This window comes from Erpetoichthys calabaricus, chromosome 3 (assembly GCF_900747795.2).
Source record: "Erpetoichthys calabaricus chromosome 3, fErpCal1.3, whole genome shotgun sequence".
NCBI classification, from domain to species: Eukaryota; Metazoa; Chordata; class Cladistia; order Polypteriformes; family Polypteridae; genus Erpetoichthys; species Erpetoichthys calabaricus.
The window spans coordinates 204,097,122-204,385,479 of NC_041396.2; the positions used below are offsets into that span (position 1 = coordinate 204,097,122).

The 288,358-nt window shown below is 39.7% G+C and overlaps 2 protein-coding genes across 4 annotated transcripts; one reads left to right on the plus strand and one right to left on the minus strand.

Annotated features, from left to right (window-relative positions):
- The first annotated feature begins 70,571 nt into the window (after positions 1–70,571).
- akap12b (A kinase (PRKA) anchor protein 12b) lies at positions 70,572–223,912 on the plus strand. Of its 2 annotated transcripts, XM_028797692.2 has the most exons (4): positions 70,572–70,891; positions 153,861–154,191; positions 207,373–213,277; positions 222,099–223,912. In XM_028797692.2, the coding sequence occupies exons 1-3, from the start codon at positions 70,766–70,768 to the stop codon at positions 213,264–213,266; spliced, it is 6,351 nt and encodes a 2,116-aa protein (XP_028653525.1). In that variant the 5' UTR covers positions 70,572–70,765; the 3' UTR covers positions 213,267–213,277; positions 222,099–223,912. The 2 variants fall into 2 exon arrangements, with proteins under 2 accessions (XP_028653525.1, XP_028653527.1); XM_028797694.2 differs by lacking the exons at positions 70,572–70,891; positions 153,861–154,191 and adding an exon at positions 187,169–187,458.
- A 17,660-nt stretch (positions 223,913–241,572) lies between these two features.
- On the minus strand, positions 241,573–269,468 carry zbtb2b (zinc finger and BTB domain containing 2b). 2 transcript variants are annotated; one of them, XM_051924546.1, is made up of 3 exons: positions 268,979–269,468; positions 257,367–257,550; positions 241,573–245,557 (listed from the first exon to the last, which is right to left on the minus strand). In XM_051924546.1, exons 2-3 carry the CDS (start codon positions 257,540–257,542, stop codon positions 244,228–244,230), a joined length of 1,506 nt encoding a protein of 501 aa, XP_051780506.1. In that variant the 5' UTR covers positions 257,543–257,550; positions 268,979–269,468; the 3' UTR covers positions 241,573–244,227. The 2 variants fall into 2 exon arrangements, with proteins under 2 accessions (XP_051780506.1, XP_028653528.1); XM_028797695.2 differs by having other exon boundaries at positions 257,370–257,550; positions 268,979–269,463.
- Between the last annotated feature and the right edge of the window lie 18,890 nt (positions 269,469–288,358).

Consider the following 288,358-nt stretch of genomic DNA (forward strand, 5'->3'; position numbering starts at 1 on the left):
ACACACATATATATAAATAATCCAACTTTTGTCTGTCTGTATGTCTATCTGCTTTTCACGAGAGAACTACTTAACGGATTTAGATCAGGATTTTTTTCTATAATTTGCTTGAACATTCCGGTTGATTTTGTGACTTTTCTCATAGCGCTAAGTATCATAGTTAGCTGGAGGTACTGATTTATCCGAGAGAGGGGCTGCAGGCCAAGGGGAGGGGGACAGGGCCCTCCTTACTCACGTGCCAGCCTCTGTTCAAGTCTGTCTACTTCTCACGACGTGTTGGAGTGTACCTTGCCTCCACTTAGCTAGCGATATCTGTCTGTTCAACAGACATTATCATCTACAGACTGTTAAGGAGTAACGTTTGATGTTTTTGAGAGAGAGGTCAAAGCTTCGTATATTTTAGAAGGTAGCTGCTGATTGCCAGAGATATTAGTCATGTGCTTTTCTCCCCAAGTGGGTGAGGACGCTCTCTCATCAGAACTGAACACAATCAGATATAGTGCCAATGTTTGAGGTTGCAGCATACCTATCTTCAGCTTGGACAGAATTATGTTTTTTTATATTTTTTTTATTGATCTTTAAAGTTTGTCCTGTTTCACTACTGTGTGGGCAGAGCGGCAGGGGACAGCTAGTAAAGAATAAATAAAACAGACAAAAATGACATTTAAACATCAGCCGGGGGAGAAAGCCCTGGCTGACATACAACAGACTATTCCTGCTTTCTTCTCACAACCCCAAAATGAGATTGGTTACATGTAGTAGTGTGTCTGTTATATTTTAGCCAGAGCTGTTGACCTGGTTCAAGCTGATTTATGATCTGTTTATTATTTTTGTTATTTTTTTAAATATACATTTGTGCATTGTGTTATTGATTCTGTTTTTATTTATTTGATATTGCACTGCTCATTAATTATTGTGTTATTTTGTATTATGATAACACTGTATGTATCAGTGTTCTTTGTTATTTTCATCTGCCCTGTCTCCTGTGTGTTGCTGAGACTACCTACCTGAAGTCCTCACTTCATCTTCAGCATTGTGATCATTTAGGTAAGTGTTTCTTAAATTATGAGTCGGGTCATTGGCATGGTAGTGATGGGCTGTCACTTGATTGTTTAGTAAAATTGGTTGAGCTCATCCAAGTGCAAATTCTGTGATGAGTCGTACATTCATTCATTCATTTTACACTGCTTGTCTAAAACCAGGTTGTGGGGGCCACAGTCTTAGCAGTGAGGTCCATGCATCCCTTTCCCCAGCCACACTTGTCAACTCTATGGGATCCCAATTTGTTCATAGGCTGTCTGGGAGGTATAATCCTCCCAGTGTTCCCTGGGTCTTTCCCAAGATCTTTTCCCAGCTGGTTGTGCCTGTAAAACTTCCATATGGAGGCTTCCATAATAGATGCCCGAACCACCTCAACTGGTTCCTCTTGATGCAAAGGGTCAGCAGCTCTAGTCCCAGCCTCTCCCGGATGCCTGCGCTTCTCATCCTGTCTCTAAGGGAGAGCCCAGCTACCCTGTGGAGAAATCTAATTTCAGCCGCTTATACCCACAATATCATTCTTACGGTCATTACCCAAAGCTCATGACCATAGGTGAGTTTAGCCATAGTGTCATATAGTACTCCACCACAGATAACAGAACTAGAGCTAACATTCATAGCCATTCGTAGACATTCACCATTACGGATCAGTGTAGAGATTATACAGTGAATAGAGTCATACTCCGCCCTCTGTTTAGCACACTTTTTATTGCAGTAGTATTCAATCTGAGACGACATTGCAGTGGTATTCAATCTGACATACAACGATGTTGATGCATCACAGAGAGCTTTATTTTTTATAATATGAAAATACAATAAATACTCCTTGAAACCTCAATCTGTTAAAACAGACTGGGAAAGGGGGAGAAATGAGGGAATGACAGACAAGCTTGAGAGGTGAAAGGACAGCCACGTTAGCTTTAAAATGTCGAAAAAAAAAAGGATTGGTGAGGCACAAGGATGTGACGATTTTTGCAGTGCTGAGGAGGGTGAGCCTTCATAGTGAGAGCACATACAGTGCCAAATGCAGTTTCAGTGGTCACGTATAGATGATCGGTGCTTCATTGTGTGTTTGCCATTATGGCCTACATTAAATCCAAATCTGTAATAGACATACAAAGAGGATTTTGTTTTAAGTTTAATGTGCCTCAGTAAGGATGAATTCCTTCTCTTAACACAATTTAAAGGGGTTCAATATAGTTCAATCTGCTGATAGCATGAAGGATGCATTTGTTGTACTGTGAACTGTAAGATAAGCAGAAAATATTAAAATGTGATGCAGGCTATGGCAAGTTTCAAGATTTATCGAATCACCCATATAAAATACAAATACTTGCATTCACTTTTAGGAATGATTTAGCTACATGACTCAGCTTTTTTGTAAGTCAATTTATTTAATTGTTAAATGAATGCCTGGGATATACTGAACAATTTGCAAACTCATTTAGAAGAATGTATTGTTAATGGTGAAGCTCATTGAACAACATTATACAAAATAACAAATTTCATTAAAAAAAGTTAAACAAAAGGTGTTGATTATTTATTTCTTGTACACTTTATTGCTTATCTGGTGCCATTACGTAACCCTTCATACTACCCTTTCAAATATATCCTTGCACCACTCTCCTTATAAAATGCATCTTTTTATCTCAACTTACATTAAACATTTACGGTGACCGTGATATACATCAGAAATCTGCTCCTTGTTTTAAATGATAATAGATGGAAACAAAAACTTTTACTGTTTTGTTGTTTGTCTATTGTTAATTGTCTATGTATGGCTAAGATGTCACTATGGTAAAAAAAATCCTGTACTTGGGCCCCAGTATGGTACCGATATTCTTATTTAGCTCCTCAGATTAAAAAGTTTAGATAGATAGATAGATAGATAGACTAAAAAGAGGAAAAATATACATACAGTATAACAAGAATAGTCATAATGTTAAGTATGTTAACAAGGTATATGCATATAACAAGAATTATCTATAAATTACAAAGTATAGGTATTTACTAAGTGTAAAGTGATTTGAATTGAATAAAGTCTTCATTCTCTCTTCGTTTCTTTCATGCTCTCTTCAATTTTTCAGTTTCAACCCCAGCCTTGAATAAGGTACTGTCTGTGGATTTTGTCTAGATTTGTTTACATTAGGTTTTGCCATTAAAATCTATTCTTGCTCTGCTTTTGCCCTGGTTTTCCTGTCCTGCCTATTACTCTTTTTTATTGTAAAATCTTTGATTAGAGTGTACTTTGTTTTTTTTTGGGTTTTTTTTGTTTTGTTTTTTTAAGGTTTCACAGTTTCCTCTTATTCATTTTGTGACCTTCTGGTGATTCTGAACTTTCAACAGCCTCTGCCCCATTTCTGGGCCTGTGCATGCCGAAGCCTGCCTTTTGAGTAGGAGTTAGACTACCTAGAGTGATATCTAATCTGGGGTCCCAGACTTGAATTAAGGGCAGGTTTGGCTTTTTTTTGGTGTGTGGTTTGAGGTGTGCTCCCCTTTTTTGTGCTTCATTTGGCAGAATAACACAACAGAACCCAATATGGCCAGGAGAGGCTGTGGCACCTAAACAGCTCTTAGTTGGATTAAGTGGGTTTGAGAATGTTATGTAATATTAAAGAATCTGTTCTTATACTACCGTCAGGCCCGGTGTTAGGTATTATGGGGCCCTAGGCGAAAGGGGCGCCAGGGGCCCCCTGAGGGGGGGCGGAGCCCCCCTGGAAGCTCTGTGAAATGCGTGAAAATTAGACCAAGGAGTCGATCCGGGGCCCCCCGGACGCCGGGGCCCTAGGCGGTCGCCTACTTCGCCTATGCCTAAGGCCGGGCCTGATTGGGACAAATAATGCTGTAGTATATTTAAGTATATATGACAATTGCTCACTCAGACAATTTGTTTTGGGGGCCCCCAAGAAGGCGGGGGCCCTAAGCTATAGCTTGTGTAGCTTATACATAAATCCTGCACTGACTACCATGTATATTTTGCGTTTAAGTTCTCCCGCGGATAAGTCAGGGCTTGATTTTACCATATAATTTCCAGTATTTTATAATGTCAGCCATATAAGTTGAATGCGGAAAACTCATGCTATTGCTCCAAGAGATTATGAAATGCTAACGCCCTTCTAAGAGAGTAACCACGTTACACAGTGCCTTTTTCTTCAATGTATTGTGCCTACGTGACCACACAGTAATACCTGAACTATTCCAAAGCAACATATGCATCGATTTGTGTTTTTTGTATCTCACACCCTCATACACCTTTATCGTAAGAGCATCCTTTATCTACGATGGAGTGTTCAATCAGAAGAAAATAGGAAGCTGGTTGTAAACTAAAAGTCATTGAAGTGGTGAAAGAAATTGGTAACTGTGCTGCTGCAACAAAATTCAATGTGTCTGAGAAACTGATGCGAGATTGGAAGGAGGCAAGAAGATGTAAAAATAGAAAAACAATATGTGTTGTAGTTTTGAACTGGCATATAAGTCAGGGTCTGATTTTATAATCTATTTTTTTGGGTTTCAAGTCCCGACTTTAAAGCGAGTATATACGGTACTTATTTGCCTTGATTATTTCCCTTGCAGGACTGTAGCAGTATTTAAGAAACTGATTCATTTTGGCTTTGTTAGGTTTTTGTAACCAAGAAAGTGTGATTAGCTTGCATTTTGTTCTACATTCCTCACTTGTAGTGATCAATTTTGTAACACTTGTTCCCAAACAGTCCACCAGACTGATGTTTACTTGATTACATTGAGCTGTTTTGTAAGTCGCTTTGAATAAAGGCATCTGCTAAGTGAATAAATGTTAATGTAAATGAAAGGTTGGACTGGACCCTGGATGGCATGTCAGCTAGACAAAAGATTCATTCATGCAACCCTATATCACCTTATTAAGGTGTTTTGGATGTCAGAGCCGTCTTAAGATGTTAAGAAGGGCACAGGGCAGTGGTTCAGTGACGTGGGGCTCAGGGTGGAGGGAGATGTTGTGGAATGACTGTGGTGGGATTCCAGTGTGGGGTGGTGATAGCAGGGAGTGGGTGTGAGGTGATGAAATGACCGCATAACTTGCCTGTGCTGTAGTTGCTGATCCTATTGGCACCTTCAGCTGTCTCACTGGCATCATTATTGTTGAGATGTCCACCTTTTCATCTTCATGAATCAAAAGACCCTTTAAGTGCCATATTTGCATCCTTCCTCTCCTGCTTCCTTTCTCTTTTCTCACACCCACTGTAATTATTTGCCCCTGTCTCTGCTTGTGCTCACATGCGCTGACGTTTTTCCTAAGCTAGTTTAGTTATGCCACATCCTGCGTTATCTTTTAGCTTGCAACTGATGACAGAGTTAGCAAGGGATGGACGTTCCGCCAGTTTTAAATAATGTGTGTGGTTTCCCACTAATATTAGATTTCATCATGACTAAAAAACAGAGTTATATGTGTCCCTTCATTAATATATTTAAAATATTAAAACATGAATGTGTTTATATTTTTTACTGGGCAACTGTCTCCTTCACCTTCCCCTTCAGATGGCATCAAGGCGCAAAGAATGTCCAGAGTTGGGATTTGAACAAAGGAGATGTAAAACAGTAAAGCTAACCAATGTTCCACCTTCTTTTATATAACTCCTCCTCTCATTTTCTAAATCTATTTATTCTAGTACAGGGTTGTAGGGGTCAGTACCCATCCTGACAGCATTGCACATGTGGTCAGAAGCCACCCTGGATAAAGTTTCAGTGCACTGCAGCACCCATTCACTAACAAAAATGAGTGTAATAATAAATGATACACTATATTAAATTTCATGCAAAATTATTAATTTCATCAATAACTGGTCAATCTGTGTGTCCATTGCACATTCAGTAAATTACCTAAGAAGGTTTACTTAACCCAGTAGGACACTCCTTGACCCATGAAGCTGGGCTCACACATTCTTCTGAAGCAATTCTCCTATCATAACCATGTTATCAGTTAATTAAGAATCAGCAGTATACAGCATCCATGGTGACCATATTTCTTTTTTATCTCCTTTCGCTGTAAGACAAAAGCTCTGTTGAGTTCTGTCTAAGCTGTTATGGCCTGAACAACAAGCACACAGAAATCAAAGGGGACAGCCATTCACTATCCAGTTCGTCCAAGTCTCATATTAAACAATTAGTCCTCCTGTCCCTTTGGAGGAAGTCAGTTTAATTATAACATAAAGTTGTTTTTGGAAGAAGACCATTCTTAGTTTATGAGAGGATTTCTTCCTGTTTTGTCCCTCTGGATTCATAAAGACTGCAAAGCTCCCTTTGTGTCCTGACCCCTTAGTTTTTTAGCTGTATTGTTGAGTTTATTGCTCAGTAGCTCATCTCAGCTCTTCATAGGAAGGTCATTTAATTTTAGAAAATCTTTGACTCAGTTACACAAGAAAAAAATGACTTTAAAACTCAACATACAGGAACAAGAAAATGATCGTGCAATTGTTATGCCAGCAGAAGAGCTAGTGTTCAACATCTCTTTCATCTGTTTTGCCAGAAGATGAAAAATGTAAGTGACATGCAACTGCTCATCCTGGCCTTTATCCATTATTATTATTTTTGAATCATTATTGTTTTTGTCATCATTTTTGTTTTCCTGTTGTTTCTATGACGTCGCGGACACTCAAATCACTGTGTTTACTGTTATGCCCCTCTATGGATATTGTTTCTTTATTGAGGATATGTGTGGTCACTGCTCCTGAAGGATCTTGAAGATCTCCAAAACTTTCCCCTGCATCACTTTTAACTGTTGTACCTTATTTCATAAAGAGTGACCCATAGCATCTTAATTTCTTTACTTCAAGGGTTTCAAACTCCATTTTATTGATGGCCAAAAATAACACTTTGTATACTCGTCACATTTTCTTTACAAACAAGACACACACAAGTTCTGTACTCCTCTGCTGACGTGTGACGGCGCGGTCCGTAGACCTCACTTTACCACATCATCACAGTCATATATTCTACCTCACTTTTCTTCCCTTGGCAAAAAGTTAGGAAAGCCACCAGAAGTCATTGGTCCAAAAATTGAGCATTGACTGAGAAAATGACATCAGTTCATAAAGTCAAGTGAGACCAATGGTCCGAACACAGGCAAGAATTCGCAACTAAAGCAAAGTATACCTCAGTCAGCGGGGTCACGTGGCCACATTAAAAAATGGGTGTAAGCACGCTGGTGATGGATCACATTGACCAGTTTTGGAGTTGATCAGAAATGGATAGCAATCACATTTAACACAAGTACATTTTCTATTCCCCCATACAACAATCAAGTCATCAGGAAGGAAAATCACACAGGCTGGCGCAGACCTTGAATTTGACTCTCATGCTTTACATGAACGATTTTCCTCAAATCCATTCACACCAGTTTGCCTATGCTGACAATATTTACCTTGGTGTGCAAGGTATGTAGTGTTACACAAAATGGTGTCAGGAATATTTAAAACGAGAGGAGATCATTCATTCTATTGCATTAATTTTATTTGCAAAATTATCCGAGTATTGCAACTAAATGCCATTACCTTTGAAGACATGGGGCATTAGTTTGTTACTGATTGCCCTGTTCGTTTGCATGAAGAAACCACAGCTGGAATTAAAATTCTGCATAATTTCCACAGGTGTTCCCAATTACTTGATTTATTGTTTGACTGTAATAAACAAGCTGGTTCAGCTTTAGCAAATTCCGGTTTTCGGGGCAGATGGAGCAGACTAAACAGGCTGAATTTCTTTTAGAATGAGTGTATCAAGTTAAGCTAATGTCTTCATTCATGAAGGGGGTCTGTTACGCAGAATTTGAGGCCAAAACACAAAACAAAATTTTAAAGTTCTTTTACTTTTACATAACCACATTTGTACCCACAAAATGGAGACACCCATTGAAAATATAAAATACATTAAAATATAAAAAACAAAACCAACATTAATACTGTTGTGACATTAAGAAGGTTACAGAAAAGTTTTAAATAAGAAGAGAGATGACAGTCAGAAAAATAAAAATTGTAACCAGAGGTCAATGAAGTCAAAATTAAAAACCTAAAGTTGTAGTCCAAAAATATGTTATAACATATTTTATATAATAACATTAATTTTTTGTTATTTTTTCACAAACTCAGATACAAAATGGCCATTTTGTAAATGGCCAAAAGACTACACCCTGGCAACTGGGATCTGTGTCATTATGATGAGATTCATAAATGGCATCATGGAAAAAACACTAATAAATCATTAAGTTCCTCAAATTACATTAAACTTTGAATTTAGCTTGAAAAAAATCAGAATCCATGAGTATGAGAATTCCAGAAAAGACACATAAATGGCCAGGATCATTTCGGGATAAGACAAAGAAATTAAGGGAAAAAAAACGGATCATAACAAATATGGCTGAAAAAAGGGTCAAATAGATGACCAACAACATCCTAAAAATTCACAGATTGTTACAACATAACAAATTATTTTTTTCCACATTCTGAATTACTTTTTATGAGTTTTGAATCATGTAGATTCAGAATTTATTATTATTTCAGACTCCTCAGTTATTCTGAACTATATTAAAATTGTATTCACGTTATGATCTGTTTATAGTGCAGTGCCATTTTGTTTTCAGGGTTCACCGCCATGTTGTGGTTCTGTCATCAGAATCGCAGGCCTGGGGTGTGTTTCCCCAGAGGTTTCTGCCTGTGACATCGCACATGAGATTCTCATAATCTAGTTGTGGTGCTAGTTATGGTGGCTCATTCCTTGCTCCTAATGTACCAAAATTGCTCTTCCATGTTTTTCACGTTTAAGATGAACTCAATATCTGTGTGGATAGTCAGAAGTGCTTAATCAATATATCTCAGAGTAATGTTGTGCTGAAACATGAAATATCAGGCTCATCTAACAAAAAAAGCAAGAATGATCAAAATTAATCAAAAATCTAACCATCAATTCTTGGACAGCAAGTGTGCAATGGCTGTGAATGTCAGCTCTTGCTCCCTGTTATTTGTGGTAGTGAGGTGTCACTATGGCTAAACTCACAATGGACATTAACTGAATGCTAGCATAAATTATCCATGATGCACTGTGATGAACACCTTTTCACAGGCTACAAGTCATAAGCCACTTTGCCTCACAGTCACAAAACAATCCATCCACTGAATTTGCTTACTACTTTTGTCTCTAGGCCAAATCAAATCAAGAAAATCCAGGCTCAAGGTAAGAATCAGCACTTGATGGGGCTCAGTTTAATTCATAGAAAACACAGAAAATGACCAATTCCATGAAGTGTTGAGCTCCTTTGAGTCAGCATGTAGTTGAGGTGCATTCACAGTAACTACAGAGTTTTTTAGAGTGAATCTAGAACTGCAGTTTTTGAACTTTGAGGTGTTATAGTTGTTCTGAACATGGCACTTTGTATGGGATATAAAAAACACAACTTAGGTTTCACCAGACCTTCTCATCTACTTCTAATTTCTCTTATTTTCACGTTTTTTTGTTGATAGTTGGCAACTGCCCCATTTAAAGAAATTATGATTCCACATTGGAAGACAATAAGAACTGACCACTTTCTACTAAATTCACCCCATTGCCGACAACCTCATTCTTTTAAAAGGCAGGGTTTCAAAACTGCTGGTTCACATAAATCATTTAATTCCCGAGTCATGTTTTTTTTTAACCTATTTGGTAACATTTTGAACAAAATATTAAGTCATGTTGTGTATAGACACTCAGAACTCCAAAGGTGGAACACAACCCCCACCCCGCCACCCTCTGATCTAAAGTTTGTAGACCTGGACACTTGAAAATTCCAGCAGGCACATTACTCTCTGATATGATGTTAGTAACTCAGAACAGTAAAATCTCCACTCTATTAAGAAATCGGACTTAAAAAGAGAGTACCAGCACTTTGTTTTCCACCTCAGGCACTGGGGGCACAAATACAGAGTCTGGAAACCATGGGCACACCAGCTGCCCCAACCCTGACAGAGACAGGCACAGACATGAGTTTGCCCCATAATACACATTTTTATTCAAACGCTCAGTTCAGTACTAAACCCTTTCCTTCTTCTTTCTCTCTTTTTGTCTCCAATCCTCTCCTGGCAAGCTTCATCCACCTCCTCCCGACTCTGGCTCCCTGAGTAGTGGCAGCTGGCTCCTTTTTACAGGACACCCGGAAGGACTCCAGGTGACCAACAAGCTTCTTCCGGGAGCACTTCCAGGTGTGGCAAAGGTCAAGGCACCCCCTAGTGGTGGCCACGGGCCCCAGCAGTGTTGAGTGTCCATGCTCCAAACTTGTGACCCTGCTGCAAGCCAGGGGGGCTGCCCTCTAGTGTTCTGGGGGAGATAATGTCTTGAGTAAACGCTCTTTCCCCAGTCCTTCCACTATATCGAGGCGTCTCGGCCAGGATAAGGGCCCTGGTGGTCCACCACAACAGTAAATAATTTTATTATGATTTCCACCTTCCTGATCCACAAGTCAAAAAGGTTGAAAATCGCTAAGTTAAAAAGTCAGAAGGTTACTGTGCCGCTGGTTCACATATCTCTAGTCACACCTCCTACATGATGTTGTGATCATTTTTTCCGAAGCTAACACATTTATCTGTTTTTAGTATGGTTTTGAACCATGTCGATTTTAATTTTATTTTCTACTTCTATTTTAGTTTGACACTTGTTATTTAATTTTATCATTATGAACACAACAGCATTTTGCTTTTCTGTGGGTGCCACTATTTAGGATGTTCACAGCTCTGAGGGGGTGACTTGTTGCCAGTGCAGGATGTCATTGGTACAATTACAGTTACGGTAGTGCCATGTTGTCCAGGTTTGCGGATACATTCTAAAACTCTTTCACAAATGCTTCTCACACAGATCTCCTTGTTACGGACTTTTCACTGGGGAATTTTGATTTTCGAATTTGGCTTTAATACACGTTATTGATTTATTTTGGAATGTATGGTTTATGTTTCATCTCCTGCTCCATTCTGCTCACGGGCAGTCTTCCCCAAATTTGATTCTATGGCAGTACATATGCCAGTGGACTGCTAACTGCAATTACCTTATAGTCAATTTGTCTAAATAAGCTGCTGACTTTTCATAGCTCGGCCATTTAGTTGTTTTAGTTTTGTACTCCTTCCTTCCTGTGTTTTGATTTGTGGTATTTTTGATTGCGTTTCCTGTACTTTGGAGTTCATCATCCTCGGAAGAGTTTGTATGGCCACAAACTACTGCATTCCTTTCACATTGATACTTGTATGTTTATAATGTGAAATAAACTGACATGATAAAACATCAATTTGTAAAAACACTGAGCTCACTCACACTCCACACGCTGTCAGAACAATCAAGTATCCCAGCAAACCTCCCTCTCCGATCTGAGTCCACTCATTCCAGTACAGGGTCATGAGCAGCTGGAGCCTGTCACAGCAGCATCAGGAGCAGCAGTAGCACCAATGTGATATGGATGCACACTCTCAGTGGGACACTTTAGATTTGTATCCTACCATGCATGTCTTTGGAATGGACAGAATTAAATAGCCATATTTTCATTCAGTTTATGAACTTTTTTCATGATGTGGTTTGGAGATTGGACTGTAATAACTAACCTTGGAAAAGGGAAAGTCAGTACATCACAGAGCTCATTATTTATCCATGCATATCTTTGAGTGGTGGAAAACAAGCAGTAAATACACAATTTACTGTATATAAACTCTAAAAAAATTTTCCCTGATTATTTTAACAAATTATTCATTATTTTGCTAACATTTTACATAATTAATTTAGGAAGCCATGAAAACAAGTACCCTCCATTTTAATCATAATGGTGAGGTTCTGTGCTGAAAGTTAAAGCTGAAGCAGGCGGCTACAAAAGATATATTTTGCACAAGAGAGTCAATAAGTCGTCCCATGTCAACAGCATTAAAAATGCAGTGCCGGATTAGGGACATGTGAGACATGCTTGGGTAAGCAATTCCTCAGCCTGCCGCTATGGGCATCGATTTTGAACTAGGTGAAGTGATGCTTAAAAAAAAAAAAAAAAAAACATGCTGTGGTAATGTTATAAAGATTCTCTGTCCTGACTCATGTTAAAAGCAAAAGTAACACATTCAGCATTGCTACTGATGCCTCATAGCTGCCATTAGCATAACCTTAGCTTATAATAGGGTGGAGCTGCCATGATGACGGCGGCCTCTTTTCATGAATAATAGAGAGCAAGCTGGGGAGATAATGGAGGGCTGAGGTTGCTGGGCTCAATGGTGAGCACATATTAGCTCACTGCTTTTGAAATAAAGGTGCAACTTTCAATAGTCATTATCAAAGGTAGTTCACTCCAGCTGCAGAAACAGAGCGAAGCCAAGTTATATCTTGCCAATGGTCATTTGTGCAATGAAGTGATAACCCAAACTGCTGCTCCATGATGTTGCTGATCTTTTCCTCCAACCCTAAACTGAGCCTCATGGGACTTCTGTAAACGCACTTCGCCTGAGTAAGAGCTTTGTGGGCAAAGTGCCAAGAAGATGGAGTTGGACATCACTAGAGTACAATGCAGAAGGTAAAAGTGAACGCCTGTGGGATTCTCGAAATAGCAGGGTCTGGCATTCATTAAGTATTAAGTGACAAGGGAAAGCGGCTAAACATACTGTACTTTATGATTTGTGATTTTTAAGAGTAAAAAAATAGTGAAATTTCAGGCATTTCTTTTATCTGCTTACAATATAATTTTGATTTGTTGTTTCTTATTGTGGGTGGCACAGTGGTAGCGCTGCTGCCTCGCAGTTAGGAGACCTGGGTTTGCTTCCTGGGTTGTCCTGCATGGAGTTTGCATGTTCTCCCTGTGTCTGCGTTGGCAGGTTAGGTGCATTGGCGATCTTAAAATGTCCCTAGTGTGTGTGTGTGTGTGTATGTGTCCTGCGATGGGCTGGGGCCATGCCCGGGATTTGTTCCTGCCTTGCGCCCTGTGCTGGCTGGAATTGGCTCCAGTAGACCCCCGTTACCCTGTAGTTAGGATATATAGCAGGTTGGGTAATGACTGACTGACTGACTGTTTCTTGTTGCTTGTAAGTTGACTTACCAAAAACAAAAGGTGCTGATTTGCATGAAAAAATGAAATTCACATGTCTTGGTCAGGACGGGCCTTCAGGTTTTTGTAACAGGTTCAGTGAGAAGTTAAGCACAATGATGCCTTTTATTGGCTAATTAGAAAGATTACAATATACAAGCTTCCTAGGCAATTCAGGCCCCCTTCTTCAGGCACGATGTAATCATGTAACTGGTTTAAAAATTAATGTAATTCATATTTTTATAGTCCTCCTGACTGAGTGTCTGGGCATATTTACAGCAATAATTGGAAGAAAGGTATTAAACATTGCAAAATAAACTGCTCAGAAAATTAAAGGAACACTTTGAAAGCACATCAGATCTCAATGGGGAAAAAAATCCTGCTGGATATCTCTACTGATATGGATTGTGTAATGTCTTAGGAACAAAAGGATGCCACATTGTTTGATGGAAATGAAAATTATCAACCTACAGAGGGCTGAATTCGAAGACAACCCGAAAATCAAAGTAAAAAAATGATATGGCAGACTAGTCCATTTTGCCGAAATTTCATTGCTGCAACTCAAAATCGTATTCAGTAGTGTGCATGGTCCCCATGTGCTTGTATGCATGCCTGACAACATACTAATGAGACAACAGATGGTGTCCTGGAGGAACTCCTCCCAGATCTGGACCAGGGCATCACTGAGCTCCCGGACAGTCTGAGGTGCAACCTGATGGTGTCAAATGGCCCAAAACATAATGTCCCAGAGGTGTTCTATTGGATTTAGGTCAGGCGAGCGTGAGGGCCAGTCAATGGTATCAATTCCTTCATCCTCCAGGAACTGCCTGCATAATTTCATCCCGATACCTAATGGCAGTCAAGGTGCCGTTGTCTAGCCTGTAGAGGTCTGTACGTCCCTCCATGGATATGCCTCCCCAGACCATCACTGACCCACCACCAAACCAGTCATGCTGAACGATGTTGTAGGCAACATAACGTTCTCCACGGCTTCTCCAGACCCTTTCATGTCTGTCACATGTGCTCAGGGTGAACCTGCTCTCATTTGTGAAAAGCACAGGGCACCCGCCAGTGGTGGACCTGCCAATTCTAGAATTCTATGGCAAATGCCAATTGAGCTCCACAGTGCCGGGGGGTGAGCACAGGGCCCACTAGAGGACACCTGTGTGTGTGTATACTTCAATTATGTCATCTCCTTATCTCCGTTTCTCTAAACTGAAAATGATCAATTCCCCTTTCTCCTTAGCTCATACCTTGCAGTTTCTGAATCAGCCCAGTCACACTTCTCTGGTCTATGAGGTCTCTCCTAATAGAACCCAAAGTTCTTCAATAGGGAGCCTATGAGCCAACATAGCAGACTATGTGTAGTAGAGTGAACTCGTCTCCTGTACCCTTTGCTTTCTTTTGCAAGTTGAAATATGAACGATCTTGAAGAGCAACACGTTTCCGTGAAATTCTGTGTGAAATTGTCAAAAACATTTACCAAGACTTTTCTGATGTTGCAGCAAGCTTATGAAGAGGACTGTTTAAGTCGTATACAATGCTGCTGATGTTTCAAATCGGACAGACGGCCCTAAAACTGGACGGTGATCACGTTGAAAAAGTGTGTGCATTGATTTCATGAAAATCATCACCCGTCTGTAAAGCTGATGAAGTATTAGGCCTCAGTTAAAGTTTGTGTCACACAATTTTGACTAAAAAAATTGCAGATGTGTTGTGTTGCAGTAAATTTTGTGCTGCGAAGCTTGATAGATGAGCAAAAATTGAACAGTGTCACAGTCAGTGAGAAGTTATTAGATCGTTCAAATGCTCCTGAAAACTTCCTGACACGTCATAACAGGTGATGAAACGTGAGTGGACGGTCTCAGCAGACTTTTTTTTAGCTCAGATGGGCAAAATCCACCCTGAAAGGTTGCTGAATTGAAATGAAAGAAAATTTGTCATGGGACCTACACGATATTCCACTAAAAAACGTTCCAGGACACATTCCATAAAGGTTTTTAAATAGAAAAGGGCTAAGTGTTAAGCATATTCATATATATATATATATATATATATATATATATATAATATATATATATTAAGTTTGGTTCCTTTTTGGACAGACCTTGTATAGCGCTGCTGTATCTTTATAGAGATCACATCTGCATGCAGTGTGTTATAAAGCTTAAGCACAACTTCACTGGACTTGAAGTACACACATCATGATATGTAACGTAACATCCAGTCTGCCTCCCTAATCAGTTCTGTACACTGTCTGAAAGTGCAGGGATGTGAGCCCACTATACAGTAACTCCCCAGTCAATCTCATGAAAGGTTCTTTTAACCAACAAACCCCTCCTTAGTAATAATAACTTGAATTTATAATTCTCTTGTATAAAATCTTACATTTTTTTGCATTAAATGTCATCTTCTACTTATTTACCAACTCTGAATTCTGTCTAGGTCCAGCTACAATGATTCTGCTGATTCTAGGGTATCCACCAATCTCCTTGATTAATATCAACACCAATGTATTACATACTAAACTATTTATTGAACATCCTCTTTGTGAATGCTGAAAATCACTGCCTGTGCAAACCACTGATTCATACTTGCCCAATGTTTACAACATAGTAATTTATAAAGCCATGACCACCAGTGTCCTCCAATCATGTAGTGTGAAATTTGAATGTGAAATGATGTAGGCCATGTGCTTTAAAGAAACCGACTAGCATATTCATAATACAATAAAATTTATATACAATTTTTATATACAGTGCATCCGGAAAGTATTCACAGCGCATCACTTTTTCCACATTTTGTTATGTTACAGCCTTATTCCAAAATGGATTAAATTCATTTTTTTCCTCAGAATTCTACACACAACACGCCATAATGACAACATGAAAAAAGTTTACTTGTGCTTTCTCAATTTTATTTTTAATAAATTTGCAAAAATCTCATGTACATAAGTATTCACAACCTTTGCCATGAAGCTCAAAATTGAGCTCAGGTGCATCCTGTTTCCCCTGATCATCCTTGAGATGTTTCTGCAGCTTAATTGGAGTCCACCTGTGGTAAATTCAGTTGATTGGACATGATTTGGAAAGGCACACACCTGTCTATATAAGGTCCCACAGTTGACAGTTCATGTCAGAGCACAAACCAAGCATGAAGTGAAAGGAATTGTCTGTAGACCTCCGAGACAGGATTGTCTCGAGGAACAAATCTGGGGAAGGTTACAGAAAAATTTCTGATGCTTTGAAGGTCCCAATGAGCACAGTGGCCTCCATCATCCATAAGTGGAAGAAGTTCGAAACCACCAGGACTCTTCCTAGAGCTGGCCAGCCATCTAAACTGAGCGATTAGGGGAGAAGGGCCTTAGTCAGGGAGGTGACCAAGAACCCGATGGTCACTCTGTCAGAGCTCCAGAGGTCCTCTGTGGAGAGAGGAGAACCTTCCAGAAGGACAACCATCTCTGCAGCAATCCACCAATCAGGCCTGTATGGTAGAGTGGCCAGATGGAAGGCACTCCATAGTAAAAGGCACATGGCAGCCCACCTGGAGTTTGCCAAAAGGCACCTGAAGGACTCTCAGACCATGAGAAAGAAAATTCTCTGGTCTGATGAGACAAAGATTGAACTCTTTGGTGTGAATGCCAGGCGTCACGTTAGGAGGAAACCAGGCACCACTCATCACCAGGCCAATACCATCCCTACAGTGAAGCATGGTGGTGGCAGCATCATGCTGTGGGGATGTTTTTCAGTGGCAGGGACTGGGAGACTAGTCAGGATAAAGGGAAAAATGACTGTAGCAATGTACAGAGACATCCTGGATGAAAACCTGCTCCAGAGCGTTCTTGACCTCAGACTGGGACGACGGTTCATCTTTCAGCAGGACAACGACCCTAAGCACACAGCCAAGATATCAAAGGAGTGGCTTCAGGACAACTCTGTGAATGTCCTTGAGTGGCCCAGCCAGAGCCCAGACTTGAATCCGATTGAACATCTCTGGAGAGATCTTAAAATGGCTGTGCACCGACGCTTCCCATCCAACCTGATGGAGCTTGAGAGGTGCTGCAAAGAGGAATGGGCGAAACTGGCCAAGGATAGGTGTGCCAAGCTTGTGGCATCATATTCAAAAAGACTTGAGGCTGTAATTGCTGCCAAAGGTGCATCAACAAAGTATTGAGCAAAGGCTGTGAATACTTATGTACATGTGATTTCTCAGTTTTTTTATTTTTAATAAATTTGAAAAAACCTCAAGTAAACTTTTTTCACGTTGTCATTATGGGGTGTTGTGTGTAGAATTCTGAGGAAAAAAATGAATTTAATCCATTTTGGAATAAGGCTGTAACATAACAAAATGTGGAAAAAGTGATGCGCTGTGAATACTTTCCGGATGCACTGTAGCTCAAAATCACGCAGGAAGTGCCACAATGGGCTTTAACAGGCCCTGCCTCTTGACAGCACCCCAGCCTTGACTCTCTAAGAAGACAAGGAAAAACTCCCTTGTAGGGAAAGAAAATGGAAGAAACCCTGGGAAAGGCAGTTCAAAGAGAGACCCCTTTCCAGGTAGGTTGGGCATGTCTCAAAAAGAAGACAATCAATACAATGCAATACAATACACAGAACAGAACACAAGTAATAGAAGGAAGGGTGAAAGTCATTTGTAGGAATGTGACAAAAAACACAGAGATGAAAGGGTGAAATTAGTGCCAATTTACCCCCACAAAATCAATTCAATATTTCAGTGCAAAACAATTAACAATAAGGTAGTAAGCAGATAAATAGGTGAATGATGGTGTTTGAAGTTACATAGCAGCATAAGGTTACAAACCATAGACAGATGTTTGACTATGCACGTGATCACCACAGAAAGGCTGGATCTTCATTGGCCTCTTCTTTTGGAAGAAAAATCCATCAGCCTTAAGTATACAACTAGGCAGTGTCACGCACGAGAGCTTGGGGAGCAGCTTAAAGACCGCAAAAAGTCCTGCCGGGGGACAACGGTAGCATGCTAACCTCTCTCTCTTTGTTTCTTCAGAAAGACCGAGACATTGCCGCCGTAAAGACCGCCCGGACGACTCAAAGAGATGCACACTTCCGGGTTCCTTTCTTCCCTCTGCTTCCCCATTGATGATGTCAGACTCCCATACACCACCACGATTATCCCAGCATTCCACATTCTAATTTCCAGTCCTTCCCTATAAACTGTCTGTCTTCCTACCCCTCAATGTCTTTTGAAATTTGTGAATGATTGACCTATTTTTGTTGCAGTATACGGGGCTAAAATCCCCAAACCTTTATGAGTGTCTCTTTTCGTTATTACAGCAGTCTATTTAATATTTCCACAGTAAACCATCCTGCAATGAAACACATGTAAAGCACTATTTACATGTGCTTTAATTATCCAATTATTCACAGAAACCTGATTTCCAAAATGCCATGTTAAACCCTTAGAAAAATCAGGGTATGGGCCTCTGAGAAACCTGATTAACAGAGGTAGATTTCTCCATAAATAATCTGACATTTTGGCCATTTAAACTATGATTTTAGGGTAACATAGCATTCATCACAAGAATGTCAGAAACCTGTTCAAGCATATCAGGGAACCAAGTAAAGGCCAAGTGAGCAACAAAGACAAGGATATATTAGGAGGAGGGTTGATGTAATACACAAAATGTACTTGGAGATGAATAAGAGATCAGCAGATATCTTGTAAACAACAATACTGGAGAGTTGTCCCGTACACAGTGATTTCAAGGATAATAACTAAACCTAATGGATATAAGAAGAACAAGAGTGTAATAAAATAGACTTTAATTTCAAGTTATTTGGATGTAAGCCAATGAACCAATCAGAGTAGATGTATGACTTCATCAGCACTATTATGTAAATTCAGTTGTTTATAAAATGGACCTCAGTCCTAACAGACTACAGTGATGAATGCTCCCTCTTCGGCATTTTGCTGAGGAGTGAATAAAGGACACAATGGACAAGTTTCCTCCTACCTGATTACTGACTCAAAGAGGTTTTTTCAAACTTGTCCTAGTAGAAGATAAGTTTCTTTCTTTAATTAATATGTTGATTTCTTCCACAGTACTTCATTTCTACCACAAAACCCATAACCTGGTTACTGTTAAGGATTTAGTAGTCTGTGCATTACAGACTACTACATTTACGTACAAAGGCAAATGTTCAGGCAATTGTATTATTCCTTTTCTTGATGGAAAATTTTTGATTAAAAATTTCAGAAATCTCAAAATTTATGTTGATGAGCTGAATGTTGTGGAATACTGGGGGTGTGCAGCTCCCCAAACTCGAACACAGACAGGCACAGAGACACAAGTTTAAGGCAACATGCGTTTATTTCTCATTTCCCCACTCCAGAGCACAGTACAAAAGCACCAGCAGTAATGCTCAGTCTCTTCTTTCTCTTTCTTCTTCTTCTTACTCTCTCTCTCATTCTCTGCCACCTCCACTTCTCTCCTCTCTCAGCAAGCTTTATCCTCCACCTCCTGACTTTGGCTCCTTGAAATGGAATGTGGCAGCTCCTTTTATTCAGTTCCTGGGGGTGCTCCAGGTGCCTCATTAGTATTACCTGGAATCACTCCCAGGTAAGGCTCTCCAGCTCCCTTTGGTGGCCCCAATGGAACCCAACAGGGTTGCATCAAACTCCAGCTCCCAGTGTGCCCTGTGTCATGGATGGCTGCCCTCTAGCATCCCAGGGGAGGTATTGCCTCAGTGATCCACTCTCCTCCAGTGCTTCCATTCCATTGGTGTCCCAGCCAGGTAATGGCTGAGGCCACCCATCACAATGTACAGTGCTAAGATCAGCAACACAATCTCAAGAGCAGTAGGGTGCATTCAGTAGTCTTATTAATTTTTAAAGTAATGATTAACCTAATGCAATACTTATCTGGGTTTAAGGCAAGAAGCACACGTATGGGTCCTTTGCAGAATCAATTGCCATTTTAAGGAGAAAAGAGTTTGCTGCGTGCAATTCTGTAAAATAAATCTATAAATAAAGTGTAACTTTGACGAATAATATTTATAAAACCTCTGTTTTAGCTACTGTACGTTAATCATCTCCTGGTATTATTGTACTCACAATAACCCTTGGGCATCTTTACATGTCCTTAACACCAAGAAACGTACCAAATTCATAACCAGTGAGTCTAAACTAATCTTACGTCAAACTAACTCAAAAATCCAAATTCTTTTATTTAGAATAGTTGTGAAGCTGTTTACGTAACCAGGAAAAGCATCACAAACCAAAAACCAAAGTTATCCATTCTCCAGTGATCCAGAAATGCATGTGTCAACCTTTATGTGGTCGTTCTAGTGATGTTGCAGTGCACTCGTGGGCCATCTTGGGTAGAATTGCCAAAGCAACAGTCCTTGCAAAACATTTTAATAAGATGGTGAGCATCAAAAACAAAACAAAATGGTGCCACAGAATAATACACAAATATGCAATCCTCTGATATTCTAGAAGAAACTGTCAGAATTGAATTCCTTGGGTTTAGGAACCCCCACATTAGACATATAGATATGAAAAAACAAGTGGGAAGAAGGTATAAGAAATTAAAGAAAATTGCCAATCATAATACAGTTCAGACATTATATAGGCAGTCTGTGGATGGGTGAAAAAATACAAACTGACAAACGAAAGCCAACAATTGACTTTTTTCCTTCAAACTTCATTTTCCTAAAGGGACCAATTGAAAGAAAGTACCAAATGTCTCGTCCCTTAAATTTTCTAGTTTCAATAACAGATGTCAGTCCTCCTCAGGTCTTGGTTTCAGGGTTTACTAGCACCCGTGGTGTTATTGAATAAAGACGATAAACTTAAATGTTTAACGCTGGATGGTCTGTACCTTCTGTAGTCCGGCTGAATCTTATTTTACTGTCCCTGACCTACTCTTCAATGTTTTTATGTAACGCTCAGTCTGTGCGGTCACAGTCAACAGTACTGAAGGATTGTGTTAAATAAAAATCCAATGCAAGTGGCTCAGGTGGTTTTCTTCACTAACATTTTTAATGTGCAGAGTTAATTTATTATTCTTATGTTAAATTATTAACTCACTAAAGCATTTTAATACAGCCATCAATCTTTTCATTTCCACTAAGGGGTTTTGAGGGGAACAATATTATAAGGTCAATCCATCAGCCCATCCATCTAGTTTTCCATTACACTGTCACGAGAAACCAGAGACATTTCCTTCATCAAAAGCCTGGAACCCCCCTGTGATGGGACCCCAGCCCACTACTGGACTGGTAAACTGAGAGCATTAGGTGGCTTTTGACTTTCTAAAGCTGATGGTTGTTTATCTCCTATTTTACAAATGACACATACATTTCCTGGAGATCATGAACTTAGAATGTGTAGCAGAAAACTTAAATGTGACAAAAATAAAAAATGACATTTTTATTTGGATATATTTATTACAAGAAAAAGTTTCATTCTGCCTAGTCACCATCAGAGGGAAAAATCTCTGGTTGAATGTCTGCAGTCGAAGCTTCTGAAAGGCATAATGTCTCTCCATGGTTAGGTGGGGGTCTCGTTCATGGGGATGCTTGTTGCTCTTTTTACATCAATAATTCTTCTCTGGTTAATTCTTAATGAGAATGTTATAAATTCATAATGTACACAAACAGGCCAGCATTGCTGTCTGTCAAACGTGCCTTTGTTCTCCATGTTACCCCTTTTAGCGGCTATTTTATTATAACAAATACAATAAAAGGAGTAGCGCAGTGAGAAAGATTTACTATGGCCATGTCCTGTGCTTTTTTGAGCAACAACACTTAAAACTAAAAGGACGCACAAGCCTTTTTTGCTGAACTCTGTATAAAAACTTTAAATGAAAGTTTCATTTTTTCTATAAAATTCATGAAAACAAAATGTTTATTTAGTATTTCTGAAAAATATTTTTAACAAATAAAATACCTTAATAATAATAATAATTTTATTTATATAGCACCTTTAGAATGCTCAAGGCACTTATTTAAACAGCAGGGTATATGTAACTTCTTCTTCTTCTTCTTCTTCTCTTGGCTGTTCCTGTTAGGGTTGCCACAGTGGATCATCTTTTTCCATATCTTTCTGTCCTCTACATCTTGCTCTGTGATACCCAGCACCTGCATGTCCTCTTGGATACAAATAATAACACTAAACAGATAAATAAAGGATATACAAAGCATTAAATAGAATAAAAGAAAAAATAAACCAGAGTAAAATACTAAATTCAGTACTAAAAGAAAAGCCTGAACAAATAACATCTCATTTGTGATATAACACACACACACACACACATTATCCTAAGCATCTGGACAGAGAGGAAGACTAAAAGAGAAGGCAGAATGTCAGGTTAAGTTAAAAGCCTTCTTGAACAGATGAGTTTTAAGTTGTTTTTTAAAAGAATGAATCGAGTCAGCTGATCTGATTAATTTAGGGAGGTCTTTCCAAAAGTCTGAGCGCTATACAGCTGAAGGCCATGTCACCCATAGAGTTAGTGTGAGGCACAACAAGATTGCCAGAATCAGAGGACCTTTGTGGATGAAAAGGAGCATAGTGATGGAGAAGGTCACTGATGTAGTCTGGTGCAAGGCCATTTAAAGCTTTGTAGGTTATTAATAGAATTTGATATTCAATCCTCTAAGATACAGGGAGCCAGAGAAGGTGAAGCAGGATGGGTGTGATGTGCTCGCTGCTGCTGGTTCGTGTAGGACTCTTGCAGCAGAGTTTTGAATCAGATGGAGCTGTGATATAAGATTAGAAAGGGCACCTGCTGCCAGTACTGAGTTATAGTAATCGATACTGGACGTGATAAAAGCCTGGACTAGTTCCTCAGAATCAGAAAAAGAGAGAGGGAAGACTATTGCTGTGAATGATTGTTAGTGGCCACTGAGTTTTTTTTTTCCTAGACTATCTTGGACTTTAAAAACTGTGTGCTTGGTTGAAGTTTCCCCTTTCGGCTGAGCTCATAAAAAAAATTATACTTCACACTCAGTAGGTAAATTAATAAGAAAAATATGAATTTATGTTAATGTGCTGTTGACGTGGTAATTTTTGTAGTGACAGGGAGACGAATGAAAAAAAAAAGATCTGTCTATGTTATCCTAAGTTGGTTTGTCATGTGGTGGGTGAGGCAATGCGCTGTATCAGCATGTGCTCCTAACCTCTCTCTCTATTTCTCTACATTATGATGTTTTCCATGTTGATCTAAAGTAAGGATAATTAGTGAAATGAAGAGTTGAGGCTCTAGCTGGGAGACCATATTAGATTTTAAGTTTTAATGTGTAAATATCCCAGGAAAAAATCTACCAACTATGTAGTAGCTCTGTAAACATCACACCAGTTACAAGAGCTTGTTCCATCCAATGACACCGGGTTTTATCCCCCCTGGCTGGAAAGGTACTATAATACACAAAGTGCCATGGATTATTGTGAGCATAACACAACCAGGAGAAGACTAAGAAACAAGAAATTATGATTAAAAACACAAGCATGTGTTAAATGCATACCAAATGTCAAATTGGGCGATAGACATCCAAAAAGACCCAAAAAACCAGGCCAAGCCTAGAGATAGACCTCACCCAAGCAGCCTCACCCCCAAATTTTACAGGTAGGCTTTGGTCTGCAGAAATCCTAAATGGGTGCGCATGCTTTAAACGTTTGAAAAATACATACATATTCAGAACACTCAAAATTGTTCTTTAAGTTTGAGGGGGAGCATGAGGGGGGATGTTTGTGAATTTCCCCTTGGGGGTTAATAAAGTATCTATCTATCTATCTATCTATCTATCTATCTATCTATCTATCTATCTATCTATCTATCTATCTATCTATCTAAATCTTGCCCTTGATATATACAGTATGAAGACTCTTTAAATCTTAGGCAGAATGGAAGTGATACCATTATTCTCCAGGTACCTTCTTTTTATTCTAGGAAAATGGAGACTTGAGTGAATAGCTCTTCCACCCTTACTAATACCCCAGTGAACCCCAAAAATGGTCTCCATTAGAGACCCACCACACTTCAAGATGTGACACTATCTATCCACATGCCTCTCTACTGTATAGTGTATTTTATATTGATCTAATATATACCCTCTTTCACATCTATCTATCTATCTATAGATATAGATTTATTACTTTATTGTTCATTACTTTTTAACACTCCGTCACAGCATAAATCATCACTTCATGTCTGTTCCGTCACCAGACTGCCAGATAAATTTTTTAGAGCAAAACCGAGAGATACAGATAAAAAATAAAACAAAACAGAGTATAGTGGAAAGAGAAATTAAACCAAAGCTGAATATGAGAGACAATAATCATAATCAATGGAACAAGAGGGTCATAGCCGATAGTACACACAAGAAAAGAGCACAATGATAAACTTTTAGTTCTTTAGAGCTTTGGTGTTTATGGATTGGATAAGGACTTGGACTCATAGCCATCATTTTATCCCAGCACGTCAATTACGCATGGATCACGATCTCAGAGGTCATACCCCTAGCAACACTGGAAGCAGATCAAATGACAGAATTAAATAGTGGCGGTATTTGAGGACCCAAAATCATACCAAATCATGACAACTTCACTCTCTATCTCTTTTTCTAGTGAGGGTGTCAGCAACATCTCAGCAAGATGGACTGAATTGGCCAACTTACCCTAACTCAGGGGTCGGCAACCCGCGGCTCTGGAGCCACATGCGGCTCTTCAGCCTCCTTGTAGTGGCTCCCTTTGGCCTTGACAAAAAAATAAAAACCATGAAAATGAATGATGGCAATTTCTTAATTTAACTTGTATTTATATATATATATATATATATATATATATATATATATATATATATATATATATATATATATGTTTATTTACTACTACTACTACTGTTATACATTTTAACATCTAATTTAGAGAGTTTAATTCTGCGTGGACAGAAGCATTTGCCTTCACCGCCAACGACGCTGGCTTACCGGTGTGCTTAATATGTGGCGATAAATTATCGAACAACAAAAAATGTAACGTTGAAAGACATTTTCAAAACAAGCCCTCAGCATTCACTGAAAATAAGCGAAAAGATAAGCGAAAGAGAGCAATTTCGGAACTGCAACGGAAAGCTGAACAGAGCAAACAAACTTTCAAAAAGTGGATCACTTCTACACAGTCAACTACAGCCGCTAGTTTTGTGGCAGCTCAAGAGATCGTAAGGAGAGGTAAGCCGTTCACAGACGGAGAATACATGAAAGAATCGTTCATAAAAATATCAGAGCATCTATTCTCCGACTTTAAAAACAAACGGGAAATTGTTCAGAAAATGCAAGCTGCATTTAGAGAAAGATTCAGTGAGTTCAGAAAGAAAAAAAAAACACTCTCTCCTTCCCTGTCACACCCCTGGACATCGACCCATCCCTGCTGAACACATCCGCATTCACAGGAGTAAGTAAGCCCGATCTAGAAATTGAACTGGACGACATAGCAGATAAAGATTAATGGGTGTCCAAGTTCAAATGCCTGACAGCGGATCTTGAAGAAGTCACCCGTCAGAAGGCTACTCTCGCTAAAGAGCACAAATGGAGTGATATTTAAAACCTCCCCAAACCCGACAAATTTGTTTTCGACACATGGAGTGCCATTCCCGAAACGTATATGAACATGAAAAAATATGCATTTGAAGTCCTGTCCATCTTTGGCTCAACATACTTATGTGAGCAAGTTTTCTCAAGCATGAACTTCATAAAGTCCAAATATCGCTCCTGCCTCACACATGAGAGCCTGCAGTCCTGTGTGAAGGTCAAAGTCACATTGTACAGCCCCGACATAGAGATGATCAGCAGCGAACTTCAGAAACAGAAGTCACTTTAAACAGGTGAGAACAATAGCATTTAAAAAGCTATTATTTTTCAGAAAAACAAAACACATTCATTTCGGACCCGGAGCTGATGCAGGTTTTTTTGTATGTTCAGGTGCTTCAGTTGATTCAGCACACTGAAATGGAATTTAATGTTTACTTTTTTAAAGCTGCTAAGCTACAGCTAAATGTTTTATTTATATTAAAGTGGACTAGTTTTTATTTTAATTTTACACAGGTATAGGAAGGACCCAAATAGGCCTGCATAGTTCAGTTAAATTTATTTCAAAGTAGGCCTACACATGCACACTGCACTTCTGTTTGTTGTATTCCGTGGTTGTAACATGTAAAATCTAAAAAAAGATTAAAACTTTTAAAAGTTTATCAGCTGTGTTATGTTTTGCGGCTCCAGACTATTTTTCTTTGGAGGAAGAGGGGGCAAAATGGCTCTTTTCATAGTGAAGGTTGCAGACCCCTGCCCTAACTTAACAAATAATACAGAGAGATTCACTCAAAAACAACTTTCACTAGGACAAAGCAATCTGAACGAAACAATGTGCAATGTACTCCCCCAGTATATGGAGCTTTGAACAAGCCGGGATGCCCCTGCGTTGGAGCGATGAGGTAGGCACTGGACAGCCGTCACAACGTTTAACATCTGTTTGCAACTTCTGGGTGCATACCGCCCGTACCCCTTCACTCAGTCACTCGACTTCTCATCAGGATGGTGGAGTACAGTATTGAGCAGCACGTCTTCATGGTGCAAACATATTGGGTCACCAATTCATTTAAGCAATGTCAGAATCAACTGGATGATTGTGAGGTAACGGAAGGTTACTTTCAGCAAGATGGAGCAATGTGTTACACAATGGCAAGTTCTTCTTCGGCAATAGGTAATTTCAAAGGGGCTTTGGCCACCATGGTCGCATCGCTGGATTTGACACCACCAAATTTCTTCCTTTGGGGTATGCTCAAAAGAAAAGTCAATTGGAACAAACCTCGCACTGTGGAAGATTTGAAGGAAAACATCCAACGTGAAATTGCTAATATTCCCCACCCCGAGACGCTTGCCGCTACGTTCAGGAACATGGAGCGTAGTGTCGAAAGGTGTCTGGCAGAAAACGGAAACCACTTCCAGCATTGCATGTAATTCAATCAATCACACATATGTCACAGTATATAGTGTATTTTTTTTGTTCAGATTGCTTCATCCTAACAGGAGTTACAAAAGAATATTTGGGGCCTCTTTTGAGTGAATCTCATGGTATTTCCCTCGTGGAAAATTATGAAGGACAACTGTTGCTGCTGCTGTTTAGTTCAACTCTGAGCGCAGTGTTCATCCTACAACTGAATTCACTGCCCTTATTCTGTAGTCAAGCAGCGTTTGTTTCTATCTGTATTGTATCAATTTTGTAACATTTGTGTAGAAGAATCTTCCCGGTGCAGTGGAACCTCGGTTTGTGAGCATAATTCATTCCAGAAACGTGCTCGCAGTCCAAAGCACTCGTATATCAAAGTGAATTTCCTCATAAGAAATACAGTAATGGAAACTCAGATGATTTGTTCCACAACCCAAAACTATTCATATAAACATGATTAATACAAAATATAAAGTAAAAATACATAAAACAAATTAACCTGCACTTTACCTTTGAAAAGAATCATGGCTGGTCTGAGTGAGTTTGTAAACTCTTGTGGGATTCCACCCAACGGAACGACATGTGGAAGAGCGTCCCAAAGCAATCGCAGTCTCACAGCGCTGTAGCAGTTCGCTGTAAAAGCGATTCCATAAAGATCGTGGCCATGCTATAAGCGCCTGCCGTCGATGGGTGATACAAGGTACAAGGAACATTATAAATGCGCAGGGCCCTGCCTGACTGCTGTGTCTGTGTATAGGAGAGCGGCAGATCCCGCTACAATAAATAACTGCGCTGTTGCTGTTTCAAGCTGAATAAAGCTGGTGTCGCTAAAGTACTGAGACTCAGCTTTGTGTTTTGGGGTGCAAGACGGGGATTCGCACGTCACAGCACACACACACAGTCACAATGCTGCAGTAAACAGTATATGCTCGTACGGATGTTGACTATATGAGTGAGGCACGCCGACTCAGACGGAGAATAGGAGACGATTGACCACAATCCCGCAGCGAGAGAGAGAGAAGAACCATCACCTCAGTTGTGATTACATGACGCTCAGCAGACAAAGCGTATACGTACTACTCGTACTGCAAGACCTCCTCGTTTATCAAGTCAAAATTTATTAAGAATTTTAGCTTGTCTTGCAAAACACTCGTAAACCAAGTTACTCGCAAACCGAGGTTCCACTGTATTACTTCCTTTTTTTCCCCAAGCTCTTTCATGAAGCCATCCTGCCAGAACTCAGTGATCCTTCATTTTTTGGCACATTTATCTGCTTATTGCTAACAGGATGTTTCAGAAGCTCCTTCTAGATACCGCGATGTTTTGACAGCAGCTGTCATATTCTATGAAGACTGTTTGAGTTTTCCATTGTCCATTCCACAGAAGCAGCATGAGCGCCTAACTTAACTTGTTTAAGACAGTGTCACGTGCATGCTCATGAGACAGCTCGAAGGCTTGGGTGATAGCAATTCTCTGCTGACAAGGGTGATGGCACTGTGTAATAACGGACTCTGTTTTCCTCGCTCTTCAGAAAGAAAGATTGACAGTTTAACTCTTCCGAGGTTTGTCCACGTGGTCCCACCTCTTTCAGCCTCATAACCAGAAGAGCCACCATATTGGGCAGACATCCTGAGACGATCAGAGGAAGTCTCAATTAATGCTTTACACATTTTTATTTAAATGTAAGTCTTTTCAATTATGCAGGATTTGGCAACAAAGCACCCCAAAACATTGACATAGTTTTGTCTTCTTATTACAAGAGCATGTGCTTTCCACCGCTTGTAATTAATAATGCAATTGCATGTTTATGTGTAGGGTGGCACGGTGGTGCAGTGATAGTGCTGCTGCCTTGCAGTTAGGAGACCTGGGCTCGCTTCCCGGGTCCTCCCTGCGTGGAGTTTGCATGTTCTCCCCGTGTCTGCGTGGGTTTCCTCCCACAGTTCAAAGACATGCAGGTTAGGTGGATTGGCGATTCTAAATTGGCCCTAGTGTGTGCTTGGTGTGTGGGTGTGTTTGTGTGTGTCCTGCGGTGGGTTGGCACCCTGCCCGGGATTGGTTCCTGCCTTGTGCCCTGTGTTGGCTGGGATTGGCTCCAGCAGACCCCCGTGACCCTATGTTCGGATTCAGCGGGTTGGAAAATGGATGGATGGATGTTTATGTGTTTTACTGACCACGCAGAAGTGATGTTTCTGACTTTCACACCTGATAAAGTATATGATTAGGTCAGTATGAGCTACTAGCCCACTAGCAGTTTTAAGGAAGACCACGTATGAGCTAAGGAGTGCTTACGATGAGCAGGGTGATCCACAAGGGGTGATTTGGGGAAGTCAGACAAACATTGAGAGCATTCAGAAGCTCGATTTCAACTGATTGATTGATTGAATGTTGGTGAATTCACTCTTGACCCTCTGTTATTTAAAGTCTATTCAAGGGTAAAGATTTCCCAAATGTAAGAATTAATCTCACAATGGTATGCATTCATACTATGAAATGCATTTAAGAACAAGAAGATGTGAACTTAAATTTCAAAAGTGAAAAGTTTTATTTGTGCTATATTTATTTAATCAACTACTTCATACATAAAATTCTACTAAATGTCTGTTTTACTGAGGTGAACAATACCTTATGTGCAATAACAATTTTCATTTCTCGCCCATTTTTTGAACCTGCCTTTCTACATCAAGTGTTGTTTAGAGCACAACTCTCTCCTAGCAGCCTTAGATAAAAAACTGAACCCAGCCCTGGACGGGATGCTCTCTGTGACACACACAGTCGTAGCTGACCTAACCTCCATGTGTTGGAGAAGTTGGGTGAAACTGGAGGACTTGAAACAAATCCATGCATTCATGCAGTAAGTAACATGCAGGCTCCATACAGATAGCAACCTGGCAGGCATTTGAACCCCAGTCCTGGGGGCCTTAAGACAACAGTGTGCCAGCCACACCTTAAGGGGGTCATGTTTAAGAAAACCTTCATTAGAAATTAATCCAAAAAAGGTCAACACATATTTAACAAAACATTACAAAACTGGCTCTGCATGTCAAGTCACCTCCTTCTTTTTGGGTTACTGTTCCATTTCTAATTTCTTCTTCTTATTATTTATTTATTTTTTTAGCTTTCATTGATTTTCGCCCTGTAGCTATTTTATTGTTGGCAGAAAATCTGAAAATGAGCCAGATTATTATTTCAATATTTCGTAAGTTATTTGTAATAGCCTCTCCAGCTGACACATCTGGACACACTTACTGAAAGTGAGATTTAAATGACTAATCTAAACATTAACCAAAAACTGACAGATATTTGCAAAAAAAAATTATGAAGTACAGCAGACCCCCACGGCCCGTGTACAGCACCCAACTGGGAGTGCTTATGGTAGACCCTCATAATAAATCTTCATTTTGTATAGTGCCCTGCCAAATGAACATGGTTCCAATCTAACAGAGATGCGTATTCATAGAGTGAGAGCCTGTCCAGTGGCACGCTTTATGGTTTCAGCCCAAGATTTTTTGTGGTATCACTTCCAGCACCTTAAGCACAGTTTAAGTCTTTAATTTTAAAATCATTCTCTTGGAATATTTTAATTTTAAAAATGTCAAAGCAGCAACATTACTATTACCATGACTATGCTGTAGGCCTACGTGTGAGGAAAAGATTATGGCAGAGCAAGAATTGATCAAGTGGTTTCAACAGATTTATAGATTTTTGGGATCTCTGAGCCCAACTTGACCCATTGCATGTGTGTGTGTGTGTGTCTTTCTGTCCAAAAAAATACTGGAAAATTTGTGGGAAAGAAGCCAACAGTATGATGCCCCTGATTCAGATGTGAACCTGTGGATGTATAACTCAAAAACAAATAACTCAATCTAAATAAAACTTGGATTTATTTGTGTATGAGCAGTGGTATTTCTGCATTAAGGATGAGTGAAGCAGAGCTCCAGCAGATATTATGCAAAATAAGTAATAAGATTCCGTAAGTAATAAAGATTATTATTTAAATGTTTATAACAACAATTACCTTTATCTTCATAAGAAATTAATTTCCAAGTTTCCATTATATGCTCAATAAAATGTCTCATATTGAGAAGTATTGCTTTTTATGTAGTATGGGAAATTGTCTTCATATCGGCAGTCATACGCCTGTTTCCAGTTAAGGGTTTGGACCAATGGGCCCTGCAGTGTGTGTGTGTGTGTGTGTGTGGGCAACCTGGTCTGTTCAGTTTAGTGCTAGGATTTGAAGGCTAGAGACCCTTATTCTTTGCATTAAAATCATAACGGTCCTTATTTTTTTAAACTACTTTTGTTTTGAGCTTTCCACGGTCAAGGCCATATAGCACAAGCCAGCAAAGATGTGTGAAAAATCCAGAACTATTTGCTTACATAAAGATAGCCTCAATAACTAAAAACAAACAAAAAAAAATGCAAAACAGTAGAGTAATATCAGGAATGCATCAAGCCCAACACATTACACTGAAGTGAATAGGGGTCAATGGGTGAAACTTTGCCCCCTGCTGAAGAGGACCACCTGATGGCACTAAATTTGAAAAAAAAAAATACTGGAAAATTTGTGGGAAAGAAGCCAACGGTATGATGCCCCTGATTCAGAGAATCACGTAGTCCTGGTTTGGAAAGACCAGGGATCTTGTTTATACAACTTTGTGGGAATTAAAGCATGAAAAAATAGGAAAATGCATATGCCAAAAAAAAATCTGATGTATAAAACCTGGCGTATGTATATTTGTATATAATTTACCTTTATAAATCACAATCATCTTGGAAATGAGTGTACATGAACTTGCCTTGAACTCTGCCTGGTTGCCACCCTGATACAATCGCATATGAACTATGCAAATCAACCTCATACATATGCAATCACAATACTGCAGACCCTGATTGGCTGGTAGAGCAGCCTCACACCTGATGCTTTGAGACACCAGCACCTACATCCTGCCTGCATGTGAGGTGTCCTATGGTGTGCTCCACATGGCATTATAGCCTGGGGTCAGGAAAATGTGTAAGGCGCCAGTGTCTAAGTGGGTAACTGCTATGACCCAGCACATGTAGTGACATGATAGCTGTCACAATGAATAAAGTATAGGCTACTATTTTTCAACCATTGGGTCATGACCCACTTTTGGGTTGCAGGCTGCCACCATTACGTCAAGAGTTACTATTGTCATGGCGGGCCACTGTTCCGACAATCATGCTCAATTCTTCCCCTTTTCTGACTGTAGGTCCCCTTGGTGAGTCACGACACCAGAAAGGTTAAGAAACCCTGGTATAGGTCACGTAAAAAACAACAGATTAAGCCAGTTACCTTACCAACAAGCCAGCCATCACATACTGCAGCACCATGAGCAAGTCGTCTTATCTCAAAATAAATGAATAATGGATTGATGCAGGCCACCAAGGCATGACATTTGTCATTCTCATGTTGACATCACAGATGACTTGTGTGTTAATGGAATATATCTGCTTACGGTAAACAAAAGCAATATCATTCTCGCTAGGTGCCCTTACTGCAATACGGCTGTTGTCAATAGCCCCATTTGCATTAGAAAAACCGGACAATGCAGCAAATTTCCTTTTTATGTTGGCATGTATAACCAACCAGTGCATGTGGGCATGACAGTGCTAAAGCTTGGCTGAGATATTCCTGAATTGTTGGCCAGTTGCCTTTGGTGTGCCTGTTGCCAGAAAGCCGAACTGTTTTAGGAACTGGTAGAGCCCGTTTTTAGGCAGTCTGTCTTTCTAATGCTGGAGCCAACTCAGCACGTAGTTCCAACAGAATGACTAACTAGGCCAGTCATCATTATGGACAAAAAAATCTGACTGATCCCTAAAAGCTCATTCCCTTTGCATATGACCATTTGCATAGTCTTCAAGCAGTGCCAAACAAGCCACAGTATGTCAAACCATTAGACTAGTAATAGGATACAGGGAATGAAGTTTAGACCTTGGCGTATGCAGGGAAGGAAACACATCTGTGTTTTTACAGGATTCTGGTTTCTAATCCTGAGAAGTGAAAACAGGTAAAAACTGACGAAAAAAAAAACCAAGAAAGTTGTATATACAGCATTGGCCATGGTAAAAGGAAAACAAAATAGAGTCTATTAATTATGTTTGAGGTTTGTCATGTAAATTCAAATTATCATAACTGCCCATTAAATGAGTGAGTCGTCATTTAACTAGTTTTGCTGCATTTGATCAAGAGTGTCGTCGTTTATCACTTTCTCCACTTCTCTCGGATGCGTCAGGGTTGCCATAAATACAGTATATGAAAATTTTTCCATCAAGTTTTCTTTTATAAGTCCCGCCTTTTACATAGAAAGTTACAAAGGCAGATTTCAAGCCCATTTTAGCGCGTATTCAGGCTTTATAAATCTAAACCCCAGGAATGTAGAAAATCATTTTTAATTGCTGGCCTTATTGTGCATTTGTTCTGATTCTGGCCTCACCCTAACTACCTGTCTGACATTGTTAAAGACAATTTTGTTCTACTCACTTAACAATAACAAATGAAACTCTTTCTTTTAGCAAAGATCTAAGAAGTACTGTATATAACATAACACATCATATTATCAATACATAGTCAATAGAGACAGGAACCCTCTCTGAAGCACTGGGCACGAAGCAGTCGATTGTAGAGCACACTTATACATACGCCCACACTCACACAATCTAAAACATATATGTGAGGGGGTGTGGGAGTACTTGGAGAAAAGGAAACAGACACAGAAGAGCATGCAAACTCCACACTAGGAACGGTGTCATCAGAAGGCCTGTGTAGGCCTATGCCCAACAGTATTTCTCATTTGCTGACCATGGTTTTTATTTTAGCTTTTTACAATTTTTTTCATTCTTTATTTATTAAACAAAAATGAACATATACTGTATATTTTTTATATATATATATATATATATATATATATATATATATATATATATTCATAGCATTCGTAGTCTGAATCACGATCTGATTGTATGGGTGGTTACCTACCAAGTAACGCATGTGGTTGGTCTGCAAGTTGGCAAACATCCACCATGCCCTCTCAGTTGCGAGAAGCAGATCATAGAATGTTACATAGTTTACTGTCAAATAATGCAAAGAGTACACAACACGTGTTTCACCCTTATTTGGGCTCATCAGGCGTACACACTCCAGAGGCGAAGCCCCTTTAGGCTGCGCCATGGCGTGTGGTTCATTTTTTGACAGGCTGGAGATCGTACAACCACATGAATTACCTGGTAGGTAACCACCCATACAATCAGATCGTACAGATCAGACTACAAATGCTATGAATGTAATTATTCCGATCTCCAGGCTGTCAAATAAATGAACCTAACGCCGTGACGCAGCGTAAAGGGGCTTTGCCGCTGATGTCCGAGGTTCGATCGCGAGGGGTGTAGTGGAGTGTGTATGCCTGATGAGCCCAAATAAGGGCGAAACACGTGTTGTGTACTCTTTGCATTATTTGACAGTAAACTATGTAACATATATATATATATATATATATATATATATATATATATATATATATATATATATATATATATATAAATATTACAGTGGAACCTCGGTTCATGATCATAATTCATTCCCAAACTCTGGTCGTAACCCGATTTGGTCGTGAACCAAAGTAGTTTCCCCCATAGGATTGTATGTAAATACAATTAATCTGTTCCAGACTGTATGAACTGTATGTAAATATATATTTTTTAAAGATTTTTAAGCACAAATATAGTTAATTATACCATAGAATGTACAGCATAATAGTAAACTAAATGTAAAAACATTGAATAACACTGAGAAAACCTTGAACAACAGAGAAAACTAACACTGCAAGAGTTCGTGCTATAGCGCTACGAACCGCTCGCTAAAAACACTTTTTTTAATGAATTTTAAGCACAGGGAAAAAAATGAACATTTGAAAAATCCGTAATTTAATAAACCACCAAGAAAAGTAACATTGCAACAATGCACGCTACAAACCGATCGCTGTAAACAGAAGTGAAGTGGAGGTTAAAATCCAATTGAAAAAAGTCTTCATTAAATACAAAGAGGTTAAAATAATGCTGGAATCAGTCTCTTTAAAAACAAGCCCTTATGCGGCCAACCCCCTCTCTCTCGTTGGCTTGTTGGCTCGCTTGCTCTCTCTCTTTCTCTGTGTGTGTGCCTCTCTCTCTCGAGTGCTCACGTGTGTGTGTCTCTCATGCATGCGTGTGTGTGTGTCTCTCGCGCACATGTGCTTGTGTGTCTCTCTCTCGTGTGTCTGTGTGTGTCTCTCTCACTCACTGCACAGGGAATGCACAGGGAGAGACTGAACATGTGTGGAAATCATTGGCACGTACAAACCGAAAGGGAAACTGGCTTGTTCATATACCGAGTGTGTGGTCGTTAACTGATGCAAAATTTTGGCGAACTGTTTGGTCATAAACCGATTTGTACGTATTCCGAGACATTCGTGAACCGAGGTTCCACTGTATAGTCACGCACGAGCAGCTTAAGGGCCTGATGCACACCGCAACAAGTCATGCCAGTGGACAACGCCAGGGTACTAACTTCTCTTTCTTTATTTTCTCAGAAAAAATGAAGCACCGCCGCCGTGACTTTACCCGGACACCTAAGGAAACGAGCCACTTCTGGGTCCCTTTCTACCCTCTGGTCACTTTTTGATGAAGTCATTTTCCTACCCACCACCGCGATTTTTCCCCAGCATCTCATCGATTCACTTCTGGTCCCACCCTATAAATTGTCCGTCTGCCAACCCTCATGTGTCTGTTGTAATTGGAAAAAGAAAACTGACCTTTTTTAGTTTACAGTATATGGGACTAAAAACTCCAAACCTTTATGATTGTTTGTGGTTTCTTACAATATATATATGCAATTTATTATACATCAACTATGATTAAAATATCAAATTAATTATAACCATACACAACAAAACTGCCTTTGTTATTTAATCACTGACGTATTTAATTTCTGAAAAGTATTTGAAAGTATTGTAAAAGAGACAAATAAAGGTAAAGAGTTGGGGAACACCACCCTGGGTGAACCCTGCATATTCAATACCAGTGCATTAAACAAGTGCAGGAAGGTCTTTGCAGACAATAGTTCTAGATCAAACTACTTTAGGTTGGTATGTAGGTCTTTGACAGGAAAGGGACGGTCCAAGTGGGTGGACAACAGAAGTGATGTCAGCACTGGGGTGGCAGTTAGGCTTCCGTTCTGTAGAGGGAGGAAGAGAGAAGGCATTAAACCACAATGCCAATCCCTGGTTACCACCTGAGCACTTAAGCTGTCCCCCATGCGCACGCGCGTAACAGAGTATATATGGATTGTAATTTTAGTGCTTAGATAGATAGATAGATACTTTATTAATCCCAAGGGGAAATTCACATACTCCAGCAGCAGCATACTGATACAAAAAAACAATATTAAATTAAAGAGTAATAAAAATGTAGATAAAAACAGACAATAACCTTGAATAATGTTAACGTTTACCCCCCCGGGTGGAATTGAAGAGTCGCATAGTGTGGGGGAGGAATGATCTCCTCAGTCTGTCAGTGGAGCAGGACAGTGACAGCAGTCTGTCACTGAAGCTGCTCCTCTGTCTGGAGATGATACTGTTTAGTGGATGCAGTGGATTCTCCATAATTGACAGGAGCCTGCTCAGCGCCTGTCGCTCTGCCACGGATGTCAAACTGTCCAGCTCCATGCCTACAATAGAGCCTGCCTTCCTCACCAGTTTGTCCAGGTGTGAGGCATCCTTCTTCTTTATGCTGCCTCCCCAGCACACCACCACATAGAAGAGGGCATTCTTATGTCTTATGTCTATGTAACAAGTTTTAGAAAATAACACTCATTTTACTAAACACAACCACTCCAAACATCTGATGTCAACAGGAGGCTATCAACAAGTAACTTACTGTTATGTAAGTATGAGCTAATGGTAGGAAACAAGCACAGAGGAAAATAAGCAGGAGCAATGTCTGGTCAAACAAACCTTGAAGGTCTTATTAGCCAAAGGAAACGAACAGAACTGCAGTACATTTCAATCTGATATCAACACTGAAATTTTTCATTGATGCTCTAATGGCGAGTTAAAACCTTGCCGCTAGCTGTGCTAATTTTAGCGAAGGGTTTGCACTAATGCTACTTTTATGCCACTTCACTGCCAAATGCCGATGGATCAGCCAAAGTCATGAATTTGTCTGATATTCACAAAGCACCAACTTCAGGTTGTTTTCTGTATGTCAATGCCTCCCATCTTGTATTTATAATTGAGTAGCTGTCCCCTGCGGTTCCGCCTGCGTAGTAGTGAAACTTTAAAAATCAAACAGGTCCGCTCCAAAACGTGGCCAGAGGCAAGCAAACTATGACACTTAGCGTAATGAGAGAAGTCGCAAAATCAACCGGAATGTTCAAGCAAATTATAGAAATAACCCAATCTAAATCCGTTAATTAGTTCTCTCATGAAAGTGGGCAGACATACAGACAAACAGACAGACAGATGTTGGATTTTATATATAGAGAGATGTTCCTTTTGCCCACGTGTAGTATTTTGCACTTTTCTACATTAAACTGTATTTTACAAGTGTTTGCTCAGTTCTGAACTTGTACAAGTCTTTCCAAATCATTTTTGCTGTCTCCTCAATGTTTGTCATTTCTTCAATTTAAAAAAAAATTTATAGTACTAGGGTGGTTTACTGTGTTAGCCATTATGGATGTGGTAAGAAGTTAAGCTACATGATACCTTTTATTGGATAACTAGAAAGATTACAGTATGCCAGCTTTCGAGGCAACTCAGGCCCCTTCTTCAGGCAAGATGTCATACCACTTCTTCTTCTTTTATCAGCTGCTCCTGTTAGGGGTTGCCACAGCAGATCATCTTCTTCCATATCTTTCTGTCCTCTGCATCTTGTTCTGTTACACCCATCACCTGCATGTCCGCTCTCACCACATCCATAAACCTTCTCTTAAGCCTTCCTCTTTTTCTCTTCCCTGGCAGCTCTATCATTAGTATCCTTCTCCCAATATACACAGCATCTCTCCTCTGCACATGTCCAAACCAACGTAATCTCGCCTCTCTGACTTTGTCTCCCAACCGTCCAACTTGAGCTGACCCTCTAATATACTCATTTCTAATCCTATCCATCCTCGTCACACCCAGTGCAAATCTTAGCATTTTTAACTCTGCTACCTCCAGCTCTGTCTCCTGCTTTCTGGTCAGTGCCACCGTCTCCAACCCATATAACATAGCTGGTCTCATTACCGTCCTGTAGACCTTCCCTTTCACTCTTGCTAATACCCGTCTGTCACAAATCACTCCTGACACTCTTCTCCACCCATTCCACCTTGCCTGCACTCTCTTTTTCACCTCTCTTCCACAATCCCCATTACACTGTACTGTTGATCCCAAGTATTTAAACTCATCCACCTTCACCAAATCTACTTCTTGCATCCTCACCATTCCACTGACCTCCCTCTCATTTACACACATGTATTCTGTCTTGTTCCTACTGACCTTCATTCCTCTCCTCCCTAGAGCATATCTCTACCTCTCCAGGGTCTCCTCAACCTGCTCCCTACTCTCGCTACAGATCACAATGTCTCAGCAAACAACATAGTCCACGGGGACTCCTGTCTGATCTTGTCTGTCAACTTGTCCATCACCATTGCAAATAAAAAAGGGCTCAGAGCCGATCCCTGATGTAATCCCACCTCCACTAGGGTACTAAAATAAATAATAAAACTAGGGTAGTTGTTAACAGAGGATTAATTGGCATGAAAGATGAGCAGACACTGTCATGTAAGGAAGAGGTCAACATTAGTTTAGACAAAGTAAAAGAACAATGAAAGCAAACAAAAATGGGGTCAGGCACTGGCACAAACAGAGCAAAAACATTTTGGCTGAAGGGCAACGTAAAAGTAATCATCAACAGGCACTGGCGGAGGTGAAAAAGCAAAAAGATTAAGTCAAGCAGAATCATAAAGCATGAGGAAGTAGACACTGACTTAGTTACAGAGTACAACCTGCTAGTTAAGAGCGACCTAAAATAAGAGCCTTGTAAGGACTGAATGTGTCTCTAGTCATGGCCAGATAACTGAAATATCATGAACAGGTAAACACCAGGCCTAGCAATAGAGTAACAGCAGGGGCAGTGGCATGGGAAAGGGTAAACTCGGCCTGGATAAACAAGATGCCTGATGCTGATGGATGCACTTCATCCTAAACAGTCTACTTTCTCATCTTCAGCTGCTAGCATCCATTAGCCATCCATTAGCCATCCATTAGCCAATTCCCAACATATGGAGTATTTTGTGGGCTCTGGCTGAATTAATGCTCTTGTATTTAACGCATTGGACACATTTAGGATGTATGATTTGATAGGATTGGCCTGTTCAGAATTATAGTCAAAAGCTACAGAGCATTGGAGTCTTGATGTTTCAGCCCCACTACCAGGCCTTAAACCATGCACGGTCTCAGTGGTTTCCAGTTGTTCCATAATGTACATTTCATTGATATACACAGGTACTTGCCTTCTGCCATCTTTCAGGATGTTTCATAGAGCACTTTACAATAAAGTGTTCTGTCCATTAGTGCTGCAAACTGACCTCCATGTTGACTCTGAGCTTCCAACACCTCATGTTTTAGAGTAAGAAAGATCTTAACAAATTCTTCTGCCTTCGGAGATTTTTCCCTGTTTTTCATAATTTATATTCTATGTCCTCATAAGCAAAAAAAATGAGAATATAAAGTGTTTCTGGTCCTTTCTGAACTGTTTTTCTAGACATCAGCCTACTATCTAATAAAATATTAACTTCTAAGCTTTTGACCTTTATCTTCACTTTCATATTCTGTGTTTTATCAGGCACTTCTATGTTTGGCAGTCTTCTCTGTTGAGCACTCAACTTACTCATTCCCTTTATGAGTTTTGTTTCCTCGTTCAGCACTCAGTATTTTGTCACCTGAAAAAACACTTCTCACATTTCTTTCATGGTGCATTTTGAGTTTAATGGCTGTCCGTTTCCTTCCACACTCTTTCTGTCTTGCCTTCAAGATTTGCTTTACATTATCTGGACGAGTCATACTATATTTCCAAATGGCTAACATTTTCACAGTATGTGGAAAAATCATCAGACATGTCTAAAAGTCCCACCCCAGCAGTACAGTGGAAACCCTAGACTTAATTATATTCTCGGGACTTGGGTTTCATCTGCCCCGCACTCCACTCATTTGTAACTTTACAACGTGAGAAATTCCTTTCTCTTGTGGTTCATCATGCAGCATAGCCTCCGTGGTATCACACATCTCCCCTAAATCTACTAACTGCTCATCCATAGCAGGAAAACTGCTGGCTAACCACTTTCTTAATCAAAAAGGCAGGCGTCTTATGCAATGATTCATTACAACACTTCGCTCTATTAGCTTTCCAGCTGAAGCCACAGTCGATCATAGGCGATTTTCTACAGTGTTCCATGACTTCAGTGAATTCTTCCACAAGAACACAGGGCACAGACGGAAGATGGTTAAGAGTAAATTTCGGAAAAATGTTACTAAATATTTTCATCAAGCATGTGGAATAAATAAGTAGTATAGTAGATAACAGTTGTTTAACTACAGGACCGTTAAACTTTAAGTGACTAGCGACTGACAAACAATGTTGGGCTGAATGTCCTGTTCTTTCCGATATTCTTTGTTATATTCTTGCAATAGTCCTCTATTATGACACTTACGGTAAGTAGCAATAGCTTTGATCATGTGACTCTGTAAAATGTAGTGAGAAAAACATCTTGGTTCACAGCTCAGTCAAAATTAGTTCTAGTAGATTACAATTTTGAATTTACGTATAAAAACTATTTCTTGTTCCAACAGAACTGTTTATTCTCCTGTCACCATATTCATTTGTCAAGTGAATATGAGTGGAGGTGTGTGAGTGTGCCCTGGCCTGAATTGGCGCCCCATCCACAGTTTGGTTTTGATGGTAAACGTTTCAGTGTCTGCTCTGAAATTCTGCTCTGTAAACTGAAATCGGATGGATGGATAGAATGGCCAACATTGTATGCATGCAAGAACGATAGGAACGTACTCTGCAAAACACGCTTTCAGTGCACACTTTTAAATAGGAATCAAATGCTTGTGAGAGTAAATTGGGTTCTGTAGATCTTAAGATTCTTTACATTTATTTATTTTTCCACTGACACTCTTCATTTCAACTTCAGAATGAAATCAGAGGGATAAGCAATAAAGGATCTTTAGCAGTTCCCACCCGAGCACCCAATCGCTGTCTGACGACTACTACAATACTTTCTCACAATCTCTGTGTTCAGGTTGGTATCTTTTTATTTTTTATATGTTCTTCTGAGTTTTTGTTGTTCTTTGCGAGTAATTATACATTTCTGACGTTGTGTTGTTTCTCTAATGTAGTTTGCATTCTTCTTCAATGCCATCTTGAATTTCATGCTTGCTGCTATTCTGTGAGTTTCATTGTTGGCAAGCACTCCCAATTGCATGGCCTCAGAGGTTGTGGCTGTTTGGAGTTTAAATTCCTGTTTGATATATTTTTTTGTCAATTTTTGACTTTTTGCCTATGTTAATATTGCTATTTTTGTTATTTATTTGCAATATTCTGTGCTTTTTATTAATTTTGTAACCATGTGGGGCCACCTATCCATCTCTGTCTGCTCTCAACTCTATAAAGGATAAGATAACAAGCAGTCCCCTGTGGTGCATTATATGCGCTGGCATTGGTGAGTTTGTCTGATTTTAGATTATTGATTTTATTTATTATGGATTTACTAGATTTTGACCTCTTGCTCTGTTTTTCAGTCTCTCTTTGAATGTGTGTTTTTTGGGACTTGTTTGCTACTGGATTGCCTATTTCAGGCAGCTCCTTCTAGGCCTTTTCATGCACCTCAGAGCTCTGATTTTTCCAGAACATTTTTAGAAAATAAATACTTGTATACATAAAGATTCTTTGTTTGCCCCTTTTTGCTCCAAGCCAGAGGCTGATGGATCCTTTCACTTGTATTACAGTTTTTTGGGACTTTGTACTTAGCAATTCTCAAGTTCATGACAGTCATGGGCCTGATGTGAAAAGTCACCTGTAGTGACCCTCACCCTAACCCTCATCTGAGTGTCTGCATATTTTTTTAAGAAAGAAAGATAATCTTCCTGCAAGCATTAGTTTTGCTGTTCAGATTTTCTGATTATCGACTTTTGCTTTGGTGTTTTCGATTAATTTTGTCACAGTTTGGCTTAGTTGAAAGATAGGACTGCTTTTCTGTTTTTAATTCTCTTCTTTTCTTCTGCTTCTCTGCCAATCATCCCTTTAACCCTGGTAGCCTTCTCTGTGACACCCAGTATTGAAAACTGAGTGATTTACAACACCATATCATACTTTTAAATTTTATTTTCTGGTAACCCCAAAAATTTGATTTTCAGGCTTTTGGGCAATTAAATAGCGGGCCCCCTGAGACCTCCTGATTTTGCACTTTGGTCAGGATAGAAGTCAGTAGAATAATCTGTAGAAGAGTAAGACTTCAAGTCAACATGACAGGCCTTCTACAAGAGATGTCTACTCCTGTACTTTTGGCTTTCAATGTTTCTGTAAGATAATTAATATTACAGTAATGTAAATAGATAGATAGATAGATAGATAGATAGATAGATAGATAGATAGATAGATAGATAGATAGATAGATAGATACTTTATTAATCCCAAGGGGAAATTCACAAATGCACTCATTAAAGATAATTTTTTGAAATGTCAATTTTACTGATAATCTGAAATCACAGTTATGGTGAGGCTAAAACCAAATTTGATTTAATTTGCATTAAATAGCCATACATACATCTTAACCATAGTGCTGTGGTTTTAGCTTGTGTAGCTGTGCTGTTGGCTCCTCTTTTATGTTTCTCCTTGTTAAACGTTTTGTTTTTTGTTGTTGGTCTTTCTGGTTATTTGTTGTTGATTTTTAATTAGGCTAACTGAGTACTTGATTTTTACTCTATTTATAGTTTTGGATTTTTTTTTGCTTGAAATTTTTACCTTGTGTTGAGGATTTTAAGTTTTGCATTTATTTATTTATTTTAAATTTTATTGATTTTATTGTAATCATTCCATACAAAAAGATCAATTTTTACAAAAAATAGGACAGAAAACAAATCAACCCCACCCCTGAGAAAGAGAGCATGGCCAATGGAGTAAAACTTAAAGCTAGTAAAAATAAATAAATTGATGAGTTTAAAAAGCAGATAATGATAAATGGAGAAGAAAAAGAAATGGGAAGAGAATCTGCTTCCTCAGTGCTTTAAGAGCTTATTCTAAAATATTATTGATTAGATCCTGCCAGGTTTTGAAAAAGTTCTGCACAGATCCTCAAACTGAGAATTTGATTTTTCCAATTTCAAATACAGTACACCCTCAAAATTCGCGGCGGTTACGTTCCTAGAGCACCTGTGAATTGTGAAAAACCGCGACTTTTGGATGTGGTTAAAAAATGCCTTTTAAATGCCTATTTTTATAGTTTAAACCCTAAATACAGTATGCCCCCAAAGCCCTTTAATTTCATTGCAAACTCAGCTTAATACATTAATACATTACCTAAAAACAAAATGTAAAGGTAAACCCGTCTACTGTACCGTACTGTACTGTACTGTATGTCTCCCGCGGTGCTAGAATGTAAAATACCAATGTTACCGCTCTACGTACTGTAATTCATGCAAGCGCGTTTTCTTAGGTATGCGCTGTCATTTTCTTTGTTATAAGTAAATACATAATAATTTCATTTAATTAAAATACAGTAAAATGTACAGGTACTCACCAATGATGAATGATATTGATGATGATGATGAAGTAGCTGTGCAGTATGATGCAGAGGATTTAAAACTCTTCAGTCGTATCTTTGGATGGGTCTTCTTCTGGTGGGGTTTCGTGCTGGCTTTTCTTTATAGGTCTGAGGAATATTGTGATGGGAAGTTGCTACATTGTCTCCTGTAGCGAACTGCTGGTACTTTCTCATGGATGATGTTACTGTCCAAGGGAATGTTCCTTCTGCAGTCGGTGATCCACAATGCCAAGGCAGATTCCATCCTGACAATATTTTTATTCTTTACAGTCATTACCTTTTTGGCACTATCACAGAAACTTACAGATACGGTACTCCGGATCGCTGCTTCATTCTTCTTTATGTAGCGTGCGGTGCTTTCATTGATGCCATAGTGGCGCGCTACTGCAGCATAACTTTTTACTTCCCGGAGCAAATCCAGTAGTTCAACCTTCTCCTGGAGTGTTTTAAACTTCTTCTGGTGCTTAGGCTCAGTGCCAGAAGCCTTAGAACAGGCATGTCAAACACGCGGCCCCCATGCCGTATGCGGCCCGCATGACAGATCCTAGTTAGCACTGTACTTGTACAAAATGATTACTATTGTTTATGATTGAATCATTCTGCATCTTCGGTCTTACTTATTGACTTTTCTTACTTCTGCCTTCTGACAAAAGCGCGTTTTCCCATGGCATTACGGTACCGGAAACATCATCTGCTAGTATAGCCACGAGCCTTGACCAAAGTTAATAAGCCGCAGCGTCACAACTGAAGTGCTAGGCTGCAGCAGGGGCGGCCTTAGGCATGTGCAAACTGTGCACCTGCACAGTGCCGCCAAATCCCAGGGGCCGCCACGCCAATACATATTGAATATAAAACAGAAAGAGAAAATAACGACACAGCTGACGGCAATGTGGCCAAAAAACATTCTGTTTCTTGTTAATTAGTACGCTGTATTTACAAATGTCACTAAAGTTGGAGCAGCAGGTTATATGTAGTATTATAATGTTTTGCCGTAATGAGAATATCATGGGCCGCCACTTGGTTTTCAAGTTATGGACATGAGTATATAGAAGCGTGTCATGAGCACGAGGCGGCTATGCAGTGTCCGCAACGGATGTGGCCATCTGCCATGCATAACATACCGTATTGACATTGCCAGGCGAAGGGGCCACCGATTCTTTCTCTGCCCAGGGCTGCCACGAGCCACCCCTGCTAAGGCTACACTACTGACTGGGCTGCTGAGACTGGCCACTGGGCAGAACTGACCATCACGAGTAGTAATAGCCCGCATATTTTCACGTTTTTTTGCTCTAGTTTCATGTAATTTTGTGATAGTATTGTAACGAACAGTTAGTGCAGACTACAGCTGAAGATCTGAAGTGGACGCGAGAAGTTGGTGAGTTGTTTATTAACATATTTTTGTGATTTTGAGTTTGTAAAATTATTGTAGGTCAGGTGGCTTTTTGCATATCGGCTTATTTTACAATATAAACTTTGAAGTAAACTTAGTAAAGTAAAATTTGATTTTTGGAGGATTGGTTTTCCAACTTGAATTACTGAGCAATGAATTCAGTGAGCATTTTCGTGATTTCAGTTCACACAAACAGGGCATTGCGCTGTTCTCTTACAACGTTAAGAATGCGCCTGAGAATATCCAAATGGAATTGACTGAAGTGCAGTCAGATTCTATTCTGAAGGCAAAATACAACGAAGTTGGTGTGCCAGGCTTGTATGCTTACCTGCCACCCTCGTATGTGCAGATCCGTAAGTTGGCATCGAGAGTACTGTCAATGTTCGGAAGCACTTACCTTTGTGAGCAATTGTTTTTGTTAATGAAAGCTACCAAAACCCCACATCGCTCAAGACTTCCCCTCCTTTAACTGCCACCTTATCGTGGTGGAGGGGTTTGCGTGTCCCAATGATCCTAGGAGCTCTGTTGTCCGGGGCTTTATGCCCCTGGTAGGGTCACCCAAGGCAAACTGGTCCTAGGTGAAGGATGAGACAAAGAGCGGTTCAAACCTCCTATGATGAAAGAAAACTTTGGACGGCGTTTTACCTTGCCCGGACGCGGGTCACCGGGGCTCCCCTCTGGAGCCAGGCCTGGAGGTGAGGCTCGATGGCGAGCGCCTGGTGGCCGGGCCTGCACTCATGGGGCTCGGCCGGGCACAGCCCGAAGAGGCAACGTGGGTCCCCGTTCCCATGGGCTCACCACCTATGGGAGGGGCCAAGGAGGTCGGGTGCAGTGTGAGGTGGGTGGTGGCCGAAGGCGGGGACCTTGGCGGTCCAATCCTCGGCTACAGAAGCTGGCTCTTGGGACGTGGAATGTCACCTCTCTGAAGGGGAAGGAGCCTGAGCTAGTGTGCGAGGTTGAGAGGTTCCGGCTAGATATAGTCGGACTCACCTCGACACACAGCTTGGACTCTGGAACCAATCTCCTTGAGAGGGGCTGGACTCTCTACCACTCTGGAGTTGCCCTCGGTGAGAGGCGCCGAGCGGGTGTGGGTATACTTATTGCCCCCCGACTTGGAGCCTGTTCATTGGGGTTTACCCCGGTAGACGAGAGGGTAGCCTCCCTCCGCCTTCGGGTAGGGGGACGGGTCCTAACTGTTGTTTGTACGTATGCACCGAACAGCAGTTCGGAGTACCCACCCTTTTTGGAGTCCCTGGAGGGGGTGCTAGAGGGCATACCTTCTGGGGATTCCCTCATTCTGCTGGGAGATTTCAATGCTCATGTGGGCAAAGACAGTGAGACCTGGAAGGATGTGATTGGGAGGAATGGCCCCCCCGATCTGAACCCGAGCGGTGTTTTGTTATTGGACTTCTGTGCTCGTCACGGATTGTCCATAACGAACACCATGTTCAAGCATAGGGGTGTTCATATGTGCACTTGGCACCAGGACACCCTAGGCCTCAGTTCGATGATCGACTTTGTGGTCGTGTCGTCGGACTTGCGGCCACATGTCTTGGACACTCGGGTGAAGAGAGGGGCGGAGCTGTCAACTGATCACCACCTGGTGGTGAGTTGGCTTCGATGGTGGGGGAGGATGCTGGTCAGGCCTGGTATGCCCAAACGTGTTGTGAGGGTCTGCTGGGAACGTCTGGCAGAGCCCCCTGTCAGAAGTACCTTCAACTCCCACCTCCAGCAGAACTTCGACCACATCCCAAGGGAGGTGGGGGACATTGAGTCTGAATGGGCCATGTTCTGTGCCTCTATTGTTGAGGCAGCTGACTGGAGCTGTGGCCGTAAGGTGGTCGGTGCCTGTCGTGGCGGCAATCCCTGAACCCGTTGGTGGACACCAGCGGTGAGGGATGCCGTCAAGCTGAAGAAGGAGTCCTACAGGAACCTTTTGTCCTGTGGGACTCTGGAGGCAGCTGATAGGTACCGGCAGGCCAAGCGGAATGTGGCTTTGGTGGTTGCTGAAGCAAAAACTCGGGTGTGGGAGGAGTTTGGGGAGGCCATGGAGAACGACTTTCGGACGGCTTCGAGGAGATTCTGGTCCACCGTCCGGCGTCTCAGGAAGGGGAAGCAGTGCAGTGTCAACACTGTATATGGTGGGGATGGTGCGCTGCTGACCTCGACTCGGGACGTTGTGGGTCGGTGGGGGGAATGCTTCGAAGACCTCCTCAATCCCACTAACATGCCTTCCAATGTGGAAGCAGAGCCTGGGGACTCAGAGGTAGGCTCCCCCATCTCTGGGACTGAGGTAACCGAGGTGGTCAAAAACTCCTTGGTGGCAGGGCCCCAGGGTGGATGAGATGCGCCCGGAGTTCCTCAAGGCTCTGGATGTTGTAGGACTGTCTTGGTTGACACGCCTCTGCAACATCACATGGACATCAGGGACAGTGCCTCTGGATTGGCAGACCGGGGTGGTGGTCCAATTCTTTAAGAAAGGGTACCGGAGGGTGTGTTCCAACTACAGAGGGATCACACTCCTCAGCCTCCCTGGAAAAGTCTATTCGGGGGTTCTGGAGAGAGGGGTCCGTCGGATAGTCGAGCCTCAGATTCAGGAGGAACAGTGTGGTTTTCGTCCTGGTCACGGAACAGTGGACCAGCTCTATACCCTTAGCAGGGTCCTGGAGGGTGCATGGGAGTTTGCCCAACCAGTCTACATGTGTTTTGTGGACTTGGAAAAGGCATTTGACCGTGTCCCTCGGGGAATCCTGTGGGGGGTACTCCGAGAGTATGGGGTACCGGCCCCCCTGATAAGGGCTGTTCGGTCCCTGTATGATCGGTGCCAGAGCTTGGTCCGCATTGCCGGCAGTAAGTCGAACCCGTTTCCAGTGAGAGTTGGACTCCGCCAGGGCTGCCCTTTGTCACCGATTCTGTTCATAACTTTTATGGACAGAATTTCTAGGCGCAGCCAGAGCGTTGAGGGGGTCTGGTTTGGTGGACTCAGGATTGGGTCACTGCTTTTTGCAGATGATGTTGTCTTGTTTGCTTCATCAGGCCGTGATCTTCAGCTCTCTCTGGATCGGTTCGCAGCCGAGTGTGAAGCGGCTGGGATGGGAATCAGCACCTCCAAATCCGAGACCATGGTCCTCAGCCGGAAAAGGGTGGAGTGCCCTCTCAGGGTTGGTAGCGAGATCCTGCCCCAAGTGGAGGAGTTCAAGTATCTCGGGGTCTTGTTCACGAGTGAGGGAAGAATGGAGCGTAAGATCGACAGGCGGATCGGTGTGGCATCTGCAGTAATGCGGGCGCTGCATCGGTCTGTCGTGGTGAAAAAGGAGCTGAGCCGCAAGGCAAAGCTCTCAATTTACCAGTCGATCTATGTTCCTACCCTCACCTATGGTCATGAGCTATGAGTAGTGACCGAAAGAACGAGATCGCGAATACAAGCGGCTGAAATGAGTTTCCTCCGCAGGGTGTCTGGGCTTTCCCTTAAAGATAGGGTGAGAAGCTCAGTCATCCGGGAGGGGCTCAGAGTAGAGCCGCTGCTCCTCCGCATCGAGAGGAGTCAGATGAGGTGGCTTGGGCATCTGATCAGGATGCCTCCTGGACGCCTCCCTGGTGAGGTGTTCCGGGCACGTCCAATCGGGAGGAGGCCTCGGGGAAGACCCAGGACACGCTGGAGGGACTATGTCTCTTGGCTAGCCTGGGAACACCTTGGGATTTTCCCAGAAGAGCTAGAAGAAGTGGCCGGGGAGAGGGAAGTCTGGGCATCTCTGCTCAAGCTGCTGCCCCCGCGACCCGACCTCGGATAAGCGGAAGAGGATGGATGGATGGCTCAAGACTTACCGTCAAGCACCTTTCATCCCTCATAAAAGTTGCAGCTGCACAAGATTTCATGCCTGATATTGACGAACTGGTTACTAACAAGAGATGCCAAGTGTCGGGACAAAAGAAATAAATCTCACACTGTAAGGCTCCTATATAAGCATTGAATATAATATAATGAATATCAATCATCAAGACACTATATAAAAGCGGTCGGGATTGTCCTTCCATCCAGTGAGTGCAAAACGTAGCGGTATTCCACTTATCACAGACTTACTACTTGCGGCTTGCGGTACGAAGCGACGCGATGTGAGCAGAGTTCTGGTGCTCCCATCGTTCCCTTGCTTTTGTGTGCGATGTGCTGGAAAAATAGACAAAATTATGTCTCTGGAAATAATTAATGTTGATGGAGTACAAATGCTTCACCGCGTAGTAAATATCAGGGGAGATGGTGCTTGCTTATTCTCACCTATAGCTTATTTAGTGCATGAAACTCCGTCTTTAGCGGTACCGATTCGGGCTGACATTGTACGACATGTTTTAAGTAATTGGTCAAGGTTTCAGCCATTTACAATAATGCCGTCAGGAATCTCTTATACAAATGAGCTTCAGTATCTCACTGAAATGTCAAAGTCTCAAACTTATGGTACCATTTCTGAGCTAATGGCAGTGGGAGAGTTGTTCCCCTATGAGTTTCAAGTATTTTATTATGGAGTCCTACACTCCAAGTTTGGACAGGCACTCAAGGGGATAAAAAAACTTAGGTTTTCGGGAGATGTTATGAATGGGCACTTTGATGTTCTCATTCCCTACACTTACATGCCTGATGTACACATGGAGCGCACACAAATTGAGGATAAAAGTCGGTCGCCTTAAAAGGCGGGTGAGCCTAGTAATATAGTAAGGACCTAGCTAAGAGGTTAAGACTCTAATTCTACACTGTTGTATGGAGACTGCATGGAAATAAATTGCTTTTCTTTAAACTTTAAGTGTTACATTTTTTTAAAGTTTTCAGTATTAGAAAGAAAGCTACAGTAACTTTGTATAATAGTATTTGTTACAGTACGGCCCGCTGACGCACGTATGGCAGTCGAAGTGGCCAACCAATGGTAGTGAGTTTGACATGCCTGCTTTAAGCAATAAGGAGGAAACGAGGAGGAGAGAGGAGATAGAAGGAGACCATTTTTCACCACCACCACGAACCAACTTACATGCTGTTTTCCACATCGCGCTTTTGCACTAGTTTGTTTTCATTTTGCCGGACTGTCTTCCATCCCTCATCACCAGAGACCCCAGGGTCGGATTACATCATCCACCTGAGGAATCACGGTGAGGTTGCTCCATTTGCCGGGAAATTCAAACAAATCACTTATCTCTCGTACAGTCATCCGTATTCAGGACAGTTTTTATACCCAGACTGTAATTCACAATCATCAGCATTTCCGTATCCATTTATTTGTATTCGTGTTGTATGTTGTTATGTTACTGGGACACGGGAGGGTTTTGTTATTATATATATATTTGGTGTTGGCACTTTATTAGTTTGGTGGTGGACATCCATAGTTATATATATGTATTGCTCGTATGGAATTTGTATTTTTATTTCATTTTAATTTTACATATTTGCTTTTGTGTGCCTATGTTTAATCCGTCGATTGGGGGAAAAAATTGTATGTGTTAGAGGTACGGCTTGATATTTAGATTCAACCTCAGTAATTTATCCAGGCCACAGGTCTTAGAGGTGTAGCTGCTGGCTGGGTAAGAGATCGGCCGTTACAACAATGCCATGATGTAAGACACCTCTGTGGGTCGTACTCAAGACGTGCCACTACACTTTGAATCATAACAGAAAATGCTTAAACTTTTGATTGCAAAAAATAAAATCTGCACCTCATTACTCTACAATATATAAAGCAAACATTATGGTTCTATAAAGTTTCTACCATTATAAACACTTTATAATATGAATACATCACCCATATTTAGTTCTTAACAGTGTAAATGCCATGGAGGACAGACAGGCAGCCCAGCCTGGATGACGACTGAGTTCTTGCCAGCCAGGATGCCATAATGGAAGGACTGCTGGACTGCAAACACAGCCCAGCCGGACCACCCTATAATCCTCATCCCGGCTAGTGTCGGACTGTAATGAATGGAACTGGGTGGACATGGACTCCAGGAGCAGATCATACTCACACATGGAAGGTGGCAGTGATCCCAATCAGGACACCCACAGGGTTTCATAGAAATTGGAGGACGGACATTCATTCCTGTCAGGGTACTTGTGTGCTGCCACAGGGGGCTGCAGGGGGAGGACAATGTTCCACGTGACCCAGAAGTGCTCCTGATATGCAATATGGTGACACAGGAAGCAGTCTTGCTTGAAAAGGAATCTGCTGCCTCACGTCAGGCAGTCAATGTCTAAAGTCAGAGCTGGGAATCAGCGGGTGACACTCTTGCAGGAAGGAAGGAGGGAAGAAATCAGGCTCATCTGTAATTGTGATCTTGATATTTTGCTGGGTTATTATTGGAAAGTTGTGGTAGACAAATATCTTTTATTTGAATTAGGAATTGTGGTATGTATTACTTCAGTCTGTGATTTGGGGCTCATGGGTGCTGCCTGAGGGTTACACAGTTATTAGGCCTAAATGTGAATAAATCAATACAGAATTGAAAGTGACATGGGACAACTGTAGATACTTCACAGGCATAACAATATGGCTCTTTTAAAAAAAAAAAAAGTTCAATTTTTGAACTTTTTTTTTCCATTGTGTCCTTGAAGTTCATTCAGAAAAAAATATCGAGCATAATAATGAAAACACTTCAATAATTTTGTCAGTGGCAGAATTTGAAGCAAGAACATGGTATGAATTAACACACATGTATCTATCTATCTATCTATCTATCTATCTATCTATCTATCTATCTATCTATCTATCTATCTATCTATTGATATATTTTTTTGACGCTAGATATTAAAAAATAAACACTTTTAACTACCTCAAATAGTTTATAAAACAAAGTTTTCTATTTTTCTGCATGGCCACCCATATGTTCAGGTAACATCCACAACATGTTTTCTCCCTCTGTGAATTATACTTTAATAAAGACACTTTTTCTCAATCTGAGATACAATGATACTGAATATTTTGTCTCCAGCATGACAGATTACTGCAGTGAGCTAATCTGTGGCTGTTCAAATGAGGCTATTTTTATATTACATTTCACTTTTGTGATAATAACCTAAACAAATAATCAAATTCATAATTGTCCACTTAAATCATGTAGTGCTAAGAGGGTTAGCGGATCTCCACTACAGCGTAAACTCATTGCCAGGCCTGGCCTGTCTATTTAAAGCAGGCTGAACTAGATGATTACTATTATCCAAACTATTAAGAACTTAATGGTAGAGCACATCGTCTCACCAAGTGCTCTCGAATCATGTTGAAGGGCTGAAGAATGTGTCAGTCCCAGCTTGGGCTGCCCACCCCTGATTCTATGGCACTGTCACCTAATTTAATAAGTGGGCTGAGAGACTGTTGATCTACAGTGAATCGCAGTATGTGAAAATGGGAATACTGAAAGAGCAGAGTGTTAAATGAGCAGCCACTCCAAAAACACAAGACTCATTCTTAAAATAACAGCTGCATCTTGTCCAAAGCAGGGACTGTCCATCAGCTAACTTTATAAAGTGAGGACATTTTGAATTCTGCCAGTACAATGACATAGGACAGGCTTAATTTAGCACTTTGGGATTGCTAAAATATAAAGTGCAATATAAATAAAATTTATTATTATTATTATTAATGGACTGACTGCAAATTATACAGAACATAAACTGGAGCCGAAAATAGAAACAGAAAACGTAGTTAAGACCAACATGCCTACTTCTGGAAGATAAGTGGAATTAATGGACTAATACAATTATTTAATTATTATTATTTAATTCAATAATCCTTTTTAGTCATTTAAGAACTACCAGTATGGTTTGCATATACATTTTTTCTGCCATAGCTTTCCAGTTTGACTGCTGACACTGGAGAGAGACAATGCAATACCAAGAGTTTTACATTGGTGCAGGATGTGTGTATCAAACTGTCATTAAAGCTTTGGAAATGTTGCAGTACTGAAGCTGGCCATGGTGTGTCATATAGCCTACTGACGAGTTTTAAAAGTTGAAATGCCGTAGCACTACAATATTTGCTCTGTATCTATGACTAGTTTCATGCGTGTATGCATAGAGGACAACTTAAAGGCTCTAGTTATGGCAGCTCCCCAATACTCCAGAGGTTGGAGCTTTTCTTGTTCTCCTTCTGCAGACCAGAAGACTGGTGGCTGTACCACTGCTGATGTCACTTCTGGTGTCCATCCACCTGAACCCACCTCTTCCTGCCAGATGGACTTAAAACGGGAAGATCCACCATCTTGAGTCAGTTCTGTTATGAACTCATGTCTATGAAGATGTTTCCCCAATTGTTGACTGTTTTCTTTTGCTTAAAACCATTATATGGGGTTACCAGGGTGGTACCTCACATCTTTATAATGGTCTTGTTTTTCCTCTTACACTAGATATTAGCTATTAGCTGTTATGCCACAAATTTAAGGGTGGTGGCACAGTTGTGTTTTGCCTCAAGTGGTAGAATTGCATGTACTGGTCCTGCTCATGGTCATTTATAAACCAGAACCTCTCTCCATTTAAAGGAAGTCGGCTGTCTTATGTTTCACAGAATACAGAAGACAGAAAACAGTCAAGTTTAGAAGCGTCACAGAGAATGGAATGCTCTGCTTGACAATATAATTATGCCCCAAGTGACTTTACTCTTAAGTCCAAACTGAAGACTTGCTTTATTTTAGGCATTAGATTTCTTTTCAGTATCAAATATTATGTTATTGAACATGCTGTTTTCTTTATGACCACCAAGATGAAGTACTTTGTTCTTTTATCTCTTCTCCTTGCAACACTGGTACCAAACCAAGAGAACATACATACAGGTGCTCAAAGAAGCAACCAGACCCTGCACAGATATTTTCATACTGCTGTAAAGGACAGCCGGGTCCCATGCCCAGCAGGGACGCCCCTGCTGCATCTGTTCCGGGGGAGCCACCGTGGGCAGCTCAATACCTCCCCGGGACACTTAGTGGCAGCCTCCCTGGCAGATGATGATTCCCCAACCTGGCGCATGGCTCCATGGGACATGGAGTCCTCCACAGCTTGGTTGGGGGCCTGGATGGCCACCAGGGGGAGCTGCATGGATTTTGCAGCCCGGCTGGTCAATTCCTCAGCCCCACCCGGAAATGCAATTAGGCCCAGGTGATTAAGCACCTGGAATACTATAAAAAAGGCCAGCCACCACCACTCAGGAGAGCCAGAGTCGGGAGGAGGAGGACTAAGCCTGAGGAGGAGTGGTGGTAAAGAAAGAGAAGAGTATTGTTGTAAGGATTGTGAGTGTTTTGGGACTGTGTTGGGCCTGTGGGACACGGGGAAGGCGTGCCCCACCGCTGAAGAAAAATAAAAGTGTGCTTTGTTTAAGTACGTGCCACTGCGTCAGTCTGTGCCGGGTCAGGTGCTATATAGCGTCTATATTACACTGCATATCTCTATAACCTGAAGGCACTTTTGGCAACCATATGATCATTAGATTTTTTTTCCACATAGTTCAAGGATTTTTAACTTCCTGAATTATCTTGTTAAATTATTTTATTACATTTTTCTTATATGTACATGGAGTTACTGCAAAGTTTCCAAGGAATTCCCTAATATAAGGAGTCTATGAATCCATTCCATTATCATGAAATTCATTAAATTCAGGGTTCATCTTTACACAGTTGGTTTAGAGGTGGGAAGCACATGTAGATAGGGTGCCAGTCCACCAAGGAGCACACTCACACATACCCATACTCACTTACTGTATATTTGGACCACCTCAGAGCTTTTAATTACCTAACACATATATACACATCCTTGGGTCTGAGAGGAAAAGCCAAGTACGTGAACAAAAGGTTTTAAAGGCTCGAAGAGATGTTTAAACATTAGACAGACAATGACTGGGCTGGAACTTAATCTCGGGACTGTGTAAGCTGTGGAGCAGCAGCCCCAACCACCGTGCCAAATTGATATGAATTGAATTAAACATTCAAAAGAAATGAGTTATTCAAAGTTAGGGGAAACTGTATGGAGGATATTGGACAAGCACCAAGTAAACTCAGCTCCGCCAGTAAAATTACACAACTTCCTGATGGCTGGTACAGAAGACTAAATCTGTCCTTTCACGTACACATTCTTGAACCTATTCATAATTTTTATGATAACTATTGGCTTGTTTTTTTATTTGAGATTAATTTGATTGATTCTGTCTGTGCCAAGTTGGCAGTTTCTCTCACCTCAGCACAGATTTTTCTCCATGTACTCCAGTTTCCTTTAACAACTCTAATTTGGCCCCATATGATTGTGCGTGTAAGTGTGCCCTGCAAGAGACTGACTTACTGATCTGTGGAGCAGATGCAAATCTACCAGACTATGTTGTGGTCATTAGCATTCAAACTATATTTTCCTGTATCTAAAAAGGAAAATAAGAGAAAAGCAGACCAGGAAACAAATAATTGTTAAAACTGTTAATAAACATTTTTACTAATTATGACAGTACAGTACAAAAATTTAGTATTAGTAAAAGTAAATTGCAGAATAAGCTAATAAAAGTAATAATGGTAGTAGCAATACATAATATTGCATAATATAATATGAATGGTAATAGAGTAATAATAAAGTAATAGAGGGGGAAAAAGAAAGAAAAAGCAAAGAAGCCAAGATAGACGAGGTTATCAGAAATTAAACAAACTTAAACAGGCTCAGGTTACGAATTTACGAGACACAAGAGACATATATGCGGTTTCCAATGCACATTCATTTTAATACTCACAAACAGCTTTCTTCTCATGTGATTGATATTCTCAATAAACCCACTCTCAACCCATCTGCAACTGAGAAATACTGTCCACTCTCTCTTCCACCATTCCTGGCCAAGACTCTAGAAGGCGGTCCTCTTTTCTCTCTGACAAGAATCTACTAGATCCTCTTTCATCTGGTTTCCCATAAGGATCACTCTACCGACACTGCACTGATCTAAGTTGCAAATGCTCTTACATCTGCTTGTGGTGATGCTGTTCTCTCCCCTGTCCTTATCCTTCTTAACATTTAATCACCTTTCAATACTGTTAATCACTCCTTCCTTATCCCTTCCCTTGATAAATTCAGAATTCATGGTTCTGCTTTGGACTGGTTCAGGTCCGAACGTTCTGACTGTTGCCTTGGTGTCTCCTGGTCTAACCTCCTTGTGCTCTCCACTGAAACTCTCCATAGGTGTGCTTCAAGGATCAGTGTTGGGGCCAATTCTCTTTTCTCTTTATATTCACTACTTAGGTAATGTTATTTCTTCTCATTGCTTCTGCGATCATCTCTATGCTGATGATGTACAGATGTTCCTCTCATTTCCCTATTACAACCCACAGGTTTCATCCCAGACCTCCAGTTGTCTCTCTCTCTATACCATCTCTTCATGAATGAGTGATCATCACCTTAAATCTTTACCTTTCAAATTCAGATATCCTGTACTTGGCTTCCGATTCTTCTTCTTCCTCAGATTTGTCTCAAAGTGTTGCTCTGAAGGATGTCTGGACTCCTCATTTTCATTCATTAAATATATTTCTCCAATGACCCAATCATGTTGTTTTTTTTATTTCTTTATAATATTCAGTGAATGTGACCCCTCCTCATTAATCACGCTACTCAACTCCTTGTTCAAGTACTGTTTCTCTCTGGACTATTGAAACTTTCTCCTGGTGGGGCTTCCTTCATCTGCTATCTGACCTCTCCAGCTTCTCCAGAATGTAGTACAGAAAATTATTATAAGCACATGGGAAAGTAAACATTGTTTTATACTAAACATTAAACATGTGAGTGTTAGGATTAAAAAGATTCATTTCTACATATTTTTATTATTTTGTATGAGCTAGAAAACACCACTATTTCATAAGCCAAAGGTCAGACGTGCTAGAAAGCCGAAGGATGGGCCCCCTTGCTCAGGATTCTTACTAGGACTAGGTGTTAATATCCCTAATTATTCAGCACAACAGTTGAAAACAGAAGTAATCTTGAATGTAGTGGAATTTGCCACAGAATTGCGTGGTGAAACCAATGCGACACATCTTCAGTTGTGTGCCCCGACTTCATTGGGTGTTTCGGCCGCTTATCACAAGACACCCTCCGCCGGAGTTGGCCCACCCCTGGTTGATCAGGCCCGGGTGTATGTAGCATGGTGACACCACTCGATCAATTGGCAGCCCATGTTAAGTCCCTACGTTTCAGCCACAGCCAGTGACTGCTCCGTTCCGCTACATTGGCAAGCTCTTTAATTGCCTTCCGTTGAGCCTGCCCTCTGATCCCTACTTCCTTCAATAGCCTCGTGGTGGAACTGGCTACAAACCCTCTGCATCCCACCTCCACTGGCCACACTTTGACGTTGCAGCCCCGCCCCTCTGCTTCAGCTGCTAAACTGGCATATCGCAGCCTCTTCCGTTCGAATGCCTCATCGATAGCATCCTCCCATGGGACTGTCATCTCAACGATGAAGACACGCCGACAGGACTTGGACCAGAGCACAAGATCTGGACGCAGGTTAGTTGTCGCAATTTCGGGTGGGAAGGTGAGCCTCTGATTGAGGTCCACTCGCAACTCCCAATCCCGGGCTGGGTTCAATGGACCATTATCTTGGAGTAAAGGCTTGGTCCGCTGTTTCTCCCCTTCCCGCACGAAGGTTGTTCTCTGTCGGATGATACTTTGTGCTTGTAGAGGCATGGCGTTAATGTTTATTCTTTTGTTCTCAATTTCAGCTGCCAAGCATCTCAGCACTTGGTTGTGGCTCCAGGTGTATCTTCCTTGAGTTAAGCTGGTCTTGCAACCCACCAGTATGTGTTTGAGGGTTGCTGGGATAGCGCACAGGGGACATGCTGGATCCTTTCCATGCCAAAGATGTAGGTTGGTTGGGGAGGGCAAGACGTCGTATGTGGCTCTGATGATAAAACTTAGCCTATTAGCCTCCATGCTCCACATCTCGCTCCAAGTAATTTTCCTCCTCTCCACACCATCCCACTTCATCCAGCGGCCTTGTTGGGCTTGGGAGACCGCCTTGGCACACCTGGCTGCTTCCTCCTGGCGGCGGACCTCCTCCACCACCATTTGCCGCCGCTCCATTGGAGTAGCCTTTTGCCATGTGGGTGTTACTGCTTCGAATCCAAAGCCCCCTCTACCATGTTGGTAGAGAAGAAATGCAAACTCTTTGGCTGTAAATAATGGTAGCAAGCAAAATTAGTCCTTATCAAACAGATAAGATAGTTGAGGGGGTGTCAAACCCTACTCTGTCTAAGAATTATTGGTGGAATTAATTAGAGGCTGGATTAGAGCAGTGGAATGTTAGGAGTCAAATGAGGAAGTATAATGGCTTAAATCAGGGGTCTCCAATCACAGTCCTGGAGGGCTGCAGTGGCTGCAGGTTTTTGCTCCAACCCAATTGCTTAATAAGAAGCACTAATTGCTCAAGTAACACTTCTGCTTCACTTTAGTTGTCTCACTCATTAAGATTTTGAATGCTTATTGCTTATTTTCATCTTAAACAGCTGTATTCATTCAGTTTTTAATGGATCCTAATTAGCAATAACATGCGAATGACAAAAGAGACCAGCATTTCTCCATTTGGCTTGTTACCATTTACGCCAGTGTGTATTTATCTTGCATTATTTGGTTTAATTAAATACTTGGAAGGAAAGTAAAGAGAAAAAAGTGAATGATTGAGAATTGCTCGTCCATTTTAGCCTTCAAATCATTTGGATGATATCCTTAGAAAGGGGAAGAAAGTCTAGGATATGAGAATGACCTGACATAGCAGAGTTAAAGCACTAGCAAGCCATGAAATTAAATTATTGGCAGAATTGCTTTCTAATTCAGCAACCGGGTTAGAACAAAAACCTGCAGCCACTGCGGCCCTTCAGAACTGTGATTGGAGACCCCTGGCTTAAATGATAAGAATTATAATAAAAGGTGCTTATGGCTGGATGCTTGTTGTTGCATCTGAGTTGAGTCTGTATGTGCGCCATACAATAAAGCCCAATTCTGCTGCCTGTCCCAAAACTTCGACTGCTTTCTTTAAGACTGAAGGTGTCCCTGCCGTGGCTGCCTGCTTCAACAGTAGCTGCTCGACTGTTGTTCCCTGTGTCACTCCTACTTCTCCTCTGCTTTGGTGTCTTCACTGGTGTTCCTTTGCTGCAAGGGTCCGATTTAAAACTTTTGTCTTATCCTATAGTTTTCTGATTTTTTTTTAATCTTTTGTATGTTTTTTAATCTTTTGTTTTACTTGGAATTTTGTTAGTCACTATGTTGTTTTTGCTACTTTCTGTTAAATTCCTTTGTTAGTTTAAATTGGCTTTTTGTTTTCTTGTTAAGAATTTCATTAATTTATTTGTGTTTTTGATGAAGGAGAGGATAGACTTCTAATTACAAACCCCAGGTGCTCAAATCTGCCTCATAGCAACATTTGGCAATTATTAAAGAGAACTGCAGTTTCCACTTCATTGCAGTGGCATTTACCTTGGGTATGTGATCCTCTGCTCCTTTTCACTATTTTTTCTTTGTTTAGATTTTGATTTTTGACCCTTTCATTTCATCCACTAGGTTTTGGATTTTAGCTTTTGCATTTCGTATCTTTTACATTTATTAATAATGCATTGTGTTATTATCTTTCTGTTTTTAAGTTTAGCATTTCTTTTTGGTTTCTAGGTGTGAATTTCTTTTGTGTTAATAGATAGATAGATGTTTATTGTAATTGTCACTTTTACAAAGGAACAACGAAATCGAAGGTGCAGTCGACTCAGTGTGAGGCATAAGAATTAAAAGGACAAGATGAGAGAAAATAATAACAAATCGAATAGTAATAAAAGTCCTTTACAAAATATACAAATTGCACTGGTTGACTTAAGGTCTATATTGCACATTGGGAGAATGATATGGAGCAGTTTTATTCTGAGTTCAGGGCCATGATTGCTTTCGGATAAAAGCTGTTTTTAAGGTGGTTTGTCCTGATTTTCATAGCTCTGTATCTCTTGCCCGATGGCAAAAGCTGGAAAAGGCAATGACCGGGATGTGATGAGTCCTGTGAAATGTCTATTGCTTTTTTGCGGCATCGGGAGGTGTAGATTTGTTCCAGAGTCGGGAGGGTACAACCAATTGTTCTTTCCGCTGTCCTGATGACCCTGTGGAGTGCTTTGCTTTCTTAGGAAGTGCAGCTGCTGTACCACACACACAGTCCGTACGTGAGCACACTCTCGATGGAACAGTGATAAAAGGCAAGGAGCAGATTTTTTGGGAGATGGTTCTTTCTGAGAATTCTCAGAAAATACAGTCTCTGCTGTGCCTTCTTCAGCAGCTCCTTGGTGTTGGCGCTCCAGGTCAGGTCATCCTCCAGCTCAATACCCAGAAACCTGAACACCGGGACCCTCTCCACACAGGGCCCTCCAGTGATGACTGGCTGGTTGTCAGTTTTGTTTTTTCTAAAGTCAATAACAAGCTCCTTCGTTTTTGTGGTGTTGAGGAGCAGGTTATTGACTGTGCACCACTCTGACAGCCGCTGCACCTAGTCCCTGTATGCCAGCTCACCCTCCTTGCCCGAGATGAGTCCAACCACCGTCGTGTCATCCGCGAACTTTATGACCTTCAAAATTATTAAAGTTTAATCAGTGAGACCAGGTATTATAAATAAAGTTTTACTTAAACTTTCCTACGCTTTCCTTGTGATATAAAAATGATCTTACTGTCATTTCTGGGGTTTTTATACTCAGGGAATTTAATACTGTAGTTCTTTTCTTGACTGGAGACCATGTTAAAAAGGTTGGAATTTTATTTAATAGCTTTTTGGATGCCATTTTGTTTTTGACAATACTGACTTCCATTATGTGCATTTTTTCATTATAATGCAGGTAATGGTTGCTATAGGTGTGGCCTCTAGGATCACAGCATTGAGGGGTCATTGGTTAAGGGTTAAAAGGATGTCTCGACTGCCATTTTCTGCCTGATATTCGGATAACATACTACTGTTTTGATTCTGTTTACTTTTGAACTCTGATCTCTCTCTAATGAAATTACTTTAATCCTTGACTTGGAGTATTGGTGTAATTGGGTTTTGATCTCTCTGCTTTTTAACTTCTGATCTTGACTTTTAATTTGTTTATCAACTTCATTCTCTTTCTCTTGTTCCTCACTCTACTTTTTTGACTGTTTGGTTCAGTCACTTTGAGCAATCAGATCCCAACAGTTTTTAAGCCATCTTCTATGTCCTCAGGGAAATTGTATGTATGAGTTTAACTTTGAGGCACAACCCTTAGCTTAGCTGGATATATTAACCCATAGCAGTCACTCAATTTGCACAATCATAGAAAAGTACCTGCCCTCTTCACAGTGACCAATACCATGTTGAAAAATACACTGTAGGTCCTATGTTTCTTGAAAAGAATCTCATTTTGTTCTGAAATTTGCTAAATTTGACAATGAAAGCCCTTGCAAAACATTTACATTATGCATTGTTTTCTTCTAATTTGCAGGTTTTCCTTAAACGAATACTTCACCCAAAAATAATATATTTTTAAAAATATTTACTCCATGTACATTGTAGTGGTGGCTGAGAAAAAATATGGAGAGAAAGAAGTTTATGACATAATAGAAGGCAACAGTGCTGGAAATGGGAGGAAAAAAAAATCTCATGTCACATAATCCACAGGTCTGTTACCCAAATGTGTGCTCAATACATGCAAAAAAAGCTTTTTGTTTGTTTGATTTTTTTTTTTTGGATAAGATATTATTAAATAGTTACTTCCTGAATTATCAGCTCACACATAAAACAGGAAACCTAAAGCGTCTTGGGAATGGCTGTTTGAATTGAAGATAGGACTCTTGACCAACAGATGAGGAGGAGAGCTTCTGTATCAATGTCTAATATGCCTAAATGTATCCCACTCTAGAACACCTCTGCCTCCTGAAAACACTGGTCTGTCCCCTAAAATGGGTAAACTGGCTTTTAACTTTCAAAATGCTTTTAATGTCCCAATATATGCCAAGATGTCTCTCAAGGGAAAGGAACCACAAAAAACCCTGGCTTGAAGAGGCCGTTCAAAGCAAAGAGTCTTTATAAACAAGGATTTAAATTTATTAAATGAAGGCACAAGTTCGGCAGAAATTTAAAAAATAAATAAAATAACAAAAGCGCTCATTAGACCCTTGCTGTAATATAACAATAAGCCACCGGAATTGGCACCAATGTTGAATGTAAATTAACATTTAATTAAATTCTTGGATAACAAGAATTCTTTAAAAAATGTAAATCCTTTACGGCAAATGAGGCCCCTTCTTCAGGCAGGTTGTAATCGAAAGCTTGCACATTGTAATTGGGTCAGTTAGCTAATAAAAGGAGTCATTTTGCTTGCCTTCTCATTGCATCCATAACTGCTAACACGGTACAACACCCTACTACTACCTGTATAAATGTAAATCCCTTGATCATTTTCAGAGGTTGTGTATTGTGAAGACAGCATCACCCATCTTCTATTTATAATTAATTCTAATTAATTCTTTTCTATGCATGTAGCACTTTGTATTTCTTAACATTAAGCAGAATTTTCCCAGATATTTGCCCAATGTTTAATTGTATTTGTTGCCACCTTAGTGTATCGTACTGTATGAGACAACTATTATTTTGAAATGCATTGTGGACACAATAATCAATTTGAAATGTTCGGTCTGTGTCTTTGTGTGTTTGGACATCAGTTATCTTGGTAGTTGTGTGTGTGATATGATAAAGTTGGATGCACTTGTATCTTCCATGTCAGTTGTGTTATATTTACTATAATAGTATAATTTTCTTTTGAAACTTATAGTACTCAGGACATGACCCTCAGTATTTGCTATCCATTCAATTTTCATGTCACCTGTGAATTTCTCAAGTATGTTAACTATATCAGAATTTGTGTCACTAATAATAATTAGAAAGAACTAGGGGGCTTTGTGCCCCAAATAAGCACTAAGCTACGCTGCGAAGAGGGGGGCTGAACGCACCCCAAGGAGACGCGGTCGCTCCTCCAAAACCCCTCTTTAAAGGTGATACAGTGGGAATCAAATAACAGTTGTTTTTTAACCACCTCTTTACTCGATCAGCTGCTGGCTTACTGTTGCTCCTGTGCCGCGTGATCTGCATTTCGTGTGGCGCTTCAAACTTTTTAAAGTCGCTGTCTTGTCTCTCTTCTCCCCCAGATATCCTCAAACACTATTCGATGTCTTTTCGCTGTTTCATTATTTCACAGAGTAATATTTTCCGTTTGTTTGCGCTAATGCAATCTTTATTCTACGGCTATGTGCCGTTGTGAAGAGGGGGGGCTGAACGCTCCCCAAGGAGACGCGGTCACTCCTCCGAAACCCCTCTTAAACGGTGATACAATGGGAAACAAATAACATTTGTTTTTTTTACCTCCTCTTTGTTCGATCAGCTGCTGGATTGCCGCTGCTCCCTTGCCGCATGATCTGCACGGGACTTGCTTCCAAAGGTTGTAAGTATGACGTGACTTCCCTGTCTTGCGTGGCGTGAATGTGTCTCTGTCTCTCTGATCTCTCTTCAAAAGATCACATCTTGTTGGAAGTTTTTTTTTTTATAATAGAGAGAACACATTGATGACCTCACCTCATGTGGAGCATTCCCCTCTTAGCGATCAATTTGAGATCCAGCTTAGTAAGCTACATTTAATGTAAATGTTTCAAAATGATCTGTGTGGACCACTTTTAAAGTCTTTTTTGAAAACTCATCAAAATATGTTGTATTTTTTGGTATTTGTCTAATTCTGTCTTCAATAAGGTTACACACAGATTGGTTTATCAGGATTTTCTGTTCAAGAATGCTTGTTGGCTTTTATTAGGTATATGATCTTCATACATCCATCCATCCATTATCCAACCTGCTGTATCCTAACTATATATGGTCTGCTGGAGCCAATCCCAGCCAGCACAGAGTGCAAGGCAGGAAACAAACCCCGGGCAGGGCGCCAGCCTAACCGCAGGGCACACACACACACACATACGCTAGGGACAATTTAGAATCACCAATGCACCTAACCTGCATGTCTTTGGACTGTGGGAGGAAACTCGAGCACCCGGAGGAAACCCACGCAGACACGGGGAGAACATGCAAACTCCACGCAGGGAAGACCCGGGAAGCAAACCCGGGTCTCCTAACTGCGAGGCAGCAGCGCTACCCACTGCACCGCTCCAATCTTCATACAGATATTCTAAATTATTTAGAAATATAGTTTCTACGAGCGATGTTCAAAACATTTCCATCCATCCATTTTCCAACCTGCTGAATTCGAACACAGGGTCACGGGGTCTGTTGGAGCCAATCCCAGTCAAAACTTTCCTCACTTTTATATTTTTGTTGGGAACAGTGAAGGTGGGAGGAATAGTAATTGGGCATTAAAAAGCTGGACTGACGCTGGGAAAATTGCATTGCAAATGAAGGTGACTATGTAGAAAACTGATGCAATTTGTTTTTGAAATCCTTAATAAACAGTTACAAAAAGTGCAGAAACGTTTCGAAAATCCCTTGTATAAATTCATACGGGATGAGAGCAGGTGTTATAAATCTGAAATTAATGGAATCATTTGTGTTGACTTCTTTGACAATGGTAACTTTACAGTCCTCATGTACTTCTCCCATCTGATATAATCGTCACAATAGGCTTAATCCCATCCTGTCTGGGGTTTTATTAGTTTTCAATGAATTACAAGGTCATGATTTGGTTTTCCAAACTAGGCCAAGATGGTGTGGGGCTTCCAAAAGACGCACAATGCAGGCCAGGACCATTACTAGTCTGCCCAGAATATACTCACCTCAAGATAGCGAGTCTCCAACTACTACCTGTGGGCTTTGGCTTTAAAATACAAAGAAAGTCTCAAAGAAAATCAAAAATGTCTCAGGAGAGAGAAATCATAAGGCATTAGCTTGTAGAGACAGGTCCCACAAAAGATTCTTTTCAAATTTGAAAAGTGGAAGAATATAACAAAAATGCTGAAAATAGAAAGAAAATCTGAAGGCAAATCCACAAAACAAGCAAGAAAATCCAGAAAACAAAAATAAAGCAAAGAAAAGCAAAACTCACATAACTCCAAACCACACTCAATGAAACACTACTGGATCTTTCTTTCTGGCCAACTAATAAAGTAAACTTATAACTCTTAATTAACCAAAGCAACAATAAAATAGAGAATAAATACAGTACAAGCCAGGGAAAAACATCCAGACTGTAACATAAAACTCAGGGCCTGACGCTCATCTCACTCTGCTCTGCTAGTCTGTAAACTCTAAACTTGTTCTTACTTTTTTTACTTCTGCCTTACTTCTTCTGTTCATCTCTTTTATAAATACTTTCATGAAGTATTACTTAGTTCCTTTGATAATGGTGACTTCTTTTTAATGATTTTAAAATTGTACTTCATTTTTCTTTTTGCACTGATGCAGTATTGGATAAACTCACTCTTTAAAAGATTCACTATTTAACTGAAAGAGTTTTACTGGATCAGCTGTATTGGAGCCTTCGAAAATTTGGGAGACCTGGATTAGCCTTCTTTGCCCAACACTAAAGAAGTTAAATTCCTTTACCTCTAACAGCATGGCCACACCTTTTCTCCCAGGATGCAATTGATTTCTAGTGCTACGAAGTCTTTTTTGTAGTGTGCGCAGCAGAACTATACACAAATAGTGGACTTACTGGCATTAGCTTACTTGTAAAAATTAATATAAATAACTTCCTATGCACAGTCGCTTGCGTTTTCCTCCCACATTACAGAAGATATGCAGGTTAGGTTAATTTGTGACTCTATATTGTCCCTTTTTTGAGTGGGAGTGTAGGTTTGTGAGTGACCCAATGATATACAGGTGTCCTGTCCAGGTCTGTTTCCAGCCTTGCACCCGGTGCTGTTGGGTTAGGCTCTCACCCCCTGAATTTGATAAAACGGAGAATGTTATGTCATTTATTGCAAGATAAGATTTCCTGACTTGTGTCCAGTACTTTCAGTGCTGCTCAAGATCTCTAAAATGGATTAAACAGGTCTTATGTACTTTTTAAAATATGATCCATTATTTTATTGACGTTTCTGAACATTACCTGCACCCTAAATTCTTTTCATAGCTGCATTATTTCAGAAGCTTTTTCTGTTGTATACTGTACCCGTTTAGTCAGGTACAGAGAAACTACAGTCGTCTTGTTTCATTTTGTACTCTGTTTTCTTCATATTCACCCATCCACATGGTTATTTTTATTTGTAGTGTGTAATAGACAAGAACAACATACCATAATGAGTTTGGATACCACTCAGGTAAACCACTTTAATTAAAAAAAACAAAACAAAAACGTTACAAAGATGGTGTCTGTCATGAAACAAAAAGACAGGAGCTCAGTCTCCGGCAGATGTGCATTCGAACTGAACACGCACTAAGAGTGGCTGTATTCTTTATACAGAGGGGTCCTGGATGGGACAGGGCTTGCCGGGCTCAACATAAAGTGAGGTCAGGCGTCTTCCAGTTGATGTCCCTCAGAACTGCGAATGAAAAGGAATAATATGTTAGCAACAGCAGGGTTGTATTGCTTACATTGTTAGGTCCCTGAAGATGGCCCCTTGGCACGTATGCCTGACAGCTGTAATAAAGGCAATGTTTTTGTGGACCTTCCCCAATGTTTTCTGGATTCAGAAGATTGTCATTTGAGCCTCCCTCCTATCCCAATGTCTACAATTGCCAGAAAAACACCATTCCATTGTCCCCATTACAGCTCTACATTATCCAATGATAAGGTAAATTATTCATTATCCTTTTCTAGAACGTATGGAGTAAACAGCAGATGAACTCACAGAATGTAAGTATATGTAGCAGGGATTACAAATCATGAGTCACTGGAAAGAAGGGGCAACCTCAAAGTCCAGAAGTGACAAGGCAGGAGGTCATCAGGTGACTGGTATCTAACAAGGTGACTCTGTATGGTTAATTGTCCAATTTGTGAATAATTCAAAAATTAAGGTTTTCATTAACGTTCTTCTCATTTTAAAGGCTTAATTAGTGGAATTTGATTAGTGTTGTGGACTTTGCCGTTTTGGCCAGTTTTTTGGGGGGATTAGAATTTTGCCTGTTTCAGACTTTGTTTTCTCTCCTCTTCCAGTCCATCTTTTTTTCAGATTCATTCTGCAAAATTTTCGGTTCTGGCAGTACACTGAGAAACCAATGTGTGCTCTGCTGGAAAGGAGGAGTCGCTCGTGTAGCATAAAATTGGTGGGCCCCTATGTAACACCGAATTTCAAACCAGCCTGACTCTCCTGTGAAGTCAGAAACAATTCAAAGAAATATATTTTTAGAAACAAAATTAAAATGAGACCCATTGTGTGTGGCCAGTTTGTGGCAGTTTTGAGAGAAGTTAACAGTGTAGTGGCTAGTCCATAGCCCTGAAGATGTGCAGGACTGGATACCTGATTGACAGAAATCTTATCACACAAGTGCATGGAGCACCAGATTCCACAAGTGGGAAGGTTTGTGCTGCATTCTACAAGCCTAGGAAGATTCAGGACTTTCAGGGGAGAGAATAAATGGCAGCCCCATGCAAAGGATAGTTGGGGAAAATCGCAAAGAGAGAGCAGGCTGCATTGGGAAGGGTGACTGGACGTTTTGGCCGTGCTACCTAACAATGCCAGAGTAGCTGTGTCAAGTACGTGTGTTACTTTAGGAGGCATTTCCTGTGACCAATAACAATGGGAGAGTGGGCTAAAGAGCATTAAGCTTCAGAAGGTAGAGAGGGAAGATTTGTCATTATTAAACATACACACTGTTGGGCTTAACTGCTTTTCGAGATGTGCCTCAGTCTTTCCATCTTGGTGTTCATTATAAGAAATAGGAAAAAAAAAACACGAGTCTCAAATTTGTCTATCTATTTAGATAGATACTTTATTAATCCCAAGGGGAAATTCACATACTCCAGCTGCAGCATACTGATAAAGACAATATTAAATTAAAGAGTGATAACAACGCAGGTATACAGACAGACAAGATCTTTGTATAATGTTAATGTTTACCCCCCCGGGTGGAATTGAAGAGTCGCATAGTGAGGGGGAGAAACGATCTCCTCAGTCTGTCAGTGGAGCAGGACAGATATTTATATGTTTACATTTTTGCATATCGTTACTGATACTTATTGGCCAAGCAACCTGCTGGCCCCATTTATTAATAAGCTTGTTGGCGGTTGCAATGGGAAAAGGTTGTCAAAGAGGGCAAACAGAAGGCCTTTCTGTCAAACTTACTTTGAGGAGAGATTTCCGTGATATGACCTGCTTCAGAAGCATTTTGCCTCTTGTACTGATGAATATTTTCATAAAATAAATGGTTTTCTTTGGTATAGCTTAACAATTGGTTGCTGCAGCAATTGATTGGTAGCCCTTTGCTATTTTCTGTGGCTTGCTTTCAGGAGGTCTGAAGAGGGGGCCCTTTGGACCTGGATGCCCTCATCTTGTGGGGGTCTCGGCTACAGCAGTGGGAATGCACCAAAATTTTAAATGGAGGATGAGGAGACTGAATCTTAAAGGACAACCGTAGGAAAAACAGGCAGGGGTTAAAAGCAGGGAGTTCTACATTAAACAAATAACACTGCCAAAATGCAAACCAAAAATTTTAATTAGTAAACTTTGTCCTAATTCATCAAACACTTTTGCAGAAACACTATACAACATTCCATGAAATTGTGGATTCTTCTCTAAACTATCTTAGATGAAGTAGTCGAGCAGCTCTGTCCTTTAAACTGTCGTGTCAATAATGTCACACCACATGGCTTCCGAGACCAAGTCACCAGCAACAGACTCTTGCATCATGGCAGTGAAATAAAATGGTGATGACTATTATAATAATAATTAAATTACAAAATAACATCATGGGACACTAAAAAAACAAACATTTCAAGGCTAAATAAATCATGCCAAAAATAATTCCATGTTTTCAATGAAGGAAAAATTTTTAGAGATTAGAAAAGTGCAACAATACGAGCAGGGGTATAGACAGGAATTACTTTAATGGGAAAGAGAAAACACATGAATCATAATTCTGTCTTTTATCAATCTGTTGCAACGGTCATAAAATATTTCAGATTTGAATCTCCCAAGCTACGCTTTTTATTGTAGGTGCCAAGAGATCCCAGATATACCAGAATACATGCCTCGCAGGATATAGGATTCCCCTTTATCACTTCCACTTCCCTACAGGTTTTGTTTTCTACCTAAAGTTGCTCAGTATTCTGCTGTCCTTTTGTGCAAGAACATTATTTAATTCCTCCATTGTCAACCCAGTTTATTCCAGTTCAGAACCACTGTGGGGAAAGGAACAGAACATCAGACTCTTAAGCCAGAAAACAAGTGGTGGTTCAAAGCCAGGAGAATTACAAGCAGCTGGTGTTCTTCCGGTGGGCTGGAACCTGTCCTAGCAGTTTCGTTTGTATGGCAAGACCCATACCTGGACAGTGTATCAATCCAGAGATAACACAACTAATAATAGCAGGGGCATGGTGGTGGAGTGGTTAGTGCTGCCACCTCATTCTGTGAATGAGCTGGGATATACCCCATTTATTTCATCAGTCCATCCATCCATCCATCCATTATCCAACCCGCTATATCCAAACTACAGAGTCATGGGGATCTGCTGGAGCCAATCCCACTTATATTTCAACTTTATTTATTCAAGAACTAAATGTGAAAACATCAAAAATGTTTAAAAAATTTCTATAGTACCACTGTCCATTAAAAATAACTAAACACAAATGTTATTGTATTGTAGTAGCATATTGTAAAGGCATGAAATGTGCACAATACAGTAACTATACTTATTTTTAAAGTTTTTCCCTAAATAGGATTTATTTTGTCACAAATATATAATGGCAATTTTATTATTAAACAGTTAAATTGTAAACTCCCCATAGTTGTAGACTTGAGACTCTATCCTAGTACGTTTCGGGCGACATTGTCTGCCACACGAAATGCTCCGTTATGTGGTCATTTCAGTCAGTATATAGCGCCTTTCACAGTGGGCGTTGTGACCGTACCCAAAAAGCAATTAACAATTACAGTCCAAGCAGATATGCAGATGTTCTGAGGATTTTTTTCATAGTGTTGGCCAAGATTTCGATTGTGTTTAAATGTGAGTAAGAGTAGCTACGTGGGGGGCGGCTGATGTGATCGCTTGTTGTATGCGTAGCCAGAGGTCACCAAAATAACCTTCCTTGGACAATTTGACATCCATCATCTGATACTGCAAGGCGTGTCCGAGTCGCCTCCATGTGATGGTGAGGGGGCGGCGGTTTTCTAAAAGAGTTGCAAAGGAGTTGGGCTGCATCACTTGAGACTCCAGCGACCCGCGAGGGGTTTCGCACACAGACACTGTTGCCGGATTACGCTCGGTTTCGGTCGGCTTTTGTTGCGTCTCTCACCTCTAAGCGCCGCTGCTCAAATTGTCGAACGAGAAAACGCAAATAAGGACAGGTTCGGAGTTTTTCCGTCATGGGTGCCTCTACCTCTGCAGAGCGGACGGAGAAGAGTGAGGAGCAGGATGCTGCGACTGGTGAAGGGCAAAGCGAAGCGGGCGCTGGCATCCCGGAGGCGGGGGAGGGAGATGCAGATGCCAAGGTAAGGCAGGGAGAATTTGCGGGACTGCAAATCGGTGGTTAGTCCGTAAAATCGTCCACTCCCACCCCGTGCTTCTTACTGTCAGGGCGTTCAAAGTATGCATTACCAGCATTGTCCGAAGTACTGGTGTGATTTTACTGTGCCTGTCATCTCGCGCAGGAGTTGCGCAGATACAACTCGGCAGTACCACCCTGCGTTTTTTTCCTCCAGTTCTTCTGCATCATCCTCGTCCTGCAGTGCTAAATCGAGTCCAACTCTGCAGTTGCAGGTCCGCAGTAATAAAAATGCTGAACAAGTAGTCGTCACCGCATCGCTTGGCTTGCAGACTGCGAATTACTCACAAGAGGCGCCTGCAACTTTGTGTGGGGCACCAAGATTGTGCTCTTAATAACATTAACAATTCTACAGGGTCAATCAGACAAACCGACGGATAGATAAATAGATAGAACACGGTAGTAGCTGACCTAGCCATTCTCGGCGTGTCCCTTCTGAGCGTTTCATTTCGCAGGGCTCTGTTGTATTCAAGTTATGCGGAGGGAGCATCTGTCACGCGCATTAAGGTCAATTTAGGACTTGGAGGGGCAGTTTACGTTTTCTGACAGTCGTCATCCAGTCTGCATGGGAACGATGAAACTAACCTGAAAAGACATACAACTTACAAGGAAGCAGTTGCGGCTTGATATCTGTTGGCCACCAAATTAGGGGATTGCCAACACCTTGAAAGTGCATGCAAAAGGCTGAATAATGTCTTCAGTTAGTGCTAGGCAGTGTATACGAGCAGGTGGAAACGGATTTCTGTAAATGTGTTGCTGTGATCATGGCGTCTGAAAAGGCTCTTTTGTTCCTTTCTTTATCCAACTTTTGATGCATCGCTGCTATTAAATGATTTTAATCTACAGTATACCAGAATTCATTATGTGCGTAAATTCTGTTCACGTGTACTACTGCTGATAATGATGGATGGATGGACGTCTGCCACGAGTTTACCTTGAAGTACTTCTGGTCATTTGCATCAAACCGTTACAGATATTTATTTAAAAGTTTTCTAATTTTATTCAGTGGATTTGTAGAACACCTATTGGAACTCGCTATTAACAAAAATCTGTCAGTATCACTCCTAAATAGAGTACGTCCCGCAGTACGTTTCACGTCTTTGCTGTTTGTACCATTACATTGTTAAATCTGATATTGTATTGTAATCTTTCTAGCCCAATAAAACGCCTTGTGATTGTACACGTTCTTATTAATAAGTCAATATGCATAAAATAAATATTTCCTGGCTGATTATTTAATTGTTGGAACAAAATATATAAATACCTTAACAAATGGGTTGCTCTTTCGAAGTTTTAGTAGTGATTCCGTGCGATTTCCAGGCTCCTCCATTAGGATTCTACTGCGCAGACAGGTGCTTCTGGGTGGCGCGATTATTAAGGGCCGGGGTGTGCCAGTCGGGCTGTATTACTAAATTGAATTATTAGCTCTGGAGTCGTCTTAAACGTGTATTTTTACTTATTGTTGATTGGACCTTTTTAATTTTCATGTGCAGTGGGAAAAAATCGAGTTTTTGTTTAGAAAGAGGAGGCATACCCATCGGTGCAATCCTTTGTACATAATTCTAGAAAACGGGAAGAAAACGACAGCATGAAGTCTCCAAATAAGAAATTCCAGGCGATTAGGGCCATTTAAATATCTTTTTTATCTCTTGATCATAATGAAAAGATCGACATATCCATCTGTTTCACGTTAGGCAGTACTGGAAAGAGTAGAGCTGGTCCTTTAGATAGTTCAATGTAGTTTTATTTATCTATTTATTTGAATCGGTCTAAACATTTAGAAGTAATGTAATAAACCAGCATCCATTGCTTTACTGAACTCCTTTGAATTACTTTTAGGGCGGGTTGTGGATAATCCTGACTAAAATGGATTCAAATCTAACACCTTTACTAGAAGGAGCGCTTCTTCTTCACTTTGTACGTTCTTAATATATTATAGATTACATTTAAATTGAGAATTTTGGTGAGTAATTGAATTATATGAACATAAAGGTCTCCCTCTAAAATAAACATTAAATCACGTCTCTGTAGGTTTATTTGAAATCATCCCCCAGAGTCCAATCAATGCCAAAACAAAGTATTAAACAATGCGACGTTCTGCAAAACAGCCCTAGTGACATCAGTGCATTGCTCGCATTGAAATAAACCAAGGCTATTAATCCATCCATCCATCCATTTTCCAACCCGCTGAATCCGAACACAGGGTCACGGGGGACCAAGGCTATTAATTCTTCTTTTAAATCATTCCAAACATTATTTACATTTGTTGTTTAATTTTGTCCATTATTGGCTTCATCTCTCTTTGAGGATGTTTGCATGTTCAAATGTTTACTTCCATTATTTCAAATTTAACTTCCCAAATAGGCAGCTTTCCAATTCAGGGTGGAAGTAAGGGGCGGGACTAATGAATGTACCCGGATCAACCCTCCACCTGGCGGGCAAAGTGACGTCATTGCCACAGGCAGGACGTTGTCCACTTTGACAGTTCTAAAAACGGCACAGTCCGCCAATCAAGCTAGCATGCAGGTCTTTAGGACTGTTGGGGCAAAAACTGGTAGATGGCAAGGGTCAAGTATGCAAACTCAACACAGAAACCAACTGGACACCAGACCAATGTTACCCAGTTATCTTATTGGCAACGGTCAGTGTTAAGTATTACTGGATACTCTGAACATGAATTTGTGCAGAAACTCCCTCTCTGTTCACTATAAACAATACTTTGCTAAAACGTTTTTCATCTCTGCTTTGCTTAATATAAGTTTTTGGCGGCAACAAAACATGTTGATTGTTCACTGTAGCTGAGTCACTCAAAGAATTAATTCTCTCTTCAGAAATTTCTTATTTGTTTTTATTTTGTCTTGATTTATGAGCTATATAGGCACGTGTCAGATTCCAACTTATTTTTTTAGGTGAAATTAAAGATTGCCAGTGCAGAAGTAGTTGCACCATTAATTCTGGAATGGAACCTACAGTATTTGGTACTTGTGAACTGGCCTAGTATTATATTGTGTAATTATGCAAGAAATGGGATTTTACATTTATGTTTACATTTATTTGCTTAGGCGAAGCTTTTATCCAAAGCAATTTACAAAAAAGTTAAACATAATTGAGTAAACATCTGTCTGGGGGACTGTTTGGGAACATTGTGTTACAGGACAAGGTTACAAAACTGATAACCACAAGAGATCCAAACAAAATACAAGCTAGTTACAGTTTCTAGGTTAAAAAACCAAACAGCTAACAGACAGAAATTCGCCAAACAAGAAAGCCTTCACATGGTTCTTAAACTCATTTTGCAAAAATATTATTTCCACTTTAATCAGGGATGTGATATGCTTAAGTAAAAAAATATTATAATCATCCATCCAACCATCCATTATCCAACCCACTATATCCTAACTACAGGGTCATGGGGGTCTGCTGGAGCCAAATATTATAATTAGTGAATCAGAAACATAAAACTGCATTTTTTAAAAAGTTTTTAAGCAAAATGTTTAAAGTTATGTTATTTCATAATATAAAAAGTCAGAATCAAGCAATTTGGTATATGTCCAGGAAAAACAGAAACAAGGAAAGAATGTGAGAACTTTACAAAAGCATCAACTAGGTTGGGCTTCAAAACTAGGACAATGGGTCTTTGAAGTCATCTGTGATTTTTTTGGAAAACAAGTGATGGCAGATATACAGGAATTTAATAATCATGTGCTTCTTTGTCTGAAACGTAGTTATGCTCATTCAGTATGGTTAGTAAAACCCTTTACCTGTTCAATAATTCTGTGATGGCCAATGCGATTTTTCTACACTGTGGTGTGCTAGACTGGTAAAATCACATTAAGTGAGGCCCACCAAATTATCAAGCTAACTAAAAAAAACAGGCTCAGTTATGGGACAAATTCTCAACCATCTGGAGGTAGTAGAGAGGATGAAAACAAAACCGAATGCCATTATGAACAATGCCACACATCTTCTTCCTGACACACTCACACAGAGTACTTTCAGACAACAGATTACTCAGCAGAAGTGTCTCCATTTCATACCAATGGCAAAATGCCTGCATAGTGGCTTACTGTGACTTTGATTGCTCTTTTTATCTTTAGTCAGGTCATATGTTTTCTTTCTTTTTAGTAATTTTTTTGTGTGTTTGTTTGGTATATTTATGTATTTTTTATTTATTTACCCTGTGGAACAAATCTATCTATCCTATCTATCTATCTATCTATCTATCTATCTATCTATCTATCTATCTATCTATCTATCTATCTATCTATCTATCTATCTATCTATCTATCTATCTATCTATCTATCTATCCATCCATCCATCCCGTGGTAGGCAAACATTTCAGTAACACTACTGGGTTCTTGGCCCTTCACACTAAACGCATATTCAATTTAGTGTAGCATTGAGCTTTTAGAATATTTAAATATTGTTTGGAGAGTTCAGTAGCACATTTCTTCACTTGTGATTCTCTGTACTTGTTCAGCTTTTTGAGCCTTCCTGCTCCTGCCATCTTCAGTGGCATCCTCAAAGCAATTTCATTCCTCAATCCATCCATTCACTTTCTGAATTCACCATTTTACATTACAGGGAAAAAAACTAGAAGTGCTGCCAGTCATGTATTAGGGGTCAACTGATTGAAAATTGCCAATCGTTATAACATACATGGGATGCAAGGGAAATCTTCAAAGACACAGGAAACTACAGGGCTGGGAATCAAGCCCTGGCCCCTGGATTATTGAGGCAGAATTGCTAAGTACTGTATCACCATTCATCCATTATGCAACCCGCTATATCCTAACTACAGGGTCACGGGGGTCTGCTGGAGCCAATCCCAGCCAACACAGGGCACAAGGCAGGAAACAAACCCCGGGCAGGGTGCCAACCCACCGCAGGGCACACACACACCAGGCACACACTAGAGACAATTTAGAATCGCCAATGCACCTAACCTGCATGTCTTTGGACTGTGGGAGGAAACCAGAGCACCTGGAGGAAACCCACGCAGACACGGGGAGAACAAGCGAACCCGGGTCTCCTAACTGTGAGGCAGCAGTGCTACCCACTGCGCCACCGTGCCGCCCTACTGTATCACCATTCTGCGCATTTGCAGTGCGCTTGGTGCATAAAATGCTCATTACCAGACATGGAGGCAACTTGTGAAATGGTGAGAGTATCGGAAACATTGAACTTCTAAAGATCATAAGGTGGTTTCCATCAAGCAGCTGAAGACTCAGGGTGAGCTACCATCTAATTTTCAATGAGCTGCACTGTGCATTTGGTCACTGTGAGATGGCACACGAATTGACTTAAACTTTATGTCCTCTGATAGTAACATGGTCCTCTGTTTATAGCTGTGATCGAGTAGTCTGTTGTGTAATAGATGCCTCCTGAACTAAAGAAACATTTTCTTTAATTGTATAAATATATAATATTTTTGTGTATTTGGATCACAAATGGCTCAGAACCAATCAGTGATTCTGAAGTCCGAACTGAACCACTGTTTTCGTGGTTTAAGATTCAGTACGCTGGCCACTGCTCATGGTTTAAAGTTCAGTACACTGGCCACTGTGTTACACTGCCCATTTTTATTTATTTTTGTAAAATCCAGACTCCCCACCTCTCCCAATGTATCAAAAGGCTATCTTCACTTTTACCGTTTACATACTGCTTTCATGCATCATTGGCGGCAGAGCCTTTAACACTTAATCTTATTTTCACCCATCATTTTGCAGAGTATTTGGAGTAAATTGTCTCATTTCTCCTTCCTCTTGGCATCACGTTGCTGTGTTGGTGTTCCTGATAAGAAAATTCAGCCAATGGAGAAAGTACAATTAAGCTAACTCAAGATTGGATTAAGTTCTCATGTGTTTTAGTTTAATTCAAGTAGGCCAGGCATCTGAAGGGCATCCTCTGTTCTGCTTTATATCTTATTGCATTTGAGGCCTTGGTATGCACTCATGACAGCTGACCTCCAGTCTACCGCGCTGGGAGAAAAATACAGCAAGTTGACTCAGGCTTGTTACTTAGTAGCTTAAAATTGTTCAGTTGTAAAATATTTGTCTCTACGTATCCTGCACTATGCTGGCACCCTTTTAGAACACAGTATACATTACTATAAGGCTTGTCTACAGAGCCCCCAAATGGTTTAGTAAATGACTGGGCTGTCAGATAATACACTTTTATATGCTTTCATCCACTATTTTTAATGAATTATTGCTCCATTCATCAATCTGTTCAGTAGGTGCTCTCCCAAAAAGTTACTTTTATGCTAAATAGTTCCTACTTTTTGCTGCCCTATCCTGTAATTGGATTAGTCCGAAATCAGAAAATTATATTCAGATACAGGAGCAGAAGTCCACCCCAGTAACATAAGGTAGATGGCAGGAACCGATCTTGGACAGAAGGCTTGTTCATCGCATTACCTTCTCTCTATCAGGTCAATTTAAACTGTACAATTAAACCCAGCCTGTACATCTGTGAGACGTGGGTCACTTAATCTGCCTGTTCTCCAGCTGTAAAACACATATTGTTAGTAACATCAGCCAAATGTAAAGCAATAAAAATTTGGGAGGAATCCGAAGCGTCACAAAGTCCAATGTGTAAGCTCCACAGAGACATTAAATGGACTGGCTGTTTACACTTAAATGTTAATGGAAGGGAAGAGTCCACAAGCACTTTTCCATCTGAACGTTTGCCCATCTCCTTGCCTTTAATCTATAACAGTAATGCTTAGTCATTGTTACTTTTTTTTTTTTTTTATTATTTTCCTGACAATAACACTTAACGAAGTCTGGTTTCACCGGCAACAAGAAATTGAAAAGTATATCAAATGATTGGCTTAATAATTTCAATTGAATATTTCAAGAGAATTGCATAAAAAAGTACAGTCACATTGGCACAAGTATGTAGAATGACTGGGAAATTATGTAGATAAATTATCTTCATTCAATCATTTTGAGTAGTTTCCTATTTTGAGGATGTTTATGACTGGATTTGTACAGTTGCTGTTTTCTTTTCCCAGGCTCTCTGTTTGGTTATGTGATGTCAGGAATATGTTTTTTACGCATATCAAATCGTTTTTTGTTTTTTTTTAAATACTGTATATATGATGTATGTATGTATGTATATTATACACAGTGTGTGTGTGTGTGTGAACTCTTTACCTCATCATATAAAGGAGTCATCTACAATTGAACTGTTGAAAACAAGATTAAAAACTCATTTCTATTGACTTGCATTCTGTGACCTTCAGTAATACTGATGGTTTCCTCTTTGTGATTATATAACATTAATTCTATTTATTATGTATCTTATTTTATGTTCATATATTTTATTTCCTGCGGTGGGTTGGCACCCTACCCAGGATTGGTTCCCTGCCTTGTGCCCTGTGTTGGCTGGGATTGGCTCCAGCAGACCCCCGTGACCCTGTGTTCGGATTCAGCGGGTTGGAAAATGGATGGATGGATATTTTATTTCTATTAATGTTTTTATCTTAATTGTTTTGTTTTTCTTTTTTTCTATTATTGTAAAGCACTTTGGCCACAGCATTACTATGTTGTTTTAAATGTGCTATATAAATAAATTGACATTGACATTGTGTATTTGCCATAAGCACACATGATAAAATAAGTAGAGCACCAGCCAGTCCAATAAGACATTTCTTGAGCATTAAAGACCAGCTTGATCTGCTTATCAAAATGTTTATTGCACGCTAAAACTGTTAGTTGTCCAGTCTGAGTCTGTACTGGTGTCCCAACCTGCTGTGAAGAAATTAAAAGTGCATTCACACTGCCGTCCACTGTAATTATAGAAGCTCTGCACTTTGAACCTTTCAGAGTCTAGCTGTGGTTTTTGATACCATGATGTGAGGTGAGGGATCTTGAGTTGAATAGTTTGGTGCCAAGTAAGGATTGGTTTAACTATTGGGTGGCTGGCTCTTTAAATGAGTTTTGATGAGCGGTACAAAGGCATCCTTCTTTGATGACCTTATGAAAACCTTCCCTTAACCAGCAGTTGTTACTGAAAATAAGTTCTGTATTGGGTTGAAATGCCACTCAGACTGAGTCAAAGGTTAACAGTTCAGTTTAGAAACGGACTCAAACGGCACAGAGGTATTGTAGCCAGAGGTTCAAAGTGGACTGAGACGTGCCACTTGAAGAGTGTGTTTACAGAGTTGGGTGAATAAGTATACAAGCCGCTTCAGCATTCAGACAGGAGAAAGGTCTTGTGTGGCAGCAGGATTTTCTTTTCCCTTATTGTACTTAAAAATGTGTTTACTCCTTTTGTCACCTTGCCTGTTGGTTTTTGGTTTAATAACATTCTGTTTCTAATATATCAGTTCAGTCTTATTTATACTTATATAGTGCTATTGTCAGGAAATAGACCCAGAGTGCATACCAGATTTACACTTAACACACAGCAGTAGGAAATAAAGAAAGTGTTACACTATTTGCATACATATGTCTAATTAAATATTAAGTAACAGACTCATACAAAGATATGAAAGCTTTGTATTATTAACTCTCGACAGAGGAATTTTAGGAAACTTTAGTCTGTGAAATTTAAATATCAGGTAGATTTAAAGAAATTATGCTTATGTCCAATTACTGTTGTTCCTAGCTGAAAGAAAACTCTGAGAGGTCCTCCGTCCACTGCAATCTTTATTCAGACCCTTGAACTTTGAATTTTTTTTATTATATTAGAAAAGGTGTTTATATCAAATTCCATATCATATCATAAAACATGGAAGAGTTAGACTATTTTTGTGGCCTCTTTATCAAGGATTCATCCATACTCTGCTGAACTGCTTCCTCCAGTGACCCACCAACATCTGTCATGCAATCTTAAACTCATACTGCACACGGGTAATGCAGAACCAATCAGTAAAACCAACCTGCATGTCTTTGACAATGTGGGAGGAAGAAAACATACAGACACAGGGAGAACATGCAAACTCCACAACTCAAGATTTTGCAGCTGTGGTGCAACAGAATTATCAAAATGAGATACTGCAGGCATGGGGCAGATCACCTCTGTGTTGGTGAGTTGTAACTAGACTGAATTTTGTTTTTTGCTCTTAATGTTTTCCGAATTGACTGTCAAGTTGTCACATTGGTAAGTGCTGTCACCACACTGAGCATCCAGCATCTTGGGATTGAATTGCATACTTGCTTGTCCTCCCTGTGTCTGCATGGGATTTCTACAGGTATTTCTGTTTATCTCCCATATCCTCAAAGACGTACTGGTGACTCTACATTGACCGGAGTGTGAATGTGTGTGTGAATGAGCCCTGCAGTGGACTGGTGCCCTGACCAAAGATGGCGTAACTTTGTGCCCAGTCATACTGACAAAACTCTGGTTGGCCAAAAACCTAAGTTGGATTAAATTTTTTTTTCAGAATGTTACATTGGTTCTTCTTTAGCTAGTAATAAAAGTGTCTGTAAAAATTTAAATATACTAAATAGTGGGTGTACAGTATGTATATACAGAATTATGCATAGATATGATGTATAGTATTTTTTGTGTGTTTCCTAGGTTAAAATCACATATAGAATAATGCTGGATTTGGTTATCACAGAAGGGGCGGCACAGTGGCGCAGTGGTAGCGCTGCTGCCTCGCAGTTAGGAGACCCGGGTTCGCTTTCTGGGTCCTCCCTATGTGGAGTTTCCTCCAGGTACTCCAGTTTCCTCCTACAGTCCAAAGACATGCAGGTTAGGTGCATTGGCGATTCTAAATTGTCCCTAGTGTGTCCTTGGCGTGTGGGTGTGTGTGCCCTGCGATGGGCTGGCGTCCTGCCCAGGGTTTGTTTCCGGCCTTGCGCCCTGTGTTGGCTGGGATTTACTCCAGCAGACCCCTGTGACCCTGTAGTTGGTATATAGCAGGTTGGATAATGGATGGATGGGTTATAACAGAAGCTGTGCTCAAGGCTGATTTTAAATAAACATTTAGCTTTTTTCCATTCTAAAATTGATTTTCTTTATTTAGCAAAACTTTCCTTAATGGCTGCTTATTTAGAGACGCATCCACCTTGAGCTGAAGTGGTTTAATATTACCACATTTAGATGTTAGTTTAAGAGTATATCAGTTTGATGAAACCACTACCTCACTGCTTCACATATCCATTTTCAAATCAGATTCATCTAATTTCAGAGTCATGGCAGCAGGTAGCATTGGGTACAATGCTGGAACTTGTCTGGTTGTAGTGCCAGCCCATTACAGTGCATCACAGTCATTTATCTTGGGCCAGTTTAGAGTCAAACGACCACATTACTTAGTGTAAACTCTATGCAGACATGGCGAGAACATACAAACTCTACGCGATTACCAGGACAGTTTCAAACCTCATTTGATATTAGAAATAGGTGTGTCAGGATTAGCGTCAAGAAGAGTATTGCTTTTAATGAACACCACTGGTCCAAGTCACTTTATATACAATAATGGGAACATTGTGTAAACTCAAATCTGCTTAATCCAAGTCAAGGTTGTGTTTTAGAGCCTCTCTTAGCAGCCCAAAGTGTAAGGCAGGAACTTACCCTGGGACATGGCACCAGTCCATCACAGCACCCACTTGTGTACACACACACACACACAGTAGGCATTAGAATATATGTATATAGTCTTTGGGGTTTATTAGGAATACCGACTGATATGTGAGGAGAACATGCAGACTCCTCAGAGACAGCAAGTAGAGCAGCATTCCAAGCAAGGATATATTATTAACATAATTCAACCCTTTATAAATTCCGTTGTCTGCTGTCACTCTTTTCAAAGTAATCAGAGTGGTCATTGATTTTTTTCTTAACTGAGGCATAGCTTTTGGGTATCATTTTTATTTTTGTATTTTATTTTATTTTTTTTTCTAATTGTTTATTTCTAGTGTATAAATACTATTTCCTTGGTGAAGGTTAATTTGAAATTTACTATTGGACAGAACATCCAGTATTTTACAGAGAATATGTAGAACGTTATTTGTCCCCAGGGTGAAATGTTGCTTTTTACAGAAGTTCTTTAAATAAATAAACAGATAGATAAATTAAATATACACACACACACACACTATATGGTCTGAACACACATCAGAATGACTAACAAGGAAGAAATTTTAAAAAGAAAGAAACCTCTGAATTGGCAATCACTAAGCTAAATGCAGTGTTGCAGTATTTTCAGATTTTCAGCGTAACCTCAGTAGTTATCTCTATCTATATAAAATCCAACGTCTGTCTGTTTGTATGTCTGTATGTCTGTCTGCTTTTGACGAGAGAACTGCTTAACGGATTTAGATCAGGTTTTTTTTTATAATTTGCTTGAACTTTCCTGTTGATTTTGTGACTTCTTTCATCGCGCTAAGAATCATAATTTATATATATTCACACTAATCTGCAACATAGGCTGCGGGCTGAGGGGAGTAGGAAGTGTTACAGCGGGAATAGGGAGTCCGGCAGGGCCCCCCTCACTGTCCAAAGTCATGGAGATGGCTATTCTGTTATATATTTATTAATGTAATATATTTTTATTATACATTTTTTGTCATTCTTCATTATCTTAGGTGATCATGTGAGAACAAATACATTACTGTGGAGTTTCACAGGTATTAATGAACCTGGACTTCCACAGCTATGCAAATGAAACACAATTATATGAGGGACATTCAAAAAGTTACTGCACTTTTATTTATTAAGAATTTCAAACACAAATTACTTCACTTTACTACATAGTCACCTTTATTTGCGATGCAATTTTCCCAGCCTCATACCTACTTTTTACTGCCCAATTACTACTCCTCCTGCCTTCACCATTTCAAACGAAATACAGGTAAAATTCCGTTACAACAACTGCCACGGACCTAAAAAATATTTTGTTGTAATGAGATTCTGTATTTGTTACTATAGTGCTTTCTTTAACTTGCATCCAGGCGTTTGCAATCATTTCAGTAGCTTCTTTCGCGTTAATTTTAATCTCCTCCTGTCTACAAGTTATGCTGATGAGAATTTTTCTCAGCATTCCCTTGCGATAATACACTTTCAGGGTGCAAATGATGCCCAAATCCAATGGCTGAAGCGCTGCCGTGCAATTGGGTGGGAGGAATTCAATGCAAACATGATCTAAATGTAGAAGCATGTTGTGGGCAGCACAGTTATCAATCAGAAGCTGAATCATCCTTTTCTTCTTCTTCATATTGTGAGGTTTCTGAACTCTTTTGGGATCCCCCCCACCCAACGGGAACGTTACGCTGAAGTGCGCCCTGAAGCATGATTGCTGCGTCTGTGGAAGATTGTTTGTCCGTTGCTGGGGCAGGGCAGCTGCAGGCTCACAACGGTGCAGTGAAGCGCCACTGAAGCGAATCTTAAAAGATCATGGTCGCACTATATGTCCCTGTCTTACACCCCAAAACACAAGGCTGAGTCTCAGTACTTTAGCAAAACCAGCTTTATTCAGCTTGAAACGGGAACAGCAGGGTTATTTATTGTAGCGTGATCTGCCACTCTCTTATAAACAGACACAGCAGTCAGGCAGGGTTGTGTCCAAGTAATCCTGTTACCTGCATTAACAATGTTCCCTGCATCACCCATCGAGATCTTTTCTGTTTACTTTGGCGGAGAGACGCAGCAGAGCTGTGAGCCTGCTGTTGCCCCGGCAACAGATAAACAGTCTTCCACAGACGCGGTGATCGCACTTCAGGACGCTCTTCGCCGTGTTGTCCCGTTGATGGAGGTCCCAAGAGAGTTTAGAAATTTCACATTTTCTTGAATGAGTGCCGCATTAATAGGAATGTTTCCAGAACGAGCATCACTGAACCACAAAAAAAACGGCTTTTTCGACGTCTTCAAATGCAGCAATTCACATATGTTTGCAACCCAAGATTTTTCTATTTTTTTGCTCTGTCTTTGAAGAAAGTTGACAATGTCGATGATGAAATTCCGAATTCACTGGCAATGTCTTTTTTCTTTTTGCCGCAATTGAGAGCTGCAAAAATGTAAAGTTTTTTTTTTTTATAATATGAACTGTTATCGTTTTTTCGTGTCTGCCGTTTCAATAGGAGGGTGAGAATGAGTTAAATTCTAATGGATGTTTTTCAAATGTTGACAAGCAATAAGCAAAAGGTATCACTGAAAACCACCGAAAACAAAAACAGCAAAAAAAAAAAAAAAAACGGTACGAGGAAAGTGTTAGTGTTTCTGTTTGGGGGATTGTTGTGCACAACTGAGCTGCGACCACAGAACTAACTGCTCTGTGGATGATTCATTCAGGCATTTCAAGGTCTTTTGGGCACTTCGTTGTAATGAAAGTATGTGTTGAATGTACTTCATAGTAACAAGATTTCTATAGACTTATGTCATATGAGGAAACTGTCGGGACCATAAAAATACTTCGTTGTAATGAAAATTTCGTTGTAAAGATATTCGTTGTAACGGAATTTTGCCTGTATAAGAGTATGGAAACTTTTTGAATGTCCCTCGTATATAGGTAGCTCCTGATGAACATAAAGCTTTCAATGCATTAACTAACTGCTTTACTAACATTGTGCATTGGGTGTTAAATAATTTTGCGAAATTAACTGAAATCAAGCTTCTGGTCAAAAATCAAGGATTCTAATTTGTTTTTCTTCTTATAGTTACAATGTCATAAACACTGCTTTTTAAAATGTCAGAAATAGTGCAAAGTAAAACCTTTTTTTGTCATTACATGGTGCTGAGTAAATGACCCATACATTTGTGTTTAGTAAACTTGTTTACTGCTGTGCTCTTTAACTTGACCTTGAACATTATTGCCGAGCTATGTAGTTACTAGGAATTTTTTTGGTGCCATATCCATACACGTTACAAGGTAAATACAATTAGCAGCACAATATACGATGAATGACACCATCTCAACATTATAAGAAGTAGTATTGAATAATAATATATTGCACAAATATATAAAACAATTTGATAATGTAGAATTGCGCTCCACCCTGTAATATATCAAGTAATTCTTTATAAGATAAACATAATTTATGTTGAATGAAGGAGTTTGAAAATCAGGAAAAGACAGAGGTGAATCAGAGACCTTGTTTAACTGTGTGCAGGCCTCCCAAAAAAAGAATAACTAATAAATTACAACTTGTGTAAAATGCTGCAATTATGGTCTTAATTCATGTCAAATAGAGAGCGCATATAACACTCTGCTGACCAAACTTAATTAGTTACTAGTAAGGTACAGGATTCACTTTAACGTACTTATTCTAATCTATAAAGCTTTAAATGGAACAAAGTCCCATGTGTTTGTTAGAGAGGAAGACTATAAAATGATACTAGAATTAAGTGCAAGTTATGAATCAACTGTGAACAGGGTGTCAATAGATTATGGGCCCATAACCAGAACTGATAAACACAGAATGATGGGGAGTAAAACCATTACAAACTTACAGACAGACGCTGGAAAGACATGCAAACAGTGATGATGTGATCCAGAGGATGAAGAGCAGGGCTGCAGCGTCACTCCACTGTACCCGGTCAAGTCACCCCACCTGCTTGGGTTCAAACTGCACAAGTCGACAGCTTCATTAAATGTGTGCTGCTCGTGTGAAGTGATTTTGGGGAATGTTAACCTTGAATGGAACTACATAAAGTAAATATCATTTGTCATTTTTATTAGTGCTGTTTATTGAGCTTTCTGGATTTTGATCTTTCACATTATTTCTAATATGATATAAACTCGGTTTCTTCTTTGCAGCTTGGTGGAGGACAATTCTGTCGTGGCTTTAGAACAGAAGCCTCTTGTTTGAGTTGTTTGTTTCAAATGAGCCATGACGTAAACATTTAATGCTTTGATTAAAGTAGATGTTAACATTTGCCCAGAGATACGTCCACCGTTTTTTGTTTTTTTTTTTCTTGTCACATTCAACATTCCCACACAAAAGCTTCTTCAAAGTAAATCCTCCTCTTGCTGCCTCATGTTATCTACTGCTGTGTTTTATGAGACAGCCTCACCAGGATACAAAAGAATTCAAGAAATGTTCAAGTGTTCGCAGAAGTAGGTCACATTATGGTGGGCTCGTTTGGCTTCTTAATGGAAGAATGGTTGCTTTTTTTTTTTTCTGGCTAGACAGACAGACTTTAATGAAGTGCGTTTGCTGTTGCACTCAAGCCCCAAATTGTTACAGGGCCTGAGCCGTATAAGCATTTCAGTTTGGGATCATTAGACCATTAAAATTTAACTAAATAAGCACCAATTAATCTCTCTTTTAACAAGCAACATCCATTATGAAATACCGCATTCAGATCTTCCCAAAGACCCTCAGTGATAATCAGAGATTAGTTCATGATAATCGGAGGTAACTGTGGTCCGGTTTGACAAATGAACATGAAACGTGATGGAATGATGTGGGGGTTTTTTTTCCACTTGACTTCATATATAGTGCTGCTGCCAAACATCTCCAGACACTTAGGTTTTAATCCTGGCCTGGTCGCAGTCTGTGTGGAGTTTGCACAATTCCCATAGTTCCCCATGAACTCTGACTTCTCAGATCTCTAAGGCTTGCTGTTCAAATCTGCTTTACTCGATCAATACTCGCTCATTAACTTTTTGAATGAGATGTTATTACAGTGTATGGCATGGTAGCACTACCGCCTCATGGATCAAGCATCCTGACTTGCAAATGTTGTCCGGGTGGAGTCTCCACATCACCCATGTCTACATAGGTATTCCTACAATGTCCAAAAATTGTTGCAAGTCAGGTTGATTTCCAATTAGATTGATTCAGATAGTGTGTGTGTGTATGTGAGTCAGTCTTGTGATGGACTGATTCTCTGTCCAGGGCTGCTGGGACAGATCTGTCCCCATAACAGCGAATTGAATTAAGAGGAGTTGACAATATTATGTTGTCACATTACAGGGAAGCAAGGTGAAGGATTCAATCCATGAAGCACCGGGCCTAACGCAGGATTGGTGCAAATCTATTGCAGAATGTATTTGTTGATGCTCACTCATTTCAGTCAGGTACAGGGCATTATGAACGCTAAGATAACATTCAAACTATACACACACACTGAAAGAGGTGCAAACTGAACCCAGGTCCCTGGAGCTTTGTGATAGCAGTGCTGCCCCTTTCTGCTCTTGTTAAGTTTACTCAGAGTGCTGTGAAACTGTGGTGCAATGCTTAGTGCTGCTGAGTCATAGATTCTGCATCCAGGTTTGAATCCTGTGTCCAGATGAAGTCTGTGATGAGTATCCACATTCTACCCATGTCTGCATGGACTTCCTCTCAGATTCAGCTGACCCACAGTTAATTGGTAGTTCCAAATCAGTCATATATGTGTGAGTGTCAGTGTTCACCTTGTCAGGGTGTGTTTTCTTTGGTATTGGAGTTTAGGCTCTGGCCTAACTGGGCCTTGACTTTGATATAGTGGGCTTGAGAATATCATGCACTGGGTGTCCTTTATTGTTGAAGCATCTAAGTCTCCCAATGACATGTAAGTAGTGTAAATTGTCTTTAATAGGAAAGAGAATGTCATGACTTGGACTGGTGTCCCATCTGATTTTTTTTTCTTCTGGATGTTCCTGGATATGATGCATCTCCAAAATTCTGAAATGGAAAAAACAGGTATAAAAATGGTATGGTTGATGGATAATCTTTTTCCGAATGAATCTGAGGCATCAAAACCGCCACTTCACCACCTCTGCAATGCCATGCTAAAGGAAGTGACTTAGAGGGGTTTTTGTGTTCAAGGCAGTAACATACTCACAGATAGACTTATTAATTTTATTGCTTATTGCTTGTCGTTACTCTGACTATTTTTAATAAGTTGCTGTTTCTTTTCATGTGTCCTTTTTAAAGGCAGGCCCAGCAGGGCCAACCACTTATCATCAAGGGAGCCTCTGCTGTGTAAAGTTGGCACATCTTCTTCTACATTCATTTACTGTGCCTTGAGCAGCAGCTGGTTGTTGAACAAGGAGACTTGGATCCAGAGCTTCTTTATAGGCGATTCTATTTACATTCTCATTAAGGCAAATTTGGGGGCACCCCACCAACCAATGCTAGGGTCAAGTCAAGTCAAGTGGGGGAGCATGCACTGGTACAGTGCGTTGCCACACCCACCACGTGATGAAACAACTCAGGGTCCCAACTGGCAACCTCCCAGGCAGACATGCGGTCCTATCCCACCCTCCAGAAATGACCTTCTATCTGGCGCAGCCAGGTGTTACATGGGCGACCCCTTGGCCTGGTCCATCCATTTGGATACCTAACAATGAGGATCCTACGAGCTGGATCACCCTAATGTAATCGTGCCACATGGCCATAGTGCCGTAACTGATGTTCCCTCACAATGCTGGTAATGTGCCTCATTTGGGACTCCATGAGCAACTACTCATTCGACACAAAGTCAAACCAGCAGTACCCAAGGATTCTCCGAAGAGACACAGTACCAAAGGAGTCCAGTCTTCATCTCAGGTCACTGGATAGCGTCCATGTCTCGTAACCATATAGCAAGACAGGAAGCGCCAGGACTCTAAAGACTTGGACCTTTGTTCTTTTGGAGAGATATTGGGAGCCCCACACACCCCTTTCCAGTGACCTCATGACCCCCCCCATGCTCTCCCAATCCGTCTACTAGGGTTGTCTTTCTGAATTCTTTTTTTTTTTTTTTTTTAATGAAAGTCAGGGTTGCGGACTTTTCAGTGTAAAGCAGTTCTTTATGAAGAGCCTGTTGTACATAAATCATTCTTAACTGTGCTTCACCATGTACTGAAATGCATATATCCATAGTGAAACACATTCATTACATACTAAAACATATAGTATATTGAAATGCATAATCTATATACTGAGGAATATACACTATGTAGTAACACACACACATTATATACTGAAATGCATACACTATATAGTAAAACATATACAGTGATCCCTCGCTATATCCTGCTTCGCCTTTCGCGGCTTCACTCCATCGCGGATTTTATATGTAAGCATATTTAAATATATATCGCGGATTTTTTGCTGGTTCGCGGATTTCTGCGGACAATGGGTCTTTTAATTTCTGGTACATGCTTCCTCAGTTGGTTTGCCCAGTTGATTTCATACAAGGGACGCTATTGGCAGATGGCTGAGAAGCTAGATTGCTTACTTTTCTCTGTCTCTCTTGCGCTGACTTTATCTGATCCTGACGTATGGGGATTGAGCAGGGGGGCTGTTCGCACACCTAGACGATACGGACGCTCGTCTAAAAATGCTGAAAGATTATCTTCACGTTGCTATCTTTTGTGCAGCTGCTTCCTGAAATGGGTGCTTCGCATACTTAAAAGCTCGAAGGGCACGTATTGATTTTTGACTGAAAAACAAACTCTGTCTCTGTCTCTCTCTCTCTCTCCCTGCTCCTGACGGAGGGGGTGTGAGCTGCCGCCTTCAACAGCTTTGTGCCGCGGTGCTTCGCATACTTAAAAGCCAAACAGCCCTATTGATTTGTTTGCTAGAGATTGTTTTCTCTATCTATGTGACATTCTGTGCTCCTGACACGCACTCCTTTGAAGAGGAAGATATGTTTGCATTCTTTTAATTGTGAGACAGAACTGTCATCTCTGTCTTGTCATGGAGCACAGTTTAAACTTTTGAAAAAGAGACAAATGTTTGTTTGCAGTGTTTGAATAACGTTCCTGTCTCTCTACAACCTCCTGTGTTTCTGCGCAAATCTGTGACCCAAGCATGACAATATAAAAATAACCATATAAACATATGGTTTCTACTTTGCGGATTTTCTTATTTCGCGGGTGGCTCTGGAACGCAACCCCCGCGATGGAGGAGGGATTACTGTACATTTATCCTGGAACCCTTAAACACATAGACCATGTTGTGGTTAATGGTTTGGGCTTCAAATCATGTGGCTGTGGATTCTGATCCCATGGACTCTGTTTGATCATGAGCAAGTCACTGCACCTGCCTGGAAAAAGAAAAGAAATGTATCCCTCAAATGTTACAAAGAAATAATATATAGTGTGCAATATGTGTTTCAGTGCACATTGTAAGCATTTATGTATACAGTGTGTGTGTTTCGAGTGTGTAAATACTGTTAAGAATGAATTAAATCCTAAAGTGCACCTCACAGTTTTTTGTAAAGCATCTATAGAAATAATTACAAAGACAGTACAAAATGTCCAAAGAGAAACACACAATCAAAGTCCCAAAACTGTGGACAGTTGACATGTCCACGGTTCCTAGTGATGGGACAGGGGTTTGGTGAGGGGTGCCTTGTGGGTTCGTTTCACGTATTCATTATTTTCTGTTTCGAAAAGTTGACCTGTTTTTCAACTTTCTTAAATAAAATAAATAATTGATCGCAACAAAAAAGCCCAGAGCATCCTACTGAGAGTCAGTACCAGCATGTGAACCAGAGAGAATTGAGCACCAGCTGGTATTCAGGTAATCATCTTGATATTCAAGAGCGTTTAGCTCGAGCTGGTCAGGCAAATTTGAAACACTGAGGAAAAGTGAAACATGTCTGCCATATGCTGCGTAATCCCACAAGGTGTGGCAAGTTCAATGAATCAGGTATAAAAATAATGTAACCTCATATGTCTTGTGTGGTGATTGCTGATTGGTGACTTAAACTAGAACTCTGTTTGTGGGCTTGACTTGTGATGGACTGGTTATTGTTTTCCACCTGATGCTGCAAATGCCGGCAGCCCTACACTGGATTAAGAGCACTCAATGGCTGGCCTATATTAATGTATCATTATAGTATGCAAGTGTAATGTCTATGGACTGGTATCAAAGACAGGCTCCACAAACAGCTAATCCATTGGAACTAAAGGGACCTGTTTTCCCAAATGGTTGATAATGCTAACAGCTTTGTCTCGGAGGGCTGAGAAGATACTCCTACAAACTCGATATCCATGGTGCCCATTGCTGCTACTAATGTAACCTGTCTAAGGGCCTTGCTCAGGTCTTCCAATGTAGCGCCACCTCCCTCATGGAGGAACCTCGAACAGCTTATCAAACCTTCCTTTTGCCATACTTTGTCTTAAGAGCACAGCCTTGTTCTTTCATTTCTACAAGTGACAAGTGTGTTTTCTTCTGTGTAGTGGCTGAACTAGTGATGCTTTTATTTTATATTAGCACCTTTAAGAAGGCCACTGTAGTTAAGCATTACCTTGTTATTTTTGAGAAGTAACGTTTTATGTACAGAAAGCACAGTCTAAATAGATTTTAAACTTGAACTGGATGGGGCTCCATATATAAAACTCTGTAAGAGAGTAATGCCTTAATAACATGGAAAAAGGCAGCAAAAATGGTAAGGATTAATTACCATCATGTTTATACTGGCACTAGATACATAAGAACACTTGTAGGTTTTACAGTTCTTGGAAATGATCTGAAATGAACTGGAATTCACAAAGAGTGGTGAGATAGAGCCATAAAGGAAATTAAAATTAAATTTGTCCCTGGGGTTAGATATCATCCTAAACTAAATTAGGCAAGTCATAAAGAAAACACACACTTTGGACACTCCATTTGCCTGGAAGCCAGGTCATATTGTCCTAGAGAGAGAGAGAGGCCACAGGTTCAAATAACACTGGCAGATCTCCATTGGTAAGATAAGCACATCTGTGTAAACCACTTTGGGATGGGGTTCACTGGAAAGGGACTGTTAAACAAAAAGAAAAATTCTATTGCACTGCTATACTGAATCCCTGTGACCCTGAACCGGATTAAACTGGATCAAAAATAAACTACTGGTATGTTGAATTAGTGAACGAAATGTTACTCTCTAGGGAACCTAGGGTCAGTTACTTGAGTGGGACTGAAAAATTACACATACAAATTCACCAACTCGCTTAATGCAGGTCAGGGTAGTGCGGGCTGGAGCCTGTCCCAGCAGTACTGGGTGCAAGGATGGGGCAGCAGTCCATCACAGGGCTCACTCTTGCACACACCTATACTCGCATTGATCGAGTTTAAAATCACCCATCAGCCTGAGAAGCACATCTTTGGAGAGGAAAACCTACACCGACATGGGGAGAAAAACTTTGATTTGATTTGATTTGAACCCCGGACACTAAATCTATGAGGTATCAGCTGTAAACACTATGCTGCTCCCTGTATGGGTAACTACAGACTAGAAAAGGCATGAAAAAATAAATTGTGGTGCCTTTAGTATTTTTTTTTTCTTCTGACCTTCTTCAAGTGTGTCATCTGTTGTTTGTCAAAGGTAGATTTCTGTGTGCACAAGTAATCAAATGAAGGACTATTTGATTGTGATTTGCATGATTTAGATAAGACAAAAGCAGCACAAGAAGACATGTGAGTGAGTGGCCATTAATCCTTCTAACATTGCCAGCATCTGAAAGTCATACAAGCATTTGCACGCCATGCATTCAAATAACTCATTTTGTAGCCTTACTGCTTAGTCAGATAATCACCAGGCATGTTATTGACCATCTATTTATTTGTTTCCCCCTCTTGATGACCTAAAGGAGCAATATCACTGTCACGTCTCAGCATATTCCATATTAATGATATCCCATCTAACTTCATTTTCTTCCTCCTTGTTCATTTTTCACCTTCAGCTATTCTCTTTAGCTTCATCTTGACTTTATATGACCATTTAGTCATGATGTAATCTCTGATGTGCCTTGCAGTCCATTGTTTGCGCTGTACTAACAAAATGAATATACTTTCAATAGTAAACACCAGCCCAAAGTGCTTCAAAGCTCTAATAAAATTGCTTCCATGTTTCTTTAACTGGAGTACATGCAGATTAGGTGACTGGCTTGGGGTCTTGTAACAAATCAGTTGTAGATTGTGGCCTGAACAAAGGTTCACAGGTTTAAATCTATTGTGTTCTACTTGGCTGCCTGTAATGGACTGGTGTCCCATAAAGCTTTGCACCCAATGTTTCTTAGAGGGGTTGCATCTCTCTAGTGGTTTCTGAAAATGTGTGGGTGTCTGGAAAATGTCTGGAACCCCTGCAGATTTTGTTTTTTTTCTCCAACCGTCTGGAGTTTTATTTTTTGTTTTTTCTGTCCTCCATGGCATTCAGACCTTACTTAATTTTCTATGTTAGTTAGTATCACTTAATTGTATTTCTTATATTTTGTCTTTTTTCTCTTTCTTTATCATTTGTATGAAAATGTGCTATATAAATAAATGTTGTTGTTGTTTTCCATTCACAGAGTAGTACATTGTACTCTAGTCTTCAAACTTATTGTCATTAGAGCTTGTCTTTAGCTCACATTAACTCAAACAACACTAGAAAGACATTAGAAATGTTTTTAGCTCAAATCCATAATATTTATACAGTCTGCACTCCTTATAAAGGACTTAACCCTCAGATGGTTTAAAACTCCACCACCTTCGACTCTGAATGATGACGATTCAGTAACAGTGAGTCATTTGCCTTTCCTTTGCTGCCACTCCTATGATAGTGTTGCACATTTATACAGTTTAATTTAAAGTTTCCACAACCTCTAGCTTACTCTTTCATTTCTGTCTTGCATGCTATTGTTTCTAGTAGAGACAGCTTGGGGCATGGCGGCGCAGTTATTAGCACTACAGCCCCACATATTAATCATCCTGGAATTTTTTGAACATTGTCCCCATGTCTGAATGGTTCTTTCTTCTACATCTCCAAAGACATGCAGGTTAAGTTAATTGGTGTCTCTAAAGTGCCCTCTTTGTGCGTTTGAGTCTTATTGGGTCATCGATTGTATTGGCACCCAGTGAGGGGCTGCTTACTGCCTTCCCCCCCATTGCTGAAGGCTTAGGCTTTTTCCAGCATTACCTTGAATTGTATTCATCAATTCTCAGAAGGGAGACTTCTGGCAGCGTACATTGCAGACAGAATTGCACTGTAGAGACTTAAAGATATCAGTTCTAGAGTCAAAGCCTGACCAATGCCCGACCTCATCCCAGTCAAGAACATGTAGCAGAACATGAAAATGTATTTGACAAGCAGTCCCCATCCATACTGAGGAAGCATGAGCAATTTAACAAAGTGTGCAGATAAATGAAGTTGGTACAGAATTATCTTAAAAGGCGTGTCACTGTATTTTTTGTGAGAGGTGCTTTTGCAACACAGCAGGCATGAAATCAAATTATCAGTAAGCATGAAACCTGCCACAGAGTCTCCTAGGTTTTTTACAGCAACAAAAAAAAAAGATAGAGGCTGAATATTTATGTCTCCAAGGGCTTGCTTCGCTCACCATCTCCTACAAGATCGGACATGAGTGCCTTGCTGTACAATTAACAGCTGTTGAGCACAAATAAACAACCATAATGTTGTTATGAAATATTCTGAAACAGGAAGGCCAAAGTCGCCAAACATCCTTGCCCAACACCATAGTTTAAATTATTAAATTAATTTATTTCAATTAAAATGCATTATAAAAATGATATTAAAAAACAGACTTAAAAGCAATTAAAATTATCTAAAGCAGAAACATGAAAAGAATAATTATAAAGAGCCTTGAAGAAGAAAAATAAAGAACAGTGATTAATAAATAAAACTTCATACAGAATAACCTTCTAGCCAAAATTCCATAAATTGAAGAAGCACAAAAGCCTAAATTTCAAATAATAAACCTAGAACCAAAGAATCAGAAACTAAAATGATTTAAAAGGACAACATAAATTAATGAAGAGTAAACAGTAAAAGGGAGCTAAAGAATACCGTAGCTTACGCACCTAATTCTACAGCATACAGGAGTCTAATATAAGACCACTGCTGGTTTCATTAACACAGCACCTGAGAATCCTAATTGTCAAAGACGAAACAAGGGAAGAGGGGATAAAGAAAAAACAATACAATCCAAAAGCGAGGCGGCAAAGAAGCACATCAAAAAAGACTGGACAAAGCTGATACCCTAACTGGATAAAATAAAATGAAAACCCCCAGTTGAAAATAAAGAAAATAAAATAAAAGAATAAAACAAAATCATGCTGACAATGTAAAAGGCAAAGTGCAAAACCAAAGAGCAAAAATAAGGGCTAAGAATAGCATATGCCTGGCTAGGGGAATTGGGAAGGCTAACAGTTTTTTGTGCATCTTTGAGATGCCAAGTTGGGGAGACCTGCCACCATGATGTCACAGACTAACATACTGTTGGTGTTTTCTGTTGCTATGTGCCTTGCGCCCTGTGTTGGCTGGGATTGGCTCCAGCAGACCCCCGTGACCCTGTGTTCGGATTCAGCGGGTTGGGAAATGGATGGATGTGCATGTTAATTAAACTTCCACTGTTTTGTATCCTGTTTTTTTTTTCTTGTGGTAAAAAATTCAACTTTGGACATTTCTGCAAAAACTGAATTAAAATTTGAAGCATTTATCTATTTCTCTCTTATCCTAGTGATGCCGTTTTGTTTTTGAATGGTGGCCACCATTTTGTGAATTTGTTGCTGTTAGTGACTGTTGCATGTGCATGCGCTGTTAGTTATACCCCAGCAGTTTTGTTATTTTTGTTGTTTTTTGACCAAAGCTAAACCTGCTCTTTTTGTTTTTCATCGCCTAGTCTTTTCACTCTAAATTCCATTTGTGGACAGTGTGGAAAGCATACCCCTGGACACAGACAGACAGACACCAGAATGTCCAAAACACAGTTCTTTATTTCCTTTTCGCACCACAATGCCTTCCTTCACCAACTCTTTCTTCTTCTTCTTTCTCTTTCTCACCGCCTCTCCCCTCCTCACAAGCTTTGTCTCCTTCCTCCCAACTCTGGCTCAGCTTCTGGAGGGAGGCGGTCCCTTATATACTGACCCAGATGAGCTCCAGGTGCTCCCCTTGATGACACTTCCTGGTGTGGCGGAAGTGTCAAGAGAGTCCCCGGAAGCACTCCGGGTGCCCCTGGGAATTCTTCCGGCAGCACTTCCTGGTGTGGCGGAAGTGCTGCCATCCAGGACTTCACGAGTGTCTGGGCGCCCCCTGGTGGTGACCACGTTCTCCGGTAGGGATGAGTGTCCCAGCTCCGGTCCAGTGGCCCATAAGCAGACCCGGGCGGCTGCCCCCTCGTGGCCCAGGGGAGGTATTGTCCATTACGGGGACCATCCAGGCGTCCCAGCTGGGTATGGTCCCCATCCATCTGGGACAACAGTTTACCTTATTTAACTTGTTTCTCAACATGCAAACTGTGCAAAATCTAACAATATCCACAACAACATCGGGGCCTTCTGAAAAATCCATAAGATGACATTAATGTCAAGTCGCCTAAAACAGGAGAACAGAAAAAGCTAATTACATATACGTATACTCACGGATAAGTTCTTATACTGATTTTAAAGTACAGTGATCCCTCGCTATATCGCGCTTCGCCTTTTAAGGCTTCACTCCATCGCGGATTTTATATGTAAGCATATTTAAATATATATCGCGGATTTTTCGCTGCTTCGCGGGTTTCTGCGGACAATGGGTCTTTTAATTTCTGGTACATGCTTCCTCAGTTGGTTTGCCCAGTTGATTTCATACAAGGGACGCTATTGGCAGATGGCTGAGAAGCTACCCAACTTACTTTCTCTCTCTCTCTCTTGCGCTGACGTAGGGGGGTGTGAGCAGGGGGGCTGTTCGCACACCTAGACGATACGGACGTTCGTCTAAAAATGCTGAAAGATTATCTTCACGTTGCTATCTTTTGTGCAGCTGCAGCTGCTTCCTGAAACGACATGCTGAACGGTGCTTCGCATACTTAAAAGCACGAAGGGCACGTATTGATTTTTTTATCTGTCTCTCTCTATCTCTCTCTCTCCCTCCCTGCTCCTGACGAAGGGGGTGTGAGCTGCTGCCTTCAACAGCTTTGTACCGGCGGTGCTTCGCATACTTAAAAGCCAAACAGCCCTATTGATTTGTTTGCTTTCCTCTGTCTTTCTGACAGACTCTGCTCCTGACGCGCACTCCTTTGAAGAGGAAGATATGTTTGCATTCTTTTAATTGTGAGACAGAACTGTCATCTCTGTCTTGTCATGGAGCACAGTTTAAACTTTTGAAAAAGAGACAAATGTTTGTTTGCAGTGTTTGAATAACGTTCCTGTCTCTCTACAACCTCCTGTGTTTCTGCGCAAATCTGTGACCCAAGCATGACAATATAAAAATAACCATATAAACATATGGTTTCTACTTCGCGGATTTTCTTATTTCTGTATAATTTGTAGTATTTTATAATGTCGGTCATATAAGTTGAATGTGGAAAACTCACGCTATTGGTCCAAGAGATTATGATATGCTAATGCCCACCTGAGAGAGTAACCACGTAGCACACTGCCATTTTTTTCTATGTGGGTACGGCAATGCGCTGTATCAGCGTGAGCTCCTAACCTTGGCGTCTGATTTTATGTTTGATTTTTTTGGGTTTCAAGACCCGACTTATACGTGAGTATATATGGTAATTGTTCAGCAGAATATTGAACTCGTGAGGCCTTCTTCTAAATGTTGACCAAGAGGCTCAATAAAATGGAATTAGTCATTTTCAGCTTTTGGTTTTGAATTAATTTAGCAGAAAGAGCTAAGAGAGTGCATCCGAAATGTGGGCAGACTTCATATGAGACTCTATAGTCTTTATGGATGACATTTGGGGAGAGTTACACAGAGTAAATGATACAAATTCTATTTGTACTCTTATAAGTACTGTTGCTCCAACGTCCAGATGAATCATGGGAAGACCAGACTCCCATGCCTATTATTGAAAATGAATAAGACCGTGCAAACTTATGCTGTCTTTCTCCAACACTGCACAGCTCTTGCCAATAACGTTGGCCTGCCACTGCTTTAAGGTATGTTGGCTCTGCTGGAGACCAATCCTTGACTTTTCCACAGCAGCTTTATTCATTTAGGCTTTGGCGGAAATGAAAGCAATTTGCTTTGAAGCGACTTTTCAAAATTCCCCACTCACCCATAAACGCAGCTCCTTTGGTATTCCTAAAAACCCATCTGCATAGGCAACATTTCTGCTGGACCTTGAAGCGGAGCTGCATGTGAAGCGGAAGACAACACAGGAATTTTATAAGTGGCAGGCTGCCTACATGAAACAGAAGCAAAATCCTGTGGAAAGGAAGTAACAGAATTGCTTGGGGAGCTTCCGAGATTGCATTTGACATAAAGGTGCTGTTTTATATTGCCATTTGGCTACCTGCTAATGAGTTCATTAGAAGTAGCATACAGATGTGTAGTCACGTCTGGACAGAGTTTTGCACATAATCTTCTGTGGTGACATTCTGTGTCAAATAATAACTTGGTTCCTTTCATTACCACCTGACTACACTAAGTTCTGGCACAACTTTGGAAGATAAATGTTGATAATTTCAGATTTTTGCTTACACAAAGGCTGAGAAGCTTACAGGTCTGTCTCCTAGTGGCTCCAGCTGGTACTGAAGCACAAAATATCCTAACTTTTATTTGGCTCCAAGCCTAAGCAGTGTCTCTTTTGACCAATTCACAATAATTATTTTGAAGAGAGTCCAATAGTCGTCAAGAAAGTGTCAATTTGTTTGGGAGAGCACATTTATTTGTTGTCCATCTCTTTGCCTACCCCACTTTTATTTCAAGTGAGCCCCACATTGCCAAGAATAGCAATGAAGAGAATTAGCCCCTGTACATTTGCATAACCTAGAGAAAGTAAAAGAACCGAAGCCAGAATGGGATTAAAACTAGCAAGGGCTTGTTTTGTTTGGGGCTGAAAAGAAAACAATAAATAAAAGGATCTGCGGTGCTTCTCCCTGAGCAATAAAATCAAGGACTGTTCATTTAAAGCAAAGCATGATTAGCGTAGTTATAGACTAAGTAGAAACTATTGTGAGTGCCTGTAAATGAGGCCAGAAAGGGACTGGCGTTGACATTGCACCAATAAAGCTTTACCAGCAGAACGGCCCTGAACAAGAACCACAGCTTTGTTGTTTGTCAGAGGAATTCCTGGCTTCGAGCCTTGTTGAAAGAGCTGGACTGAGATGTTCTCATAAATTCTTATAAGGATAATGAGTGCAGTGCCTTCATAAGGTAGAATAAATTATGGGAACGTGTTTGTCCTGTTGCTACACCTATATTTTGTACTGTTTAATCTTGAAGAAAAGAAGATTGATTGAGAAGCTGTTCCACCTATTAATTTTCAAACTAACACACTGTGCTGATGGGACTACAGTACTGGCATACTTCACCTCCTAGATCTTCTAGTTTTTATCTTGCTTAATTCTATATTTCAAATGGAATACTGGATTTTTTAAATTGTTGTTGGGTACAATGTATATCCATCCATCCATTATCCAACCCGCTGAATCCGAACACAGGGTCACGGGGGTCTGCTGGAGCCAATCCCAGCCAACACAGGGCACAAGACAGGAACCAATCCCAGGATTAACTGAAAAAAAATTACATGATTTTGTTTCCCTTTTATTAGATAGTAAAAGGTTTAAAGAGTATGGTGATGGTATATATTGTTTAAGTTTAAATTCAAGGGTTTTCTGTCTAATAATCACTGTCTTTTTCAATGCACATTTTCTTTCTGTCTCTGCCTTTTGTATGTGTTTAGGTTTTCTTAACAATCAGTTTATTCCATCCAGTTACATAACGCAAAGAATTTATCCGTAATTAATAATTTTGTGGTTTGAAATAGTAATTAACTTAGAAAGCCTTGAATACATCTTTTTCACTTTGACTTTAAGGAGTCTTTTCTGTTGTAAAAAAAAAATCCATTGTGTCTCAATGTTGAATAATGACAAAATGAGAAAATATCCAAGGAGGTGAATGCTTTCTTAAGCACTGTGTATGTGTATATACTGTATATCTATCTATTATATAGAAAAATTTTGGGTCGAGACGTGATCATCTCGGAGAGACACTTTGAAGTCCCGCGAGACAAGGAAGTGAGACAAAAGGACAGCTGCTGTACAGGCTTTTAAATGATCGATGCGCAGAATGACATACAGATCACACAGCTCAGTAATAGCAAGCAACAAGCCAGCAGCTGATCCGTCTTAAATAATTTAATTTGAATTTTTTTTAAATCATTTTTTGCATTTATATAGCGCTTTTCTCACTACTCAAAGCGCTTAGCAATTCCAGGTTAAGGGCCTTGCTCAAGGGCCCAACAGAGCAGAGTCCCTTTTGGCATTTTACGGGATTCGAACCGGCAACCTTCCGATTGCCAGTGTAGATCCCTAGCCTCAGAGACACCACTCTGCCTATATCTTTAGCATGCGTTCAGCCACCCCCCCTTCACAACGCAAGGAGCAGAGACACAAAGTGGCTAGCATGAAGTGTGCCCCCGGGGGTGGGGTTTGTGAGATGGGCAAGCAAAGCAAGTAGGGGGCACAGCCCCCTAGTGTGTGTGTGTGTGTGTGTGTGTGTGTGTGTATATATATATATATATATATATATATATATATATATATATATATATATATATATATATATATATATATATATATATATATAAAATATAGCCTCGGACTTTGTGCCACAGTGGCTGGTTCACTTACTGGCTAACCAACCACATACATTACCTGGTAGGTAACCACCCAAATATCAGATTGTGATCAGACCTAAGCATGTAATACTCCGGTCAGACCTATGCATATACATATATATCCATACTAGGGGGTTCGCCCCTGCTCACTTTGTTCGCCAATCCCCCGGCCTGCGCTACGCACCATCCACTTCGTGTTGTATTATATATATATATATATATATATATATATATATATGTGTTCCTCAAAACATGTCCAATGCCGGTAGTTACCCTGGGTAAAAACACAGGAGACTGGAATAACTATCAAGGAATTTCCCTCTTAAGCATTATTGGTAAGGTGTTTGCCCGGCTATATGTCTCAATAGAGTAAATTGCCTTTATTGGTGAACATTTGTCATTAGAAAAGTCTTTTTCATACTCCTGCTGAAGATTGTATACCTAACTAAATTTCTCAATTTCATTACAGTATATCATTATATGAATACATGCAGGGCAGTGTCCTATATGACAGCTCATCCTTCAATATCTTACAGCAGGGTAAAACAGGACTGTGTGCTCACTTTTACACTCTTCAGAACTTTCTTCTCCTTGCTGCGTTTGCAAGCCTTCAGTCCATCTGAGGATGGTGTCTGTATTTGCTCTTGAAGTAGGGGAAGTTTTTTTATCTTTTTCAACTCCTATCAAAGATGATATTTCAATAGGTTTTGACCAGAAAAATGCTGTTTTCCCATAATGCTACAATGGTTGTATAATTGGAGAAAGGTATTCATAGATGCAGCAGCTCTCCTTGTGTCTTTAGTGAGTTTGGTCTCACTATCAGCCTGAAGACAACCAACACAATCTCAATAGTGTTCCCACCATGCTTATTTGGAGGCATACCCTTGAAGTCATTCAGGAATTCACCTAACACAAACCATCAATATTACCAGTAGCCTATATTTAGAGGCCAAATTTTACAAAAGTTTAACAAATGTATTAGCTAAGCAATGAAACAGATATGTCTGGAAAAACAAGATGTTTACTATCAACATGACATGAAAGTGTGCAGGGCCTGAAAGTTTATGGCACCAAGACCTGACCCTGTATACCTGATGGGAACATCAGCGTAACTCCTTCCGTCCTTGCTATTTAAGGAGACACTTGAGAATCACAATTACATATAGTGTACCTAGTCAAGTTCACATTTCCACCATGTATCCAGTCCTGAGTCAATAACTTCCACACTGGCTTGTCCAGTCGTGTCCGGAAAATGGCAGATGGTTAAATATTAAAATACTGGCTGTGTAGGGACCTGGCCCCTGGTACCAGATGTGATCGCAGATGTCCTTGGTGTTACCAAGGTCTCTGCAAATGCAACATGAAGGCTGGGAATGTCGAGCCTGGAACATAGGTAACCAATGCAATGGTTTGGAGCAAGTGCAAGCATGCTGTCAAACCAGGAATTGGGAAAGGTGAGCAGAGGAGGGATGGGAGGAGATATGAAAATGCAGAAGGGTGATACAAACTCATTCTCTTGTATTTCCAGAGCTACTCTTCACCTGTGCAAACTACAACAAGGCTTGTCACTCCAGACATGGACTGTATAGTCAGAGTAGGTAATACCGTTTTAAAAAATCGATTAACCACTAATTTTGTTATTAATTCGAATTGCCCTGCTGGCAGCTACAGTGCTCAGAATCAATTCGCCTCTTGGCACATGTGCAGCTGGCCATCAAAATGCTGATATACATTTTAATCATTGGGCTTTTTTATTAAAATGTCTTGCAATGGAGAATAAGTAGCTAACATTCACAGGAGATTTAAAATGTATACAGAGCTAATTCTGTTAACAGTGGCATAGAGTAGTTGGGCTTCATGAACTGTAAACTTTGAGAAAGGCCAAACTTATCATAATTTTGGAAATATTATATTATATTATATTATATTATATTATATTATATTATATTATATTATATTATATTATATTATATTACACTAGCCATTTCCCCGTGGCTCAGCCGACGTAGTGAAACAGGACAAACTTTAAAAATCAATAAACAAAAAGGTCTCACTAGCTAAGCAGAAGCAAGTTACACTCCAAAACACAGAGGTAGACCAACTCCCCACTCCTGACAACACGCTTCCTCCTCCCCTCAGCCCGCAGCCTCTGTCTCGGATTGGCTCGAATATATTGCTCCTGCAAATGAACAATGATTTTTAGCGTGATGAGAGAAGTCGCAAAATCATCCGGAATATTCAAGCAAATTACAGAAAAAACCTGATTTAAAACCTTTAAGTAGTTCTGTCGTTTGCTAGCTAAGCAGATGTAAGATGCACTCCGAGGCTGATGTGTCAGTGTGGAGGACCCTGCCCCCCTCGCCTCGGCCTACTGTTTGTCTCTCGGATTTGCGCAAATAAATCGGTACCACAAGCAAACTGCTTAGCACGATGAGAGAGGTCACAAAATCAACCGGAATATTGAAGCAAATTATAGAAAAAAACCCGATCTGCTGTAAATCCATTAAGTATTTCTCTTGTGAAAAGTGGACAGACAGACATTTGATTTTATATAGAGAGAGATTATATTATATTACATTAATCTTTATATATAATCTTCACTTGGATCTTGATCTTTGTCTGCGAATTCACTGCCTTGTGTGGTGTTCCTGCTGTGTTCAGTAGATGGCAGTAGTGATGGAGGAGGAGAGGAAGTGAGAGGGAGGATCGTTGGATGAGGTTGGAGTGTGGTGATTAAAGAGGATTGAACTAAAGGAGACTACGTGCTGTTTGTACTGGCTGAATACACAACACAGTGGTTGTTACTTTTGTTTACAAACACTGTCGATAGCACTCTTTGTGTTTAGATCTAGCATCGACACCGTGCTTTGTGTTTAGATCTGGCGTCGACACCTGCTTCGTTGTCGAGACTGTGGTTTTTTGTGTTTCTATCGACCGTCGTTGGCAGCACTTCGTCCAAATCGAATGTTCACCCACTTCTTGGAGTCGTCAGTCAGAGTATATAAGTCGGGCACACTTCTGTGATATTCCATCAGTCGGCGTTTGGAGTTCAAGAAAGAAGCATTGTTTCTTCCTTACTCTTTGGATTGCCACAAAGCAACCTGCGAGATTGGAGAAAGGTTGAGAAGAGATCGTGAGAGGAAACGACAGTGTCATGAAAACGAGATGGACTGTGAACGGAGAGAAGCAGAAAAGCTCCTCCACCACCACATGATTACTATTCGGACAGTGATTCCGAGTAGGCTGTTCCTATCAAATCAATGTCCAAGGGTTTTGTTTTCTAATTTTGCTTCCATTATAAAAAATCATAATGCTGTGCGATGAAGGGCCCAGTTCACGACTGGCAGCCGCGTTTAAACAGGGAGCCCTTCACAGACAACTTTAACACGCGCAACGTAGTTGGGCGCACATGGCTAGTTATATTATATTATATCAGTAACGGCACACTGCATGATAACATGCAGTGAATACACTTGACTTGAGCATTCCTAGTTTTCATCCTCTTCCTCTGTATGTTTAGCATTCATTTGCTCAGAGGTTGGTGCGCTTTCTGCTTCCTGAGCAGCTCTTCTTTACTCCACCCTAGCGGCCCACTTCTTCTCTTCTTTTATCTGCATCTTTTCTTGTTAAAACTGAACTGAGTCAGTGTTTGTGTTGCAATTACTTAGTACATTTTCTTTAATTTTTCACTTAAGGTGGCACTTAAGTCTTCAATCTGCCTTAAGAATGGTTTAAGATAAGAAAAGGTAGGGGAAGTGACGGCGAAGGTGGTAGGGAATGAGAACAGCGCCCATACAAATGCACCGCACAGCTGCCGTGCTGTCCGCTGCCAAGAGTTTATTCTACAGTAAAATAAAATGAAAATAAAAAGAGGAATGACCTTAGAGGTCAATCATCACCCCGAAAGCAGACAGTAGATGTCACATAGTATATGTGTACCAAATTTCAGGTCAATAGTTCAAACGGTTTGCGAGCTACAGGTGATTTCAAATCCTGGACAGACAAATGAACAGCCATGGTAGCGTATTATATTATATTATATTATATTAATTTCCTGACCTATTTACTTAGTTTTCTTTTATGATTCTTAGTTAGTTTTTTTTTCATTGTGACAGTGTTGTCACTGTCACCATTTTGAGGCTATGAATTATCACGAATACTGCTAGTTCACATGTGATTTTTTTCAGTCTGCACCCAGCTAACAGCTTAGTGAACTGAGCACACTAAAAAAATTGTGAGTCTCAGGTTATTCAAAATAGACCTGGATAGGCTTTGTTTAATGGAAACATTAGTGAGATGTGGCTTCGTTATCTCTAAATAAAAGCTACCTTCATACTAGTGGGCAAGCATGGTGGTAATAGTCTCAAAGTTTGGGAATATTTTGCTGTAACAAGACCTGGATGAACTGAAATTATTAAAAGACACATGTCATGGTCTAACCCGGTTAATCCAGACCAGGTTCACAGGGTGGGTTTGGGTTGTTGGAGCCTTTCCAAGCTAACATAGGGTACAATCCAGGAACAAAAACCAGAACATGGCACCAGTCCATCGCAGGGCAAACACCCACCTACAGGCTAACTTAGTGTTAGCAATTTACCTAAACCTGCATGTCTTTGGATAGCGGGATGAAACCCATGCAGACATTGTGGAGAACATGCAAACTCCACACAGGGAGGACCTAAGGTGTGAACCCTGGTGTCCCTACTACTAGGCAACAGCTCTACCACTGTGCCAGTGTGCTGCCCTTAAAAGAAACAAGAAAACTTCAATATATTGGGACAATGAAGAGTCATCAGGCTATGGACCAAATCTGATTAAAATGATCCAAAAGCAAGCAAACCAAGTCTGCATCAGAATGGTTGAAACAAAGAAAAAACCAAATAAATGTAGAGTTTTAGTTTAGTGTAGGTAAAGTCCAAATCCTAAATCCTTTTCAGATGTTGTGACAAGACCTGAAAGAACAACTAATGCTCTGAAATTCACAAATATCCCTGAGCTACAAATAGTACATCAAAATTCAGTGCTCAACTCGATTGATCAGTAAATAGGAGTAGCTGGTTGCAATTACTGCTGCTGAAGGTGGAATAACCAATTGTTGGGCCTAAAGGGACAGCTGTTTTTTTCACATGCAACATTACCCATTATATAACTTTCTTTAATAAACTGTTAAGGATATTCCAGAGTTAAACAAGTTAACCAGTTCTTCCTTTACTACCTGGGAAAAGATAATACAGCAAACTTTAAAGGGTAGCACCCAGTTGGCACTGGTCTCCTGAGCTTGAATCCCTGACCCGGGCCTTATCTGTCTCAAATTTGCACATTGTCAATATATCTATGAGGATTTTTTTTTTCCATTTACTGTAGTTTTCCTTCTATACCTCAAAGATATGCATGTTAGTTTCGAAATCCAACTTGTTAATTCAGGAAAATGGTTCCATATATCTATTAAGGCCATTGTTTATAGACCAAAGTGCAAAATATGCAATCTAAGTCATAAACATTATGCTTTTCTTTCTCTTACTATTTGTAAAAATGTTTTCATTCTGCGGTTCTGTTGTTAGTTTTGGACATAGGATTAGCCATGTGTTTGCAGTTCTTAGAAATAAACATGAAAAGAAACCTTTCTGTTGAGAGTTTAAGGGAAATGAATCTTGCTGGTATGAGGAGCTTTGAGTTCAACTTTGGTGTAGCTATTCTGGTTCAGACTTCTCTCCTCATATTCTGATCCTTGCCTGTTCCCTGACAGATTTCTACCTGCTCCTATTGACATTGCATCTCCTGATCATTTCCAAAAATTGAAAGCCATAACACTAAATCCAAAATGGGTCTTCATTAAGTTTTGACATTTTTCAAAAAAATCATCAGAAGATACCAAGGCTAGCCTGGTGGACTGAAGGAATTTTGGAAATGTGCTCTGAAGTTAGTGTTGAAAATGGCCTCATTTGAAAGATAAATTGCTTCCGTAATCTTATTTTTCTCCTTTTCATCTCCATACTACTGGAATTTGTGAAAGTCCGGTCAGCAGTCATCTGAATGTGTTTCCTGTTAATTGGTTCCATTAGTCGTACCTTTGCTTTTGTTGCCTCCAGTGGTCATGTAATTGAGCACGGTTTGCAGGGTCACAGCTGGCGACTATTTCCTCAGTGCCCATTGCTGTGAATGCTTCTGTGTGCTGCCTAGAACTTGCAGGTGTTGCTGTGTTTGGTAGTAGCCAGGAGTTTGAATAAATGGGAATTTTGTAACACGGTAAGTGGCCATCACTTTTGCAACTGAAGAAAGAAAGAATGTTTTGTTGCTTGTGACTCTTTACCAGATTATTGGCTTAGTGATTCATTATGGCTTCTGCTTATGCCTTAACTTTAGTGTTTATCAATTCTGCTCATGGTGTTGTTATGCTATTTTGTTCAAAAGATCCAGAAATCATAGGGATGTCTCTAACTGCACATCAAGGCAGGACATTACACTCCTGAGGCCACTCTTGGTTTATTTTCAAACTGGCAAGCTTTCCAAGGTTGCTAGCTGGGATTTCTGTAATATTACCCCATCATGACTTGAACAGCAAACTCTATGTACCCATTGTTTTAATTATGGAAGTGGTGCTGGCACATTTTGAATAGTAACATGCTTCATTTTTGTATTTTTATCTATAATGGAAAACATATTATGGCTTATGACTGTATAACAACTAATTCTACAACTGTACCATCAGAGGACTACTGTCTCTTCATAAGTCACAAATGTTCCAGCTCAGCACAACCATTACACTGTAGTGCTTATCAATCAGAGTAATGATAGTAAACTCTCCACACCTCTTGATGGAATGCAGCAGACATGCAGCTTTACAGACAGAGAGACAAAGCTCTTATGTTATAGATTGAGTCTTCCATGACAGTTATCTTGAAGCGCATTAAGTGGTCTGTGCAACACTTCACAGAAAGACACACCTATCAGGAGTGCAAGAGGTTGTCACAAAAGGAGTCGTGTTGATGATCGTGTTGTTGGTTGCATTCATTCCGGCAGTGTGAGAAAAAAGATGAGTGCTTCCTAAATAGGAAACTGAAGAATTCAAACTACACATCTGTTGTTACTGTTTGTTCATTTTTAAAGTAGAGCTCCTTCAGTGGGAGAAGGTTGTGCTGAAAGGGTCATGAGGGGCTGAAGCATACTGACAGGAAGGGGTGTGTGGCGGGCCGAGTGTAACCCTAAATACTAGTCCGTTTCATTATTTTGTACATGGCATGGCACTTACTGTAAGAGTGATATTATAAATCAAAGGAATGAAGCGGTGTGATATCTTACCATGGAATGCACTAAATGCAGATTGAAGACAAGTGTGGTATGTGCTGTATTGGGAAGATGACCTTCTGTTTGGCCTACATTGATAATATTAACTTAGACCGTTTCCTGTTACATCCAGGCAGTAACTCCCATTTAAAAAAGTCACATAAGAACTGAAACTGTAACATTGTCTAATTGAATGGCTGAGTTCTGTTCTGAATTGGCCACCAACTGAACAATTCCTCCTCCTCACTTAGCGATTGTGTGTGCGTATTCCAGGGGGAGACTTGCTACATTAGTGTAGCTGGGTTTTTTTTCCTGGGACTGGCTGCTGTCCACACTGTCAACTGATGGAAATGCTGGCAAGTATGTTACTGGCAGGAAATGTTAATCTTGATGGAATTCACTTACCACTAATATTCAAACCATCAGGGAATTTTATCCCATTATAACCCCCCTCCCCTTCTTAATGTTGACTGGCTGGAATAAGTTACTGCTGGATATGAAATGCATCCCTGCACACTTTGTCTTTCTTTTGGTCTAATAAAGGGGCTGAGGCGCTTTCAGGTGAATCGATCCATAAATACAATGAGAATCTCAGCTGAAGACAAGCAATTTTGACTTCCTGGGGATATCCCTAAGTCTTGATAAAGGTGAAGATGATACACTCTGTTCCTGGACTAAACCAAACTTGCTTATTTTATGTAGCAACATTTTTAATAATAAATATCATGTTAGTGATCATATATATATATATGAATGGAAGAGAAGGTCTGTGATACGGTTTGCATATTTGCAGCTGGAGATCCACGAAGGGAGAAAAAAATGAATCACGTATCATAAAGTAGTTTTTATTCCTGAGCTTTCAACCCCTATCAGGGGTCTTCATCAGAGGATAATGCTTAGACTTACAAGAATCAAAGGCAATATATAGCAACACATTAAGTGGGGGGGGGGGGGGGGGGGAGGTGACTAAGTCCGTATGATCAAGGGGGGGGGGGGGGGGTTGTATAGTTTATTTATTATGTACATGTTCTTCTTAAGTTAGCATATGCTGGATTTATGTCCAAGTGTCAGTTGATGGTGTTTTCATCTGATAGCCAAGACTTGGCCAACTCTCTGGCACTTTTAGTACTGGCCTTAAATTTTACTTTCACATACTAAATCGACAGGACACACATTCAACTGGGACAATGTAAAAGTAAAATTTAAGGCCAGTACTAAAAGTGCCAGAGAGTTGGCCGAGTCTTGGCTATCAGATGAAAACACCATCAACAGACACTTGGACATAAATCCAGCATATGCTAACTTAAGAAGAACATGTACATAATAAATAAACTATACAACCCCCCCCCCCTCTTGATCATACGGACTTAGTCACCTCCCCCCCCCCCACTTAATGTGTTGCTATATATTGCCTTTGATTCTTGTAAGTCTAAGCATTATCCTCTGATGAAGACCCCTGATAGGGGTTGAAAGCTCAGGAATAAAAACTACTTTATGATACGTGATTCATTTTTTTCTCCCTTCGTGGATCTCCAGCTGCAAATATATAATAACTGTATATATATAGTGTCACAGACGGCTGGGGTCCTTGTCTGGCCAGGACGCCTCTTCACTGTATGGACCGGTGGAGCAAGCCTGGCCAGAACAGTACCTCCCCCGGAATGCTAGATGGCAGCCCCCCTGGGTGGCAGTGGTGCCTCAGATTCCCGCAGGGCTCCATTGGAAATGGAGTTCCTTACAACCCTGTTTGGATCCAGGGGTGCTGCCAGGGGGTGCTGCAGTTGTTTCTGAACCCGTGTGGGCAGACCTTCCGCCACACCCAGAAGTGCAGCTGGAAATAAGTCATCATGGAGTACTTCTGGATGGGCTAGAAAATGAGCCAGCAGACACCACTCTGGGAACCAGAGTCAGGAGGAAAGGGACTAAGCTTGCCGGAGAGGAGTGGAGAAGCAAAGGATAAGAGAAGGACTGTGATTGGGATTCGTGCTTTGGACTGTGTTGTGGGCTTGTGGGGATGGGGAAGATGTTCCACACGAGCGAAGAAAAATAAAAGCCTCTTTGTTTTTATAAGTTTGCCTCCCCTTACTGTCTGTCTGTGCCGGGTCAAGCACAGGGATAGCACCATCTATTGTCACTATATATATATATATATATATATATATATATATATATATATAATATATATATATATGTCTGTCCACTTTTCATGAGAGAACTACTTAACAAATTTAGATCCGTTGATTTTGCGACTTCTTTCATCGTGCTAAGTATCATAGTTCACTGACAGTACCGATTTATTTGTGCAAATCCGAGAGACACTCAGTGGGCCGAGGTGAGGGGGGCAGGGACCTCCACACTCACGTGCCTGCCTCTGTTCGAGTTGGTCTACCTCTCATGACATGTTAGAGCGTACCTTGCCTCTGGTTAGCTAGCGATACCTGTTTCTTCAACATACAATTTCATCAACACATTGTTAAGGAGTAATGTTTGATGTTTTTGAAAGGGAGATCAGGGCTACGTACGTGTGTTTTAAAAGGTAGCTGCAGATTGCCAGAGATGTCACACAGCCACATGTTTTTCTCCCCACGTGGGGGATGCTCTCCCGTCAGAGCTGAACACAATCAGATACAGTGCCAAAGTTTGACGTTGGAGTGCACCTACTGTACCTTCCACTTGGCCAGATTTTTTTATTGATTTTTAAAGTTTGTCCTGTTTCACTACTACATGGTCAGAGCCTAGGGGACACCTAGTTTTATGATTTTTTAAAATGTGTTTCACACTGGAGCACAGCTGGGCTAAACACTGACATGTTCAGCATTTTGCAGTTTACAGTCCATAGCTTTTAGTCACTAGATGACAGTTCTTGAAGTTCTTTTCTCTTGGTTGTTTGATCTCCGTCTCTGAAATTGCTTTTTAGGCCTTCTCAATGTATTTCTCTAAAGACTCCAGCTCTCTTCAGGTCTTTCCTGCTTGCTAAGTGTGAATGTCTTGTTATCTCACCATATTTTTTCTAAAGCCTAGCTTTACTCACAGAACTCATGTCTTTGTCTTTTAATGTTTTTGAATCATAAATTTGCGGGTTTTTTGCTTTAAAATCTGAGTATAAATCAAAAGCACAGTACATATGGCTCACCATTTATATACTAAAAACAATTGTTCTGTTGACTGACAAATTTGGCTCCATTTTATAATTCCTACCTAAGGTATAACATTCTTCAGTAATGTCAGCATTTATGGCTAGAGTTCTAGACAGATAGATTAATTCACAGAACTTTATTTGTCCCCAGGGGTAAATCTGCTTTTTTGAGAATCTCTTTAAATAAATAAACAAATAAATAAATAGATAGATACAGTAGATAAATGCATTTATATACACACTTACACACACACACACACACACACACAATGGTCTGAACACACACCAGAATGAATTAAAAGACACATGACTCGGCCTTCATAGTCCCAGTGAGGCAGTATGTAGACATATTGCTGTTGGTATAAAGGAGCCCCAGTAGCATCTCTTGACACACTTCTGCTGAATAATTTGTTGGCTGAGAATACTCAGTGTTAGTGTGTCAGAAAGAGAATGTGCAAAAGAAACATACCTTTTATCCATTTTCATACCAGTTTAATCCATTTCGGACTGTGTGTGCTATGGGTGTTGGACAGAAGGTAGGAGCTATACCAGTCTAATGAAAGGCACAGTCACTTATACACAACGCATACACATCCTTGAGATGTCTTGTTGGGGGGCACATGGGGGATGCAGACACTGGAAAAACATGCAGACTCCACACGGAAAGTAACCTCAGATTCTTGGAGACAGCAGCACTAACCACTGTGCCACTGTGGACACAATGTCACTTTGACAATGCAAGGACTCAATGGCTCACCACTCTTGCAAGACCTATTTCAAGACAACTTGGAACATGTGGCCATATACTGTACTTTTTCCACATCTACTGATAAACTCCCATGTTCTCTGAAATACTGTATCTCTAAAAGCCGCGTTGGGTGGTCTGCTGTGCCTCCTTCATGTTTCCTGGTATTGTTACAGGGTGTGCTCATTTCAGTACATGTGCATTTTTTTATTGTGTCATCTGCCTTAGAGTAGCATAGAACGCTCCAACTTTTTGCAGATTTTGATGTTTGACACCTTCCCAGCCAAAACAGGGCACAATACTCGAGATTTCATCATGTGTGCATCCATCCTGAAAGTTAAATGATCTGAATAATGTTATTTTGAGCAGGATCATGAAAGGGCACATCATACTTGAGTCATCTATTGATCTTATTTTATGTTTTACGTAGTGCCTTTCACAAGAATCACTAATTACAGTTAATTTACATAGGAAACAATGCAACATGAATGTGCACAATTATGGCAACTTAATAAGGTATGCTATGACACTTGATTTGATTTCCCACTCTAGTCACCAGGTCAACTACAGTTGAAATCCTGCAGATAAAATACAGCATGAGTTGTACCCTAACACAGGATAAGTGTATATTAACCCACACCTCCTCTCACATTGATTACTACAGGCCAGTTGAGGTCTGTCTGTCCACCACCTTGATGTTCTTTATGTCCTCACAGGTGGCGCAGTGGTAGTGCTTCTGCTTTGCAGTAAGGAGACTGTGGAAGATTGTGGGTTCGCTTCCTGGTTCCTCCCTGTGTGGATAGCGCTTTGATTACTGAGAAAAGTGCTATATAAATGTAATGAATTATTATTATTATTTATGTCATGAAGCACCCATATAAAATTCTACCACTTCTTTCCTCTAATGTCTGGGATCACTGGGCTGTTACCTTTATTACTTCTCTTTGGATTAGAGGAACAAGTCACTAGGTTTCTACTTTCATGTTGCCTCCCCAAGGCCAAATGTAGCTTTCTTTAAATGGGCACCCGCCCCCCCCCCCCCCCCCCCCCCCCCTTGACTTTAATCTTCTCCATCACATTATGACGTCATCTTCCCGGGGTATATTCCTCTTTGGCATCACATCATAAGCTGTGACTACCTTCCCACCCCCTCTTTCAGCAGCCATGGGCTGTCACCAATGGATCTGACAGAGATATCACAGCAGAGGATTATAAAGCAAAATAAAATCATACAAAATGTATCAGGGTCTGGGCAAACTGTCCACTCACGAGGGCTTTAAAGCATTTTAACTGGGCTTTTCTTTATTAAAAGCCATGGTATTACAAGTTCCTTATGCATTGGCAATAAAGCTTTCTGGAATATTTTATGAATGTATTATTGGAGGCAAAGACTGTAATGACCTCAGACATCTATGACCGTGGGGAAGTGTATCTGTGAGTCTCATGAGGATCAACCATAAATTCTGTTTCAAATGCTAGGGTCTTGATGCACCATTATAAATGTTAAAGGAGGCTTGTCTCCTTCCATTTAACTCACTTTATTCTTAATAAGCCCATCTCTACTTGCAATGATTACAAATACAGAATGAAATGAAGTGCTTGACATGCTGTGTGAATGAGAACATTTCATTATTCACTTCATTCATTCATTGTTCTAATGTGCTTTTTTTCCAGTACAAGGTAGTGAACACTCAACATTATCCTGGCACAAGTCAGTTCAGCTCAGTTCAAGTCATTTTTCTTTTTAAGCACACTTTCAATTGCAAATACAAAATGGTTGAAGTAACATTTAAAAAAAAATTAACAAAATGCAATACACAATAGAAACTGTACATACAATTATATATTGAGGAGCTAGAAATGTTTAGCATCAGTATGCATCTACGAAGGGAGAAGAGGATAGATGAGGTTTGGCGTCCTGTCCAGGGTTATCTCCCACTTTGCTTCTGGGAAATGTTGCAGGCTCCTGTGACCTTGAATTGGAATTTGGAAAGTGTGTGTTTAAAATACCTGCAGTGGACATAAGGGTGTACCACCCATAGGGTTCTTCCACAAAACATAATGCTAAAGAGGCCTAGCATAAAAGAAGTGCTTTTATTGAACAACAATAAACACAAGAGGAAATGAGAAAAGGGAGATAGAACGTAGTGATTTAACATGCGCAAAACCTCTGGCCACTTTGTGGCTGTCTGTACAGTGGCTGAAACATTTTTTGACCACTGGGGTGGCTCATCTATTTGCCCATGTTACCCATAGTTCCATGCTCTCCCTTCTACCGCTCATTTCTCTCTATTTCTCTCTATTTCTCTCTATTTCTCTCTCTCTCTCTCTCTCTCTCTCTCTAAACACTGGTCAATTCTTCTGTCTACAAAACAAATGTTTGCGTCACCTCATCTCCTTACTCCAGACTCATTCAGATCCTTTAAATGGCATCTGGGGGTCATTTCCAGTCACTCCCCATATTTATTTTCTTAATAGGGGCTGCCCACCTTGTGCTACTTGGATACTAGTCTGGAGTTCATTGTAATGCCCTTGATGTCTCTTGTCTGTTCCCTATAAAGGCCCAGCTTTTTCAGCCATGCCCCTGCATTTTCAGCACAACATGTTCCCGGCCTGTGACTATGTGCTTTATAACAGTATGGAGATTTTGCTACCTTTTAGCTTTCCGCCACTGCACCCTTTCCCTTCTTTTACATAAGGGTCATATATTCCTGTTAACTGCTAGGTCGTCTAACTCATAATATCTTGGAGATTTATGACATGCGTCTGCCCAGAGTGCCACCTTCTCTTTGTATATGTGCTCCTGCCTACACACAGTGTTTATCGTGACTGTAGTGGCACTTCATTTTTGTGATATCTCTGGCCCTGGCAAACCCCGTCACAGTCTTGTGCTGCTTTTTTCTATCTGCTATTTCATTGTTCACTGGTCAGCCAATTACAATATGTACATAAACCCACACACATTAATATATGTATGGGTGTCTTCTGTTTTTTCTTGTAATCATTTTTTTTTTTTGTTTGAGGCACAACCTTTTCTTTATGGTGTAATTTTGTATGGATGTCACTACCTGTCGTGTTATTGATCATTCAAGTAGAACTACACACAGATATCTCCAATTGTCTCTCATTGCACAACAATAGTCACCAATGTTTTCTGTTGACCAGACCCATCCATCCATCCATTTTCCAACCCGCTGAATCCGAACACAGGGTCACGGGGGTCTGCCGGAGCCAATCCCAGCCAACACAGGGCACAAGGCAGGAACCAATCCTGGGCAGGGTGCCAACCCACCGCAGGACACACACAAGCACACCCACACACCAAGCACACACACTAGGGCCAATTTAGAATCGCCAATCCAGCTAACCTGCATGTCTTTGGAATGTGGGAGGAAACCGGAGCGCCCGGAGGAAACCCACGCAGACACGGGGAGAACATGCAAACTCCACGCAGGGAGGACCCGGGAAGCGAACCCAGGTCCCCAGATCACCCCAGATTACCCACTGCGCCACCCCGCAAGACACAAACCATCTCCAAGGCAAAGCCTTGGAATTGACGCCGTGGATCCCGATTCTTCCTCTGACTCACTGTAGTACACCAGTACATGCCAAATGCTTCTCACTGTAGAAAGCATGACATACAATGAAGGAGTTCATCCTCATATGAACTATTTGGTGTTTCTGCCTTTATTGTAGTACGAAGCAATATTCTTATACTAGGGTCGAGAGACATCCTAATAACTTACGCTGGTGTCCATGGAGAATTCAGGTCAAACAGTCAGCTTATAGTTTTGTCCTCCATTACTTTTAGTGTTCTGAGAGGAAAGTTCTTAGGCTGGATAGGCACCAGTACTGTATATAACTGTGTAAAGAGCTAAGATATGATCATTAACTGGACTATTGGTCAGGGTGCAAAAGAGTATTTTTTTTTTGTGTATTTTATTGGCTTCCAAGTATTGTAAGTACCCATTTAATACACACACATTATACAGTAGAATTATATATGAAGTGCTCCATCCTGTAATGGACGACGGGCATGGGCTGTCATCCCGACTGGGACAGTGTATGGTTCATTACCCATCCAGGAGGCTAATGTAATTAAGGAACAGAGGGAGGCACTGTATTCGGAACAGTGGCTTCCCTGATACCCTAGGTGACAACACACCCAGACCAGGATTCTAGCACAGACACCCGCAAGTCATAATAAGAATTGTAGTCCCGTGGGGCAACTCGGTTTGGTTTGGTGGTAGCCCCATAGGGAGCTATTGGGATTAGTAATTCCTATTTTGTAAGACTTCCGTTTGACCTCAAAGTAGTTCCATCGGGCTATGCCTGTGCACCAGAAGTACTCTCGGGTATAACAGCAAAATGTATTTCTATAGCATGTTTTCATACAAATTATGTAGCTTTACAAGATGAAGAAAAGAAAAAGAAAAAAAAATACAAAAATAAAACTAAGCAATACTAATTAACAAAGAATAAAGTAAGGTCCGATGGCCAGGGAAGACAGAAAAAAAAACAAAAAATAAACTCCAGAGGGCTGGAAAAAAAACAAAATCTGCAGGGGTTCTGAGGCCACGAGACCACCCGGTCCCCACTAGGCATTCTACCTAACATCAATGATCTACAAGATAAAAGGAGCCGCTCTGCTGCATCCAGGCAAATCAGAGCCCTGGCAGGAGTGGAAGAAAAAGAAGATAGATAGAAGAGAAAGAGTCATCATTTTATGTGTACAATATTGTTAAATGAACCTTTTGTAAGGTAATTGTTAATAATAAACCTTACATTTTTACTGAGGACTTGTGTCTGTGTAGTTGTGTTTATGGTTTGGGGCTTTCTGGTGCCCCCTGTGATTCACAAGTATTAATCAACACCCACTCCTCCAAAGACTTTAGAAATTGTCAGCCATTGTCCATCTTTATTTTCCCTCCATTCATCCATTTTCTGAACATCACTTTCGCAGTTCTGGATTGTGAAGAGGTGAAGCTGTTTCTTGCTAGCAGTGGGCTCAATGCAAAAACTAGCCTTAGATGGAATATTGACCCATCACAAAATGACTGTTTTCAATTAAATTAAAATGCAGGTATTTGGTGTGTGGGATGAAGCTACGTTGGCAGAGCCATCTCTCATTCATGTTGGGTAATTCAGAAATGTGCAAGCAATGTAGTTGGCCAGATAATTTCATGAATGAAAAATATCTTTGTTACCTTGTCTTAAAGTTGTTAGTTTTAGGGGCAGTGTCAGAATAAAGGAGAACGTGGACTGTAACACTGGACATAAGCCTTTAATGATAAACAGTTTGGGGCAACAGTTTGGCCAAGCACATTTAGAGAAGTGTCTTCACAGAGTTGATTCTGTAAACAATAAAACTAACCAAATCTGCTTCCATGTGGTTAGTTGTAGATGTCTCAGAGGAAAAGCGATGATAAGACAGGTGCCCAAAAGCAAGTGTGACCACACAGGGAAGGCCAGCAGTTAGTCCGCCCTTTAACTGAATAAAATGTCTCTGGAAGGAAATTACATGAATCAACAAAAAAATACACCCATGCCTGTAGATATCTTGGGGGAGCCCATGAAGAACAGTATTAGGATTCTACACTATATATAGTGGAGGTCCTGCTGCTAGATAACTATAGAAGAATATCTCACACAAAAAAATAAATAAATAGACAAATAAATAAAAGTTCTATGAAATGTGACAATAAATGAATAATAATAACATGAAATGTCAGTAAGAATAATTAAATGTGTCATGAAATATATTTGTGTTGCATATATCATTATAGGAGACCTAGGTTTGCTTCCCGGGTCCTCCCTGCGTGGAGTTTGCATGTTCTCCCCGTGTCTGTATGGGTTTCCTTCGGGTACTCTGGTTTCCTCCCACCGTCCAAAGACATGCAGGTTAGGTGCATTGGCGATTCTAAATTGTTCTTATTGTGTGCTTGGTGTGAGTGTGTGTGCGTCCTGCCCGGGGTTTGTTTCCTGCCTTGCGCCCTGTGTTGGCTGGGATTGGCTCCAGCAGACCCCCGTGACCCTGTAGTTAGGATATAGCGGGTTGGATGATGGATGGATGGATATCATTATACAGTATATTCATTTTTACCCAGTGACACTTTATACAACATGAAATAAGCCCTGAAATGAAAACTGTCACTTTTGATCATCGAAGCTGAGAGGGTTGACACTAATGAGTACTGTTTTTTGATTGGTGAATCATCTGCAAAGTTGACACATGCACTTTGCTTCATTTGGGAAAGCTGTGGCTGTGCACTTTGGATACAAGTGCCAAAAATGTTACCCAGAATTCCTGTGCAAAGTGGGTGCTTTAATTCAACGGACTCTGAATTTATCATTAGAACTTTGCATCTGAAGTATCTGCTGTAAATGCGGCACTGGTGGCTGAAGTTTCAGACAATTCACCAATTAAAACACGGTACCAACTAGAACCCACCCTCTCAACTTTGATGAGCAGAAAAGCCAAGCAAAATGACACCTTTTATTGGCTAACTAAAAAGATTACAATATGCAAGCTTTCAAGGCAACTCAGGCCCCTTCTTCAGGCAAGATGTAATCATTACATCATTACATTACATCATTCATGTAATGAAGAAGGGGCCTGAGTTGCCTCGAAAGCTTGCATATTGTAATCTTTTCAGTTAGCTAATAAAAGGTGTCATTTTGCTTGGCTTTTCTCTACATTCATAATGGCTAACACGGTACAACACCCTAGTGCTAACTTTGATGAGTAAATTTGGCAGTTTTCATTTCATTGTGTGCTTCATGTTGCATGTATGTCCATGAAATAAATAATGAAATAACTAAAGAAATAAAGAAATACAAAATTTTTCATTGCACATTTAATTATTTATACTCATATTTCATATTGTTATTATTTAATTATTGTTACATTTCAGTCTTTTTCTTTTCCCATAACTATTCCCATTTTTTAATCGGGTCTCTACTTTTTTTTTTTGAGCAGACTTCTCCAGTAGAGGTTTTGGTGTGATTTTTTTCCAGCCGAATTTTCCTGACACCAACCCTTCTCATTTTTCCAGACTTGGGACATGCTGCATAATGAAGACTGGGTTTGTTACGCTTAACAGCTATTTTATTTATTTATTCATTTTTGTCCAAAATATTCCTTTTGTAGATTGCAACTGCAATTGCATCAGTCCTTTTATAGTCTCCCCAGCCTGAGGAATAAAGGATGCTTCCTAACAGGCAGCCAGCAGGGGGTGTAAGTGAACACTCATTTTGGGCAATAGCTGACTGGTAAAGAAATGGGGAGAATACAGCAGGTGAATGGTCGAGTGGTGGGAAGGCCGACGACCTAAGAGATTTTCATTCCAGCATGTAGCCTTATGTTACATTGAATTCCCAAGAAATAGGATTACAAAGATCTGTTTCTAGAATTTCTATGGTATCTGGATTTGTTGATGTTGCAACTTTACAGCCCCGGGGACTTAGAGTTTGTATGTTCTCCTTATGTTCTTCTTTTTTCTCCCTCAAGTACTTTGGTTTCTTCCCCACATCTTGTCCAGGGCTGTGTGATCCAGCAGCTTCGCCTGACCTGCCACATGTATAAGCCTAGTCCAGAGGACGGTGGCTGAAAAGATGGACAGAGTAACTTGGTTGGTTAAATTGAGTTAAGTTCAGATTTGCTGCATAGCATTAAAATTAGGTGGATTTCGAAAATTGTTGGACTGACAAAATCCTCACAGGAAGTGGAGCAAACACAATTAAACGCCTGATATTTGAGATGAACACGTATTGATCTGAGGCTGGCCACACATATGTCATTTGTTTACTCACAATCATGCAGCTTTTCCTCTTCAGGGTGTGTCAAGCCAGTTCACAGTTCAGAGGAAGAGGAGGGAGAGGTTGCATAAAGGTGGGAGGTGTTTTCCTGTTGTTCTCATGAAGGCTTACTGACTCCAGTGAGTTAACCTCCTTCATCATAGAGGTGAGCTAGATGGCAGTGGACTGGAGGCAGAGCAGCAGGGGAGCCCTACAGAACGGCAGACTGCTCCTCTGTAGAGATAAGGATCTTCAAGTGGCTGCAGGGTAAATCCCCTGGTAGCTTTGATGGCTCCCTAGACACAGATGTGCCTTGGAAGTTATTTGCACTTTATGGTAATGGTGAGGCATCATGTAGTAGGCCTAATGACTCCATTCTGTCATTAAAAGTTTCCTTTCATCAATTTAAAAGCCAATTCACAATAACGGACTAAATAACTCTGTGGAGCACTCTGTTACCATATCTTACTATCTTGTGTTTCACTTTTCCTCCTGGATTTCTTTGTTATTAACCAATCACTCCTACTGCCCCAGAATTAACCAGTCACTCCTAAAACCCTCAAAATAGTGAGATGTAGTAAAAGTCTAAATGGATTTGTTCCAATATGATAATGTTATATAATTTAAATCATCCATCCATCCATTATCCAACCCGCTATATCCTAACTACAGGGTCACAGGGGTCTGCTGGAGCCAATCCCAGCCAACACAGGGCGTAAGGCAGGAAACAAACCCCGGGCAGGGCGCCAGCCCACCGCAGGGCACACACACGGGACAATTTAGAATCGCCAATGCACATAACCTGCATATCTTTGGACTGTGAGAGGAAACCCATGCAGACACGGGGAGAACATGCAAACTCCACGCCGGGAGGACCCAGGTAGCAAACCCGGGTCTCCTAACTGTGAGGCAGCAGCGCTACCCACTGCGCCACCCCAATTTAAATCAAGCTAATGAAAAATAATTCCACTTCCCGTTTACCCCGGGGGACAGCTGAGCTTAGGATAATAAATTGAACATGCTGCAACAATCTGTTGAACATTTCTTGCCCAACTATTTTGTGATCCCCAGTCTGTATTTTTCTGATGCACTGCCGGTTCAATAACAATAAAAGTTTTTTTTCTGTTTTGCCATTGTGCTCTTAAAGCCCATATATAAAGCTAATGTTTATTTTATAGAATAGAATATCATCCCAATATCCTTTTTAAAATTCATAGAAACACACATTTTTAGATTTAGAAATCAAGCAAGTTAAGGCCATTTCATATCAAGTGACATTTCAGCGATGTTCAGTCATCTTCATGATCCTAGAGAGGGGGTATAGGCAGGCAATGGCACATTCACTGGACGACTAGTCACATAACGTGACAAACCCAGCCACTCACTCCAACTAGTCCATGTCTTGTAATAACAAAATCAAAAAATTTAGTTAGTGTGGGCATGAGAGCTGGCAACCAATGAATTCTCATCCAGAAATATATTACATATAATACATTAACAAGGAATAAGGAATGTGCATGTTTGGGACCTCAGAAACAGAAGAGAACCTCATCTGTCTCATGTCTCATGTTTTATGTACCACGGCAAAAAAGAAAAAATGGTCAAGGTTGCGTATGGGTTTGTCGTAACTGTTAACTCTTCGTGTGGTATCAGCTCCATAAACAGTGTACTCTTGGCGGTCAAAAAAGGGCTAAGCATAACTGTGCTGGAAAATCGTCATGTAATTGTTAAATTTGACATGCCCAGCGATTTTCAGATGTGCGAATTGACCTTGTCCGGCAACAACTGCAGTCGTGGAAGTCACGTAATGTGAGATCAGCTTTAAGCAGCTAGCTGAGGATTAATAAATGAGTCCAGCATGAGATTTGAACCCATGACCCAGAGCGCCTGACATTCTTGCTTGTTTAGAGATATCGAGTGTTTGAGCACATTGCTAGTCTTTATTTTAAGTTGCACTACTTCATAGTAAACCCCATGCCAGTGCAATTTTCAGGTATGTTTTTTTTACTGTGGGACGCCATCCATCACTATAGCTGCCTTTTTATGTGTTGTATATAGTGCCTTTCTTTCAGATGAGGTCACTTTATGAAAGAGATTAAATACAGTCTGGATTTGTGAAAGAAATAAAACTTTGTGAATTGCTTAAGAAAAATAGAAACTTTATACAGTAAACATTTTACTACATATGTTATTTATTGGTTTTATCTCTTTATTGTCCACTACTTCAAGCTTAATTGGCAAAATATTTTACCTGATCTTTGTTGTGAGTGCTGGGAAAAAGGAGGAGCTCATGTCAATTCATGGATTGGGGCGCATTCTCGTTGGAATCGGTGTCAGTTTCAGTCATTTCCTTCCTCATCTGTCTGATGTATTGTCCAGTTTACTTTAGCAAATTCTTCCACTTGTCTCCATTAAATTGTTATATATTGTTATATTTTGTAATAACTGATAAATTGACTGATGCAACAAAATAAAAAATAACATTAAATGAGTGATAGCACTTAAATAAAAAACAATAATAACAACAAGAAAATCATATAACATTCACATTCAGCAGTACATAGGGTCTTGGGTGATTTGAAAGTTGAATCATTTTTTAATTTTTGTTTAGATACTTTATTAATCCCAAATTCACATTTATTAACTTAATCAAAGACAGAGATACCACAATTGTGTTTATTAAATATTTCTTTAACAAAGTCAGTCAGTCCAACCCGCTATATCCAAAGTACAGAGTCACGGGGGTCTGCTGGAGCCAATCCCAGCCAACACGGCGCAAGACAGGAAACAAATCCTGGGCAGGGCACACACACACACACACACACACACACACACACACACACACACACACAAGGGACAATTTAGGATTGCCAATGCACCTAACCTGCATGTCTTTGGACTGTGGGAGGAAACCAGAGCGCCCGGAGGAAACCCACACAGACACGGGGAGAACATGCAAACTCCATGCAGCGAACCCAGGTCTCCTTACTGTGAGGCAGCAGCACTGCCACTGCACCACCGTGCCGCCCCTCTAACAAAATATCATATTAAAAATACCAGAGTACACAAAATCCATGTTTAATAGTATATCATAGTTAAAAACGAAACCCTGTGATAGCTTAACTAACTTTCATATAGATGTCAGATTCCAGCTTAAGTTATAAAGATCATTGAACTAGTTGGGAACAACTTGAGCCCTGGGGACGAATAAAGATCGATCTATCTATCTATCTATCTATCTATCTATCTATCTATCTATCTATCTATCTATCTATCTATCTATCTATCTATCTATCTATCTATCTATCTATCTATCTATCTATCTATCTATCTATCTATCTATCTGTGTTGGTGTTGCAGAGGCTCATGCAACTTGCTGACATTGTCAGATGCCACCTGCACTCTCGACATTACTGGCATTTCAGTAACTTGAATTATAGATCTAATTTGCCATCAGGAGTGACTATCAAATGAATAAAAGAGGAACATATACAAAATAAACAAATTGGAATACCTGCTCTGAAGGTAAATGAATAACATTTGTCTTTTCATTAAAGATATGATTTCAAAACTTTACCAATACTTTTAAAGAGGAGTTTATTCAAATGACATAAATTTGTACAGGTCTATCTGATAATTAAAATTAAACTTTCCTGACAAATTTCTTTCATTAACTGTGCCAGATAATAATAATGATGCATTTTATTTATGTAGTGAGTGCCTGTCTGTGCTCACAAATATTTAAAAAGGACACAATAGAACAGAAGCACAGAAAAATCTCACTAACACAAGACAGAAGATCGTTTGGAAAGCATTAAACACAACTAAAAGGTATAAACATGTGAAGCATACATTTTGGATTAGTACAAGAAACAATAAGTAAGAATAATAAAATCCAACTTAAACAAATAATATAGTTTGTGATACATGGATGCATAACAATGGATTTGGATAAAGAAGGTGAAGTGAGCCAGCATGGTTGGACAGGATGGTAGTAATGCAAAAGGTCACTGATGTGTTCGGTTAGCAATAAGATTTTATATCCAAGTAGCTGTATAAGCCCATGTTGTAAAAAGCCCAGGGTCCTAGAAACTATTAAAATCGTCAGAAAAAAACCTGAAATGTAGAGGTGTCAGGTAATTGAAAGGAACTACTCTGGGCGTCTCTCTCCTAGGAGGATTCATTTTGCCGACGTGCTTGCATCGCTTCTGTATTAGCAGCTAAGCAGGTTTCTGTTTCCTCTGAGGTGGAGCCCTTACCCTAATAATAATAATAATTCTTTGTATTTATATAGCGCTTTTCTCACTACTCAAAGCTCTCAGTAATTGCAGGTTAAGGGCCTTGCTTAAGGGCCTAACAGAGCAGAGTCCCTTTTTGGCATTTATGGGATTCGAACCGGCAACCTTCCGATTGCCAGTGCAGATCCCTAGCCTCAGAGCCACCACTCCGCCTATTCCACCTCTCACTTCCAGGCCGGACAGACAGACAGACACACACACACTTCCACACTTAGACGTTTTTTTGTATCCAATGCCAGAAAACCCAAGGAGTCAATGGAGACTGAAAAGGTGTTATGTCCTCTCTGTTGCAGGTCTGAATGAGGACTAATTCAGTACAGATTTGGACCAGCTAGTGCTGAGATCATAAATTAAGAAGGACACCTACCAACAGTAGTTTAGAGAAGCCAATACAGGATGTGATAAAATCATGAAACGCTTTTCTGTATAGAAAAGAAGAGAAACAAGTGGTTTATTCCTTGTTCTTTGGCTGACACTTTATCCAAGGTGACATACAATATTTAAGACATACAGTTGGATATTTTTTTTTTTTCAGTTTTGAGCAAAGGCAGGTGAAGTGACTCGGTCCTGGTCTCACAGTGTCAGTAGCAGGATTTGAACTCACAGCCTCAGGGTTTGAAGTCCAATGCCTTAACCAGTACTATTTTATTTATGTCAGTTGAATAAGAGTCAAAAATGATGGATAGCAATATTCCTATGAGAGTTACTTTCACCAAGTGTAAATGGAAAACAATTCATTAGTAAAGTAATTGCAAATATGTAAAGCAAGAATTATTGATAGAGTTTCGGGTGATGCTGTAATGCACCAAATCAAATGAAGATTAATTAGCAATGCTTATAGTGAAAGGCATGGCATAAATTAAACAACAGAATCATTAATGTCAAAAGGCATAATATAAATGTAAAAGTTGATTGATTAATAATGCTTACTAACAAAGGGAACCTTTATAAGTGAAAGTTTATTTGATTGATAATCTTTGTAATAAGATGCACTAGATGCACTGTCACAAAAAGTAATTTAGTTGTGTTACACAATGACAATAAAGTGCCTGAACTTGAACTTGAACTAGACTAACTGATGAAACTGATTATGAAAAGCAGTATATATAGTATATAATAAAATGGGATTTAATGGTAATTCTTGGAGTTGAGTGTACAAAATAAACTGTGATCGATAATGTCCACTTTGAAATTACAGTAGATGAAAGCTGTTACTTTAAAATTAGTTTCACTGAAGCGGACGTATAATATATACTGTACGTCTGGAGACAACTATAAATGAATTTTTCTTAAAACTGGGCGGGAACAATTAGACGACTCACTGAGTGTCACATTTGTAAACCAATCCAACACCTCATGAAGGTGGTGCTCCAAGTAGGGGCAGCGATTTTAACCTGGTCCAAGAGAGAGCATTTGTTTAGATGAACTGTCTACAGTCGAAAAGTCTCCTAAATAAACTTTTAGACTTATAAATGTGCAGAGAGCACGTTGCACATTTAAAGATAAACATAAACTGTTTTAAAATTAAACATATCCTGATCCAAGGGGGGGCGGCACGGTGGCGCAGTGGGTAGCACTGCTGCCTCGCAGTTGGGTGATCTGGGGACCTGGGTTCACTTCCCGGTCCTCCCTGCGTGTAGTTTGCATGTTCTCCCCGTGTCTGCGTGGGTTTCCTCTGGGCGCTCCGGTTTCCTCCCACAGTCCAAAGACATGCTGGTTAGGTGGATTGGGCGATTCTAAATTGGCCCTAGTGTGTGCTTGGTGTGTTTGTGTGTGTCCTGCGGTGGGTTGGCACCCTGCCCAGGATTGTTTCCTGCCTTGTGCCCTGTGTTGGCTGGGATTGGCTCCAGCAGACCCCCGTGACCCTGTGTTCAGATTCAGCGGGTTGGAAACTGGATGGATGGATGATCCAAGGGAAAACCCTTTCTGTGGCATGAGATCATACATCAATGGAAGAACTATAAACGTGATCGATATGCTGTCGCAGGTGCTGTGTGTGCTTTCTGTTGTTCAGCGTTACGACAATAGCGTAGAAGTCGATGTAAGCTTAAAAGAGTTGGCAGCCTCCTTCTTGAAAATATGAGCTGCAAAATATGCGTTTGAAGTAAGTGTTGTGTTGCAAGCTGTCAAAAGAACAGGAGATGCATATTTCAGTACTCAAAACACCCAAATCAACAAATCTGCCTAAAGGCACCAGTAGAGGCACAGATGATGCTGCACAACATCCACCTTCTGACCGCATGTCTAAACAAATCTATTATAATCAAAACAATCTTGGGTTGAGACGTGATTTTCTCAGAGACACTTTAACGTCCCATGAGACAAAAGGACAGCTGCTGTACAGGCTTTTAAATGATCGATGCGCAGCGTGACATGCAGATCATGCAGCACGTCACAAGCACCAACAACAAGCTAGGTGATCGAGCATAGAGGAGGTGAAAAAAATGTATTTGTTACTCATTGTATCACCGTTTAAGAGGGGGTTTCCGAGGAGCGACTGCATCTCCTTAGTGTGTGTTCAGCCCCCCTCTTTACAACACAAGAGGCAGAGATGTGAAGTGGCTGGCACATAGCGCACCCCGGTGGGGAGGGGGAATAACTCATTCACTACAGCTTTACTACTGGCAAATATCAAGAAATAAAAAATGAATGAAAATGAATGAAATGTAAGTAACAATCTCTTTAAACTGTATATCCGGTTAACCAAACCGGGCGAGTGAAGCGAGCAGGGGGCAGAGCCCCCTAGTAACTAAAGAAATTTAACATTACTGTCTAATTGGAAATGCAAACCGCGTTTAGCCGCAGCATTTTAACACGATGTATATCCATAGATCACAACGCTCATCTAAACTTTGTTTCCTATTGTTATATTGTGATGCAATAGTTAAACTGACAGAAAGATATCATAGCAGACAGAGAATCACATCTGTTCCTGCGAGACAACTTTAAAATAAGCTCTCATTTAGAACACGAGTGCAGATAAAAATTGTTTTAGGGTAAATACAATACAATACAATACAGTTTATTTTTGTATAGCCCAAAATCACACAGGAAGTGCCGCAATGGGCTTTAACAGGCCCTGCCTCTTGACAGCCCCCCAGCCTTGACTCTCTATGAAGACAAGGAAAAACTCCCAAAAAACCCTTGTAGGGAAAAATGGAAGAAACCTTGGGAAAGGCAGTTCAAAGAGAGACCCCTTTCCGGGTAGGTTGGGCGTGCAGTGGGTGTCAAAAGAAGGGGGTCAATACAATACAATACAGTACAGTACACAGAACAGAACAATTTCTCAATATAGTAAGAAATAAAAAATATAAATTTTAGAAGTACATAAATACCACACAGACATTACAAAATATTTCTTTATAGTTTGTATTTGGCTGAATGGCCTGTTTTTATTGCATGTTTCCTGTTCTTAAAGATTCCATTTAGAATATATCTTACCTAAGAAAGAACTACAGTGAAAGGCACTATGTAAATCAGAATCTATAATGTCTGATACTTCCTACATTTGGTAGTGCTGTATAAAGTGAAGACTGATTGATCATAATCTTTTTGAAAGCAACTATGTTTAGTTGGTGAAGTGATAATTTCTACAATGAAAGGTACTTTACAAACTAAAGGTAGATTGATAAGGTGCGATAGAAAGTGAACAGTTTAACTGATAATGTGTATTCAGTACTCTGGGATAGGCTCTAGCCCCATAACCCTGAATTAGAATATAGTATATTTTTAATATTATATTATTTGGCTGATATTATATATAATGAAAGTCATATTGCTTGATAAGGTTCGCATTAAGTTAAATTGAACAATCATGTTTATTATGAATGGCACACTATAGCCAAATGTAACTATCATACTCAGCAAGAAAGTTAGCATAACTTGCTATTCTAAAACCCACTTGGATCCAAGTAAAGAATATGACCTGTAAAATTAGGTTTGAATGTTTGGTAAGTCCTATAGGAAAATAACATCGTATCCAGGTAAGGGGTGCTATACAGACTTAAGTTCGACTGACACATAAACATTAGAATGAAAAACATTTCTGAGGAGGTAATGTGAATTTGCCTGAATTGTGACAAACAGACAGTAAAGTGCCCGAGTGTTCATTGGCGGTGCTTGAATGACACCTCTGTTGTCTACGTGACACAAGTTCATAGCAGGCTGATGGGCCTCACTTTCCTTGACATTTTTTTTTTAAACTGACGTCATGTTTAAGCTTTCAGGCAGGTCTGATAAATAAAGATGGGTCACATCTTTATCTGCTGATGCCTTTTTGCCGACTTTGGCCATCAAGGAGCTTTGGGGCTCAAAAAAAAAACAACTTATCACTCCCATGCAAAAGATAAAGTGTGTCTGATAAGGCTGTGTGAGACATGTGAATGAGACGGGCCTTGTAGTGGGACAGCAGTCAGAGATAAGCTCTGGAATGTGTTGTGCAAATTCACTGGGGCTGGCTGCTCAAAAACTTAAACACAGACCTTCAATGGTGAGCCTGCAGCTGGTGGAGAGTTGTTTATACATTCCAGGCATTGCATTAAATCAAAAAAGGAAAAAAAAAGGTGGTGCCGTCTCTGTTGAGCAATTACTTTCTGTGGTGTATCACTTACAAATACCCTAAAAGATCAATGGGATACATGCATCCGACCCTCGTTCATTGAAGATATGCAGTGGCATAGTTATCATTTATCACATGTTTTGGGATTAGAGGAGAAAGACGCACAGGCATGAGGAATGAAAAGAAAAGATGAAGAGCGGCATAGGGCTAAAATTGGGAGTCAGCTGACACTGTGAGATAAGGTACACCCTGAAAATAACCCGGCAGTGGGCATCTGAAGAGGGCCAGGGTACAAACAGAATGGAGGTGAATGGATACTGTAGCTGCCTTCCTGTACTCCACAATCCATCATGGAACTTTATCTGTCAGTCTGCTGGGCAAAGCTTTCTAATGAAAGGCACCTCACGGCTGGTTCCCACTGTATGGTGCTATATTAAGCAGCAGGCCATTAAAACAAAAGAATGCCAATCTGGGACACACGTGTTGCAACTGGCATCACTGGATATTTTAGGCTACCATGCAGATTTTTGAGTGGAGTTTTCCCATCACTGCAAATAGTGTATCAACAGTCTGCAGCACCAGAATGCCAAACTACAATGTATGAGTCTATGGCCTAAAACCTCAGTTTATTGAGTTTTCTTTTTTGTTTGCTCAATGTTCTGTAGAAATTGACAGTGAAGTGCATGGAACCACTTAGCCAGTGGTTAAATGACACTCATTAAATTGCAGACATTTAAAAGACACAGGCAGTCATTAGGACACAGTAGTGACACTGCACTATTACTTAAATCTTACCTAAAAGGCTGCAGTTACGTCGTGTTTTATCTAGGAAACAAAAGCCCATATATGAGGGAAAAAATAGTAAGTCATTGTCTTTAAAACTAAAGTTGCGCATAAATAAATAAAATCAAGTTTGGAAATGGTCTGTTATGTTAAGTGCTTTTAGTTTGAAAGTCTATTTTATTACCACCTATGATCTTCCAATCAACACAAGCCTTTTTGGTATTTTTAATGGTGTGCTTTCCTGTCCACTACTCAAGACATGCAGTTGTAACGTGCCTGGATTACACATTTGACTTCACTGGTAAGTTTCAGTAAAGAGTGTATAAAGTTAAGGAATCTGAATATTCCTTTGTATTCGTCATCATGAGCATCTGTCAAAGTGAAGGAAACCATTGTTGATGTGAGCAGAGACAGCCTTATTGGTAAAAAACGTGATGTTAATTCATGCTTAACAGAATCTATGAACATGGAAGCGGTCAGCCATGTCTGACCTGTCAGTTATGTACCCGGAAGCTCTAATAATCTCAGTACTCTGAAAGACCGTGGCCCCGTACAGCTCACACTATCAAAGGATAGAAGCGGTCAAAGCTGCACTAATGGCAAACCATCACAACAAAAATACATAAATCTTCAGTTACCAAATGTCCAATAATTTCTGGTAAATGTCTATTTACAGTACATACTAGCCGTTCCCCGCAGCTCCACTTGCGTAGAAGTGAAATAGCACATTAAGGAGGGCCCTGCCTGGCTAACTACTCCTGACGTTACGCTTCACCCTCCCCTCTGCAGCCTCTGTCTCACACTACCGCGAATATATTGCTTCTGCAAGCGAACTATGATTCTAAGCATGATGATAGAAGGCGCAAAATCAAGCAGAATATTCAAGCAAATTCTAGAAAAAAATCCCAAAATAAATCTGTTAAGTAGTTCTCTCATTCGCTAGCTAAGCAGAGGTAAGATACGCCCACAAGGCAGGCGCGTGAGTAAGGAGGGCCCCGCCCCCCTCCCCTCAGTCCACTGCATCTCTCTCTGATTTGCGCAAATAAATCGGTACCACAAGTGGACTATGATACTTGCTACGATGAGAGAGGTCGCAAAATCAACCAGAATGTTCAAGCAAATTATAGAAAAAAACCCAATCTAAATCTATTAAGTAGTTCTCTCATGAAAACTGGACAGACAGACAGACAGACATTGGATTTTATATATAGAGAGATTATTTCTGAATTTAATTAAGTGCTGTACACTTAAAAACCAAGCATCTGTGTCATAAACAATATTAATTGAGAAAGATCTAATCCTCTCATTATGCCATGTAACCTCACTAAAGCCACACTGGTGGAAAACTTTCTAGTGCCACCCTTGCCAGGACAGGACTCTAACCTAGCTGTCTGAAGCCATGAGACAATAGTGCACCACTGAGCTATCCGACCTTTGTGACCACATTGTCCAGTTCAGGGATGACTGGCAAGGTCTGGAGGCTATCCTGCCTGTATTAAGCACAAAAATGAGATAATTTCTGACTGAGGTGCTAGTACAGTGCACCCAATAATAAAGCTAATTTTCCATATAGTATTCTCATGTATTTATCCTTATTATTACATCCTCCATATTAGTTTCAGGACCATATCACTCAGTTCTTAGTTGTATGACATCTTTTTGGCAGGGCATCTCTTTGGACTAGATAACCACCTTCTCTGAAGTTCACACTTTGACATATCCGTGTAATAATTTAATGCTATGGAACTTGGTGTTTGAACCTTGTATCATTCCATCCTTTTTTTCACCAAGTTCACTTCACTCCAGCACCCCTTCCTTCACAGCATACCAACAGTGGATGGAAATTTGGTTTCACGCCCCAAGAAATCCCACCCCTGAAATGTACTACAATCATATAAGCAAAACAAAAAATAACTCAATTTGGTTTAAGTGACTACTTGGGCCTCAAATTCACTTTATCAAAGGTTATGAGATCTTGGCACAATCACATGCCTGGCAAACACCATCTCTGGTGGCAGGAGGCAGTCCATCAACTCATGTGAACTCAATTACTGTATTAAGTTTTTATTTTTGGTTTTGCTAAAAATCTCTCAGGTGGCACTTTCTGATTTGGGGCAGGAGTTGAGCGGAGTAGCTCAGTCTTGGCCTTCAGAGTCCATGCTTTCAATTAGTTTTATCATCAGCTCTGCACCCTCAACTGGCCTCATTGCTATTAGAGGCTAAGAGTGAGATGGTATGGATGACTCAGTTGTATGTTACAGTCCATCTGGGACACAAATACTTGCCTTTCAGAGACCGATTCGTTAGCACCTTCCTGTTAGTATTCTAGAAGTCTGTATTTATTTCTTTGCCACAGTGCAGTGAAGTCACGTCTCACAGCTCACTAGATGGGAGGCGATACTGACAGCATGTCTACAATTCTACACCTACCACCTCCAAAATAAAAATGACTCCTCAACTCTGCACATGGGTGAAAGCAGCCAATTGTAGAGATGGCACACCTGGACTGCTGGCATAGTCCAGTATTACACGTAACCTACAAGAGTGGAGTGGCAGACATAGAGAGAACACTGTGTCCTGGCAGTGTAAGGTGGCTTTGCCAATCACGGTGCCTCCCTAGTTAGATATGCTCTCATCCCCTTCATTTTAGTGGTACTCTTCTGGGAGAAATTATGAAATCCTAGAAACTCTAATCCTAGAGTTTTTTTTTTTACAATTCCATTAAAAATTTTAAAACATTTCTTTAAAAGGTTCAACATTTAGGGCAGTCTTCTTTAAAAAAAAAAAAACATTTAGCCCCTAATGTCAGATCACTTTGGTGGCATACATTTGAGTTTTCTTGTTTCAAAATCATAGGCGTATCTAGTATTCTCATGTTCCTAAATAATTTATTTGGTGCCTAACTGAAATACTACAAATGTTAGACTAATCCCAGTTATGAATAGATAAAAGGGTTCTCTGATTAATAAGCTGATTTTATTGAAAACTAGTAGGAGTAGTGATAGTCCAAGCTAGAATCTGGGAAAAACTGTCTTAAGTAGATTGTTCTGGAGAGTTTACTGCAACAGGAACCTGAGTAAAATTTCAAAAGAAAAGTGTATTGTTATTGTCTAATTGACTGACCGGTATGTGACAACTGGAGAGAAGTGTGAGCACTGGGGAAAGACTACAGGAATGGGAGTACCATTCCCAGTGCCATACTTTATCTAAAATATTGGCGATCTTTTGGTGTGAAATACTCGTGCTCGCACCAACTCAGTAGCTCTTCATTGAGATTTGGTGAACATGACTTCTGTCTGGGGGCCACCTCTCATACTGTACACAAATACAAATGTTACTGTAGAGGCTGTGGATGGTTGGGCCTTTTGGCTTTTAATAAATATGGCCTAAGTTTGTTTGACTCTCATTTGCTCCACAGGAACCCATTAATGAGGTTTAGCAAAGGTTTCAGTAAATTCGCCACTTCTCAGGAGCGAGTGTGTTGTTTTAGTAGGTCAGCTGCAAAAGTAGAAACAGATGTAGCAAAATGACCTGAATTTCTTATCACATTCTTGTTAGCTCTGTCTTTTTCTTTCAGATGCTGTGCTTTAACAATAAAAAGAGCTATCATTAGCAGATTAGACGATAAATCTTATGGATGCCCCCTAAAAAAAAGAATATTAAGTCTTTCCTATCTTTGTAAAACATCACATTACCTAAATTTTTCAGCTTCTTTAAATATTTTATTGTGTTTTAAAGTAAATTCTTTAAACCAAACAAGAAAGCTATAAGAATAAACATGATAAGCTGGGATAACTCCAAACATTTCCTGAACACATCCACCTATACATTAATTTTTCACAAATCCGTTCATTTTCTATATCCGCTTTTCCAAGTGATAAGCTACAGCTCATCTTTGTAGCACTGAGACCAAGCTAGGTCAGCAAGCCAATCCATACACACATAACTATGTGCTTAACCTACCGTGCACTTCTTTGGAATTTGGAGAAGACGACAGAAAGCGCAGAAAACACACAAAGGTATGTGTAGAATGTGGAAACTCTGCATAAATGATAAGAAGGTCAGAGTATTGTCAGAAGCCCTAACACTTTTGATCATTGCACCATTGTGCTGCCCAGGTACAATACAAGAACAAATTCTAGCAAAAAAACACTTAGAATTACTAAGACACTGGAGCCAGCAATTGTCCTGGTATCCAGGCACCATCTTAGTTTACCATGGAATCAATTGAATCGTTGAGGGACAGTTGCCACTTGCTCTTGATTATATGGGGGCAACTTTGATTTTGGCAGGAATACAAAATAGCTCCCCAGGTTCCAGCAATGTCTGATCTGCATGTGTTAAATTAAAGTATACTGGAAATACACTTTCCATCTAGTACACATTTTTAAGTGTTACATTAGAGTTGCAAAGGTTTAACACTGGTGATTTTGCCCTACATTTCACACACTTTTGAGGCAGCAGGTTGTGCCAGTATGGACATTCTGCCAAAGAAGCATGCAAAGAACATTTGTCCTATTTCTAAGTCATTTTTGTCAGGAACCAATTCAGTTCAGATTATTCTTCTGTGGTACTATTCATAGAAAAGATAAATCAGTAGACAGATATGAAAGAGACAATATTATAGATAGATTGATAGATAGATAGATAATAATTCTTTGCATTTACTGTATATAGCGCTTTTCTCACTACTCAAAGCGTTCAGCAATTGCAGGTTAAGGGCCTTGCTCAAGGGCCCAACAGAGCAGAGTCCCTTTTGGCATTTACGGGATTTGAACCGGCAACCTTCCGATTGCAGATCCCTAGCCTCAGAAATAGTGGGAAAGGAAACGCCTTGACACAGGAAAAGGTTTGGGGCAGCCATCCGTATACTTGAATAAGGCTACAAAGAATTGAAAGTTGGTAGTACAGTTGTGTACAGATTGAGCCCAAAGCAGAACTGAGTTGAGTTCACAAGCGGAAATTGTCTGGTATTTAAGGCAGGTTAGCGGAGGTGACATCATCATGGTCGGAAACGGAAGCGGCGTTATCAGATCCAGGCAGAATTTCCTGCGTTTGGTCTGCAGGGATAAAAATAAAGAGGTTTACTGCACCCCGCCACCCCCTGGATTGGCGTGGAATTACCTTATTTTGGTTCTTTCAGCTGCCTCCGATTCGCACGTGCATGACAGAAACATTTACTTTTGTTGATCAATAAACAGAAATTCACCTAGTGCAGCAGCAACACAAAATAGAAAGTTGAGGTGCAAAATAATAAAAAAACAAAGAACAGATTACATAACTGCAAGATATTAATGATAATATGAAGAAATATAGTATCGCCCCATTGCCAATATGTCTAAAATAACTGGCTAGGGTGATAAAGGGAATTATGGGAGGAGGTATCATATATTGTGATTGATGTGGGTAAAAAAGAGCACTAGTATGGCTGCTTAGCACATTTTATTAGAATGACCATATGGCTAAAGCGGTTATGGAACAAAATGTCATACAGTGGATGGGCAGCATCACTCACAATGGCTTCTAATCTTGCTGTCATCATCTTTTCTGCCGTAGCCTCCAGTACACACAAGGTCTCTCCTGTAATGTAGTTAGCCTTCCTGATCAGTTCAGTCACTCTTCTAGCACCTCCTCAACTGGTGTTATTTTCCTAACAAACCAAAATGTTAAACACTACAATAGCCATTGTGAACTGGTAGAACATCTCACATAGCTTGAAGGAGCCAAATCTCCTCAGAATTGTGAATTTCCCATTGGGATTAATAAAGTATCTATCTATCTATCTATCTATCTATCTATCTATCTATCTATCTATCTATCTATCTATCTATCTATCTATCTATCTATCTATCTATCTATCTATCTATCTATCTATCTATCTATCTATCTATCTATCTATCTATCTATCTATCAGAAGGAACATAGGCTCAAGCCACTAACACAGACTGGCATATATAACACAGCCTCAACAAACCATGTAACCTTACAACATTTACATATATCCACCTTAAAAAGAAGATAAGCGTCTATGTGTCTGTACTGTATATCTGTGTGTCTTTTCAGTGTAGAAACCAGGAGCGCACCTACTGCCTTGACCCAACACAAACAGGCAGACACACCAGTTCATTTCAACACAGAGGCTTTTATACAGGGAAAGGCTTCCCGACCCATACCAACAGTCACAAGCAGAGTAAAACTCCATCCCCTTCCTTCTCCATACCTCATAGGCAAGCTTCTTCCACCTCTATTTGCTGATTCAGGCTCCCTTCTGTGAGGTAGCTGGCTCCTTTTAAGCTGGTAGAACTCCAGGTGGCTTGTTAGGGAGACCTGGAATTATTCCCATGTGTGGCGGAAGCCCAAAGTAGGTCTCTGCAGCTCCCACAGCTCCCCCGACAGCATCCCTGGAACCCAACAGGGATGAGCCGACCAATACCAAGTTCCATATAGCCCTGTGTGACTCCAAGGGGCTGTTATACATCAGTTTGGGGGAAATAATGCCCTTTGTAAGTCATCTCCCCCTGTCCTTCCGTTATGAAGGTGATCCGGTCAGGTAATGGCACCATCCTCCATCCATCGCACGAGTTACTATGTCTCTGTCATTCCAACAGATGGGGCATCACAAACATTTGTAGTAATAATAATGCATTGCATTTTTCATTCCAGCGGATGACACATTATAAATATGGGTACAAATGTATTTCATTGCTACAAATGTTTATGATGCATCATCTATTGAAATGACAAATGCAATGCATTTTATTCCTAAGTATATTAAAAATACCTTTCAATATATGGTGTACTGCAAATGTTAACGCTGAAGTTTTCAAAAATTTCAACCAGTCAGACTGGTAGCTCAGCTAGTAAATACATATTTGAGGTTAGATTAACAGTAATGCAGAGGTTAAATGTCTAAAATGCAGGCATGATAAAACAGCATACTGTCTGACAAAAGATATGGCCAGTTGTTAATGGATCAGAGTAAATTAAAAACTCCAATTAGCAACATTCCTGAAGAAAATTAGTCTCTTGAGGTCCATAGCCACCTATAACAGAAAAGGTCGCAATACAGAATACCTGTTGTGAACACTGCACTGTCATACACCACCTAAGCCTCAGCTCTAGTAGACTGTGATCACTTGACGTTGGGTATTTGGCTACTGATTTCTTAGGTTACCATTCACTTTGAAATCTCATTCCAAAGGTAGGAACTTGAACTTGGTCTAAATAGCAGAAGGATGCTGATAAAGAAAAATAGACTAGACCAAGACTATACATTCATAGTTGTGTTAGTTTGGCCTAGTGCCTTTGAGCTGTGGGAAAAAAATTGGGGTCTTCAAGGAGAGCTCATATGAATACAAAGAGATTATAATATGCAAACACCACACAGAGTCCAAGTGCCATGATGCTGCAGCATTGCCTGATAATCCACAACACCTTCTTCATAGCCAGAGTGATAAACAAAAAAACAAAGTACATATGTTGCTTGTGACATATTCAGCCATATCCAGTGTCAGATAACAGAGCAAATCTATATGGAATGCACTAGAAACAACTAAGTAATGGGAGAAAGGTGGGATGGCATCTGCGAAGCAGGCAGTAATTCAGTGGAGGTGAGTAAATCAATTAACAATCACAACACCAGAACCACGAGGGTGGTGCTCCTCCACTCCTGACATGGTTGGGCTAAAATGCTGGCAGAGCAGTTTATCAAGTTACCCTGAGTGCCTTTATCACAACGATAAAGGCATCTCCCTCACAAAGACCCTCTTTGGTTTCGGTTTCTATTAATTAGACCGGATTAACTGCCTGATACTGGCATCACATATCTGCATTCAATAACTGCATACTATACACCTGCTGCAGCTACAGTATGCAATGTTGTCCTTAACAAATCTATTTGTATATATCCTATAAATAAATTACGAGGGAGGAGCTTTATGATTTAGAAATAAATATTTGTTTCACTTTCCTTCTTAGTTCTAGTGAAATACAAACACTTCTCCAAATTGTGGCGCCATCCTTTTTGGAAAAGTCATTTTAGAAACCAGCAAAAAACTGAAATTTACCAGAGCTAAAAAGGGACTACCAAACTAATCAAAACGGATAAAAGCCTCAGTGATCCCAGTGCTTTTCTACAAAATAAATAGTTAAAAATTTCCCTGAAACCAATAAAAAAGACTTTTAAGGGGTTTTGGGTAACACTAAATGTAATCATCTCATTGATGCTGTATAAGTTCAAGTTCAAAGTTTATTGTCATGTGCACAGTAAGGAAACATGTTTCCCTGTACAATGAAATTCTTTCTTTGCTGTCCACACCAAATGACAAAACCAACAAATAAAGATAAACATAAATAATAAGTAGCAGATAGATAATAAGTAACAGAGGCAGCATAAAGTATAAAAACAGAATAGAAGTATAAAGTGTAATGTGCAGGTAGGTGTGTGTTGAACAAGTCAAATACAGTTACAGTTGTGTGACGTAGATAGAATGAGGTGAACCACAGTTATAAACTCCAGTCAGTTATTTAGGAGTCTAATGGCCTTGGGAAAGGAAGAGTTCTTTAGCCTGGAAGTCCTGCATTTCATACTTCTATACCTCCTGCCTGAGGGTAGAAGTGTGAACAGTTCGTGTTGGGGGCGGGTGGGGTCCCGGGTGGGGTCCCTGAGGATCGAGGCAGTTCTCCTGCGGACTCTGCAGTTGTAGATGCTCTGCAGAGAGGGTAGTGGGGTCCTGGTGATCTTCTCAGCAGTCTTTACCACTCTCTGCAGGTGTTTGCGGTCCATAGCAGTAGTGTTGCCATACCACACAGTGATGCAGCTGGTCAAGATGCTCGCAACAATGCAGCTGTAAAAGTTGCAGAGGATTTTAGTTGACATACCAAACTTCCTCAGCCTCCTCAGAAAGTACAGCCGCTGTTGAGCCCTCTTAACCAGCTGTGTAGTGTTAAGTGTCCAAGTGAGGTCCTCACTGATGTAGACGCCCAGGTATTTAGTGCTGCTCACCCTCTCCACTTCAAGCCCTCTGATGAACAGTGGCTGGTGATGTCTAATTAGAATAAATTACAGATTAGAGATCTTTATTGTCACATACACTGTGGGAGCACAGTGAAATTGTTGTGCAAGAGTTGCAGTGATGTATAATAAATACAGCAAATAAATAGAAGTAACAGAAGATAAATAAATAAGAGTTGTGGGAAAAAAATGTAATGTACAGTACAATTACACATAAACTAGCAGGTGGGTACAGTACACAGTGCAGGGCAGATAGCTTACTGTGAGTTCAGTGACCTTATGGCCGGAGGAAGAAGGTGTTCCTGAAGCAGGTAGAGTGAGTGGTGAGGTTCTGCTAGCACTTCTCAGAAACATGGTACATGAGCTGCTGCTTCTCTCTTCAGATATCTGTTTGGGTAGATGGTATGAAGCTGGGGAAGGTCAGTCCCAATTATTTTAGAAGTTGTACAGACAGTCCTTTGGAGGAGTTTACAACCCTGGCAAGTGAGGTTACCAAACCACACCGTGTCACATCCGGTTGGGCTTCTTTCAATAGTGCAGTGGTAAAAGTTCACACATTTTTTTTGGTTCCCACCCTAAAGCTGTCCTCAGGAAAAACATTCTTTGCTGAGCCTTTTCGGTATGACCGTGGTAATGTCTGACCATTGTTTCATTTCTGTGACAATAGGTAGAAGGGGATTTTTATGGAAGGATGGCAAGATTGAAAAGTGACCCCAGAATCTGTTTAAATGTTTGCAATTTGTCAAAAGTTGTATTGGTAGCAGCCTTTCTAATATACTGTATATAGAACACCATTTCATAATAAATGTATTTTCATAGTGCTATACAGATTTAGTACATAATATAACATAACATTCTCAAATCTGCTTTAGAATTGTGAGGCTTGGAGACTGTTCTATCATCTGTACAGGGCACCAGTCCATTACACTGGGCCAATTCAGAGCGGCCAGTAAAGCTTAATTGAATGATTTGTGGATAGTAGGGGAAAATGTAGAAAAAACTAATTCAGGCATAGAGATAAATCAACACTGAGAGCGTTAGATTTGAGCCCAGGATAATGGATCCAAGAGGAAACAGCAACACTAACCACATTCAATTCACCCATTTCTAATTTCTGCACAAACAGCCTTGCAATGTCATCATGTCATGTCATTTTCTAACCTTGCTTAATCCAGACCAGGGTCACGGGGGTGACTGGAGACTGTCTCAGCGAGTAAAGGGTACAAGGCAGGAACAGACCCTGGACAGGCCGCCAGTCCATTTCAGTCATAACACACACACACACACACACACACACACACACACACACTAGGGCCAGTTTAGGTTTGCCAGTTCCCCTAACCTACATGTCTTTAAACAATGTCACCCAGTAGGTGAGTCACAGAGTTTGAACCTGCAGCTTTGTACTTGGCAACCTATTGCCTTATTCACAAAGTCATGCTGCATCTTCAGGAGCCTTTCATTCACTTTTTATGGTATAGCGTGAGAGTATTCAGAGGTGTCTCCTGAGCTCATGAGTGTAAATCCCATTGTTTGTGCTGCTTTTGCATGTTCTCTCAGTGTCTGTAGGACTTCCTCCCACCTCTGAAAGTCAAGTTATGCTATTTGGTAAATGTAGAATTCCGTGAGTGCTTGCATATGAGAATTAATGGACTGATGCCTTGTCTAAAACTGCCTGATGCTGGGATTGACTTTAACTCCCCTCGACCCTGAATTGGACGGCTGCATCATTTTAAAATCTAACATCGTTGAGGTTGTTATTTTTAGGCTGGAGCAACATGCTAAAAATATATTTCAATCAGAAGTGAATGCATGCATCGCCCACTCCCTTTTTAGTTTAATACAAACACAGTCACGGTCAGTCTACTGTGATACATTAACAAGCTAATGCAAAGAAGACTAGAAGGCCAGGAGGCATATTAGAATCATGTTGTGCATTCTGTTCCGGTATGAGGAATTCTGGGAATGGAACGGCTTGACTATGTGGCATGCTTGGAATGGCAGTCATGGAAGAGTGGGGGCTTGGAGGAGACTGCACAATGTTTAGAGTGCACCTGTTAATAGGACTGACAATTTCTTTACACACACCTGACTGAATCCACATGGCAGATACATGGCAATAAGTACAGTAAGTTAGACGGTCAGTCGAGGTCCTGGTGTCATACTGGAGGGAAGGGTTATGCCACAATCATGTTTTTTTAATGACTTAAATATTCTCCTTTATTAACCAAAGGAAGAGAATTGAAATATTTGTTTAGGCATTTATTTTTTTAACATAGGTACTTATATATAATTCCTTCTAACTGAAAGCAGGCCGATTTCTTCTCATGTTAAGAAGGTTTTTCATTAAAGATAGATAGATAGATAGATAGATAGATAGATAGATAGATAGATAGATAGATAGATAGATAGATAGATACCCAGTGGCATTTCTTCACACACTTGTCAGACAGAGGATGTGCAGCATTGTTCATATTGGCACACAGTTTTGTTGTCAGTCAACCCACTGGAGATAGTTAGTAATTGAGAGTTACATGAGGTCAGAGTCTATCCTAGCAGCACTGGGCATAAAGCAGAAACCAACTTATCTTTGGCATTTGATAGAGAGAGAGAGAGAGGAGCACTGATACACTAATACAGCGCATTGCTGCACCCTCCACACGACAAACCAACCCAGGATCCAGATTGGGACCCGAGTGTAGCCATGCAATGGGTGAAACCTCAGCACCACACTAGTTCAGATCGAGTGGAAGGAATACTGGAATATCAGGAAAAAAGCCACATTAACAAGGGAATGAAATACTGACTGCATCTTGTAAAGCAGTAGCAGGTTCCAAAGTGCTACATAAGAGACAGACCCTGCATTTTATGATTATTATAATCTTTAAGCCTTCATAATTGCATAAAAATCCAGCATTTAGAAAATGTTCAAATTTCTGAATTTTTTTTTTCTTTCCTAGTAAATACTGGAATGTAGTTCAGTGTTTCGTACAAAGCCGTGTCTGCACTTTAAGTTTAAGTTCAGGTTTTATTTGGTATATAAACTTAAAGCGTTATTATCTCATCAAAATTGCAATGTAGAAAACTAGTGTTTTTTTTCGCATTTGGGAAAGTTGTAAATGGTATCCCTGCCACCAATTTTCCTTTGAGGGGAATCATCACTGCCAGATCTCCCCACTGAAACCTGGAGACAGGGATGAGGAGAATGAAATGTGGAGGATTTGGATACAAAACAAAGCTGTCTAAGAAAAATACGCTCTTGAGAACTACCATTTCAGAAAACTCTCAGGAACTGGGTTATTTATTGCTTTTAACATTTTTCTAAAGGAATGTTTTTTTCATATTATCATTTGAACTACTGTTGTAAATACTATATTATGGGTCTCTGTTTAAATCTCCAGCCTAACATGTACTTTACAATGATGGCAACAGTCTAGTTACAATCTTACCAAGGTAGCTCTGTAACATATGTGCCATTTAAGTTAATGAAATAATTTGAAAAACTTAATATAATCACAAAATGCAATAAAAATGAAGTATAATGATTATTTTTAAACAGCAATCTTTTCTCACAACTATGATGTTTGCTGATGACATTGTGATCTGTAACGATAGTAGGGAGCAGGTTGAGGAGACCCTGGAGAGGTGGTGATATGCTCTAGAGAGGAGAGAAATGAAGGTCAGTAGGAACAAGACAGAATACATGTGTGTAAATGAGAGGGAGGTCAGTGGAATGGTGAGGATGCAAGGAGTAGAGTTGGCGAAGGTGGATGAGTTTAAATACTTGGGATCAACAGTACAGAGTAATAGGGATTGTGGAAGAGAGGTGAAAAAGGCAGGGTGGAATGGGGGGAGAAGAGTGTCAGGAGTAATTTGTGACAGACGGGTATCAGCAAGAGTGAAAGGGAAGGTCTACAGGACGGTAGTGAGACCAAATATGTTATATGGGTTGGAGACGGTGGCACTGACCAGAAAGCAGGAGACAGAGCTGGAGGTAGCAGAGTTAAAGATGCTAAGATTTGCACTGGGTGTGACGAGGATGGATAGGATTAGAAATGAGTACATTAGAGGGTCAGCTCAAGTTGGTCGGTTGGGAGACAAAGTCAGAGAGGTGAGATTGCGTTGGTTTGGACATGTGCAGAGGAGAGATGCTGGGTATATTGGGAGAAGGATGCTAAGGATAGAGCTGCCAGGGAAGAGGAAAAGAGGACGACCTAAGAGATGGTTTATGGATATGGTGAGAGAGGACATGCAGGTGGTGGGTGTAACAGAAGAAGATGCAGAGGACAGAAAGATATTTAAGAAGATGATCCGCTGTGGCAACCCCTAACGGGAGCAGCCGAAAGAAGAAGAAGAAAAAGAATCTTTTCTCACAATTCGTATTTACTGTATCCTTATGTATGCAAATAATGCAATACAATCAATCCAATCAACGCATGACCACAGCAAAGTTTCCAGTGACAGATCGACTATGGAGAATTGTACAAGAGTGAATCTTGTAGATGGTGGCGAACAACAGAGAACAATATTTGTTGAGTTTTATCACAACTCTTAATGTAAGTCCATTTGGGAGATGATTATAGTTGGACTTCTATTAACCATTAGATTTTAGGAACTGCAGTCCTGTTGCTCTTCTGTTTGTTTCATTTTATTTTGCCACATCTGTGTGTTCTATGCTACAGTTTTGAGGATTATTATTATCGCTGTTTTAGTTGTTGTTTGTGTTATTGTTGGATTAGGTCATCAGACTTTAAGACCAAACATCGCTAGTATTTGAAAATAATATAAAACAATATAATCAGAGAGTCATATTGAGTTTGATTATTCATAGTTCTGTATTGTTTGCAAAAAATGACACCTTTCCAAATATTGCTGCACAAGGTGACCCCCTAGGTTGCCTAAATGGTTGTGTAAAACTAGGACATTCAGTGGTTTTCATTGTCTTGGTTATCAGGATGCTTATTCTGCTCCAGGTTCACATAATGATTATTACTGCTGCCTCACAGATCCAATGTCTCACATATAAATCCTGTGCCTAGTTATTCTCTGCGAGGGCTGCTGTCCCTGTGTCTGCAGGTGTTTTCTCCAGGTATTTTTTGTCATCCCAAAGTCGTGTGCGTTAGGTTACTTGGTAATGGTAAATTAGCGCAGTGTAAGCATGTGCATGAGTGTGCCCTTTGGGGGACTATTGCTCTCTCCAGGGCTGTTTCCTGCCTTGCACCCGATGCTGCCCTGTGATCATGAACTGGATTAACATGATTAAAGAGTCTTATTTTATGCTATGCTACAGACTGTGATACTGCCAAACCATAAAAGGTAAGTGTAATCTTGAAATATAGCAGTGGCTTTAGGTTATGTGTAAGTCCCCACAATTTGAAGTCAGATCGTTTTCTTTTTTTTGTTAGATCTCTTAACCATCTAGATGGCCTTTGTGTCCCATGTAACATCGGGACATTGGGTATCTACTTACTCATCCAGCATTTGCACAAACTCCTCTGAAAGGGAAAGTGCTGTTTTTGCAGGCACTGGATAAATGCCATTGTTTGACCAGAAAGATTTGGCTTTCATCACTAGCAACTAAATTGTCCTTCCTGTGTATAAATAAAAAATTAAATAAGGAGGAAATAATGGCTGGACAGTTCATATGAAGCATTTGTAATTACAGGTTTTCTTCTTCTTCTTTCGGCTGCTCCCGTTAGGGGTTGCCACATTGGATCATATTCTTCAATATCTTTCTGTCCTCTACATCTTGTTCTGTTACACCCATCACCTGCATGTCCTCTCTCACCACATCCATAAACCTTCTCTTAGGCCTTCCTCTTTTCCTCTTCCCTGGCAGCTCTATCCTTAGCATCCTTCTCCCAATATACCCAGCATTTCTCCTCTGCACATGTCCAAACCAACGCAATCTCGCCTCTCTGACTTTGTCTCCCAACCGTCCAAATTGAGCTGACTCTCTAATGTACTCATTTCTAATCCTATCCATCATCATCACACCCAATGCAAATCTCAGGTTTTAATGAACTTTTATTTAAAACTAACCTCACTCCAGCTGGCCAAAGCAGCAGGGTCCCAATGTACGAGTCCAAGGATACTGATGTTGTGTGCAGAGCAGATATGTTGCTTATAATGTCAACTGAAAAGGTTCCAGTGTCCCTCTTTGCAAAGGACAGGACTGGTGCCTTGAGTATGGAATCCTGGTGGAGGACTTTGCTGATTTGTGTCAATGGAACAAGCTACTATATGACATAGGTTAGACAAAGCTGGTGGACTCCAGGAGGTTCATGGCCTTCTCGTCTTGATGAAAATTTTGTGGAGATGGCAAGAACCTACAAATACTGAAAGGGGGGCTGGGTAATGGACAAGCAGTGGTGAGGATCTGTGCAAAAAGGGACAAGATGGCATTTCTAGGCACCTTTGGAGCATATAGGCATCTATTTTTGAAGTTCTGTCTGTCTGTTATAGTAGGTGCAGTTTTCAAATCAGTGATCTTCTCAGGCAATGGCATTACTACAAACTCAATAAAATAAGAAGGAAAGCTGGCCCTGTCCTGGGGCACTAGTACAAAGAAGGACACTTATTAAGCCGGCTTTCATGTTCAATAATACTCTTCCTGTAAATTAGATGAGTGTGAGTCCATCTTCAGCACTGGACTGGTCTAAGTATGTGGCCTCATAGAGGGTTATATGTGGTCATTACTGCTAGCAGTCCTCACACTTTATGATGAGTGTTGATGTGTTTTGTCTGTTTTTTGAATGTTATTGCTTATAATTTATATACACTTGCACTACGCCTGTTGCAATATTCTGGGTCACATGATTGCTAAAGTGAGTTTTGTAATTTCCTTCAAAAATAGTGTCTATTATTGATATATTTTTTCACATTATCAATTCTTAATCCTTCCTAGAGTTGTTTCTGCTTGTGTCACCTTCCTCTATGATATTTACACAGTTGGGTAACCTGTGTGGCCTGCTGTGCCTTTCTCACCACGGCTATCCTTCATCCCGATCCCCTTGGTAAGCAGAGTTTGTCAGTTGGTTACTAATAATTGAAAGGAAGGTTTCTGAAAATTTGGTTGCTCAGGTTTATTTCGTTACAGACAGACCTACATAGAGAATGATGGATGGACAAAGTGAGTATATTATGAATTCCATTTTATAAAGTGATAAAAATAGCACTCGTTCAAGGCTCTGGAACATGTCACAGGTCCAATATGCCTCATTTGGCTGAATGCCTACTTGGCAGCCCCCTTAATTCCCACTAAAAACGTCATCTTTTCATCCATCCATTTCCCAACCCAGTTCTGGGTTATAGGGAGCTGGGGTGTATTCTGGCAGCACTACATTCAAGGGAGAAATCAGCCCTGGGTGGAGTGCAAAATCGCCACAGGTCACATTCACACCAGGTTTTTATTCCTTTATCTACTACATTTTGATGTTGGTATCCTTATACTCCGTGCTTAAATGTAATTTTCCCTGATATTTTTATCTTTAGTGACCTGTTTAGTTAGCCTCATTATACAGGACATGTCTAGTAATAAAGAACACATTTGTTTTTTGTTTTTATAGAGCTTTTTACTGTAAACAACATCCAGGGGCACTTTTCAATATACAATAGATCCACATTTTAATTTGTCACCCGCATTTCTTAACGGTTGGACCCCCAGCATGTTAAGTGACTTGTGCAAGGTCACAGAGAGAGTGTCAGTAACAAGATCTGAACCAACAGCCTTGTGCTTTACAGTTCAACATTTTATCCTCTAAGCCATGTGCTTTTTGCATTTCAGTGTGAGGTTCTTAGATGGCACCCAATATGTCCACAGTAAATTTAAGAGTGATAGTCATTTGTGCCTTGAAATAAACTGGTGTTCCTTCAGACTGTCATTATACTCTGAGGCTCCCATCTACCATGGAAAAAGCAGCTTTAGAAAAACGATGATTGGATAGATAGTTGTTGAAAGCCAGCCATTAACAAATACCATTTATTCCTAAAAAAATAAAAGCCTTTTCTTCTTTCATTTAAATAAGCATGTGTGGTTCACCTACATGTGGGTAACGTGGCGGTCAATGCTGCTGCCTCATAACTCCACACTGCTGAGTATGAATCCCAGCCCAGCCACAGTCTGTGTGGAGTTTACAGGTTTTCTCCCTGTGTTTGTGTGGGTAGGACATGTTTGTTAGGCTATTGAGTGACTCTAAACTGATGTAATGTGAGTGAATATGCTTTGTAATGGGTTGCTTCCTGCCATGCGCCTGGTGCTGCTTGGGTAGGCTTCAGGTGTTGAGGCCAAGAAACAGTATTAAGTGGGTTAGATAATGGCCAGAATGAGTGATGTTTTAAAATTCTTGTAGTATGCTTAGGAATCTTGTTTTTCTACCCTCTGATTGATTGGTACCTTGGCACATGGTTGGCTCTGGTCTTACAGCCAGTGCTGCTACTATAGATTGTGGCTTCCCATGACTCTGAGATAATTATGTGGGTGTAGACAATAGATGGCTCTTATTTTCTTTTTTAAAAGTGATGGCCCCTGCAATTCCAAATTATATTGAGCAGATTTAAAAATGGAGTGATGGATGGACATTTAAATGTCCTTTATTATATCCGGACATTTATCTTTCCTGGCCTACAATGGACTGGCACCCGTGATGGTTGTCTTGGATTGTATATTGTGCTGTTTAATTGTGTTTAACTTGTAATGTGTGTGGGGGTAACACCAAGAGAAATGCCTTTCAACTGTGATGCCTGACAGTAAATAAAGATCAAGTTCAAGTTAAGGGCTGTGCTGCTGAGATACCCTTTGGCCCACCTGGACCCCAAACTCAATTAAATGGTTTTGAAAACTGATGGAAAGTAGGACATGTAAATGAGCATGAGTAGAATCCTGTTGTCCTGGAATGGAATGACACCCTAGCTACGACTGATTCGTGCGCTGCACCCAATGCTGCTAGGATAGGCTCAGGCCCTGCAGATCTCACAAAAGGATTAAGTGGATTCAAAAAATGGGTGGGTTACGCTTTCCCATTTATGATTCTCTGTTGCTCACAGTGACTCCAAACACCTCAAGTACAGGATGAACACACCTGAGGAAAGTGGTTTATTTTAGCCATGCAGCTGTCATGGGCTAAATTGAAAGTTTCACAACGAAAGAGAGAGAATTGTTGTGAAACTTGAACAGAGCCTGGCCTTTTTCCACACTCCAGCAGGTGTTTCTGCTCCCCGACCCCAGGTTCTCACAGGGATCCCTTGTTGAGTAGCAAGAAAAGAAAAGAAAGGGGGACTTTAAGGGGATAAGCTTTCAGCCTTCTTCTTTCTGCAGACCTAAACCTTTTGGAATTAGATCAGCCCATTTGCCCAAGTAAAACCATACACTTCACCTATTATCCCTTCTATTCAGCTTCCTGGGACAATGGCCTGACAGGGAGGCTTTGTGAAGCCTCTCTCAAGGACTGACATTAACAAATAAAAGAACACAAAAAAAAAACCACAAGAGGGTCTTTTCCCTTCAGGTAATTACAAAGACCTAGCTTGTTCATCGTCAAGGGCGGTTCTTTGACCATTGCTTGTAAGAAGTGTATCTGTCTGCTGGAGATTAAAAAAATAATCATCACTATTTTAAACGCCCCTCAAAGCCATTTTAAATCTTCTGACATCTCCGCAACAGACTGTGTACCTGCTCTTCTAATAAGGCCAACTTTAACAATACGTAAGTCTAATCTGAGGGTCTTTAAAAACCCTTTGACATGAATTTACAGTTTCAGTGGTGATGTAAGTGTTTGGTTGGTTCCCTGCCATCAGTGTAAGGTGAGTTATATTTGACTGAATGGGCTCACATTCCCAGACCCTTTGAAAAGGTGCTCACAAAATCAGACAGAGAAAGCGTTACTCAATGAAATCAACATGAATCTTTTGATCTTTTTTTGTTCTTCACTTTTTCAGCAGCGCTCCTGAATTTACATTTTGATTTGAGACTTTACTTGCAATTGGGGTTAACTATGGCCTAGTCCAGGGGTGGCGAGCTCCAGGCCTGGAATGCCACAGTGGCTGCAGGTTTTCATTCTTACCATCTTCTTAATTAGTGACCAGTTTTTGCTTCTTTTAATTAACTTGACTCAGGCCCCATAGTTGTTTCTTTTTCTTTAATTAGCAGCCAAACAATAATGAGACACAAACCAAGCCACCACATGACCAGCTCCCCTGTGCCCGTCACACAATATCTGAAATTAAAGAGAGGTGATGGTCTTGGTAAGGTTGATCTCTCAGGTCATCAAAACATTTTAACGGTGCTCTTAGAAAGAACAGAAAAACAACAGTTTTCTAAATGTGTGCTGTGGGAGAATGAGAGCAGCAACAAGCCATGGAATTAAATAACGGGTTTAATTAACAGCAACAACTGGCTTCTCATTAAGAAAGTGACTGAAGTGAAATTGGTTGGAGTTTGAAGGCCCAGTTTAGCTGGTCATCTGTCGGCTCGTTTCACATCTCATTTCTGCTTGGCTGTCATTTAATGAAGAAAGAAATCAATTCAGAGGGCTGAACTCTTCATTACAGGGTTATTAAAATGATGGGGAAAAAATTAATTAGCACTGATTAGGAAAACAGTTAGAATGAAAACCTGCAGCCACTGTGGCACTCTAGGCCTGGAGTTCGCCACCCCTGGCCTAGTCCATCATGCACCCCAAAAGCAAACTTTACCTATCAGCAATACAGAGGAAAGCCAAATAGCAACTATTTCAGCTTGATCCATCAGAGGCAATTGTGGTATTTCCAACAGCTGAATATCCATCCGTCCATTATCAATTGTAGATGGAGCACAGTTCATTGTAGTCCCCACTCTTGGCCAGACCCACATTCGCTCGTCCATCCATTCATTGGATAACTAATTCTTTCAAAAAAATCTGCTTTCTGAAATATTTCTAGGGATTATGACAGACAGCTTCAAGCTGAACACAACTATATTTTATTTGGAGGAACATTAAATTAACATTTACTGAATTTATTGTGTTTAAGCACAATATTGTTGACGCATTGCATTAGTTTAACTGAGCTAAGACTGTTTTGCTGCTGATTTTTGTTGCTACACAGCATCTGATGCTTCTTGTTTCAGTGTCTAACAATGGATTCCATTTGGCCTGATGATGCTTTTCCATTGTTGCCACAACCTGATGAAACCTTTCACCATGTTGTCACTGACTGCACCCAAATTAGCCAGGAAGAAGTCCAAGTCTGAATGCAGTAAATGAATCTCTAGCAGCTTATTGCACGTCATGGTTTTGTATGCTTCAAACATGGTGTCAACCAGATGAAGATAGTTTGGTGCTCTGAAGTTACCAACAAAATTCTCAACAACATCCTCAAGTGCCATCTATGCAATTTCTTCCGGCCTAACTTGCAAATGTATGAACCACTCGTCATTGATGAAGTGAACCAGCAAAAATGTCTTCCTTAATCTTGGTGTCAATTATTCAAGGAAACATTTATTTTATCTCAAATGTCAAAATCCTTCACTTTCCTTGTTCATCATTTTCATGAAATGTTTCTTCAGTCAAAGTTTTATATGAAGAGGAGGCAAAAATATCTTTGTTGAATTGACAACTGTTTTTTTGCGTGACACTTTTCTGCCCTGGAAGCAGATGCTTATGGAGCGGCCAGTTCTTTTTAACAAAATGAGACTCTTTAGCATGGCTGGCCCATTCACAAATCAAACAACAGTACCTGGGATATCCAAGCCGCTTTTTTAGGATCAGTGCCACTACTTTTAGATCACCATAGATGTTCCAGCTATAGTTTTTGTACTGTATATGTTCTCAAGCCACCAGGGCACGTACAGCTGCCCTAACCTGGACACAGACAGGCAGGAGACAGATTTTGCCACACAGTTCCCATTTATTAACAATCGGGGAGCGTTTCACCCTGCTCTCCACAGCACGGTGCACCAATCACCAGACACCCAATAGACAGTTCAGTCCTTTCCTTGCCACCAATCCTTCTGCCTGCACTCCTTCTCAGGCTTTGTCCTCTTCCTCCCGACTCCAGCTGTCAAATGGTGGGGACTGGCATTTTTCCAGAAGGACTCCAGGTGCCCAACGAGCTTCTTCCAGCCACAATTCCAAGTGTGGTGAAAGTGTGGCCAAATAAGGCCCTGGAATTGTTCATGCGCCCCCTGGCAGTGGCCACGGGTTCCAACAGGGTTGAGCTCCCATACTCATGACCTGTGGCTCTGCTGGAAACCAAAGGTGCTGCCTTCTGTCGGCCCAGGGGAGAAACTGTCCCAAAAATACTTCCACACTCCGGGTCTTCCGGCTGGTCCGCCACAATTTATACTTATAATATGAGAGAAAATCACAAAAATAGGCAATTTCTAAAAAAACAATACATGAAAGAATAATTTAAAGGTGATTTTTGTTATCAGCAGGCTAAAATCCATAAGATACACCCAAAAGTGTTCAGGAAGCAAAAATTTGTTGTTCAGTGTTATCAGACATGCTTAATTTTGTTCTGGGAAGTGAGGATAAAGCCCTTTGCACTCATACAGGAACAATTTGCAGTTGTCAAATAACTTAATGGGAATGGGAGAAAAACCAAAGTATCTGCACAAGAACTCACACTGACATGGAAAGAAAGTGCAGAACATATAATGGCAGTGACTTTCTCCTAAACATGTTTATTTGCAGTATCCATTTCTTAAAGCATGTCAGACAAACTTATATTTTATTTTGGATCAAGAAGACTATCTTAGGCAGCATTGTGGCTGAGGAGTTAGTAATGATACCTGACAGCTCTGGGAATTTAGGTTTGATTTCCTTCCTGGTCAGTGTTTGTGTAATTTGCATATTGTCCCTTCAGTTTCCTGCCACATTACAAAAATGAGCTGGTTAGGTTTATTGGTGACTCTGAATTGACTGGATTAAGTGTAGATGTGGCCCAAAGACCAAAGCACTGAACAATACTCTACTAGGCCCCCCATTCAGTCCCTGCTTCTGAACGGCCCTTGTGAAATGTGCTAAGACAATTGCACTAGAGCTGTGAATTTGTAACGAGTTTGGGTGTTTACAACGGACGGCCTGATAGGATTATGTGATGTTTCAAGGGTTGACATCCCATGCTGCTGGGATAGACTGCAGCTCCCTCTAATACACATTGGTCAAACTCATCCTGGAGAGCATCAGAGGCTACAGATTTTCTTTCCAGTTATTTTTTTAAATTAATGGCCCCTTATTGCTCCTAATTTGAACATACTTCTTTTGTCTTTTAATGGATTTTCCTTCTTGTGATTCCAAACCTTCAACTGTTTTTTTTCTTTAATCAGCAGCCAAACAATAATGAAATTCAAAGTAAGCCAACAGGAGATGAGCTAACTTGATCCAATTTGTGCCTTTGTATCCATCATGCAATGTCTGTTTAAATAAATATTTAAAAAAAATGGTGAATGGTGTGAGAAATACTAATCTTCTCTGATCCGTAAAGCAACCTTTTTCAAGAATGATTAATATATTGTGAAATGTGAAAACAAGTTAAATGAATGTTTGTGCTGAATACCTAATGTCTGTACTTTCAGTTCCACAAGGCTTCTGCTGCATGTTAATACCCGATACTTAACACCATTCACAAACTCTCAAATTTCTGGCCTTCACTTTCAAAAAGCAATGGTGTGACTTATATTTTGATTGCCTTTTATCTTCAGAGTCTCTTTTCAACTATAGAGGATCTTTTGAATTTCTCACTGGTGCCTTAAGAACAACAGCACATTTTATGATTATGGTATACTACTTGGAACACCATCCTGATTTATTCATTCCTTCATTGACTGGACTCACATAGTCCATTTTAGAGATCAGCAAGAGTGAAAGAGAAGGTCTACAGGACAGTAGTAAGACCAGCTATGTTATATGGGTTGGAGATGGTGGCACTGACCAGAAAGCAGGAGACAGAGCTGGAGGTAGCAGAGTTAAAGATGCTAAGGTTTGCATTGGGTGTGATGAGGATGGATAGGATTAGAAATGAGTACATTAGAGGGTCAGCTCAAGTTGGACTGTTTGGAGACAAAGTCAGAAGGGCGAGATTGCATTGGTTTGGACATGTGCAGAGGAGAGATGCTGAGTATATTGGGAGAAAGATGCTAAGGATAGAGCTGCTAGGCAAGAGAAAAAGAGGAAGGCCTGAGAGAAGGTTTATGGATGTGGTGAGAGAGGACATGCAGGTGATGGGTGTAACAGAACAAGATGAAGAAGAAGAAGGGGACTAAAGCTTATGGTGGCAGCATCTGGTGCAAGGCAGGAACCAGTCCTTCAGAACATGCATATCACTTACATATGGTGTTTGTTACAGTATGCACTTTAAAATATATACAGTTTATTGTAAAATAGGCACTGTATTGCACCCGACCCAGCGCAGACTCACACGGAGGTACGTGTAAAAACACAACCAAGATTTTATTTTCTTCCCCGTGAACCCCACAGGCAACAACACAGTCCAAACCAACACTAGCACAAAACACCAACACTCCCTTCTGGCACCACCACTCCTCCTGTCAAGCTTCGTCCTCCTTCTCCCGACATCTGGCCACTAAGTGGTGGTTGCTGGCCCCTTTTATAGCCCACCCAGAAGTGCTCCAGGTGCTTGATCCCCTGTTTCCGGTTGCACTTCCAGGTGGGGCTGAAGACTCATCCAGCCAGGCTCAGGGACCCATGCAGCACCCCTGGCGGCCACCACAGATCCCAACAGGGCTGTGGAGAACTTCATCTCCCATGGAGCCCTGCTGGAACCTGAGGCACCACCGTCAGCCAGGGAGGCTGCCACCAAGCATCCTGGGGAAGGTATTGAGCAGCCCATGGTTGCTCCCTCGGAACATACGTCGAAGGGGCGTCCTGGCCGGGCATGGGACCCAGCCATCCGCCACAGTATATATAAGGGCAGCACTGTGGTGAAGTGGTTAGAGGTTATCCACATGGGTTTTACACCTCCTACCTGTGTCTTTGTGAGTTGTCCTCCCACATCCCCACAACTATGCATATTCTGTTAATTACCAATTATAAATTAGCATGGTGTGAGCGTAGATGGTGTGCATGGCAGGCTTTTGTGATGGACTGGTACCCTGTCTTATATTTAATGCTGCCAATGTAAGTTCCAGCCTGTGCTAAACTGGAATTAGTATGTTATGTTACACAATATACTGTATATACTGTAACATGCCAGTATTATATATTGTATATACATACACATTTTTCAGCATGGTAAAGCAGATTTAGGCATTCTTATAATGTGCAAAATCATGAGTAGGAGCAAACCTAACCTAAAGTATTACACTGTGCTTAATTCTTTCCATAGCTAGTGTGAAAGCCTAAAACTGTATCACTTAGATTTTTCATTCAATGAATAAACATGGCCTAGGTCTGTTTTCATTTTCACGCTCGGTTACATCATCACGTACAATAATAAGAGACAATAAGACTGAAAAGTTAAGTGTTTCCAGAACCTTTGGATAAAGGCTTGTTTTCAATGGCTCCTTCCCAGCCAGTGTGCTTATCTTTAGTACGGTCTTTCCAGTGCAGTTTTCTCTCACCTCTATAAATTTACAGCAGTACTTCATGTGGCTTGGAAACTGGCAAATCTTGGAGGTCCCTGTCTTCAATTAGCAGCTACTCCCTTTGTGCATACTTAGTGGGAATGTGACAAGTGATGATATTGAGCAGTTCAATTTATGACAAGAAATCAAGAAAACAACTAATTTAGAAAGGATTTCACATTTTTTTCTGACTAGGCAGTGTAGCTCAATTGTTCCATTAACCATCATCTATTCTTCTTTAGTCTGTAAGCACCTGATTTTTTTATAAATATGTGAATTTTTCACTGGGATTATCTCAACCATGGCTGACATTTCCATTTTTTATCTTACAGTGCTTACATAAAAATGGCCAGATTTCCAGCCTGAATGATGAACCAGAAGAGCAGACAATCAATGGGCTGGCTGAGCAAGTGGATGAAATTTTGCAGGAGTCCCCTGAAAAGACCAAAAAGGAAATAGAACACATGAGTGAAGAGAAGGAAACAGTCATGGTAAAGATCAATGGACAGACCAAACAGGTGAATGGAACATCAGAAAAGCCCGAATTAAAGCTCAATGGACAGACGGGGGAGTTGACTGAGATATCTGATGAGGTCATTGTAAAGGAGAGTCAACATACAGATCATCAGGATGGGAAGAATGGTGATGTTGTCACCTCTGAGGGTGAGTAATTAACACAGACTTAAAATAAATTTATAATAGTAAAAACAAATTTGGAAGATGGATGGATGGATGGATGGGTGTGGATGGAAGTGATTTCTGACTTTACCAGCAGCTAGATGTGTAATAGTTTATTTTAATCTGAAACATGTGTTTGCTATTATGTATTACCAGCATTAGCTATGTGCTTAGTCAGTACAGCAGTTTTTGCAGTTTCATTCAGTATCATTTCATTCAACGTTGAGCACCATTTCAGACATTACCTGGGGCCAAATGTAGCTTTGTTCAATTGCCTACACGAGTCCCATAACTGAACAGTTTCAGGCATTGTACAGGACTATACGTATTATACTGTAGTTGCATTATTTGCCCAGAACCATGTGAAGTGTTACTCACTCAACTGGGATGTAGATAGTTTCATGTATTGTCCAGGACTAGGGTTACACTAAATCATTAACTTGTCTGATGTCCGGTCACATGCTTTCCCCCAAACTGCATGTGTGTTCAGTTATAATCTAAGATGCTATGCACTCTCTGTTACCAGTAATGCCTGTGACTGGACACTATTCCAGCCATGACCCTGTACAGTTTCAGTCTTTGGCCAGTAATGTATGCAACTTTTGGTAATTGTACAGTACTGGAAAAGAGTATCCATGATTTGCTGCAGTTACAGATATCACCTTTACCTGAATAAATGTTTATTCATTGCCTTGAAAATTATTAAATAGCATAGAGTAAATAACTCTCATTTTTAAACACTTTAGCCAGTCATAATGATGCACATAGGATGAGTTTGTCCCAATATTTGACTGTAAGCATTTTATGATGAGAAGCAGGCTAACAGGAATTGAGATTAAACTATTACATATCTACTTTATACTGTATATACATATACTCTATATTGTGGCACACGGCTGGGGGTGGTACCCAGCCAGGACACCCAGGAAGACAGGAGGAGGGCTCATGCCTCCTCCAGACCCCAAGGGGGCGACCGCCCTGGTTGGGCCACGGGTACAGAGCTTGGAAGCTCAGCCCTGTAGAGACCCGTGGTCACCGCCAGGGGGCGCCCCCATGCCCAAAGGTTCCTGGACCCCAGTACTTCCGCCACACCTAGAAGTGCTGGGGGGAAGATGTGTGGGGACACCTGGAGTGTTTCCGGGGATACAGCTGGCACTTACGCCACACTGGGGCATGTCGGTAGGAGATTGCCGGTGCACACCTGGAGCACATCCAGGTGCAGATAAAAGGGGCCGCCTCCCTTCACAGAGAGGCTGGAGTCGGGTGGAAGACGGACGAGGTCAGTGAAGAGAGAGAGAAGGAGGCGGTCTAAAGAAGGCATAGTGTGGTTGGCCTGGACTTTGTGGAAGACTGGGGTTTGTGGTGCACTGAACATTGTATATAGTAGTTGTAAATAAACGTGTGGTGATGATTAAAACATGCCTGCCTGTTTGTGTCCGGGGCTCGTTCCACTATATATATATATATATATATATATATATATATATATATATATATATATATATATATATAAAATCCTAAGCCTAAAAGTGCAACAATTTTATGTGACATTTTTATGTCACTTTTTTGTCACACTTTAAATTGGGCTTATTTTAATACCTACAAATATATTTTTGGTATCATTCTTTTCAGAATTTATCAAACTTTAATGTGATGTTGTTAGATTTTCAGATTCTTATTCCGATTTTAAATTATAAACTAAAAAATATCAAGAACTCATGTTGCGCGAGACGAGACTTTGTGCCAAGCGATTTAACCATGCCCAGGGCTGGAAATAAAAGACAAAGAGTAGGACAGCTGCTGTACAGGCTTTTAAATGTTCAAAGCGCCAAGCGAGATGCAGATCAGTGAGATCACGCAGCATAGCAGCAGCTGATCGAGCAAAGAGGAGGTAAAAAAAAAACTGTATTTGTTTCCCATTGTATCACCGTTTCAGAGGGGGTTTCAGAGGAGCAACTGTGTCTCCTTGGGGTGCGTTCAGCCCCCCTCTTCACAACGCGAGTGGCAGAGACACAAAGTGGCTGGTGTGTAGCGCAGGCTGGGGGGGGGTTAGGGTTGGTGAGTGAAGCGAGCAGGGGGCGAACCCCCTAGTACAAATATGAATTTATATAGATCCTAACAACACTATACTTGCTCCTTCCCCTCCTTTTGCTCTGTCTTAGAAATAATATATAGTTACACGTCTTATTTATGTTCTACTTTTCCCATGCTTAAAGCACTATTTTGAAAGGCACAACAGGAATTATCAAAGTTATCAAAGCCTTAAACACCAAATAAGTAATAACCATATATTTTTCTGTTCCTGGTTAGCAGAAGAAAAACAATAACTAGGAGTGCTAAAAAAAGAATGTTGTAGAAGACAATAATGTGAATTTCCCATTGGGATTAATAAAGTATCTATCTATCTATCTATCTATCTATCTATCTATCTATCTATCTATCTATCTATCTATCTATCTATCTATCTATCTATCTATCTATCTATCTATCTATCTATCTATCTATCTATCTATCTATCTATCTATCTATCTATCTATCTATCTAAATAAGAAACTTTGTGATACAGCGTAGATCTACCATTCATGACTGGATTGAGGAGGTGAACTGAAAGAGGGTGCAATTTAAATGCCTTCATGAACTTCTGGGTTTAAAACTGCCCTTTTAAAATTATTTGGTTTAATTATTTTAGGGAGGTCATTCCAAAGTTCATGTGCAATAGAGCTCAAGGTTCAGATACCCATACACCACAGGTTAGTTTGGAGCATAACAAGGGTGCCAGCATCACTTGACCACAGTGGACTGGGGAGGTTAGTGGTGTAGCCTGTTCCAAGGACATTTAAAATTGTATAAGTCTGAACAGAACAGACATTATGCATGCACTTCTGCATTCTGAGTGACAACACTTTCTACAGAGAGTTTGAACCAGCTAGTCTTGAGAAAATGGATTAGAAGATTAAGAATACCTGGTGAATGCTGGTTGGTTTAACCTCTAGCATCCAGAGGAAGAAATACATTCCTTCTAGCCTGCGTCTCTCTTTCTTTTTCTCTGTACTGAAGGCCCTGCCTATGGGACACCACACTTACTGTACATACAAGGTGTACCACCCCTAAGCAGCCTTTGTGATGTGCTGCCCAACTCCTGCTGCAAGTTTGGTTCTCTTCCTCTGCACTGGAGGTCTCCGGTGGGACTTTCCTCCTCCACTGTGCCATCCCAGAGTGTGACATGCTCTGGCCACCTGGGCACCCTTTACAATGCATAGATAACAGTATGCCCATTTTCTAAATCTATATTCACATTGTAGTTGCCTATTATGCCCACCACTTAAGCATTCCTTCAAATGATATTTGAAGTAAGAAGAAGCTGAAAATATCAGTGACAAATAATTTATTAATTAATTTTTTTGCAAGCTTTCAATATAGATAGAGATGCCCTTGTACAAAAAACACACTATTGGGATCCTTCAACTCTGCGGAGATGTGCTGATGGAAAAGGGGATGTGTAAAAATGCAAAATGATCTGAAACTTTACGGCTTATTTGTTCCTTTTGAATCTACTAAAAAGAAAATCAGTTAATCAAAGACTTTCACTGCATTTTCTTTTCATAAAATCATGTCATCATTTGAAGGCTGGATTGTCTTTGAATAAGTTAAGCTACTCTAAATTAGTTTAAAAGCCACAAATGTCATTCATTGAAATGCATACATAAATATCATAAATATTTTACAATATCTAAATGGAATGGCAGGTAACTTACCTTTTCACAGCAACAGCTCCCTGCCACTGGGATGCTTTCAGTTCTGGGATCTCACAACCATTAGCTGTGCATCGGTTTCATCTTTCAGTGGATTAAGAATGGAAACAAAACCTTGCTAAACTGGCTTCTCTGTCTCTGCAGTCTGGCTCAATTTGCTGTCAAATGAAGTAGGAAGCTTGGGATTCAAGTGTGAACATTTTCACTTTCCTCTGTTCGAAGCATTGGGTTCGATAGAGCTGTGGGCAAGAATGGATTACAAGAACAAGGCTTGAGTGGAGAGGTGTAGGCTGGGCTAGCTGACTGTGTGCCATGCTCTGGGTTATGACAGTAAACTCCTTCTGGCCCATCCTGATTATTTAGTGATGCCAAGATTCATCTCTGTTTTCGTTTAATGGTGATTTTCTATATAATTATGGGAACATCCTAGAGGATTAAAAAGCCACATAGGAGACTGGGCAACATGAGCAGAAATGAAATTAAAAGTACATCAAATTAGGTAATGCCAGGTTTAGGAACAGCCTTTACTTTGTTAGCATCATTATGGCATGTACAATGTAAAGAAAGACAAACAGTGATTTCCCACCATAGCATATCATATTTCTTTATATTGAGACCCTTGTGTAATAAGAACCTAATTCATATACAACATTTCACTTAAAGTACAGACTGATATTGTGCTGGGGAGTAAGACTATTATGTATAACATTTTGGAAAGGGTTAAGGATAAAAGAAGAATATGTCCCAGGACAGATCACTCACGCGCCAGCCTCAGGGCGTTTCTTACATCCACTTAGCTAGCGAATGAGAGAACTACTTAACAGATTTAGATCAGAGTTTGCTTGAACATTCCAGTTGATTTTGTGACTTCTCTCATCACGCTAAGAATCATAGTTCGTTTGCAGGAGCGATATATTTGTGTTAATCTGAGACAAAGGCTGTGGGCCGAGGGGAGGGGGAAGCGTGACATCAGGAGTGGGGAGTCGGTCTACCTCTGCGTTTTGGAGTGTGCCTTGCCTCCACTTAGCTAGAAATACCTTTTTGTTTATTGATTTTTAAAGTTTGGCCTGTTTCACTACCACACGGGCAGAGCTATGGGGGATGGCTAGTTTAAAATAAAGGTTAACTGGCTATTAACTTATTTTTCAGTTTTAAAATTCAGAACAAACCAACAATAAATATCCTTAAATTACTAGTGATACATAGCTATTGAATAAGCATACAAGCAGTGCGATATGGGACTCCCTTTAAAATGGAAATATCAAAAAATACAGGTATCTTTGGAGCCTTGTAAGTGAATATGGACACACAGACTTAAAAAATAGGATAGTGAGAAAAGCTTATAAAAAGTATCCCGTGCATGCAAAGTGGAGGCAGGCAGTGAAATGCAGTGCATTGGATCAGGATGGCAGAGTGACTTTATTCTACTTTGAAGAATGATCATTTACTCAATCAATAAATTAACACTTTGTATTTTTCAATAACCACAATGATATCCCTATAAAATATATGCTAGATAGATAGATAGATAGATAGATATATAGATAGATACAGTAGATAGATAGATAGATAGATAAGGTTTGATATAGTAGATTGCTGACCACCCACATTCTCTGCCTCTGTTGTTTCCTGAAAGAAGTTTTTGTGCCCTACTTGTGAAAGACTTACTATGTGCCAGACGTCTTCAATACAGCGTGCTCTAACTTTGTCTCCACAATCTGTGTTTGACCTGATACTTAACAACAAACTAATACTAGACGAGTGATTGGTAGAGTTTATACAAGTGGTCTGCACACCCTAGTCTTGTAGCACCTTCGGCATTTTCAAAAAAGATACTTTCTAACCCATTTTTAGTAGTTTATGCACCTGTAGATTATGTACAAAAACCTTTGCTGCCACAGAATGATTACATTGTGATTGTAGAAAAAATATTAATTCATTTTCTGCTTGGCAATAGCACAATACTCTACCCATTCACTGAAGCCAGTTTTATTAGTTTGAAGCAAATTTTGAGAGCAGAGCTTACAACAATGAAATCAAACCTGGACTGGATAAGAGCAAACAAAACATGAACATTCCAGATTGTAGCCCACCCAGAAATCTAACTGATATTATGAGGTAGATATGTTACTTGCACCGGTGTGGACTGCCATGACACATTTATATTAGTGTAGCACCTTTTATTGTGAGTGTGCATGTCACTTGTGAAGTAAGTGAGTGTGTGAACAACAACCAAATTGTTTTTGTTATAACACAAATTACAGCTCAATCAAACTTAATGTGATTGTCTGCATTATATTGTGTACATCATCATTGTGCTTACAGTATTAAAAGTATAAATAATACCACATTACAGAAAATGTTAGGTTCTGAGTCAGATCAGCTGTTGTCAGGATAGGTGTTGTGGACGCTAGAGGTGCTGTTGCCCCACTAAACCCACCAGGCAGACGTCCAGGACACATGTTTAAAAGCACCAAGAATAATTTCTTTAATATTCTTCAATAAAGTGCACAAAGCACCACACACTCCACAATTCCCAATCAATAATAATAATAAACAATAATCAATACAATAACAATCCTCCACTCCCAGCAGCTTAGTCACCCAACCTCCCAACTCTGGCTCTCCCTGCTGGGTTTTGACCAGTCCTTTAAATAGTCCATGACCCGGAATTATTCCTTCTCCAGGTCAAACGCCACATCATCCTTCAAGTAGCCATGGGTGCCGCCAGGGGCCGCTCACAAGGAACCTGGGGACTCCTATTGTTATTACTTCGGAGGCACAAGGACGGAAGCCTGCAGTACTTCCGGGTCGTAATAACAATAGGAGTCCCCAAGTTCCTTGTGAGCTCCCCCTGGTGGCACCCATGGCACCTGTGGAATGGAAATATTCAGTTTACAGATAACTGTCCTTTTTATATTATAAGAGAATGTGTACTTGACAGTTTTCAGAAACTGTATATGTGACCTTTAACATATATTACTGATGCTGACCTGTGTGAGCAGTTCAAAAGAATCTGACTTTACCGAAAAATCTGCCTTTACCAGAAATGTATTTTTATAAACTGTTCTTCCTGTTTTACGAATAAGCTAAGCTATGAACTCATCTGTAACTGCCGTCTATTTTAAGCCCTAAAAGGCTCATGCATTAATCTGCTTTTATACGAACTTGTGAAGTTTGCACACAATCAGCTGATATAAAAGAGCTAAACTCTTTCCTGTCAGCGCGCATGCTACTGACACTCCAGTCTAGGTATGCAAGAATAAAAGAAAGCTTATGAACATTTCTTCTGGTGTGAGACTCTGACTCCTTCCATTTTACGGGTCAACAATTCTTTCTTCCACACACCCAACAGGACTGAGGAAAAGGACTCCATGTCCCATGATGCCCTGAGGGAATCCGGGGAACCATTTCCGTCCACGGGAGCTGCCACCTAGCATCCTGGGGGATGCAGTGCCCTGAAAAGCCTGCTCTTCTTCCTTTTTTCTGTTCAGGGATGTCTCGGCCAGATTGAAACGCCGGCCGTCCATCACAGTGTATATAAACTAGCCATCCATCCCGACCTCTGTGCATCCAACCTCAAACTCACCAGAAAAATAATACCCCTTAACTGAATCTCTGTCTTGTACATTGAGATTGTTCTACTCATTGCATTTACCTTCCATTAGATAGGTGTTTAAAGTTTACTGCTGAGACTCTGCCATAATAAACTCTCATGTTCCATCGTCTTCAGCCTCCCTATACTGTGGGTTTAATCCATTTTGATTCTTATGTGTCTGTCCCAACATATCAATTTTGATCGTGAAACATTTAAAAGTCAGCCGCACACATTCTATAGGACTACTTTAACTATACATCAGTGCAACATGTTTTATTGAATATAGCATCCTTATAGTGGACAAGTGTTCTGTATGTACAACAGATTACTTCTTAGTCATATTAATCCAGTGCACGGTCAGGGAAGTTGGAGCCTCTCCCTTTTCCATCAGACATGGCCAACAAAACCCTAGGGTGCTTAATCAGGTCAACAGACTTTCAGTTTTTGTTCTATATGGTGGAACCCATCACCTTTTTTATGCATACAACAAACCATAGATAAGTCAAGCATTATTTGATGTTGTGCCTTCCATGAACAAATACCACCCAAAAAATGAACATGTATATTAAAACATGAAATACAGATCAGTTCATCAACTTTTATATATTTACTTTAATAGTGGCAAGCACAGTCATGCAGTGGTTAGTCCTGTTGGCGTACAGCTCCAGGGTTTAGACACCAACCTACTCATTGTCTGTGTAGATGTGGCATGGTCTTGCTGTGGCAGTTTTTCTCCAAATACTCCTATTTTCCTTCTTTATCCTAAAGATGTGTGTGTTAGGTTAATTGGTTTCTCCAAACTGTCCTAGCATGAGTACTGCACTAGACTTAACACCCTGCCTAGGCTTATTTTCTGCTGTGGGATCAATACTTTTCGTGTCGGACAGAGCAGGTTTCATGATGGGTGGATGGATGTGTTTATAACTGGGTGGCTGATCTTCCCAGAGTCAAGTACATACATAGCATATTACAGATCTTTTAAACTTTTGTAAAATTCTTTTTATGCTTAACACTATCCAAAAGCACTTTACATGTATTAATTTACAATTCCAGATCTGTCCCTCAATCTGTAATTTAAATTGTTGCTGTTTATATGCAATGAATAGATAGATAGATAGATAGATAGATAGATAGATAGATAGATAGAGATAGATAGATAGATAGATAGATAGATAGATAGATAGATAGATAGATAGATAGATAGATAGATAGATAGATAGATAGATAGATAGATAGATACTTTATTAATCCCGATGGGAATTACCATTAAATACCATTAAAGCATGCTTTTGTGCATATATCATATCAGTCAGACTTAGAGTAACACTAACTACAAAAATTCCATTGATCTTTAGATAACAACTTTATGGGCAGAACCGTCCTAAAATGGTTTGTACAACAAATTAAAGATTATTCATTTTATGCTATATATAGTGCCTTTCATGATCTGCACTTTCTCACACAGCATCACTTGTGCATTGCTTTAAAGTCTGTCAATTTAAGAAATACATTTTATAGTGCCTATCATGACAGCATTGGGCAAAAGGCCACAACCAGTCCTGCCCGGCCAGAGTAGAATTACTGATTAGATATCCATTTTTGGTATAGTGCTTTTCATGAATTTTACATACATTATATAACTACTTTTTCTGCTTCACACCATAACAAAATGCTCTTCATGTACTGCTTCCTGGAAAGCAACCAATTTAAAGTATTGTTTGAGACCCAAAGAAAGCCAGTCATGATCCTATGGCTTCAAACCAAGTCAAACCAGGTTCCTTCTTCATGGGAGCACTTTGCCTGCAGTGATACTGCCTTGCTTTGCTAAAGTAGTTATCTAGTGTCATTGTGACTTTGTGCATATAGACTAAAAGAGATTAGAGAACGATGAAAGAAGGTGAAACGCAGCATAAAACGTCCTTCAGTATGTCTGATAGTCATGTTTCAAGCGGATACCTCACAGACGGCTTGCAATATCGTTCTGGTGCTGTGTGCATCCTTAATGAAGACAAAACAATAGCAAGGACACACTTTTATGGTCACGCTGACAGATATCAGCAGAGTCGAAATATATAACCATTTGGCCTTGTTTGGAGCCTTAAATGTTTAAGGAGTGTGGCCTGAAGGGGACGCTCCAGCTCCCCAAACCCGACAGAGACCGACTCAGGCACAAGTCCAGCGCAACACATGGCTTTTATTTTGCTGTGGGAATCTCTCCCCAATTGTTTCCCACCCAAACAAGAAGCACAAATACGCACACTGCTCTTTCGTCTTCTTCTCTTTCTGTCATCTTCTTTCTCTGTTTCTCTCTCTCTCTTTCTCTTCCTCCTCCTTCCTCCAGCAAGTTTCATCCTCTTCCCCCCTGACTCTGGCTTCTGGAATGAAGAGAATTTCCTTTGGTGGTGCACCCGTGGGTGCTTCCTGTGGTCGGTTAACATGGTCCGGAATCACTTAAGGGTGAGGTGGGAGCCCAGTGAAGTAGGGCTCAGGAGTCCCTGCAGCATCTCCTGGTAGCATCCAAGGGATCCAACAGGGCTGAGCAACAGAACTCCATCTCCTATGAAGCCTGTGGGAATCCGTGGTGCTGTAGCAACCCAGGTGGGGTGCCATCTAGCATCCTGGGGGGAGATAATGCCCTATGCATCCTCTCTCCTCCAGTCCTTCCAGCACAAGAAGCATCAGTAAACAAAGAAGCAGCCCTTACTGTATTGCTTAATATTTAGTTTGAATCTGGCCTGGGCACATATACAGTTTTTTGACTCATTTCATGTTTTGAGGTAATGAATTATCAGATGCGCAGCTAGTGCCAGCTGGAATTAAACAGCCAAATATCCATGGGTTGGTAGGAAACCCTTACTTGTGTTAAATGGAAACATAAAATGTACTGTATATAAATATTTTATTAACATGGAGTGAGATGAATATTTCAGCAGAGAAAGAAAACGGAAAAGTGATTCCCTAGTCGGAGTTTCACAGGAAGCAATCATATCAACGAGATGAGTGAGTCTAGTGGATACTTGGTTCTGTTCCATCTGACGTCATATTGACCTTGTAAATACTGTGGGACAGCAAAACAAGGTGCACAATTAAACCTGCAATTAGTTTTATTCAATTAATTGATCAAGAGGAATGAAGTTCAATGTATATTACCAGTTTCTGTACTGATGAACGCTTATCTGCATTGCTGCCTCTTCAAGTAACTGCCAGAGAGGAACACAGTGAATCAGATGTCAAACTTTAAAATATGTAAATTTTATGTTCACTTAATAGTTAGTGTACCTTAGAAATATTTGAAATTGTTAGGAAGGTATGGCAGCTTGGCAGTGCAGTGACTAGAACTGCTGCCTCACATATCCTTGATAGAATCTCATGCACAGTTGCTCTCTGTGTGGGGATTGCACAGGTATCCCCATATCCATATGGGTCTAATCTCATATCCCAAAATATGCACAGGTTTAGGTTCAGTTTATCAGGTAACTCTAAACTGTCCCAATGGGAGAAGAGATTGTAGCAAGCGAAAGATTGAGGTACAAGAAGCCTGTCTTCATTTGACTGTGACATCACAAAGCTGGTATTTTTTTTGAAGAGACCTCGAAACAGACAGACCAATTTGCAGAAGAATAACATATGTAGCTTAGCAGACTGGCAGAGTGGTCAGCACTTTTGTCTCATGGCGCAAACATCCTAGATTAGAATCCAGCCCTCAGTTGCTGTCTATGTATCACTATGTGACGGTCTGGGATGGCTGCATTGATCTCAAGGTCACTTCCAGGAGCCACTTAAACCTGGAACCATCAATAACATAACCGAGGATGAGCTGAGCAAATGAGGTCACATACAGTCAGTGCTTTTATTTAAAACGACAAACAGTGTACTTTCAATAAATACATAATCCATAAAAACAAGCTGCCAAGTGGAGGTTAAAAATGTCCAATAAATATGTTCCTTAAAATGAGGTTAAAACATATGGCAGAAAACAGTTCTAAAAACTCCATCCCTGGTGCCTCCTTCTAAAATCTCAACGTCTTCTCTAATTACCCTTGATTGGATCTTCCTGCCAGAGGAGATGTCCTTCCAATAGGCACAGCCAACCTTTAACTGGGCTTGGGCCCCTCCTGCTGTTACAGGCTCCTGGCACCATGCTGAGCCTCGCTCCTCTGAACCCTGCTGCCACTCCCTGGCCCTACACGAGAGTCCCTGAGCAATGGATCACTCCAGCTTTCTCGTGATGCTTACTCGAAGTGACCTTCTTCAGCCCACTCCAACGTCGGCCATATGCTCCTTCTCAGGGCTCTCTACCCGGCTGCCTGCTTCCCCTTTACTGCATGCTGGTGTCTCCCAATCCTGCCGACTCCATCAGTCCGTCCTGTAACCCCTCTTGTTTTTCTCCTCAACTGGGCGCAGGTGCTGTCCTCCACCCTACACCGAGGTGTGAATGAATTACTTGGCCAACCTGCTCATATTTGCATGTGAATACATGATTGGCTAAAAACCCCTATCAATCACATTCAAACGTGTCGTGCACGCTTCAGGACTCTCAGTTATTTATTTAAAATTATTCTTTGCCATGAACCTCTTCTCACACACTTCTTCTTCTTCTTTCAGCTGCTTTAAGCGGATCATCTTCTTCCATATCTTTCTGTCCTTTGCATCTTGCTCTATTACACCCATCACCTGCATGTCCTCTCTCACCACATCCATAAACCTTCTCTCCCAAACCTCAGTTCCACTCTCTTTACCTTCCTCCTCTCCTCCTGCCTCTGGACACATCTCCCCCTCTTCTCCTTCTTCTTCTTCTTCGGCCAACAGTAGCTCAATTTCCGCCAGCGCCCTGTTGACTAACAGTACTGGTGGCGGTCGTTGTTAACCCGGGGCTTGACCGATCTGGTATGGAAATTTGTATTGTTGTCTGCATATTGATTTGGCTAAATCTTACACTGGATGCCCTTCCTGAACCCTCCCCATTTGGCTTGGGACTGGCACGAAGAAACACACTGGTTTGTGCATCCCCTGTGGCTGGGTTGAACCTCTTCTCACACACTATAGAAATAAAAGGGTGATCTATTATTTACTGTAGTGTGCCTTTAAAGGTTTTGAAAGAAATCATGAAAGGCACTATATCAATCAATGGTATTTTATTAAAGACAAAAAGGGGGTTACTTCCATTCGTCCACTTTCTGAATCTGCTTTACATTACTGGATCTAAAATTGAAATAGTTTGTTCCATTAAACACATCTGTTTTGCTTTTTTGTCTGACATCTCTGCTCTGCATGAGCTGTGCCATTTTGAGGTTTCTTCTCCCACCATGCAGCTTCTAAACAGCTCTTTAATGATTTGGTTTTACAAGCATTGTTTCATTTATGGAATGTACTTATACACAAAGTAGTAATGTGACAAAATATATAAAAAAAACTACATAAAAATGTGTGCACTAGCCCATTCTGAAACAACAAATTGACGCCAAGACTTGTTTAATTGATAACCAGTTGTGGGACCTTGATAAATTATAAAAACAAGTTGTCCCCAAATACAAATATATTGTTGTACAGAAGTTTCAGTTTATTTGTTTTTTTGCCTTGTCACTGTCTTGGGGGCCTCCATATATCTGTGTTTGCATCCCTGACTAGTCACTCTCTGTGATGTTGGGTGCACTGGTTTGCATGCCACATCTCAAAGACTTGAAGAGTTCAGTTAATCGGTGACCTTAAATTGTCTTGATATACAGTACGAGAGTCTGCCCTGTAATGTGTTGGCCCCCCTGACCACAGTTGGTTCAGGCCTTACTCCCAGTACGTCTGGGATTAGACTATAGCAACCCACCGTGAGCCTGAATTTGATTAAGCAGGTTCAAAACTGCATAGATGAATGTTTTTATTTCGAAGGAGAAAGTGGCACCTGGGCGGCACGGTGGTGCAGTGGGTAGCGCTGCTGCCTCGCAGTTGGGAGATCTGGGGACCTGGGTTCGCTTCCCGGGTCCTCCCTGCGTGGAGTTTGCATGTTCTCCCCGTGTCTGTGTGGGTTTCCTCCGGGCGCTCCGGTTTCCTCCCACAGTCCAAAGACATGCAGGTTAGGTGGATTGGTGATTCTAAATTGGCCCTAGTGTGTGCTTGGTGTGTTTGTGTGTGTCCTGCGGTGGGTTGGCACCCTGCCCAGGATTGGTTCCTGCCTTGTGCCCTGTGTTGGCTGGGATTGGCTCCAGCAGACCCCCGTGACCCTGTGTTCAGATTCAGTGGGTTGGAAAATGGATGGATGGAAGTGGCACCTCTGGCGTCAAAGAAATGATCCAGCAAGGTCCCTGCAGAATGACTCAGGCTATGAAGTTTAGCCAATTTTTTTCACTATTGTTTTATTTTCCTCTTTAATGCTGCCTACCACATAAACTATTGTTACTAATCAAATCTTCCGGGATTGTCTCTGGGGTGGGAGTTGGCGGTTGGCCTTCTCCTGATCTGTTATGAGTTGTGCAGTGGTGATGATGAGACCAAGGTTATCATGTTCATTTCCGGGAACAGAAAAACAATTAAAGGGGTTAATGCTGGAACCTTTCAGTAAACTTGACAATGCGACCTGTGCTGGTTAGTGTTACAGGGATGGAAAGAAAAAGAGAGGCATCTTTCAGGTTACGTGAAGGAAGGAAAGGCCAGCTCCAAAGGGAGTCACTTTTCCTACTTTTCTCCGCATGTAGCTTGACCTCTCAGTGGCCACTAATATTGTCAGGCTTGGATAGAATTACTCCATGTGGAGATAATGGAAAACAGTAAGAAAACAAAAGTTTTAGTTCCATTCGATAAGCAAATGGCCAAAATGAAATAACAAAGGAAAAAAGTGTGACTCTTGACAGCAAACTCCATTGTTTTTTATATTAAACTTTCTCTTCAGTGGTAGTGCTGTGGTTAGAGCCGCATTCTGACAGCTCTAGAACTTTGGAGTCAAATCCCAGGTCTACCACCATCTTTACTACATTTTCTGTTTTTGTTCATGTGGGTTTACCTCACACATTCTAAAGATGTACATGTCAGGGTAATTGGTCTCATGTAAGTGAATGTGAGTGGTGCAGTGATAGCACTGCTGTCCTGCAATAAGGATATCAGGGTTCACATTCTCCCTGTGTTCAGTTTGTATGTTCTCCCTGTGTCTAAATGGGGTTTCTCACAAAATCCAAAGACATGCAGGTTAGATGGACTGGCAATGCTACATGTACCCTAGTGAGTGCTGGTGGTATGTTTACAACAACAACAACAACATTTATTTATATAGCACATTTTCATACAAAAAGTAGCTCAAAGTGCTTTACATAATGAAGAAAAGAAGAATAAAAGACAAATAAGAAATTAAAATAAGACAACCTTAGTTAACATAAAAAGGAGTAAGGTCCGATGGCCAGGGTGGACAGAAAAAACACCCTGTAATGGACTGACACCCTTTTCATACCTTGTATCCTATGCTTGCTGGGATAGGCTCCAGCTACACTGTGACTCTTCTCAGGATACAGTGGGTTTAGAAGATGGATGGATGGATGGATGGAAAGGTGAGTGTGGGTTTGTGCACATGTGGGCCCTATGGTAGATTGGAGCCCTCTCCAGGCTTGACTACCTGTTGACATCAGGAAGTACTAATTCCACACAACCCTGAATTAGATAAGTGGGCTAGAAAGTGGATGGATTAATGGACCTTTCTCATAATATTTTCACGCAAATTGATGAGAACTGCTACATGTATAGATCATATCCAAACTTTGCACTAATGTTAAACTAAAAACATCTTGGCTCGGACCATTCACTTTTAGATGTGTTTAGAAAGGAGGCAGTGAATGTATTTGAGAGTTTTGATACTAACTTGGTGAAAGTTTCTTTCTTTCTAATCCTTATTTTAAGTGCTTAGTTTTGAGAAGGCCTTCCTGGAACCTTTACAGAACTTGAAAAGATTGTGTTAATATACTGAGCATCAATTTTAGTATAAATGTTTTATTGAATTAATGTTTTGATTTGTCTGTGTTAGAAAATATGAAATTTGAAAATGGAGAGGAGATCATTTATAATGTGATACAAATATACTGTAGTTATTTGTATGTTACATTATTTCATTCTTTAAATGGTTATGGAGATATATATTTGACTTTTTGTTGTGTATACATACATTTTTTGAGTGCAGTGTATTTACATATTTATAATTATTTTAATCTCATCTGGAAATATGAGACTCTACATGAACAATTAGTAAAATATATACATACAGCAATAAACTATAAAGCAAGATTAGAGCTGAAAAGTTTGATCTTGACTGAAGTTCTGGTCACAAAGGTGAAAGGTTCAAAGAAGGGGCATATATGGAATTGTGCTTGTTACTGGGCAAATGTCGTACAGTAAGTAATATTTGAGTAAGGTAAAAAAGGGACATCCACCACACTCGGCTGCTGTCTGTTTGTCATAAGGGTTTAACATCTGAGTGATATTTTGTCATCAAAGCATTCAATATTTGGACACTACCTCCAGATCATGCCAACTGAACACAACTAGATGACAAAACCAGAGCCTCAGACAACAAACCTGCAATTGCTCCTTTTGTATCTGAATCTCATGTTTAATGATGCTGATGTGACACCTTCACAATTGTTGGTTTCCAAAAGTTAAATTAGCCTTAAGACTGTGGTTGCTTGCTATTGTTTTTCTCGAATCTTTGAATGTTTTGTCTTCCATTGCCTGTTTTAAGGTGTGTGTGGCTGGTGTGTTTCTGGGCTAGCATTAGACTACAAGATAATGAGTATTTTTAATGGTGTGTGTATCCATGCCAAATACATCAAGTCCATCTAACTCTTGTTAATGGATACGTTGCACCATATCCCGTTTTTTAAGAGTTGTCAGTGTTTCTGCTTCACTGCTGGCAGGCTACTTTATTCTCAGAGTACCTCAGCTTATTTTTCCTCATTTGGCATCTCTACCCTTAATCAAATTTAAGGTCACCCATCCTCCCTTTTAACAGACCTGTGTTCTCAGAGTTTTTAGCAGAGGGAAGCTCTTTATATTCCACCTGAGGACTCAATTCCAGGATAGGATGCACCCACACATAACTTTATTCAACATGTTGGATCACGTCCAAGTGACCTTCAGTCTCACTACACTTCTATCACATTTAAAGGATGTGACTCATAGTACTATTGATCAACCATTAACGCTGCATATTTGGGTTCCAGGGCCTTCTTTCCATCCTAATAGTGTGGCAGATATTAAGCACTTCAATAGACGGATGAAGAAAACCTCCAGACTTTGAATACCCATTTAGTGACCTCTTGCAATTAAAACCTCTAAATGTTCAAGTTAGTTCCACCCACTGGAGTGAGCATTCCATGTCAAAACACTGCTATGAGATCCGAATACTGTAGCTGAGAATTGTGCTGAGACCTGGGGAGACACGCGTCTGCAATTCATTTAGCCATGGCATGAGATAATGCGTGTTCTCATTTGTTGGCCAAAGCAGTACTTCTTCAAGACTTCTCATCTTCTCCGTCCCCAAGAAGAGCAAATTGTGTCAGACAGCCATAGTCACTGCCAAGTTCCAGAGTCAAAATTCATTTAGGTGTGGCTTGTTGGCTAAGTGACACCCCAGGGCTAATTCACTATGTAAACTGGCTTGTCTTTTTAAGTCCTTTTGATTTATTATGTGCTTGTATTTGATTATAAAAATACAGTTTAAAGGATAATGCAGCAAACATGTATATCAACATTGCTTAGTTTTGAAATTCACCCCTCATTTGCCCAGTCTAGATCTATGCTTTAGTTATATATTATTTCAGGTAAAGAAGGCACTGTAATCATGCTTTTCCCAATCTAATATTTATTTTTATTTCATATAGCCTCTTTGATTGTAAAAAGCTCCCTTGGAACAATTTTAGCCGCAGGATTATTCCACCACGATGTGCTAAGAAGTGCCACTGGGGGTCTTTTCTGCCCACTGCTATCAGGCATTTCAGTGCTTCCTCCCAATGTACACGTTAATCAATTTAGAAATATTTGCATAATATACATTGTAGCAGATAAGCGTGTAGTCCACCTCTCGAACCCTCAGGTACCACTCTTCGGACCAGGTGAAAGTATAATAATTCTTTATTTTATAATTATACCGTGCACAAAGCACCCTCCACTCCACACTCATTAAACAATAAACTCTCTCTATATCCAATACTCCTCCTCTCCCAGACACGTCGCCACCCTACCTCCCAGCTCAGCTCAATGTCTGGGCTCACCCAGAGTCCTTTTAAAGCCCCTGACCCGGAAGTGGCTCTAAGCCAAACCCACAAGTCCGTTTTCCTTCCGGGGTCAGGGCAAAGTCCTTTTCTTCATCCCGGGAGCACATCGCTTCTTCCAGTCACGTGACTGGGATGCACTCCCGGGTTATAGGGCACACAAGAGCTTACTAGCCCCCCTACAGCGACTCCTGGCGGCCCCCAAGGTATCCAGCAGGGCTGTGTCAAAACACTACAAAGTCCATGAGGCCCTGCTGGAACTCGGGGCGCAAATATGCTGTCCGGAGGGCTCCTCCTAGCGGCCTGGGGGTGACGACTGGAGTCCATAGCCGGTCGTCTGTCACAACATTTATTTACTTATTTATTAAAGGATTGGTTGATTGGCTGTATTATTTGTCCTGTGAATCTGTACCCTTATTTTCTGCGTCTGAATTTCTCCATGGGATTAGTTTATCTAAACTAATCTAAAAACTAATAGCAGCTATACTTGAGCAGTATAATAAAACGGACCATACCAACAATGTGAATGCACATAATAAGGATGAGTTGCTCATGGCTTACAGTGACCAAATAGCATTATGAAAACCTTAATGTTGCTGTCAATGTGTCTGGTGCAAAGGCTTCCCGAGCAGTGTCTGTATATTTTTACTCATCTTCTCATATTACTGTCATCTATGTATGTGTGCTTCTCCCATTTACTGAGTATTTTTTTTTTCGCTGTTCTTGAATTTTAAGGTAATTTACAATTATACTCTGTGATTAAAATAAAGGCTATGTTCCTAGTTAGGCAACGTTGAGCAAAACATTTAGAAATTGATGCAAAACTAGAGCAAAGACAGAATTATTTGGTCCATAAAGGGGCTGTATATAGGGTCTGTTTTATCAAATAATACTTCCATGGTTGGCAGTACATCATAGAATGGAGTCATACAGATGATATTTGACACATCCAACTGAGGTTTGTGCAACTGTTCTTGCAAGGGTCCATAATGACTTGCAGGTTCTCCTTGGCATCTTAAAGTGTCCAACACATGCTCTACCATAGCCAGGTTTGGAAACACGGTTGGCCAGGGAATGGTGCAGACATCACATAAACATATCCCCCAGTATGTGTTTGAAAAATGGTACAAGGCAGATTTTCCATAAATAATAATAAGTTACAAGTTAAAGGAACATTGACATATTGTTTTACTTTTGAACTGACAAGCAACAGACAAAATCAGCTATGTAGCAATCATTGCCTTAGTCAACCAACTGTCACATACACAAGGATAACATGTGCTAAGATACTTCAGGCTAACATCAAGCCTCATAAAGACTAACAAGTCTGAAACTATTGAACTCCCTCGATGCTTCAGTCAATGTACTGAGCACACTAATGAAGTGTTCTTGGTATCCTGCAGCAATAAAAAAAAGCTTATTGGGGGCACCATGATCTGTCTCAGTCCAGTTATTGCTTTCAAATAGCTGTCACAGAGCAAATCATCAGCTTTTACCTTGGCTTCCCTAAGTTCACCATATGAATTCTTGGACACCACTCCACTTGTAGTTTAGGACTTGCAGGTGTATCCACAGACAAAAGAGTTCACCCACTCAATTACAACATATGACGCACAGTCCTCCAGTGCAAATCCATGTCTTCCTTTTATTTCACAATTGGAGCCACCAACACTAAATGGTGCAGTTAAAACAAAAAGACCATTACAATACCAGTAAGAAAATCTAGTTTGGATATATAGAAGACTCCCCAAAGCAACATACTTTCCTGTGAGTGAGGGCAGGGTGACCCAATATCAGCTGCACGTATTTGTCCCCAGGTCCATCTGTAGCATGTTACAAATGCCAATTGACACATGTAGTCCTTCCAACACCTCTCACAGCACCTGGATTGTCTGCTGTTGCAAGTTTTACCAAAAAAAAGGAAAATCAATAAAAAATGTAGAAATATATTACAGATCAAAAAGTGTAAAAACTGCATTGGTAAACCCAATAAAACCTGCTTCACAAGTGTTTTTTTTTTCTAAAAACAGTTTCTCAAACTTCCCTGCTTCTTAAAGCAATTCTCACTTATCTTATTTCCTTCCTTCACAAGAGGTTTAAAACACAGATATCAACTGACCCAAAGCTCACTTGTATTGTTAACAGCTGAGAAGACAAGGTAACACAAAGCAGGTGCTGCAAGCTTGACACGTCCATTAAAGCCCTCACAGACTGCACTGCTCCAATATCTTTAAAAAACACTGTGGACTAAAATGACTTGCATAAATAAGAATTATTTACATAGCATACTTACATGCATAAGTACAGCCCAAAGTGCTATAGATAGATAGATAGATAGATAGATAGATAGATAGATAGATAGATAGATAGATAGATAGATAGATAGATAGATAGATAGATAGATAGATACTTTATTAATCCTAAGGGGAAATTCACATACTCCAGCAGCACCTTACTGATACAAAAAACAATATTAAATTAAAGATTGATAGTAATGCATGAGTAGTTAAAGAAAAACATGTAAGTAATAAAAAGGTAAAAAGGAAGAATTTCTATTCCCTTAGTGTATAATGATTAAAATGTTAAAAAAGCCAAGATCTGATTTAATAACACAGGCAATGGTCAGATGGACATGAAGATGAGGAAGACAAAAATTCCAGCTTGCAAGGATGCTGAAGAAAATAAACCTCTAGGAGTTCCAAAATCAACATACAACCCAGCCCTTGCTAGGTATTGTTTATTGTTTAGTACTTAAATGTGAAAAAGTTATTCAGTATTATTTATGTATTATAAAAAATCTCAAAGATACAATAATGCAGGTATCCTTATAGTGTGAATGCCCTTCAACCTTTCCAGCATCAAAAACGCTCTGCAGAGTGACACTACAAGATCCTGGAAGAGAAAAGAAAGACAAAATAATATATTAGTACCTGGAAAAAATATAAACATTTAGAATAGTCTAAGCTTGAAATCAAAGTATGACAAAAGCGTAACAATGTTGAACCCAAGATATGGGTCAGTAATGGAAGTCATCAGTCTGGAGGATATGCAATCTAGATTATTTCATATGTGTTTTTTTCCTCTTCTTTCACAAATGGCACAGAGTTAGTAAATTAGATAAGTGGGGTTTGAGAAAGTCACGCAGAACACTTGCATAATGTGTCCAATTTTTCAGGAGGCTGCTGGTAAAAAATATATATACTGTATATATTTGTGTGCAACTATGCCACACTTTATAACTGCTCTGTTTAAACACATTTGGACATAGCCAGTATACCTTTAACTATGTTGAATAAATGTAAGATAGAAAATCAAATTATGTAGACTTCAAATTATGTTTCTGACAACATATACCCGTAAGTCATTCAAGTCAGGAATGAGCAATCTCCCTCCTGAATGTATAGCCTATCATTTTAGCTATCCACAAGTTAAGTGGATCCACCATTCAGTCAGTCAGTCATTTTCCAACCCGCTGTATCCTAACACAGGGACACGAGGGTCTGCTGGAGCCAATACCAGCCATCTTCAAATTATTCCATTACAAAAAAAGCCATAGGATATTGCAATAGCAATGGGCTCAAGTCAGGAATTAACACAGTGCATCAAAGAACTCAAATCAAGTCAATGCACACCCACGTTCGCACATACCAGGCCTATTTAGAGCCTCCAGTTAGCATCACATGCATGCCTGTATGATCAATTATACTTCTAGTCCACATATGTAAAGAAACGGCTGTGGAAATCTGTACTGTGTTAATAGAAGAGCAAATCTGAACTGTTTCTGAGATTCAGAGACAGACTCTTGAGCTTCCTAAAAGAGAGAGAATTTCTAATGAGTGTAAATTATAAGCCATTAATTCATTTATTTGTATTGTGTTTGTATTTATCCAACAAGTACATAACAACATAAGAAATCTGACAAATGACAGGAGAACATATAGTCCCTCAAGTTTGTTTGTTTACCTAACAACTAAGCAGTCCCTGTATCATCCAGATGTTTCGTAAAAATTTGTCAAGGTTTTTACTTCAACTACATTTCTTGGTGGTTTCTTCCAGATTCCTACGACTCTTTGCATAAAGACATGCTTCCTGGCTTAAGTCCTAACTGCCCTTCCCTTTAATTTCGACTGGTGCCCACGAGTACATGATTCATCATCAAATTCAAAGACATCTGCTGGATCTACTTAATCAAGGCCTTTGAGAATTTTGAAGATGTGGATTAGGTCGCCACACAGTCTCCTCTGCTTGAGATTAAGCAGGTTAAATTCTCTGAGTCTGTCACAGTATGACATGTCCTTCAGTTCTAGATTATAAGGTATAATGATTTATATGTAACATCAAAATCAAATGATAAAGTAACTAAAAACTGTCAAGGAATGCTGAAAACAAACCAAATAGTCACTACAAGACCAAATATTACACTTCTATACAGTATTTTTTCCAGGCCAGAATAGGTAAGAAGTCCAGGTAAATAAGGATTTAGGATTTACAGCAGCTGTCAAATGGTTAACAGTGAAAAGGTCATTTAGCACATCCACTCCAATGGAGGGAAAGCACTTTACTTAATATGACAATGGTCCAATACCTGAATCCAATAAGAAGTTGTTGAGCACTTTCAAACTTGTGGTCATGTGGGAACATAAAAAGAAAAATACCAAATTTTTTACTCGAGATGCACAAAACCAGACCAGAACCTGTTTTATTATTGAAAATATTTGATAGATGTTATAATTGATTGTACACTGATAGCACTGCTTCTGTGAATAACGTCAGTGCTAGCCACACGAGTTACAGTACTTCATCTGCAATTCAGTTGTTCTGTCCTAAAAGTGCAACGAAAAGATAGGAGACATGATGAAGAAAAAGCAGCCAAGGGCCAGGAAGTAAAAGCAAACATCTTTAAGTGTGCCCAAAAAATGAGAAGTTGTAGTAAAAAAATACTTAAAAGAATTACTGTTGATACTCTAGTACACATAACAATAATGAACCTGTAAACTGATGAAGACCTGTTGATCTGTAAATACACCCCGAAATGAATTTTGTTTTTATACATAAACTTGGATGGAAAGAGATGTGTTTCACTGAATTACATAGTTGCCAATTACATTTTCTTTAGATAGATAGATAGATAGATAGATAGATAGATAGATAGATAGATAGATAGATAGATAGATAGATAGATAGATAGATAGATAGATAGATAGATAGATAGATAGATAGATAGATACTTTATTAATCCCAAGGGGAAATTCACATACTCCAGCAGCAGCATACTGATACAAAAAACAACATTAAATTAAAGAGTAATAAAAATGTAGGCAAAAACAGACAATAACTTTGAATAATGTTTACCCCCCCCGGGTAGAATTGAAGAGTCACATAATTTGGGGGAGGAACGATCTCCTCAGTCTGTCAGTGGAGCAGGACAGTGACAGCAGTCTGTCGCTGAAGCTGCTCCTCTGTCTGGAGATGATACTGTTCAGTGGATGCAGTGGATTCTCCATAATTGATAGGAGCCTGCTGAGCGCCCGTCGCTCTGCCATAGATGTCAAGCTGTCCAGCTCCATGCCTACAATAGAGCCTGCCTTCCTCACCAGTTTGTCCAGGCGTGAGGCGTCCTTCTTCTTTATGCTGCCTCCCCAGCACACCACTGCGTAGAAGAGGGCACTCGCCACAACCGTCTGATAGAACATCTGCAGCATCTTATTGCAGATGTTGAAGGACGGCAGTCTTCTAAGGAAGTATAGCCGTATATACATGTATATATACATATGTTATGCACTTCTAACAATGTAGCACTAACAGTAATATAGTCATCTCAAAACATTTAACCCAGCAGTGAGAAAAATAAAATTATTATCTACATGGGAGTGTCAGGATGAATATGTCGTTATTTAAGAACTGCTTAATTTATTTCCATTTATCACTAAAACAGCTGTGTACAGTAAAGTAAGTGTGTGTGTCTGAAAATATGTCTGCTTCAGGGCAAGTAAATAGGGGGTTGGCTGTTGAAAAGAAGTGACATTCTCCTAACTTGTTCTTTGTGTGTGAACAGTCTATTTCCTTTGACTTAATTTTTCTTTGCTCATTTCCCTGGCTATTAATCTTTAATGCATGATGACCGGTATTTCACACATGATGTCATCCATTGACCTCTTCACCATAATTTCCAGGAATAGTCCACGCTAGGATAGCATTAGTTACAAACTGCATAGGATCAGTGACTTTCAGAATGCCTCTGCATTTATAGAAATCAATGTGAAAAGACAGACTAGAGATGAAATTTTCAAGATTATGTCAACAGGAGCTAGGGGTGTACAGATGGTTTCTGTTATGCTGTTAGAACAAGTGTAGACAGACATTTAAAACTTGTGTTACCTTGTCTGTCAGTGTACTTCATTTCTGGTGTTGTTCTCAATGATTTATGTACAAGTTGGTATACATTAAATTACAAGTGTAGCACAGTGAACTGTAAAAACAAACCTTACAATAATGGGTATCAGTAAAGGAAATCTACTGGGCACAACAGAGGACTGTAATGTCATGTTTAAAGTTCGCCATTCTAACACTTAAACTATGGTACAGTTCTGGTCCTACTTTATGGATCAGCTAAATCTTTTTTTTTCTTTCGTATTCTTTTCTATGGCTTCACTCTGCTGCTTACATTGACTGAAAAAATTCTAGTATCTAGTTTACACAGAATTTTCCTTTTTTTCATTTCATCCATCCATCCATTCTGCTATATCCTAACTACAGGGTCACGGGGGTCTGCTGGAGCCAATCCCAGCCAACACAGGGCGCAAAGCAGGAAACAAACCCTCAGCAAAGCTCTAGCCCACCGCAGGGCACACACACCAAGCACACACCGGGGACAATTTTAGAATCGCCAATCCACCTAACCTGCTTGTGTTTGGACTGTGGGAGGAAACTCGAAGCACCCGGAGGAAACCCATGCAGACACGAGGAGAACATGCAAACTCCACGCAGGGAGGACCCCGGAAGCGAACCTGGGTCTCCTAACTGCAAGGCAGCAGCGCTACCACTGTGCCACTGTGCCGCCTTTTCATTTCATGAAATGATTAATTTTTATAGTGTTATATACACAAGTTATACAAGTTGTGTATTAGAACAGCTTTTGAGCCCTGCAAATAAAATTCTTATTTAACTACTATTTCCAAAACATTGAGTCAACACTTAAACTCCCACTATGTTACTTTTCACCACCTTGTTACTGAAATATTTTACTATGTTTTATTATATGAAAAAGTTTTTTAATACTTTTAATGTATAATCTTCTTTTGAACAGCTTTGAAAAACCGCTTTAAAAGGAAACTGTTCATATCAGCTTTATGTATATGTTTTAAATAATGTTACATACTGCATTATCCATCCTGCTATATCCTAACTACAGGGTCACGGGGGTGTATTGGAGCTAATCCCAGCCATCACAGGGTACAAGGCAGGAAACAAACCCCGGGCAGGGCGCCAGCCCACCGCAGGGCACAGGCACCAAACACACACTAGGGACAATTTGGAATCGCCAATGCACCTAACTTGCATGTCTTCAGACTGTGGGAGGAAACCAGAGTACCCCCACGCAGACAACATGCAAATTCCATGCAGGGAGGACCCGGGAAGCGAACCCGGGTCTCCTAACTGCGAGGCAGCAGCGCTACCACTGCGCCACCCATACATACTGCATTATGCTTTTTACTAAATAAAAATATTTAAACATATAGATAAGTTTTAAACTTGCTTTGCAACCAAAACACATAACATTCTCAAATCCAGTTAATTCCATTCAGGGTCAAAGGGTGCAGAAGTCTATCTGTGAAGAACTGGGTACTAGTCAGCAAACAGCCATGGATGGGGCACAAGTCCATAGCTAAGCTCACTCAGACCCAAGAAGAATGTACAACTCAGATGACACCTGGGCATGGGACTTGAACCCAGGATACTCACACCTATTGGTTACAAGTGCAACAAAATTCTATTCATGCTAACTCTCAGTAACCAGAAACAAAAAAAAAAGAAAGAAAAAAATAAGACAGTCTTAAACATGTTACAATGTAGTAAAGTAGTTAAGGCACTAGATATTAAACCTTAAAGTTACCAGTTTAATCTGTACCATCAGGTATGTGACCTTAAGCATGTCACATAACATTGACTTTCAAATTCAGGCTCACAGGCATAGTAACTTTTTTAATGTACAGTTTTGCAGCAGTTTCAAGAAATACAATGTGCCACTTTGTTAAATGTATACATATACAGTATATAAACTGTATATATAAACACGTGTGTGTGTATTTGATAAAATGTATGGGGGGAGTCAAAAGTGCCTGCAAAGGGTTCATATCTTTTTTCAGTTCAGTTATGCGCACACAATGGAAAACAATGAGGTTCTACAGCTATGTACACTATTGTACTGGCAATCTGGCTTAATATTCTGTTTTGGTGGCAATGCTACAAAAATGAGGTACATCTTGGCCAAAACCTTCTTCTGATTATCACACACACACATATATAAGAATGAACTAGCATCCCATCCATCCATTTTCCAACCCGCTGAATCCGAACACAGGGTCACGGTGGTCTGCTGGAGCCAATCCCAGCCAACACAGGGCACAAGGCAGGAACCAATCCCGGGCAGGGTGCCAACCCACCGCAGGACACACACAAACACACCCACACACCAAGCACACACTAGGGCCAATTTAGAATCGCCAATCCACCTAACCTGCATGTCTTTGGACTGTGGGAGGAAACCGGAGCGCCCGGAGGAAACCCACACAGACACGGGGAGAACATGCAAACTCCACGCAGGGAGGACCCGGGAAGCGAACCCAGGTCTCCCAACTGCGAGGCAGGAGCACTACCCACTGCGCTACTGTGCCGCCCCTAGCATCCCATCATTCAAATAAGCAGCTTCAGCAGCAGCTACAGGGGAACACATAGATGTGTCAGGTCTGCCACAATTGTACAATGTCCAGTTAGTGTGGTTATGCAAGCTATCCTTCTAAGAGCAATGAGCTACCTAAAAGAGAGATGTAAAGAGCAGGGTTCCATTGGGTCAGTGCTAGCAGTCTGTATTACAGTAATACAAATTTATGCATACAGAAATAACTATTTAAACTTACGCATTGGTCAGGCATGTAAGAATTGCACTGTACTCTGTACACGTGATACTACTGCTACATATAAATAACCCCTGCATACTGTAACAGAAATATTACTGGAATCTGTTGTACTGAATGGTTTCTTGACATCACCCTTTTGCCATGCATTGAAGAAGAGTTAGTAAGTTAAGTTTCTTAGACTTAGCTGAACATGATGGAAACCCATTACAACACATACGTGCATTTTTAAATAAATCCACACATTCACTCTGATGCCCCTTTATTAGGCACATCTTCTATTTAACTTAAGTAGTCTGCTGAATCTCTGTCATTTATATATTTATTAAATTGGTTAAAGTATTTTGTCAAGAATTACACAAAGGTGTCAAATCAGATCATTCAAAATGTTTTCTTGTGGAACCCATGCCTTGAAGAATTCAAACTCTTCTGGAGGTTAAAATGGCATCCAATGTGGTACTGGATACTGGGATATATATATATATATCTTGCATTCGTAGTCTAAGTCCCGACCTAATTGTATGGGTGGTTGCCTACCAGGTAACGCATGTGGTTGGTCTGCCATTCAGCAAACATCTGCCACGGGGCCCTCTTCAGTTGCGAGAAGCAGATCATGGAATGTTGCATAGTTTTACTGTCAAATAATGCAAAGAGTACGTGACACGTGTTTCGCCCTTGAGGTTCAATCCCCCGTGGTGGCTGTTGGCCACCATTAACAATTCTGTATGTCACATTCTCTACATGTCACAAGCTTGACTCTTGTAATTCTCCAAGGAGCACTAGAAGAGGTCTTTTTCACCAGTTGTACTCAGATCATACTACACATCCTCCGACTAAACTATGTTTTATGCCATATGAATACGTACGTTTTACTAGCTAATGGAATTATTTTACTGTCTAAGCTTACATGTACATACTATATATAGTAGCTTTGATGTATATCTGACTGCTATTATCATACTCAAAGGCTTTAATTTATTCTTGGTGCCAATAACATTTCTGCCTAGTACTTACAGTAAATGAATAAAGTGGAGTAAGTTTCCTACAATACAGCACAGATCTCCAACTCAGATATTAAAAAGGTCAAATGATTGTGATTTTGCACATAGTTAGGAATCATTTTTCTATTTTATTAGCATGTGAAGAAAGATCATATAGCATTAGATATCAGGCCTCAAAAGGTCTCAGTATTCAAATTCGACTCATTGTTTCTCCATTGATGAAAGGCAATGCTAATGGATGGCTGGCTGCCTTTCATTTTCTTTTCCCAGCTGGCAGCCAAACAGCTTTCTGCAAATAATGTATGTGCAAATTTGTTTAGCAGCTCTTTAGCCCCATGCCATTCTATTCTTTTTGAAGGCCATGATTCCCCTTATAAAAACAGAGAAAGTAGGTGTCAGACCTTAAGGTGTGGCTCATACTTAATTGGCGAGTTCCTGATCTCAGTTCATACAAGGATGAGGGTCTATAGACATTTCGGAATGTCTTTCTTACCTGCTCAGCTCTTTGGAAGCACTGATATAATAGTAGATAATTTGCTCTAACCCCTTCTGCACACATTAAAACACAGTTTAAGTTGTGCTTCTCGGTCGGTCGAATCCCCCCCTCCGAACCCCGTCTTCTTGCCCCCTCCTGTCTCCTCACGCCCAACGATGGGAAGCTGAGGAGCCACGCAAGAAGAAGGGACGGGCACTGCTGAAGTCGGAGGCGCTATGCAGGGGGAATGTGTCCGGAAACAATTCTAGCAGTGAATGGCTATCAAGAACGGCAGAGAGTAAATGATCAGGAGGGGAGCATCAGTTCAACTTGAACTTTAGCCGTCGCCCTAATCTTTTTAAAAAGACGGGAAGTGGCGATAATTGCAATTAAATTATTAGAAAAAAAAACGAGACGTCGAATTCCACAAATGAGTATTGCCATAACGAAGTGCTAAATTAGCGAGCATGTGTCGGAAAAAACGGGGGCGCTTCGCATCCCGCCCGCCCAGCACCACCGCCGAAAACTTGAATTGTGTCACTCGTTCATTCATTTTTATGCAAATTCCGTCTGGCGACACAAAAGCTTTCTTGAGTGAGCGGCTCTCGGCGGGGGTGGATACGTGCGAATTACACACAAAAAGTGGATTGAGTAGAGCGGCGAAAACTAACACGTAGACGCACCGGCGAAAATTGACAGTTTGAAACTGAAAAAGTGGGCGTGCTCTGAATTCCTCATCGAGAGTTTCACTTGAGTAGATAAAATATATATATATTTTTTCTCTTGCTGGGAGAAGATCCGTTCAAAATTGGATGGATGCAAATTGAATAATGCGAATAGTGACACAATAATCTTCGCAAACAATTCCATTTGGTAAAGCCTTTCATTTTTCCGTGGTGGCCTTACAGTGGGTACCTGAGACTTTCGACTTTTAACTACCGGACATGTGTTAGTCCCCTGGTATAGCAAATAGGTAAATTAGGTATTTTAAACCCGTTCATTCATTACATTGGGATATACTTTAATGGTGTCAGAGCAGTGACACACTGTCAGTATATTTTAACCGCCTTCATTCATTTTAAATACAATATCATGTATGATACTTTGCCAATGAACTGTTCAACGGATGAGTGCCAGGAAACTGTGCTGGGGCTTCTCTGTACCTGCAGCAATATGGTTTTATAATGGCTCACTGAGACCACTCTCTTATCTTTAACAGGTTAGAAGGTTTCTCTTTGTGGTGGTATCTATCTATCTATCTATCTATCTATCTATCTATCTATCTATCTATCTATCTATCTATCTATCTATCTATCTATCTATCTATCTATCTATCTACAATAAGTGGAGTGTGTTTTGCTCAATGGTTTCTTTTGAGAGTAACCTTTTCTATACTGTTTGGAAATAAAAGACATGATATTTGATTAAATGCATTGGCCAGTTCAATTTATACATCTGATTCACTGTGTTATCCTGAGCAAGTTATCTAACCTACCTCTGCTACACTTGGAAAAAAAATATGGTAAGTTGTTTTAGATGAACTTCTTCTCTCGGTTGCTCCCGTTAGGGGTTGCCACAGCGGACCATCTTCTTCTATATCTTTCTGTCCTCTGTATCTTGTTTATGTTACACCCATCACCTGCATGTCCTCTTTCACCACATCCATAAACCTTCGCATAGGCCTTCCTCTTTTCCTCTTCCCTGGCAGCTCTATCCTTAGCATCCTTCTCCCAATATACCCAGCATCTCTCCTCTGCACATGTCCAAACCAACGCAATCTCGCCTCTCTGACTTTGTCTCCCAACCGTCCAACTTGAGCTGACCCTCTAATGTACTCATTTCTAATCCTATCCATCCTCGTCACACCCAGTGCAAATCTTAACATTTTTAACTCTGCCACCTCCAGCTCTGTCTCCTCCAACATATATTAAAATAACTGAATGATAAATAGTAATTGCTGCATGAAGCAAAATACTTTTTCATATATTAGCAAAATAAGGGATTTAAGCATAATGTTTATTTTCTGTGTGAAAAGTGCTTGGAATGCAGAATTTCTCAAGAGAAAGTTGTTATAAAATTAAGATTGATCAATATGTAAAGAGTTGCCATTGTAAAATGCACATTATAATACATCACATTTATAAAAGAATAACTAATTAATACTTGCATAGAAGAGAGTATAACAGAAACACTATATAAAGGCCTCATGATAAATGATATATTATGAAAATATTTTTTAAGGAGTAATCCAATCAGTTTTTTACATAATGCTTTTAACACTACAGGGTATTCTACAAAGTGAATACAAGTACATAAAGACACAGAAAAGCAATCTTAATTTTATTTGCTGCCTTTCCATAGTAAACAATATTCCAAGGCATTTCATAGATCTACAGTAGATATATACTACAACTGTTTACATATATTTTTTTACATTTGGAAGATGAGGATTGGACCAGCAGCCATGTGGTTTGAACACCAAGTCATTGGCTTCTACACCCTACTGGCTCTGTATGCTGAACTGGATTAGCCGGTTGGAAAATTAATCAGAATGCTTGGAGAAAACAATTGTGGGCATAAGATAAAATTGCAAGCTCCACACAACACACAGTCACTTACTACAGTAAAGCATTTAAATTATGCTAAAACTTACAAAAAAAAAACTTAATGATAGTTAAATTAGTAAACTGATAGACATATACAATACAGTACCAATTTAGAATTTAAAGTTGTTGGGTGTTGTACGTGAAGAGATTGCAAATAGAAAGAAAGAACTGCTGGGTTAACAATCCTGGTTTAAACACTGAGGGAGATGGAGCTTCCCAAGTACATTTGGGAATACAATTCCATAGAGAAAACATCTGCATCAGATTATCTCACTTCTCCAACTTAGGTACTGTATATTGCGTAAAATGTAATACATAGAAATTGCTATGTTAAATAATGACTTATTCAAATGACATGTATATAAAATAATGAGTATTTCAAATAACAATATTATTGGCTTTATCGTTTTTCTGTGAAAGGTACAGGTGTTAAATGCAAAACATATTTTTGTAGTAGAAATTAGCAAATGCTGTCTTGCCTGAAGAAGGGGCCTGAGTTGCCTCGAAAGCTTACATATTGTAATATTTTTAGTTAGTCAATAAAAGGTGTCATTTTGCTTCACTTCTCTCTACATTCATAATGGCTAACACGGTACAACACCCTAGTACTACAGTAAAAACTGAAAAATCTTATCTTCTGTGAAAGGTTTACCGATTGGATTAATTCAAAATTTCAAGTGTTATGTGATCTAGATATTTATTGCAAAATTTCTTTGTTTTATGTATATTGGAATTTTTATTGGCACATGTTCTTTCAGTAAGAACTAAAACAGAAGTTGCAGCCATAAAATGTATGATGCATCATTCAACTGTGAGAACAGAAGGCTTATAGAACATGCAATAGAATGGAAAATATGCAGTACACAGTACAGAAATACAGTATTCAATAGTTACAATGATGATATCTGGCAAGCCGTCAAACATGGTGCCTTTAGCTGTTGAGGATGTGTGTTTCTCTTTGACAAGGCATGTTTCTGACTTTGATGCTGTGGTACATCGTTTTGACCATGGTGGTGAGAACATTTTGTGTCTGCAGTGGTAGGAATCGTGGATAATGGAATATATGCTCTGTTAAGACAGAAACTGGTGTATTGTGTAGTGTTGCTAAATGAATGAGAAATGTCCACAATGTGATTCCCAAAAGAAAACTTTCAGTGCACTGTTAATGTTCTTTTAACATTCATGTGAGTTTCTTTAGAAAACTTCAGTTTTACAGTTCAAAGATACCCTCTTAGATTACCTGTCCTGTGCACATTTATACTTGTGCCTTATGAAGAACTAAGATTACATCCAGGACAGGTTTTGGGCTTCTGCAATTTTTGGTGAGAAATTCTCCAGCTTGCAATGATACTCAGATACATTATTTTATTTACAGTAAAAGCTGATATAAAATTAAAGCTGAGGGATAAATAATAACACTACACGCAAAACATATGGATAAAATGTAGTTTGATATGAAAGCCGCCAAAAATGTTAAAAGTTTAGTTCATTGACACAGTATGTGTTCAGTAGTTGACAAATTATTTGTAAACACAGAAACTCATTTTATTCTTGGAATATCATCAGTAAAAAAGAGAAAAGGGGTAATATAACTGTCAAAATGCTTAGAGGAAGTCAACTTAGAAGGCCAGCTAAAACTCCCCAACAGTGTACAACACCGCCTGGCAGAGAGGGATCATCCACGATAAACTTTACTGGTCATATAGATTATAATGAAATACTTTTTGCAGAGAGAACAAAAATGGTGATACTGCCCTTTCAAAAATCTTCCTAACTTACTTATTTACTCACTCCTCCCTAATCCCTAAACCCCCTCCCAACCCCCACTTTATGGTCTTTTGAAGCCTTGTCATCCTTTTATCAGGCCAATTTATCATACTAAGGTATTAAAAGTTTTTGCATACCATGTGTAACAGAGCAGCTTAAACTTTTTAGGTTGTTTCGGTTGTTACTGCTAGACAAATGTGCTTCAGCTGTTCTTGTAGCTGATTGTGATAAACCTTTTTCCTCAACCATTAAGAGAAAAAGTGAAGGAATTTGTCACAGCATGGGGTCTGAGTAGGAACAATGTGTTTTCAAAGCGGGGGAGGTGAACATTCCCAAAAGTGTCACATGACTGACTTTGTCATTCTGTAATGGACCAGCCCTGCTGAAGCAGGACAGGGAGAGAAAGGGGAAGGGGAGGCAGGCTCTCATTTCAGGCTAAGAAGAACAGCTGGTGGGATGTGTGTCAGATAGGTCCAGAGTTGTGCTTGCAGTTGGTCAAAGGACAGAGCACTCCTGAAGGCAAGAGCTGCCACAGTGCAGAAGCAGGCAGAGTGCTGCAGGCGGCTTCATTGAATACAGATAAAGGAAGGCACAAAAAGGGGTCTGAACCTTCCTGCTGCATCCTGATAAAGGGATTTCACATCGTTTTTCAAATGCTGGGGACAATCACTCTTACAGGTAAGAGACTTTCCAAATTCGTTATTTACTATTAACTTTAACTCTTATAGGCACGTGTCTTTTCATATTGAAATTCATCATTTTTTCATTTTCATTATTTTTTCAATTTCTTTAGAATTTAACTTTAAAATACTTCAATTATAATAGAACATAGATTATGCTCTAAAAGTATATTTTCTACTTATATTTATTTTATTAATTTTTTTAAGAATATTTAATTTGGATATTATTGCTGATGTCACAATTAATGCTTAGCTTTCTTTTCATTCACATAATTATTTTATGCTTTATAGTGATCCTTAGAAAAAAGCAGTTGCTCTAGGATATCATTCCTTTAACTGGACCATCCAATGTATAGTGCAAAGGTGACATAATCAATCATTTTTAGAGTCACACATGCATATGATATTTTGATGTATATTTTGATATATATATGTGTGTGTGTGTGTTTAAAGGGGTGTGTCAGCTTGCATCTGCAAAAGAAAAAAATAAAAGGTTTTCCTATACTGAAAAACAGAAGGCTTGACACATGTTTAAGATGTATAGCCACGCCTGATGAAGACTACACAACACAACCTTTATTTTGTACATTTTGGTGCTTACTGTGAAAGAGAGAAAGTGAAGGTACTTTATATTAGGTGTGTGTGAACATACTGTATACACACATATACACTGAAACATTTGATGGTTTACGAAGATAACCAGTGAACATTTGCAAATTTGATATAGTTGTATGTAGTCCCTAAATTGGATTATGAGGCTTTGAGAATTTTTTTTTTTTAACGAGGCTTTGAGAATGTTATGTTGTTAATAAATCAGAAATTATTTAAATTGCAGCCTTTGTATTGTAACTGATGTTGCAAGACAGTTAGGATAGCCTCTTTTTTAACCTACATAGATACACATATAAAGATTACTCAAAAGTTCAGCATTAAACATACTTGTGAGAAATATTTTTACTTTCACTTATGAACATCTTTGCAAGCTGTAGCATACCCAATGTTGGTCTTAATGCTCTTAAAACTCATAGCTTATTTGATTTAGAGGATATAAGCATCCTGTGAATGAAGGCATTTAAATATCTCACACCATATCAGTCTATGGCCAGTATGTTCTTAGTTCAACAAATAAACAGTTTAATTATTCTTCCTGCCCTCCTTCCTCTTTACCCATCACTTTCACAGCTAGTCATAAGTCTGTGTAGTGTATTGTAGAAACTTTCCAGCTGTTTTAGGCGTGTGTGTCCGTTCCACTGTAGTACATGTCATTGGCTGAGATCATTTACACTGTAGCAGAGACATCTGCTGGGTAGAGAGAAGTTTAAGTTTTGCCACCTGGAAGTACCAATTTGCTTCTTCTCATGTGTGAAAAATGCGTTAGTATTTTTTAATCAAATGAATCATCAATGATCTGCTTTTTACTGTTAATTATATTTCCCACAATTCATGAGTAAAACAAACCTTAATGTTGAACCTTGTGATTAAGTTACAGATGCTAAATCATAATACCGTGGAGTGAAAAATAGCAGTTGTAATGACATATTTTCTAATGTAATTGAATCATGGACATTATTAATTTCTGTGGTTATTCAACTTTTGCGAACATTATGAGTAGTAATGCCAAAATAATAAATTACCAAGAAGCTGTTGTTAAAAAAAACCCAAAAACTTACATATATCAATACTAAATGAGAAATGTCACAAAATAAACTATTTTTAGGCATCTTACAAAATGCTTAAAGGCTGCTTAAATTTATTTAACTATTTACTTGACCCCACCCTTTTTCTTTATCTAGCAACTTGTCTTGTCTGGGCATTATGAATTAGATATTTGATATGATTAATGCAATAAATCACATTCATATATCTGTTATTTTAATCTTGAGATAAATTAAGTTACATGAAAATACGGTAGCAATGGGAAAATTGTTCATTTTACTTTTCCTTTAGGTTCCACGTTTACAGAGAAGTCATTCCATTCTTACTTAAGTGTGTGCACATAGCTTTGCAGCAATGGTCTGTTATAAAGCAGCTTATCAAAAGCAGGATGCAACCCATTGCTGATATTTCTTTTAGGTAATGAATGAAAAGAAACCAGTATTGTCCAGCTAAAATAAATTGTAACTAAAACTGCTTATTTGGTATTGTATTAATAAAACACTATATAGTATGTATCACTGATTTCATTTTGTAAAATTCTACCACATATTGGTCACTTCCTGTCCAAAACCTTTTTGCTGAAGTATAATTGTTTCAGTTATGAATGAATACTGTTCAGGTTCTGAATCACTGATTTATGTGTAGAACTCTTTATTAGATTCTTTGTACAAATAACATATTTGAAATATAAAATAGCTTATTAATGCTTGCAGTATAAGACTATCTGTAAGATTATTTGCTCATGTTATATTATAGCATAGTGCTTTTGTTGGTGAGCATTTGCACAATCCAGTTTACAATATTTCCCACAAATATGCCGGAGAACTGAACATCGCTTAAGACTTCAAATAAAAAGACAATATCACAGATTAACAAATTGAGAAGAACAGAAAAATATTTTTCATGAATTTGCTATCTTGATTTACTGAGAATTCTTAAAATGCCAATACAAATAAACCTATTGGGTTAGAATGATCATTTATGGGCATGCTTTTATTGTCCACATTATTTCAATTAATTCTTCTGATTAATAAGGCTGTGTTTTAAATTCTGCAGTGGTGAGTGCTTTTAAAAATGCTAACCAGTTTTTTCTAGTTTTAATTTGCATGCTTGATTTTTAAAAGCCTCTTTTCTTTAAGTACAGGACACCTTCTATAGGTGGCACCGGTAGTCATCTGCTTAACAATGACAAGTGACTCTTCCTATACACTACAGTACTTGTCTCTTGCGTGACAGTCTGAGTGAGAACATCATCTCTTTCACTAAACACATTGTCCTGCAGTTATCAGTGTTAGTGGGGGGCTGCACTTGTTTCTTACATTAACAGAGCCCAGGCTATTATGGCACTGTTGGGGGTGGGGTGGGTTGATGGTAATATTTGCCAGACCTGCAGCTGTTACCAAAATGCACCTCCCTTGGAGCTCACGTTACTTTGTACAGCTGTCTATTGTTTGTCTTTAGCCAAAGGTTGAAAATGCTAATTTGCTCATTCTGTCTTCAAAGCTATACAATGCATGCATTTTTAAAGTGCATTAAAACTCAGGTTGTAAACATTTTAGAAATTTAGAAGGAAAACTTTGCATCAATAAAATGCTTTGTAAAAATATTAATATAGTCCAGTTCTACACACCTTCCATAGTCTATAACCTATAATGTTAGGTGCTCTGAAGCAGCTGATACTGCCAGGATGTAATATAGCTCTGCTCTGCCCTGCATTTGAACTGGAAAGGTTCAACAAAATTATATACATTTGGAACCAGCCAAATGTGAATTACGCTATAAAAAAAAAACAAACTGACATGGTGTTTAAATTTAATGCTTTCAGAGTGCTAAATCGGAGTTTCCTTGATACCATTGTTATCATCCAATCATTTTTCACAACATGATTTTTCTGCTAGTGGAGAGTTAGAGCTTGTGCTGATAGCACTGGTCACAAGCAGGGAGCCACTGGTGGCTAAGATACCAGCCAATATTATCAATCATTTTTATACAGGATATTTTGCATGTTATGAGAGCTTGAGACTTGCACACAGAATAAAAATATTTAACTGTACAAAGACTTTATTGCAGTACAAGATCATGAATCAGTCTTTGTTTTTATTACACAGTTACGATTACAATATGCAGTGAAATACACTACTGACCATTACAAAAATGGAAATATCAAATATGAATAAAAAAAATGTATACAATTCAGCACTGATAGCACTGAACAGGTACAGGTGTAAAATGTCAAATCATGTACAGCATTTGACAATAACTTTAAATATATTTTGAGTTTAAAAATGTGGAACAAAATCAAAATACCAAATATACATACTGTAATATTTAAAAATTGAGCATTGATAGACACCAGACTGATATACCTATTATATAGGGAAATGGGATACTGTCCCCCAACTCCCAGCAGATGGCAGTGTTGTGAAAAAAAAAACTTGATTTAGTCATCATGATTAAATTTTTCCAATTTTCCATGATATGCTCAAATTAAATTCATCTATAGAAAAATACTCCTTTTGTAGTATGTAAACTTTTCTTTAGGCCTGGTGCCACTAGCCTGTTTGTGGTTTGCTCAGGCACACCTTTTGGCCCTGCAGTATTCTAAGCATACCTTTGTGCATGCGTGCCCATGTGCAGCTTGAATATTTCAGATAAACTTTGGGGCTTGAAAAAAAGTGCCTTTTTAAGAGACACATTGGTTAATTTAAAGGCTGTGTGAACTTACAAGTCTTTCATCACGAAACATGTCAATTACTTATGTGGAGTTTGATTTATCGTTTTACCCACTGAACAAAAATTGAAAATGTATTGGAAATTTACTTGCATTACTTTGGTTGGTGTTTGATATTGATGCATCTTTTAATGCTGTCCTTTGGTGGTTTGATGGTATGAAAAAATGATATGTTGGTTTTCATTTTGGGTGATTTTTCTATATCATTATTTGGCTGATATGTTATTATCACTGCTGTTGGCCTAATACATTGTGAAGCACAATGATGATAAAATATCATGACTTCTCATTCCCTCATGTGAGGTTTACTAAAGGCTATCTGCTTCCTTGGCCACCCTCCAACACCTGCTGCTGCTGCTCCAGTCTTCTCCAGCTACTTCCATGTGGCTCCAGTGATCATGTTCTCGAGACAGCTCTGTCCCTTCGGACAGTTTCTCTCCCAAGTCCATGTGACCCTGCCATAATTTTCTTGTCAAAATTAAATTACATATACCTGACAAACGTTAAACAGTAAGAATGGAGATATCAGTTTTCCACAAATCCTTATTGAAATTTCAACATTTGTTAATACAGTGACATCACCAGTTAAGCCACACATTTATCATCTTTATTGACAGAACAACAGGAGAAAATATATATGGAAAAGAAAAAACATATGATTTTTATCTAGTGTCCCATTCAAAGTTGTTTTTTAGGTAGGATCTGACAGATATATTTTACCCAGAGCATCCATTCTGTTTACAGAAGTGTTAAGATATATCTTCTCTTATTGATCTCAATGATGAAGTCCCATATGTGTCAATCTACTGTGTGGAATTTGCTTGATTTCTTTGTGTGCTTAGCTTTCTGGTACAGTTCAAAGACATGGCAGAATCTTTCACATCTCTAGATTGTTCTGATGTGAGTGTGTGGCTGTTGTCAAGTCATCCTTTCCTTATTAATCCAAGGGAGGTTTCTAGAATAGGCACTTGGTCTCTATGGCCTTGAATTAGATAAGAGGCGGTGGAAATGGCTGCATATACAGTATGAGCTGACATTCTTTCCTGATTTTATTTATTGCTTGCAAATTATCAAGGTCACTGCAGCCCTGTAACAAGAGTATTTGCTTATTGATACAGAGTAGATAGGTGTTGATCATTTTATTTTAGAGTATTTTATAAATTAACAGTAAACATTACTGTGATCACACTACAGTATTGCACTATAATGTGTGGATAATAGGATGGTCAGAAGGCTTTTGTCAGCAATACCTTAGTATTAGAAAGATTTTTTGGTGCTTTTTTGATTTCAATTCAGGTTTAGTTAGTCGGTTTCATTTACATACCACAATCCTATACTGTTGGAACGTATGTTACAACATAACATGGATATGTTAATAGACGCCACATAAATATACCAAGAATTTATAACTAGAGCCCAGCATTATATGCTAGACCCTAGCAAAATGTGAAGGTGCAGCTTCTGGTGAGATTTTCATTGTTTTTAAAATAGGGTTGTAATTAGAAGAAGGTGTTCTCTGCCTTGTGTAATGTTTTAACTCAGATGGCATGTCTACAGGCAGGCCTTCTGGAATGGCACCTTTGTATTTTGGTGCCAGTATGTAACTATTGCAGAACATAGCAACATGCAAAATGAATCTAACAATTTACTTAGTGAGGGCTGTCAGGAACAGTATAGTACCAGGAAAAGCACCGAGCATTACAAAGCAAATTGGAAGACAAAGAGAATAACAATTTTATTGTAAAGTTGCTGGGTGGCAGCTGGAAAGTTTTTCATTCCCCCAAAAGCCTGAGAACTAAATAGCAAAAAAGAGAATTTTTGATGATTCAAAATAATATATGCTAGTTTGACTGCAAACAAACTTTTTTCCCCCTTTTCCCTATAGCTAACCACTGCAGGGTAGCAGCTGTAGTAAAATGATTAACTAAAGAACTGTGCCAAGTTTTGGGGGTGTGGGGATTTGGGTGTGTTGTGGGGATATCATCTAAGTGCAGAATGTGGGGAATTTATGGATGGTATCCAACCCACAGCTTCATATCCCCAGAGAGTTCTGAAACAGTTCCAGATGTACACAGTTCTCAGTCCTGCGAAAAGGAGGCGCAGGAGTGGGGGTAGCATTAGATGGACCTCTAAGTTTGATTCTGTTGCAGTGGCTTGGGAACGTTTTAAATGTCTCATAGCAGGGAAAAAATAAAAATGATAATAAATAATACCTTGTATTAATGCATCTGAGTAGCTTTTCAGGCGGATTTTAATGTATCTAGCTGGTAGGTTCATTACATTTATTATCAAAAGTTTATCCAAAAAAAACCCTATACAAAGCATTACATGATATTATTTCCTCAAGGCTAACTATTGTGTCACTTTTATTATTATTTCAGAAATGAACAGTGGACAATGCACTGTGCTTATATAGAATTTTATTGCAAAAATATTGTTATTTTATGACAAAGTACCTCAATGTAGCCTTAAGACATGCTTTTGTAGTTATTCAAACAAATTTTTGGTTCCAAATTACTAGCTGACAGCTTTCTTAGAAGGGGCTCATCTACCAAGGACCTATGTGGAGCATAGCTTAGACACTTCAGGAATATGCACTGTAAACCTGAGCTGAGTATTCTTGCTGTGAATATGAAGACTGCTAAGGTCCTTCAAATCTATTTTCAAATTTGAGAACACATTTAATTAGGATGTATTGACAAAAAGATTTTTTATATTCGGTGTAAAAGATTGAGACATTTTTTACAATAGGAATATGATCAAATGAAAAAGTAAAAATAAATTGCAGAATTATAATTGAAATAGCTAATATTTTAAATAGCTAATACTAAAAAAACCACAATCTTATTGTATGATGATCCAGTTATCAGGATAATATCATTTGCAGGGGTCACTAGCAGTTCCCATGCCTATTCTCACTGTATGCAAATATCAGTTTGAAAAAGTCAGCGCGATTTTTACAAAAGGAAAAAATCAACAATATATTGAATATGTTTGCTATGTATTTTTGTTGATCACTTTCTGTGTTGAGCACAATCCAAAAGTGCTTAATCCATATAAATATTATCATTTTGCTCTTTGATTGATTTTCCTCTAAGAAATGGCCCACAGACTTCAATCATGTGTCTTTATTGCGTGATCCTTGTATCCTTAAATAGCAGTAAGCTTTACCGACTGTGTCATTTAGGCATTTTGCTTTTTATTTGAAAAGAAATCAATGTTAACAGTTGTCTTAGTGGAACTCTGTACAGGGAAATTAAAGTCACAGTGTATAACATCCTTTATATAGAAAATAAATTGCTCCAGGATAAGCAAATAACTACGTTTAAGAGAGCTTGCAATCTTGTTCAGAATTATGCATCATGCCAGCCATTATTTGCATTTGCTGGAGTCTTTTCTGGCAGCATTATATCCAAAACAATGTGTGGCACTTTTCTTCAGGTCATAAAAATTTACCAATGCAGACATGAGCAGAATTTGAAAACTTCAAACAGACAGTGACCTGACTTTGACTCAACACCCAATCTCCAATGTACCTCTTTGTTGTCCTTTTCAAAACTTTTTTCCTAATCAGGGTGGACTGATAGGTGGCATAAGACACAAGAAAGGGCCCAGTCCTAAGTAAAACACCAGGCTGAGTGCCCATCTAGTAGCAAAAGTTCATCCAAGGACATCACAGCTTATGTCTATGTTTCATTTACTGTCTGGTGTACTCATTTTTATGAAGCCAGCCATAAGAGTAGGCTTCTTAACAAGGTGGACAAGTGTGTCTTCCAGAAGGTCATGTAATTAATCACTTTTCATCTTTGAAGAGTACCAGTTCATTTCCACTTACATTGTATATTCAAAATATACTTTATGGAAGTACTAATTTTGAAAGGTCCTATATAATTGCTAATTATTTTGTGCATCAGTTATTGCCCAGCATCTGATTTGTGTTTTTCATCAACCTTTGGTTCTAAGTAGAATATATGATCCACAAATCAGAATTAGTTAAATAATGGGGTATTCCTACTTTTCAGTAGTTTTGAGTTGCTAGTTATCTAACCCTTGAGAACATTTCATCCCAAGCTACACATTTTCCTGTTTTGTGAAGACTTTCCTAATCTTATTGATGAGGTTTGTTCCTAAATCTGTGTAAACATTAGATTTGCTTCTCTCAATTTTAAGATCATTACTGCTGTATTTTTCCCGTACTTCAGTGATAAGCAACATTTGCTTATGTCTCCTTTGGCCCTGTGGGCTATCCTAAGCATTTTCCAGCAAATAATTACTGGGAGTGCAGCCAGTGGACTATGGCATAATTGAATTAGCTGAATAACATAAGAGCTTGGTATCCATGTCATTTTATCAGTGTCTTTAAATTACTTTGTTTTGAGCACATGCTAGTAATGTGTGCCCTGTAATGGACTGGTATTGAGTGCTGGTACCTGCATTGAGCCAGGATAAACCTGCCTAAGACCTTAAATGTAAAGAATAAAGGTGGAAAAAATGTACAGTGTCAAATTATATTTTTTATGTGATGAATCTGATATGAAGGAAGCACAGCAGGATGCATCTCCGCTAATGCCAGTCGTGGAGTTTCCTGTCTGATTTTAAATCTCTTATAACTTATTTATGCATCACTTTTTAAAACTGCATTCAGTTAGGACTTTTCTGTTTAAAAAGACTAACTGTATTACTTTTTTTGATAGCATATCTGAGTCATTCACAAATGGGCACGGATAGCTTGCTCCCACCTGAGGTCCGTTCATAGAGAGATCTTAAGGATCTTTCATGTAAAGATCTTGAAGGACCTGAAGATCTTTATTCAAATGCTGCCTTATAATCATACTCAAAGTGGCACTGTGGTATGAAACTTAACAAGAGAGGAAAGAGTGTTGGATTTGCAGAGTTTAATCGGGCTTGATTTGTATATACATTCTACATGAGTTTTCTTTATACACTCTCATGTTTCTTAATAACACGTAATCATATTGTTTGTCTTTAATTCTGTACATTTATCTATTTTATGAATCTGCTTCCTCAGGATTACACATAGAAAAGGACTTGGCATCTGTGCCTAGGAAATACTGTTTAGTTTGAACCCAGCTGGTTTGCTTCACCCGAGGGAATGCACCATGTAACCAGACATTTATTTTGAACTTAGACTCATGCATCAGCAATTTAGTAGAAAAGGAAGGAACAATATTTAGAATTTTGGCACAAGGTATATAGACCTTTGTGTTTGGGCATGTGGAACTAGAGGTTTGTAGTAGAAGGCGAAGGATAAACCTAACTATTATACTGCCAACATGTTTGTTTTTTTCCAATTAAAAACATTGAAATTGAGCACACAACATAAGAAATTGGCATAAAGTCAGGCTGCATGAATAATGGCTAGGCAGCAAATCTACTTGGTCCTCACATAGGTAAATTGAGGTTAGTGGAGGTTTAATATTTGCAGAGAATATTTCAGTGAAATGCAGTATATCATCTATTAAAAGCCAGCTTTTTAGTCATTCTATCATGTTACTGTATTTAAATAAGCTAAAACTTTATGATTTTCTTTCCATATTCAATGAAAATTTGAGTTTATGCTTAAGACAGCAAGGAATTTTGATACGGACTTACTCATGGATGAAAGTTCAAAGCAAGCAATACAGCTACCAATAATACAAGGTAGGTGATTGTAGAAGTAGTCAGGTGAGGTCAGGTAAGGGAGTATGCACTGGTACAGCATGTTGCCACACCCACCACACAACGTAACAGCTCAGGATCCTAGTTGGCAACACCCCAGGCAGACACGCAGTCCAGTCCCACCCTCCGGAAATGACTGTCTATCTGCCACAGCCAGGTGTTATGTGGTCATCTCCTTGGCCTGGTCCAGCCGAATTGCCCTCGGGGAATCATGCTACATGGCCGTAGTAGCGTAACTGACACTCCCTCACAATGCAGGTAATGTGCCTCATTTGGGACTCCATGAGCAACCGCTCATTGGACACAAAGTCAAACCAGTGGTACCCAAGGATACTCTGAAGAGACACCATATTGAAGGACTGCATTCTTCATCTCAGGTCACTGGATAGCGCCCAGTTGTGATATTATGAAAGAGAGATCATTTATGTTTATTTTTTTCCAAAACTAACCAATAATTCAGAGCCTACATTGATAACATCTGGTACGAGGCAGCCCATCACACTTTGGCACACAAGTTCACATTGGGCCAATTCAGATTCATCAGCAAATGTAACCTGTAGATTTTAGAGACATGGGAGACTGCTGACTTTCAAAGAAAAATGCAGACATCTCTGGCAATAGAATACAGTATTTTTTTGCCAAAAGCTCTGACCACTTTGCCAACTTGTATTTGCTGTATATTTTTGATGGGTTGACTATCCATATACACTGTAATAAAGCTCTTGAAGAATGTTGTGATGGTATTTTTCAGTTAGTTGAATATAGGTAAAGCTGTATTTTAACATACAATGTGAAAAAAATAAATGATTTTGAAGATTATTTTTGTAACTAAAGGTATTATGCAAGCTAAGTACAAATCTTTATTGGGTAGGACCTGGTTGTTAGCTTACAGTAGCAGGCTTTAGTTTGCTCACGTAAGTTGCTTGTAGAGAAGATGCAGAGGAAGGATATAATCATGTGCTAAAATTTATGTTAAAGACTTTGAATACTCCAGTATTGCAAAGAGTTATGACATACTGTTGTCCCAAATAGGTCAATGGTATTTCCAAATATGGATGACGTTCATTGTGAAAGGGTGCAGACCAGATGCCCTGTTGTTAACAACAAGCTATTTTGCTCAGTTTTGTTTTGGCTGGGGTTGAGTAGTGCTGTTGGAGTGTTAGAATAATGCATCCAGTTTGATTGACAACACCCTTTACTTGAATTTTCTTCTGTCTTCTGATAAAAGAGGCACATGTTTCAGTTATGATACCCCTCTAGTAATCAGAATGTGCAATTTCTCAGCAAATAGAAACTGAGACATTTAAATTCTATATGCCAAGTGCTACAGTTTAAGAGGCAGTTTTGGTTGTTCAGCATGAATTACATATCTGGGAGAGCTTTAAATGTCTTAACCTCACCTAAATCATGCTATTTTGTCTCAGCACAAGGCCATTTCCCATTTTGTCTTTACCATTGGCATAAGTAAGCTTTTAAATATCCATATTAGAATAAGTCGCAAATATAAAATGGTAGAATTACTATGGTACTTTTGTATTAGTAAAAATGCAAGCAGTAAAGAAAGAATATGCTATTAGTATGATTAAGGATAGTGCAAAATTAGTATGGTAAATCTTTATGTGTAGAGTCCCTGTATTTTTCACAGTTTCCGAATTTATGCTTTTTGATCGTTTCCTTGCTTTATACTGTTTTGCACAACTCATGCTTCCTTGGTACATAGTATTTTGCATGTGACTAAATTTAACTTATGAAAGAAGAGAGAAAGGGTGAATGATTATGGTGCTAATGTTTGAAATGTGTTTTAATAAGTTTGTAAAAAGATGCTGCATTTAACAAGAAATTGCCACAGGTTTAATAGCCTTAATAAACATATTCCTCACTCCTGTTAAGGTCATTATAAGAAAAAATTTGAAAAGGCTGCTGTTTCCTAATGCGTTTGAATCATGCCTTGTTTATTTAAACGTACTTTTAGTTTAAATAAAACAGCAGTTGTCTTTTATAACCTAAATTTAAGAATCACTCCGTAAATCCATCAGTATACAGTATATTTTTATGACATAGTGCTAAATGCTCTGGGTTTGATGGATGGTGAAACAACAAGGACTAGATTAAGCATGATAAAAGTATTTTATGCATGTGGGCACTCAGAACAGTATCAGTTAATATTCATTTCATATGTGGGATAATAATTGTATACTCCACTTAGTAAAAGAATAGTAATTATGGCTACCAGTTTTCATTGTCAGTGGTCTCCTAACTAAATCCCTGTTAAGTCTGTTCATCTGCTCTACAGACCTAGCTAGCAGCTTCTCTCCTAGGTGCTTAGGATCTGTCTGCCTGTTTTTATGCCCTCACTCATCCCCAGCCAGTTGCCTGCTGCACTCTTCCTGTTTGTTTGTGCTGCTTTACATTTTCACCTAAGAGTACTCTATCTTGTGTCTTGCATGTCTGCCTGTTTTGCTTTCACTGAACAGCTGGAATTTTATGCAGCTTTATACTGGACTCGGCATAGCATCCTCTGACTTATTTTTGTTAGAGTTTATCAGGTACAGACATGCAGTCCATAATCAAGATCCTGTTACTCTTCTTTCTTATATGTGCTTCTTCTTTCAGTTCATCCTTACCCATGGAACTAACTGCTTGTTGCTACTCTGAATAATATGTCTTGCTTTGGAAAGAATTAATCTTTAAGGCCACGCTTTGTTTTCTGAACATGATTCTGTTTATCGGTAATACCTGCCAACTGTCACTGAAGTAGAACTTCAGCAAGCCTGCAGGTGTTCAAGGAAAAATGTTTGTGCTGATCTTTTACTTTTTCACTTTGCTCAATTGTGAATGACGTAGAACTCGTATGAGGATGCCTTAAGTATCTAATAAGTAGGCCAGTGTCCTGTTGATGATTTAGTTTTATCAAAGGCATGCACAGTGAAACTATTTCCATTTTAATCAGACTAACTAAACTGTGAGTTGATGGCCTTTTTATATTTGTGTTTAAAAATAAGACATATGTTCTTTTCAAGATTTGATCACTGAACTGTTTTTATAAACGTTTAAAATATTGTAACTGAAATTTGATTTGCTGCTGGTTCCCACTTTACAGCTCATTTTAGCCTTTTCATTTGGATATACAGGTGGTACCTCGCAATTCGACCTCCCGCAATTCATCCATCCCGTAATTCGATGGTCGAATTTGCTGGGAGGTCGACTTGCAACTCGACCTCTGCCCCGCAATTTGCTCTGTGCAGCGTGCAGGTTGAGAGACGCAAAACATCAAATGCGATGTACCTGTAGAAAACATGTCCGCGCCGTCTTGGGAGAGTCGACTCGCGTTTTTGTTCCTTTTAGCCACTTTTCTAGTGTTTTTGTGCTGCTCTTAAGAAAGGTGCCAGAATCGTGGATGTTGCGAAGGAGTATGGTGTTCCCAGGACAACTGTGTCAACTTTTTGGAAAAACAGGGAACAGATTCTGGGTGCTAAGGTTTCTGTGTGAGCAAAAAAAGTTGTGGACAAAAGCAGGTCTACAACTCATGGTTTTGAGTTGGTGGTGAGTTGGTTGGTGAGCGATCTCGTTCTTGTAATTGCATCTCTTCTAATTGATTAACTAGCTGTTCATCAGATGTGTGTGTTAGCAGTCTATTTGCATCTTTCAGCCATGCCGTAGTAGCGACAGCAAATTCATTCCATTTCTTAGACTTTTCTGCGAATGTCTTTTTCTGTTTCTTAATCGTTCCCTCCTTATTTAAAGTAGATAGAAGCTTTTCGTGTAACTCCTCTATCTCTCTGTGCGTCGCACAAAAATCTTCGAATCTTTTTGCTACAATTAAGTGGGGTTTTTTCTTGGCACTGCAACCAATTAATTGAATTCCCATAGACTTGTATGGGAAATGGTGTCTCGCAATTCGACCGTTTCACAATTCGACCCTAGTCCAGCAACGGATTAGGGTCGAATTGTGGGGTACCACCTGTACCCTGTTAGGCTGATACTCAAAACACCTAATCTTCAAAGGTGGCTAGCACTGTTGTTATGTATGGAGGCAGTCCAGTTACATCAATGGAATGCATGTTGATCGCTGTTAACAGAATTATGCTGTGTTAAAAGAAGTAGTCTCAACACGATAAAGGTTTGGGGCAGCCACATGTATATTGTCCCTGGCTGCAAAAGGGTAAAGAAAACAACATGATGTGTTCTGTTGGAGTTCCAAGACTGAACTGAACTGTTAAGCAAAGATGGCAGCTTTATAAGCCGAAAGGCGGAAATTATGTCATTTCTCCGGAACTGGAAGTGACATCAGTCTAGGTTCCAGCACCGGAAGTGATGTTGAATCAGGCAGGTTTTACCATATTTGGCCTGCAGAGATAACAGAGACAGGTTTAGAGTACCCCACCACCCCCTGGCCTGGCAGGTAATTAGCTCCACTTTGTCCACTCGGCTCCCTCCTAGTCGCACATGTGTGACAGCTGCTGAACTGCTGACAGGAGTGACAATGTAGAAAAAAGGGCAAGATCAAACTCTGTGGGAGTGGGACTGACAAAAATTAGCTGTTACTTACAAATAACAGTTAAATATTAATGTGTTTCCTGGTGTGAATTCACTCTAGTGGAACATTTTTTGTAAGATAAATATTTGTTTTTTCTAAGAATTGTAAGAATTCAGTCATAACCTAGAATTATTCTCAGATTCTAAGACGGGTTGACATAAAAACCTGCAGTCACTGAAATGTTTGGCTCAATTTGAATAGCACTAGAGCAGGTAGTGTTTTTAAATTACCAGTTATGACTGTAGAAAACATGAACGGTGATGTTAACTCTTTTGTAAAATGTTTTTTGCAATAAATTGTCGATTGATCGTTCAAAAATGTATCTATGTTGTAATTGTGCACCTGTTGACAGCTGACTTTTGGATGACAATCAAAGGCTTTTGGCTTGTCTCTATTCATACTGGCAGAGAGCAGCTATTGCTTAAATTTCATCCACAATGAGACTATGGTTATAGAAATAATAATAATAATTCATTACATTTATATGAAATGAGATTTTGACTAAAGCAATGTCCAGCCAATCAGACAAACAAATGTAAACGTAACCTTAACTTGGTCTGCGTGTCTTGATTGTTTGAGGTAATGATAATTGACACTTTATGCCATCTTGACTTGCAAAACACACACGTTATCTGTGTTTACCATTCAGATTATGTACCATACTTCTGAGTTCTACCATAGCAGAAGATGAGTGTCTTGAGTTTGTTTCAGCTTTTTCGCTAAAGTAATATACAGTCATGCACACTGTTGTGGCTATGAAAGTGTCACTTCATCATAAGAAGAGCATATTTAGTAGAAGGTTACTAGTCAGCACAAGAAAATTGTTAGTTGTTTTTCATTTTCAAAGGGTTTCATTAAATAAGGAAGGATTTATTTAACACATTTCTGTTTAATAAATAATTTTGCAGTTTGAACACCTTAGGTTTACTGTTTACTTTTGGCCATTTATGAACCCAGAATTGAATTTTAGGAATGCCAGTACCTTGCAACCCAAGAAAAGACAGTTGTCTCAGTTTGTGGAACAGAATAACATGTTTCAGCTGTGCTAACACAATTACAGAATTTTCTCAAAGAACCAACTACAATTTAAGAATGAGCTAAGAGAACATACCATTAAGACACTGGAATAATGGCTGCTGAAAATAGGGCTTTGTAGTCATTTGTGATCATATACTGTATATATAATTTAGTAATGTTTTACTTAAGCAATAACACAAATGTTTTTGTCAGAATGTTGTTGTGTTTGTCAGTATTTGGAGCAGTACAATGTTGTACCGTGTTGGCCATAGATTTATACAGGAAAAAGTAGGGTGAAATGACCCCTTTTATTGGCTAACTAAATAGATTACAAATGCAAGCTTTCGAGGCAGCTGAGGCCTCTTCATCAGGCAAGGTGTAACAAAGAAACTGAAAAATACTCTAGCTTATATTGGGACAGCAAAGTGATTTTTTTCTTTCATCTTAACAACCTTTTTATTCAAATGTTAGCAAATTAATAAACCTTAGATGAATTAACCCTGAAAGAAGAGAACAATGAACTAATAAAATGTAAAGATAAGATAACCATCACTAGAGAAAGTTTTTTTTGAAGTGCATTGTCTGTAAGATAGGCCTCTGATGTAGTCAGCTAGTCAATCAGTCTGTTAGTCCACATATCTGGTCATAAAACTCTTGTCTCTATTCAGACCATTTTGTAGAGTATTGAATCAGTATCAGTATCAGTATTTGGAGTCATTTTGCTTACTGAAGAATAAGCAGTGCTATTGCGCAGAACTCGCTGGCAAAGAATAAAATGCCTTCAGAGAGACCACGTTAAAGAGAGCTTGTGGGCCCGTAACTGCTTTGTGAAGCTAAGTGGCTGAGTTACAACAGGCTTTAGGTTACTATTTTGGAATGTGAACACTTATCAAAAAGAAAGTCAAAAATAATGATATTGTTGATGTACTTTATGTTCAGCAGGAGTTCTTGTGAACGTCTCAAGGAAAAGCATGTTACAATGATCATTAATGGGTATTAACATTTTTTTCAGAAAAGTATGTACAAATCTATAATATTTTGCTTTATGAAGTTCATACGTCTCACAAAAAGGGACGGTGGAATTGTGAATAACACAATGCATAGAACTAATCACAGAAGACACCAAAACTTGTCTAACTTGGACGAGACCTATCTACACTATCTGAACATTGCACATACACTTTCCCTCATCTTCCATCACACTTTTGTCCAGCTAAACATCTTTCTACAGGTACATCTGTATCAGTGAGTTATTATATCTTTTCAAAGACCATTGGCTTCCCTGCTGTTTCCATCTTTATGGTCATTTGATAAGGTACTTTTCCTTACAAATCTTATATCTACTGTCCTTTGATAAAGTTTGCATAATATGTTTTCTCCTAGTATCATTAACTAAAAGAGCAGCTTGGCTAGGTTATTCATTTACAACTGAACTGTGTTAGTCACCCACACCAAACTGTAACATTAGCAGGAGTTTGTGGTTGATATCTCCCTTGAGTATGCTGTGCAAAAAATTAAAGCCCCATCACACTTGCTCTTGAACCAGGTGATAATGCGCCTTTTCTTCACCCAGGTACTAACCTGGGTACATGATCATTATCACAATTCATTTTAGAAAAGTGATTTCAAGAAGGGGCAGCACAGTGGTGCAGTGGGTAGTGCTGCTGCCTTGCAGTTAGGAGACCTGGGTTTGCTTCCCGGGTCCTCCCTGTGTGGAGTTTGCATGTTCTCCCCATGTCTGCGTGGGTTTCCTCCGGGTACTCGGGTTTCCTCCCACAGTCCAAAGACATGCAGGTTAGGTGCATTGCCGATTCTAAATTGTCCCTAGTGTGTGTGTGGTGTGTGTGTGTGTGTGTGTGTGTGTGCCCTGTGGTGGAATGGCGCCCTGCCCGGGGTTTGTTTCCTGCCTTGCGCCCGGTGTTGGCTGGGATTGGCTCCAGCAGACCCTCGTGACCCTGTAGTTAGGATATGGCGGGTTGGATAATGGATGGATGGATTTCAAGAAGAAACTCTTTACACAAATTTCAGAAATAATATAATTAGAATATGATTATTACATGGTGGCACAGTGGTAGCGCTGCTGCCTCGCAGTAAGGAGACGTGGGTTACCTGCCCGGGTCCTCCCTGCGTGGAGTTTGGATGTTCTCCCCGTGTCTGCGTGGGTTTCCTCCGGGTGCTCCGGTTTCCTCCCACAGTCCAAAGACATGCAGGTCAGGTGCATTGGTGATCCTAAATTGTCCCTAGTGTGAGCTTGGTGTGTGTGTGTGTCCTGTGGTGGGTTGGCACCCTGCCCGGGATTGGTTCCTGCCTTGCACCCTGTGTTGGCTGGGATTGGCTCCAGCAGACCCCCGTGACCCTGTGTTAGGATATAGTGGGTTAGAAAATGGATGGATGGATGGATGAATATTCTAAGGCATATCTAAGTTAACATAAATTGGTTTAAATAGAACACTGACTTAGTTGTTATCAATTTGCTTTTCAGTAGGCTATTTCCACTGAGCTGCAAGTAATTACAGCGGGGAAAATAAGTATTGAACGTGACAAAATGTTTTTCTCAGTAAATGTATTTCTAATGGGGCTGTTGACATGAAATTTACACCAGATGTTGGTAACAACCCACGTAATCCACTCATACAAAGAAATCAAAACAAATAAGTCCATAAATTAAGTTATGTGTAATATAGTGCATTGAATCATTATAAATAAAAACAGTGATAAAAGAATTGTTTGCATATGTTAGACTCTTGTGTTATGTGATTTTCTGATTCAAATGAACTCCACTTTCTGAAAATATACTGCAGTTTACATTAAGATTAAATCACTTCATGAAGTTACTTTGTTTCAGCCTGAAATGATGGTTCTGCAGGGCACATAATTAAAAGGCTGCAGAGGAGCTGCAAATCTCTAAACTGTGCTGCCCTTGCCATCTATGCAGGGACCAAAGATAAAAGACAGTTTTGCTAATATACAGTAATCTGTAACTCTTAACAAGGTCACTTCCAAGACCTTAAATATTTGATGTAGAGGGGACTGCATCCTTGTAGTGTCCCCCCTTCAATGTAGTAATGTTAGTTTGTCTTAATGATCCACAGTTATTTATATGCACTATTTTCAGAAGTCTTGCATCTCCATTCAAAATGCATTTCCCAGTTTCATAGTGAACAATGATTGGTGTTTATTCATATCCCAGAAGCTACCAGTGCCAGAAAAATGACACAATAACAACATACTTCTGTATGTCTCTATATATACAGTATTTAAAAAAAAACTGACCACCTTAGGTTATATCTGTACTGCAAATGAATCTCTATCGAGAGAGAGAGTTTCTATTGTAGTACAATATAACTAAAAAGTAAATCACTACAATATATTTTCTGTATACCCCACAGCGCTAAAGTGATTTCAATTAGATAGATAGATAGATAGATAGATAGATAGATAGATAGATAGATAGATAGATAGATAGATAGATAGATAGATAGATAGATAGATAGATAGATAGATACCTTATTAATCCCAAGGGGAAATTCACATACTCCAGCAGCAGCATATTGATACAAAAAAAAAAAAATATTGAATTAAAGAGTAATAAAAATGCAGGTAAAAACAGATAATAACTTTGAATAATGTTAACGTTTACCCCCCTGGGTGGAATTGAAGAGTCGCATAGTTTGGGGGAGGAACGATCTCCTCAGTCTGTCAGTGGAGCAGGACAGTGACAGCAGTCTGTCGCTGAAGCTGCTCCTCTGTCTGGAGATGACACTGTTTAGTGGATGCAGTGGATTCTCCATAATTGATAGGAGCCTGCTCAGCGCCCGTCGCTCTGCCACAGATGTCAAACTGTCCAGCTCCATGCCTACAATAGAGCCTGCCTTCCTCACCAGTTTGTCCAGGCGTGAGGCGTCCCTCTTCTTTATGCTGCCTCCCCAGCACACCACTGCGTAGAAGAGGGCGCTCGCCACAACCGTCTGATAGAACATCTGGAGCATCTTATTGCAGATGTTGAAGGACACCAGCCTTCTAAGGAAGTATAGGCAAGATTCTGCAGGCCTTTGACATCACTTGAATGTGTACTGAAAGAAAAATGATACAACTGAGTAATATATTTTGTGTTAGCTTGTCATTTAAACAGTTGTCTTCCTTAGACATGTATTAGCTTTTACTTGGCTTAGATAAGTATTAATATTCTTGTGATTCAGGCATATAAACTGTAGCTGTTTCTAGACAAACAGCACCAAATACAGAATCTGTAAGTCTAAACTAATCAATATCTTTATTTGCCTTCATTACAGTTGGTCAAGGTGACCCTGCTGCAGTGGCACAGAAAGAAGAAGCAGTGGAGAAAATGGAAACTGTGCAGGAGGAAGATACTCCTCACATAAATGGAGAAAAGTTAATAGAAGATGCTTCACCATCTGCAAGTGAAGGTTCGCCAGTGGACGAAAAACTTGGAGAGGAGGAAAAGGCAGCAGAACAACAAACCACTGAAGTGGGATTTAAAAAGGTCTTCAAATTTGTGGGCTTTAAGTTTACACTGAAGAAAGATAAGAATGAGAAGCCTGATCCAGTTCAGTTGTTGACTGTTAAAAAAGAAGATGAGGATGCCAGCAGCTCAGAAGCAGAGAAGGAATCAAAGTCCGAGGCACCTGTTGCAGAACCAGAAAAAACTGAAAAACCCAGTACAATACTAGAAGAAGATCTTGAAGAAACAAAGACAGAAATAGATACCACTACTGAAGTCCTAGCTGAAAAAGTTAATGGAGAAGCCAGTGAAAGTCCAGTTGAAGTAGTAGACAGTCCAGAAATAAGTAAAGAACCAGAAAAGCCAGATGAATCTCCAACTAGTCCAGTGCTTCAAGAGACACAATCTCCCCTTAAAAGGTTTTTCACCCAAGGACTATTTTCAACTTTAAGAAAAAGAACAAGTTTTAAAAAGTCAAAAGAAGAAGATCAGCCTGTTAAGCTTGAAGAGGAAAAGAAAGAAAATGATGAAAAAAAATCCCCTGTAGTAGAATGTGAAAGTCCAGAAGAAACTAGTGGAGAAAAGTTGAGTGAACAGGTGCAAGACACAGAAGCATCAGTGGAAGGAGATGTAAAGGAAATTGGAGAAGTTATTTCAGACGAACCAAAAGTTGTAGTTCCAGAGCACCAAATTTTAGAGGATAATGCTGACCTGAAAGTTGCACTTGAAGTGGAAGTGAAAATAGAAGACCCAAGTGCTGATTCAGGAGAATCCACAGTTGATCATGTTGTAGAGGTAAAAACTGAAGAAGAAGCAAAAACTGAAGTAGAAGCTTCAGAATCTGAAGGTGAAAAAACTGTGAAAGAGGAGATTCAGTCTGAAAAACCCATGGACAAAACTGAACCTGAACCAGAGTTGACACAAGATGCATTAGATGAGAATCTTATTCTGGAGGAGTCAGGTGTGGAAGACAGTACCGAAATCAAACAGCAAGTTGTAACTGCCGAACACAATCTGTTAAACTCTCAGGAAAAAGCCAAACTTCAGGGTAGTCCCCTGAAAAAGCTTTTTACAGGTACTGGTCTTAAAAAACTATCGGGAAAAAAGCAAAAAACTAAAAAAGAAGAAGAGGGGAAGGTTGCACATTCATCTGAAAATGGTTTTGATCAGCTGCAATCATCTTCAGAATCAGCTGAGGGTCAGAAAGTGGATAGCTTGCCATCATCCCCGGAAGAATGTACAGAACAAGTTGTGGCTGAAACTGTTATAACAGAGATGACTGGGCCTGAAGGAGACGGAGAAGGTGCTACTTCTGATGGAGAGAGAAAGAAGGATGGCATCACTCCATGGGCTTCTTTCAAAAAACTAGTCACACCAAAAAAGCGTGTAAAAAGACCTTCTGAGAGTGACAAAGAAGATGAGCCAAATGAAAAGGTAAAAGGTGCAACTTTGTCTTCAACAGACAGTTCTGCATCTGCTGAAAAACATGAAGAGCCTAAAGCAAGTGAGGAGGAACAGAAACTGGAGCGAAGCACAGAAGAACCCAAAAAGAAAGTTGACACCTCAGTCTCTTGGGAAGCTCTTATTTGTGTCGGTTCATCTAAAAAGAGAGGCAGGAAAACATCAGATTCGGATGAGGAGTCACCAAAAGTAGCGGAGGAAACTCAAAACACAGAGGAATCTGTAAAGGGTAAGGATACAATTGCAGAATCTCCTATAACAAGCTCCCATGAAGCAGACAATGAAGCAGGTGGATCATCTCCAGAACAAGGTGGAAGTCCTTCTGACGGGGAAGGGGTGTCTACATGGGAATCATTTAAAAGACTGGTAACACCAAGAAGAAAAGCCAAGTTAGAAGATAAGCTAGAAGACTCTGCAGTAAATTCCACACATGAACAAATTCCTTCTGATAGTGAAATTGCAAAAGAGGAGTCTTCATTTTCATTAAAGAAATTAATACCAGGGCGCAGGAAGAAAAAGTCTGATGGTAAACCTGAACCAGGCCTAGGAGAGGACGCACACAAAATCCCAGGAGAATCAGAAAATGGAGAAGACTCTGATACCCCAGCAGTAGTCCCATTATCAGAGTATGATGCCACAGAGACCGAGCAAGTTGAGCTAGTGAAGGACACCACTATGAAAGAAGTAAAGCATGAGACTGATCTGGTAAATGATGTTGTAATTCAGCAAGTTCAGGAAGCAGCTGTGGAAATGGAACCTAAGGTGATAGTGGAGAAAGCAAGTGAAATTACTGCAATAGATGGAGATACTACTGAACTTCCTGAGAGGAATATATTGGATGTTGATGAAAGATCACCATCGTGGATATCAGCTAAAGTTATGGAACTGGTAGTTGATCAAAAAGCTGAGAATTTAAGCAGACGTCAGCAGCTAAGTGATATAGCTGAAGAAGAATCTGCTGTGATCACTAAAACACCAGTAGAGATGTCAAAGCAGAATAATCAAGAAGACACCATTGCTGAAGATATAGTTGAGTTGACATCGGAAGCAGTTACTGCATTAGATCAAGCACCTGAAGAAATAATTGCAGAAGAGACTGAAATGGTGTCAGCAGTGTCCCAGCTAAGCGAGTCATCTGCAACATCAGGCAATGTAACCCCTGTTCCAGAAATAAATGTTTGTGAAGTGAAACAAACAGATGAAGTATTGCAGGAAGCTGCTGAAAAGATGAAACTTACTTCTGTTGTACTCTCAGCCACAGAGACTGCTCCTTTAGAAGAAACAGCTGTGGTTGTAACTTCAACACAACTTGTGGAATCAGCAGTTGAAAGTGATACAACTCAAGAATTGATGCACAGAGAAGCAAAGGCAGTTTCGTGGTCAACTGATCTGTCCACGGAAGACCTTGAAGTGTCTGAAACACGGCTTGCAAAAACCACAGTTGAAGTAATTACTGTGGTGATGGAAGCAGTTTCTTCAGAGTTAGCTGCTGAAGAAAGAATAGAGACAGAAGTAGTCGATAAATCAATCCAGACAACAGAAATTTCTGAAATATTAATGGGAATGCAAGGAAAAACAGAAGATAAACCTAATATCTGTGAACTGAATGAAGAAGTAATTGAGACTTTTGAACCTACAGTCAAGGATGATGTTATTGCAGAGATACTACATGCCCCAGTAATGGAGGAACGAACTGAAGCACAGTCCACAGTGAAGAAAGAAGAATTTGTACAATCCTTAAAATGTTTGTCAGAAGAAACCCCTACTCTGTTGAAGCCAGAAGAAATGTCTGAAGAGAAGAAAGATGAGGGAATATCTGAAAAGATTTTAGAAGAAGAGGTAGTGCAAAAGAGTGAGTTCATTGAAGTGCAGACAGAGAGTGTAGTTTCTTTGGGAGAAGTAATCACAGACACTCCAAATGTAGAAGAAGAAGGACCTGCTGTGTCAGCTGTTGAAGATGTTGTCTGTACCCATCATATAACTGTTAGTGAAACCTCACCAACAGAAGAAAGGGTGCAGGAACTTGTGGAAGTCAAAGAGGTTGCAGATACTTGCCAGGCCCCAGTTGAAGAAATTACCCAGTCTGTACCACAGGAAGAAATTACCTTAATTAATGAGGTTGAAGTGCTGGAAAGCTTGGAGACACAGGAAACTGTGTTTCCTGTAACTGTAGCTGAGGTAGAAGAACAGGTTGTGAAAGAAACTGCTAATGAGATTGAACCACTATTAGAAACATTACAGTCTGAAGTGATAGCGATAACCGCAGAAGAAGTTGTCTCAACTGCACTAGTAAATGCCTATGCTGAGCAGATGAAACATGAAGTTGTCCCACCATGCAAAGATGAACACGAAGTCTCTGAAACCACAGCTGTAGTAGTAGGACCAGAACTTGAAGCTGCAACAGGCATTGTACTTGAAGAAGTAGTTCAAAAAGAGATGGGAGAAGATGTTGTGATCATGACATATACAGCACCAGTCTGCTCTAAAGAAATATTGGATGAGAAGCAAGAGGACATAGAAGCAGCAACAGTCTCTACAGCTCCAACAGAGCTACAGGAGTGTAATATACAGACATTAGCAATTGAGAAACAGAGTAAAATCATAGCTGAAAATATAATTCAGAATGTTGTTGAAAGTTTTACAGAAAGAGTGACCGAATGTCATGAAAAGAAAGATTGTACTGAATCAGAGGCAAAGCCTGAACTGGAAGGTACAGAAGTGATACCAACCGATGGACCTGAACAAGTCACAGAAAGCATGGACGACTTAGTAGTGATAAAGCTTGGGTCTGATGTCCATCAGGAAGAACCTGTTCAGGTTAAAAGTAAAAGTGAAGAGCCATTTGTCATAGTTAAACCAACAGATGAATCTGTGCTGGAGGAAGAAATTCATGTTACAACAGAAAATCAAGAAACACTAATTGAGATGGCAGAGCACAGACATTTAACAAGCCCTGAAGATACAATCAAAGAAAGTGAACCTGATGCAGCAGGAATTTCAAGTAAAATAAAAGACGATGTTGAAGTGAAAGTCCAAGAGGACGTGGAGGTGGATCCAAGCAGAAAAGTGATTCAGGAAGCTGATGAAAGTTGCAGCCAAAATGCTGAAGCAGACACAGTTTGTCAAGAAGGTCAAGTAGAAGAGCTCATTGGTGAAACAAAAGATATCAAAATTGTGCAGTTAGAAGATTCTGAAACTCAGGGAGCCATGGAGCAAGAAGAAAGCAAAGAATTCATAACTGAACCTGAGAGCTACTCTGGGGACCAAGAACAAGTTCATGATGATATAGATGACAGTCTTGTTCATTTATCTGAGGAAGTACAGCCACAGGAAATGCATAAGCCTGAGATGGATGTGTGTCACAGAGCAGTGGAAATGAATGAAGAAGTTAAAGGAATTCCTGTTGAAAATCAAGAAGAAGTGCAATGTGAAAGGTTAGTGGAAGAAGGTAAAAAGGGTGAAGAAGTAGTTAGTCAGTCAACAAGCCATGATGAAATATCAGATGATGTTCAGTCCCAGCATGAAACCATAACAGAAATTGAAAGTGAGGTAAAATTTACACCAGCGGAAACTGTTGCATTACTAGATACAGTTGATAAGGAAATAATCTCAAAAGATGCAGAGAGTCAAGAATTGATGGTACAAGAAGGAGAAAGTGAGCCATATGCAGAAGAGATTGTGAATGATAAGGCAAAAGAGAAAGAAGATATAGAGAGACTTGAACATCAAGTGGAGGGCGACCAGGAGCCAGAAACAGTGGAATGTGTAGCTGCTGACAAACCACATGTTGATGCACAGGAGAAGGATAGTCATGAGTTGACCCTCAAAAATGAAATCGAAAAGAATACCTCAGTAGATGTTCTGAAGAGTAAAATCTTGGCTTCAGAAGGGCTTTCAGAATTGAAGGAAAAAGATCAGCAGTTGAGTACAGATCCAGAGAAAACATGTAGTGATGATGTTCACGACGTGGCGGAATCTCAGACAACAGCAGGAACAGAAAAGAATCAGATGGAAATGAAGGAGGAAAATGAGAGAGAGCAAACATCAAAAGCTAAAGGTGTACTAATTCAGACACAAGAAGCAGAAAGTACACAGAGTAATGAAACTCTACCACAAGTCACAGTAGGAAAAGAATCTGAGGTGGAGAGAATCCAAGAAGCTGAAGAAGAGGAGGAGAAAGATTTGGCAAAATCAGAACCCAGTTCGGATGCAGTGGCTGAGCACCGTTGTCAAAATGCTGTACAACAGATAGTGACATCATGAAATCAGAAAAGGTATGCCACTGTTATGGTTTGGATTCTCCTAGACGTTTACTACAAGTTAAATATAGTATACTACATTGTATATAGGTTGCATTGAAAAGATGTCAAATTTGGCAGAGGTTAGGTTCCTGGATACCCGTATAAGCATGAATTCACTTATGCATGGAGTCAGTTTACAGAGACTCAAGCGCCATAAAATCACATTTAGTAAATTGTACAAAGTTGACTAAAATGGCTGACAGAACCCTTTTACTGCCACAAAAATATTAGTGTCACCCCTTTGTAAGATAGCTTAAAGGTCCTCTCTTCTTCCAAAGTCCACAAGAAGAGCATCAAAAGTGAAAAGTCTTTTGCTGTGCAAGCATCATCATGTGAAATGCCAATGAAGATTTTGTATTCTGCCCCATTTAATATTTTATTTAAATTGTAAAGCTCAGGTACAGACCGTAATAGAATACTTTATGGTTTCTGTACATTTAGTTTGCACAAATGTGTAGTGTAAACGTGTTAAGTACATGAATTGTGGAACAAGGTGAGCCAGCCGATATGGCGGGGATAGAAATTTCCATCATGGCACAGGTTGTCAAAGAAAACTGCATTACTTGCAAAGCTGTTTATGAGGTATGATATCAAACTCACGATCAGCATTGTTCTGATTAGCCGTACAGCTTGATTCTCAATAGGATTAAACACAACATCTGCAATCTCAGCCACTTCACAGACCACAAAGGTAAGCAACTAACTGGCTGAGCTGAAGAAAAGCTTCTTTTAGCCAGGCCAGGCACACAGCATTGCTGTACCACTCGGCTCTGACTTGTAGCAAAGGATATTACTGTAAGTGGTTGCTCCTTTTCTTACATGTAAGAAAGAGCTTGTGTTGAGTAGACTCACTTTTCAGGCAAATAATGTGAAATGAGTGGATGGTTGGTTCTGGGGGTTTGTCAGGTATGAACAAATTAGCCTGTAGTTTCTGTTAGTACCCGTAGTTCTTGTAATGAAATCTTACATCACAGGAACATTGGCATAGAATTTTAAAAAATGATAAATCTGTCAAGCAGTGATACTGTCAAGGGGCGGAACTGTTAAAGAGGCTTTGAATATTTAATATTTAGCATATCATATATATAGTTGGTCACGGTCAAAACTAAAACTTGTAATTAAGTAAGAACTGTAATTTACTGCATAAAAAAAGTGTCAGGTCAGTGTAAAGATAATGGAAAATTAGACTCAGTGATTCTAGAAAACGTTATTTGTGTTCTAATTTGTAATCTGTCAGTCATCTTCATTCTTATTTAACTGCTTAATCAGATTTAGGGTTAGATGGAAGCTGGAGCCTTTCCTGGAAGTACAGGGTGCAAAGCCCTAAACAGAGAGCTAGACACAGGTCCCACTCACTCACACTCCCAGAAGAATTCCCACGCAGGCTGAGGGAGAATGTGCCAAAGCCACATGAACAACAACTGGGCACAACTGAACCCGTGATCTGTGCACCAGCAGCACTAATCACTGTGTCACCCAAGTGCCACTCGGGCTACGTCCACACTGCTGCGTTTTCATTTAAAAACACAAACATTGGTCTTTGTTTTGTTGACACTATCCCAGTATTTTCAACCTCCACAAACATAGACAAAAACCTGTATGCTTCTGAAAATGCCGGCTTGGCATTGCAATGTGGATGGCTGAAAATGTGGACTTTTAAAAGTGCAGACTCTAATCATGCTTTGATTTGCTCTCATTATGTAGCCCTCTTCTGATTGGATCCCGCTTATTACAACGTCTCATTCCCTGATTGATTACCCTTCACAGAATAAAACCATATTCCGACATAGCAGACGTAGAGAAGCTGCTTTCCTTGGGGCTTGTTGTCTTGCTTACCTGGAACCTGTATGTCTCCATATTGTGTTTTGTACAGTTTAAATGCTTCTTACACGCACAAAAGGCAAATCATTTACTGGTCACTTCAGTTTTGTGTGATGAATCTCATGGCTGGAGGCATTACCATCCCTACAAGGATTTTTCCACCGATGTGTATGTGCCCAGTGTTGGCAAATGTCTACGTTATGTGTGTTTTTGGTCGTGTTAGTATGAACGGACAAACTTTCTTAAACAATATGAAAATGCTACTTTGGATGGAGATAGCGTGAACGTAGCCTTATTAGTGCTGTTACTGTGGGAGCTACCACACGGTGCTTCATACAGAAGTCAACAAAGTCGCAGCTTAAATGGCATTATTGAATGTAACAGATTTGTATGGAGAAAGATTTACATTGCCTGTATATTCATTGATGGTGAATACAAATTCTGTAGACACAGTTTTTAGATTTGATAAGGAAAATTTGGAAGTGTTTACATGTGTGTGTATGCGTCTTGAAACCCTGTTGCAGGCAGCCTAGCCAGATTTTGATTGAACCATGTAAAAGGTCATAGGTTGAGCCCTGGTTTGGACAATATGTAGAATACTTACAATAAGGTGGTCCAGTAAAGTAAAGCTTATGTAAATCATCCAGTAGTGATAATACAGAACATGACCGCAGATGTTAAAATGGAAAATCATACATATATGCAGTGCTGTCTGAGCAGTAAATCACTAAAGTACCATACCAGTGTATCTGGCAGTATGGCTTCTGTTAGACCAGGACCACTCATGTGCCTTCTTCAAGGAGGCGCTTTTCTTGGTAGTGTGCTATGGAGAAATTAACTTACAAAAGCTTGATCAATGGTAGAAGAGCGTAAACACAATAGAATGTCTGTTCAGTAAACTGTCAGTTTATTAGCCATATTCAAATCAAGACAATTCTCCTGCCTTGTGGTAATGGGAGATGTCGCCTTCCAAACCTGTGTGTTACCGTTACACTGCCATATTGGGTAAGCGGAATGAGGAAGGAGTTGAAGCTCAAACATGAACTTGCTTAAATGTGCCCAGATTTACACCGCGGACCTTATGGGTAGCCTGAATAGAGATTTGATTGAGATGAGGTCAATACGGCAATGAACAAATTTAAAGAGGTGTTGCCTTTCCTTCTCTAAATATCAATGTGACATCAACACGTTTTAAATGCTTGCTTTTTACACATGAAGATGGATGTATATGCTAGCAGTTGTTTAGGTAGTATGGTGGTGCTGTGGTTAGTTCTCAGCCAGGGTGTTGTCACCGTAGGGGTTTGAGCGTTTTCCTAGTGTTGACGGCAGGGTTTTTCTTTGCGTCTCTAGAGGCTCACACCTTGGATATTCAGTGTGTTGGCCTGATATGAGTGATAAATGTATACTTGAGTGTGTTCTCTGCTGGACTGAGTTCTGTCTGGGGGTTGCTCCCTCCTTCTGCTCTGTCCTGCTTTGTATTGGTTCTTCCCAGTTGGTCCTGAATTTGATTAAGAAAATTTAAAAAAAAATTAAAATACAGCCAAAAGTTTGTAATGACAATCAGCATTGTTTAATACAAGATACGCAACAGGTTATATGTTAAAGCTGTCAAGAGTTTCAATTTTTACCCTAACAACGCTATATTATTGTCTCAGTGATCTCCACATTATCCGCTATAACTCCGTCACATAGTAAACAGACCCTAGAAGAAACTATGGACAGTGAAACAGAATAATAAAAAAAACAAATTGGCCCATGCTGTTTGGAACGGGACAAATTTAAGACTTATATACAGAATGTGTAGTATAAACACCTAAATAACATTGCCAGAGTAGAGGCAAGTGCCTCTTTTATCACCAAGCTGACACCCTGCTTCAGTTATGTTTGTGGTCCTCTAAAACCTTCCAGATAGGAGGACTGGATGGGGTGTGTGTAAAATCTTGGGCTGTCTGCTAGGGAAAATCACCAGTATGAGAGGGGAAAACTGGCGTACAAATAGAGACCCAGTTAGAATATGCAAACTCCGTTCAGGCAGCGACTGGACTGGTGTTTGAGCCCAGGACTCCGGAAGCATGGAACAGTTGCACTAATCACTGCACCACCCTCGTCTGCAGTAAAATTGATCATATTGGCCAAACTTACATTGCTGATTGAACAAAAGAAAAGGGTCGGAGTGAAGTGAAAGGCAGCATTGCTACATTGTCCATATCTTTCATTACATACATTAACAAAGACTGGCAGCCAACTGATTGGCACTTATCAGTTATGTAATTAGACTTATACTGGTGCTGATTAATGAATAATTGCTCAATGCCAAAATGCCTTGAAGGAAAAAGGCCATTTAAAAGCTGATTAAATAAGAGACGCTCTCCTGGCCCATTCATGAAAAATCAGGATCATCAGTGAATATTTTCTTTATGGAGCCACCAGTCTCTTTCAAAATAACTGGCAGCAAGCAAAAAGAGCTGCAGTTGATATTCCTGAGAATGTCTGCATCAGAAATTGATTGCTTGACATTAAATGTAATAAATCAGTCCTGCTAACTTTTCTTTAGTCAGTGAGTGTGCATCTAAGAGCAGATGTTTTATTTATTTATTTAAAAGATTTTGAGGCCATTGATTAGAAATAAAAAGCAGATTTGTCAAAGACTGTTTTCACAAGAGAATTGTACCGATTATTAAACAAACAAAAAAAAAAAGGGCTTGGATCAGAACCAGAAGCAGCCGTGTCTGGAGAGTACAAACAATGCGATTATAAGAATATTGCAGAAGAAACAGTGGGATCAAAGAAATTCACATGGGTTTGGTTTGGCTTTTGCTCAGCACTGAGAACATAACCTGAAAGCTGTCTTCATGTTGCTTGCCAATAGGCCATACATCTGTATGTCAAGAACGAGCGAGCGTGAAGGCCGGTCCAGCTGAGAAGAATGAAACTCCATTGCATCTGATCCAACACAGCTGTTTCCTGCAGCAACCCACACCAGGACTATAGGATGTTTAAAATATGCACATAATTCATACGTGAAAGTGCAACAGATGTACGCATTGGGATAAATATTGTTTTATTTTTAAGTTATTAATGGCAGTTTTTTTTCTTCTGTAAAATTTGGATAAGAAAAAAGGCAGAAGTTCACATTGGCAGATTTTTCTCTGGAATGCGTTTTGTGACTGTAGTGTTCGTCTGAAATACTTACTGCATTGTGATCGATACTTTCAAATGGTGCAGCACAGCGGTGCTGCTGTGTCACAGCTTTAAATTCTGGCCCATTCACTGTCTACCAGGTGGAGGCCTGCCTTGTGTCAGATTTTCCAAGACAGGACCTATGACAGGGAACACTGAGCTCAGAAAATTAATGAATTTTGGCCCAATTAGTTTTGGCTCAAAAACTCAGACTCTTTCATCTAGCCTCTAATCAAAGCAGTGCCTCATATAAAATGGATATTTCTTCTAAAGATAGTCACATAATTGTCGAAAACGTCAACCTTTATTTTATATCGCTCTTTTTAGAGAGTATCATCACAAGGCACTTTACAAAGCATAACACTTGATAAACTGACCTACTATTCATATCAATTTAACTAGTTGCATTCTGTATAGTGCCCCTCGTCACAGTACAATTTAGACCATGGGTGTCGAACTCTGGTCCTGGAGGGCCGCAGTGGCTGCAGGTTTTCATTCTAACCCTCTTCTTCATCAGTTTTTTGCTTCTAATTAACTTCTTTTGCTGTAGTTTTACATAACTTGACTCAGGCCCCTTAGTTGTTACTTTTTCCTTAATGAGCAGCCAAACAATAAAGAGACACAAAACGAGCCGCCACACGACCAGCTCACCTGTGCCATCGCACAATATCTGAAAATAAAGAAAGGGGAGGTTGATCTCTTCGGTCACCAAAACATTTTGACCGTGTTCTTAGATAAAACAGAAAAATCAACAGTTTTTGGACATGTCTGCTGTGGCAGAATGAGAGCTGCAACAAACCATGGAATTAAATAACGGGTTTAATTAACAGCAAGAATCGACTTCTCATTAAGAGATTGGTTGGAGCTTGAAATCCCAGTTTAGCTGGTCATCTGTTGGCTCGTTTCACATCTCATTTCTGTTTGGCTGTCTTTTAATGAAGAAAGGAATAAATTCAGAGGACTGAATCTTTAAAAACAGGGCTATTAAAATGAAAGGGAAAGAAGTGAATTAGCAGTGAAAACGGGTCACTGATTAAGAAAAGGGTTAGAATGAAAACCTGCAGCCACTGCGGCCCTCCAGGCCTGGAGTTCGGCACCACTGACTTAGACAGTTAAATGCATTTTGTTGAGAACTAACATCTGTTGATATGATTTGCCCAAAATGTCAAACTATGGACATGCCACCAATCACAGGTACGGTGACTTCTTGTATATTGAAAACATTAAAGAAATTGAATAATAGTACAGTAGAACCCTGATTATATGAGGTAATGCAGGCAGGTGAAACGCAGATAAAATGGATAGCCACTACCATTTCAAATGAAAAATTATGGATATAAAAGATTTGCCACTTTATATGGTACAGTATTGCTTTTAAGCCTTTATTGGGTGTTAGTTCGACACAAAAAAAACCATTTGATTCTCCAAGTTGTACTGTGATGTGGGGGCTTTAGAAAGCATGAGAGCGCACAACAATAATCTGTGAAGGCCCAAACACAAGAGACCTCCCAAATGTGTGTTACGGGCGGTTTGTAGGCTCAGCATTGGGCAGCACCTGGATTGGATTTGCTCCCACGCTGTGGTGCCATCAGTAGTCTAATGTTTGGCTTTTCTCTCACTTCCCAAAGATATATTAGTGTGTTTAATTGATGACCCAATGCTAGGCTCACTAGTGTTAGTGTGGTGATCCCCAAGATGACAAGCTGATTCTTACCTTCTGCCTGATGCGGCCATAACCTTGTAATGGAGAGAATGAGTTAAGATAAAGGATGTATGCTAAGTGCTAAGATAACTCAAGTCCATCTGCGGTGGGTGTTTATGATGAATTCCAAGGTGGTGCATGTCAGGATGTAAAACATTACAAGAATGGTACAAATTGTAGCTCAGAACAATCTTATTTACTTTTCCGTAGAAAAATGGTAACAGTGAATGGTAGTACAGCCAAGGCAGAGGTAGATTGCTGGTATGTGTCTGGTGCCTTCCTACTGTGGCCTGTCCTGCTGGGCCACTGCTGTATTACAAAACGAACGCACATTGTGTGGTGTTGCCCGGATTGAGTCTTTGGGATGTGGAGGTGGCCTAAAAAACTTAATATGTCATGACTTTCAGCTCTAGCAACCATGAAATATGAAGAAGCCTCCCAGTGTATGACAGCCTTTGCGTCAGCCCTGCTCTGGGCTCTCCCTGCAGTGTAATAAAAATGACTGGCCGCTTGTTTCACATTCTCCATAAATGGAAATTATCCAGGAGCTAATGAGTCAGCATTTCTGCACACTGTTCCTCAGGGCCGAAAAGGCAGCAGAAGATCAGCAGAGTAAAATCAGAATAAAAACTCAAATGGAAATAAATCTTAGTAGCAGACTGTAGCCTTTCAGCTGCGAAGTGTATGCACAGGCTGCTTATCGTCTACCCTCACTAGCATCTTATTATCCCTCAATACACGGAATTACACTGAAAACCTGATATTTTAAGTTAAAAAGTATTCAGTGTGATTTGCTTGCAACAGACTTTTATAGGAAAGGTATTACATACGCTAGGCATTTCATATGTTAGCTATTTTGTAAAAGTTTGATTTCATGAGTCAAATGACCTGGCCCAGAGGATTGGTGGGAGATTACCATTAATGTGGCCATTGCCTTGTTTGTTTGAGACCCCTTGCGTTATCAGGAGATGCAGTTTATGTTCCTTCAGTCTAAGGTGTCCTAATGCATGACTTGAGTCGGGTCTCCCACAACCTGTCTGCAAGTTCTTAACAAATCACACTTGAAACTTTTTTAAGGTTGCCGACTTACTTTCCATAACTAGCTCCCTGTTTTGAATCCGGGTAAGATGCTTAAGGTGCCTTTTTATCTGATTTAAGGGAATGCATTCTTGGAAATTATGGTTGTATATGCGAATCGAGTTGACTAAAAATATTAAAACATTTAGGGTGGATGCCAAAGTGTGTACTACTTTGGCTATGTTTTCATTTAAAAACTGCTTTTAAACAAAAATGATGTGTGTTCTGACATTTCTTTACAAAAGCATCTACGGCCATAGTAAAACAACAGAAAATGCACATGATGTAGACATTGGTCTGTACTGGGCACGTATGCATCAGTGGAAGAATCAGTGAAAGAATGGTAATACCTCCGGCTATGGAAACAGTATGGAAACTATAACAAACAGTAAATTATTTGCTTTTTGCATATGTATGCAGCATTCAAACTGTGCAAAACACAATTTAGATGTATATTGGTAAGCAACAAGTGCCACTGAAAGTAACTCTTCTCTATCCACTATGATGGAAAAAAAAAATGGTTTTCTTCCATGAGGTGTGACCAATCAGGGAGTGAGATATTGTAATAAACAGCGTCCAATCAGGGAAGGGCTACCTAATAAGCACAAACAAATCAGTGCGATTAGAGCCTGCATGTCCAAACTTCTGTGTTATCACTCGTCCACGTCACAATGACAAGGTTGCATTTTCGGAGATATTCAGCTCTAAAGAGTGAATTTTCGGATATTGAAAACGCCAGGGTAGTGTGGATGAAAGATGAAAATGGAGACTAATGTCTGCATTTTTACATGAAAACGTAAGTAGTGTGAACATAGCCTTGGTCATGTAACACTGAAGAGCAAAACCATCAAAGGCTGCCAGCACTCCATGGACCCCTCAGCACGTAAATCAGTGAGAATTCACAGACTGTTGCCGTTACAGTTTTAATTTTAGATAAACCTTGAATTCACGTCACGCATGCCACCATATCATAAACTAACAAACTTTAACATTTATCCTTCTTGTCATCCACAGGCATACGAAGCAAGCAGATCCCAATTGCTTGTGATTAAAAAACCAGAAACTGCAAATGAAAGACTGAGGTCTGAATGCACTGACAATGATCACCGATGGTGTGTGTGTAGACAAGAGGGGCTGAGGAGAACACTACCCATGTACGTGCAGCTTCCTTCCTGACCAAAAGACAACCCCATGGACATGACTGGGAGCCTTACCCACAATCCTCCACTGTGCGCGCAGATCTAACATTGTTTCCAATGCTTTTAGCCAGAAGAGCTTGCATTAAATGTGATGCCTGACGTCGGCTGAGCTTCACATTCAATCCAGCACCCCAGTCCCATATATGTTAGCAGGGATGGCTGTGTGTCACGCTCGCCTTTGTGTGAGAAACCTTCAAAACAGGACGGTGTTTCCATGTATATTGTTTGTATATCCCTTTGTATTTATATTAATTATGTGCAAATGTGAAAATGTAAAGGTTTTCTTTATCTTTGTCCCTGAACTGTTGTATAGAGTATTCTTGGACTGCCATCATAAAAAAAAATGCGGCACTGCAAGTAAGCAAAAGTCCATGGAAATTGGAGAGCGGCCGCCTACTGGTGGGTGGGATGGGGGAGAATAAAGCAGCTTCAAAACTAGAACCCTGAACACAGCAGAGGGAGTGACAGCTTTTGCAATGACTATCCTGCTTTTCTGTTTTTAAATTATTGTCTTTCTAAGTTATTTTCAAATAATGATCCGTTACTTTCTGCTGGTTGTCGTTACAACCCATGTTGATTTCCAAAAACCGTAGATGTTAGGTAGCTGCTTGCTTTCAAAGTAGTAATAGTAGTAAGGAATTATTATTACTAATAATTCTGTACACCAATAATAGGCCTGTATAATGTAATCATTGGCATGCCTCCAGTGATTCATATATATATATATATATATACTAAATATATATAGTATATACTGTACATGCTCACAGATATACAGAAGTATATTTATATGTGTGTGATTGTTTGTGAATGAATGTGACTGTTAAATATATCAAATGAAAGCAAACAAAAAGTGGTGCATGGGTGTGTGTGTGTGTGTGTGTGTGTAGGAGTGTGTGTATACACATTTATCTGACCTTTGATAAAGCTCAAGCATTATGGACCAAACCTGAACTGCATCGAAGTAAAAGTAACATGTCAGTGAAGTCAACTGTATAAAATTAACTTTCAGACCTACGTCTTTTAGGACATATGTTAGCTACTGTCTAAGTAACGCTGAGTGGCGCCTCTCCAATTTCTCCAGCAGCGCTTGTTGACAGGCCGACTCCTTTGTAGGTTGGTAACTGTGCAGAGTAGTGAAATGGCTCCCCCCAGTGGACTTTCTTGTGAGGTGACAGACTTGCAGTTTAGACTATAGTCACAGTATGGCTTATTTGCAACTTGACTGGCAGTCCATTAAGGTCTACAAACAGCAAGTCCCTAAACTTAAGTTATTGCTAGAATGGCCAGATGAATTTATATGTGTTGTCTGCCAACCTTTTTTTTTTTATTATTATTTTTGTATTTTATTTGAATGAAAATTTTTAAAAATGTGAAGCAGAATCTGTTGTACCAAGGTGGCAGCTCCATTCTCTGTTAAGTACCATATATGGGCATGAGCTAACAAGAGACTCTTCAAACACAATCCGCTCCGGAGACTGGTATGCTTGCGTTAGTGTCCTCATGCTTTTTATAACACAAACCTGAATGTGAAGTTGGTAACATTTGTACAAATTGTATACCTATGTACCTTAAGTCATATTGTAATAATAGCTTCTAAAAATAAACTTAACAATACCTGTAGTATAAGCTGACATCATCTCTGTCATTTGTCAAGCCTCTGGGAAAGCACATGAACATTATGTGGGTCTGCTAACGTGAAGGAACATGGGAACTGTCTGCGATGATTTACTTGACTGTGGATCAGTCCCTCTCTTGTGTGACTGCATGTACAATCGCAGCTGTCCACTCCCACATTTGTGGCTGTGGTTGTGCAGGTCTGACATGAGACCACTTGCTGTTATAAGTTATTTTGCTTTCAGCTTCTTCTAAGCATTACATGTGCTGCTGCCTTTTCATGTGTTGACAGAAGCTTTGATTTTTTTCTTCTCCCAGAGATCTTCGTCAGCTTTTCACAAGACTCTACTTCTGGTAACTCCATACCATATTTTTCATTGATTCTTGATATCCTGAACCTGACCCTTTCATTGCAGGATTGGCAGTCAAATAGGAAATCAACTCTGGAGAGTTCACCAGTCCACTGCAGGAAGGCCCTAGAACTGAGACAACAGTGGCAGTTGGTGGCCCTTAAAGGGACTGATCCATGCCAGTATCATTCCTCAGAATCCTTGAGGCCTTAAGGCTGATGGCTTGTCGATACAGTGCTTACTTAAATTCCTCTTCCTTCCACTGGGGCTAACATCTCCACATGGCTTCAGTCCAAGCCTGACAACGTCCATCAGGCTCCTTTGTATAGCTAATAGCTAAGATGTCCCCAATATCTCATCCAGCTTCTTCTCAGAGGTTGTCAAAGTTTTTGCTTTAACTGCATTGCTTAGTAGTTTGTTCCAGATTCCTCCAACTCATGGCATAAAGACGTGCTGCCTGGCTTCAGGCCCTAGTGCAATACCCCTTAAATTTCCACTGGTGTCCTGGAGTATGTGCTTTACTAAAGTTGAAATAATTCTGCTGGATCTTCTTTGAGGATTTCTAATGTCTATGGACATCATAGCAGTGTCTCTCTTAGGTCAGGTCCACAGAAATTACAGAAATGCAAATCTACATTAGAACATAAGGAATGTTTTTTGCTCCTCATTTTGCTCATCAAGCTAATTTACTTAAATGCAGAGTTTCCTCAATATTGTTTTCATTTTAGCATTAATGTGGTCAACATCAAATTTAATGATGTATTTTAGTCACCTAGGCTCCCCTGTTGGCCATTTTAAAACACAAATATTAGAATACATACCTTGACAGCATGGTGGAGTGATGCTTGGTGAAGCTGCCTCATGGATCCTGAATTTAAATCTTGCGCTGAGTTGTTGGCTGTGGGGAGTCTCCACACTGTTGCCATGTCTGGTTTTCCTTCCACATCCACAAAGACATGCATGTTAGTCTAACTGGCCACTCTAAATTGGACCTATGTGGGCACTGTGTTGGACTGGCACCATTTGCAGGGACACAATCCACCCTCTCGTGATCCTGAACTGGGTTCGGTTGGTTTTATAAAGTTCCGTTATCATCACCCTCTGTGTTTCTTAGTGAGTGATATGAAGGATAGGGGCCTCTGCACACCTGACATGAAGTGATGTTCTGCTGCTCCAGTAAAAGTCAAGACATATTTGATATTTGTTTCTATCTGGGACACTTTCACAGGAATGCACACGTGATAGAAATATTGACAACTGAAGAGGAGATGGTCATGATAGCTTAGAAATTTCCCAACAGCCCACTGCAGCCAAAGTCACATTTTATGTTAAAAAAAAAGTAATAATAATAATAACTTGGTAATATGTGACTTCACTGAACTGTCAGCAGAAAGAGATATAATCAATTTAAAAGAACACAAATCTTTATCATTTTGTGGATTACTTTTCTGTATAAAGCTAAAGAATACTGTATGGATTTCTCAGAGCCCTGAGGTGAAGAAGATGCAGGGAAGGCTGCTCACGATGTTTGCTTGTTCCAGGCTGGATGAAGTTCATCACCAGGTGAAATATTAGAACATTGACGAGAACAGGCCATTCTGCTCAAAAAGCTCAACAACCAAAAAAAATAAATATCCATAAATCTCCAAAATGCTTTGACTGATGGCGACATTACAGAAAAAAAGAAAATTAGCTGGCGTGTGTTTTTTGGTGATACATTTTTCATTTCTCAATACTTACAGTATTAATATTGGGTTAACGTACATGCTGTGCATGGTGCTGATAGGGGGCTTTATGCAAACAAAGGGTGCAGCAGAAGCAATCGACAGCAGCACTTGCCAATAGAGTGGACGGTTAACTTAAGATGAGGCCGTAACCTGGACAGAAAAAAACAGATGTTTCCACATTTGCTGTGTACCATGACGTATGAAATGGAAAAGAAAAATGTTGGCAAAGTTCAAAGGATAGCAAGCGCTATAAAGCTTGAGTGCCAGTGTCAAGATGCTGTGGCTGTGAGTGTTGGTGTTGCTTCAAAAGGCATGGAGAGAGAAGCAGAAGTGAAAGTGGTGTCCTCAAATCCAAGACAAGGGGGTCAAACAGTGCAAGTTTAAACTTAGCGGTCCCCCATGACCTATTCACATTGTATTATATATTCACATCTACAGACTTTGAAAGCAGCCTTTGTCGTCCAAAATGGTTGACGTTTACATGCGTGCCTTGTTACTTACAACGGGAATGCCCCATACGTCCTGCACCCTTCTCCAAAAGTCTTTACATATACATTCACATCTGCTAAGCTGAAATGAAGACCACTTATTTCTTTAAGAAGCCTCCAAAACCTAGTACTGCTGGTTACCTGCTTCCTCTTGAAGCACTAAAACAAAACAACCTCAAATGTAAAAATATTTAATTCATTACATGAGCTGCCAGCATGTGCAGCCTGCATTGCTGTTTGTAATAAAGTAAAATGCAATGTATCCTTTTCACCCCAACAACTGTAAGTACCAACATAATTATAGGCTCCTTACCCATAATACCTGTCAGTAACATGAAATCAAGGTTAAAGTTATTGTATGAAACAACATACTACCATTACTTAAGATGACAAAAGTTCAAAAGCAATGTCTCTCTGACCAAACAGTGAACTTTGTGAGCTGGAATGTCAAGGGTCTCAATCACAATCTAAAGAGAAACAAAGTATTTTCTCACCTAACAGGTCTAAATGCCAAGATAATATTGTAATAATCACTTAATAAGCAAGGTCCAGTTTCAGTTGCAAAGAGATTGGACTGGCCAAATCATTCACTCCAGCTATACAAAGAAAACTAAGAAGTGTGGGAATTTTAATGCATAGAAAAATCGCATTTGTAGTATCAGACATAGTATGTGATCCTGAAGGGTGATAGGTCATGGTGATGAGTAATTCATTTAAATCTAAAGTATTTTGATAAATATCAGCAAACCTAATGTTAGAGATATATTTGTATCTATTCCTAATATGAACACTCATTAAATAATTATAATGGCTGGACACTTTAATTGAGTTTAAATTCAGACCTGGACAGGTTTTCAATTACAGTGATGATAACATCTAATTCTGTGAAAATAATCGCACAGTTTGTAATGGACCACAGCTCATCAGACCCATGGAGATTTTAAAATCCAAACCGAAGAGTATATTCCTTCTTCTCACTGGTACATCATTGTTACTCAAGAATTGTTTCTTTATCAAATCTTGCAAGTAAGACACTATTTATCTCTCACAAGGAAAAAACAAGAATTGATTTAATGCAGGAATGTTTTACTCGTGTGCAATTATGTACGCACGTTCAAGACTAAGCAGCTTATTATTTGACTGACTCCTTTCTTCTAGGCAAATTACAACTTTTGAGATAAAATTGTTTACATTTCATTTGCTTTTCCAGTTGGAGCACAGGGTCACACAGCATCAGTAGCAGGACTTGAACCCACGACCTCAAGGTCTGAAGTCTTAGACCCAGAGCCTTAGTCATAACGTTACACTGCCTGCCAATTTTACAAACCCTATGAATACAGTACTGCATGCAGACCTACAGTGATTACATCCGATTCACTGCTACACTATAACTGAGGTCCACTGTCTTATGAAATATCCCAGGTGAAGCCAGGTAACTCAGCTCATTTATTTTAAAATAACAGTCTCGATCCACTGTACTAATTCCTTTCTTAAATTTTAAACACTTCAATCATATCACCTCTTAATCTCAGTTTGCTTAAATTAAAAAATTTCAGCTCCTTCAATCACAGTTCATAGCTCTTAGTTCCAGAATCAGCCGAGTCGCTCTTCTCTGGACTTTCTTTAGTACTTGTGATGGAAACCAGGGCGCCAACGGTCCAAACCCCCAACACGAATACACACAGAGTCCTGGGTGCAAATCAAGGATGGTTTATTCAACCAAATTCCTTCAACAGTAGCACAAGCCCAGGTTTCTCTCTCCACAATACACAATAATCTCTCTCCTTCCAGCTCTTTCCACCACACACTGCTATGTCTTTTTCGTAAAATGGGGACCAAAACTGCACACAGTACTTCAGATGAGGCTTCACTAGTGTGTTATATAACCTCCTTTGACACGTTCCCCACAGATTGTGGTATAGAACTTAACATCCTAGTAGCTTTTTCAATCAATTTCATACACCGTCCTGATAACGATAAGGGCAGGTCCACCATAACTGCTCAGACCTTCTCATAAGGTGTAGTTTACATTTTCAAACCACACTTCATTTATTCAAATCTAATATTTGTATGCAATGCCTTACTATCCCTTACATTCAATTTCATCTGCCACAAATCTGCCCACATATGTACAGTATGCTGTCCAGGGCCCTTTGAAAGGAATCAGCCAATTCTAGATTATCTTCCATTCCACCTAGTTTAGTATCACTGGCAAACTTGACCAAGTTTTGTTTTTTTATATATATACAGTACTAGCTGTGTAACCCCAGGGCTCTTAGAAACTATTGAAATCGTCAGAAAAAAAATTAAAATGCAGAGTTGGCGGTTTGTTTTGCGGACGTGCTCATCCCCCTTGTCTATCAGCAGCTAAGCGAGTTTCTCTCTCGTTTGTCTTTCCTCTGCGGTTTCACTTTGGCGACGGAGTTGCTTTAATTTACCTTCATGCCGTAGCCTCGTCCTTCTTTCTTCTTCCGACTTGCGAACTTGGGGCCGCCTTGCAAGCTCTTTGAGCTTCACACTGTAGCCTCACACTCCCGGGCCAGACAGAGAGACAGACACACACACACTTCCACACGTAGACGTTTACATATAAGATTCTTATTCAGATTATTTATGTATATTAAAGAGGAGCAGCAGCCAACATAAATTCCCTACTTTAAACAACCCTCAACTGAACTAGTCACATGGCTCCTCAATACATTGGTGCCCTTCCAGTTCAAATGGAGCCTTTAAAACGGTGGTACTGGCGGCTTCAGTTCCAAATGGATCCCCAATGTCCCATATAACTATCCCTAACTAAGATCTGAACCATGTTTAAACCTTCTTACCTCCTCAGTCTTACCTGGACTGGTGTGTGGCACTGGCAAAACTTCTCAGTTTAGCTCCTTAGTTTTGCACCTCATTTCAAATTAGGACCAAAGAAGGGTCAGCCTACCTTTAATAAATTGTATCTGCTCTCAGTTGTTCAGTTAGGAGGATAGCATAGGAGCCAATGTAAGTTTGGAAGAATTGCTATGCTTGCAAAAATATGAATTGCAAGATATACATTCAAACTAAACAGTTTGTCACACCCCATCGAAAGGAAGTGAAAAGGACTGCCATTAAGAGACTAGATAATGAAGAGCTACAGGAGATGCACATTTTCAGTACTCAAAACATCCAAATCAGTAAACCAGGCTAACAACACCAGCAGAAGCACAAACGAGACTGCACAGCATTCGCCTTCTGACTGCTCGACCAAATCAGTAACTAAATAACATCAGTGTCTGAATGGAAATGAAGACATGCCATGCCAGAATATAGCCGCTGTGCTTTAATACTTAGTATACACATATACGCCAATGCTTATCTAAACTCGGTTTGCTGTTATTATGCCATATAGTGTTGTAATAGTCAAACAGATAGAAAGATATTGTATCAGACAGAAGCACTTCTCAAAGGCGTGGAGCCAAGCACCTGCAGTGGTCCAAGTCTGTGTGTGTGTGTCTGTCTCTTCTGTCGTCGTGCTCATTACAGTACGCAGATTAATCATTAAGTTTCCTTTATGTTGTACTACCGAGCTCCCGAATTGCTAAAATCAATTTTAGCTTTTTATTTTCTCTCAGCATCGAATCTTTTATTCAATTTCTTTCACTCTCCCCCTGAAAAATCCAGTGGGTTTAAAGTGCACAAACTGAAGGAACTCAGGGTGTGCGTATTACAAAGGAGTATTGTGGGTGTAGCCTTTGCAGGGGTGGATTTCTCCATTAGTCACTACAAACGTTTTTGAATGAGTTGACCCCAGGCATGTATTCTTATTTGAGAATCATGTCTGGCCCCGCGAGACTAAGATCCATCTCTACCTCTTCTGTCAAATCAAACGTCCATACCACTTCTGGTTTTAGGGAAGGTTTCCAGACAAATTTTTAAAAAATGAAACAGATTTTGATGTGCAGGCTCGACATGTATGAATTGTCAAATGTTATCAACAGGGCAGTACTGGAATGGAGGGAACAGTGTTTTATTGGCTTCTAGGTTGGCAAGTGTTGCCTCCTCAGCACATTGAAATACTGAGTCAGAATGGACAATTTAGCCAGGACATTGGGATACACCCTACTCTTTATGAAAAAGGGCCCACGGATCTTTAATGGCCATAGACAGTCAGGGCCTTAGTTTCACGTCTCATCCAAAGAATGGCACCATTTTTACAGAACAATGTCCCTGTCGCTGCACTGGGGCATTGGGATCCACATTCAGACTACAGATTCAGCAGCCCCTGCTGGCCTCGTCAACATCTCTTCCAGCAGCAACCCAAGCTTTTCCTGGTTGGTCTCCCATCCAAATACTGACCCAAACATTCTTACCTTCAGGTGGATGACCTTTTCTGTAACATGCATGTGATATGGTCTGCCTGCTACTATAAGAGATGCCCCTTCGGTCTCAGCTTTTAAATCCCGGCTGAAGACTCACTACTTCAGTTTAGCATATCCTGACTAGAGCTGCTGATTAACTGTACAGACTGCATCTCTGTTGTTAGTCATTAGCACTTAAACATAAGTAACATGACAGTTATAATTGTATACTAACCCTCACTTATTCTGTTTTTCTTCTCGGTACTCAAATGTGGCACTTGGTGCCACGGCCCACCTGCCAAGTTGTTTTGCCTGCCTAAGGAAAAGTCATCCCTGATGGAGGATTGCAGGAATCGTGGGAAAGAGGGGTCCTTTCATCGGATTGGCTGGCCCAGCACTGTTTCAGCTGTGGAATGGCCAAATGGGGGAGGCAGCTTGAAGGATGAGGTCTCCAGGACTCTATACAAATACAAATCTTATTATGGGATATATCATCTACTGTTAAATTCTGCTCTGTACTTCTAAAATGTATATATATATATTTTTTTTTATTTCTTACTATATTGAGAAATTGTTCTGTGTACTGTACTGTATTGTATTGACCCCCTTCTTTTGACACCCACTGCACGCCCAATCTACCTGGAAAGGGGTCTCTCTCTGAACTGCCTTTCCCAAGGTTTCTTCCATTTTTCCCTACTAGGGTTTTTTTGGGAGTTTTTCCTTGTCTTCTTAGAGAGTCAAGGCTGGGGGGCTGTCAAGAGGCAGGGCCTGTTAAAGCCCATTGCGGCACTTCCTGTGTGATTTTGGGCTATACAAAAATAAACTGTACTGTATTGTATTGTATATGGCTGTTAGATGACAAGTAAGAAGAGATGATGGCCTAAACATTACACCTTGGTGGGGAAAGAAGAAAAGAACACAAAGATTGTAGCCTTACGTGATAGCAGACATCTAAGACTTGGAGAACACAGCAGATTAATTCAAGACCTGAACAGATGTGGCATGCATTGCTCAATGAAGATCAAATTGTAAAGCACATATTGCCAGCGGTGCCCTGCTAAACGTTCTGGAGTTTTCTGGGGAGAAGCAAGAATGTATTTTGCAGCAAGAGTTCTAAAACAAAGAATCTTCACCTGATGCTATGACAGATGAACAAACAGAGGTGCAGTAGGAAGTGACTCTGAATACGTGCAGTGAGTCATGAGTGGGATTTTGTGTAAACCTTTGCTAATGGGTGATAAAAGATCACTGGTTCACACAAATGCTATCAGTATTACAATTGTAAACCACAACTCTAGAAATAATCTTGCGGCAAGGATAAAAAGAAAAATAAAAAGTTCACATCTGCACATGCAAAAACATATATGTCCACTAGATGGCACTGAGTCACCTGTCTGTGGAAACAAGTTATGCTATTTTTCTTAGGACTTCGAAACTCACAGGGGCCATGCTGTACCCAGTGGACACTGCAGCCATGATTTACTAGAACTGATCATCATTCCTGTGGCAGAGGAGTCTCATTGTACTTTTTACATTGACTGCCGCTTGTCCCATTATCTTCACTGATAACCTCTCACCCCCTTTATGAGCAATCTGTACTTCTCAGCAGTCTCTTTATTGTCTCACATAGATGGAATATAAAGCCTCCTATAATAAGAAACATGTTTGATTTTCTAAGACCGCCTCTTGACCAACTGCTCTCACCCTGATGGTAGTTTCCTGAGAGCTGAAGGCCCGTGTGACTACGTGCACTCAGTCCTCTCATGCTTCCTTTTTTATACACTTCCCAGGCTTTGGTCCAAAATCCCGGTCTCTGTAGTGCAGCTTTGGGCTGAGCCATTGTATTGCTGCTTTCCTGCATTTGTTTCCCAAAGATTCTAACCCTATCTTGATTTTTTCCTTTTGCTTATAGCCTAATTATTACAAAACCCTGAAGATTTGTGAATCAAATGACACTGCAACCAGGATGGTGCAGCAGTTAACACTAGTGCAGATGCAATGAACCAGATTCACATTGAGGTCTATGTGGATTTGGCATGTTCTTCTCATGTGTGCGGTGCTGGTTAGGTTCTTTGTTGATACCAATTTGGCCCTGTGTGTGAGCGACCCGACCCCTGTGGTGGGCTGACACCCCGTTCAGGCCAGATGGGAGCGAGTTTCAGAATGAATAAGTGTCGAACTGTCAAGTAGGCCTACTGATTTATTCTTCTGACATACCTTCATGTGAGGTGCTGGCTTGTCCAGTTTGTCAGTGACAAACTTGATATTCACTTATAAGTGCAAAAAAGTGCAAGTCTAAGGCACTTCAGCCATAACATATCAGCTCAAACGATAAACTGTTGGGGTTTTTGTGGTGTCTGACCGTTCTGCAATGTTGTGCTGTCTCCGTGCCCTGAATACTGTACTTTGCTACTGAGCTAACTGCTTTCTCTTTATGTGGTAGATTTCATACACTTACAAGCATTTCACTCCAGATGACAACTGGTCTTAGCTCAGTTCTAACCAAAGCTGTGGCCCAGGCCTTCTTGATCAAAGGTAGTTGGCATGAGTGAGAATCGAAAAATCACAAAATAGCTGCACAAAGCAGGGAAACAGAAACACGCTGGAAGTCATAAAGACATAGGAGAGATGCAGAAAAGGACGAAAGATAATGGCAGCCTGATACAGAGCAAAAAGAGCAGAAACTAAGAAGTGTGAGTCTGACTCGGAACTAGAGCTTCACTCAGTTTTTAGGTAACCATCATTCCCTGATCCTGTGTACCCTTCTAGGAAGCACTACTTCCTTGATGCTTCACTGACTCAGTTTGTTATACTACACGGGAATTTCTGAAAGTGCTCACAGCTAAAGGCACTTATAATACTGGATTTAAAAAGTCATATTAGTATTAAGTTACATTAAGCATAAGATGGCAAAGAAGCATAAAACTGTAAGCGGATGGAATTACTGATAAGAGGAGAATGAGATCATCAGTGCAGCCCCCTCAGGGGTCTGTCCTTGGACCATTACTTTTTCTGATTTACATTAACGACACACATTCTGGCGTAGTTAGTATACATGTGAACTTCGCAGATGACACTAAAATTGGAGGGATGGCAGACTGTGAGGATGCAGCAAAAAGAATTCAAAAAGACCAGGACAACCTTCAGAATGGGTGAACACCTGGAAAATGCATTATGGGCAAACGGAACATCAATTGTAGATACAGGATTTCAGACACTGTCAGCAGCCCCTGAAAAGGATTTAGGGGTTCATATTTACACTTTCATCACCTATGCAATGTGCAGAGGCAAGTAAAAGGGCAAATACAATGTTAAGTTATACCGTTAAAACTGTTAAATATAAATTAAGGGACATTATGCTTAAACCAGTGTTTCCTGGCCTTGGGCCTGTGGCCCCCCCTGTGGCTGCAGGTTTTTGTTCCAACCAGCTTCTGTTTTTAATTGGACTCCTGGGCTAATTAAGTGATGTGTTATTTCCTAAGTTCTGTGTTTTGGGAACAATATAGACATTAGAAAACTAGGTTTGGTTATATATATTATATATAGTATATATATGTATTTTTTTCTTTTTAACAATATTTCCATCTTGATTTTCATTCTACATTGCCAGGTGTCCTAATTGTTTAATTAATCCATTATTTATTAATTAGTGGGTCTGATGCTAAAGTAGTTGCAGCCTTTGATTATTCAGTGTTGTTTGCCTGGGTGTCTGCTCTGCTCGTTTTTAATTGTCATTAATAAGATACAACAAAGGGGGAAAACTGCACAGAGAAAGGGCAAAATATAATGAAATTAACAAAAGAGAGTTAATCATTGAAATCTATAGCAAAAGCAGAAATATTTCTAAATGTTTTATAAATGTAAAAATCATGTTGCTGTGCTTTTCTGAATGTAGAATAAAAGAAAAATAATACCAGCTAATTAAATAAGATCAGTGCTATCAGGTGTTGTCACTGATTAGGAATCCGGTTGGAACAAAAACCTGCAGCCACAGGGGGTCCCCAGGACCGAGGTTGGGAAACACTGGCTTAAAATATATAAAGCACTAGTGAAACTGCATCTCGAAAAACATGTGCAGTTCTGGTCACCACAGTACAAGAAAGGCATAGCAGCACTTGAACTTGTGCATCCTAGGACTTAAGGACATGTCCTTCACTCTGACACACTCAAGCTCAAGCAGAGGAGACTGTGTGGGGACCTAATCCAGGTCAGGTATGGTCCTGGTCAGGTCTTCAAAATTCTCAAAATTGATAAGGCAGATCCAGGAGAATTCTTTCAGCTAAATGGTGAAACATGTACTCAATGAAACCAGTGGAACTTAAGAAGAAGGGTATTTAGGACTGAAGCTAGGAAATACTTCTTTATGCAAAGACTTGTGGGAGTCTGGAACAAAACTACTGAGCCTTGTAGTTGAAGCAGAAACATTGACAACCTTAAAGAAGTAACTGGATGAGATATTGGGGCAGCTTTGCTCTTAACTAAACAAACAAGCTTGATGGAATGAATGGTCTCCTCTTGTTTGTCAAATTTCTCATGTTGTTGGTCTTTTGAATGAAATCTCAGAGGCACCAAGGCTTGCCAATTTATCCAGCTGTTTTACCACACCATGTTATCCGTGGCTGGGGTTCAAGAAATGTGAAGGAACAGGTGCTAGCCTGGACTGGACACCGGTATTATCACAAGGTAAGGATGAATACTCAGACACATGAAGAAATCAGCTTACCATTTACATAAAACTTATTACTAGGGGGCTCTGCCCCCTGCTCGCTTCGCTTGTTAACCCCCGGGCAGGCGCTATGCGCTAGCTACTTTTTGGATCTGCCACTTCGCATATGGGGATGCAGATGTACAATTTAAACAGATTGTTATTTTCATGGGAATTGTTACACATACACAATAGAACTAACTATTTTACATTACAGCAAGTAATTAATGTAATAAATTGAAAGAAAATTATGTTTCATTTTGCGTTAGAGGTATTCGTTACATTATACATTTTCATTCGGTTTGGCTTTGAAATTAACACACAAACTTTTAAAATTTACACTTTTACTGTAAAACTTCAGTAAAAACAATATTTGGAATTAACTTTTTGTCAATATCGTATTGAATTTTGATTCTGTGTTTGGACTTCCATCGTGACAACGCAACATATAACTGCCCGTGAGTGAATATCGTTTCTTTCTCTCTAATAAATAAACCGACTTTTTTGAATGTTTGTCCTTGTGATTTGTTAATTGTCATAGCAAAAGCTATTCTAACGGTAAACTGTAAACATTTTAATATGAACGCCATTTCAAGATCTTCTTTGGTGTCTAATGTTCTCCACGGAAAATTGTTCGACCAATTTTGAATACAACTAATCTTGTTGTATTGCATAGCCCATCACTCATACATAAATTACACAATAACATTAGGATACATCCTTTTTTCAACAGTAATTAGACTGGTGGAAGACCAGTGTTAACAGTTGTAGATATTCTAAGGGATATTGTAAGTTGATGTTTTCATCTTCAGCATCATCACCACCCACTGTTTCAGCATAGTCTATTGATACGCATTTAACCAATTTGTCGTGTAACTGATCAACAATTTTCACATTAATTTGTTTGACTTCATTGTTTCTCTGTGCTAGGATTACCCGTGTACTAATTTCTTCTGTTGATAACCATTCGGGATAAAATTCTTCCATAAGATTTGGTCTTCTTTTATTGGGAACTTAAAGTGAGAAAAAACATAATTTATAAGAGCTGAGAGCGCAGGAACTGTGTCTGACAAAAACATTCACACGAATGAGAGGTGAGAGAACCATGGGCGTGGGCAGTTTACCGGAAATGGTTGAGAGGAGGGCGGGACCCCCTCTACCAACTTGAAAAAATCTCTTGGCAATAGTCTCATCTCAAGATTTTCTTTTATAGAGATAATAACAGTTTTACTGACCTAAATATACAGAAAACATTACATTTTAGCAATAATAACTTGAGCACATCAGCTTCCATACTTGCAATGTTGTTAACAGTTAACCTTTGAGCAGATATTTTAAACAATTAACAATACATGTGCAAATCTTCACTATAGCCAAGGTATCTACCATAATGATCTCTGATAATATCCAGATGTGAAAGTCATGTCCTTTTAGCAGATTTGCCTGGGTGTTGTCTGTGTGGAGCTTGCGTGTTCTATTTGTGTCTGCAGGAGTTTTTGCTTTTTTGGGTACTACAGTTTATTCCAATGTCCCACTGACTGGTGAACTGACCTGCTTAGAGCGAGTGCACCCTATGATGGACTGGCACTCAATTCAGGAAAAGTCTTGTGTCCAAGGTGGGATATGGCACCAGTACATGGTTAAGCATTTTCTTGTTGAAAAATGGTTCCGACCAACTCACATAACAGTCCAGACTGGTCATGTCTGACAATATGGTGGAATGCGAGGAGAGCTATCTAGATAAATGTCAAAACTTAACCCCTACTACTGTCACCATTCTCGTCCTATGCTGACATCTACATGACCAGCATGTGCGGCCACTGACAGATCAGTCCGATTTGACATCCTCATGAAGAACCACTCAGACCTTATCAAACCCATTCAGTTCTTCCCATGGCTTTCTTGGTGTGCTTTAGTTCCTTAAAGTCACTACGATCCAGGTTTGCCCTAGTAATCACATTTTTGGCTCGAGATGCCAACCCTTGTGGTTATTGTGAATGTAACTCACTTCATTATTTGCACAGGTAGCCATGCTTGTCTCATGATACTATTAAAGTAAACTGGACACCGGCTTCTATATGTAACTAGTTTTTGTCATTGCATATATGAAGGGATAACACGCTGACTAAGAATGAAAAGTATGTTTAAGGTGTAGGCAGTTTAGATTAAATCACCCCACGAATAATTGGGCTGGAAGAAAAAAACTTCTAGAATGACAAGGCCTGGAGTGTATCCATAAAATTCTAAAGCACAACTGAAGTGGCATTACATGACATGTCACTCTGAGATTTACTTACTCCAACTTAATTATAGGTCAGTTCTCTCAAATGGCTGGGCAGCCTTGTCCAAAACATTTCATCCTTTCACTTTTTTTGTTTATAGTAAACAGATGGCAGCCCACTGAATGCCCACCCCAGCTCCAGGTTACAAAAGTGGATCCCTTGGATGCTCTAGTGGCTTACACCACCACCCAGTACATGGAAGGCAACAGTGTGTGCAGGTTTTCACTTTGGCCATTCTCTAACTCCGACACTAATTTGTGTGCCATACTGAACATGTTGCTCAATCAGACTTCTTGTTTCTCAGTTTTCATAGTCAGGCCGAGTATTAGGAATTTTTATTTTCTGACATTTAATAATTCTGGGTTCTAGATGATAATCTTTGCTAACTAAGCTTTATTCTGCTTCCCTTTGTGCCTGTTATGCTAAATATGAATGGTGGCCTTAAACAACTCCACTAAAGAGGAGTGGACTCATCATTATTAGCAACTGACAACCTGTGTAGCTGGTTCTTGTTGCACTGAGCTGGGGCCTCATGTATAACGCCGTGCATAGAACTCACACTATAACATGGCATAAGCACAAAAGCAGGAATTTGCGTACGCACAGAAAAATCCAGATGCATAAATATGTGTGTTCGCCAACTTCCACGTTCTTCCACTACATAAATCCCGATCAGCATGAAAAGTAACGCACATGCACGCGCCTGCTGCCCCACTCCAACTCCTCCCAGAATTATGCCTCTTTGAATATGCAGATCAATATAAATAGCCCTTAAGCTCAGCGTTCTGTGAAAAGACAATGGGAAAAGCACGGGGGAAAATAGAAGAATTTCAGCAAATACCAAGTGGACGCAAGGAAAAACTTACTATTCGTTGGTTTAAACAGTGATATAATCAACAAAAGGAAGTTGATCGAGTGACATATAGTGTCGGAGAAATTCGAAAGCTCAAGTTCACAAAGTTGCACAGTGCCTGAAATAAAAAAGTTGTCACATATCAAAGTCGCTGTGAAAAGGCAAGTCATAGCCCACCGTCTGAGTGTCATATGAAAGCTTATTAGGGTACAGAGAAGAAAAATAGGCACACAGTGGGGGGGAAAAAAGCTCGAAATGTCAACTTTAATCTCGGAATTTCCACTTTAATCATGTAGTTTATTTTGTCATTAAAGTAGAACATCATAAACTTCATCTTAAAATCGTTTAATTTACTAGTTTTTCAAATCCCATCGTAACTAAAGTAGCACGTTAAATGCTTTGTTTTGTATTTGATCTTCTATGTGCTCTATGTGTGTGAATCACTACGTGCTTCCGGGCTTTCTCTTCCTCCGACAGGACACAGAATCCATTACATTCGTAATATTACAGCTCCCTGAATACTTAAAATACTGAGATGTATATGTGATATCTTTTTCATGATGATAGGAATGAAAGCATGTTATTAAACATGGGAACGTGGTGGCGCAGTGATTGTTCATGTCTCACGCAAGATGCTTGCTGAGCCATGCACGACCTTCGATGAAATAATTTATTGTAGCAGTACTGTCTCTTTCAAACGTACTAACCTCCAATTCCTGTCCTTACTTTTCTTTCTCCAAATACCCAATCGCCACACAATCAGCTCTGTAATAGACGTTAAGCCAGTCTATAAGCTTAGAACGACGATTCTTCAAAATGTTTAAGGAACATTGAAATATCTTCGTAGTACGTGTTTAATTATTCTATCCATCTATCCTTCCAGTGTCGCACCAGCCCAGCAATAATACCGCACGAGGTAGGAACAATCCGTGAACTAGCTAGCACTGCGACACAATGTCCTCACATGTTTAATTATTAACAATATAGATTATTTAAATGAAGTTAAAGTTTTTCTGTATAATATAATCAACATATTTTGCTGCATTTCATCTTAAAAATGATATCGTCATCATATGTAAATACACGCTTTATAAAGTGGTGCAGGTTGTGCAATATTATAACTGTAGTGCAAGTTTACAGTGAGGTAATTGTACTTACAAACAGTTCTACAAGGAGCACTTGCTGGACTGATTGAGTGCGTTCAAAGCTCTTGGGATGAAACTGTTTCTGAACCGCAAGGTCTGTACAGGAAAGGCTCTGAAGTGTTTTGCCGTGGCTGAGGCAGCGTGTGCTTGATGCTGTATACCGATAATTCTCTTTCCAACCAGCTGCTGCTATGATTCCAAACTCAGATACAATGATGTAAATACTCCGAGTGGTGCAGTGAGAGTAATATGGAAAAAGATGATCCGCTGTGGCAACCCTTAACGGGAGCAGCTGAAAGAAGAAAAAGATGGTGCAGTAAGAGTAACAATACTAAAGTAGTTATGGTATTTGGAATACTATGGCTATTCCCTGGACCATTATATTGTTACAGGTTAATTACAATCAGATGCATTACACTAATAAACAATATGCAGTTAGTTTACAGTGTATTTATAAAGCCGTGTCAGGAATGTGGATATAAGAAAGAAAGGGTAACCACACAGGAACAGTAGCACTGCTTTGACGCTGGGTGCTGCCAGTCTGCAAAACCGAGCGGAGAACTTGCGTATGCCAGGGTATGAGGTACTGTGGAAATGTGCGTGGCTTTACGCTAAGTTTAGGTTTTATACATCACAATTTGAGAGTGGAATAGTTCGTACGCAACATTTCTGTGCATATGTACCGTTTATACATGAGCCCCCTGGTGCTTATCCTAGCAGCATTAAATGCGAGTCTATTTTGGAGCACATTGACTCATAGGACTTTTTAGAGCTACCAGTTAATTTAAAGGATGTCACATTACTTGACTTTTCCAGAAATTGTCAATCGCAGAGTGAGCAAATGGCAGTGTGATGTATGCCCATTGAACGTTAGTCCTGTAATCTGGCATACCCAGTAACTCAGTCCAACCAGGTTTGTTTTTGACTTAGTCGTCAGGGTGGGAAGTGCCACCTCACCCTCTTCCAAGCTACCTAAAAGCTGCAGGGTGTCCTTTGAGAAAGGATAAACACCACATTTGACTCTTAACTGCACCCAAGGCTTTACCGGAAGAGTATAGAGTGGCAAGCATTGAGAGAACATACTTTTACCTGTTCCACTAACTCCAATACAAGGTCAGCTTCTGTCAGTCTTGGATTTGGGGTAGGGGTTACTTCTAATTTCTGATCGGGGAAACAAAAATGTACTGACCTTCCAAATCCACTTGATCTTATCTAGATTCTGATGTTCAAATTACAGAGAATCCTGTTGTGTTGCTGAAGCTGTTTGTGTGTCAGTATTTTGATTCGAGACTTTTCAAAGGTCTGATAGGACAAAAAACAAAGAAAAAAAACTTAAAGCACATAATAGTTTGGAGTTGTCATTAGCAAGTTAAACAAAGAAAAAGACTAGTTTTTAAATGCACACAAGCTTTTAAAAGCCAGAATCTGTCTTGCCGTGTAATCTGCAGAGCAGCTCAGTAGCCCAGCTGCTGGCCTCAGGCGCCTCTCAGCTAGGTCACGGGAATGTGGAAACTTTGAATGTTGTCCTTGTGCCTCAGTGGCTTCCTCCCACATTTCAGACACGTGCCAGTCAGGTAAGCGGGTGAATCTGAACTGGTATAGCATGAGTAAGTTTAAAGGTATGAGCGAGTGTGCCCTGCAGGGCTGGCATCCCTATCTGAGTTGATCATTCCCTTGTGCCCAATGTTGTCACAACAGCCCCCAGTGATCCAAAAAAAGAAATGTGGATTAAGCAGAACAGAGGACCAACTAATTTCAGAATAACACAAAAGCAAAGCAAAAAACTTTCAATTCAACAAGAATTGTTTTATTAAACCTTCCAAATTTCAAGTTTATACAGCAAACTGAATAAGAAAACAATACAGTACGTGTTATTAGAACTCCACCTGCAAAAGAAAAGGTCAGTTGACATCAGAAATTAAAGAACACAAGCATGAGAATGGAAAAAATGGGGTGAATAATGTAAGGACTAGCACAAGGAACTTTCTAAAACAAGAAACCTGGAGAACAGAACTTGAAACAGGGAAGGAATAATGACCTATCTTGAAGCCCATGTTAAAGCGGCTCCACTCATGACCCACATTAGAAAATGGACACACCAGACACTCAGACGAGCAGTTGGGTGAGTTTCCTACCAGTGTAACTGAAATTGCAACCTTCAGCTTTAAACTGAGCTATTTTCATTGCTGTGCATTGGAACTAGGTGTGTGTGTGTGTAGGAGGGGTCTGCATTTCCTCCCTGGTTCTTACAAACGACCACTGCTTTTTCCTTGAAACAGCAAGAGGAAACAGCTATAAATATAGAATGTCACTTGAAAGGAAGCAGACCTTTCTGAAACCAGTGACCATTTATTAAAAGAAAGCAAAGTGTTGGGCTGATGTAGAAACAGTATAATAAAAATCCACCCATTCAACCTCGAACCCACTTAATAATTCAGGGTTGTGGGATTAAGTTTCTCAATAAAATTATTTAAAAATAAAAAATATACTTTGTTCACCTAGAATTTTAAAACATAGCATCTCCATACGTTACATAAACAGCTGAAAAGCTCCAGTAAGAATCACAGGCAGCACTAAAATTGGGGCAGATGCTCACAATGGCTGCATGTTAATATCCTGAGGGAATTCAAGGGGCTTGGGAAAAGAAAAAACACAGTGAGCCGCCACGTCCTATTTCTGCTACATTAAGCGGCTACCATCGGCACAAGAAATGAGAAGTGCCATCGACAGTAAGAACATAACACCATGATCAGCACATGGAGGTCATGTAAAGAAGGAAACTTCTCTGCAACTTCAGTGGCATCCAACTCCACCACTGAGCTTCAAATCCTCTTTATCTGATTAATATACAAATCTACATTTCTAAACTTTATCTGGTTTGTTCCTAAAAGAAGCAATATACAACCTGTGCCATAAAATTTTTTTACAAATATAGCATAGTATATAAAAAAAACTGTAAAGGTTTTCTAGACATAAAAAATGAGGTCTTTTAAAACAGTTTCAAGAAAATGATCAATGCATGAACTAAACATTATGTCAAAGGAAAAAAATGGTTTGTGCACTTGCTTACAAAAAAGCTTCACAGTCCAAAAAGCCTAAAATGCAACCAACCAGTGTTCTGTGGCTTGACCTGCGCCCACTCTCCATTGTCAGAAGGGCTCATCAGACGGAAGACTGCTTTGTTAGAACCTTGGCAATACTACAGGAAGAGTAAAGGGAAGTCAAAACCCCAGCCTTCGTCATCTTCATTCAGCACAGAAGGATTGAGAGGGGAGGCCTTTCCTATTTTCAACAAAGCCCAAAAGCCACCTTCATCACACATCAGAACTTCTAATTAAATTATGGAGGCTGGCTGAGTTTTCGTAAAGCTGCCGTGAGCCGTGTTTCAAAAGCTTTTCCTGAGCATATAATTTCTGGGATCTACTCCCGCTTGGAAGAAAGATGAAATAATAAATAAATAAGTTGAGACACTTATTTTCCCCACTACGATGTAGTTCTGGCTCAGCTCCACACTGAGACTATATTAGGAAGCAACAGATGATGAGAGTTTAACCCTATGTCAAACAGTTGGGATACCTAATAAATTTAGAATGGATTTGGAAGAGTTACTAAGTCTCCAATCTACCCTTTCAACCAGCGTGAACCACTTTGTAAACCTCACTATGTCTTTTGATGTACTTTCTCATGATATTTAGGACACAGATCTTGCCATTCATGAAATCAGTGCCATTAATAGCCTCTAAGATGGTGGGCTTGCCACTTGGCAAGAGATTTTTGCTAGTTGGGCGCAGCTACTTACATAATTAACTTGTTGATGACATGACACGTATGTCATTTCTGGTCAGGGAGTACATGGCAAAGATAGTCAACGTTAGTGTGTGGAGAAGAAGTTAAAACAGCAAAACAAAGAAATCAGTTATTGGACTTTAAATGAGGGTTTAAAAAAAAAAAAAAAAAAAAAAAAAAGCAGCAGCAGACGGCTTTTCATTTTCAAATTTGTATTTCCTTAAGGGATGCAGCTGTTGTTCCAGCAATCTCTGGGGCCCTAAGCAGCTCACGCACGCTTCTGCGGTCCATTTCAGTGAATTTTCTCAGATCTTTAAAATACCTGCTTGGCACAACTGCCAAAGTGAAAGTCTGGGCAGCATTATATAGAAATGGCTCCAAAGGTTTAACAGTCAGCTGCTCTTTTTTGCCTACTTGGCCTGTATTACGATTTTATTTACCATTCAGCAAAAACATGAGCCTTGTTAATGCAACCTGGTTTTGCTTTTGTCTTTTTTGTTTTTTTTTTTGACAAGAACACTGGGATGCACCCCTAATGCATCTCATGATGTGTTGCTATGTACAGTACTCAACTTATTAAAAGAAAGAAAAAAAAACACCATGTTAAAATATATCACATAGATATTTAAAAAATAAACCCTACGATTACTCTAGGAAAAATTACTCTACTAAAATCTCCTCAGTTTTGATTGTGGGAACTAAATGTCCAGTGCTTGAGGGCTCTGATCCTTCTTCTTTTGGAGCTTCATCACTCGGTGTTGCTGCTTGACCTTCCAGTCCAGGGAAAACCTGACTGTTTTGGGCAAAGCACAAATGCTTGATGACCTCATTAGGGCTGGAAAAGGTCATTTCACACACATTACACTTGTAAGGTCTACCTGATGACAAGAACATTCCATCCAATTGGCTGCTCTCTTCATTTGAACAGAGCTCAATACTCTGCTTGTCCACAACCGTGTAGGTGTCAGAGCTTTGGTTAAGGCACACATGTCTAGCTGCTTGGTTTGCACGGCAGAAGCTTTTCCCACATGCACTGCACTTGTAAGGCTTGCCAGTGTGGATGTACATGTGCTCTCGCCAGTGACTCTTTTGAATGAACTTGCGCCCACAAGTGGAACACTCGTACTTGCGTCTCTTGACTTCCCTTTCCAAGTCCATGCTCTCCAGGTTGTCAATATCTGCAATATCTGACGGAGGGGGGGTTTCTGCTTGAGACTGTAGCCGTTCCATTCTTGGAGAATCTGTGGCTGGCTGTGCTTCTTCTTCACTGATTATTTCCCCAGCTCCCCTGGGTGGATCCTCAGCCTCCCGAGTCGGCTCTGTAACACTGCTGCTCAGCATTGGAGACATGCTAGTCTCCACTAACCCAGCAGCAGCTGGTAGAAGGAGCTGGGTGTGGAGCAGAAGGTGCTCCCTCAAAACACTCCGCTGGTTAAAACGGCTGCCGCACAGATGGCAAGAGTAATGCTTGCGAAAGGAAGAGTTCCTTTTCATGATACTGGGCTTCACATGGAGAATGGTGTTCACCAATGGATGGTCTTCTGTTGTGGACGGAGCCTCCAAGTTCTGCTCATCTGCAGAAGGGACTTTGGCACTGGAAGTCTCAGGCTCTGAGAGGGACTGCGCCTGCTTGGATTCTGAAATATTACTAGCAGACAAACTGGACAACTGGTTATTTATTGAAAGTTGTTCTGTTTCAAAGGGAGAAGACAGACTGCGAGGTGCGCCTGCTCTGCTGGCAAGGGATGCCTGTTGGTCTGAAATCTGAATGCCATACAAGGAGGTTGCCAGTGGGAAAATTTGATCAGGCTGGGGAAATGTGCCATGGCCAGCCTCCTGTAACAGGGGATAGGCATGCAAAAACTTGACTCCTTGCTCCAGACGGACGGGATCAATAAGCTGTGGTGCCAGTTTGCCAGTGTACATCAGGTTCAGGAGATAGCTGAAGATGTCCGGCTGAATGTCTGCAGGCTTTAGACGGACGCAGTCACTAGAGAAAGAGACAAGAGTCTGTGTTATTGACAAGTGTGATCAAATGACATCAGCTGCAGACACCCAGATTAATTAAATAGCTGCTCAATTCTTTTTTTTTTTAAATCATCATTATTAAACAGTCAAAGCAAACAATAATTGACACTGAACTTGGCAAAAGCACATTTCTCAAAAATAGGGAATATCAGAAAAAAAATTATTCCTCCCACTGGAAAACATATTATAAGACAGGATGAGAGAAACATATGACATTATTTCAATTAGCATTGAATTATAAAAGATTAATATTTATATAAAAACAATTTGTAATGAGGTTCATAAACCATGTGCATGTGAAATTCAAAATACTTTTTTCCTTATACATATTTTGTGATGTTTTTTCTTTTCTTCTCTTTTTGCAAGCTGCAAGTCTGTAAAATTCTAAGATTGGCTTCATCAGTAGCAGGCACAGCACAAATGTCTTTTGTACCAGAGAAAAGCTGAATGGAAAAGAGCAAGGCCCTGGTGCCAGACACAGCATGAAGTGAAGTAGAATGGAGGGTCGGTCAGGCCTGAACAGGGACTTGTTTCATTAGTGCTGCATACTTCCCAGATCAAAAAAAAAAAAAAAAAAGCAACAGAGTCAAAACATAGGCAATCGGCTCACTTAAACTGCCAGACAAGTGCAACTTTCACTACTAGCATACTAGTCTTAACTTATTGTGATGCCTTCTTAGCAATTATACAAACACACAACCATAATTCCTTAAAATGGGTTGCACATGATTAAATATTAAAAAGGTAAGTTTGTGGCAGATAACCTCAACTTTAAACAGCTTTCATGATTTCTGCAGTAAAAAGTTTAATTTTGAAGACATCATATAAGTATACGGTGTAAAAATGTTCTGGCATAGTTTTCGCTTTCTTATAATATGGTAAAATCTAGTTAGTAGACAAAAAGACAGAAATGCGCAGTGAAGTACAACAAGATTGAAAGCCTCCCATCATCTAGAACTGCAACACATTCTCCTACACCGGCCACTGTCTCACATCTGCCCAGAATACTCAAATGCTGTGAGTGATAAGGCCATGACATGAGAAGCACATTGCGTTATGCAGAACATTTTGAAACATGGAAGATAGGTCTCCACACAATAAAGTAGCACTCAGAGAAAGAGGAGGATCAAATTATTAAGCAGGAATTAACATCACTCTTGAAGACATTACCAATATTGTGTAAGACAAACGCACCCAAAACTCTTCACCTAAGTTCTCCAGGCTTGCATGCCTCTTGTGGTGTGCACCTGCTGTCACTGCACTTTTTATTATTCATTTACCAAAGTATTTCCACCTTTTCTGCTATACACCTATAATTTCTCCAATCCTAGGCATTCGGGTTTGGGTTGGAGGTGTCTGGGGGAGAGCAGGGACCAATCCAGACCTGCAAACACTAAAACCAGGCCAGTTTAAGCAATCTTCAGAATGTTTTAATAATTAACCTAACATGTACATCAAGTTGTAGGAGAAATACTGAAATGCATAGAGGATGACTCATGAAGACAGGGAACACATACTAAACCCAGAGAGAACATGAAAACATTCAGATTTAAACCCTGTCTCCTGGACTTGTGAAGCAGCAGTGCTAACAATTAGATTACCATGTCATCACAATGCACACCACTGTGAATTGGTGTAACTTAAACACAATCTGGAGTAAACCCACACTGACATGAGGGGTAAATGCAATTCCACAGTGCCAGTACGATTATAATTATATTTACAAAGAAATGCTAAAAGTTCTTAAAATAGTCGTAGATTTGAAGATAAGCTAAACAGTAAATTTTGTTCATTTGAGAGTACATCATGAAATAAGTTTCCCATATTTCAAAACATTTATTTGCACACTCTTCCATGGTTTGTATGGGCTTTCTCCAGATAACATGCATTTTTCTTCCAAACTTCAAGACATGCATGTTGGGATGAAAGAGGGATGCAAGGTTATAAAACGTGGCTCGATTATCAGTGGACATACCATTCAGGATTGTTTTTGCCTTGCACCAAGTGCTGCCATGCAACTCCAAGATGGGTTAAACTGGTTCAGTAAGTGGATGAACAACTAACCATCAGATGATCGCAACGTTTTGGGAAGACATACTTAAAACAGAAGAAAGAAAATAATAAGAAGGCAGCTGTCTTTGAATTATAAAGTTGGGTAAAGATAAAGAGAAATTATTTGCTTTGCCAACTGTCTGCTTACATTTTACAATTAAACTCTTTAGTGATGTTTGAGGAGGTACACATTTCCTTTCAACAGGAGCTAGGGCTTCTTAGAACTATAAAAATGTCCGTATCATAAAAGGTGAGGTGGCATATAAAAGATGTGCTTAATTTTAAAACTTTTGTGTCCTTGCTCTCCTCTTGTGAACTACAAGATGAAGGAAGCAGGACTTTGTTCATTAATCAGGAGATATAAAACCAAGGCAGGCATTTTGGTTAATGCATAGAATGTCAGTACACATTAACACCAACCTGTTACTTGCTGTTCTTCACTGATACTACACAATCTTCAGTTACTAAACGCAGGGTTCTTGATATGTTTATATTTCAGCTTACTTCTCATTTATTCATGTATTTTTTAAGTATTTTACTCTGTCTTGCAGTAACACCTGTGTACTATTTATATGTAGAACAAGTTAGCACTTAAGAAATGAAAATGTAAGATAACTTGCTTTGGACTTAAAATATGATACCGGTGCACCACTTATCCTAAAGGTTATTTATATTTAAAAGGTCAGAGTTGATTACAGAATTACACTACATACAATATGCTCAGAATTTGTATTCACAGAATGCGCACTGTGTTGAAAAATGGAGCTCTTAACTCTGCACATATTACATATTTCAGATCTGGCGTTCGGGGGTCAATATGGATTAGTGCTACTTGAAGTGAGCTCCCAGCTGTTAAACTAACTGCCAACAGAAGCTCCTCAAAGACAGATGCTGACAAATTCAGAATTCAGGATCTCAAACACAAAATATATATCTCAACAGTTGAAATTTGTCTATAAAATGGCATGTCTACTCCTATGAGCATTTCTGTGATACAGAAATGAAAAAAAAAAACAATTAAAAGTAGGAGCAAAACAAAATGACTAAACTCAACAATTTACCAAGACAATGCACAATGTTACATTACTACGGCATAATGAACAAAACCATGTGCATCACTTTGGTGTTGGGTAACTGAAGACAGACAATGAAGAGAATGAGAAACAACTAAGTAAACCTTAGGAATTGGCACACTGTTTCAAGTATCTCACACACACACACACACATACAGTGGTGTGAAAAACTATTTGCCCCCTTCCTGATTTCTTATTCTTTTGCATGTTTGTCACACAAAATGTTTCTGATCATCAAACACATTTAACCATTAGTCAAATATAACACAAGTAAACACAAAATGCAGTTTGTAAATGGTGGTTTTTATTATTTAGGGAGAAAAAAAAATCCAAACCTACATGGCCCTGTGTGAAAAAGTAATTGCCCCCTGAACCTAATAACTGGTTGGGCCACCCTTAGCAGCAATAACTGCAATCAAGCGTTTGCAATAACTTGCAATGAGTCTTTTACAGCGCTCTGGAGGAATTTTGGCCCACTCATCTTTGCAAAATTGTTGTAATTCAGCTTTATTTGAGGGTTTTCTAGCATGAACCGCCTTTTTAAGGTCATGCCATAGCATCTCAATTGGATTCAGGTCAGGACTTTGACTAGGCCACTCCAAAGTCTTCAGTTTGTTTTTCTTCAGCCATTCAGAGGTGGATTTGCTGGTGTGTTTTGGGTCATTGTCCTGTTGCAGCACCCAAGATCGCTTCAGCTTGAGTTGACGAACAGATGGCCGGACATTCTCCTTCAGGATTTTTTGGTAGACAGTAGAATTCATGGTTCCATCTATCACAGCAAGCCTTCCAGGTCCTGAAGCAGCAAAACAACCCCAGACCATCACATTACCACCACCATATTTTACTGTTGGTATGATGTTCTTTTTCTGAAATGCTGTGTTCCTTTTACGCCAGATGTAACGGGACATTTGCCTTCCAAAAAGTTCAACTTTTGACTCATCAGTCCACAAGGTATTTTCCCAAAAGTCTTGGCAATCATTGAGATGTTTCTTAGCAAAATTGAGACGAGCCCTAATGTTCTTTTTGCTTAACAGTGGTTTGCGTCTTGGAAATCTGCCATGCAGGCCGTTTTTGGCCAGTCTCTTTCTTATGGTGGAGTCGTGAACACTGACCTTAATTGAGGCAAGTGAGGCCTGCAGTTCTTTAGACGTTGTCCTGGGGTCTTTTATGACCTCTCGGATGAGTTGTCTCTGCGCTCTTGGGGTAATTTTGGTCGGCCGGCCACTCCTGGGAAGGTTCACCACTGTTCCATGTTTTTGCCATTTGTGGATAATGGCTCTCACTGTGGTTCGCTGGAGTCCCAAAGCTTTAGAAATGGCTTTATAACCTTTACCAGACTGATAGATCTCAATTACTTCTGTTCTCATTTGTTCCTGAATTTCTTTGGATCTTGGCATGATGTCTAGCTTTTGAGGTGCTTTTGGTCTACTTCTCTGTGTCAGGCAGCTCCTATTTAAGTGATTTCTTGATTGAAACAGGTGTGGCAGTAATCAGGCCCTGGGGGTGGCTACGGAAATTGAACTCAGGTGTGATACACCACAGTTAGGTTATTTTTTAACAAGGGGGCAATTACTTTTTCACACAGGGCCATGTAGGTTTGGATTTTTTTTCTCCCTAAATAATAAAAACCATCATTTAAAAACTGCATTTTGTGTTTACTTGTGTTATATTTGACTAATGGTTAAATGTGTTTGATGATCAGAAACATTTTGTGTGACAAACATGCAAAAGAATAAGAAATCAGGAAGGGGGCAAATAGTTTTTCACACCACTGTACATACATAAACATGCACCAAAGCAAATTCTCCTTAAAGCAGATCTCATTGTAATATACAGCTAGACTTTATTTAACAGACCTTTCACAGAGACACACTGCCTATTCTATTTTAAACCTGGTTACCCATGGAAAAAGACAGATATGAGCCTCACATTTTTCCATCACTGTCATGGCTATTTCAATGCTGCCAATAGTAGTATCCAAACATTGGACACATTTTAATACATTAAAAAATGTGTTAATGTTTAATATTTAATGTGTGGGCAGTGAGTGGCATTGAATTAAAAAATTAAACATGCCTCCTAATCTTTTTGGTTTTTTTTTTTGCAATAATTTAAAGACATCTTTGGAAAATGGAAGAATGGATGTTGATAAATGGCAAAACTAGTAGTAACTCTGGTTTTACTTTTAAATTCAGGCGCAGACAAGTTGGTGTTTACCAAAATCATTTAGGTCAGTCCTTCATAAACTGGTAAAAGCGAATTCTAACCTCTGTATATAAACCGTTGTTAAATACTAATGATAAAAAGTAATTAGAATATTAGGCAAAAGTATTGAAGAAAGGTCGTTATACTCACTAACCACAGTGCCGAAGAGTGGCGACATGTTGCATGTTGATTAGCATATGCAAGTAAGAATTTCACTGTACTCTGTACACATAACAATATGGACCCTATGACCCTACGAACCTATAAATTGATGACAAATAAATGCTGTTGTACAGCAGCAAAGATCACTTGCATGAAGAATTAAAGCTACTTGAGGTACCTAGCCAAGTGCATGGGTTGTTTCTTTAGTAACAGATCAAATGCATGCTAATTCTTTTATGTCAGAATCAAAGGATTGGAAAAGAGTAAGCATTAATAAAATATTCAACTTCCTAAACTTATGGCTGACCTTTCAAAGTCATGTAATTTTCCACAAATCCACCCATTCATCTTCAAACCAGCTTAATAAGCCTACAGGGGTGAAATGGGCTAGAGCCTGGCCAAGCAACAATTGTTGAAATGAAGGAATCAATCTTTATTAAATTGTTTAAATAGGTGCTGTTAACATTATACATAACATTTTCTGAGAGCAATCTCAATCGTCAGATGCTCTTTTTTTAAAAATATACATTTCTTAATTCAGATTGATAAATCTGAATTACATTAGCCTATTTGACGAGTTTTAACTCAATACTTCAGTGATGAATTACAAAGTATGTGTCGTAAATAATGTCCAGTCCTTACCAACACTAAAGTAAAAAATCCTAATTTGGTTTTAACCACATATTGAATCTATTTTTAATTGTTTAAAAAGGCAAAATTTTCCACTAAATTAATAAGGCATGTTTTCCATAGAAAGATAAATGATAATAGTTCCTTTGTGACACACAGCCGATGTGGGTTTATAATTCAAATGTAAAATGTAATAATTGCTCAGTAAGGGCAGACAAGATAGTACTTTAAAATCCATAATACTAACCGAGAATGGTAAACCGGATATGGACGCAGGGACCTGCCCGTGGACGCAGGAAACATAGTGCACAGGCGCCACACAAAGCCCCCCTCCCCAGAGTGAAACGGGAGAGACTACGAACCGTCTGACATGCCGCAAGCAGGATAAAGCGAGGTCAGAAATAAAAGACAGAGTAGGAAACAAAGTAAAACGTCATAAAGAGGTTAAAGAACAGGGCCAAACACATGGAGAGCAGGTTACAGATGATGAAAACTGGAATGCAACAGCTTCAAAAAAACCTAGGCACGAAACACATGCACAGCGAGATACAGAATATAAAAGCAGAAAAAACGACAGTTAAACGTCCACACCACACAGCGGAGGCAGACCTGGAAGGTGCAGGCGCCTACATCGCGCGGGAAAGTACGAAAGGCAAAGGCGCCTACACAGCATGGTAAAACCCGACATAATACGGAAGGCGCAGGCGTTGCCGCCATATTGTGAGTGACACTACTGCGTAGTGAAGGCGCAGGCGTCACCGCCATATTGTGCGTGGCACTACTGCGGAGTGAAGTTAGGAATAATGTGCTGCTTGGGATCATACAAAACGCCGAACGCGACCCACTGTCTGAAACTGCGGAGGTAAAGCAGGCACGGGTTCAAACCGAGCGAGCTCGACTGACGGATATACGCCTACAACGCGCGTCTCAAACCGCAGAAGCAGGGCAAGCACGGATTCAAAACAACGCAAGCTCCTACAACGCGCGTCTGAATCTACGGCTGCCCAGCGGGCACGGGTTCAAAACGCCGGGGGTAGGCGAGCGAAGCCCCCTTGTTAAAACAGAACTATAAAGTAAACATTATTACCTAGTGTGCATAATGTTAAACAACACACAACAACCACACGCTCATTCAGGAAGTGGTCCCCTGAGGCAGAGAAGGCTCTGAGAGAATGCTTTGGAACTACAGACTGGGATATCCTGCAGGGATCACATAGTGATAACATTGAGGAGGTTGTTGACTGCACTACTGACTACATCAACTTCTGTAAGGACATTGTAATTCCAGTAAGAACTGTACGCTGCTATGCTAACAACAAGCCATGGATTACAAGTGACATCAAGGGCCTTTTGAACCAGAAGAAAAGGGCTTTTAAAGGCGGTGATCAGCATGAGCTCAAGCGCGTGCAGAAGGAACTCAGAGTCCAGCTCAGGGCAGCGAAGGAGCAGTACAGGAGAAAGCTGGAGCAGAAGTTGCAGAATAACAGCATGAAGGAAGTGTGGGATGGGATGAAGATCATCACTGGCTGCAGCTCGAAGCGGGTGCCACAATCGAGAGAGACGTGAAGAGAGCAAACCAAATGAACAACTTCTTTAACAGGTTTGACCACCCTAACCCACTCTCACTCTCACCTCAGAGTACTGCACCCTCCACACATCCTTCTGCTGATACCAGCATAGGAGAGACATCCCCACCCACAATTACAACAGCTAAGGAGCAGAGAGCTGAGGAGACTTCGTGCCAGCAAAGAAGTGGGTCCAGATGGAGTATCGCCACGACTGCTGAAGGCCTGTGCATTGGAGCTGGGGAGTCCTCTACAGCGCATCTTCAACCTGAGCCTGGAACAGGGGAGAGTGCCGAGGCTTTGGAAAACATCTTGCATCACCCCAGTCCCAAAGGTATCACATCCTAGTGAGCTGAATGACTTCCGGCCTGTTGCTCTGATGTCACATGTGATGAAGACCATGGAGAGGCTGCTGCTTCACCACCTGAGGCCACAGGTTCAACACACCATCGACCCTCTGTAGTTCGCCTATCAGGTGAAGGTGGGAGCGGAGGATGCCATCATCTATATGCTACACCAATCCCTCTCCTACTTGGACAGAGGCAGTGGTGCTGTAAGAATTATGTTTCTAGACTTCTCTAGCGTCTTCAACACAATCCAACCTCTGCTCCTTAGGGACAAGCTGACAGATGGGAGTAGATTCATACCTGGTGTCATGGATCGTGGACTATCTTAAAGACAGACCTCAGTATGTGCGTCTCGGGAACTGCATGTCTGACATTGTGGTCAGCAACACAGGAGCGCCACAGGGGACTGTACTTTCTCCGGTCCTGTTCAGCCTATATAAAGTACATCGGACTTCCAATACAACTCGGAGTCCTGCCACGTGCAAAAGTTCGCTGACGACACTACTATCGTGGGCTGCATTAGGAGTGGGCAGGAGGAGGAGTATAAGGACCTAATCAAGGACTTTGTTAAATGGAGCGACTCAAACCACTTACAACTGAACACCAGCAAAACCAAGGAGCTGGTGGTGGATTTTAGGAGGCCCAGGCCTCTCATGGACCCCGTGATCATCAGAGGTGACCGTGTGCAGAGGCTGCAGACCTATAAATACCTGGGAGTGCAGCTGGATGATAAATCGGACTGGACTGCCAATACTGATTCTCTGTGCAAGAGAGGACAGAGCCGGTTATACTTCCTTAGAAGGCTGGTGTCCTTCAACATCTGCAATAAGATGCTACAGATGTTTATCAGACGGTTGTAGCGAGCGCCCTCTTCTACGCGGTGGTGTGCTGGGGAGGCAGCATTAAGAAGAAGGATGCCTCACGCCTGGACAAACTGGTGAGGAAGGCAGGCTCTATTGTTGGCACGGAGCTGGACAGCTTGACATCTGTGCAGAGCGACGGGCACTGAGTAGGCTCCTGTCAATCATGGAGAATCCACTGTATCCACTAAACAGTGTCATCTCCAGACAGAAGAGCAGCTTCAGCGACAGACTGCTGTCACTGTCCTGCTCCACTGACAGACTGAGAAGATCGTTCCTCCCCCCAAACTATGTGACTCTTCAATTCCACCCAGGGGGTTAAACGTTAACATTATTCAGTTATTGTCTGTTTTTACCTGCATTTTTATTACTCTTTAATTTAATATTGTTTTTTGTATCAGTATGCTGCTGCTGGAGTATGTGAATTTCCCCTTGGGATTAATAAAGTATCTATCTATCTATCTATCTATCTATCTAAAAATGGCTTGTAAAGACACTCATTGAAATTCTTAACAGAGAAGTAGTGTTTCCCACTCCACATTACATACACCTGCCCGAGTTATCTCAACAACCTCACATGTTCATATTCCGTTATGCTGCACACTGCCTTTGAAGGTTCTAATGATATTTAATTAAAGTTTCCACCTAGATAGCCCATATAGATTTTCTGATCGATGAAGCACTTGTTCCATTTGTTTGGATGGGTGTTAACATCACTCTTCTGTACTGGCTATTTAAGACAAATACAGTGTAAAGATGCTTAACAAACAACTGTATCTTAAATATTGTCTTTGTATAGCAAATACCACTCTGAGGTGCTTTACATTTTCAGACATACAGGTAATTGCCGACTTACAACCTATGCGTCTTGTGACCATTCAACTTACGACTACTACCCACGGGCAAATGACAGCTTTTGCCATGCCAGTTCTGTATGCTGTGACTCATTCATCTCGATCTACGTTTATTACCTGCAGCGGCTTCGACTATATTCAGTTACAATAGTCCTACAATTGCAGGAAAAAAGGCAATTGATTTCGACACAAATATGAAGATGATCACACAGTATGATGGAGGACAGGAAGCAAATGCGGTTGTATGTGACTTTAAGTTATCCCATTGTAACCAATATTCATCGCATGTGCTGTACTGCTGTGCTTTGGCTTTGAATCTGATTAATCTCTGAAACTTCTGTGTTGTGAGTCACGATGTGCTGCTTCGTACAAACAGCCATGAAAGGGTAATGCAACCATACTGAACTCCTTTATCTGTTAATGTTTATTATTAACAGGTTGAAATGTTAAAACAGAAAACATACCAGTGCTTAAACTCTGCTGGTACAATTCCTCCTCTCACAGTTAACACAATGAACACTGGGAGAGGCTCACATTGATGACGTATCATAACAAACCGAACACAGACAAAGAAAATATTTGTGCCCATGCGAGAAACAATAATAACGAAACCACATAATAAAAAAAAAAAAGAAAATCTACACAGTGTGCTAAGAATGATGATAAAAAAAGGATATAAAACAAACAATATGACCTAAGAAACTTTTTATACAGTACTATACATTGCGTAAGGTTTGAATACATATAACGGTCCAAATCAACTTATGACTGGTTCGTCAGAACTGAATGTGGTCATAAGTCGACGACTACCTGTATAGTACAACTGTTTACATGTATAATATTTGCTACACAAACACAGGCTGGTTAAGGTACTCAAGTAGTGGGAGGAAGTGATCTGACATTTTTGGGATTTGAAGTCCAGTGACTTATTCACCGAAGCACACTGATTAAACTCATCTCAGAAATTCATGCTTGATGGTCTAAATTAATATGGAAACTAAATGTATCCCATATCACCCATGCTGCTTTTCATTTTAAGAGTCTGCTCTTTTCCTGTCTAAGGTCAAAGGAAGCTACAGCCTCTTCCCACAGTAGCTTAGTATGGAATAAAAGTCCAAACTGGGACACACTTATGCAATGGACCACAATGGAGAATTATGAAATGCTTTCTTCCCCTCTTTTGTTATTATTATTTTTTTTGATATTATAATGAAAAACACGTCAATCAAGTAAAATCTATACTACATTACATACATTTATGTTTTATATCAATCTTCACCCCAGCCCCTTCCATCTATCAAAAATTTGATTTCTTCTTATTTTAAGAAAGACTTCATTTTCAACCTAGTTATGAAATGTGGGTTAGGACTGTAAAAACGGTAGTTTTTTTCAAATTAATTACACCATGGTTTGCATACACATTGATGAGGCATGTATAACACTTAATTCCCATGTTCTACCCATTATTTGATTTACTACTTGGGAGGGCCTATTCACTATTTTGTCTTGGATAATCTGATGTGCACTAACCTAGTAACTAGGTTGAACCTCAATATGCTATATAGATCTTTAGAGCACTTGTTTTTTTAAAAAACTAAGGCTACGTTATATGACTGGTTCAAATTGCCACTTAAAATTATTTGCAGCACTACATTTTAAGCCAAATTAACAAAGGATATAACAATGCCACTTAAAAATAATTGAACAAAAAATAAAAGTACTAAATAAAAGCTTAAAAACAGCATTTGCTGTAAAACAACAACAACAAAAGAGACAAAACGGTCTTGCATATAAAGCATGCTGCTGAATTTGAAATGAGAATAGCAGCAAAGTCTAAAGAGAATGTGAGCTATTTCCAAATCCCCAAGGTCCAATGTCACAGACACGACAGATGTTACAGTTAAGCAGGCACTACAGAGTAGTTACACTGAAGTGTTTCATGAGGTTATATAAGAACATTTTTCAATAACTAAACAAAAACAAAACAGCACCCCGGAGCAGTAGTAAGGGGTAAAGCAACTACTACCTGTCTTGATGAATGAAAAGCATTCTGAAGTAGTTTGAGAAAGCTGCAAGAACTGCTTTGTGTGCTTTGAAGAAGACATCGCCAATTGCCACAGTACAGTCACACAGGAAGCCAAACTCCCTCTGAGCATTCAGTTGCTGGAGGAGGACGAGACCATGATTGGCCAGCTCCATGCTTTAGCCTGTATATAAAAAAAAAAAAAAGGCAATGATCTTTTTAATTCCTGTATTCAAAACTGAAAGCCTTTCTGTGAAAATATACTGGGAATAATTCTTTCCAAAATACATAAGAGATGTGCTCTTTACTGATGCGTAATTATAATAATTATGATTTCATTTACAAACACTTACAAATGTAACTCCTTCAAATGCATGTTAGCCCAAACAAGGACTAATAAAACAGTTCAGTAGATTACAAAGGCGTGTGTGCTATATTCATAAGCTGACAACAACAAAAAGTTCAGAAATGATGAGCTGATTACCAAATTAAATAAAGAAATTTTAAAAATGAACCTAAAACAAAATATACAGGGCAGATGAGAGACTTATTCATCATGATTAGTTAAAATCAGTAGAGTGAAGCAACAGTCTGCTTCAACTACAGAGAACTGGTTCTTTATCCTGGCCTGGCTCTTGTCTGCATGGACTTTCCATTTCCCTTTGCCTGCACTGGTTTTCCTCCATTTACTCCAGTATCCTCTCACATTCCAAAGAGGTGTATGTTAAATTAACTTGCAACTTTAATTTTGACCTATTTCATTCTAGATGAATGGGCCTAAAGATGTTCCCTGGTACTCTGAAATGTGCAAGTGAGGCAGAAAACATATGGACTATATTTTCTAATGGCAATGAAAAAGAGAAACCAATTGGGAAAGTGTTTTTCTGACACTTAACACTAAACAGTACTGTACATCAGACTTTAATTTCTCTTTGCGCAATTTGAACTGTAATTACAAGTTTGTAAAAATTATATAATTAATTTGGCTGTCTCATTTTTTTCCCCAATCACTTATGTCTTATGGGGGGGCACCCTAAATTCATCTTGCATCCCAGCTTAAACAAAACCTTTCAGAATGGATCTGTCTAATGGGTATACAATCACTGACAAGGTGCTCTTAAACTCAGACCATCAAATCTACCAGTCCATTAGCTTATTGAATTCACTTAATTCCGTGTATATATTCACAAGGAGATGCACCAGGCAAGAGTCAACACTGGTTACAGCACTAGCTCATTAAAACATACACACTTACACCCACTTAATCATTACAGCACTATTTAGAGATACCAGTTAATCTAACCTACGCAAGTTTGGAATGTGTGAGGAAAACATAAGCACATGCATTGGGAGATGTGCAAACTTTACAGAGACAATATTCAGTCCTTCATATGTGATGCTAACTACTGCACCCTTGTGGAATCCCTGCAAACCTTTGAATTATCTTTGTTACATTCTGCCACAAATACGTGATATACAATCATACACAGAGAAACACAAACTAATATCTGCAATATTATAAATAATGTTTGACTGCATATTAAACTAAATAAGCTAAACCATTACCCTGAATTGTGTTAATGTTATTCTATTCAATGTCAACTTTCTAAAGTTGTGCAGACTAAAAAGAGGAAGGAAATATATATATTTAAAAAAAAAAAACACACACACACACACTTGTCTGAATAGTTAAAATGAACATACTCAACAGAGATCTGACATGAGCCTGTATATATACAAAAAAGAGGAATAATAATAATAAAAAAGAATGCAAACAAGAACAGGCAGCTTTTCAAATGTGTCATGCAGACTTTCTCACACAGCCATTGCGTCAGACTGTCTACATGGCTCAAAAGTGCTTGTAGCCTATTTCAGATAATAAAAAGTTCAGAATCTGTAACAGAAGTGAAGAATGAAGAGCACCCTTCACCTCACTGGCAAACCCCAAGGGACATTTTAACCTGGTTTCAGTGTTATTTCTGTTTTATTCTTCTGCTGTTCTCATTTCCAGATGAGTTCTCGAACATTTCTTGCTGTTGTCCATTTGCTTGAAATCATTATAGACTCATGTCTAATGCTTGTATGAACATGGCTATTGATAACAGAAATTATGGAGCAGGCAGAAAATCGTACAATCAATAAAACTCACTAGGTCAAAAAGAATTCTCTACTTAGATTAATAGGGGTCATTATTATGTTGAAAATATAAAATACTAGATACAGACTAAAAAATAACCTGTTCAAAACTTCTGATTAACAACATTATCATAACTAGAATATCTTTGAAAGAAAAAGATGTTAAAATGGATTCAAATCCCAGCCCAGTTACTACCTCTTTTTCAGTGTGCAGGTTTTCTCCTTGTCTACTGCATTTTCCTCTAGGTCTTTCAGTGTTTGTGTCACATCGTAAATGAAATTTATCTTATTACAAAACATAATCAGGCTAAAGAAATGTTCATGAGTGTGATCTGTGGCATTGTGTAAATGTGTTTTTGTGTCATGCACTTGGTCCTGCAGGTGCAGGTTCCAGCCACCCCACCCTGAATTAGAATAAATGGATGGGTAAACGAGTCACATAGTGGGCTAGTAAAAATGAATAAGTGTAGCTTCATCTGCTAAGTTTTACTGAATTTTAAAAAGTGATTGTTTGGCATTCTTATTTCTTAAAGTTAAAGGCAAAAATAAGTATGTGCCATTTGATATTTTGACAGCCTGGATATCATCATAGCTTTTTCTCTGCAAAGTAAGATTCGTGGAAATGATGCCACACTCATACCAAAAATACATCTGCCAACTTTTAATAACATAACAAAATAATCTATACAGAAGGTCAAATGTTCTTATACTTTCAACTATTTTTATTTATCTTATTTATCAATTGGTCTTTACAGTATACTACTACATAACATCAAGTAACTTCAAAACAAACAAACAAAAAAACTATTTGCTGGATTGTAAATGTGTGGCAGCTTCACTATTCTAAGTGCATACGCTCTCACAGGCCAACATGAAAAACAAACAGATACTGAATATGCCCAATTGCTTGGCAAAAAAACTAAAATACTACAAATATTTAAATCTGTACTTTTCACAAGACAATAGAATATAGTTTTATATGGGACGCACTCTGTAGAGAGTGGCAGGTAGCAATACTTTCCAGAATTTCAAGAGACTCTCACTGCCAAGTTTGAACTCTGAGGTCTAAATTCCTAAATACCGCTACCAATTAAAGAACATTAAACTAAGTAATACATAAATAAAACTTTTTATAGCACATTGACTCATAATGATATATATACAAGTAGTCAACTCCCATCCTACTGCACACTTCTTTTTATCTCTTAGTCTCTTATCAACCACATATAAGCATTTGAGAATGACAGACAATGAAATAAAAGTTTCAAAGACCTTGAAAGGCAACAATAGAAAAGTAAAACATATAACTATTAAATTATTAGCCACACTTCCTACAGATATCTGTGCAGAAAGGTAAATAAATCAAGCCATTCATTGGCATTCATTTGACAACAGCATAGAAAACGGTAAAGATTGAAAAATAAAAAAACAGGCATTGCAGGTTTCACATGACTACTGTGTACTGAAAAGAAACAATAGTAGTTGTTTAACAGTGGTCACATTCAAACTTGTGGCATCTGTTTAATAAGATGATTAGTGGTCTAATAACCTGCAGCATCTCTATCTTTTAAGTAGTCATGGGTCGATATAAGATTCTGGCAGTATGATAATGGTAACCATGGAATGACAGGTATCATGGAATAACAGTATTACAGAATTAACACTTCTTTAAAATGAACAAAAACAACTGAGAGAAAATGCTTATTCTCTTGATACTAAAATCATCAGGTCATTTTTTTTATCCATTTCTTAACTTTAAATTAAAAAAATTATGTTTAAAGTAAGGCATCAGAGTGAAATAAAATAGTAATATGACTTGGGTCAGGAACTTGTAAAGATACATGTTTTAAGATTCATAAATCCAGTATTCTAGATTAAGAGACAGTCTGCATGGTCATACCCAGAATGTCAGGTGCTGATGGTATGCCTACTCCTCTCACTCAGTGCTACCAAACCTACATCCTGCATGCTCTCCCTCCTCATAATCTGCCAGCAGCAGACCACTGTAAAATTAAGATTCTACACAGTAATCCCTCACTATATCGCGCTTCACCTTTCGCGGCTTCACTCTATCGCGGATTTTATATGTAAGCATATTTAAATATATATCGCGGATTTTTTGCTGGTTCGCGGATTTCTGCGGAAATGGGTCTTTCAATTTCTGGTACATGCTTCCTCAGTTGGTTTGCCCAGTTGATTTCATACAAGGGACGCTATTGGCAGATGGCTGAGAAGCTACCCAACTTACTTTTCTCTCTCTCTCTCTCTCTTGCGCTGACTTTCTCTAATCCTGACGTAGGGGGATTGAGCAGGGGGGCTGTTCGCACACCTAGACGATACGGACGCTCGTCTAAAAATGCTGAAAGATTATCTTCACGTTGCTACCTTCTGTGCAGCTGCTTCGTGAAGCGACATGCTGCACGGTGCTTCGCATACTTAAAAGCTCGAAGGGCACGTATTGATTTTTGATTGTTTGTTTTTCTCTGTCTCTTCTCTCTCTCTCTCTCTCTCTCTGCTCCTGACAGAGGGGGTGTGAGCTGCCGCCTTCAACAGCTTTGTGCCGCGGTGCTTCGCATACTTAAAAGCCAAACAGCCCTATTGATTTATTTGCTTTCCTCTCTTTCTGACAGTCTCTGCTCCTGACGCGCACTCCTTTGAAGAGGAAGATATGTTTGCATTCTTTTAATTGTGAGACGGAACTGTCATCTCTGTCTTGTCATGGAGCACAGTTTAAACTTTTGAAAAAGAGACAAATGTTTGTTTGCAGTGTTTGAATAACGTTCCTGTCTCTCTACAACCTCCTGTGTTTCTGTGCAAATCTGTGACCCAAGCATGACAATATAAAAATAACCATATAAACATATGGTTTCTACTTTGCGGATTTTCACCTTTCGGGGGGTGTCTGGAATGCAACCCCCGCGATGGAGGAGGGATTACTGTAAACTACTTAGAGTATAATGATTTTGACAGCAACACTTGAAACCCACAACAAATTCAACATTAACAAGTTACTGAAATGATTAGTGGAAAAACAATAAGATGAATGAAATAAACATATTTTGAAAAACTGGATTTGTGGCAAGCAAACTGCACCTTCAGGAAAAATGAACCGGTGCCAGTATCACTTTACTATGTGACTATGTTTTAAATGTCATGTCTAATTTTTACATTTACTGTGATGCTGATTTTTACAGTACCATTCTTTTGTAGTAACCATATTTCCCCTTGTTTCATTTACATTTACATCATTTAGCAGACGCTCTTATCCAGAGCGACTTACAACAGTGCTTAGTAGTCTAATTTACAAATGTGACATAAACATTACTTTATAGTATGGCTTTTAAAAATATATTTTTAGATGTTTTCTACATAAATCATACTGCACTTGGAATCAAAAAAAAGTAAGCGACGTTTTACTATCATACGCTGCTTATTGAGGATTGTACATGCAGCCTACTTAATTAAAACATCTGGCTAAAAAGTCTCAAACACTCAAAATTGAAGATCTTAATATACAAATTAAACATGCCACACATTTTCTTTTTCCTGGGCTTTTGGAAGCTGGACTTACTCCAAGTAGTAGTAAACACTAAGCAGGGTGGGAAGCAATTTGACTACAGGATACAAACAGTGGAAACACATTAAGGGAACAAAACCTGTCCAGGAATTTAGATACATGTTTACAGCTGCGAGGTAGCAGCACTTCTCAATATGCTATGATGCAATCCAATTTCAGATTAAAATTGTACTGCATATTAATGGTTTCATTAAATGATATTTTCATCATTCTATTGGAGACACTATGTAAAATATTTGAAAACTCATGCAGAACATTTAATGCCAACCTTGAAAAGGCACCAGGCTTTCCAGGGCAAGATCCAACCTGCGAACGCTGCAATCAAGTTCCAGCCTCACTGGGTCACATGTTTTGGGCCTGCACCAAATTAACATCATTCTGGACCAAAATTTTTAAATTCCTTTCAGCCAGCCTTGGTGTCACAATCCCTCCTAACCCATTAACAACTGTGTTTGGTGTACTTCCAGATGGGCTTAAAGTTGAGAAGGACAAACAAACTGTGATTGCCTTTACTACACTATTGCCACATAGACTTATCTTGCTCAACTGGAAGAATCCTAATTCTCCTCTTTTAAGTCAGTGGGTAACTAATGTTATACAGTAATCCCTCCTCCATCGCGGGGGTTGCGTTCCAGAGCCACCCACGAAATAAGAAAATCCGCGAAGTAGAAACCATATGTTTATATGGTTATTTTTATATTGTCATGCTTAGGTCACAGATTTGCGCAGAAACACAGGAGGTTGTAGAGAGACAGGAACATTATTCAAACACTGCAAACAAACATTTGTCTCTTTTTCAAAAGTTTAAACTGTGCTCCAAGACAAGACAGAGATGACAGTTCCGTCTCACAATTAAAAGAATGCAAACATATCTTCCTCTTCAAAGGAGTCAGGAGCAGAGACTGTCATAAAGGCAGAGGAAAATCAATAGGGCTGTTTGGCTTTTAAGTATGCGAAGCACCGCGGCACAAAGCTGTTGAAGGCGGCAGCTCACACCCCCTCCTTCAAGAGCACAGAAAGAGAGAGAGATAGAGTTTGTTTTTCAAGCAAAAATCAATACGTGCCCTTCGAGCTTTTAAGTATGCGAAGCACTGTGCAGCATGTCGTTTCAGGAAGCAGCTGCACAAAAGATAGCAATGTGAAGATAATCTTTCAGCATTTTTAGACGAGCGTCCGTATTGTCTAGGTGTGCGAACAGCACCCCTGCTCACACCCCCTACGTCAGGATCAGAGAAAGCGCAAGAGAGAGAAAGAGAAAAGTAAGTTGGGTAGCTTCTCAGCCATCTGCCAATAGCGTCCCTTGTATGAAATCAACTGGGCAAACCAACTGAGGAAGCACGTACCAGAAATTAAAAGACCCATTGTCCGCAGAAACCCGCGAAGCAGCGAAAAATCCGCGATATATATTTAAATATGCTTACATATAAAATCTGCGATGGAGTGAAGCCGCGAAAGGCGAAGCGCGATATAGCGAGGGATTACTGTATACTATTTGAAACTGGAAAAAATCAAATTCGCACTTAGAGGATCTGTGCAGAACTTTTTCAAAACCTGGCAGGATCTAATCAATGACATTTTAGAATAAGCATTTAAAGCACTGAGGAAGCAAATTCTCTCTCCATTTCTTTTTCTTCTCCATTTACCTTCATTTACTTATTAATTCATCTATTTACTTATTTTTACTAGCTTTAAGTTTTACTCTGCTGGCCTAGCTCTCTTTCTCAGGGGTGGGGGTTGATTTTTTTTCAATCCTATTTTTGTAAAAATTGATCGATTTGTATGGAATGTTGTATGATTACAATAAAAATCAATAAAATAAAAAAGGAAAGGCACCAGACCAAAATATATATTGTAAACATTTACCAAACAACTTCAAAATGTTACCATCAGAGATGTGGCACTGAACTCTTCACTCTTTAGATGGCTTCACTGCACTTGTTTCCCAAGAGATATCACTTTTCTTAAAATTAAATTGGAATTATTTTGCAGGTAGTAAACAGGAAGCTTGCCATTCCTGTAATGTTGTGCCTTTAAATTAAAAGACAGGACTTTTGACTGATATATAAGAGAGAGGGGCCGATCTTCACGTCAAAATGAATTGCATTCCTAAAATTATGCCTTTTCCGTTTACTATGAATGCCACCTTTCCAGAAAATAACTATTAATAATATTTGAGCAAAAAGTGCAAATATTTTGACCATACAATTGGATGTCATACAAGTGGGTTATGTAAGATATGTGAGAATTTTTATTTTTTTTTTTTTTACATGGACGTTTTCACATTGTATGCCATTGTCAAGAATTACACACTGCTGAGCGCCATTGAATTTAAATATTGCAGATGTACTTTCTCTACAAAAAACACGGGATTACATTTTTTCCTTTGCCAGTACTACTAACTACATGGAGTTAATAATATTAAATAAAAATAAATATATAAATATAAAAACATTGTTTTTGGGTGGAATATTTCTTTATTGAGATAATAGTAAGGCATATCAAGAATGAAAGAGCAGGAAATCCGCAGGCCGAAGATTCTGTATGGTATAGTAATCACATATTGTTTTCCTACTTTGGTGATACACGTATATAACAAACAGTACTATAATTTGTTAAATATCCGAGTATGTTACTGGTAAGGATTTTGTTAAACAGTATAGCATTAGAAGGTGAGACGGGGGGGCCCAAAACATAGCCCCCTTTCTTCACATTTGTGGGGATCCTGTGCCCCTAACCCCCGCAAATTCCATGGAATAACTGTACTAACAAAACTTAATTCCAGCACCACAGATGGAACATATTACTTGTGTTACATTATGCTGCTAAACCCCTGAGATTTTCTAATGCCAGATTTAATACTGTGCATCTCACAACAAACCCTAACTTTTACTGTTCAAACTCCCTGGAAACCACTCCATATATTTATTTTTGAAGCTTCATTAATTATCAGTCAAATAACTCTTATAGGCTCTCCTCTTCTCCCTTCAATTTTAATCATTTCCTACAACTGTGCCATGTAACTGTACTGTATCTTTGCATCCAACATAGCGATCCTACTCATGCACTAATGTAAACTCTATACAGTCATTCTTCTCATACTGTATGAACCAGACTTTAATGTTCAAATGATAGTAAACAAGTTAAATTCACCTGCCTGTGAAGAACATCATTTTGCTCTGTTGAGTTCAAACATAATTGATTGATGTCTTTTATGCCTACTGGCCTTTTCTTTATTAAACTCTACAAACAATATAGAAACAGGGGTAAGGTTCACATAAGGCAAGCAGATTTGTGTTTTCTATTAAAAATGCAGTTATGTGTTTGAATACATTCTTATTCATCCTGGTACCTGAGATGGGCAACATATTACACGTTGGATGGACAGAAAAGTATGAATTTCCCTGTACTCTCTGTACACATGTCAACGCTAAAACCTACTACATTTAGCTCATCTTTACTTTTGCAGATTCTTCAGATTGTGCAAATTTTTATAACTATATACTAAATGTTCTGGAAAGCAATGCTATTTTGAAACACACTTAATTTCTTTGAGAAGTGCCTTGTGATAGTGTGCTAAATAAAGACTGTCTAAATGCTATGCTCTTGTGCACCACCTAGGATTGGTCGCTGGCAGCAATGACTACAAGGTGCAACTGGCATTGGTTTCCTCTGAACCTGACATGGATAAGTGAGTTGGAAAAGTTAAAGGACAGATGGATAAACCCTGCATGTCTGTTGTGATTATGTTCAGACATGCTAATACATTTTAACAAATAAACTAGTTATAATGGGCTGGCTGGCCATTGGAATTAGGTGGATAATATAGACCTTACCACTACGGTATCAACAGGAAACAAAATTCCTGTTTGTACCAAGCCTAGCTCATAAAAGACTACAGCAAATTCATGCAATAACTAAAAATTAATGTTAACACATATATGGTAAAATAATAGCTGTTTTAATATATACATCGCCTTCTTGGAATAGGAGCTGGTTTTCTGTTTATATTTATTGCCTTCTTATTAAGTGTTAACCATGCTCTTAGACTGAATACTCATGCTGGCTGGCTTCTGCAAATACCCAGTATCATATCCTGGGAAAAAAAAAAAAAACACACACACAGGTGGAGGGTACAAATATTACTGGATTAAAATGTTAAATGTCACACAAAATGTAAAAGGTTTTTAGCCATAGCAATTTATGACACTTTAAATCTATATTTTGAAGACTCCACAAATCTTATGAAAATAACACAGAGCCAGGTTTTCAATAAAAACCTACCCAAAAGTCTAGGGAGGTCCAGAAGTGCCATGCAGTGCCACCATCTCCTGGCACAACCAAATTTCATTACAAAATACAGCTTTTTTTATTAATAGGATTAGTCAGCTTATGCTCTAGTCAGCACTTCTGTTAACATTAAATTTAAAATCTTTTTTTTTTCCTTCAAGCCAAAACTGGCCCCCTGAAAACTCTGACCACTTCAGGTTTTGAAAGATGCAGGCGGATGGGGAAAACAATGGTTTATCTACAAATCTGGTGTTGGGTTTCACCATGCATGCTGAGAAGCATCAGCACTCCCAGGCCTCATCCTCTGAGGCCCCCGGAGGTGTGGAAACCACAAACAAAAGACAGAAGCGCCTGGCCAAGAAGCAGCAAACAGCATGTGGCCAGGCCTTTCAACCCACACATGAGCAAAGGCTTAATCTTAATTTTTTTTTTTAATTTTTCAAACTAACTTGTTTTAGCTTACTTACACTGGGATGCTAGTGCAGAAAGGAAAATGTCAAACACATGGCTTTTGAACCATATATAACAATTCTCTTTGCAGGTGACACATTAGGATTTCATTAAATTATTATTAAAATCATGCACATCAAAAATAAATGCAAACGCTGTTTACATTTGCATAGAAAATCATAATATAGTTTAGTTAAAAAATGTTTAAAACTGAAAAAAATACAAACGTGCCTGCCAAACGACACATGCAAAAAAAATAAGTCGCGCTTCAGTGCGCGCGGCCTGCGAGTGATGCTCGATGGCGCTCCACGCACAAAATATTTTGATTTTATCACAGTGGCCAAGCTTCTAACTTTTACTATACATCCTCTAGCGCTGATTGGCTGCACCGCGCAAATCACTTCGAGAAGTGGCATCCCCAGCTTTCTCCTGAATGGCTACATCTGTAAAATACTCTTCTAGTCTTTAATGATTGACGATAACAAAATGACTAGAAGCACATGCTCTCATCGGATTACACTGAAGACTCAAAGAGAAGGGGGAGGGGAGGAGGCGGGGTGACGTTCTTTGCAGCGCAGCTTTTAAATGGCTGCACAAAGTGATTGGAGGCGCTCCGCATGTTAACCAATTGGACATATGAGCTGCGCAGATATTTTGCCACTAAACTGCAACGCCCTCGGACTGAAGAGTACGTCAGAGGCTCCACCCCAAGCGGCGACACGTACACCGGACAGATCTCCCACAGAGCGAAACCACTTCCGCAGTGCGCTTTCTTCGCAAACAAAAAACACCCCCTCCCTTCCTAAAAAAGCCATGCACACAGTTGCCCCCCATCGCCCTTTGCTCCCGACTCTCATCGGGCGCCACAAGCGAAAGAAGAGGCACAAACAAGCACCTTAACGTTCATAATTTTTACTTCAACTCGAGTCAAAGAAGACATTTCTCCGCGACAGTTACTAAGCCGAGCGCACTTGCGCTGCAGTGGTCTGGCAGCAATGTGAAAAGAAGCCTAAACGAAATGGACACACGCATGCAGGCGGAAGGGGGTGGTCACCGAGCAACATTTTAACTTAAAAAGTAACCGAAATTCAGCCACTCTGGCTTAAAGCCCCGGCGGAGTTGACTGGGCACTGTGTCGTGCCACGCGGATCGGCTCACTTACCTTGTGCTTCGTCCGTTGCAGCCGGAGGTGCTCCGCTTGTCGCTGTTTGCTACCGGAGAGTCGTCCGTTGAGCTCGCAGCTGCTCTGTTCCTCTAAACGCAGCATTGGCGGCGATGGTCGGTGTTTTCCGGTCGGGTTACGTTACAATCACATGACATTCTCCACAGCACTTAAAAAAGAGCACTTGTTAATCCCACTGCCCCGGAGACTGCTAATTTGCTTTCCGTTTAGAAAAGGCAGTAACGCACGGGTCACGCCAGACGCATGAATGGGCGACCTGAATGGCTTTTTGGTCAGGCGTCGTCTATTTTTCCGTTTGTTAATCTCCCAGGGAGATGCAAATTTGACAAGACCCTCGGCCTCACTTGCTGTCCTAAAACCGATTTCGTACTCATTTTGAAGGGGGTAGCGGTGGAGGGAGTGAAGGGGAGGGGGGATTTAATGCAATTGTAACTGTCGCCTCGGAAGACGACAGATTGCAGTCGGTCAGAGAGATAAAATAAAACTTGAAGGGAACGGGACCCCCCCCCCTTCCTAAAAAAAAGTACCCCAGAGAGAGTAGCGCGCACGACTCAAAATAACAACCAATTAATTAATAAAACAGGTAAATATTATACAAATGCCATTGTACCTGTATAGACAAGTGTTTACTTTTAACAACAGAAGTGAAGTGCAACTTTTAATTACAGAAACAAACAAGTAACTTATAGTGACCAGTGAAGTCTACCGGTGCACGTTTAGGGTCTCGCTTTAAATTAACGCAGGGGTCGTATTGAGTGCTACAAATGATGCCCTTTATTTGGCGCTGGCATTAACTTTAGTCCTAACAAGTGCAGACAGCGAAGGACTATTTGAGGCAGTAAGTTTATAAAATTATTGGCCGCAGGTATATATATATACATTATGTTGAACGCTGATAATTTAATATACCAACCTAGATTTTTTTAATGTTTTTTTTAAAAGAAAAATTGCACCCAATGGCAAATCGTGACAATTTATGTGGTGTATACTGTAAACAAGAATTTTGTCAGAAAAACATGAAAGATATATTTCTTCTCAAATGTGGTGACTATTATCATTAAGCTATTATTACTTAGTAATGTACTAGTTCTAGTATGCCCTAAAATGTAAATTAGCAGAACCTATTTTGTGAAGGGCACTGTAAAGTCATGGGTTTGTTTAGCTTGGCCCAGATTGATGCTAGTTTAATTCTATGTAGTATATGCACTGCATATAAGTTTGGTTAAAGTATATAATTAGCAAAATTGGTACCACAGTAATGGTGATGCTGCCCTGTAACAAGGGGTCCGAGGTTCACATCCTGAGTCCTCCCCTCCATGTTCTCCCAATTTCTGCATGGGTTTCCTCCCATAGTTCAGAGACATTTAGGTTAAGTGGTTTGGTGTGGCTAAATTGGCCTTCGTGTGTTTGGGTGTGTTCACCCTGCAATGGACTGGCACCCTGTCTAGGCACTGTTCCTGCCTTGCACTCTGTACCTGCTGGGATTGGCTTAGTCTTCCTCACCTCATGACACTGCTAAGGATAAAGTGGGTTTTAGAAATTCAAGAAATTTAGCAAAATGTATTTCATAATTTTTAAGTGATTTGAAAGTTCCTCTTTTTATCATACTTGCTGAAGCATTACTCTATCAGCTTTTAGATAGCTGGACTCCTTAAGTGAGCAATTGCCTACTTTATATTTTTGAACTCTTATTTATACAGTATAGGTATATACAGTTTAGACAAGCAAACAACAGTAACTTTTCATGGCAAAATGTGATACCTAGGCACTTCTTAAATACTGTATATTGTACATTTATTTTTACAACTGGGGTACAGTCAGGTATTTATCTACTTGCTCAGAGTAACGCAGGTGGGGACTGAAGAAGCAGCCCTGGATGATTTAGCCACTTAGACTACACTACCTACATAAATCAGTCTTGATTTTATACAGTGCCTTTAAAAGCATGCATGAACACAAGACATTTTACAAGATTACAATATTAAAAATACATATTCACTACGACTGTAAAATTAAAACGGCAACATCAATATACAGCACTGAAAGATACTAGAAGGTCCTTGATAGTATATCTGATAAGTCCATCCATTATCCAACCCACTATATCCTAACTACAGGGTCACGGGGGGGGGGGGTCTGCTGGAGCTAATCCCAGCCAACACGGCACAAGGCAGGAAACAAACCCCGGGCAGGCCACCAGCCCACTGCAGCTGATAAGTCTTAAGAGTAATTATAAAATTTTCTCTGTTTTTGAAACCTGCATATTCTAGTTTAGGGTTGTGAGGGGCCAGAGGCCAGCATGTCAACATTGTGCAGGAGAGTTCTAAATCAAATACCATTTCATTATATACTGCAGGTAGAGCCAGTCAGTCATTTTCTAACCTACTTTGTCCAGAACAGGGTTTGGGGGGTGATGGAGCCTATCCCAGTTAGCTTAGGGTGCAAGGCCATTGCAGGGTGAACACATACCACACACTACGGCCAATTTAGGATCGCCAGTTCACCTAACCAGAATGTCTTTGGACAGTGGCAGGAAACTCGATCAAACACAGGGAGAACATGTAAACTTCATGTAGGAACCCTGTTCTCCTTACTGCAAGGAAGCATCGCTACTACTGCACCCTACAAGAAAAGGTATGACACAAATAATGATGTGACACAGTAACAGTGCAGCATAAATTCTGAGTACAATGAGAAAGGCATTGCCTCCCTGTAACCCTAAATTGGAATAACTGGATACATTGAAATGATGGATGGAGTTAAATCTTTAAAGGGTGTGGCCCAAGTTAGTATTGGGGAACTTTCAAACACATAAATGAAGACAACCAGATGCCAATGAAGGCAAAGGATTACATATGGACATCAGAAGAAGAGTGTCTAAGAGCAGGGGGTGCAAAGCTGGGCTGTCTCCTTTAGGTTTTCTTCCTGGCTTGTTTTCAATACTTTTAAGATTAGCTCTGGCTTACTGCAACCCTGTAATGAAATACAGTATGTCTGTACATTATGTAGCATATAAGCATTCATGCTTACCATGCCTGCTACACAGCACAGGTGAAGTGAAGTACTCAGAAAATAAGAATCAGCTGCTTTTTATCAAAATCAGCTGAAGTCTTGAGCCTATGATTTTGTCCTAGACTTTTTTCAGTTTTCTTAATAAAAATACACTAGGTTATATTTTTTTTACTATTTTTAAATTTTAAATTAATAAAAAATGAGATGGGCACCATTTTTTTCTATATCTATTTTCTATGTGATTAAAATTAGAAATTAAAATATACTTTGAACCAGAAGGAGTGCTTCAGTTTGCAAAGAAGCACATTGAAAACACAAAACAATTTATTTCAAAACAGAATAAAATATTTATTATTGGTCTACAACAGGACTACTCCTGAGGCTTGTTAATACTGGACAAGTCCTCGTGTCCAGCAATACAAGTGGCTATGTTTATGGCATGGAATGATTCACATGCAAATGCTGTCCTATACTACACCCCACCATGTATTAAGTTCTCAAAGTAGGTGATGGGCTAAGGAGGGTGTGGCACTCATACCCCACGGCCTGGTCACTGTTATGGTTGCTGTTGTCACAAAGACATCTCTAGATGGAAACTGTGCCATGTTGTAAAATCACACAAGGCCAGCATGTCATACAAGGCTGAAAAGTGAATGACAAGATCCTCTCGGTATTTTGCCACATGGTCAAACCACCCTTGGCAAGCCACTTGGGTAACCAACTACAGTAGGCGATGATGTCCCACATCATGATACTTCTATAGGTGCGGGGGGTTGTGCCCTCATTTTTTAAACATGCTGTTGTCTGTCCCTGTCTAAAAAAGGCAGAATTAGATCCTGGAGTTTTAGCCAATTTTCGCCCAATTTCCCAACTGCCATTTCTGGCTAAAATTCTAGAAAGAATTATTTATAATCAATTGGTCAATCACATTAACTCCCAATAATTTATTTGAGATCTACCAATCTGGCTTTAGGCGTTTTCATGGTGTTGAAACGGCCCTCCTGAAAGTATTCAATGACATCTCTATTATTACGGACTCGGGTGACGCGGCAGTCCTTCTCTTCCTTGACCTGTCTGCTGCCTTTGACACTATTGACCATGAGATATTGCTGATGCAGCTTGAACATCTTGTTGGGCTTAAAGGGACTGCTCTTAACTGGTTCAGGTCATATTTAACTGGTAGACACTTTTCAATGACTTTAAATTCCTCTTTTTTGTCTACTGCTCCTCTTAAATATGTGTTCCTCAGGGATCCATTTTGGGTCCTATTTTATTCTCTATATACCTTCATCTTATTGGAGCTATTTTTAGGAAATTTAACATTTCTTTTCACTGCTATGCTGATGACACACAGGTTTATATTCCTCTCTGCAATAAATCAACTACACAACTGTCTTTCTGAACTTAGATCCTGGATGGCTAATAATTTTCTTGATCTGAATCAAAATAAAACGGAGGTGCTTATAGTGGGTCCATCAGCTAAAGCCCAAATTGGTCTTGGACTTCTCGGCTCTTTCTCTGTCTTTTCCAAACCTCAAGTCAGCAATCTTGGTGTAATCTTTGACAGTAACCTCTCTTTTGAGAAACAAGTAAATTCTGTAGTCAAGAGTTGCTTTTTCCAGCTTCGTCTATTAGGTAAGATAAAGCCTTTTTTTTATATTCTAGGGATCTTGAGAAAGCTAGTCATGCTTTTGTTTTTTCTCGCCTTGATAACTGCAACTCGCTGTATGCTGGGATTAGCAAATCCCTGATACACAGGTTACAGTTGGTCCAGAATGCTGCAGCTCGCTTTCTGGTTGGGGCAAGAAAGTATGACTCTGTCTCTCCTATTTTAGCTTTTTTACACTGGCTGCCTGTCAGTTTTCAAATTGATTTTAAAATCTTGTTGCTAGTTTTTAAATCTTTACATGGACTTGCTCCTGCCTATTTATCTGAACTGTGTGTTTTACACCAGCCATCCAGAGTGCTTAGATCTTCAGGTCAGTTGTCTCTTGTTGTCCCTCGTACCAAGTGTAAAACCAAGGGGGACACAGCATTTGCAGCTGCTGCTCCTCGCCTGTGGAACTCTACCTCATCATATAAAGGAGTCGTCTACAATTGAACTGTTTAAAACAAGATTAAAGACTCATTTCTATTCACTTGCATTCCGTGACCTTCAGTAATACTGATGGTTTCCTCATTGTGATTATATAACATCACTTCTATTTATTATTTATTTTATTTTTTATTCACATATTTGTATTTCTATTTATGTTGTTTGTTTTTTCTTTTATTCTATTATTGTAAAGCACTTTGGCCATAGCATTCCTATGTTGTTTTAAATGTGCTGTATAAATAAATTGACATTGACATTCTTTTTCTGTTGTTGTGCCATTTGAGCATTTTGTCTGCATCATGTCCATGTGTAAATATTCCAGTAACCATTCCCAAGAAAGATACGGAATTTATCATTGAAAATGACTTGATGCCAGTTCATTGCAGTCCACACTGCCTGAGACTAATGTTACCTTAGATACACAGCTGGCATGGGTGAGCAGTCAATAGCAGACATTTTATAGGACACCATAAACAGTGACCCCACCTCCATGAGTTGTTGGGCCATGATTGGAGACACAAGTAGATGATCCATAGAGGGCACCACATCTTTGTGGATGGTGTAAAGTGTGAATGCAGAAGTTGTGATAGGGTATCACATGATCTGCTGGTCCCAAACGTTCCAGACTGGTGCAAGAGCCTCTTTGTTACTCTTGTCAGAAACACTAGCCCACTGTCATATTTGTGTGGCTAATGTGCCACGCTACGTTAAGCCTACTACCCAGCCTAACAATGACCAGTTATTCATATTACATCAAACTCATATCCGATTCAGTTACTGTAGTTATTCATAAGACTGACAAACAAATCACTGAGGTATTTTTTTTTAATGCTGTAGATGCCCAATGGTCACCTTGACTCAATGCTATCTTGTTACTGACTTTTACTGGGAAGTCAATGTCATGGCCATGTAGTGGCATTTGTGAGCATAATGAACATGCATACCTGACTGTGCTCCAATTCCAGACTTCATACAAACCGGACAACAATATTTTTGTCTCTCAGTCACCCCATGTTTCAATAAGATTAAAAACATATTTACAATTATCAAATTATTTTATATGAATAAAAATATTTTAAAAATGTAATCATACTTTGTTGTAAAGTAACACTGCTTAACTATACAATTTGCTAACCACCTTCTGTTTGCAGCAATGGACCCCTCAAAGATTATTCAAATCTAATTTATTGTGATAACACAAGGTGGCACCAAATCCATTAGACTACCGACTTAAATCCGGAAATCTTTATTCACAAATGTACCGTTCAGGAGAAAGAAACTGTGATTAGCAAATATTAAGAGCAGTTCAATTTTAACATGTTTCAGAAATGCAAAGATTAACTTGTTTGTTAGATATATTGTTATTTTCTCAAATCTTACTTAATTTTCTAAAGGCGACAATAGCTTAGCTCAGGGGTGGGCAAATTCATTCCTGGAGGGCCGCAGTGGCTGCAGGTTTTTGTTCCAACCCAATTGCTTAATAAGAAGCCCTTATTGCTTTAGAAACACTTCTGATTCATTTTAGTTGTCTCCCTCGTTAAGATTATGAACCCTTATTACTTATTTAAGTCTTAAACAGCTGCATTCTTGGTTTTTAATTGCTCCTTATTAGCAATAAGATGCAAATGACAAAAGAAACCAGCAGTTATCCATTTTGCTTGTTACCCTTTACACCTGTGTGTATTTATCATGCACTATTTGGTTTAATTAAATACTTGGAAGGAAAGAGAAGAGAAAAAAGTGAAGGATTGAGAATTACCCATCCATTTTACACTTCAAAGTATTTGGATGATATCCTTAGAATGGAAAAAAAAGCTAGGATATGAGAATGACTTGACATAGCAGAGTTAAAGCACTAATAAGCCATGAAATGTAATTATTGGCAAGGATTGTTTTCTAATTAAGCAACTGGGTTGGAACAAAAACCCGCAGCCACTGCAGCCCTCCAGGAATGAATTTGCCCACCCCTGGCTTAGCCATTTCTGTGCTTTATATCCTTTATCATTTGCTCATCTTCAGTTACCAATCCTTGCAGATACACAAATTCTTGTACTTCTTCAATACCTTGTCCATCGATATTTACATTTAGCTCCTCTTGATTTTTTGTTATTTTAGTTTTTGGTATGTTTATTTTCAATCCAAATCTGCTATTATTTTTTTCTGTTAACTCCAGAAGTTCCTCAGGTAAATCTGCAATTAAATCAATATTATCTGCAAACACAAGATTATTTACAGTTTGCCTGTTTAGTGATACTCCAGCTTCAACCATATTGTGTATCATACTCATCATTACCCCTAAAAGTAAAAGTAAATTGGTATAAAGATAAGTTGCACCTTTGCAAACTTGACCGAAACCACTCTGTTAGTTCACCATGAATCCTTAGTGCATTCACTGATTTACAGTAAAGCTCTTCTGATATCCCATAATTTCTGAGAATGTACCACAATCCCTGTTGCTATACACTGTGAGTAGCCTATTTAAAATCAATGAAGGTGTTATACAAAGTGTGATTTTTCTCAATACATTTCTGCTTGTGGCTGAATTATGAACAGCTCATCAATTGTTCGTCTACCTTTAAATCTTCCACACATATCTTCATTCTCTGTTACAGGATACTTGTTGTACCCCTTACTAGGAATACTCGGTAGACAGATACCAAGATAATTAGTACATTCTGTTTTGTCAGTTTTCTTGTGGATTGGGACAATCGTGGCTTTGGTCCAATCTGCTGAGTACTGTTTTTCTTCATAGATTATATTACACAGTGTGTGAATCATTTTAGTTGAACATTCTCCACTACCTGTAACATTTCCGCCACTGCTGGTGCCTTCTTCACTTTTAAGTTCTTTATTGGTGCTGCCAATTCTTCCTCTAAGATATTCTTCATGCATTCATGGCTGTTTATAGTAATTCTTTCAATATTTTATCCACGGGATATTGTATATTGCACAGATCTTCAAAATATTTTTTCCATCCACTGTTGATCAGTGTCTTATTGTCCGTTTTTTTTCCTGATTTGTCCTTAGATGCTGGTAGTTTTGCATTAAAGGCACCACAAATTTCTCTTATTGTGTGAAAGAGTTTCTGAGCATTTTGCCATTTTGAAAATGTTTCTATATCATGACACTTCTTTTCTAACAATTTCTCTTTGCATATTTTAACTTTCTTCTTAAATATCTCATTATTTTATTGTACTTGTTACTGTATTATTTACAAAGTGATTTTGTTGTTTTCAGTTGTATCCGCTGATCACTTAAATCAGGGGGGAGTAACATCGGTCCTGAAGGTCCACAGTGGCTGCTGGTTTTTGTTCTAACCTAGTTGCTTAATTAGAAACCAACCCTTGCCAGTTATAGATCTTATTTAATTTCATGTCTTGTAGTGTTTAAATTCTGCTGTCAGGTCATTCTTAATTCACAGATATCATATAAATTATTTAAAGCTTAAAATAATAATTGTTTACATTTATATAGCACTTTTCTCACTACTCAAAGTGATTTTCATAGTGAGTGGGGAGCCACTTCAACCACCACTAATTTGTAGCATCTACCTGGATAATGCAACAGCAGCCATTTTTGCACCAGTACTCAAACACATGGGGTGAGAAAGGTAGCCAGTTAGAGACAGGGGATGATTAGAGGGACAGAATGACTACGCCACGGTTGGCAATTTAGCTAGAACATCGGTATACACTCTATTCTTTACTAAGGATATCCAGGAGTCTTTTATGACCACATAGAGTCAGGACCTCAGCTTTACGTCTCATCTGAAGGACAGCACTATTTTTACAGCACAGTGTCCCTGTCACTGTATTGAGGCATTTGAATTCACATTCAGACCACAGGGTAAGTTCCCACTGCGGATCTCACCATCACCTCTTCCAGCAGCAACCCAAGCTTCTCCTATATGGTCTGCCATCCAAGTATTGGTCAGGCCCAAACATGCTTAGCTTCAGGTGAATGACCTTTTCTGAAATGCATGTGGTATGGCTGCAGGATGATTAATTCTCATTTCTTCACTTTTTTCCCTTCAGCTTCCTTCTAAATACTTTATTAAACCAAATAGTACATGATATGCCCAAAAGTGAAAATGGAAACAAGTCAGATGGAGAACTGGTGGTTCCTTTGTCACTTGCATCTTATTGCTGATAAGGAGCAATTAGAAACAGTGAATGCTGCTGTTTAAGACTAAATTAAGCAAGTAAGTATGGGAACTCTTAACAAGCAAAACAACAAATATGAAGCATATGAACCTTTGCTTGAGCAATAAGTGCTTCATCAACAATAATTTGTTGAAGAAACTGGGTTGGAGCAAAAGCCTGCAGCCACTGCGTCCCTTAAGGACTGACATTTTTCACCCTTGACTTAAATCCAAGACCTCTGAAAAATTTGTAGCACTTTCTTTTGCCTTATTTGAAAAAAACATTACTTGTGCTGTGTGTATGTTTTTCTCTGTTCAGTCCATGCTTCTTCCACTGTTGCTATTTTTATCCTTGGTGGATTTTTCCATTTCTCCTACAGCATAGTATAGTACTGTTCTAAAACATTTTTTATGTTGTAGTTGACCTGTATCAAATCTTCTCATAAGTATTTGCCTGTGTATTGAGTTCAACTTGATTTTTATTCTGGCCTTCCCCAACTGATGGTCTAATGCTATATACAGTATATACTTTTTTTTTTAAATAAACACCAATTTCCCATGCAAACAAAGGAAAGCTTTTTATATAGTGGAATTCGTATTATGAAATTACCTGCAGGGCAGAATAAAAAATCCAGTACAAAAACATATTGTGGTACACAAAGTCAAATACGCACACATAAGTAGGGAGCTTAAATATGGAGCAGATGGCAAAGACAACTGCTAACTGTACCTCTTTTATAAAATTCTGAGTACATGCTTCTGAAGCCAGTAATTGTTTCATCTAAATTTGTCCTTCTACAAGAACATAACAGACCCAATGAACTGAAAAAACAGCCTGGCATCCTAAGCCCTCAGATCATGCATATTTATTCTTTTAGGTAACGGACTGGTCCCATGCCCAGGGTTAGTGCTTAAATGATGCAGCTAGGATGGGCTCCAGCTCACATCCACTCTTAAATGAGAAAAATTGGTTCAGGGACTCTGAGAATCTGCCACAAATTTAAGTCCTCTGCTTGTACATCTTATTATGCCATTTATTTAGTGCAGTGCTTTCTGATGTATGCCTGTAAGCCCAACCCAATGTGGCATATGCACAAACCTCAAGGCTGCCAGTTTAATTCCCACCATCTATTTAACGTGTGGCACTGAACCACCCTCATAACCTGCCGTGCTCTACTGTAGTTGTATAAATATATCACACTGTATTATTCCTTTGTGATTTGCAAATTGCTTTGGATAAATTGCTTTACCTTGTAACTATACAGTATGTAAAGCAATAGAAGCGTTAGCGATAATTCTAAATAGAGTCAATTCTAGAGAGTAGCTTCTATCTATCCATTTTTTTGCATTTGCTTATCTAATACAGAGTTGAATACCAAAGTCTTTCTCACCATGCATCTTGCAGAAGTGCAAGAATGGCTCTTGGACTTGATGCCAATCTATCAGGGTGCCATTAAACACACCCACTTATACTGGGTCAATTTGGAGTCACTAATTATCCTACATCTTGGGAATGTGGAAGGACACCAGAGAACTCAGAGAAAACCCATATGAACACAGGGAGAATGTACAACCTCCACACAGACTGGGCTTATATCCAGGTTCCTGGAGCTATGCAGCAGAAGTGCTAACCACAGTGCCAATCTGGATAGCAGTATAACGAGCAACATTACATGTTAAGATGACAGGCAATGAGTACTGCTGTCATCAAAGCCCATCTGCTTTAGATGAGCACAATCAGGAGCACCAAGGAACAGAAACTTGGAGTGAAAATGAACTGTTACAGTAAAGGAATAATGCAGAATGTGGCTGTGTTTCAAAGGGGATATTCTGCTGAGTGGCAGTGTAAACAGTGGCTGACAGAGAGCCCCACCTTCTCAACAGCGCATATCATAAGAGTATGGCCTGCTGCAGGGTGTGTAGCAATTCAGCAATACAAAGAGCAATTTTAGCAATAAGGGAGTACCAGTAGCCTATGTTTAAAGCCCCACTGGAGAAAAAAAAATTTGCCAGAACCAGTCACATATACTTTTAAAACTGTATGTAATGCCTGGGATGTTCATAATCATTTGCTATTTTCCTGGTGGGCACCTTCCAAAGAAGCTAAAAATAGAATTCAATTGTGGCTTTCTTTCTTTTTTTCTCACTTAATATGACATTTTGCAGTATTACTCTGACTCATCCTTGGTGATTTATCGAATAGATATACCACACTAAGAACATATGAGGGATGGTAAACTGAAGTGGAGTACATTCAGAAACAATTTCAAGGACAGTTATATTTGCTCCAAGTCAAAATCACAATGGAATTCCTACTCATGATTACAAACGTGTTACAAAAGACATTCACACGTACAGGCAGGGGGATGAAAAAATCAGCACATGTCACAATGGCCAGCACAACACACACGTTAGAAGAACACCAGCAAACTAACTGCTGGCAACAGATTCCTCAACAACATACAAGAACCTGGCTGTTCACATGATCTAAAAGAAAATGTGATTCATCAGACCAGTCCACCTTCTTCCACTGCTCAATGGTCCAGTTCTGACTCACATGCCCACACTGTACTGTAGGTGTTTTCAGCAGTGGACAGAGGTCAGCATAGGCACTCTGACTAGTCTGTGGCTAAGCAGCCCCATACACAAACAAGCTGTGATGCACTGTGTGTTCTGACACTTTTCTCTAATGGCCAGTTTTAAGTTTTCAGCAATTTGTGCTACAGTAGCTCTTCCGTGGGATTGGAACAAACAGGCTAGCCTTCGCTTCCCACACATATCAATGAGCCTTGGGCACCCATGACCCTGTTGTCAGTTCTTTAGTTGTCTTTTCTTGGATCACTTTTGGTACGTACTGACCACTACATACTGGAAATACCGCACAAGACCTGCCATTTTGGAGTTGCTCTCACCTATTCATATAGCCATCATAATTTGGCCCTTTTCAAAGTCACTCAGATCCTTACACTTGCCCATTTTTCTTGCTTCCAACACATCATCTTCAAGGACTGACTATTCACTTGCTACCTGATATATCCCACCCCTTGACAAATGCCACTGTGACAATATAATTATAATAGTTATTCACGTCACCTGTCAGTGGTTTAAATGTGATGTGTCTAATCAGTGTATACAAAATGTAAATTTAAGGAAAAAAATAAATTGCATTTTTGGAAAAATTATGAATGCCCATATAAAAGAATGCTCTACTGGTCAAGGTTAACTAAATTATAAATTCACTGAGAATTACTACACAGTATGTTATAGGAGATCATATAAAAAAAACTAGCATCATTTCTAGAACTTCTTGTTGTTAGCACCCATTTATACCAGCTGTAGGTTTCTGCAGCAATGAGCAGGTCATACAAATGGATTTAGGTAATGCAGCCCAATGTGTGAAACTTTGGACTATAACCCACAAGGTTGCCAAGTCAAAGCCTACCACTGACTTGTTAGGTGACACTCATTAAATCACTTAAACTACTAGTGCCTAAGCTGTATTCAATCCAGTTTACTTTTGTACAGCACCCTTCGCTAACATAGGCTCAGAGTACTGTAGAAATTTAGAGATAAAAAACAAATTAAAAATATCACAAATTACAAAATGAACACAGAAAAAAATTAGTGAAACACACAGTAAATCAAAACAATTTCAAACTGATAAACATGAACAGGTATTGCTCTGCTCCATTTATGTAAATACACTTTGAGCCACTTTGTTTCACTCACATGTATGTGTCTTTATGCATGCTCATTATGTAATTAGTAATTTGTAAAGTTTGTATCTACCTGTGAAATGTCACAGCACAGGGGGAACAGTGCTATACAATTGCATTGCACGAGCTGCTGCTGGAATAAACTTTTGCCCATGTAATTCTTATTTGGACAAACCACCTAGGAACAGGAAACTTCTACAGAATGGTCAATAAGAGCCAAGAAGATCAATTTTTCATTGACTGTATGAAGTGACTAGGCAATCTTAGCTGAGTATTGTATTGTATATGAAGCCGATTCTTGGCCCAAAGAGATACAGAAGCTGCTGCTAAGGGTATACTTTCCGATTATTATTTAAACAAAAAAAACAGTGACACAGTTGAATACACATAACAAAATATAAAAATACCGAATAAAGATATTTCATCAACTGTTATAGGGAAAATAATCATGGTTCAGTTCACATTACATTTTTCCAAAACATTTTAACATCCAAAAGGGATACTGTTGTTGTGGGGCACGTTTGTTACTGAACAGTAGATGCCTGCTGATAACAGAAGATGTTTGTGACATTGAGCCACCCTGATTTGAAACTAGTGTCTCATGGCGAAACAAAACAATGCTATTTCAAAGAGTATTGATGACAATTTTCCAGTTGAATGCAGTAGTTGCCAAATCAGTATCTCTCGAAAAATTTGGAGTGTTCACACTGTAATAATACAATGCATAGTGGCATACAGTATATTACCTTCTTAAAATGTTTATAGTTGTACTTACATTACACTCTGAAATGTGTTTTGTCGCATCATGGAGTATACAGTATATTGTGCATTTACTTTCAAATGCCATGCACTTTTTATAGTTTGCTTCCTCTGTTATTCAAGTTGAGGTTTGTTGCCATGTGTACATAGTACTGGTGGTGAGCAATTCAAGTTCAAATTATACACTAGCCAACCATTCTGTATTCTTTTGTATTGCTCTAGAAATACTTTTAGCAGCTCACATGATTATAAATTATTTCCCGTTACTGCAGGGATAGAGGGTAAAGATGGTAAAGTATAAGGTGGCCTGTTATCCTTGCCCTATTACATATCTAAAGTAAAATAAAAACTAACAAATTTACTGTATATAAAACATATTATTTAAAGGAAACTGTTTACCACAGGCAACATTACTCAAGTTCCATAAGTCTCTTTGAAACATGCTGGCTATTCTTCAAACTTTCTTGGAATTTGCTGGATTTTTCATTCCTTTCTGATTGAAAGTCGTAGCTCATATCCTGGGAAAAACTGGCAAAGCAATTTTCAGGTCAAGACCTTGTGGGCCTCCTGGGAACCTATCGTCTTGACTTTTATGTGAACAAAAATGACGGTAAGAAGTACAACAGTCTTACATAAGACATGTTGACGCTAATGCCAGTGTGCCAATCATAACATACTCTGGCAATATCGTCTAAAACTCTGTGACTACCTCGAGGGTTTTCACAAACAAATGAAAAGCTTAAATAAATGACTTCTGCCTAGGCTAAAGTCCTGAAATCATGAAAGAGGTTTAAAAAGCTATATTTATGGCTTATTTTTAAACTTTTTCTAAAAATCCTTATCATGATTCTGAGGGGAAAAATAATTTTGTAGGATCATATACTGTAGTTATGTGCAGTGTAACTGTTACTTACACGTGCTAATCAACATGCAACACATTCTCCAGCACCAGAGTATACCTGCCTTACCTCAAAAAACTTCCTTCTTCCTTACCTGAAAAATGTCAGAACACAGTTTACATCACCATCTACCGCCATTGGGAAACACAGTAAGTTTCATTCAAATGCTGATGGTACTAACCTGCATTTATCAGAAAGTCTCATAAATACTTTTATGACTGTACAATATATTACAATACAAATAATACTAATATGACTATACAATATAATGCGATACAATTAATATTATTATGACTAGTGTGAATTAAGCCCTGGCTTAATAGAAAAACATTTATATTTAGCATCTCCACCTTATACAAATTATGAATGTAAAATATCAATGAACTCATCTTTGTCAGCATCCTTAATAAGTCTCGAAGGAGACAAGGCTGTTTCTGATATTCATGAACTTAGCCAATCAAATTTCGAGAACCACCAGTTACTTCCAAGTGGTATTTGCCATATAATTGAAGCTAAAATGCATGTTTTTAAAAAAAATTTAGGCAAAACACATGAGACAGATACATAATGACAATACACGAGTCTGACATGTAAAAGATGGAAAAAATGTCATCCCTACTATATATATTAAAAAACTATTTTTGCCTAGTGCATATTTCAGTTGAGGCCAGGATCATTGGTAAGATGCTACATGCACCGTAACAGCTCTGTTTGTTTTATTTTGCAAGCTTAGTTTGGTGAATTTGAAGCTACAGTCCATTTGAGCAGAGGAGGAAGATGTCATACCATTTTTGGTAACAGTAAAAGACGAGTAGTAAATAACCAAGATACAAAGGTCCTGAAAACTCTTTGGAAATCAATGGCCATGGATATTTTATTTACCTTCCATGATCTCCCCCCCTTATCTCTGACATCTGTGAACATGAACAGCATGAACAAATGGCTCTAAGTAAAATTTCCTGGGTAGTTCTACCTAGTAAAGTACTGAGTGCTTTATAGTAAAGTAGTTATGGGTATTGTTGTCCTTTGGAAACCAAATTTACTCCTCTACCATAAAGATCAGTGTGGCACATCAAAGTAAGAAAGAAGTTCCATGCACATAGTGTTAGTGAAGGGTTGTGTCAGGGCACATCTGGAAAGGAAAAAAAAGATAAAAGTTATCTCTGAATATCTTCAAGAAATTTTGAGATGAAACATTTTGACAGTTAACCCTTTGTCAGGTATACCCCATGGTTGTAAGTGTCTTTTTATTTTTCAATATGGAATTACATAAAATAACATTCTCAAACCCACCCAATCCAATTCAGGGTCAATGTGGCCAGAGTATATCCCATCAGCACTGGGAACAACGCAGCAAAAGGCCCTAGACAGAGGGAAGTGGCGGTCCATTGCATAGCCCACTTTCACACACACACACACACAAATGCAATACTTTAAACCAGGGTCAATTTAGATCTGCCAAGAAACCAAAGTAGAATTATGGTCTACTAATTCTTTCCAACAATAGAAAGGGACAGTAAAATCAAGAGCAGACTTGGCAAAGTGGGGTGTATTAGCTTTACATTAAGTAAACCATTAACAGGGTTCCTTCAAAATTTTTCAACAAACCAACCTTTCATAGATAGTTCACTGGCATGTAAAATATCTATTAACAAAGGGAAGAAGTAGTCATAAGCACTGCTGTATATTTAGGCATGAGCCAAACAAACTATAACACAGGCTTCAGGGCTTCCAAAATAACAAAAAGCTACAGCTATGTGTCCAGCCTTTCATTTTAGGACAGGAAATTGACCTTCATTCAGTCAAACTATAATCTGTCCTTCTTTAACCGCACAGCATATTTATTAATAATGTTCTTATAGTAACGGCTCACCCTTAACCCAAGTAGATTATTTGGAATTGAGATATGATTTAGCACGAAAATCACTTTGTACAATGCAGAGAAAGATGTTAAGTATGACACAGTAATTTTCTCCATATCTTCCATGCAGGCAAGTATACAAATATACATTTTATACATTTGATGTGATTATGAAAAAGTAAATCATCCGCATTATAGCTTACAGTAAAAAAAAACCTATGAGAACTATATGCCTCACTTTAGTTCTGAATATTAGGGTAAAAACAGCACCACAATACCAGGGAAGCCTGTGGGACTGCTGGCTTAGGTTTTTACTCTTTACTACCATTTATTGGGTTGACAGACAGAAGCCATACAGTCGTTACATTGTTATTCCCAATTGCGTCTCTATATTCTGCCAATTCTGCACATTCATACTTATTAATAAGGACTTCAAATATGAAAATCCAGTTATTTTCTTAGTCAATGTTCATTAAAAGCTATGTAAACAGCTAAACAGCCTATCATGGCAACATCAGGTGTAAAGCAACAGTTTCTCTGAAGAGGATATCATACTCAAATAATAGTCACTCTCACTGGGTTAATTTAGAGATGCCAGTTATCCTGATAGGCATGCTTTGTGGATGTTGAGGAAAGCAGATTACCAAGAGAAACTTCACATGGATGTGGTGTGAATCTGCAAAATGTAGAAATACAGGGTGAGTCAAAATTATTTTAACACTAATCGATTATTTTTATCTCTACCACACCTTTCCAGGTCGATGGACAGGTCACGGTGGACTATTGCCATGGCCTCCACACTCCCCTGATTTGACACCCTGTGATTTCTGGTTATGGGGTATGTTGAAAGAACGCGTGTATAGCAGGAAAGTTTGTGATATCAATGACCTGAAGGACAGAATATGGACTGTGGTATCATCTATTCCCAACGAAATGTGTATCCGGACTTTAAATGGTACTGTTGCTCATTGGTTTTTGTATGTTGAACATGATGGTGATCAAGTTGAGATATTCCTGTAAATCATCTTGCACATATGAAATATATTTTGTGAATAAATTGTTTCCGCCATTCAAACATAATTTTGATTCACCATGTATATCCAGGGCAGCATTTGCAACCAGGAATCTGGAAATTTGAAGCAGCTGTCCTATCCACTGATTTACATGTAAGCTCCACACAGGCAGTGACTACAAAAAGCCATGTATTACAGAGATGTGAGGCATTGATGCTAATGACCACATTATCGTTCTAAACAAATATGAAAATAAAAAGCAATCTTTCATTAAGAGCTCTTCCATGTAAAAGCTTATGTGGCATTCCAGCAGGTCACATGCTGGTAAACTAGACCTGTAATTCATAACAAGTTTTTCTTTTTATACATTCTTCCTGGTTTTCTTTTCAAAAGTACTCTAGTTTTCATTCAACATCCAGAGACTTACAGGTTAAGTTACTACTGTAAATTGGCCTAATAGGTTGAGTTTAGGTATATGCTCAAGTATGACCTACAATGGAATGGAATCCTGTTCAAGATTTCTTTGTGTCTTGTTCTTAAAGTTGTCAGAACAGATTAAATAGCACTTGCTGTCTAAATTGTATTAATGGGTTTGGGAATGGATGGATTGATGGTTGGAGGTTTACATTTTTATATTTCTCATGGCCACCATTAGAAATCCACACATCAGGCTCAACATATAATGCCAATAACCAGACAGGGTTTAAGCACTGATAGCAAAGTACATAAAGGATGGCTCAATGGCACAGCTGTCAGTTGTACAAAAACCTCAATGAGTTGATGCTCCTGAAGTTGGGTAGTCAGCCCACCATATTACAGCTTAAGTTGGTGGTACTGTACAGTTCTAACTGTAATATGATGCTGGCTACTATAGCTTAGGAAGCTTGAGTGACTTGTATATTGTGTGAATTGCCATCAAACCATGTGTTTCAATGCTTTCCATCATTTCTAGACATATTTCTTCCATCATGGATTGGCAGGACTGTTATGAATTACTCCTGAAAGGGAAGACCAAAACCACAAAAGCATTTTGAACTCAATATTTATGTATTAAATGAATAAATAGTTCAAATAATATATTAAGAATAAAGAACAAAGCAGTCAATTACTTCAATATAATTAAACAAGAAAATAAACAGAAAAGCTAATTTAAAGAAATCAGAAATAAAGTAATTAAGAAAGAAGAGAACAGTCAAAATGACAGGGACAATACAAAAGTAAGAACTGAATATCAAACATAAGAAAAAGAAGGATTATCTAAGCCCACACAAATTTCAAAACTTGAAAAATCAAAGGACAAAACTAAGAATTTAAAACTGGAAATTACTTAATCAAACAACAGAATTTGGTATACGGGACCAGGAAGTAACTGCAAACGTAAAACAAAACAAAAACAGGACAACAATATGAGCCCAGGGGAAAATAAAAAATACAAAGAAAAATATAAACAGGGCTAGGCACCACAAATATCCTAAAGTAAAATGTCTGACCATGGGCCTGTGGCAGACAGATAACGTGCATCATTCAAAGCAGCCTGGATTACTACTGTCATGTCATCTTTAGCTTCTTTCTTGGGCCTTAGGTGGACAAGACTGGCACAAGGCACAATCCAGGCAATGGTGCAATATAAACAAATTCTTCAAAAGCATGTCATGGTGTCAGGATCAATCACTTGCAACAACCAACTGTTTCTGTTCGCTAATATATGTCAATTAGCTCATGTTCTCCTTAATACAAAATTTCATGATAGGCCTGTCTTGATACCAAGCTCCATCAGAACAATGCCCACACACACATATGGCTGTAATTTCCCAGGGATGTCTATATGGTTAAATTTCTTTCCTTGGTTAGCAAGGTCCCCAA

Excerpts from the sequence above, each read along its gene's own strand:
- akap12b (XM_028797692.2), top strand. The coding sequence starts at position 70,766 with ATGGGTGCCTCTACCTCTGCAGAGCGGACGGAGAAGAGTGAGGAGCAG. Across the intron at positions 70,892-153,860 it reads AGGGAGATGCAGATGCCAAG|TGCTTACATAAAAATGGCCA; the intron begins GTAAGGCAGGGA and ends TTTATCTTACAG. Across the intron at positions 154,192-207,372 it reads TGATGTTGTCACCTCTGAGG|TTGGTCAAGGTGACCCTGCT; the intron begins GTGAGTAATTAA and ends CCTTCATTACAG.
- zbtb2b (XM_051924546.1), bottom strand. The coding sequence starts at position 257,542 with ATGGAGCTGGCCAATCATGGTCTCGTCCTCCTCCAGCAACTGAATGCT. Across the intron at positions 245,558-257,366 it reads TTCATTCATCAAGACAGGTA|TGACTGCGTCCGTCTAAAGC; the intron begins GTAGTTGCTTTA and ends CTCTTTCTCTAG.